This window comes from Coturnix japonica, chromosome 11 (genome assembly GCF_054131305.1).
Source record: "Coturnix japonica strain WE chromosome 11, WE-NBRP24, whole genome shotgun sequence".
NCBI classification, from domain to species: Eukaryota; Metazoa; Chordata; class Aves; order Galliformes; family Phasianidae; genus Coturnix; species Coturnix japonica.
The window spans coordinates 28327699-28616056 of NC_140673.1; the positions used below are offsets into that span (position 1 = coordinate 28327699).

Consider the following 288358-nt stretch of genomic DNA (forward strand, 5'->3'; position numbering starts at 1 on the left):
GGGACCGCTGTACAGGGACTGCTTTACAGGGTCTGCTGTACAAGGACTGCTTTACAGCTCCCGCTGGGATGTTCCGCTTCCCTTGTCCCTGCGGCTCCATTCCCCGCTCTGTTTCCCCTCTCCAAACCCTCTGGGCTGCACACGGTGCTGCACCCCCCTACGGACCCGTCCGCCGCAGCTTATGGCACCGCCGACCTCCGTGCCACCTCCCAGCCCCGTCTCCTCACATTCAGCCCTTTCTTTACAACCCCCCCCCCACTCCATCACCCTTCCTTCCTATCACAGATTTTGGTTCTCTCTCCGAACTCTCTGCCCTCGGCCGCCCTCTGGGTCCGCTGCCTGCCGTCCCCACCCGCACCGCCATCCGTCGCGGCCCCGAGGGCACCTACCAGCAGCGGAGACCAGCACGCCGACAGGACGCACATGATCCCCAGCAGCTGGAGCAGCGTCTCGGTGGCGATCCGCCCCCACTGCTTGCTGGAGCGCGAGGCGGCGGCCTTGCTCCTGCAGCGGGACACCAGGGCCTCGATGGTGGCCAGGTTACACGCCACGGTCACCAGCAGCGAGAGGAGCCCCAGCCCCGCGAAGGCGGAGGCGAAGAGCACGCTGCCGGGCCGGTGCCCTTCGGTGCTGATGAAGCACCACGTGCCGGGCCACTGCAGCGCGTAGCGGCCCAGCCCGGCCACGGGCAGCAGGGCGAAGGCGGGCACGGCCAGCACGATGCCCAGCAGCACGGCCTTGGTCACACGCGTCTTCATGTGGCTGGCGTAGCAGTGCGGGGCGCGGATGGCCAGAGTGCGCTCCGCGGCCATGACGCTGGCGATGAAGAGCGGGCAGAGCCCGAACACGGTCATGCTGAAGCCGAAGAAGGTGCAGAGGCGGCCCGAGGGGTCGACGTTGACCCAGACGCGGTCGGACAGGTACACGGCGATGACGATGGGGCTGGTGAGCAGCTGCCCGGTCAGGTCGGTGAGCGCCAACGAGCCGATGCACAGCAGGAACGAGCGCTTGCGCCGGTTCTCCTTGGCGCGGTAGCTGCGGGACACCAGCAGCATGGCCAGCGCGTTGCCCACGATGCCCGTGATCATCATGGTCAGCGGGAACGCCACCGACACGGCGCCGCAGCCCTCCGCCGAACGCACGGTGCCGTTACCCCGCGGCCGCATGGGTTCGGTGCCGTTGGGGCCGGGCTGGCACAGCGGGCGGCGGCTCATGGCGGCGGAGCGGAGCGGCCCCGGCCCATGGCAGCACCGAGCACCGGAGATCCGCCGATATGAAGCTCCGCCGATATGAAGCTCCGCCGGTATGAAGCTCCGCCGCTCCGAGGCGGAACCGCCCCCGGGGAGGGGACAGGCGGCGCGGAGCACGGAGCGGCACAACACGGCACAGCACGGCACGGCACGGCTCGGCACAACACGGCGCTCCCCTCGCGGCGGGTCGGCACCGCGGTTCGTCCCCACGCGGTTACGCCGGGAGCAGCACCTCCATCCCAGCGCCTCCAAGGTTTCCCCAGCCCTTAAGTACCAAGTTGAGGATAGAGGCAGGTGGACACACCGCCCCGCCTGCACAGAACAGCAGCCGTCGGGACGTGCCGGCGCTGGACTCAAAGCAGCAGCACGCAGTTGACTCACAGCTTTTATTTACACTCGTCTACAGAATCATTTTGCCTTACATTTTATCTAAGCCAAACGAAACCATAATTGTCTTTTGTCTGTAGGCCACCACTCACTAAATGGAAAAACTCTCATCTGGGTAAGTACAGCAACAATTGCAATACAGAGCACAAGAGAAAGAACCGAAGGTAACAACACAGCGCCTAGTAGATCTGCTCTTTACACTTTAGTAGTTGGAGGTCGCCAGAGGCACAGTTATGAGACTAACCTGCTCTTGTGTAACCTACACACACTCAGCACGGAAATCAGATGGAAAGAAAGCATTGGAGAAGAAACTGCAGGTCGGGTTTGTTTGGTTTTTTATCCCCTGCTAAAAAGATTAACGAAAATATTTCTACACCAAAACAATTGTGATACAGAACAGCCCCAAAGAAGCGTCTTGGAAAGGAAAGCAACGCAGCTGTTAGTTGTGCTCCGTTTGTTTTGGTGTAGGACTATGAGCTGAAACTGCACAGCAGAGGTAACTGCAGGTATTGCTGTTTGTTTGCTTACAGAGTTGTCCTTAACATACTTACCTTGCGATGGCACTGAAGACACTTAAATCTTTCTTAACCAAACGGAGCTCAAGAGAGACCGAGATTCAATGTGATATTACTAGCGAAATAAATTCTGTCCAGCATTTTAAGCCATAAATTATGCGTTTGGGGGGGAAAACAAAAAGAATGGTGAGGAACACACTGCTGACAGCAGGACTTTCTGCCATTCATTTTGGGTTTCAAACATAAATAAAATTCAGATACCTGGAAAATTTGTCTGCTGAAAATGGATTTTACGGATGGGCTGCAGAAACTTGCCTTGATTCCAAGAAGCCATTTCCAGCACTGCAACTCAAGAGGAGCTCCCCAGCGATCCCTCACTAAGGAAGGACTGCAAAGTCCAGGATCCACGCATGTAAAATACTGCGCCCAGCACCAGCGGCAGGAAGGGCACGTCTACAGGGACAGGACGGGCAGCTACAAGGCTGGAGCAGTGGAGGGGCAGCGCCCCACATCTCACACATCCCCACATGGAAGGAACAACGTCCAGCTCGCTCTGCTGAATCACACGATGGGCTTTGGGACTCAGCAGCATTTCTGCTCTGAGTGTGGTTACAGGGAGAGAAGGGGGCGACCACCCACACTTCTGCTTCAACACAGAGAAATAGAGACCCGGGAACTCGCTACTTTGATCCAACGAGCAACAACAGCCCTACAGCTACACTAATCTTTGTGGTCCCACAACAAGAGCTACACGAAACAAGCTCCTGCGATGCAGAAAAGCTCACGGGCCCCTCTGACACCCTCAGGTCTCTTTTTGTAATTGCCAGATGAAGAGCAGGGTGGTTTATGGGCGCACCCAGCCCACGTCTGCTATGGGAAGCCAGAAATGGAGTAACTGAGCCTTAAAATTAAACAAACAAACCAAAAAATCCCCTCTTACTCAAAGAAAACAAAACAAAAAACCTCCTCACCTCCTCTGAGGAGTTTATGGCTTAAAATGCTACCTCGCTTTTTGTTTGGTGAATGAACAAAGCTGCAGTTTTCCAGGAAGCAAGGACAGACATGCACCTCTACTAGCAGATTTAGCACTTCTGACCAAGTAAGACACCAACTTCTTAAAAATGTCTCATGCACTGACTGGAAATTTTTCCTTTTTTTTTTTTTTTTTTCCTACGTGTGAGCTTTAAGACATTATTTCTTTTTAGAACTTGTACGGGAACCAGAATGGGAAGATCCAGATGATGATCTGCGGCGTCTGTAAGATACAAAGGGAGAAAGCATGCAAAGAAATAAGTTGAAATCAATTTTAGCACCCACCGTGAGCAGTCTGCATCCTATAATAGCTGGAAGCCAACTATTATCTGATAGGGGCCTTATGAGAATATAAAGATATCTTTAAACCACTCTAAGATAACGAGTGTGAATTTAATACTAACAATCCACATTAAGTTTAATACTGAGAGTAGAACGTGACTTCTAAATGCAGTATTTACTTATGAAAATAAATCAGTAATGTCCACATTAACAGTTTTGCACCCTGCGAGAACAGTGACCCTAGTGTTTCTATGGAACATGCTCCTATAGCAGGAGGAAGCTTCATTGGAGGAGGAAAAAGCCAAACAAAACCCAACAAAACAAACAAGTTTTAATAGGAATAGCATGGGGGAAGTGAGAAAACTACTGCTAATATCAGAATTCAATTGCTTCCTAATGAGCCTCCGGCCTTCCAGGAGAAAACAAAAATAATCACACATTTAAATACAGCCATTCTTATTCTACATAAACCCAAACCTTTCGGGTGACCGTGATCTCGATCGTCTTTTTTTGCGATCACCAGATGAAGAAGATCTAGAACGACTTCGCTTCTTGCTCCTCTCGGGGGACGAGGACGAACGAGAGCTTGAGTAAGATCTTTTCCTTGGGGTTGAAGACCCCCTGTAGGACCTGGAGCTGGATCTTTATCGATTAAGAAATAAATGAGATTTAATCCTGGTATCATAGAGAAAGAACCAAGAAAGAACAAAACAAGACAGTTTTTGTCAACGCTCGCTACTCTATTAATAAAGTAGGTGTTCTACCAAAGAAGATTGTGGGTCCTTTCATACTTACTCTTGAGTTAACTGACAATAAAGGCTGCTGTAGTAGCTCTCTCTCTACATTTTGCTAAATTGAGTTTCCAGATATGCAGAACACCAGTGGTTTGGAAACCTCTTTCCAGCCTTCACCAGCATTAAGTAATTGGACAAACAAGCAGTGGGACGCTGGGATAGGAGGGAGCCCATATAAGGACCCTCCTCAGTTAAGTTCACAATGCAAAAGAGCTGGAAAGCTACAGTGGTAATACCTATGTGACAACATTTCACTTCATCGCAAGGGATACTTTGCACTGATACTTCAACTGTAATGTATTCTTCCTCTTACTAGAACAGGAAAACCCCCCAGGGGGTATTTACAAATGTCAAAATTAATCTTGGTAGGTTGTAAACCTTCCAAAAGCAATCCTAAGAGAAATAGCTCCAACTATCAGATATGGTGGCATTTCTTAAATAAAAAGACACCCAGCTTCACTTACAAGCACTTAAAAAGCCCTTGTTACCTAAAAAAAAAAAGTAAATAAATGCACATCTGAAAAGTGTGACAGCACCGGGGAGTCCTACACCATCAGTGCAGAACTGTGTGAGCACCTTGCAAGGCTATTCATTCCAATACACTGGGGATGAAACATCTTCAAAGAAAACCACAGTGCACACTGCTGGTAAAACGCTCCCAGGGCTCTCACAGTAAATAATAAGGCAGTCCTACCCCAAGCAAACTACTACACTGGGGGCACTCAGCAGATGTTGCGTAGCACAGGGCAATAACCCAGCCCAGCTGACGAGCCCTTCAGCACCTACTGCAGGCACATGTAGCCTTTCCCCTTCCTAAAAGCACGGCCACCACCTCACACTGAACCTCACGTGGTCACCCAAGGAACGTTACTGCCACCAAAGAGCAGTGGCACCACTTAGGATACTTCTTCTCAACTTCAGCTGTCCTTCCTTATTTTAGTTTTAAGAGTCTCCAGGATTTACTGTACATCACTTGTCAACATTCCCCACACACTATAAAGGTAACGGCAGTGCTATCTTAGTGGAAATTACGATATCTCGAAGCACAGAAATAGCAAAGCACATTTTCTACTGTTCTTCCACAAGTAGCCAACGTGGAAACAGCAAAAATTGCTGAAGCAAGTGAACATGCGCTCAGATTCTTCTTCCTCCAAAGTGCAGATGTGTGGCGTCCACTCGTCTAGCTTAGATCAGACTTAAACTCTTCAAACAAAACCTCGCATCTCAAGAAATACATCGGTAGTGGCAACACTCTTGTGCAGAGACCCCAGGAATTCTGATTTCCAAGATAAAAATGAGTTAATGCTTTTGACCAGAATAACTTTACGGTGAAATAAACAAGTGGTTCTTCTGCCCTTTTTCCCTCTCTGCAAGGAGAGGGTGCTACCTCATTCACCTTGATTTCGACCCTCGAGATCTAGAGTGTTCTCTGGAACTGGAACGAGATCTTGATCTGGAACTGGAAGAACTTCTTGAATGGGACCTGAAACAACATGGAAGATTCTTTCCAGTATTTGACTTGTATTTAGCAGAGCTATGACTGTAAACAGCAGAGACAATTATGCATCAAGACAACTGGGACCAGATTCGGGAGATGCGTGACAACTTCCCCCTGCCTCCCAATATCAGCATGTTATCTTTGCCAAGAGCAACTTTAACATGCTAAGACAGTGCGTTCAATAATTTAGAAGTCAGCTTTTTATCACGTTTCCTGTAACAACACACAAGAATTAAATGTGGTTGCAGCTGTTCTGCAAAATGAGTCAAACAACTGCACGACCATCTCATGAAATCAACGCCTGAGGTTTTCATTTGTTCCTTAACCGGAAACCATTTTGTGAGAAGCAAATCAGGTAAGAGAGTCAGGACTCAAACCAACTCTGATTCAGCTCTCACAGGCAATTTGGAAACTGTTTTCAGTTTTTGTAGTAGTTTCTCAGTGATTTAAAAATTGATCAGTATTTATTGTTGGCTAAAATGCAGACAGGTCTCACACTACTTGTAACTACTCAGATAACTTCTCACGTTTGTCCTGTTGAGGGAGTTTCTTTAAAGCACAGACCACAAGAGATACACAGAAATGGCAGCCGACTTGCAGTAATAGTTGTAAAAAGAAGGCATTGCGATCAAATCCTTATGATGTTTCCAGGCAGAATACACACGCTGTCAGTCTCCCAGTTTATATTGTTACCATGCCTTTTTCATTTTGCTTTGCCAAACAAAAGCACCATGAAAATCTGTTTTTAAACTACTGAAATATATATATTTCAACTAGAAAAAAAAAACCCACAGGGAAACCAACCAACCCACTGATGTGGCCAATAAATTATTGGTAACTGCAAGTGTAGGAGAAAGCTGAATGACTGCTAACAAATTTTAGTTAAGTGAAACCACTTTTGACCTCACTTAACATTTTGAATTATGAAGATTACAGGCAGATGAAACACTTCTGCCTTCTCTGCTCTTCCCACCCCTAAAGCAGAGGCCCACACTCTAGTGCAGCCCACGCTGGCAGCGTAACGTAAGGTCCCCACATAGGACAATACAGCCACCTCGTGAAAGAAGTGATGGGATCTTCCTACACACCTGGCTTCATTTACAAAAATAGCTGACAGGCAGTCAGCTCAGTCAGTCTAATCCCAAGGGCCGCTCCATGCAGCCATATGGCAATTTGCCTCAAGGAGGCATTTGAGGGAGCCAGGAGGCTGAGAATGGGATTTTTTTTCCCCCAGAAACATTCCTCAGAGAAGAGGCAGCATGAGGAAAAAACGAAAAAAGCATGATAACAACAGGGAGAAGGAGAAAACAGTGAATGGATCAATTCGGGTTAGTATGAGGGGCTGAAGAACGTGGGCAGTGATCAGAGCGGTTAGAACAGAGAGCTGCAGTTACAAAGCTACACAGATCAGAAGAAACTTGAACTTTATGTATAAAATATTCATATATAATGCTATGAGTTGGTAGCAATTTCAGGCCTTAAACCTATCAATACTATCATTGTATTAATTATAAGGCAGCTGAGAAGCTAAATCGGGCTTTCCGTAATATGATTACAAAACATTCATAGAATTGTTTGTATGTCATTAAACTTAAATACTAAAGTGAGCTCTTAAATCCAGCCAGCAGACGTTCTTTTACCACTCCACGATCAATATCATAGAACTGCACAGTGGTTCAGGTTGGAAGCAACCTTTAAAGATCCTCCAGTCCAACCTCCTGCTGGGGCAGAGCCACCTTCCAGCAGAGCAGGCTGCCCAGAGCCCATCCAACACAGCACTGACTGCCTCCAGAGATGGGGCACCCGCAGCTTCTTTAGGAAACCCGCTCTATTGTCTCACCAGCTGCGTCATGAAAATAAAACAAATCCCCTTCATAAATCTTCAGCATTATTCTGACTGCACTACCACTGTGTTTAAAGTTCAAGTTTCTTGTTGTTATTTCCAGGATAGCTTCTATTCAATCCATCTACTGAATCTGTCTGGGCTGCATCGCTGTGTCCTTCTGCCTCCTTTAACAATCCCACTCCTCTATTTCTCTGTTCAAAAACTATTCAGCATTATTAGAAAAGCACATTCATTGAATCACTTATGGCCAACGAGTCTAACAATAAAATGGAAGATAAGTTGTTTCCAGTAATTTATCTGAAGAATTTAATTGAAATATCAACTTAACTTACTCAAACAAGCAGCAAGACATACAAGGCCTTCCTACTGAGAAACCACGGAAGGCCAGAACAGAACGTTATCTACCTGTGCAAATTCTGTACATAAAATTGTCAACATTATTAAACTAAAACTGTAAGGCAATCAAGAAAATAAGTAAATAAAGAAGTTAGATACTGACATTTTGCCTGGCGTTACCCTTGACCTGTACCCGTTTACCTGGACCTAGACCTTGAGCTTGAATGAGAGGATGAGCGTGATGAAGATCGTGAGTGGGAAGATCGAGACTTGGAACGACTGCGCCTATTGGATTTCTTTTTCTTATTAGTGTCCTCTTCTTCACTGGCATCGAGATTATATTTTGAGAGGTCAGCATCATCCTCATCCTCATCCTGAAATACACCGATATAGAACTCATTTCCTGTTATTTGACGACACTCCATTTTAAAGCTTGTTCAGTAACATTCCCTTTAAATGGCTGCCATGCTGAAAAGCTCCAGTTTAAATCTCAAACTCTTCAATTCTGATCTCAGATGAACTTTGGTGTTTTTTCTCATTTACAACAAATTACTCATCCTTGGGTGCAGCCGTCAGAGCAAAACAGATCTCACATTCAGATACCTCCCAAAAGCTGCAGGCAATGTCATTCTGAGAGCTACTCCTCTACACCACTTTAAGGCAGCTGAAATTATAAACCAAACTTCACCCACTACTGAACTACTCTATGGCAACCAAACAGAAAAAACCCAACCAAACCACAAAAGGAAACACAGTACCTCATCCAGTTTGTATTTGGAAAGATCTCCATCCTCATCCTCCTCATCTTCCCCCTCAGATTCCTTATCTTCTACTTCCTTCAGGATAGATGCTGGACCAACCGGTTTTCCTCTATACTTTTTCTTTTTGCGACCAAACTAAGAAATTGCATTTCGTTAGCAGGTGATGGATGAAAAGTCATTCCCAACCCTTCTCTTAAGATTTCTTTGAGAAAATAAACGTGAGATGATTTAAATAAGGTATTGTTCGAATGGAGGGAGAAGCACAAGGAAATGTCAGCTAGGAGACTTTACAGAGAGATGTTTGTCAGATAAAATTAGTGCCTTCAGACTAAATCAATGGAAACCCAAATGTAATAACAGAATATTGCTACATTTATGTCTACGGAGTGTATTTATGTAACAACGCTAAACGTGTCTGAAAACACGCATTATCTTGACACCAATTAAGCACACTGATAAACACAGCATGCACCAGCTTAATTTGAACTGATTCGAAGTTTTCAGCCCTCAAAATATGATGCAGATGCAATTACTTTCAGTTCAAAGCTTTCGCACTTGAGCAGCTGACAGAGCTGCACCACCAGGTGCTTCTCAGTAGCACTTTTCCCCATCAGGAAACTGAATGCAAATACAGGTATCCCAAGCACAAGTCACACAGCACGTCTGTCCAAAGCAGTAAGTTTTCTCATCTTACCTCATCATACTCCCCATCTGATTCTTCACGTTCTATATATTCGACATTCTCTCGTTCATTAAATCCTCCTCCATATCCTTTAAAAAGTGGCAAAATGAAACAATCTTTTGGGATGCACCACATTCAGCTACATTGAGCACAAACTTTAGAACAAGCTTTCAGTTTCAGGAGACCTTCAGTGGCAATACAAACACATGCCACAAGAAAGTAGCATGATTTCAAGATGATCACGAGTTATTCCTACATGCTTATTAAAAACAGGCCCTCAGAAATCTAATTGAGAAAACCAATTAAAACACATAAATGACACAGACAACAGAGAGCAGCCACTGCAGGGAAGCAGTCAGTGGAAATGGCAGGAGGGCAATGCTTCGTAACTGCTCCCCAGCTGCTGTCTGTGAAACCCTTCTGCCCCATCCAGCCCCACATGCACCAATCCTCCATTGTGGCTCCTGAGCACACCAGTCTGCTCCCATACCACAACTGCTCAGTGACATTACATTGAGTATAAACCCTCAGGAAGGAAACATGAATAAACACGTCCTGTAGTTAAACTGAAAGTGCCAAGAACCTTTCTATTCCTCTTCATAACGTGAGCAGAGAACTCAGACTCCTGATCTGGATGTCAGCTGACATCGTAACTTACTGCAGATGTGTGCAACACACCGTGCCCCAATGCAACTGCAGATTTACTCTGAAGGACACCAGAACTTGTAAGAAGTTCTTTTTCTTTCTGAATAATAAGCCGTGCTCTTCTCCATGCCTGCTTTTTATTTTGTAAATGTATTAGTGTTATGCTGTCTGCACTGAATTCACTGCCTGGCCCCATTTTGATCTACTTACAGTGGAAACAGTATAAGCAGTTATGCCCACACTGTAAGTATGTATTTGCTGTTCCAGTTACTGTTGGGCTGTTTTGTTAGAGCAGAAGGAACTTTAAATGCATCACTGACCAAACCTTCATTAAAAAATGCAGCCTGATGGGCACTATGCATACTAGAGCTCTCAGAGATCAAGATAATGTAGCATTACTCCTGCCAGGCTTCTTAATGTCTACTGAAAGTGTAAGAACCTACAGGTCTACTCACATAGGAAAAATCAGTTTTACCATAGGGGAAAAAAATCAGATCATACTGAATTGTAAAATGAGTTTGAATATTATAAAGCCAAACACAACTCACCTGTCCGCTCCTCCAGTTTGGCATACTTCGGAGTATTACACATATTACATTCTGACCTCCTGGCCCAGTTCACATTACCACATCTTCAGAGGGAGAAAACAAAAAAGAGAGTACAAATAGGAAACATTTCATTTCATATTTCACAGTCTAAGCATTGAGGTGACAGGAAGAAGTCATGGAAGGGCCAAGTTACAGCAGTGATTTGCAGTCACTGGTGTGGCACAATTGAGACCAAGGCTGATGGTCACCAGGACAGCAAGGAGTCTGTGAGTGACACTGACAGCATGAAGGTGATGGGATGTGGCCCACACTAAACAAACTGAGGGAAAAGAAATAAAACGGGAAACAAATACTGCTGCAGCAAAAAGGAAAAAAGAAAAAAGAAGGGAAAAAAGGCACGTGCTCATGTAGCTGTATGGCGAGACACCGCAGTTTACCAGTGACTGAGAAATGAAGTAACACACATTTCTCATGACTCCTCACTAGTGGCATCCACTGCTCTGCAGAGTTAATGAAGGTGACACCAGGAGAATTCAGTTGGTCAGCAAACCTTGTCATCCTCTGCTGCACAGCTACAGATCCTGCATTTCCTGTCCTGCTGTGTCCCAAAATGCCACTCACGTTTATACTACCCTTAAAACTATCATCAGGACACAGCTCAACCCCAGAGAGCAGAGAAGGTGACCTACAGGACACGGTGTAGCCATGAACAAGTGATTGAGAGGATTCCTACACAGACACTGCTGCCCACGGTGCTGCCCAGGACTCTTTGCTTGAGTCCACAGGACTGAAGAAAGCTGAGCCTGACCTGACACAGCTGCTGCCTTCCCTGCTCCCCTGCCTGCATGCACATGATGTGCTGTGAGGAGCCGCTACCCAAACACCCAGCTATCCCAAGGCTGCCAAATGGACACCCAGACATACGCCTCTCACATTTTCTCACTATCAGAAACAATCTGCTGCAACACTATGTGTAAATGTATGTGCTTGTTGCTGGCACTTTGTTTTACTGAGGTGATTTGTTTGGGTCACAGCATACGCACACCAGGAAACATCACAGCCAAGTTTCAGTGGTTGGAAGGCTCTGCCAGCAAATCCCAGGTGCTTCAAAGCCCTCCTGAAAGTTTCTTTTAAAAAGTGCTTTATGAATCATCTTTTGGTTTAAAACTTGACATCCTCAACTGATCACCTGCAAAATCATCAATGGAACCAACTCTGTGTTCAGCTTTACTCTCTACAAACTTAGTGAATATTAAGAATGAGCTTTCATACAGCAAAGAAGATGCAATTCCATCTACGTGCCTGTTCCAAACTTGGGAAGCACTTTGGATTACCAAGGAAAAATTAGAGCTCTTGGTTGGTTTTTGTTCTTTCTTTTAACTCTGTTACATTCCTCCTGTCCTATTACTTAAGGACCTGCTGTTTGCCAAGCAAGAATGAACGCTGTTCTCACAGTAAAACAGTTCTAATGGCTGTTTTAGCACTCTTTTCCCATCAGTGTCAACACAATGAGTCATAGAATGCCTTAGGCTGGAAAAGACCGATAGGGTCACCCAGTTCCAGCAGCCCTTTGCCATGAGCAGGGTCTGCAGGCTGCCCAGGGCCCATCTGTGGGCTCAGGCACCTCCAGGCCTGGAGCACCCACAGCTCAGCTTCATAATCTGAAGGTTGTGAGTGTATGTTTGGTGGCCCTGCCAGGCAGGGGGTTGGAACTACATGATCCTTGAGGTCCCTTCCAACCCGGGTCATTGTGTGACTCAGTGATCTGAGCAGCAGCTCCATGGTCTCACCACCTCCAAGTAAGGAACTCCCCTCAGCTCTACAGCTCCCATCCCTTCACTTCAATCCATTCCCCTGTCGTTCTCTCCCTGCCGTGTCACAGCTCGTTGCCCCCCGCTCAGTGAGCTCCTTTAACACCCGTTACCGTACGTTTTGCACTGCCAGTCGTTGGCGCTGAACAGGCCGCGGCTCTTCTCCGCCAGCGTCTTCCCGATCTCGGTTCCCCCGGCCTTCATCATCTTGGCCTCGGTGGTTTTCTCTGCAAGCGAACAAACAAACAAACAAACAAACAAACACAGCGGCGCTTCACCACGACCCGCCGCTCACAGACACCGTCACACGGCTCTATGGGCACGGAACGGCGTGAAGGGCCGATCATTAACGGGCAGTGCGATAATTAACGGGCAGTGCGATAATTAACGGGCAGTGCGATAACAATTAACGGGCAGTGCGATAATAATTAACGGGCAGTGCGATAATAATTAACGGGCAGTGCGATAATTAACGGGCCGCTCTCACCTCTCCCGCATCGGTTGCAGCTGGTCCGCCTGGCGAAGTTCACGTTCCCGCACCTGTGGCAACGACAGGACGCACGTCACGGCCGCTGTCCGCGCCCCGGGCCCACCCGGAGCCCCGTCCCATCCCCAGCCCATCCCATCCCATCCCCCCGGCCCGTCCCCTCACTTCTTATCAGGACAGATCCAGTCCCCGTCGCTGACGCGGAAGTTCTTGGTGGCCATCCCGCCCCGAGCGCCGCCAGCACCGCCGAGCGGGACAACAGGACCGGGGCCCTCAGCCGGCCGGGCTGCCCGCACAGCGCCTGAGAACTGCGGCCGTGGGGAGACGGGAGCGAGACGGGAGGGATTGCGGTCAGGCAGCGCCTCGGCCGCCTCAGCCCGGCTGTAAGGAGAGGACGAGCGCCCCCAGCGGCCCGGAGGGATCAATGCAGATCAGGGATGACTGACTGACGGCGGCTGCCGCCCTGCGCTACGGGGCGAGGGGGGGGGCACGGACTGGGAACGTCGGGACGGGATGGGATGGGATGGGACGGGGTGGATGGGATGGGATGGGATGGGATGGGATGGAATGGGATGGGATGGGATGGGATGGGATGGGACGGGATGGAATGTGTTGGGATGGGATGGGTTGGGATGGGATGGGATGGGATGGGATGGGATGCGATGGGACGGGACGGGACGGGCCGTAGCGCCCGGTGTCCGCCCGGTGCCGCCGTGTGACCGGCTGCGGCCCCGCCGGTTGCTCTGAGCGCCGTAACGCCGCGCCACGAGAACGCGGGGACAGTTGGAGCTGCGGGTGTCGCGGGTCTCGGCGTAACGCGGCGCCGACACGTCACATCCAGCATTAATTAACACGCTGCTTTAACACACCGCTGGCACCACTGCGAGCTGCTGCTCACTGCGAGCAGGCAGCGCTGCTGTGTGCACGCAATGCACAGCGGCTCGTGCCCCCTGCACACACAGCACCACATTAATGGTCACAACCGGCCTTTAGAGCACGTGTTTAGAATGGAGTGAGGAGAAGGTAAATAGAAGGCCCGTAGGATGCAGTTAGTGCCGGGATGCGCCGCTGCACAGTACAGCAGGTGGCGCTTTGGGAACGCGGTTTGATCCTCCAGGTTCTGCTGTCGAACGTGAGAGCTCCGCTTTGTTGTGACATTCAACGCAGAGAACTTGAATATTAATATATTGGTAGAGCTGTTCCCCCCAAAAACAAACAAACAGACAAACTAAAGAAACTTAAGAGAAATCAAGACACACAAACCTCACCTTTTTCATGAAGAAATGAACCAGAATAGGCACTTTCCGTTTTAAAAATAAGCACAGGTGCTCACCTGGTAATGATTTCAGGCTTAAATGTTTGAAAACTTCCCCAGATTAATGAGGAGGATATTGCAGTGGTATTTGCACTTTATTAAACAATACAGGGCAGCCAGGATTTTAAGCATCCCTTTAAAGCACTCAGTACCTTATTGATGCTTTCCAAGACATAACAGCAGTAACAGTTTCAGATTTGTGAGTTAAGTGATTGATGTGCTCCCATCAGGTCAAATCCAACTATCAGAAAACCTATTTGTGTTGATGTAGTTGGGCATACACGAAAGTCTACACAAAATAGTGCTCGACTGGTTCTTTTTTAGGTAACATCATAACTTGGCAGGTATTGCTTAGGCAAGAGGCAGTGAAAATGCAGCCCCTGGGCTGACAAGCACAAATGCATCCTCCCTTCAAGGCACTCCCATGTCTGTGATGTACAATGAAATACGAAGGTCTCTGTGCTGGAAAGCAGCTCAGGACATACCAAGCATTTGGAGAGTTTGCTGCCCAAAGTTTGTTTCAGCTTTTGTGAGTGACAGATGTTTTGCAGTAGAGTTTTTCAGGCACATGATGGGTGCTGTCACATCACTCCAGCTGACGTGCTGTTGGAGGAAAGATTTCCTTCAAATGTGACCTTTACTGAGGGTTAGACGTTGTTTGTCACTTAATAACTCAATAATTAAAGAACAAATCAAGCCCACCAAGAGTACATCAAATCACAGTATGGGTGCACATGGATGCCATGTAGATGTGCTCACAGATGCTCCTCAGGTGCAGGTGGATCATACCTGGATATTTTCCCCCTGTGTGGTGGAGAAGCTGAATGGAATGAAGTAAGTTTAACATGTCATATGCACCTTTTGTTTTCACGTAAGCCTTGTATCCCTTTTGGAACCAGGTGTGTAATTTGCCATCATGACATAATACATATTATTACATGTCATTGCTAAAGCAAAAATGGGAATATTCTGCCTAAACAGTGTGTGAAACCACCTCCGATTTAAAAGGACAAATGTACATGGCCACTGCCTTGACACTTTGCGTGTTGTGCTCTGGCTGCCCTGAGCCTCCACATCCACCATCAGCTCGTAATTCTGCAGTAATGTGGAGTGTCAACAGACAAATGTGCAGGGATTATGAAAATGGATCATATTTCATCATTACGTTTTTACTCAAAGACAATAACAATACATTCTGTAACTGAGCTGGTGTTGACAACATCCTTTCCTGCACTCAGAGCTGTGATACAGATGCGTTATTTCCTCCAGCAAATTTTACCTGTCAGACGGTTGTTTCAGTTCTAGAGCTCCTTCTCAGAAATAAATAGGGACTCACGGTGCACGTCACTCTTTTGACAGGAAAATCCAAACATATATTTGCCCACAAATGTGTTGACATTTGCAATACAGTTTAAGGGCTTTTTTAGAGCCACAGGAGACGTAGTTGAGTTTTTAAACTTAATCTCTGAAGCAGATTTAAAACGAAGTGTGATTTTACTGTATCATTTAGGAGAAGGAAGCCATCCAGCAAAGCTGCATTTCCTCCTGTGTGGAAGGGGACAGTTAAAGGCCAATGAGCAGGTACTGTGCTGGTCCTGGTGCCACATCTCCAAGTGTTGGAAGACTTTGTAGAACAAGCTGGTGTCAGAACTGCCATCGCTGGGCTTTGTAGTGTTTGGGGGATAGAAGTGCAATCACTTCACATGGTCCATTTTCATTGTCCCAATCTATCTATTAAAACTCCACTGTTACTTCTAAACTACACGTTGGTGGTGGATGCAAAGGATCTGTTGAACCAGAGTGTAATATGCATATTTGCATACATATCCAATGTATACCGTTTTGGAGCAGTTCATGAAGAGATTAAAAGCACGGCTGCCATGATGGAGGGTGGCCACGTATTTCCAGACAGTGACTGATCCTCACAGAGCTGTGCTGGGGCTGGCTGAGCAGAACCAGCTCTCTGCCGGCTGGAGGCAAGAGCTCATCACGTGTGTCAGACATCACCAGTGAGGCCTTCCTCCTCTGTCAGGGGAGCCAACCAGCCCCACTGAAAGGGTACATGATCTCGCTGTAGAAGCTCAGCACATGGGCAGTGGAAGGGAGGCCCTTCTGCTGGAGATGGCAGAGGATGTGATCCAGATGTGATGCAGCAGGACGTGGCCATGGGGCACCCCATCAGACAACGTGAGGGAGCTCAGCAGTTCTAGGCGGAACATCTTCCAGGGAAAGAAGAAGGTGCTCCTCTGATCAAATCTGATAAAGGTGAATGTTAATTGCTGAAGGGTCCAGTGAAGCCAATAGATGGGGGAAATTGAATGTTGATAGGTGGAGATGAAAAGAACCTGCCATGCCCTAGCCAAGATGAGAAGAGCGGTGGTGGTTCCTTATTAATGCATTCAGAGATGGTAAATATAAATGAAGGATAAGAATCCTCTGAGTTAGAGGATAAGTGACAGGATCAAATAGCTATGAATTGATCATGAATACATTTTGAGAGAAATTAGAAAAAGGCACCTAGCCAGCCAAGAAATAAAGGCCTGTTACGGTTTTCCAATTAAAACTGGGGAAAATAGATCCTAAATAATTTAAGGTGGAACTTGGGACGTTTACGGGAAGGGTATTCGGTTCAAGAAAGGACTTAGTGGAGAAGGGAAGCCGTGTCTGGTGTATAGTGGTGAGATTGGGAGGGAGCAGGAGATGCTGTGGGGCTCAGCCCTCCCTTGGGGTGCAGTGATGTGTGGTGTTCAGAGGTCTGTGCTGTGTGACCATGAAGGAACATCGGGCTTCTGGCAGGAAGAGCAGAGCAAGCATCCTCAGCACCCACTGCCTACGGGAAGGTGGTGTTTGAGAAGCGTGTATGTAAATAAGCCAATCTTTATAATGTTCAAAAGGTATATTTGAGCACCATGTAGGTGAGATGCAGAATAAATAACGCCCCTTATCCACATTGACAGCTATAATTACCGTGGTTCATGAAAGCTTATTTTCAATATGAGTGAGAGCATTTAATGGGCAAGTGCAGTCAACTCAGAACGAAAGGTGAGATGTGTGTAAGGAAGATCTCATATGTATTGTTTAAAAGCCAGGTTCGTCCTTGAAGGAGTCACAGTCAAGCAAATAAGGTGTGATTAACCTTTCCCATGATCATCCTGCTCCACTCTTCTTGTGCTGCGTAGCACCATCACTAATTAGGCTGCCATGGAACTCAGTGCTGCGGAGGTTCAGCTGACTTTTGTTGCTCTGGAGGAGCGCAGCAGTGCTTGGGGGTGCAGAGGTTTCCAGGCTCTCCCGGCCATGCAGGGAATCCAGTCTGCTGTCACTCAGTGCAAACACATCAGCAGTATATTTATAAAGGCTCAAGGATAATTACAGATGGATGAACCTCAAAGTTTGGGTCCTCACAATACTGCTCTTCTCAGCCACACCTTTATCAGTGGACACCGAACTACACCAGTTCAGTATTCTGTAAAGTCAGAGTTAGGATGCCGACCCCTCCTACCATTTCAGAATGGTATTCTTACACCTACAGTTAATTTCTGAGGTTTTGCTTTTGCTTCTTACTGAAATGGAACAATCGGTTCCTTCCCCAGATTTTGTTCTGACAGAAGAAAACAACAAAGAAATGAACCCGGCTCAGGCCACGGTCTGCAAACCCACACCCAGGGAATGGGCAGCAGCGTCCTGCAGTGTTTGCTGCTCATTTCTGAGAGGCACATTGACACAACCTGAGCCTCGCCGTGCCCGAGGAGAATCGTGGTCCTCCCTTTGCTATCAGAGAACTGGTGAATTCTCATACATCACCACTTACCAGCCAAATGCAAAAGCAATTTGGTGTCCTCGTTTTTACAGTCAATTCTGCTACAAATTTGCACATTGCAGTAAGACAGTCTCCTTCCTTTTCCAGAACACTCAATTACAGTAACACCAGACACAGAAAATCATTTTGACAAGTGTCCTATTTACAGAGAAATGAATAGCCACGAAGTAGAGGAATTCTTCTTTTCTTCTTCCCTTTCTTTCTTCTTTTTGGGGAAGAAAACTCCTGAATAAACTTCGTTTGTCCTTAAATTTCAATTACAAATAGAATAAAGAGTTAAAAGGGCATTTCCAGTTCACATCACTCTTCCAACCAACATGCCAACCAGACCAACCCAAGCCAAATGAATGCAAACTCGGAGCTCACACATGTGAGATGCTGGGTGTCCTGTCAGAAGCTGGGCACTTCCATGTGCTGCCTGCCAAACAAGTCAATGCTCTGCACCTCTGCAAGCAAGAAGAGTTCCTTCATCCAAAATCTTTCTGAGATGCACTGATCCCACTTTTCCATCAGGTTGGACCAGATACCGAATTCAAAGCAAACTCCCTATCAGTGAGTGGGTGATGAAATGGAGCGAAGGTGTAACTCCATTGCTCCTAAATGCTTATGTTTATATGTACACAGAAGGGGCTTCTGGAGGTGCTGTAGTGCTTTTTAGTGCTTGTGCAGATGTGGCCAAAGCTGCACCTCTGCCCAGCAGCTCCCAGCCCAGCCTCACTGCTGTGCTGCCTGCAGCTCCAGCCCCAGCTTCAGCAGAAACAAAACGGGTCTGTGCAACCCACCTGCTTCCACCTCATGCCGTTAGAAACTCAATTTGTCCTTATTGAGTTAGCACCTCTGCTTTTTTCTTAACAGCAGAGATTTTGAATGCTGTGCAAAAACTGTGTTGCTATGGTTATAGCACAGCCATTCTCAGAGTCTCCAGAAGTAGCCAGAAATGAGACAAATTCAAGGGATGGTATGAAAGTCGATCAGCATCCTCTCCAAGCAGCGCTGCCTTTCAGATGTTTCCCTGCTGTCAGCTGGGGAGTGAGGGTGGCAAACTAGGTTAATGGCATCACCTTCCTTCTGAGTAATATAGAATTCATCTGCAGCTGGAATCTTCAATTTAAATTATCTCCCAGGAGAAATCCAACCTAAAACTTTGGGACTAAGAGTGTGCAGCTCTTTTTTCCCCACCAAGCTGAAGCTATACCTGTCTTCTCCCCTGTCCTTCATCAGCTCCTACCCTGCATGTCATAACCTCATCTGGCCCCTTCTGCGCTGTAAGCACAGAAGAAATATTTCCAGAATATCAGCCGGCAAGTCTTACACAGAGCCCACATATGGGCTGTGAATGGCTGCAGGTGAGGGGGCTTCTCCTGGACCAGCAGGGACACAGGGTCTTCTCCAGGCTCCCCAGGGCAGCACTCCTGTAATTGCTGGTGCAAAGTAATGGTGACTGACAGTTTCATCTTTAAGCTATTTATCAGTTGGTGCTCTGCATGTCAGGTGTCCCGGGAACATGACAACTCTTGTCAGTGAAACAAGAGCACCCGGTGACAGGCCTTCAATTGAATTCCTTCACCCAGCACTCCCAGCATTAACACTACGTTAAAACAACTCCATTCATTTATTCAGAAGAAGGAAAAAAAACCCAACACAACAACCAGCGAGATCCTGACAAAATATATCACTTTTCAGAATCCTAAAATGCACCTGATTCTGCTTCCTCAGTGCCATCAGAATCACCTGTCTGGGTTCGTTAAGTGCTGCTTTATTTGTTGCTGGTGAATGAGCCAAGTGCGGGTCATTGTGCCAAGGCGTGGGAGTCACTCGTTTGCTATGAATGATTCATAACTCAGACTGCTGCTTAATAAAACGCCCCGGTTCGAATTCCACATAAGCTCAGAAGGAAGAAATCAAAATTCTGCTCTCTATTTTCATTGGAATTTATAATAAATGACAACTAGAGACTTATTCTCCCGTACGCCCCTCCTTGCTGACACACAGCCTTGTATGCAGGCTCCGCTTGGCTGCCCGCTGTCCCAAAACCAGTTCTGTGATGTTGTTCTCAAACAAACATTTTGGAGAGACAGTTAAGCTTGACTTTTATCTCATATTAAAATATACTGAACCAGAAAAAGAAAAGGGAAAGGCTCCAGGAGGTGGCATTGTTTGGGTGCCTCCTTCCCAAGCAGCAGCCTCAGCAGTGCGGTCTGTGAGTTCTCCCCATGGAGAGAAGCTGTGCATCAGAACCAAGTCGCTGTAGTTAGAAGCTTCGTTGTATATTCAGGATGCTTTTTATAGCTAGGGAGCATCTGATTACCAAGCATAACACCACGCTATTCCAGGACCCAACTGAAGCAGGAAGACCTACCAGATGTACTGGGGAAAAGCTCTGTGACAAACCCAAGAAATGGAGCATTGGCAGTAGCAGTGCCAAGAGGTGATACAAGACCTAGGAGTACTCACTGCCTTCTGTTATTCCTTACTTCTCCCACCAAAATAAGGCAGAAAAAGGGCATTGCCCATCTATCCACTAGCTGGGGCTGCCCATGGTGAGTTGAGCCCCCTTGTCTCTCCGCCTGGCAGCAGCACAGGGCAGCAGTGCAGAGCCAGCCCCGTCTGCCTGCTGCTGCTCCTCCCTGCCCCAGCTGCTCACCTACACCCAGCCTGGGACATGGGCAGCAGTTCTCTGAGCACTGGTGGGGCAGTGGGAGAGTGGCTGCGATGCTGTGGAGCTGCTCTTGCCCTTCAGCAGAGCTGCAGCTTTCCCTGACGTCCCCAGAAGGTGGAAGCTGCCCCTCCCTCCCCAGGTTCATTAGAGGTGCTGATCGCCCCTTCTTACAGGGACCACCTGTACACAGATGACATATTCTGCCTGGAACCACAAGCCATCAATTACGATAGCAGGTCCCCAGTGAATCCTCTATGAAACAAAGCATGCTGTGCTTGAACCTGCCCACTGAAAGTGCCAATTACTGGATTGGTAACAGCTTCTCCTTCGGCTGCTGCTGCTGATGTGGTGCAGATCCAGATGATGGCACTGAACAGCAGGGCTAAATGCGCTGCAGTTTGCCCCTTGATCCCAGCTCATTACAAAAAGGATTTAGCAGTGAGTTGGCTTCCCTTTTCTCTGATATTTCTCTTATAAGAATGATTTTTCTGGCAAACATTTTTCTCATGCAAACTTCAGTATTCTGTCTTCTCCTGGATGCTGATTAGGTTTGATTTTATTGGTGACTGTTCCTAATCAGTGCCTGCTGCTAACACTCTTCTCCAGCCTTGTTTCTGCCCCGGCTGTTCAAACAGACACCCACAGACTTCTGCCTCCCACCCAAACGCTTTCTTCAGGGGTGAACTCATCAGTAAGGGACACACGGTTCTGATTTGCCGACCTCTCTGGACGGAGCACGAGCCATCTCCTGCTCGTCTGTTTCAATGTTTATTTCTTTTTAAGGAGTGTGTACTGTCATCTATTTTCAAGGTACCGGACCTTTATTCTTTGTTTGCTGGATCCAAATGTCTCAGAAAACCAATTTTTATTCCCAAAGATCCTATCAATCTCTCCGGTTTCTGGGGCAGGGCGCTGTAATGTCAATAAAATAAGAATCAAGAGTACTCTTGAGATTTAATAGTCACCATAAGTACTAGTCTAGCTTCACCGTCTTCAATAGAGCTGCCGAGGAGAAGCGACTCTAAAAGAAAGGTCAAGATGTTCTGGTTTGTGTGTTTAGAAGGAAGAGAACTAAACAGAATACAGGCAGATGGATGTGAGGTCATCCCAAACTCGTATCAAGTAACACAATGAGATGAACTGGATGGAAGTTTTGTGGCAATCACTGCAAGGGAGCCGATGGCTCTCCAAGTTGCATGGCAACACACTCAAGACAAAAATAAAACATCCATATGGCTTTGAAAGTCTTTGGATTTATTTCTGAGGTAGAATAAGATTTTTTCGTTTGTTTAAGGTTAAAGTCTGCAGAGTAAAGTGAATGAGTCCACTGGGAATGGAAAAAGTTACCAAGTTCTGAATTTCTCAAGGATTCTGGTATATATATCATACGCTTCCATTCCCACTGCCTCTTCCTCTGCTCTGCTCTTGATCGTCTCCTTCTCATCTTTGACAGACCTTGATGATCCCTTTTTAAGCTGTTTTTCCAACTTTTAACTTCTTTTTATTCAGGATTGTTCTCATTGGTGTAGAACTGCTCCTCAAATCATTCCCGTGCAGTGCAGAGCTCAGCATGCTGCTCCCAGCTGTGTGCTAGAGCAGGGCCAGCCCACCCTGTGCTTCTGGGAGGCACCAGGAGCTGCCCCTCTGGAGGTGGGCTGGTGCTGCAGCTGCAAAGAGCTCTGGTGCTGAGTTACTGTGCAGGTATATGAGCTGTGAGTCATCTTTGCTTACTGCTTGGAAGGACCTTTGGGAAAACAAGGACAGAAGTGGTGGTACAGCCCTTCTGCAGCTCACTCCTCAGGCAGGAGGCCTGGGTGGCACTCAGCAGGGGCAGTGCTGTGCAGGAGCCATCCCTGCCCGCCCTGTGGTGAGGAATGAGGTGCAGTCTCCTACTGGTGTGGTCTGGGGGATCCCTCTGCATGGACACAGCTTCAGCAGCCTCCAAAGGGACCAAACTGTGCTGTGTGAGCACCAGAGGCTTTGAGCTACTCATGCTTGTGGATATCAGAGGATGGATCTCCACCGGTGCCATTATTCTTTCCTGTCTTTATTCTCTTCCATTATTCTTTTTCTACTCTTTCAACACCACTTTTTAATGACGGAAAACCATAAAATCTTCAAAGGCTGATGGCCAACCTTGTCCCAGCTGCAGGTGTCCCAGCAGCCATCGCACTGGCCCACGGCACAGCTCCAGGGCAGAGGGATCCCATCCACTCCCACTGGTGCATGGGGCTGGGGTCCTCAGCTCGGTGTAACATCCAGCATGGGCTGTGAGCAAAGGAATTGCTCAGTACCAGGCCTGGCACCTTCACAGCCATTGCACGTCGCTGCCTCCAGCAGAGGCCCATTGCTGGCCACTGCTCCCAGCTGCTGTCATGGCCTTGCTGTGATGGCCCCCACTGGTGGGCCATCAGTATTCAGAGCAGCTGCACCAACATGTAAAGCAGCAGGTGCAGCAAATCTGTGTCGAGGACACGTTGAACGGGTGAAGGATTCAATGTTCTGTCTGCTGAGCAAACGACACACAAACTCCATCTGTAGCTTTGCATGTGTTGTTGTTTTTGAAATTTTTTAAAACACAGTTTATTTAAAGAATACAGATTCTCATGCTGTACACTTGCAGTAAACAATATTTATATTCATTTACATTGCACAGATCTGATACAAACTCCAGTGAAGTCAATGGCTGTCTCGACTTCTTTCAGAAAACTGCATGTTGACCAGATCTTCCCCTCCTTCATTACATGATGGCTCAGATTTTATTAGCAAACACGCTTTGATCAAAAGTTACTCAATAAAGGCAATGTCATTGGCTACTGTCTGAGATAACGGTATCTGTTAGGGTCCCTGTGGGGATGTGCTCTGCTGACCAGCTTCATGCTGCCATCCGAAGTTGCTTCAGGCTGTGCTCAGGGTCAGGCTGGGCGCTGGGAGAAATCTCTTCTTCAAAGTGTTGTCAGACACCAGCACAGGCTGCCCATGGAGGAGGGGGATCAGCATCCCTGGAGTGTTCCGGAGCTGTGGGGGTGCGGCACTGAGGGATGTGGGCAGTGGGTGTGGGGGGGTGGGCTGGAGTGGGCATGGGGATCTTGGAGAGCTTTTCCAGCATGAATGGTTCCATGGTTCCGTGCCTTGAGCAGGGGGTGCTGCAGCAGGTCTGTGGAAGCACTATGGCTTCTCCAAGCCAAGAGTGTTCTGTGGGGGGAAGGGCTGTGGGAATGGAGGCTCACCCAGCTGGACAGCCCTGCCAGGACAGCCCCCCATCTCCCATCACTGCGGCTGTCCCCGTTTTGTTCTTTCACCAAATGAGAAAAGGGTGAATCGATCCATCAGTCCTGCTTGTGAAGGCCCACACAAAGCAATGATACTTGATTAAACCTCGTTATCAAACTAAAGTTAACAGAAGTTAATTAGAAAGCTTATAGAGAAAATCTCCTTGTGTGCTATCACAAGAACACTCCGGCTCGATAAGAGTGCACGGAATTGCTTAATCAGAATCAGGGTTGAGGCCACGTGCCACGTCTCGGGCTTTGCCTCTGAACAAACTGCCTGTTGCACCCCCAGCTGCCTCAAAGACATCCTCATGAATGCATCTCCTAGCAGAGCTGCAGTGAGTTCTGTGAGCAAAGTTGGGCCTTTTGGGTGGTTCTGGTATGGCTGGAACAGAGCTGGGAAAATATTAGTCTTGCTAAGAAGAAAATGCAGAAAATGAGCCCGTGCTTTTGCAGAAGCAACAAAGATGCACCGCAGCATCATCTGCAGCCGTTCCCAAAGATCATCTGATTACAGCAGCAAAGTGCTGTGAGGTGCTGCGGGGTGAAGTGCACTGCCTTGATGCAACAGAAGCTGCACAGATACATACAGCATAATTAACTATTTATATACATACTAATGCATACTAATTATTAGTCACACTTTCAAATGAGATAATAATTAAAGCCTTGATTTAAAAGCACACACATTGCTCCGCTTTCTCTGTAATCTGTGATATTTCAAAACAGGGAAACATCCCCGTCCCAATTACTGGCTGCTGCTGCATTGCTAATCCAGTCATTACCAGCCACGGTTGGGGCAGCAGCAGGCTGGATCCTGGCAAACAGGAGATGCTGAAATCAGGTGAGCTGAACTTTGCCCATGCATCAGCCTTTGCATTTGCTACTGCTAGTGTTAACGATGGGAAGCACGGTATTGCTCACAGATTAATAGCAAATGAGAATGAATGTTGCACTCAGACGATCCTAAGTGTGGTGGAATCTGACAAATAAATGAGCTGTTTGTCTGAAAAACAGTGCAGAATGAGAAGTAGTGGTGTGTGTGTGTGTGTGTGTGTGTGTGTGTGCATAGAACAGACAGAGCCACACTGCCACCGTCATATCCAAGTCTTTGTAATTTAGCACTTGATGAGTTGGTTGCCCTCAGACCCTCAGTGCCACAAGCAGATTCCTCCAGCTTGCCTCCCTGAGCTGTACATGGTACTTTGAATCCAAGCTCTCCTTCCACTGGTGCACTCATGGGTGCAGCTGTGGCTGAAGGCTGAGGTTTGGAAGCTGTCCTCCCATGTGAGCTGCTGGCTGTGGGATCGGGCTCTGCCCCTCTGTGCTGGGCCAGGCCAAGCCAGGCACCTCTGCAAGCAGCCATCACAGCCGTCCATCCTTTCCCAGGCACTGCACTGCTCCAGACTGCTGGAGAGACGTCTTTAAGTGTTCATTAATTTCTTTGCTATGCATTAGGTTTGTGTTGTTGTGTTTTAGCAGTATTTTTTGGTAATTAAAATGAAAGTCATCTGCATATCCTTTGTTGCGGGATTAGCTCCTGTGTTTTATTCTCCCAGCAGACTGATTGTTGGTTAAGTCTGGGCAGCTTCAGCCACTGTTGTGTTCCCATACAGCTGCTGAGCATCTGCAGCCATGAAGAATGAATGTGTTTCAATGGAGCCCAAAGACTTCTGCTGGGGGTGGCAGTTACCACAAGGATTGTTTTCTGGAAGATATTTGCATGTTCTTCACACGCAGTTTGATCAGCCATTTAAGCTAACACTCATTTATCCCCAAGAAGCGGAAGGTATCATTATCTGTGGCTTGGTTAAAGCAAAAAAATAACCCCAAACCCTCCTCCCTTTGAGAAACCTTTCATGTTTTAAGTTCTGTTGTCGCAGAAGTCAGCTGATACTGATCTCAAAGTCGGAGACAAATAAGAAACAAAAAGTCCTCCTCAAAGACGCCATCCGTAATGCGCTGCACAGCCCCGAGCATGGGGAAGAGAGGGAAGGAGGAGAGTGGGAAAAGAGATTATTTTTAGTGTGTTTTGATTGTAGGAGCTTATGATTCAGTGCTCTGTATATTAAAGGCAGATACCTGGGGGTGATAGAGTCTGTGTGGATATTTCTAGAGATTAATATCCACATCAGACTAATGCAGGTAAAGAGAAGCCATTTCTTTTTACCTAGAAGAGATAGGAGTTGTATATAAATCTCGCAAGAAAACAGCACATCACCTTTTTCTAAAGCTAAGGAAAATAAGTCCTTTTGCAATGCAAGGTGAATGGAGTGACAAGGAGTGCACGAGACACGTACCCTATGGGCAGCCCGTGGGCCTGGTGCTGCAGCACTGCAGGATGGCTGGGACCACCAAGAGACCTCCTCCTGCACGGCAGCTCGTGGCCAGGTGCTATGCCCACACCCCCCTGCCTGCTTCTCATATGCAGATCCTACCCAGCGGGGGTCCGAGGAGCAGGCTCATCTCATTGCTATGGGGCCTTGCAGAACACACCAGCACTCAGCTGCCTGTGTGCAGGACGGGAGGGAAAGATGGGCTGAAGTCAGCTTTGTCCTCTTGCTCCCAAGGTAGCACTTCCAGCTCTGCTCATAATACACCATGAAGGACCCACAGCTGCAACTCTGCAGCTTCATGTTGTATCATGCAGGCTTGGGGAGATGGAGCAGGGTCACCTGCAGCAGGCATTAAATGGGGTTTGAGGTTGGATGCTTGTGGTTGTCCAGGGCTGCACTGTGGCACCTTCCTGTTTAACAGCAAAATGTGGATGGAACAAGCATTTCTTGAGGAATGCTGTTCTGGAATGCCCGGGCTGGTCCTCAGGAGATACTTCAGCTGCAAACTAAAATGTAAATTCATCATCCATCTCACTGAGTGTTGTCGACAAAAAGCTGCCTTTGATGTTGACTAAAAGGCGTTTCTAAATGGCTGTACAGCATTGCTTAGTGTTTGCGTTACCTCTCACAGCCTGGTTCATTAGCTGTCATTAGGGGCGGTTCGCAGCTTGCATTTGCATACACACAGTGAGCAATAATCTGCTCTCTGTCCCCTTTGAACTTCAGCTGTTGCTTTCCACTTTCACTCACTTTCTGACAGAACTCTCAGAGCTACATAAGGCGCTACAAGGAGGTTTGGACCCTCAGAAGATGCTCCAAGGTCTGATAATGACAGTGAATCCCTCATTTACAGCACGGCAACGAGCCCCACATCTCCCACCTCTGCTCCTGCTGACCAAGGGCTCTCTGGGAGCTCCCGCTGGTGTGCAGGAGAGGTAGAGCTGAGCCTCAGTTGGAGCCAAAGATTTCTGCTTTGTCCTCAGCCACTCAGGTCACTTTGCTCTCCTTAAGTCATTCCTATGTACATTACAGAGAGCGGGTCTGATTTAAAGACGGCTTCGTGCCATTTCTTTCCTTCTGCTGAGTTGAAGACCATGCCCAGATATTTAATTAATTTGGCGTGTTTGGCATCTTTCAGCATCCAACCCCAACCTTTCTGTGCGCCTCCTTAAATCACTCTTGAAAGCTTCTTTTACTCAGACACTGTTTTTGCACAGCATCAATCATTTGACTCTCAGATAGGAAAAAATGTTTTCTAAATCTGCCTTGCTTTACTGTTCTCCATTATATAAATAAAATGATTTATGGAGCAAGAAAATACAAGAAAGAGGCAGGAGGAAATGCCTGATCTCTCTGATTTATTTTTTCTTTATTCTGGGGCTTTATGCATCTCATTTTCCCCTGAATTTGTGTTTGCACTGATGAAGAACCTTGACTTTCCAGTGATGTTTGCTCCTCTTTTGCACCACACCAGGAAGGTCGGTGCAATGTCAGGGTGCTGTGGGGCTGGGATTGGGCAGGGGAAGGGAGCAGCCCGGAGCCCACGGCACAATGCACAGCAATGGGATGGGGGCAGGGCCACCCTTCTCCTGGGGCCATTCACCCCTTGAGGTCATCCTACCTGCAAGGCTATCCTTGCTATGGGGCCATCCTATCTGCAGGGCCATCTTTGCTGCAAATTCTGTCTCTTGCCATGGAAACAAGGCACCAACACGTACATGAATACACAAGGATCAAAATTTTTGGTTGCTATAGGAACAGAAGACAAACGATCCTTTTTGCAGATTCATCGATGGTGCTGTGTCGGATCACTGGGTGCCACAGGGCTGTAGGCACTCTTCATCGGGTTCTTCTCCAGCTCTCTTCACTTACAACTGAGTCAACGATACTCAGAAAATAAGACCAACCTGCAGCTTGAAACCCTGCTGATGTATAAGAGAACAGACCTGTATGGTCCTGTGACCTCACCTCATCATACTGTGACCTCACCTCATCCCAGAATCACTGAACTGCTGAAATGGGGGAGCGCTGAGGGTCATTGCTCTGACCAACAGTGCTGCAGCTTCCTGCACTATGTGCCCATTGGCACTAAGGTTTCCTTATGCTTTTTAGTAAAGGACCTTAAATCAGCAGTCACCAAATTGTTCGTATCCTGTAGTCTAAACAACATACAGAGAAAAGCAATTGTGAGTGCCTGCATGGAGCTGTGGGTTGGAGGGAAGGCTTGGATAGGAAAAGTCTGGCTTTGGGATACTGTTATCTGGGACAAGCAATACCAGGCAACAATCATTTATCAGAGATACACCCCTGTAATATTCAGAGGAACAATCTTTCATCCATGCTATCTCTTGCTGCTGCTTTTATGTACTTACTATTTACTGTGAGGTTCTGTTCACGAGAAATGAGTGCAATCCCATTACAGCAGAGTGATTGCAGTCCTAAAAGCAGCATTGTGTCATAGGCTTCATTCTTTTATGAGTCCCTTCTGCGGTATTTCTAAATGGCAGCACCTCGTAGGCTTACAGAGACAACTGCATTTACTTTTATTGAATGTAAGTATATGCACATTACAAAAGAAAATGAAATCAGATAGGGGTGGGAAAGCTCAAAGATGGAGCCATTACATCTCCAAAAGGAAACAGCAGCCTGCTGGAAGCTAACACTGCATCTTCTGACCTTTCCACCAACATAGTTTTGAAGCAATCCCAGCAATGGGCTGGTACCACGTTTCTGTTGAAGATCCGTCCATGGGTGCGGTGCCTCACAGCCCAGCTGTCAGCATGAGCTGCTCCCAGATCCCACCCAGCACAGCCAGGACAGGAGCTGCAGGACAGAGGGATGGACAAGGATATTTTATGTCCAGTGCAGCCCAGGCATGCAGGAGGTTGGGCACTGGGTGCCACTGTGCAGGGAGCTCTGCCCAGGAGCAGGAACCTGCAGGACACAGCACTGCCCTAAGCTGGTATGAGACTGCTGGGAGCACAATAAAGCAGCTGCTGCCGCCTGCTCACAGTGGTTTGTTAGGAGATGTACTGCACTCATGTACAAATGTAAAGAGAAAAATCCATTTCTCATCTTTGCCGAGATAGCGAGAGAGAGAAAAACCATCTCTGCAACAAACAAATGAACAAAAGACAGCAAGATTCAAGGTCACAGCTAAGTATTACACAAAGAATAGGAAAGCGAGCTCAATAGGCATCAAGTGTCTGTTTAGACACAGCACTGTGATGAGCCCAATTGTCCCTGACCTGTCCTATTAACACTCTGCAGATGCAGAGCATACACCTACAGCCCTGCATTCGGGAAAATCCCAGCAAGGGGACCTTGCTGCAATGCCAGCCAAAGGCTGCAGGACCAGCCAGGGGGTGGTGATGCACTGGAACATGTTGCCCAAGGAGGCTGTGGATGCCCCATCCCTGCAGGCATTCAAGGCCAGGCTGGATGTGGCTCTGGGCAGCCTGGGCTGCTGATTGGCAACCCTGCACACAGCAGGGGGTTGGAACTGAATGATCACCATGGTCCTTTTCAGCTCAGGTCATTCTGTGATTCCATAGCAGGATGGGGGAAGGCACATGCTTCTTCAGAAAGGAAGCGATGTGTTCCCATAGCTTTTTCCTCTGTCTTTTTCCTGCTGTGTATCAGACCATAAAACTGTAGAGCAGTAGAGGAAAAAAATACACCTTGAAAAGGTGATGTGTGGTGTAAGGTGACAGACAAATCATCAGTAACTTCCACCCTGCAGCGTGCAAGGGGTATAATGATCCACTGCCACTGTCAAGCATCACTTTGTCTCCATTGTGTTGATAGCAGGGATTCTGGGCTACACCAGCATTACAAGCAGACTGTCATTATGGTGTCTTAAGAAAGCAGTCAGCTAATAAAGACAAAGTTTGTTTTCTCCTGTTTTCATTCCATTTTTAAAAGCATGGGGAAATAATCTCTGCTCAGCTCAGGTACTGGAAAAATGAGCTTTTCTCCCAATAAAGAGAAGATCAGAGGAAGCAGAAGGCAACAGCAAACAGTTCTTCTATGGAAGAAAGAGCACAGAGCACCACAGCAGTGAGATTTGTGCTCGTTGGGAGGCACTGCTGTGGCTGTGAGCAGCCTTTATCTGACACAGCTGCAGAAGTTGAATGGGGGATTTACCATTGCCTCTCACTGCAGAAAAACAACGAGCAACACAGCCTGCATTTGTTCAAGCAACCAAACACCCTATGGAGGAAAGTCTGAGCTGCACAGGCAGGGAGGGAAGATGCGAAGGCACTCTCTGCAGACAGGCTCTTGGTCAGGGATGACCCAAAGAGTTGCTCTCCTGACCACAGAGCACATCCCAGAGCATGGGGATGCTGCAGGAGCTGCCCACTGCCTGCAGGTCAGGGGCTTGTCTGGATTAACAGCCACAAGAAGCAAAAAAATGCTGAACAATTTCTTTACAGCACACATCCTCTATTATGGCACCAAAATACATTCCCATCACTTCACTTCCTGCAGAACAAGGGATTCAAATAATGACATTTCAGCTATTCCCACTCAAAATTCTCAAAGCATGACTTGCCTCTGCTCAGCTCCCTGATGCTTGCGGGTACCCCAGGAAGGAGGCTGGATGGCACAGTTCCCTTTTAGTAAGGATGACTCTTGGAGTAGATACTGCAGTAAAATAAAACATTTGTGTGCATTTTTTGCTGGTGCAGGACTTAACGTAGAAACTGTGTTCTCATGATCTGATAGAGGTGAAAAATCTACAAAAGGGACTCAAATACCTAAATGCGTATATAGGATACTGTACTGTTGGAAGAGTAGTGTGGTTAGGATGGCACTTCGCATGTATTATAGTTGGAAAGATTACCATGGTAAAAAAGAAGAGAATCTTACCTGCATCTGAGGAGCCAGGCTTACAAGGGAAAACTCCAAAAAGAAGGGACCTCTAGAAAGAGAACTTTCCCCAGTGCTGGTCAGCCCTTAAATGGGGTCTAAGAGAGGTGCAGCCAGGCTCCACCCCTTCTAGTCACACACAGCTGAACTGCCTTCACCTGTGCTCCCAGGGCTGACCCCTCTCCTTTCCCCAGGTGATCAATCAGTGGTTCAGGCCATGACTCAACAGTTCCCATATAGATACCGAGGGTAAAAAATGGACAAAAAAACATTACACGATGGTCTTTTCTTGATGGTAATCTTTCTGTTTCTAAAGGCACACTTTGCTGTGCATTAACTGAAGCACAAACTGGCCACTAAGCTAATCTTTACAAAGGAGGAACCATTAATATTCTTCATTTTTGTGCTTCCTTTTATTAGCTTTGCAGCAAAGGCACAGAAACACCAGCTGAACCAATTAGCTGCCTCAAGTTTAAGGGCTATTAAGCATGCTAAGAAATGCAATTCTTGAATGTGCGATAATGAGGTGTCTCAAAATGCAAGAGAGTGGGCAGATGCCATCAATCAAAGTGAATCCACTGGTGATACTCTCTTTAACATCGTACTGGTAGCTATAAAGTGAAAGTAGACCGGCAGTGATCAGAATAGAAACCCTTTGATTAGATTCAATTTGTTTTCCCTTTGCGCAGTTGAGGAGCGCCGTTCAGCAGGTGATGGTGAATGCTCCCTGGGAAAAACAAGCAGAGCTAAAGGAGGACATCATCCGACTCCCATCTGGATAAATAAGCCCTGTGCTCCTCGGTGAAGGGAGGAGCGTTACATGTTAGCTGTGCAAAAAGAGTGAAACAAATCTGACAAGTGGAAATGTGGTGTGTTTGAGATAAATGTTGGTGGTGTTGCCTGAGAGCCCGTAGTTTTGTTTTCAAGTCCGGACCCAAATAAATGAATGCTTGATTCTGCTCCCACACCAGCACAGAATGGCTGAGGTTGGAGGGGAAGCTTCGCTGGTTCCATTGCTGGGGCTGCTGGAAGGTTTTGTGCTCAATGCTGTTTATTTCCCCAGTGTGTAGCAGTAGTGCTTCATTGGCTTATAGCACGTACTGGTACCAGCTGGTGCTGTGGAGGCAAGGATGCTCTGTGCTCAGAGGGGGCATTTTGTTCATGCCCTTGCCCTGCTCAGGTTTGCAGGGACACAGGTGGACAGACAGAACCTCACCCATAGGGCTGTGCCCAAACAGGTGCTCTAGGCAGGTGGGGTCGTGGCTAATGTTTCTGAAAGAAGCTTAGTGATCATCTGTGCTTATAAGATAATGGTGACTCATTCCTCTTTGTTTTGGTTTTTATGTTTGGATATTGCTGACTTGTGTTGCCGGTGAAATCTTTTTAGTTTATCTCCCCTTAAAGATGGAAAGAAAAAGTAAAAAGGCCACAATGGCTTAAATGTCATCATCACTGTTATGTCCTCTGTATGCTGCATCTCACCCTTAGCTGTACTGTTGTGGGTCCCTCATGGGGCCCTCCCATTGAAGGAGGGCTCTCAGCCTCGTCCAACCACCAGTCCTCTGTTGAAAGCCCATGGAGAAGAGAGATTTCCTTCCTACCATTAGAGAGATTTGCAGAGATGTCCATGTGGGCATTGGTTGTACAGAGACGGGCTTTCACTTGGCACATTCATTGTGAGAGCCATCCCAAAGTCTGGAAATAACTCTTTCCTGAATGAAGAACATTCTCGAGGTCTAAATGCACGTTCCTCCTGTTCAAGAAGTAGCAGTTAGGAACAATACAGCCAAAATGTTTTATTTGGGCAATACAAATACAATCAAATCAAAAATATCACAGATTTTCGTACATTAGTAAGAAGTTACTGTACACTTGAACAGTTGCCATTTTTACAGCTAACAAAGCTTTACCTTTATTAAAATGTATTTTCCTCTCACATAAAATATACACTTTTCACTGACGTATTTTACATCGTACACCTCTCTGGGATAAGAAACATTTCACAAACAATGCACAACAGAGGCCATCTTCTCTAACCCATACAAAATAGTACATAGAAGCAAGAAACATGGGTATGTCCTACCAGGCTGCAGCCCCCACATCCCATAGTCAGTTGCTACTGAATACACTGTGTGTGTTACAAGATGCTGTGCAGTGCTGAAGTTTGGGCTGGTTGCATTTGGTCGTGGTTCCATGCGGTACGTTATCATGAGGGCCAAACAGCAGCATTGTGTTAATGGCACATGGGCTCTGCCTTCCTGTTCACATGTGCCACTAAACCACCCTCGCACCGTGTTCCCAGTGCCAGAGCAAACGCAAATGGTGCTGCAATGTGAGAGCATGGCTGCTCACTGCTCTCATGGCACAGTAACACCTAAAGTGAACCTCTTGATCCATTGAACCCAACTGGTGTCTTGCCAGTGCTCCAGATTTTATCCCTGCAGTGGTGTTACATTTCCCTTACAATTAGTACAATATCGAATGCAAAAGAAGCGAGGAAAGGTTCCAGCCGTGCCACCGTGCAGAGATCTCAGCAGTGAGCAGCGCCCTCATGGCAGGTCTCCATCAGAGCTTCCCTGGGGACTGCCAGGAATGTTCCTTTATAAGCACTTTCTGATTTAATTTGGAGAACAGATGCAGGAAATAAGTATGCTCGTCCCTATGGGCTGTTGCTGAGTTTTGGAAAGAGTTAGGAACTCTGTTGACCTCAGGTTAAACTCACTGAAAACAACAGAAAAAGAAAACGTTGCAATATTTTAATCTTGGGAGAAGTTCAGCTAACCGATGTTTAATGGAAGTGATTCCATTCCTACCCATCGAACAGAAGTGAGGTTACAAGGCAGTTACTGACTGGCTTTGGAAGAAAAGCTTTTCTGTCTGTTCTGCAGAGGCTCTTTCATTCCTTACGGGATGCAGCTGGTGGTGCAGACAGACCCCCATGTGCTGCAGCATTGCAGTGCTCCTGCTTGGCTCACATTGCACAGTGCCTGGCCCAGTAGCACAGCCCTGCAGTGCCTTCCAGCCCTGCTGCCTGGGCTGTCCATCCTGCAGGGCTCTGTGGCTGCTTGTGCAGCAGAGGCTGCTTCTCCAAATCCCTCACACCCTCACAAATAAGGCATCCGTTCAATTCAGTGGCTGTAAAACGCTTGTTAAAAAAACAACCCCCTCACCCTATCCTGTTGTATTGGAGATGAGTTATTTAGAGATGACTAAAAAAGGTTAGTACATATCTATCCATGGATATCGCTTTCTAATCGTGACACGGTGTACAATCCATAACCTGATTCCAGAGTTAGATACAATCCTTAACAGAAGGGGTCTGAGCAGAGGGAGAGCTGACCCGACCCCTGGGGCTGTCTGTGGGGTCACTGTGGAGATGGCTTTATCCATGGGTGGCAGCTGGGGCTGCAGTGACCCCTGTGCACAGGGCAGGGACATCCCTGCAGCACAGGGCCTGTCGAGGGGCAGCAGTGCAGAGTTGGGTGTCGGGGGAATGCTGACCCAGCTGGGCTCTGGTCGATGTGCTCAGCTCTGTCAGCCCTACAGGAGCCTTAGGAAAGTGCTCTCTGTGCAGCTGATGGATGATGCTTAAGCGGAATTTGATGCAGTTGGACTCAGACTTGTGATGGGAATGTCTCTGCAGCAGTGCAGGGGGGAACAGTGCACTGTGATGAATTATTTTTCCTTGGATTCGCTCAGCTTATGCTGTTATCAGCTATAAGCAAGCTAGAAAACAAACAAATACAATATCTGATCTTTTGACACGGATGCTGTACATTGACTCACAGCACAAATTTCATCAGCAGAAGACAGATGAAGGTGTGATGGGTATCATCCATAATGTGAATCTGAGTCCGACACGGTGTGAGTGGCACTTCGTACAGCAGCGTTCCCACACTGCACTCAGTGTTGCTCTTTGATTCACTGTGAATTATGCAAGTTTATTTGCACGAAAGCCGCCCGTGCACAAATAAGAGCTGGAGCTGTTTTTCCTTTTATCGATACGACATTGTATTTGTTCTGGAATAAAGTCTAGCATTACCTGCTGACATTTGCTAGCTCAATGTTTGCTGTACAGAAATTCATTAGGAGCATGTTGTCGTGGCTGATTTTGTTTGGTCTGATCCTGAATGCTACCAGTACAAAATTACCCAATCTAAACTGCACCATGTTGAGAGAAATGGTGACTTCTTTTACAGCTAAGGTGTGTTTATGGGTGTGCTCATATACATACAGTCCTATCCATGTTTCTTAGAAGTCATTATTTGTGCTGTGCATGCTTCCTCTCTTTGGGTTACTAGGAAGTACTTCATCCAATAAGGTCAACTGTGGGAAACATCTTCCAGTAGCTCTGTATTAGCTCCTCTCATTTTCTGTGCCCCCAAATGAGATTCAAGCTCCTCTGTTCACAGGCTGATTTGCGTTTGGTTACATATATTTAATGTAATGGTCCTACCTCACTTACTGCAAAGAGGAGACAAGCTGGGAAGCCCATGTTGGCAAGTTCACGGGTGGATGTACTGGGCCTAATTCCACTCTCTTCTGCACTCATCTCAGCAAGGTTCACTTCACATAAACCATGAAGGTTCCATAACCGGGACACGGCATGTGGCTGCAGTGGGGCTGTGCCAGGGGGAAGCACAGCGTCCCACCTGCTCCCATCGTTTGTGATTCACAGGGAAAACATCCCATTACAACAGAAATAATTCCCCACTGCTCACCCCATCTAAGGAGGTGAAGTGTTGTACAAATGTTTACTGTAAGTGCTCGCGATTGACACAGAAGCTTTATGTTCTGAACGGATGAATAATACCAGGCTTTCCCTTCAGGCTCCTTAATGCTTTTTTGACCTTATTTGCTTTTAAGTAGCTTTGCCAGCAAAAGCTGTAATTCTGCTGAGTGATTTCACAAATGCAAGAGGAATCCTGCTGTGCAGCACTTCCAGATCTCGCTGCACGCAGCCTGTACTGCTGTGTGCTTCCATTTTGTAGCCCCGCCTGGTAATTAAGTAGCAAACGCCAGCGGTGTAAAGGGCAAACACATCAAACCTGCCAGAACAAAGGCTGTACACGTGGGGCTGGGGAAATGGAGGGCCCAAGTCAGGGAGTGTGAGATACCCGTTCATTAGCCTAAAAACCGAGACTTGCCATAGGAAGCAAATCATTTGTCATAGACACGCTGCACAAGAATGTATTTAAATGATGAAGCTGCTGCACGTGGCTTGTAACAGGGTTTGGCTTTGTAACCTGAGTCCGTTTCCATACTGACTGCATTAATTATTTGAAAGAGAGGCACGACAACAGGTAGGAACTTTGCTCATCAGTTTACTTGGAGCTTTTGAACAGTGCCCAGACAGGTGGTGGTGCCCATCCCTGCAGGCACCCAAGGTCAGGGATGGGGCTCTGAGCATCTGGTGGAGCTGGGGGTGTCCCTGTTCACTGCAGGGAGTGGGACCAGGTGGCCTTTGAGGGTCTCTCCCAACTCAAACAGTTTTGTGGTACTGCAAATTTTATTCCAGAGCCATGTAGCCAAGAGCTGGTGTACCATGGCTAAAATGGGGTTATCTCTGTGAAACTACTAAAAGGCTAACAGAACAATTCTGCTTTGAATCTGAGTTTCACACCCTAGTCGTTTATGCAGACAAGGTTAACAGACGTACAGCACTGTGGGCCCAGGGCGTAACACCGAGTGTTGTGCTGTGCTAGACCTGCTCTGCAGGACAGAAGAAAAAAGAAGATGATGGTAGCTGTGTTGCATTCATGGGTGTTGATAATTCACTCCTCTTGCCCTAGAGATCAGCTCTGGGCTGTCGTTATGGAACTCACCCTATCTACCATCTGATTTTCATCTGATTAGAAATTGTGCAGACTCCTTTTAATAATTTGCTATTCCAGTTTTAATTGGAAAAGTCCGGGCTGGTTCTTGCTTAGTTCCTGTCTAACAGAGCCTGACCCCGCTTCACAGAGGGCAACCTAACTGTGCAGTTGCACTGACATCACATTTAAATCTGGTGCTGCACTGTAATTGATTTTGCACTGCACACAAAGTGTCAATTAAATACAGCATAGGGGTATGAAGAGGACACATCTGAGCCCTCTGTCTGGCTCTCCCCCCACAGAATGGAGTGGTGCTGCTGCTGGAAGGAGCTGCCTCGTGCAGACACAGCACACATCCCATCCATGTGAGCTCCTTGGAAAGGTAGATTTCATAGAACTAAAACTGAGCAACAACTATTTTGCAGAACCCTTTTGGATGAGGTATAAATGTAGTTTACAGTGCACGATTGACTCAGCCAAATGACCCCGCCTGGTGGCTTCTGTGATGGCAGTGAGGGTGGGAGGCATCTTTGGTGCTACATCATTATCCTTATGTACCAAAGTAAAGGTTCAGAGCTGAGCCGCAGCGTTATTTGAATTGCTGAGGTTATGAAGAAATATAAAAGTGATAAGTGCCGAGTAAATGTTAATAGACAAGATTGTCTGCTGGAGATGGTGAAAAGGGAGTACCCATTAAGAGGAAAAAAGAAATCAAAGCCCTAAAAAAGCTATTTTCCTTCTTGTCATAATGACCAATGATGTTAGCGGGATTCCTAATGGCTACTTTATATTCTTTCCTAGAAGTATGTTACTAATAAAAGTCTTGTTTAGTTATATTTTATGTATTTATTTTCAGCATGTGAAAATGTCATAGGCATCCTATCTGCTGCACCAGGCTGGTAATTGTGCTTTAAAAGCCTGGGCAAGCTGCTTCACAAAAGACACTGATGATAATTGGCAAACCAGCCCATTGGAGTTCAAACAATAAGTACTGACATTAGATTGAAAAGAGAGCTAATTCTGTAACAAATGAGACAACGCAGAGCTGTCTGTGGCTGGCAGTGCTCGCTGGCTCCCATGGCAGCCCAGGCTGTGGGCAGCACTGCACCCCAGCTCCCTGTCCCACATTTTAGAGCACTCGCACATCTGAGCTGATACTGAGTAAGCACCCTTGAAACAGTCAGAATTAATTGATTTTGACTGTGACATTGATAGGACAAGGGGGAATGGTTTTAAGCTGAGACAGGGGAGGTTTAAGGTGGATATTAGCAAGAAGTTTTTCACCCACAGGGTCACCAGCCTCTGGGACGTACTGGAACAGGTTGCCCAAGGAGGCTGTGGATGCCCCATCCCTGCAGGCATTCAAGGCCAGGCTGGATGTGGCTCTGGGCAGCCTGGGCTGACATTCTCACTGCTGGGACCCCCAGGACAGGGCTGCCACCCCAACACATGGTCTGCAGGTGATGTTGGTACTGGGGACATTTTGGGGCTGGGGAGCAGCAAAGTTCATTTTTTTAATTCCAGTTTCACCATTCAGCACAAAGCCAGAACTGATGGATGGTTTCTAATGTATCGCCTTTAAAACCAGCTCACGTTACTTGTTTAAAGTTGCCCTGATTTTCTGAGCCTTTGTTTAGCTCCAAAATAAGTGGTACCTTTTTTCTACTGTTCTCACATTGTCTTTTTAATACTGATCTTTGTCTTAGGGAACTTATTCTTTTGAGTTGCCTAATGATATCATACTAAGCCTTTTGCTCTGGATCTCTAAGGAAAACATCTTTGTGAGGAACAGACAGCAGAGAAGCAAGGCATTAACTCAGGGTGCTGCTGTTTACTGCTCTTTAAAGTCCTCCTTGTGTTAGCAGAGTAATTAAAGTATCAGCCAGATGCATGGGGCCTGCGGCGGTTACGCTCAGGGCATCAATACAGCATCACAGCTCTCGGCTTCCCTTCCTGCGTCTGCAATGCAAACCACAAGAGAGAACATCCTAAATAGATCAGAAAGGAGGAATCACTGATAGTTATCAGCACTCAAAGCTGAGGTGATCCCCATCATTTGGCCAGCTGTGGCCAAACCCACTGTTAAAAGAATGTGTTCTTTATGGATGAGGGTTGATGCTGCTGTGGCCCTGATGGCTGCACTCAGCGTAGGGCTGAACTGATAATATCATGGAGACGTTTTTCATGCAGCTCATGCCAGTGGCAAGCTATGTGCTGCAGAAAAACACCCCTCCTTAAGCTCACATATATCAGATTATTCCAATATATTATTCATATCACTTCTGTATCCGACATTTAAAAAACGTGTTTATGGAAAAGTGCTCATGGAGTGTATTAGCATTTGACCAGAATAGAGTATTTAATTCAGCATGTGAGCACTGACAATGAAGCACATATTATCCCTCCTACACTGCATTTACTGTCATTATAGTCGCCTACATATATTAACTTATTTTGTTGATGAGTATGGATGAATGCTGCCAAAGAACTTGGTGCAAAGTAATATTCTGGTTGCCCACCATCTGAGAACGAAGGAGAAAAGGGCACATACAAATGGCTTGGCTTGAAAATGATAAGCTCATTGTTTTGAAACTGTCTTGGGGAAATGAAGGATTGCAGTCAGTCATCTGTTACTTGCAGCAGTGTGGCGTCAACCTGATGCCTTCAAGGTTTTCCTCTGCTTACTTTTCTGCTCCTAACTTTCTAAACATAACAGACAGCAGGAGCTAACCAAGGCTTCAGCGGGGCAAAGGGGATAGTGGCTAAGGAAGAGTGTGCTATGGTTTCCATTGTCTGCCATTTTCCTGACCGAGGCAGTAGGCCAATAGATCACATAATTTTTGGTGCTGCTGCTTTTATCAGTCAACTGATTTATTGCTACTGTGATGCAGAGCTTCATGAAGGATGAATTAACTCCTCACCATATTGGAACTGCATTAGTGGTATCGTAGTTGTTCCTATCCTGCATGCCATGCTGTGCAGTTTTGGAGTACTGTATGAATGATTTTGTTGACATCTGCATAACTCGTGTCATTCTGTTAGAGCCAGGGCTCTCTGGTGATGTTCTTGGTGGGAATGGTTGGGAACACTCACCACCAGCCTGCTGGGTCTCTGCTCTGACTTGTTCTGCTATGGTGCTCTACATGGTCTGTTCTTTAAATAATCGACAGGGTGAGAGTGCCTACAAACCTACATCCATGCTACAGACTGGTCTGTGTGTTTAACCCCTGTGCATGCCTTGTTTTGCAATTGCACGTTGCCAGGGTTTGCAGATTCCCTGTGGGTCTGCACTTGACACCCTCCTCTGAGATGTTTTGAGAGATGTTGGGAAGATTCAGCATCACAGTTTTCCTGGCTGGTCTGAGCTTGGCTGCCCATCTCACTGCTAATCCTGTTCTCATTGTCATTACCACGAGCCCTGAGCTCACCGTGAGCTTAAGAGCATGAAGACAAGATGTAAGGAACAGTGCAGTGGCTGCAGGTGGCCCAGCTGGGACCTGGATGCCACACCAAGCAGGGGAGTGAGCTGCAGCAAATGGACTGTAGCCCAGCAGGCTGTGGGCTCTGCTGCACTGCTGACAGCTCCCAGCCTGAGTGGCAGTGCCTGCTGCTGGCCTTGGGGTCGGGTTGGCAAAACAAGGGCAGGAGGTCCATCCCAGGGGGCACAGCCCATGGCCCAGAATCCCAGGTTGGCTGGAGGGTTGGGACACACTCCGGAGGCCTGGGTGGCCATCACAGGGCAGGAGGAGTTTTGCAGAGAAAGAAAAAAGATTTTGCTTTTCCATTGCTGCAGTGGATGATTAAATCGCCTCGGGGCCTTGCTGTGTGAGTCTTGCTTGTTAGATAAAAAATGCCAGGCAATCTGAACCAGTTCAGGCTGAAGTATATGTTAAGCTTTACATGGTATTAAACTCATAGATCAGGATTTCTTTGGATTCTAGCTGAGTGGCCATTTTGATCCTATCTAAAAGAGATCTTATCTGACTGCCTAGAAATTAAGACAATGGCTTGATAGCCAGAAGCTCATTAGCAGAGGAGGGCTGCCATGGTTTCCGCACTAATTGCTGCTCTGGCTGTGCAAAGAGGAGCTGCGTGGCACTGCCTCTCCCTGTGGGCAGCTCTTATCTCCTACCATTGCTGCAATGCATGCTCCATGCAGCTGATTGCATCAGAATAGCCCAAGGATTGCGGAGCTGTGCGTGGAGAGGCACGCGGTGCAGATGGAGCACTGAGATCTGTGCTTGTAGTGCCCACTCCAACAGAATGCACAGAGAGATTTGTTCAGAAACACAAACAGATCTGGCAGCGCGATTGTGTTGCCATCTATAGAATAATGCTGCCTGGATACCATTCTGGCAAGCCATGAATCTCTTTGTGCTTTCTGATTACACTGTAAATCTCCTCTCTCATCTGTCATAAAGATTGATTTTTCCTTTATTGTTTTGTCAGTATATGGTTTTATCCCTCCAAGCCCCTTCTCTTCCCCTCCATCCATAATCTGACATTTTGCTGGGAACGAGTGGTTTGCTATTGTACTGAGTGACCCTCTGAAATTGAGTACTGCAAGTTAGCAGCCATCCTAACAAATCACAGCCCGCAGCTGTGCTGCACTCTGGGCTGTACGTGGGTCCGCAGGGCGCTGCTGGGAGCTCTGAAGCAGGGCATGCTGTTGTGGTGCTGTCGGGATGCTGTCAGGGTGCTGCTGCCTCACTGCCCACCACAGCTGCAGAGATGTGTGTCAGCTGCTGTGTGATGGGGCAGCCACGTGGTGTTGCAATTGACTCCTTTCGCCATAGTAGTGGAACAGCTTTTGTATAGACACGTGAAAAGCATATTTACTTTGGGTGGACAAATTGCCAGTGTTAAATCAGTGTCCCTAACCTCAAGCCTGCCCGTTGTCACAGCGCTATGTTCTTCTATGGGAGCACATTTGGTGATCTCTACTTGATTTCCACAGACACAAAAGGCTGTGGAGATAAGATCACCTGTATCTGTAGCAGCAGGATGAGCAGAGCCCAGTGTTCAGGAGCTAGAGCACAGGCTCTGCTAATTGGATACTATTATGCAGTTTTAAGCAGGGGCACAACCACTCAGCCCTTAGGGCTCAGCACACGGTGTAGGAGCTGGCTGCTGCTGCTGGTACCTGCAGGACTTGTGGCCTTGTTTGCTATGCTCAAATCCTTGAAGAGACCTAAAAACGTGGCGTACCATTGATTTAATGCAACTTCCCTCTTATAGCAGTGCACAAGGGACAGAAGCATTAGAATAATAAATTCAGGTGCTTATATAGGCTTTAAATCTGAAGGAGCCGTGTGATAAATAGAGCTATTTCACAGCCCTGGGAACTCAGGTGAAGGGAGAAAAAACAACCCAGTGCTCTGTGCTGGGGCACCCACTCAGCTGGGCAAGCAGCCTGCAGAGCACTGGGCTAACCCTGCTGCTCACTCTGTGGGCAGTGAAGACCTTCCAGGGGCACACAAACCCCATCCTCCCTGGCTTCCATCCTGCTAACAAATCCGTGCCTCCTCCATAGCAGACCCAGTGTGCGCCCAGAAGGTCGCGACTGTTGTCACGGGTTTTTAGGCAGCTCCTCGTTTTCTTAATATGAGAGATTTCTAAAGTTAATTACGAGTTCTCGAGTATTAAATATGCAGGAACACTTATTTTTGAATACCTCAGGTTTAATTTAGGCTCTCTGAAATTTTAATATCTCACTTTAATATTTAATGCTGCCCTGACGTGAGTATAGAAATTTAAAGTCTATTCTTTGAGAGCAACACATCCAGGATTTCTATGTAGACCAGGATGAGGAGGGGAGGGAAGGGTTGGTCCTATATGGATGCAGCATTTATCCTAATGGTAGCTGCCATACTTCCAAATCAACTTTTCTTTTTGCACTGGTGCTGCTAATGGAGACTCGGGTATGCAAAACATTGTTCTTCCCTCTGTTAATCATCAAAGAGCACAGAGGTTCCAAAGCCAGCAGCCTCTTTGGGGTCCTCTGCACCGCTCACCCAGGTGTGTAACCTACGCACACCCCTGTGTAGGATACACACGTGTGTGAGCCCACACTGGGCATGGCACACGTACTCGGTTCATATGTCAACTCTAATTAAAGCTCCTCTTAGTTATTAAAATCTGGCTCAAGTCTTTAATGTGTTTTGCAGCACAGTGCCTTCAAATGAGAAGCATTACGGGTTTTTTTTCTCCTTAGGGCTTTTTTTTCCCTTTGGGTTTAGCTGCCTAATTAACAGGCACCATTAATTTGTGGGCTGCACTTAAAGGGAAACGAGTAGTACAGGCTGTGTGAAATCTCCTATGGTTTTGCATCAGAGTAAAGATGCATGGAGGTGATTGAGAGTAAGTCACAGAGTGACTCAGTGATGTGGTGTTTGACAGGCATTGAGGAGCCCATGGCTGCTGAGCTCTGAGCCCCGAGGAGAAGGCTGCTGGCTGGGAAGGTGAGGGCTGTGCTCTGAGCGTTCTGCTGCTGTGTTCACATGTGTGGGAAAAGCACCAGCTAAAGGTGCCTGAGCCAAGGAACTGAGTGCCAAAGAGCAGGGAAACACGTGTGGCCGTGCAAAATGGCAGCGAGTTCATTATCACAAAGGGAAGAGAGCAGGGTATGTGGGGCTGACTTTGAAAAGCAGTCTTGCCCTGCTCTGTGCCTGCAATTGAGTACAAACTCAGACTGGCAGTGCGTCCTTCTGGCCACACTTATGCCCTCAGGTGATCCCTGCCTGCTTGTGCTGCCAGCAGCTGTGAGGATGTGCCCACCAGTTTGCAGGGGAGCAGTGTGCAGCAGCGCTCTCAGCATTGCTCTCAGCATTGCTCTCAGCAGCATTCTCAGCAGGATGCTTTGCCCACATGGCTCACCATGGGTAAGGGCTCACAGCTGACCTGCAAAGCCTCTGTCTGTGCTGCACAATTACTTGCAACAAGCTATCAGTTGCAGACCCGAGGATGCACAACCTACCAAAGCTATCTGAAATCTCCACTAATGTCTGCACACACATGGGATGCATGGAGCTCCTTGCAGCCAGTCTGCGAGCATTGCTCTCCCACCTCTGGGACAGGGGAAGAATGATGCAGTGCCCGGGGAGCTGTTCTGTGGCTTTTGGGACCCCAATGGGACAAAACCCAGAAAACATCAAACCCCTCCTATATGAATTCCCTGCAGCCGATGCTGAGTGAATGTGGCCATGGAGTGCCAGAGGTGGGGTGGTGCTCACTGTGGCTTTAGAAGCATGGAAAAGGTGATGGCACAGCTGCCCTCTGTCCCTGTGAGAGGACACCTCTCTTGGCAAGCCAAGCCAAGCCAAGCCAGGCAGACAGGAAACAACGGAAGGCTTGGAGAAGTTAAAATAAATGACGACTGCCATGGTCTGATGATAGAAGTTCATTAGCTCCCGGCTGAATAAGGAACGATGATTCTCGTTAATGTAAGCGCTCTGCCAGCTTGTGGAGGAGCAGATGTGTGCTCAAGATGGATGGTTTCAAATAGTCAAAATACAGGTTTTTTTCTTTAGTGATTATCTTTTCTCATCTAAAATAAATCCAGATTGTGCATAGTCTGGAAAACAAAACAGCAATATTTGGAGAGAGGGAGTGTTTATTTAACAGGTGGCTTATTTAGCAAATGGTTCGCTCTTATAAAAATAATATTCCTGTGCTATTCTGCAGCAGTGACTCAGAACGTATGGGAGCAGTGAGGCGGTTTTGGGGTTATTACTTTAGGTGGGTTCAGGTTGTTTTAAATAAGAACATCTGCAGGAGTGCTCTGCTGAGTGCATTTGCATATCTGCTGCTGCCTTAAAGCTGGGAGCTGTGCGTGGGGAGCACCAGCCCTGCCCGGAGCACACAGCTCTACCATGGAGCTGGGCAGGAGCACAGACACCACCTGTGAGCTTGGACTGGCACCGGAGCTGCCACCTCCTGGGCAGCAGAAAGGGCAGGGCTGCTGTTTTCTCTGGGCATGCTGCCTCCCTGCCTTCAGCAAACACAGCCCGTGCTGGCCATTCCCTATGGCCCAATTTGTGCCTCTTGCCCTCCCTGTCACACTGCCTGGACCCACCCTGCTGACTGCAAGGTGTGAGAGGATCCTGCCAAGGAAACCGTGATTTATTGGAACATTAAGGTGCTTTTTACAAGTCACAGGTTTGCTAAGAGTGTGAGCATTAACTATAGATAAAATGCCTTCATAACCAAAATCATGAAGACAATGACTTAAAGCAATTATTCAATTAATAGCCCATGACATCTAGCTATTGTGATTCATTTTAAGACTCCATCCTGTGGCCGTTACTATTTGCCATTAACAGCGGCATCTCGGCTTTCGGGAGGAATGAGAAATCAAGAACTTGTTTGGGGGCAGCTGCTGTTTTCTGTGCTGGAATTGGCTGAGCCCTGTGCTGCCGGCGCTCACAGGAGAGCCGTGCTAAAGCAGATTGTCTTCAATGAAGAGCCTAGCGGTAATAATTGCACATCTCGCCATATGCTAAAATAATTACTTCTCACAACCATCCGCGTGATGAAGAAGTGAGGAACAACCATCTCAAGATCACAGTCTGTCAGAAAAATAAACCCATTTAAACAGCCAAGGATAAACGCAGTGCTCTCCCTGTGGTCTCCCTGGGAGCAGTGGGATGCAGCACATGCACTGCCCTGCAGAAGGTGTGTAAGGCACTGAAACAAAGGCTGAGACACCCGTGGTAAAAGAAATGTTGTGCTGAAGCTCGGTAACATGGAACACGGGAAAAAAACCCTGAGGGATGGGATGCATGGGCAGCAGAGCAGCACATTGCTCATTGGTTTGCACCAAAAAAGAGAGAAAGACAACACTTGAGAAGAGCTGGGTGTCCCAGCAGCACTGCAGGATTGGACTGAGCTGGAAAGTGAAGGGAAAAGGGGACATGCTCCCAGTTATAGTCACAGCATTGACATTTGCAGCCCATAAACTAACCATACTTGGTTGGCAAAGATTATCTAGGGATATCTGGAGGAGTGGGACTGGGAGCATTGCTCTCTTTAACTGGGCTTGTTGCTTACCTATGGCTAAAGCCCATGGCTGTGTCCTCAGTTGTTTCAGATTTACAGAAATATCCCACAACAAACGGCAGCTGCCCTGGCAGCCCAGTGTGCCCCTCTGTGTCCTGCTGCCCACAGGCACTGGGTGAAAGGGGCTTGTGCCCAGCTGAGAATAAACAAGGACCAACTCAGAGCAGCTTGGTATCCCTAATCTTAAATCCTTTTAGTATAGGAAACAGTGGCTTCCTTGTGCCAGGCTTTGTAAAACCCTGGAGGAAGTGAGTTTACAGTAGCTTGCTCTAAAGTTAACTCTATTTTTTTTTCTTATTGTAATGGATGTAAAAAGGTCAAAGTTAATGAAGAAAACAGTAAATTCAAAGTTCATGGAAGAGCAACCCAACATGCTTAAATGAGAGAGGAAAACCAGTCCTTTTAACATCTTTAAGCTGTTTGTAGCCTAATGAACTGTGCTACCTCCTGTAGCTGCAAAAGAGCTGGAACTGCAGCACAGAGCTGCCTTGTTAGCACGGAACGGGCTGCCCAGGCACTGCTGGGTGCTGCTGCCAGAGAGAAGCTCTGTGAGCACAAAGCGCATCCCAACCACCCCACCTCCAACCTGACAGGCAGGGAAAGGGCACTTTGCACCAGGAGGGAAAATTAGAAAGGTACAGGGGAGAAGAAATGAGCCCCCATTAGACACGTACCAGAAAACAAGGCTGATGCTGTTAAATGACAACTTTAAGGTTTATTCTCACTTGTGGTTCACATTTAAGTCACTGTCACTGAGGTTAATGGGAGTTATGTGCTTATGACTATAATGGTTTTGATAAGTGGAAAAGCTGGTGTTATTGCACATAAATTGCATCACGTAATGCGTGAATTGTGTTTTGGTTTTGGCTGAAAAATAATAAAGAGAAGGATGGATGTGTGTTAGGAGAGAAGAAACTTCCCCCTCTAGATAGCAAATATGATGTATGTCATCATTACAGGCGTTTTCTATCTGGCAGCATTAAAAAAAAAGGTTTGGAGGAAAAGTGAATACTTTTATACTTGGAAGATAAGGGGAAATTCCTGTGTCTGCAGTGGCAACACCACACTGGCTCCTCCTCACCAAGCTCTGGCTTCATGCACACATGTAATTTGTTCTTCTAATGGGGCTCAGGTGTGCCTGGTGCCACAGCAACCACAGGGGCTACGTGAGGAGCTACCAGGAGTTCAAAATGACCACAAGTAAAATGGCTTTCAGCTGTGTTACTTTGCATTATTGCTTGCAGTTTGGTTGGATTGCTGAGTGCCCTGGTCTGCCTGAGCAGCAGCGCAAGGAAGGTCCCTGCTGCACCTCTCCCAGCCCAGGGACAGGGGGTGGCATTGCTTAGTGTGGGATCACTGAGCAGGATCCATGGCCTGATGACTTGGCATGGCAACCTGATGGCCCCGTGAGCTCAGCAGGAGGCAGGTCAGCACCCAGAGCCTGACAGATCAGCCCTGCAGCTTACCCTACAGTGCAGACTCAATCCCACCAGCTCCATGTTCTTTAAAAGACAGAGGGACAGAAACTACGGTTATAGGATGTGAAAACATGGCGATGTCTACAGTTCTTACCACAAGGATTTTCTAACATAAAGGAACCACTGAACTCTTCAAGAGTTGGACCTGAAGTTGGCAGAAGGCTGTAGGAACAAATGGCTCAGTGCTGGAAGTGACGTCTCCCTGCCTTTGCTGAGGGACAGTTTCAGAGCAGCAGAACCTGAGAATCCACCCCAGCTGTCCTGAGCCCCTCCTGCCACAGCCTGGGCTGTGTCCAGCTGTGCTATGGGTATCCAGCTGTGCTATGGGTGTCCAGCTGTTCTATGGGTATCCAGCTGTGCTATGGGTGTCCAGCTGTTCTATGGGTATCCAGCTGTGCTATGGGTATCCAGCTGTGCTATGGGTGTCCAGCTGTGCTATGGGTATCCCTGACCGCAGTGAGCTCCCTGCCTTCCCTCCATGCTCAGTGAGGAGCACCAGGCACAGCCAAAAATTGGAGCCAACCCAGATTAAGTGCATCCACTGCATCCACACAAGGCAGAGTAAATTCCTCCTTGCAACTATTTATCTACTCTCTGTTAAGGCTGATTAAGAATTTACACTTCTCAGTTATGATTTTTCTTTTTTTTTTTAACAATTTAAGGTGTTAAAGAATTTTCTGTGCCGTGGCACTTGTGGGGGCTATGGGTGTGCTGGTCCCAGCAGGGGCAAGGAGGAGAACAGGCAGCGCTGACTTGATGGCTTGGCCATGATGGGGCTGGGGACAGGAACAGGGATAAGGATGGGGACGAGGACAGGGACAGGGCTGCCTCTGGCCTTGGCACAGGAATGGGGTCTCTATGGCAGTGCCTGATGGTGGCACAACAGGCTGCTCACTGCTAGGGCTAGAGCTAAAGCTTCACCCCTTTCCTAAACTTCCTCACATACATCAGATGATGACAGAACTTGGAAATTCATTAAAGTTCTTTGAAAAGAAATCAATTTTTCCTTTTCTCCCCTCCCCCCCCCCCCCCCCCCTTTTATTTTTTTGTTAAATTTTTATAATTATTTCTTGAAGAAATGAAATCTCCCATGGCAGGCTATGAAATATGGATTATTTACCTCCAGATTGGGCACAAATCTGGTCCAGCCTTGGAAGCAAGCACACACTTGAGTCTTTAAGGCATATTGTTCACCCATGTAAATATGTATTTTGGTATACACATTCTTTATAACACACCTACGTGGAACAAGAAGAGATTCTGGTAGGCGTAACATTTACCACAGTTGGTCTAGAATGCTAACTTTGAAAATGTGCAAAGCAGCAGCTTCTCGTGGGGATGGAGTTTAACACCCCTCTATCTTAAAAAACAGCACAGTTTCTAACAAAAATATATATATTGAAAAGTTTAAAAAAAGCCGTCTAGCAATGATGGATACACTTCCTGCCAAGTTACAAACCTCGAGAAACAGCATTTGTTCCTCAGTTACAAGTTTGGTTCTGCAGCAGAATGATGTCCTGATCTGCAACACTACTATCTGAGCATTGCTGCTTCTGCTCACGCCGCTGATGCAATGGTAATTAGCAGCCCTGAGTTATCACATGAGTGGGAGCTCACAGCACTTCAGACCTCGGAGTTTCCAATGTGGACAGGGACCTTAATATATGTATTCAGTGGTACTGCTCGGAGCTACGCCGTTTATTTGTCACTTTTTAAAGGTGGGAATAAATAGAATATGATTCGACCAACAGAGATGAACAGTAATGGTCAGCCATTCCCAGAAGCACAGAACATACCGTCCGACCTGAAGCAAACACACCCCACAGACTACAGAGTGAACGGGCTCTGCCCAGTGCTGTGGCTTTCAGATTGCAGCAGCCCGCACAGCCCATGCTGGAAGGATGTCCCAGCAAGTCCCAGACTGCACTATTAGGTTTACCAAACAGAACAGATTAACCACAGAGCTGAGGTTCTTTATGGGATCGATGCTGCCTAAGGCTCTGATCCTGCCAGAACCTGAGCTTCTTTCCATGTATCATATCTTTCAAGGCAGAAGCATGAAGCCAAGCACTCGCGCCTCATGTTGGCTGCACACCACGCAGCACAGTGCTGGCACTGGGGCACACAGGGCTGTGAGCCCACGCACTCCAAGCACATGGCTCCGCTCAGTGCTCACACACCTCCTCTGTCTGACAAACTGCTACCGGCACCCAAAAAAGTTCATGGGCTTTTTTCCTTTTTGGAACTGACAACAACAACGTACCCACAAATTTAAGGGAGAATTGATGGGACTGAACGCCTCGTCCACATAACCCAGTGGTTCTACATTTGCCAACAACCAATACTTCCTTTTCTTCACATTTAATAAAGCTGCCTTTCATTCCATTCTGCTGCTGGGGTTGTTCCAGATGTCAGGAATCACCAAAATAACATCATAATGGAAATGCCCAATTGGACCCAGCCCCAGCACAGTCCCGTCTCACGTTCACACGAGGAGCAGCAGGTGAGCTGGGTTACACACCCCCCTCTGCCTTCTTCACAAGACTGCCCTGTCGTGATGTCTTCTGCTGCACCACTGTTTCCAACGATCAGATTCTAAAATATGGCACTTTAAAGCTGCAATACAAGGGAGAGCAGAAAGAGCTGCATGTAGTGGAATTTGAGTTGGCTCTAATCCGTTTCCTTCAGCAGGGAATGTGATCGTGTTATTCAATGCTTCACAGAAATGCCACACTTCTGAAAATGGCCACTGCTCAGCACACAGCTGCAAACGACGTGATAGAAATAGCACAACCTGTCACCGAGCACAAGCAGACCTAGGACACTTTATTGCCATATTTTGGAGTCAACACGTTTCACTTTGCGCATCTGGGCTCATCAGTAACTGCAACAGCTTCACTGCACATTGTGCCTGAGCTTTAGCATGGGGCAGCACACAGCGAGACCAACCAAACTCAGAATTTGCCTTTTCAGAAACAGGGGCATTTGGAACTGCTGTGTATGTACAGCGCCCATCTGGTATTGCTCAGCACGAGCCTTACTGGTAGGAGAGAGAATGCACTACTTATATAATGGTTTTGTTATTCACGTCATTGGCTGTTGTTTTTTTAAGCACATCAGCATCTACTGGGGATCAACAGGAGATGTTGTGTTCTAAGGCTGCTGGACTCAGCCCTGTCCCAGCAACTTACAAGGATGGCGTTTTTAAACTCAGCCATCAACTGCAGCAACACTTTGCACTGACGTAGTATGGGGCTGCTTAGAAAAAAACGGTGATGTCAGGTGCTCTTTTGAAACTTGATCCTTCGTTGAGTTTAATGAGAACCTTATTTTGCTAGACTGCAGTGCTAGGAGATCGTGCACGATGGCCGAGCCGCTGTGGTAAGCTATCTGTACAGAGTGTGTACATCAGGAATGCAGACCTGCCTGTGGATGCATCATTGATGGCAGCATGCACTTCAATACGGTTATTGGAGCAACCTCGTTTTAATATATATCTGTATTTTATATATATATCTGTATATATATAAAATTTGCTTGATATTTCATGTATTTTCAGATATCTAATACTTAAAAGCATCCTTTATCATTGCTAAATTAGCCAAACCAGTACAAAATTAAGTGCAAGAAAAATACCAATTTGCATCGCATTTTTGCCAGTAATACAAAAGGGATGATTCAGCTTCTCACATTTACAACCCATTAGGAATTCTGATTTAGAACAACTACGGGAAACCTTCTTACATTCAAGAGATGTCTCAAAATAATTTGCTTTCTCTTTTTTAATGGGGAAACTCATTCTTAGCGCAGATTGTCCACCACTTAGAAGGGGGAAAATTAAAGAGGGACCGGTGCTATCCTCGTCTGATTGCCTAAGAATATACTTCTGAAGCAGTCCCATAACCCACTGGAGATGGGAGAGGAGGCGTTCTCCCTAACCAATAGCACCTTCGTCCTCAGGTAGAGATTGGTTATGCTCAAAAGGATGCTGTAGCGTTTCCCAAAGCACATTCCAGATTTGTTGGAGAGGAAGAGGAAAACAGTGTTTTATGAAGGCACACCCATGCTGAATTTGCAGGAAAAAGGAAGAAACCAAAAAGCAGTACTGCACAACGCAGTTATAATACAAGGCTCATTCTTGGAACCTGAATATCATGCTGGAAGAAAACCTAGATATGTGTAATGTTCCCAAGAAATATTTTGAAGGCAATATTCTTTGATTATTTTTTTTTTAATCAAAAAAAAGAAAAAAAGAAAAGTTCCTGTGTACATGTGGAGAAAATGTAATTTAAGAAGGGAACTGAACGTTGTATTGCAGCCTTAAAGAAGCCCATTTTACTGCAATATTCTCCTTTTTTTTTTTTTTTTTTTCTGTTTTGTAAACTACGGCCTGCAGTTCAGCAGACCATGACTGAATGCTTTCGAAAACTTGTAGATTACAAACATGAAATCACAATTAATACCCTCTAAAAGTAACTTCAGAGCTTTCACGTCTTAAAAAAGGACAATGTGTACTGCTTCACAAGGTAATGCAGCTAATCAAAAAGGGAGTAGAATTAAAGTATTTACATAATGAGCAATTCTACAGAAGGCGACCATCCCCACGCAAGCACTGCTGATTATATCCCACGCTGCTTTTAACAAACTCTACCAGATCAGATCCAGTCATCAGCACTTTCAGAGAATCCTTAAAAGCCTTTTAGGGTTCTTTACACTCAGTGCAGAATGATGTTCTTCAGGTAGAATATGCTGGTGAGGGAGGACAGTGTCAACACAAGGTACCAGCAGGAGAACAGGACCTCGGCGTCCCCGGTGATCCCATACTGCGCCGTACTGGGAGCTGCGGAGAGAACAGAAAGGGGTTAAGGGGCCATTCCTACCCTCAGGTCCCAAATGCTTACAATTCATCCTTCTACAACAACATCAGAGCAGGGAAAGCATCCATCTGAAAACAGGAGAGATGCAGCAGAGGTGGCCAAGCCCTCCAGCAGCAGTGCTGGTGCTGGCCGTGTCACAGAGCACAGCCCATGATTCATGCCAACACTCCAAAATGTGAGCACTTAACATCAGATGAGTGCTTCACGTTTAAACATCTGAATAATTTATCAGTTTGTAAGTTACTAAGCATTAAAATCTCCACTAATACCAACGAGAGGGGAATATATTTAGTTCTGTTGGACAACAACATGTTTTCTGCTTAACTTTCGGAGTCAAAGCTTGAACATTCTGCTTAACCAAAGAGATGCATATTTATTGTCAAACCATTTGAAGAGAATGTATTTACTTGCTCTAATAGGAAGCCTCTCTCAAATCCCTAATTAAATATTGCAGTGAATGCATGCACACAGAGTCAAGAAATGTGTTGAGCTGTGAGACAACGGCGTGCAGCTGCTGCTGGCCCTCCAAGCAGCAAGGAAGGAGGCTCGAGCAGGAACCATTGCTTTTGCTCTTGCAAAATCCTACAGGGATGATGGGGAAACCCCCACCCAGTTGGAAGCACCAGCATTAGTGAGAGGGGGCCAGACACAAGGTGAGCACCAGAGGTGTGCAGTGGAGATGCAGGGGGAATGGGGCTCATGAGGCCCCAACACCAGCTGCCACCACAGTGCTGAATGCTGATAACAGTGTTTGCTTTTGATACTGTGTCGCTACAGCCTGTTCCAAAACACAGAAGGGTGCCACCTGCACACGCAGACGGGTTGTGTAGGTGACACTCAGGTCTGAGCTGCAGTATCTGTTGACTCATCAGCACTCCACCTCCTTCACAGAGTCACAAAAGCATGAAACATCCCAAGGTGGAAGAGCTGAGAACACCATGGAGGGATTTCTGGGCCTTGTTTATGTTATGGAGTTAAAATGACCCACAGTCTGCTGGGACAGTGATGGGAAATTGCCTATGGGTGCTGAACTGCAGCAATAGAGCCAACATGGTGCCCGTAACAGCAGCACACAAAGAAACAACACTGTGACCAAATTCATTCTAGACGTTAGAGCTTCCACTTCTGTTCCTTCAACGACTTCCAGCCATGAGTAACTACAGGGCCTGGCACTCCCCTCCCTTCTCATTAAAAAGGAGCTTTCCCTGACAAACCAGCATGACAAATCAACATTTAATGCATTGGAAAAGGCAAGCCAGCAAACTCAAGCATAATGTAGGTGGTATTTCGTTTTAGCATATTAAAAGAGTTTCCCCAAGTAAAGATAATTTGAATTTCAGTGGCTTTAAAAGCCGGTGGAAAATTATGTAAATCTGATTTGCCGCATATGAACCATCACTATGTTTGTAAAGCTTATTAAATCAGAGCTGCATTGTTTCAGTACAAAGGTGCTAGGTGAATTAACGGGGAAAGATACGGCTACTTGTGTCAATAACAGGAAAAGCTGTGGCTCTCAAAGCTGGTTGACCTGAGGATCACAAAATCATTTGAGCTGGAAGGAGACCACTAAAGGCCATCTGGTCCCACTCCCTGCAATGAACAGGGACACCCACAGCTCCACCAGATGCTCAGAGCCCCATCCCTGACCTTGGGTGTCTGCAGCGATGGGGCATGACTTGATGTGAAAGAAACCTGAAAGAGGAGGATGCCCAGACATGAGTATGGGGATGGACTCCAAGCCACCGTACGAGGATGGTGCTTCCAGAGAGCCCCGTGCCACCTCCCCAGCCCCAAACCACCTCCACCCATGTGCTCTGCTTTCCCTAACTCAGCAATTACTCCATGTAAACCTGAGGTTTGCCACACTTAGCAGTTGTGGAAGTGTTTGAGTGCACTCTCGGCACAGATAGGATTATACTCAGACATCTCTCCTGGTAGTGAATATAAAGGAGCAAAGTAATGCTATATCAGTATCTCTAATTAATACAAGAGATTAGGAAAAGTACTGTGCTGAAATGTGTAAACCAACATTTGCTAACACCCAGGGCTGCATTAACCAGGAATAATTACAAGCTCTAATGCTGAAACTGGTAGACAAAAGCACGGACCTCTTTAGGGTGTCTGAATAAGCAAGAGTAATTCTGTTAAATGGATTATGCAGAGAGACGTTAATAAGCATTTCAGTTAACTATATTCAGGTTAATGATTTATTATAGGAAAGCCTTAATAGTTTGTATGCAAGATCTAAAACACACAGAAAAGGAAGCGATAAACTAACTCAAGGTCAAAGCAGTGAGGAGAAGATGAAGACTGGGTTGTCAGAACTGTCTGTTGCAAGAGAAGATGGAGAGACTGCAGCACCTGAGTGCTCACCAGAGTCCCACTGTCACATCTCCAAGCACACTGATACATGAAGGCAGCCTAGGACAGACGGCTGTGGACAAACCATCTACAAAGGCTGCATGAGAACGCAATGGATTGAGGGTAGGGAGACCCTGAGGAGCCCAGCCCTGGGATGGGACAGCCTGGCCCATGTGCAGCCACAGACCCAGCAGGACACCCACTGTGTGGTGCAAAATTCACTTGTTCAGTTAAATTGATAAATCTGAACCTTTTGTGGTTGTAAATGGGAATACAGAGAATCTGAGATAATTGCTCTGTGGAAGTAGAAAACAATTATTTGCTACATTAAAGTATTAAAGCTTAGCATGGTGAACACTTGAGATAAATATGCCATCAGCAACGCTGAAGAGAAACACTGCCCTGTGTGTGTTTGCACATATCTCAGCATATGCACTGAAAATAAGAACAAATTATTCCCTGCTCAGCCATTAAGACCTCCTTTGTGCCATGCTCTGTATCTGATTACGAACTGGCAGGCTACGCTGGTTCAGACAGAAATAGCGTGTCTATAGGGTTAAAGCCACAGGGCACTTAGCTCAGCCTCCAGCACCAGAACTGCTCCACCCTGGGCATCCAGGTTTCCCCTGCACGTGCAGAGCCATTCCCCATCCTCCCAAACACACACCTACAGGTAACTCATGCTAAACGTTGTCAGCAGCAATGTACCAATCTAAACACAGCTCAATAATATACACAGCAACGTAGACTGTAAGTCAGATGGCTTTTGTCTTTGTGTCAGTGCAATGGAGCGTGCCTGACATGCTTTGCAGTTGTCAGGACCAGCACTGGCAGGTGAGCACTCAGCATCTGTGTGCTATTAAAGGCCCAGAAAGTGGAGTTTTGGCTGAGGGAGGCTGAGAAGCGCCTGCAGAAGGCTGCTAATTGTCCTGATTCCGGATCACAAATAACCCTCTGGAGCAAAAGTACTTCCAAAATCAGCCAAAAAGAAAATTTCCTAATAGATTTTGGGTTAATTCAAAGCTTTTGCATGACTGCAGCATTATTTTTCCATTGCACGTCTGTGCCCTGCCAAGGCAGTGAGCAGGGCTGTGTCAGTGCCCTGCTGGGACAGCAGGCAGACCCCAGCAATGTGACAGCTGAGGGCACAGTGCACGTCCCTGCAGTGTTGGGGACATGCCCTGGCTGTCAGTGTGGGCCTCCCATTGGGCCAGACACACATCCCTTTGGTTATTCAACCTTTACATGTTTACAATGGACTCCGATAACTCAGGAAAAATGGGGCAGTGGTGGCTGGGAGAGGCTCACCAGCAGCAGCCCAAGTACATGAGCCTGCATTTATGGTAACCAGTGCAAATAATGGATCCCCCCATACTGCTGGCTGCCCGGCTGTTTCTTCAAGTGAATGTCTTTGGGTACTGCACCACCAGAACTGCAGGGCCCAGACAGAGCAGGACCATGCAAACCCTGCAGATATTACTGACATGCTTTTGGTGTAACGTCAAAAACAGAAATGTTTTTACACCCTGATAAGCTGTTATATACGCTGTTATATGCAGTATATCTTTAAGGGAGTTCCATTTAGACACAGATGGATTTGATCATATCAAACAAAAACCTTCCATTAAATAACACAAAGGAAAGAAGTCCTGCTAATACACTAATAGGATAAATGCAGCAGGCTCTGAACACAGACTGCCACAGTGTTTAGCAAGATAAAACAGTACAGCCCCAACTCACCCGATTTCTGCTGCAAGCAATATTTCATAATACCAAGAAGTATTTATGAGGAAAATTACTGTGACTGGGTAGAATAAAACTTGGCTTTATATATCATCCTTTATACTCAAGTTATCTCAGATTTCTTTCCATGGAAGAAATGTGCAGTCATATCAGAGCAAATAAAGTGTCTTTTAAGAACCTGAGAATTCCTGATTTATATCAGCCTCAAAGGTCAGAGACTGCTTTTGGCACAGAGGAAACAGCAGCGGCAGCACAGGGATGAGCCCATACCACCAGGACCCCATGTGGTCCCCACCAGGGGACATGGGGACTGTAGACATCCCAGCGCTTTGCTTGGGGGTACAGCAGGGTTAGCAGTCATAGAATCATTAAGGCTGGAAAAGAGCTGTGAGATCATCTAGTCCAACCTCTATCAACCAGTTGGTAGCACTGAGCCAATGTCTCGCTGCCTTCCAAGAAGGAGCCCAACCGTATGGCTCAGAAGCAGGAACAAGTCCTAAATCCCATCCCCCATGTCCTCCAGCACAGGCACCTGGTCTGTCCCAGGTTGAGCCAAGCTGGGATCTGAATGCAACATCTGCATGAGAAAGAGCTGCAAGCATTGCAGAATTCAGGTCAGACTTAGCCAGTAACCTGACCAAAAACCAACCAGTTTAATAAGGCCTCTCCAAGCGGCTCTTTAACAAAAATAGCCAACTGCATGTTTGCAGGGAGAACAAGACTTGACTCTGTGACAAGTCCTTGGAAAAGCATCTGTGATTGCAGTGAATCATCAGTGCTGTGTTGCTACAAAAGGACAAATATTCCCTGTGATGTGTACATACAAGTGTGAGCTTTGCTGTGGGGCTGCTGCTCCACTCCAGGGCAGCGTGTGGTGGGATGGCTGCCTTCGTGGACAGGCAGACAACAGCCTGAGAGCACCGAGAGCCACTCAGCCATGAGGAATGCCAGACAGCAGGCCAGCCTAAAGCCCAAGGAGACAGAGTGCTACTGGGACACAAGGATTGCTCAGGAGAAGGTAAGGAAGTCACATTCCCTGGTTTGTGGCAGCAGGACTGGGCTGCAGCTGGGGGGGCAGGAGGAACAACTGAGAAAAACAGCACTGGGTTGCATGAGGGATCTGGAGCACTGCAGGCTTTTAAGAACAGTGAGGATAAATATCTGCTAAAAATGATGCTGTGTGCACAGCTGCTGTCAGCCATAGGAGGAGAACCTTCTGGGCATCCTTTTTTTTTGTTGATTTTTTTTTTTTTTACAAAAACACCCAGGAATGCATCACAGTTAGAGAGTAGGCAGGTTTTGTAGAACCTGAGATACAACACAACAGGAGGACAGGCAGAACAGGGGGCAGCAGGTAGTGCAGGGCAGCACAGCCCAGCCTGCAGTGGGGCAGTGCATGGAGCTCCCCTCCCCTGCCCAGGAATTGCCTCCAGGTTCTCCCTTATGCCTTGAGGACATGCCCATTCCATGCAGGATGTGCAGAACACTTTAAACAGGTCTTTAATTCTCACAGAAAAACAAACACTGCTGTAGAATCTGCAATTAACCTCTCAGCTTATCGCATCCAGCCCTGCTACTGCCCAGATTTGTGATGTCCCTCATTTATACTTCCAGATGTCTTACAAGCCGTCCCTTTCCTTCCACCAGGAGCAAAGAGCAGAAGGTTTCTCCCCCAGGAAGGAGCCCTGTGTTCCTGGGTGCGTTCAGCCTCAGCCATCTGACACTGCCTGGCTCCTGCAGCCCTCCTCATGGGCTGCCATCATCCCCAGCTCTCCTTCCCCTCCCTCTCTTCACAGAGCAGGAACAACAACAGATTCAAACACTTGACATAAACTTGCAGTTCTAACCCATTTCTTGGTGGGATCGGATTTTGAAGGGCTATAATTATCAGCAATGCTCCCGTATTGGAGCTATGAATAAGCCAAAGGGCTCTATTGTTTCTACAGCTTGAAATAATCCCCAGCTTCCACTTCCTTTGAGTCTGCCAGGCTTTTCTCACCTTCAGAAGTGCTAAAAATAATTTACCCAAGGTGTTATAAAAAAAGTTATATATGTATATATATATGGATATTATTTCCTGTTCTATTTCAGCAGTAATCTCTTTGGTAAGGTTATCGTCAGTGACTCAAATAACTTTGCCTTCAAACAAAAGTTATTGCTTAGCCCAAAGGCCAAGTGAGCACCTTCTGGAATCAGATCCACTCTGCCTCTTCGGAGCACATATGAGAAAAGTTGAATAAATACAAGTCTAATACAGTTTGATAGTCATTTTCATATGATCTGACACTGCATATTAATGAGCTGGAAACACCAGCTAGGATTTTATTAGTGATACGCAACGCGATGGAAAGTGCAGCAAGAACAGCATAGCAGCAAAGCCCCAGGCTGCAGCAAGAGATGGCTTGCTCCAATGCAATAGCAGTAGGAACAGAAATAAAGAAAAGAAGCTGCTTACCCTTGGAAGGCCTCAGATAGGCAGGGACATCCAGTGAGATGCCCTCACCTCCACTACCAGCCCTTAAAAGATGACTGGGAAGAGATGGATCCTGGCTCCAGCCCTTCCAGTCATTCAGGTGCCTTGCGCTGCATTGCATTGCATTGCATGCACCTGAGCTCCCCTGGGCTGGCCCTGCCTTCTCACCAGGTGCTCCATCACTGCTTCAAGCCCTGACTTAGCATTTCTGCTATAGTGATACAAGGCCAATTTAATAAAAATAGTCCATCAAACAATGACAATTCTATCTGTCTCCACATTCCAGCAGAAGCTGGGGCTAGCAAACCACAGCCTGGGATGCAGGCATGGCACAATGCCAGACCACTCGCATACAATTGCATTGTACTGCAACAAGAATGAGATCAGTGTGATCAGGCTGATGGGTGGCAATTCAGTTCAGTGCTGGGCAGCTCTGGGCCATTGGCACCCCAGGGTTCCTGGCCTTGTGCTCACTGCAATGTGAGAGAGAAAGGAAAAAGGAGGCATCATGAGGAGAAATACTGGTTTCACTATCAAGGCATTCCTGTGAATGCCTGAATCCTGGTGAACTTCCTGGCTAAAAAAGCAGAACTCCTTGAATTGAGAATTGGACTGATTATTTTGGAATGTCTTGATACAGACTCATGCAAACAGAATAGCAAGACATAAAGCAGCCTAGCAGCAGAAAAATAATTGAATAGCACCAGTGAGCTCAGCAAAGGCACCAAACGCAGCTTGGGTTTGACTCTGCTACAAGAAAGATGGTTGGACTGGGATGATTTTTAATTACGGTGTATTTTCAGCTGTCATCCAGAAGACAGATGTGCAGCTCCCAGAATGTCATTATTGCCTCTGATTTGGGGAACAATGCTGCTTTTGGTGCTTATGCATGCAAAACCTCACATTCCGAGTTAAGTAAAAAGCGGTGCTTCTGTTGAGAATGATGAAATCACTTTCAGATCAGTTCTGTAAATGAGCCATCTACTAAAGCCCTCTGTTAATTGAAAATCCTTCCTTGTAACTGATACCAGAACTAATTCCATCGAGCCTATTTATGCACAATCTTAATACACCAGGCAATTATAGGCCCCATTTACTGTAGCCCTGTGTGACGTATACAGCTACGTAACCCTGGAGCACAGTGACTAAATATGGGTATCACATTTGTTTCCCAAATTTTGCTTGTAGAAAGATGACTTTTTGTTTGCCTGGAGCACAAAGTACGCGCTGTCTCTGAAGCACATATCGATGCTAATTCTTCTAGTTATTATCTTTCTGTTTGAAACTTTCCCCTTCGTTTGTTTTGTGATGGCACAAGGCTGTGGTTTGCCATCAGCAGTGCTGGGAGTGCACATCCCCGTGTCACCTGTGACACAGCCATGGTAAAAAAACCAAAAGGATTTTTGAGTCCAGCCCATTTTGTTTTAAATGGAAGATGTGGAATAACAACAACTGTAGAAGCAGAGTGGGATGGCGATAGAAAGGGATCATTCAAAGGGAACAAATTAGTCGCAGTTTCCTGCTGTTGTGCAGTGTTCTGCTCATGGTGCTGGTTTCAGTGTGTAGGGATGGGGCTGCCCTCCTAGCCATGTGTCTGCAGCACACAACTGGCCTCAGCTTTATCATCTGTAGTGAAAATAACCAATGAAAGCAATCATTACCTTAGTTTAAGGTGCCTCATCCCTGCAGGCATTCAAGGCCAGGCTGGATGTGGCTGTGGGCAGCCTGCTCTGCTGCTGGGTGACCCTGCACACAGCAGGGGGTTGGAACCAGATGAGCACTGTGGGCCTTTTGAACCCAGGCCATTCTGTGATTCTATGATATGACTCTATGAAATAGGAAAGAATACACTGAGGGTATAGACCTCACATCTAGAGCAGGCTGATGGAGGGTTCTGCATGGAAATGCAGTATTAAATGGAGGAGATTTGTTCACAGTCTTCCACTGAATGTGTCAAACGCAGCTTTGGAGAAGATTATACTGAGACAACAACCAAAAAAAAAGCACTGGGGAAAGCACTGGCGCAAGCAAACCCGCTGCCTCTCGCTACTCCCCACACCTGCACTATGGTCCCTGATGTGGGGCACCCAGCTCCCATCCACACAAGGTCTGGAAAGGTTTCCAGTTCAGCCTGGCCAAGAGTCACTGCTGCCCGTATCAGATAACCACGCTCACATCATGCCAGGCGGGCGGCTGCTGGGTTGGCTGCAAGGGATCGAGTTTGAAGAATTGGCTCAGCTCAGAAGAGTGATGTTCTGACAGCAGCTGTGGGGTTACAAAGCCAAGACACAGACGTACGAGTTGTTCCAGAAATAACACCTCCGGTGTGCACTACCAGGTACTCACACTTGGAATTCTGACAGCCTACAATAACTGCTTCCCTGACAATGTTCCCTTCATTTGTAAGTGTCACATTTAAGAAAAGTAAAAGCATTTTAATGCGACAGAAAAACTTGGCATGAGAGCTAATTACTTTAATTCGATAGATTTCTCTTTGGTTCATCTGCATACTTGACAATTATTTATGACTTCCATCAGCAATTAAGGGCTGAGTCTTACGCTGAAATATTGTAAATAGCTCTGAAGACTTTTGCTGATCCTTCTAACTTTCCTTCAGAGGAGATGAATTTATTATTAGAAGATAATATGTAAAATATTTGTACTTCTGACCTCCTGTAAAACATCCCTCCTGCATTTTAAATGATTGGTTGTCACCATTGCTTTCCTCGAAATGAAGCGAGACGCTGTAAATAAGAGCTTGAATTAAGCAGTGTATTAAATCTACGCATTCGGTGGCAACCTTTGATACTCCTCATATATCTCCGTTGGTTCTGCTGCATTCAGCTTTGCCATATAACATTGTGAATTATAACTTTTTTACACTGAACTTTGCAGTTTCTGGCCAATTTGAACATCATTCTTCTGCTCTTGACAAAGGATATTATGTTAGCAGGTTAGCGCGTGGTTTCTTGCCTTTTTGGTGGCTTTGTATAGGAAAGGGACTTTTTTTGCTGGAGGAGCTGACAAGCTTTGAGCAGATCCTCCATGGGGGAAGCTGTCAGATGGTTTCCCAGTGTTTGTTTTCAGTCCAGCTATTCTGCTGGATTTCTCAAGAACTTCCCTGCCATTTCTCCTGGCCGTCTTTCCTCACCATGCCCTGGTTATACAGGCACATTAAAAACCAGTTGAACTCATGGCAGCCTGCTGGAGCACAGCTATTGACAGTCTATTCATCATCAGTAGCACTCTCACAGAGCCATAGTGGTCACAAGGGACCTCAAATGCTGCGACAGATGAAAGAAGTTGTAAAGCCAAAGTGTTTAAACCCTAATTCTACAAGAGTTTGAACACAGCTCTACCTCCAGCGACAATTGACCAGATCAGTATTATCTCCTGAGTGCATCCTGTCTGTCAGTACTGCTTAATCTTCTTTGTAATGAGGATACCTTAAGTAGAAGGACACTGGATAAGTCATATACATAAAAGAGATCTACAGCTTGCTGGCATGTGAAATTCTTCTAATACGTATTTTTATGGAACTACCGGCACATTATGTGCTTGGCAGCATAAATAAAAGAACGTGTTACCCTGGCAATTTCACATTTACTACATTAGTTAGTAAATGCAACGGCCACCCGTACTCTCCTACAATAAAAACTGCTGAGCCTTTTCATGAAAGATGATTGCAATTTCCACCGGTCTGTATATGCAATAAAGAACCATAACTCATCAAAAGTTGAGCTATTTGCTCTTAAGATAGAAGGCCATTTTTCTCAAGCACTTGACACCGCATTAACTATTCATGAAAGTTGAGTGTTCAAACACCGCCTAAGTAAAATTGTTTCTACTTTTCAACTTGATTGAGGTCTTTTCTGAGCTAGACTACACAGCAGCCAGCAAAAGGACTCGTAACGCATGAGAAATGCGGAGACTGTCCAGGTACTGCAGCTGTGAGCTATTGATCTGCTGGAAAGCCTGGTTCCTCCTCCAGAATTGATTCATGATAACTGCCTCCATTTGGGTCAAACAGTATTTAACCGCTTGTAAATTTTAATTAAATGATTTGTCACTTTGAACATATGGTTTGTCATCTTGCAGCCAAGCGATGTGTCTTTATCAGAGAATGACTCAAGGGGAAGGCATTCGTCTCCCCTGTCACTTCACCCCCATTAAGACAATTTGCTGCTGTGCAGCACGTGGGGCTGCAGGAGCAGCCTGCGAGCCGGCCACCTCCTACCATACAACCCACATCTCCCTTTTGTCTTTAGCATATGTTTAACTCTACACACTGCAAAGCCTTCTGCTGCACCACACAGCAAAGCACTTAGCAAAGTTCCTTTCAACAACAATCTTTCTCTGTTTCCCATGCATAGATCACACCCGCACTTATTCAGCTGCCCAGGTATCTCTGTACCCACAGGGTGCTGCTTCTAGGAGCAGAAACCTGCTGGCTGGCTCCAGAAGGAATGTTTTATTTTAATGGTTTCTTTGTGGCAGTGTAACTCACCCTGCTGCCGGTGTGACTGGATATGGAAACTTGGTTTCAATTAATTTGAGCTCTCTTCAGTGTGCGCATGTTACACGACACTGCTGTAAGCATATGAATTTCATGCACATCCCCCTCTCTCTGAGATAAGGTTTAATCCTTCGAGGCAGACAACCTCTTGTTTGTGCAGGGACACAAGCTGTTGCTTTAAAGCTGCTGCTTTAATTCCTTTATTTAAAGCTGCTGCTTTAATTCTGGGGTCCACCATCTGTGAGCTGAAGACTTAGAAAACATCCCGTAAAGTCCAGACACACAAAAAAAGGGCAGGAACTGCTTATCACAGAGTCAAATTCTGCTTCTTTTCATTAATGTGAATCTCATGATAAGAAGTGTATCTCTTGAAAACAGCACGCTAGCAGGCCACAGACACATCCACATCTACTTTGTGCTTATTATTGCTTTTTTTCTCACTACACAGTAATACACTAATACAGTGGTAGATGGAAAGAGCATTTGCTGACGTTAGCATGAGCACGGTGAGCAAAGAGCTGCTGGTGCCCATTCCTGGGTCAGCAGGCTGGGACTGAGCAGCGTGACTACAGACACAGCTCAGGGGCATGGGGGACAGCCTGGGCTCTAACCAACAGGGCCCTGCAGCCCTGGGCCCCCACAGGCCCTGCCCTCCAGGTGCTGCTGCTTCCCAGGCTGCAGTTCTGCTGCCAGAGGTGGATTTGGCATCCAGAGGCTTTCCAGGCACCTGCCTTTCCCACCTGCTCTTCAGCTTAATCCAGAGGATTTGGGAAGCATTATGGCTCAGCTCTGCGTGTTATTATGCAGAAGAGAGAGGAAAAAAACCAAAACCAAACAGTTGAGATTTTTCAAAGCTGACTGGGAGCTTTAGGAATAAAACTCCTGTTAAGGCTGAAAGCTTTGAAAATCTGCCTGTTAGCATAATGTCTGGGACAGGGCTGTGCCTCTGGCAGCCCCTTCCCCACCTGGTATCCCACCGCGCCAGCAGTGATGCTCAGCCACCACTCCCTGCACTGTGAGCCTGTGTTGCAAAGGCTTGACTCCAACTGCACTTTGAAGCAGAAAATTAAAGCACCAAAAAGGTTCTTCATCACCCTCGCGTTGCAGGTGAGCTGCAGCTCAGCTCTTTGCATAGTGGGGCATTTTCAGGTAACAAGCCACTGTGCTGTGCATCCCCTTCGGTCCATGGGAAAGCGGCACAGGATGCCAGAAATCTTCCCAGTCTGCCAATGGGCACTTTCCCTCTGCCATTGATTTTGGCACTAAGTCAGGATTGCAAAAGGCAGCACGTGGCACCGGGCAGGAATGCCAGGATCCTCCCAGAGAGTTACAGATATCGTATGTAGGAAAAAATCAATGGAGAAATGATGTATGCTGCTCTGTGGGCAGTAATAAAGGCAGGCAGGGATGAAAGAAAGTGTTCCATATTTTGCTTCCCCTGACCTCCCTGGGAATTAAGGGTGCCTTCAGAGGCACAGCTCCATGTGCACGCCCTAAGCCATGCCTTTCCAAAGAGCTCTGCTTTCAGGGAGACAGAGGTGGGCCTGCAGTCATTTCAAAGGGCTCCTGATATTATTGGAGACACACGCTCCACACAGAACCCATTATTCTTCCAAACTGTACCGCACATAAGCTTTAAGCTGCGAAAATTCATGTTGCTACAAAATGAACCTTCCTCACATCTCAGTGAGACCTGAGTAGCAATAATCTGCATTTACCAGACGGAGGGTTTCTACCTCTTTGTCAAACACATCTCCTCCTTCATCTACAATGAAACACTATAGTGCGAGGCCACAGGTATGGAAACCTAACAAACAGTATTGCAGGCACTGCCTACACCCAGAACGTCTCTATAACCCGAGTGCTTTGCTATAACAATTTACTGCAGACTATTCAAATTACGTGCTGTTTTCCTATTATAAAATCCATACCCTGCTCATTCAAGTGAACACGCTCTTGATCTTTCAAAGCGGAGTTGTTCTCTGAATTGCCTCAGTCTGGCAGAAAACTGATTCAGTGTGGTCTTATACACCATGCCTGTTGAATAAGGAGGCTGAATGGCAGGCAATCGCCGCAGTTGCAATCAGAGATATTAAGGAGGATACATTCTATCAATAGTTTCGTGAAGAGATGCAGCCTTATTATTTGGAATGTGATTTAGAGAGAAATGCACACTGAGAGACAGACCCTGACAATGAGAGAGTTGCACATATAGGAACAGACTGTACAAACCACAGAAACAACTACAAGGTTAATTTTCCTTGTGAACCTCATTGGATCAGGGGAGTAGCACACAATAAATAGGGCGTGAGAGGTTTCCTCCCACTTCTACAGGAGTTCCTAAATGGACACAGGGTTCCTGTGAAGACCTGCTACTCAAAGATAGAAACTCCTGGTGTTACTGTGGTCACACTGAGTGCTGCCCTGTACCTGTGAAAGGAGATTGCCATTTTTCAGAATTCACATCGTAAGCTCTCATTAGCACCTGAGCTTGGGAAGAAGCAAAGGTCACAGTGCTGCAGGGCACCATGCAACTGGTTTGTGTACATAATATGACCTCTGCAGGTGAGGCACTGAGCCCTGGGCAGTCCCGAGCACAGTCTCTGTTCTGTTTATCACACAGCTTCACCAGTGGGTCACCCTGTGTGCATCCACCAGAGGCACCTCACTGTGCCTGGGCTGCCCAGCCCATGTCCCATGGGAGGAAGGTCATCACCTATTGTGGAGTTCTGCACAAAAGCCAAGGCTAAAACCAGGATGGCACCACTCTGGGAGCAGTGACAGCTCATGATAAACCAGTCTGTGTTTTACTATTCAAAGCTGCTGAGTAAGTCTTCTATGACTGCACTCCTTGAAGGTCATGGTGTGGCCCAAATACCATGTTTGTTTTTCCCTGTGATTTTTTTTATTCAACACAGAAGATGCTATTAGAAGAAAAAACTGCATCATAGCATCTTCCTCAGGATACCTGATTGGCTGCTTAGGATTTCACGTGGAAACTGTAGAGAAGGACCCAACTTCTTAAAGATCAGTTTGGTAGAGCAGGTCCTGTGGCTGGTATTTAGTAAGGAAAGATAAAGCAGCAGCTATGTCTTCAGTCATTGGGTTCAGAGTAAGGAAGTGGCTGATCCTGTTATCTCTGGGTGCGGGTTTTCATCCAGCAGAGCTGGAGATCTTACTGGCAACTGCATCAAAATGTCCATGTTGCACAGATAGTCCAAACGCAGCTGCCAAGAAACTGCAGTTTCCATTTGGAGAATTTCAGACAGGGAGAAGACAAGAAAAGCAGCACAGCCTGGGATGAGGCTGGATGGAAGCCAGGATCTTTTTTCCCCACTCAAAACTCAATAGTCCTGCATGTGAATTTCTGTAAAACTGACATATTCGTGGAGTTTTCAAATGAGTATTTTCTGACAAGTCCCCTCCCCCCTCCCCCCCCAGCCTCCCTCCTGCAACAGCCCAGAGCTGTCAGCCCCCTCCCAGCCAGCTGGAGCCTTTTTGATATTCTGGGCAGTTGGGACCCTCCCTGAAGCTATATATATGCAGTTATCTGTACATTTTAAAGTTCTACACATGGCTACACATCTCATCTAGATGGATATATGCATATTTATTCCTCTGTGAATTACTGTAGCCAGCCAATTCCGGCTGATAAACCTTCTCATAAAACATACCCTGTGTGATAAATAAAAACAAAGACTGCTCTCTTTGTGCTAATGAATCACATTCTGGAATCCCCTGCTTCCCTTCGCTTGTTCACAACATGTCTGTATATGTGGGTTCTTCTGAAGCAGCCTTACTGCTTCGCAGTGTCACAGCTCAGCCTGGGAGACCCACACTTGCATCACTGTGCCTTTCCAGTGCAGCCCTGCAGATGGGTGATGCTGCGAGAGTGAAATTGCAGACCAGACCTGAGAGCCACCAAACAGACAGCCCTGGTTTTTCCCCTGCCAGGCAAACACAGACCATCCTCCCAGCATCTCCTGGGCAACATGGACGCAGACAGCTGTGGGTCCCTGCCTGCCTTGCACACTCTCTGACCCTTTCACATTCTGCAGGCATCATTTCACAGATGTCCCTGCACGGCTCTCCTGGCACTTCACAGAGTGATGCCTGGTTCAAGTGGGATGTCTCAACAAAATTCTCAACATATCCCATACCACAATACTCGAGCACCCCCCACTACTGCATGAGGCTCCACTGAGCATCACAACTGCTCCACCACCACTGTGGGTGCTGCTTTTTGGGGGAGCTATTTAAGTATTTAAGGTTTCACCCCTTGGCAGAAGGCAACAGGCAGAGTAACATCACCAGAAATCTCTCACATTTTACATCCAGGTTTAGCAAACAAGGAATCAACAGGCTAACAATGACCTATTTCCAATCCTATTTCTCAGCTGATAGAAAGTAGCCCTTCTGATATGAAATGACACATCTACTCAGCAAGCACTGAGCAGTGCGCTTCTTCTGCAACGATGCAGATGTAAAATATGGGAGAATGCTGTGGAGAGCACACTGTGAGTAGCCTGAAAGGTGTATTTTACTTAAACAGAAATGCTTCCCTAATTCCACAGTTTGTGAGAATGCAGCTTTCACAGAACATTTCCGAGATGTGAGTCCACCCATTTGTAACAGCAGTAAATACAGTGCTGGTAAGGCAGCAATTTCCCACAGTGCACCCAGCATGTAATGCAAAGCATTCCTGACTGAACAATGTGCTGCTCTGATGCTCAGTCCTGCAGCAACACGGTGCTGCACAACATGGGCCAAACACACACACACCGATTCCTTCTGACAGAGAAAACTCTGCTGAATTTCCCACCTGGCTGCTGTTCTGGAATGCAACACAATTGGACAACATACTGCAGACATGAAGCTTTTCAACAATTAGGGAATAGGATTAACACACTGACCTTTTTTCCCTGTAAAGCTCATTTACCTTTCCAATGCCCACCTCTCAATGCAAGTTTCAGTAGCCCTACACATCTTTCTCTATCCCTAAAGTGGAACCACAGAATGGCGTTCTGCAGCTACCCCTGTAAGGTGACTCGGAAGGGGCACTGCTCAGCCTTCCGCCTGCCAGCTTGGGGTTATTCATGGGGCAGCAAAGCAGCCAACAGCTTTTGAACAAGCACACATCTGTTTCTAACGCAGGCTAGAAGTTAAACCTGCAATGAGCTGGGATCTGTTATCCCAGGTTATCCCAGAACCTTGAGTGTTTCCATACACGTTGAGTTTTTGAGAGAAATTCTGCAGATGGGGAATGGCTGCTCTGGCCACCTGCCCTCATGCAGGACTCTCTAGCATGTCATGCACAGTGCTTTTATCATGTAAAGATACAACTAACAGTGAGAAATGGTGCCATGAAGGCTGAGATTCAGAGTCCAACTCCATAGATCTTCCATAGGCAAATCATTTATTGATTAAAGCAGGAACTGCAACTTCATGAGAACAGAAAAGAAAAATAGGGGAGCTGACATATTTCCTATTAAAAAACAGAGCATGCTTGAAAGCAGGGATTATTTTGGCATTCTGGCATATTAAAACACATTAGATATGCAGGGAGGTAGATCAGGGAGAAGTAACCCAAGTTCAAGGAGCCATCCAGCCTGCCCAGAGAGCTCACTTAAACACAGCTTTTGTTCTTGAGAATATTAAATAACCCACAGCCCTCTCTCTCTCCAAGCCCAATTTATATAAAAGCACCTTATAACGTGTGAAATCATTAATCAAAGGAGATTTCTCAATTATTCTCTCTGACCTGTCACCGTTACTTATTTAGTCGGCGTTAAGAATTCAGCAGCATCTTCAAAAGCTTCTCCAGACACCACCTGTGAACTAATTACACTAAAGGATGGGGGATCTGGAACGAACCGCAGCTCCTGGCGGTGGCTGACAAAAGAGATAACAACTGTGGCCCCAATCTTTTGACTTCTGCAGCTAATTTGGTGCACATTTCTGAAAGGAAAAGTAAACTCCCACATGTCCCAGAGGTGGAAGGCACAGTGTGTAACCACAGCTCCCAAACACAACTGGAACAGTTTGAAGCTCATTCTCTGGGCAGAAAGGGATCTTTAGGGATTTTTCTTTCAACACAATGGTTTTGATGGGCAACTATTGAAAGACATTTTGAGGCTGCTGTCACGGGGCTTACAAACAGCTGGAAGATGTCACAAAACTTCTGTGATAGAACTTCATACGCATATCTTGGAAATCATTTCTAACAACAGAAGTTTTTACAATGGCTGTCATTACTCAATAATTATCTGGAATATGAGAAGGAGAATTAGCTGGGAGAAAGGTCTGTGATGCTTCCATTACTCCACACTGCAGCCTTCCCCACTCTCAGCCAACTCAAAGAAAAGCATTACTCCCGAATAATAGCATTACTGACACCATCTTCCAGTTCCGCAAGATGGAATATGGCAAGGTAGGAAATGATTCCAGTGTTCAACAGTTACAGCTCTTATCTCATTGCAGTCATCACACAGAGCGTTCTGTGCCACCATCCGCCCCCTGCCATCCTGCAGCACACACAGACTCACGTTCTGACACTGGAAACTCTTCAGTTGCCTCTGCAGTTGTAGTGCCAGCACTGTTGCTATCTGGATATTTACCAGACTTAAATTAGGTACGGGGAATATCACAGCAACCTTTCACTACATAAGGCAAGCAGCACAGCTCAATGGCAGTGCCACTGCTGACACCGTGCTGATTTCTGGGAGCAGAGTGATATCCTGATTGGGAGCTTCTCTTTCACCTCTTGCTGGTGACCTCAGAGTCCTTCCCTCAGCCCTTTCAAGGCAGATCAGCTCATGTAGCTCCATACCATCACAGCCCACCTTCTTCTGAAGTTTTCCTCCATTACATTGGAAATTTCACATTCTTAATTTCACTCTGTACTTCAAATACAGATCTCTTGATCACATGCTCTCATAATAAAGACAGGGATTGATATAAGAGGATGACATCTTTTTCACCCCCATCTTCCTTCTGCTCCCCAGTGCCTGAGCACTGCACACCTTACCCCACTGTGCACAGGGAAATCACATTCCCCTGGCTGGTCTGATGCTGCAGTCACATCCTGGGAATACATTTAACACAGGAACGGGAAGCAGAGCAGAGCATGTGAGATTTGTGACTTACCCAGCCCAGAACCTTTGGGAAATGGTCGGCAATACTCTTCCAGCAGTTAGGGAGCTTTGGGCAGCCCCTGCCTCCCTGTGCTGGGCTGACCAGCACTACCCGTGTGCTGCCAGGGCAAATGGAAGCCCCAAGAACACAAGGAGCTCCCACGCACAGCCAGGACCTCCTGCAGTTGGTCAAGCACAAGGGCAGGATTTGCAACTCATTGGGAACACCTTCTGGGACCCTATAGCAAGAGAGGGTCTCACAGCAGCGACCCAGAGCCATCCTATGGGCCATTCAGCAGCAATACAACAACATATAAGCCTCAAACAAACGTGCACAATCACAGAAAGAACAGCCAGGTTATCACAAAAACACCACAACAACAACACACGTGGCTGCATTGCCCTGTGCACATCTACTGCACGGCCCTGGGGCAGAGAAGGAATGGGAGAGGGAGTGCAGGGATGTGAAGAGGAAAAGGTTTCTCAGCAGGGGAAACATAAGAACAGAACAAAACACAGGAGTGTGGAGGAAAGACAAATCAATGGATGCACAGAGACAGAAAGGAGACAGCCCGGCACTACCACAACAGAACTGCCCGTTATCAATCCCTGCTATTGATATGGCAATGCACCAGTCCCGCTTCCTGGAGAAAAAGTACCCAAACATACTCTGTGAATGTATGTGGATACTGACCTGGGCTTGAGACAGGACTAGAGGTAGTAGGCTCAATTATTTCTACAAAAAGGGAAAAGGAAGAAAGAAAAAAGGAAAAAAAAGAACATTTGGGCATTAATCACACATGGAAGACAAATACAGAATGAGACAGCAAACAGTCATGCAACAGACACAAACGACGACTTATTCACACAGCTGGTGGCCATGGCAGCATGCAGGCCGTGTCTGCCCAGTGCACACCATGCCTGTCCAGTGCACACCATGCCTGCCCAACACTTCCTTCCCGTGCCCACAGTGTGCAACGTGAGGGCTCCAGATGTGCACATGTCTGCTTGTCCTCTTTGCACAGCTGCCCTTGGAGCTCCCCAGCTCAGCCACATTTCTCCTGGGAAATACTGAAGCCTGCCTGGAAAAAGGTTTTTTTCTGCTCCATTTATCGAAGGTAGTTTCTTATGATGAATATAAGCACAGTTAACAATGTTGAACAAAGGCTGTTTTTAAGGAATAGTCTGGTGCTTTAGTGAACGCTTAAAAATGCTCATCTTCTAAGTTATTGTACTCTTTCCACAATAAAACATTGATCAGAAACACTGAAGGCATTTAGGAGATGTTTACTTCACCTGGGGCAACCACGACAGGCAATGGGAAAAGTTAACAAGGGGCCAAAGCTCTCCAGCATTCAGCTTAATGAAACAATCATCTGTGGATTCTGTTATAATTGTACTTTAGAATTCATTATTCCGTGCCCTTTTATTAGCTATGTATAGCGTTATGCAAAATGAAATACCAGTCCCAGTCAATCTCACACAGAAGCAAGCTACCACTTCAATGCCGCAATTCAATAACCGTAATGAAAAAGATTTAACGAAATTACCAAGCTCCAAAGATCATTGACCATATTTTGACAGTAACAAGGAACTAATGGAACCAGAAGCCAGCAGCTCTGAGCACACGCTCCATGCTCACCCAGTTTTGCTTTTTCTCCCCAGCAAACACTTTCTGGCTTAATATGATGCCCAAACAATTCTAAGCGCAGTAACTGATGGACATGGTCCCCCAAAAATATTGTACAGTTTCCTGACCAAATTACCAACTTGAATAATTCTGCTCATACAGATGATCATTTATGATCTTAAAAACATTTATTTGCCTCCTTGATCAGTGCTGCCAATACATCCAAATCACTTATAAAATATTGCACAGGCACCAAACAATCACAAAGATACAGGTGATTACAGTGAGAGCGGGGCTGGCCTCTTCTCATTGGTGACAGGACCAAGGGAGGTTTAGGTTGGATATCAGGACAAACTTCCTTACAGGAAGAGTTGTTAAGCACTGGAATGGGCTGTGCAGGGAGGTGGTCGAGTCCCCATCCCTGGATGTGCTTAAAGACTGTTTGGATGTGGTGCTCAGGGATGGGACGTGATTTAGCAGAGGGTTGTTAGAGTTCGGGCAGTACAGTTGGGTTGCAGTTGGACTTGGTGATCTTTAAGGTCTTTTCAAACCTGAGGAATTTTATGATTCAGTGATTTAAATAAGGATGCACGGTGATGTCTGATGAGCTCCACTGATTCCAGCAATGTCTCATTCTCCACACGAACCCAGGGGCTCTGTTACTTGGCTCAGAGAGAAGGCTGTGCAGCCCTACCCGCAGGTTGGAGTTGACTTGCCTAACCCCAGTTCTGCCTTCTCGGCAGCAAACTTGCTGTCTTGCTTTTTGTTCCTTGAATTATGGATGAATGCTCAAAATGCATTTTGGCACAAGCTGAGGTTTAGGACCCAGGAAGAACCCAGAGGCCTCGTCCCAGGGCTCACAGCGCTGCAGGAGACGGAGGGTAGGAGCAGCAGCAGTGACTGTGGAGCTTCTGCTGCCTCTCAGCACTTCAAGGAAGCTCAAGGCCGGGCAGCTCCTCACTGCTGGAGACCAACACACACATTCACAGAAGCACCTTGCTATTTTAAAACACAATATTTGTACAAGCCGGGACCAAACCCAGCATGCAGCCACACTGCTGTGGTTGGACTTGGTGATCTTACTGGTCTTTTCCAACCTTAACTATTCCACATCCCTGCAAAGTGTGGCACTTCAGAGCAGCACAATGCCACAATGCCCCGGCCAGCAGCAGCTCCTTGGGATGGAGACAACATTGCTGAGGGCTGGGAAGAAGAAGGTGGGAAGAAGCCAAGAGGCCTCCCACTGTGGGACAAGAAAGAAAATAAGGCAACACAGACAGCCCAGCAAAAGCAGCATCAGACTGCAGCTGGATTAGGTGCACTGAAGGAGCACACATATCCCTATTTACATACACTGGCATTGACACACGCTGTATGAGAACTCCCACCTCTATAATATGTTTTACTACAGGATGCCTGGTTAGAGAGCTGCTCGCTCAGAGCATCTTCCCTAACAAGAGTGCAGTTTCTAACTCTGAAACGGTGCCATAACACACTGCTACAGGCGAGCGCTTCTAGAGGCCACAGAGAGCATTTTGCAATGAGGAATACAAGAAGCTTTTAGTTTGTTTGTTTCAGCCTCCATCAGTAAAAGCATCAGATTTTGATATAATAATATTTAGACTTCTCACGTATTGGAGAAATCAATAACTGGTCCAAAATACCGCTCCCAATCTAATACTAACACATGTATTAATTGGAAAAAAACCCTCATAACTGTTTTCCTCTATGGCCTTTGATAATTAAGCAGGCTTATTTAATCTCATCTCCCCTGGGCTATGTCAGCTATGCTAAAGATTAATGATTTATTTTGAAATAAAGCTCCTTAAGCCTGGGTAAGCCAAGGACTGTTTGAGAACAACACTAAATGGAAAATGGAAAAACTTCTTTAATAATAAATCTTTTGGATGGAAAGTGCAAGCGGGCTGGGGAGAGACGTGCCCTTAATTTATTCTGTGCCTTTTACTCACCATTAATATCCTGCAATTACAATTTGAGCTCTTTTAGAGATTTGAGTTATTGCACCTTAATTGCCAAGAGATGGTTTATTTTATTTAAGTCGTTTGTTCCCTTATTATGGGATGACAAGCGTTTAATAGCTCAGAGCCCAGGAGACACGTAGAGAAAACATCACCTTTGAATCTGAAACCTGCAGTCACTGAGCAGTTGTTTCATTCCATCCTTTGTGCCATCCCTGCTGCACTCCAGCCACCACCACTACAACACTACATTGCTCTGACTGCGGAGTTCTAACATGAGAGAAAACACAGCAAAGAGAGCAGAGCAGCAAGATCCCAGGCTACATCAAGTGAGGGTTGACTCAAATGCAACAGCTGTAAAAACAGGAATAAAGGAAAGAATCTGCTTATCTTGGAAAGACCTCAGGCAGACAGAGATCTCCAGTGAGATGCCCTCGCCACCACAGCCAATGCGTAAATAAGGGCTAGGAAGGGGTGGATCCTGACTCCAGCCCTTCTGGTCACTCAGGTGCATTGAGTTGCATTACTCTGCATGTACCTGAACTCCCCTGCCTTCCCACCAGGTGCTCCATCACTGATTCAGGCCATGACTCAGCATTTCTGCTGCAGATGTCAATATTTTTTTCCCTCCTCTGTTTAATTTTACTAAGTCCCAACAAGGAAAGAAAGCCTTAGCCACCCCGTCTGCAGTCACAGCACGCAGGGCAGCCTTGGCTGTCCCAGCAGAACCCATCAGGACCACTTAGCAAAGAACAAGTCTCCAAGTAACTTGCGTGTTTTTAATTGAAACAAATGAAGGAGAAGGAATGGCTCTACTCATGGAGGAGTAAAGAGAATGTTTACAAGTCCTCCAAAAGCCATTTATAAATGCATCCTTGGGTAGCCTGGTCGAGTATTAAAAGTAGGGGGTTGGCAGCCCTGCCTGCAGCCATGGGGGTTGGAGCCTGATGATCCTTGAGGTCCCTTCCAAGCCAAGCCATTCTAGGATTCCCTAAACCCTTTCCATTCTGCTCTAACCAAGTTGATAGAAGAGAGATGCACAGCTGCTGTACAGAGTGAGCAAAAGCATGAACAGGCACACAGCATCACTGCCAGGGCTGCTACGATGAATATGAACTTGTGCAGATGTCAGAGGTCTAATGAGGCTGTTAATGAGTCTGCTCCTGCCTGGTGCTGGGTCACCTGTCTGTGATTTCAGCAATAAACCAGGTGAAGAAAAGTGATAAATTTCTCTAATTTCTCATTCCTATCAACACCTTAATTACACCCACATTGTGAAAGTTACAGGAAATATTCTTGTTTACTTGTTCCAGGTATACTATCATAGAGGACAAGCAATACTGGTATATTATTCCTTATGTCCTACTTCAGATTTTTTTTCCCAGGGAATACTTCAATGATTTTACAGCAGTTGAGACCACACCAAAATGAAGAAAAGGTGACAAAGTATTGGGGATCTTTTGAGCTCAGTTCTTCATTCATATGTATCCACCAGCGCCTGATGAATAATGCAGGCAGGGGAATCTGTTAGCAGTTTTGCTGTTCAGAAACACACAATTAGCATTGCACTCACTCCAACAATTATATTCTTGTTCTCAGAGGTCATCCTTTAAATTCACACAACTGTCGATGTATTTCTGGAAGTAAATAAGGCGAAATAGACGTTAGAGATGCAGCACGGTGTGTACCACAGAGCTGCCCTCTCCTTGTGCTCACGGCGGCATGCCTGCTGCTGATAACAGCCCTGAAGGAATGGCATTGCCAGGTCTATGGTAATAAGCAGGAAGCAGGAAATATGTAATTGAATAAAGCCTGGTCAGGACAGGGGGGTTGTTCTCACGCAGAACTGCAATGCTGGCAGCCTGGATGCAGGGCTGTGTGGGATGCAGCACCTCACTACTGCATGTGCTCCTGAGGCCTCCCTGGAGACATTCAGAGCCAGGCTGGATGTGGCTCTGGGTGGCCTGTTTAGGTGGTTGGTGACCCTCTGCACGTAGCAGGGGGTTGGAACCAGATGGACATTGTGGTCCTTTTCAACCAAGGCCATTCTGTGATTGTATGAAAGCTGTCTCTGGGAAGGAGGAAGACCTGTCCTGCCTCAGGAACAGGGGCACAGGTGGTTCTCTCCCCCCAGCATTGCACTGTCACTGCTATAGTCTCTCACCAGCTCCATGCACTGTGCTCTGAGGCCACCCTGACTGGAGCAGCTTGGCTGCTCTGCTATCTGATCTCACTGGAACAGCAATTTGTGAATAAGTTATTTAATAATTACTATGTAATTAGAGTTCTACTGATCCCTGATGAACCGAAATCCACAGACAATGCCTATCAAATGAATCATTACAAATCTCTATAAATTACATGGTGGAGTGTGCCAGTGCCATGATGAAATTCACAACCGTCTGTAATTTCTGCAAAAGGAAACTTAATTAAGCTGGAGTTATAGTTGCACATCTCCGGACAGAGTTGGAGAAAGAGAATGTTACATGATGTGGATTTGAACTTCATCAAGGAAAACAGAGCCCCACAGTGCCATGCAGTGCTCTGCACCAGCATCCAAGAAAGGGAGAGGAGTGCAATGCCCACCACAGGCAGGGCGGCCAAACTCTACATGTAATAGCAGCCCAGGCTGCCCAGCGCCCCATCCAAGCTGGCCTTGAACACCTCCAGGGATGGACGGGGCATCCACAGCCTCTCTGGGCAGCTGTTCCAGCACCTCCCCACTCTCAGAGTAAAGAACTTCCCCCTGACATCCAACCCTGGTTGCAGAGAAGTTTTCCACTTGATACAGATGTGTGTTGGAAAACAGGCAGGGCCAGAACAGCTGGTGCCTCACTGCTCAATGGGACAAGTTGTCCTGCAGACACGCAGTGGGATGAACTGCTTTCATTGCCCAGAGAGCTCTTGGAACCTGAGATCAAGGGGCAAAAGTCTGCAAAAAGCTTATATGGGAACAGCAGATCCAAGCACACACTGTAAGGGGTGAATGCAGACAGCAACAAATGATTTGCAAAGTAGCAGGTGAATCAGGCAAAGGCCACATCCCAGCTCAGCCACCCACATGCCCTTGGGGTGCAGGAGGAGTGCAGGTACCCCTGCACAGTGCTGGTGTGGAGCTGCTCTGCAGCTGCACTGCAACAGGGCCTTTGTCTGCTGCAGCAAACCTGAGGCCTTAAGTTCATTTCTTTAGCACTGAGGGCAAATCCCTCTGACAAACTCACTAAGCTTCCATGTAGAAATAATTCCAGCTGCCTGTGCTGCTGCTCACTGTGGCGGAGTGCAACAGAACCCAGCTCAGATGGGATTTATTGGTGACAAGATCGTACCCATTCATTTCTGGACCGGCCTCATCCCTTGGCCTAAACGGCCTTCTCACAATGCTTTATTGCATTGATTTACATGCAGAGGCAATGCACTCCCAGGTTCCCACTCTGCTCAGCCGCTATTGCTCAAATATTTATACAAGGGCAATTTCCCCGTGCTCTGCTGTCATGTGCAGCAGCACAGCCAGGTCCTACTTCCAGAGCGTCAGACAATAAGAAATGATGAATAACGAGTGGCTCGGTCACTGCTGCAGCACTGCTGCTCCCCTCACCTCTTCCCAGTGTGTGGGTGTACCACTGCGCCACTTTTAGAGCCTTACTGGGACACCTCGGCATTCCATTCTGTAGGGGGCAGACCACAGCGGTCAGCTGTTGCTCGTGGCGTGGGCTCACCAAAACCTCAGAATCTGTTGTTATCTCTCCCCCAGAAAGAGTCTTCCTTCTGATTTTATTCACCCCGTGGGCTCTTTGGATGCCTGGGACTGCACAACAGCTTTCAGGGAAATGTAAATAAATGCGGTGGAGATTATCCGTGTCCATTATTTTTAGTAATCTTATTAGAGAACACGTGGCATGAGAGATGCAAACAATTCTTTTTTTTGCAGATAAACATGGGTTTCAAGCAGCTGCTGCTGTTCAATAACCCAGAATTTAGTCAGCGGATCATCCCTGTGTCAGACCAAGGCTGTTTGTGTTGCTGTTGACAAAAAGTAACACAAAACGAAGAGAAAAGCTCTCATCAGGTACTACAAGTGGGATTCGGGCTTCCACCCAAAGAGCAGCAAGCACACAGTGCTGACATCTGGAGCTTCAAATCCATTCCAGGACGTTCATGAAAATTCTTAGTATTCTTGATCAGCAGCTGATTCGTCAAAGTCCCATATTTCTGGCCTGAGCAACATGTTACATAAAGCGGCTCTCCCTTCAGCAGTATATTTTAATGAAGAAACACTCATTTTCATTCTCCTGACATGGGAATTTTTCATCCTTTGTCTCCTACCAGCACTTCACAAACCTCCCCCACCGTTCTGCGACCGAGCCCGCAGCCTGCATAGCAGATTGACTCACAAAATGTATTTATGTCGGTATTTATGTCAGTATTTATAACACTTCTCATTTTCCCCCATTTGTTACGCATGTTCCACTTTGGATTTTTCACTTCTTCTCATATGTTAATTTACTTCAACATTTCCTACCCCTTCTGTATCACAAAAAGGAACACTGGTTCAGAAAGAACCCCGACCTCCCGAGCTCCTCGCCCTCATTGGGGAACGTTGTAGGGGACTTCCATAGATGACTATGGCTGTTTTAATCACCATAATTAGCTGATACTTAGGATGAAAGTTTAGATATGCTGCTAGACATGCTCGTAGACATGCTTCAGCCTCTCCGGATTATCATATTGCAGTAGAAATATGTATCTGAAGCATATGGTTACGACTACACAATTTAAGAGTACGAACACAAACTTCACAAAAACTAACACAAAAGGCGACTGCTGTAAGGAGCCATAATAAAGATGAACATAAATTGCTCCCCCTCGGACACAAACATGTTCTTAGGCCTCTGTCAAGGGGAAGCATGTGGACCTGGTCTTTCTCAAAGCAGTTATTCCCACCTTGTTCCATCTCAGTCACTTACTGTCATATCACTCAGAATAAAGCTCAACTTGGAGAATGGATACCTGGAATGGGGGGTTGGAACTACATGATCCTTGAGGTCCCTTCCAACCTGGGTCATTCTGTGATTCTGTGATTCTGTGAATGCTTCTCCTCAGCTCTCAGTATTTGCTACCTGGAGCAGCGGTCAGCATCCTTATGGAAGGATCTCATGCTCAGCACGTAACAGAATTATTATGACTGACATGAATGGAAGATTTGGCCATTTGACTTGTTCTGGGTGAGTATATGAATTCAAGGTGCTGTGTTTTTAACTCTGCTGTGCTCCATGTCTCAGCACTGCTTTGTGGCACTAGTTCCTCAGGCATATCTGATGTAAATGTGATGTAAAGAAAGCACTCAGATTTATTTACATGCTGTTCAGCTCCCCAGATTCACACATACTGACTAGCTGGGTGGCCATCTTGGGCTCCATCCTTGATGGGTCACCTCTCCCGCAGCATCCAGGCTTCTTTGCCCAGCTTGGACACAGAGAGTAAAGTGAGGGCTTCAATGAGAAGCCCCATCAGCAAAGACAGAGCACACAGAAGAACTAAAACAAAATCTCCTTTGGTCTTAATAGGGGGGTGCAGCACAGACACAAGTTTTCAGATGGGACAACACACCATGAAAAGGTCTGACTTGGCTTTGTGGGGTCTGTGTGTTCAGCAAGAGCTGAGTGAGCATTTGGGCCACTGACTGCACTGCAGGGGCAGCACCGGACACCTCTGATGCAGACACTGGTGTGTGGCATCAGCCCTCTGCACTGCGACTTCTACAGCAGACTTTGGGCTTGAGCCAAACATTATTAAATCAAGAAGCATCTATTGATTTACTGCAGCAGTCTTTGAATCAGCTTCTAATGAGTACAGGAGTTTTCACTTACATTCTACAGTTATATGGATATATCTGTATAATTTTATGTGTGTCACTTGTCTGGTTGAGACATAACACAAAACAACACCAATTTAATTGTGATTTGTCCTAAGGACCAGACTGTGAGAGGGACAATAGTAAAACATTTCTAGGTAACTGCAGAAAGCTGAAAGTGTGAACACAAAGGGAATTTCCCCAGAGAGTAAATTTCTTTCTCAAATGTCAGATGTGGAAGGGCAGCCAAAGCTGTTGAGCTAAAACTTAGCAGAGACCCCTTCATGTGGACAAATACACAAATTCTCAGTCAATAGAAAGCAATGGCTGAGTTTAATGATGACACCGAATGGTGTGAACATAAGTCCCAAGCAGGCAGTGCCATTTACAAAGAGTTAACTTAAAATTTTGGAAGAATATTAATTTCTTGCACTTCAGACATGAAACTCAATTAAAATATTGGCACAGCAGTTTGATTAGGGATCTTTCTGTAGGAACCAACATACAATGCAATGAACACATGTAATGGAGGCACGGTCTGGTGCTTCCTGGCATACAAACTCTTTGAGACAAGATCATAACCATGCTGCACTACCGGTAAGCTCACAGTTGGATGCTTATGCAATAAGGTACTTCTGTTTAGCTGCAGCAATTACATTAGCACAGAAAATACTGCTACATCCCTGACATGCCTTGCTGCACTCTCCTTCCCCTTCCTAGTGTCACTGCTGACCTTTGTTGCAGCCCTTCACGGCTATTGACGTTTTAGAGCAACTACTGACGATACACCTGATTTCTGTATAAGCCACATTCTCCCAACACTCAGCAGCACCCGTGGGGCACAAAGGCAGCCACCGAAGGGCATCACTTCCAGGGCAGCTGCAGGTGATGGGCACGGGTGCTTCTCTATTGCAAGCTTTCTTAAGAAGGTATCCCTTCCCAAGTGAACTCTTTATAGCACTCATAAAAAGCACTCAGGAGTGCCTAGGAGGTGTGCTTTTAAAATACAACCAAAATACTGCCTTTACCTGAGAATAATCAGATCCCTATCTGCTAGAGACACAATGATTATTTTCATCTGTTGTCTGTGAGGTGACGGCTTGCATCAATCCAGACTTTTGTGGGTGTCTTATCTTGTAGAGACACAGAGATCACACGTTGTCGGGAATTTTATGCCCCTGTGAACTGCTTCTTTCTAAGCAGATTTACAGTTCCTACAGATGTATAGATTAAATCTACATTCAGATTGAAACATGGAATTTCAGCAGCCGCCCCGTGTCCTGCTGTAATGCAGCAAGTGCTCAGGCAGAGGAGACAACCTCCCAGCGTGACCCAGCTTTGATAAAGACCAGCACTCCAGCCCTGGCCCCATGTGCTGGGACATGGAGGGGCTGCATGGGGACAGGGCACGTTCCCCTGGGGACACTGCTGCTCCGGTGCTCACCTCTGGTACCACCTCACCTCTGGCTGCTTCTCAGAGTGGTGGCTGAATGAGCCCACCTCGCTGCCAGAGGTTAATGATGGCTCACTGCCTTCACGGTGGCCTTGCAAAGTTATCTGCAGGAAATTGCCTTTTGTCTCGAATTAAAATGGCACCAATTTAAAAGCAAGATCTGCTTAATTATTACTCCATTCTCCACTGGTAAATGAAACCTCATACCCTGAGTCCATACCATAATGTGTTTTCTGCAGAAATTGGATTTAATGAATCAGCAAGTCCATGCCTTACAGGAAAAGAATACATTCTTCTTAAGTACCAAATATTCTGGGAATAGCTGAGACGGGCAGCACTACGCATGTGATGAATTAGGCCCATAGATGGCAGGATGGGACCGTCCAACACAGTTCATCTCACGCTGCTGGGGGATCCTGCACATGTACAATCAGCCACAGCACAGGAGCAGTGTCAAAACCCCACACATTTAGGTGATAGAATGGACTTGGACGTGAGTAACTACCGAACTGCCACTTGTTACTTTACTGGAGCCACTACTGCTCTGAATTCTTCCCACAAGGCTCAGTTTGTCCATTTTACAGCTGCTAACAAAATAAAATGCAAGCAGCATTTCATGAGAGAAAATCCCCTCTGCAGTATCAGGGAATCCACGTTTAAGAGGTCGTTACCCTGGGACACCTTATTTTTCTCTTCTATGCTAAAAAAAGAGAAACTCTTTCCTGTTGATACTGATGTAAAGTCTGAAGAAGGATAAACGCCCCCACCCACGTCAAACGCTCTTAATTCCCAACTGAAATCCAGATCACCCCTTGGGAACCTCTCCTTGTTTTGATTAGAATCGACAGGATGGCAGCACGAAGCAGACCCCTCCATCTCAGCCTTTCAGACACACCTCAGCAGCTCCCCCACATCTCAATGGAGTGGTCAGAATCAGACCCACGTTTCAGCACTTCCTCTCCCATCCCATACCCACCTCTTTCACCTCAGAGAATCCCTGCTGCTGTTGTTTCTAACAACGCACTTGGCACTTACCTGAGGTGTTCACTGTCTGCACTCAGTGCATTGTAACAGTGGGCACGTGGCACTTAATCACCCCAGCAAAGAAAGCTGATAGAATCCTGGCAGCAACAGAACTGCTTTGTTCAAAATTAACCCACACCTTTGCTTTACTTTCTCTGAGCCGAAAACGCACCAAATCCTGCCTGCTTCTGGTATAATATCCCTCTGTTCTCACTTTTTGCATTTTCTGTTTAAAAGATGTGCTGCATTGTGTTCACTTTGTTAATGATTGCTCAGATCTGAAATGGAACAGAAGGAAAGACCTTACGCTGCCTTCTGTGCATTACACTTCTGTGGTGGTGGTTTAAATATCCCAATAGCGCCGACGCAGGGGAAGCACAGCAAGAACGAAGCTTTGTGGTCACAAGGTAATAACCCTAAGATTGAAGGAGATGAAAATCTGCACTCCGATTTCCACTAAGGAATATCTTCATGCATGTCTTTCAGTATTATTGCTAGGAAAACAGGACAGATTACCACGGGAAGTTCAGCTATGAACATCTTTGGATGCCACTAACAGATGGCTAGAGAGGCAAAAAATGTGAAATATGATGAAGTCACGGCTATAAATATCTTTCAAGTAGGACATTGGAGGCCCATTTTATGTAAGCTTCATGTTAGAGTATCTCAGCGCTCTGCTTTGCTTATCCCAGTGGCTACTGTCTTCATCAAAGGATGCCATGGCACATCCCCAAAGCTCCCCCCACCGCCTGGTGTATGCAACCAGGGGCATGCAGTGCTGCTGGGCTGCAGCTCAGTGCACCTTGGAGATGTCTCAAGGAGTTTCGAATGGTGCTCATGGTGCTGCCTTGACCAGCCAGTCCAGGAAGGTTGTGCCATGCTAAGTGTCTGTGCACACAGCAGGATGAGCTCTCGTGTCTTTTTGTACACCCGTAATTTGTTACTGCCCCCAAAATGTGGCATCACTTCCAAAACAGAAACCCTTCTGCAGCACAGAAGAAACAACCAGGTGTGTTATTCCCCTCTGCTGAGGACTGTCGTGGTATTTGTGTGACTTGCGGGAAAAACGAGGCAAAGAAAAAGCAGGCTGACACCTTTTTGCTTTTGAACCCAGGCATGTGGAAACAAACGAGCACGAACACTTGTCACACAGCTACATTACTTACGGTTGAGAGGCAGGCTGGCATTGGTCATCCCGAGCTTGTTGACAGCAACACAGGTATAGTTGCCAAAGTGCTCTTCTGTCACATTGGTAACAGTAAGAAGTGATCTCGTGCTATAATTTTTAATAGTAATTCCTTGTTGACCACTGATCAGTCTAGAAGGTAAGAAAAAAAAAAGTCTATAACTTATATACCATAAGCAATAGCCTTTTTGATTTCATTTTTGTAACGGATATAGCTGATGGCACAGGAAGCAGTTTGCACATGAGGCTGCTTTGGGGGCTGCTGGCAGCACTGGAGGTGAGGGGAGCAGCCTCGGGCAGTTTGGCCCACGGCTGGACTGGAAGCAGCACCCCCAGTGCCCACCTGCATGGCCCCACTGGTGCCCCTGGGGCAGGGCAGGCTGTGGGTGGGCAGTAGGAGACAGAGCGCCGTCCTAAAGATGCTGTGCCCACTTCTGACTTACAGTAAATCATTCAGAGGGTGTTTTTCACAATCCAGTGATTGCTCGCAACCCTCTGCACCTCCAGCTGGTGGTAGTTTGGGATTACATAGGCAAGAAAGACACTAATTAGGATGGTGACCACAATTTATTTTAGAGACCTCCATAGCAACGAGCTGCGGTTGCAATTAGGAAGGATGTGCTACCACAGCACTGCATCCTGAGACAGCCACTTAAACAGAAATCAGGTAACGGAATGCAGGAGAAGCCCAAACATGACTGTTTTCTCTGGACTCCCTTTCCCTGAGCTGAGCTTTCCATGGCCCTGTCCCATATGGGATGTGCAGCTTTCAGCACTGCTTCCAGCAGTTGGACATACTGCTCCTCTGGCACAGAGGAAGATGATCAGTTTAGATTTTGTTGTTGTAAGCAAACCACATGTCAGATGGGAGCAGTACCCACGTTATTGAAGTACCAGCTATAGCTGATTGCTCACAATCAACTCCCCATGTTTCCCATGACACTGTGCTGTGCCTGGGGACACAGTGCAGAGCTGCCACGTGGCTGCCAGAGCCCATGGCCAGCTTTGGTCACCATGCACTCAGCACCTGCAGGACCTCCATTTGCTGCTGTAGGAACCTGATTTTGCTGCCGTAGGAATGTGATGCTTGCACTTCTGAGTCAACAACTGCAGCCCTGCCCAGCTCACTGGCTGCACACAGCATTTGCTACCTGTGTGGTGCTCCATTTCAGACCAGAGCAGCATCTTCACTCGTGTGCAGCCACCCTACACACCTCCTTACTCCAGTGCTCCGTACCATGAGCTGTACATGGAAATGAAATCTCCTTTTTATTTTGGAGACTATGCCCATGCATGGAGAGAACACCACGTGTCGGTGCCAGCCCCAGGGGGTATCTACCTTTCGTTTCATGTTTGAATAACTTCACACTATTGTAATATATTAAGCCATTATAACGAGTTCTGTTATTTCTAATGTAGGTCTTGTTTGCTTTATCAAGTATAAGAGAATTAATATTTTTAGATGACTGGCTTTCGGGCTTTTTCCCCGTGGCTGTTTAATTTTTGAGATGCAGCTCTTCACAGCCCCGTAGCACAGCACACTTGAGCAGTTGTGAGTTTCAGATACCAAAGTCAGCACAGCAAAGCCTCCTCCCCTCCACAGGGAATCCCTTTGCAGCTTTAGAAGCCAAATGCTACCATAATTTTAAGAAGCTTTTACTAACTTTTCACCCAGTCCTTTTCTTAAGGTGATGCATTTGAGCTCTTTGGCTCCTGCTCAGGATTTAAAGCCCTCCAGGGCAGTCCCTATGCTGGCCTCCTTCCCCAGCTCCCTTCCTGGGTGCCACCATAGCAGCCCTATGACCACAATTTAGAGAAGAGATTTCTCTTAACACCCAGCCTGCACTGCCCTGGCACAGCATGAAGCCATCACCTCCCATCCTATCACTGTTCCATGGGAGCTGATCCCCCCCTCCTCCCAACCTCCTGCCAGGAGCTTTAGGGACCCATAAGGCCCCTTGGAGCCTCCTTTTCTCCAGACTGAACCAGCCCATTCCCTCAGCTGATCCTCAGCTCATGTGGGCTCTCCAGGGCTGTGGGGTCTGCATGCCCATGGGATAGCAGGCAGCGCTCTGGGTTCCTCCCCTGCTCTCTCCAAGCAGTGCTCAGCCCTGAGCTCGGTGTTCCCAATGCGGCACAGCTTCCTGCAGGCATGGCAGGGAGAGTTAATGAGCAGTGACTGCTGCAAGCCTGGTGAGGAGGGAGGATCAGTCCTGCAAACACCTCGTAGGTGGAGCTGGATGCAGTCAGTGGTCAGTCTGATTTTTAGTTTAGTTTTTTTTTACAATGAGATGATCCCAGGAGTGGGAGTAAACAGTGTGTGTGCAGCCCTCCCTGTCCTGCAAGAGGTGCTCTGGAGGCTCCCAGTCTCTCTGTGGCCACTTGTGTTCAGTAACAGCTCTTGGACAAACAGTGATGTACCATTAGATTTAACAGAATATTTGAGCACTGAGACACAATAGGACAGTGCTTGTCTCGCTGATTATCGCAAGCCTCAGGTGACACAGCAACTGAAACGGAAAACAGAAGGCACAACTTCCGTGTCCTGAAATGCTCTGCTTGTCCTTTCCCACTGCTCTTGTGATACTGAATGCACTCAAGAAGAAGGGAATTGGTGGCTTTTGTAAATAGAAAGGTGATTATCATGCCGGAAATTAATACTTGAATCCAGAGTGCCATGGTCTGTATTAAAACCTGTGCTCCAACAGCTTTTTTCTGCTACAACTCCTCCCCGACATATGTACAATATGACGTGCACCTTAGGAAATAGGATGCAGATGAATTTCTCCAACAGAGGGAAAGCCTGTGCTGTTACATGTAGTAAAGGTTGATTATGCTGTTCTCAAGAATGCTTTGATTTATGGTCAGAGTGCAATGGTTGCAACTGCTGCGGGAAGTCAGGAAGGAGGGAGAGCAGCGTTCCTAAGGGGAGCAGCTGGCCAGTGAGAAATGAGCTGACAGATGGTTCCCTATGAAATATGGTCATTAGTATTCTCATGTCAGCTCCCACGTGTAATGGGATCTTAGAGCTGATGAGAAACCCAGTGCTCAGAAGCCAGGACATTCCAGCAGCTAGAAGATGTACCTGCACAGCTTCTACCAGGACTTTATCCTGCACCAATGTTTAAACTTCACATTCTGTGAAGGTTCCAGATCTTTGGTGAGGTGAGAGTGTAAATCAAAATCTCCTATTTGAAACCAGTACTACAGAGATATCCGTGACCTTTACCAAGCACTACTGACACAGAAGTGGAGCTGGATGTGAACAACAGGGCACACACTGAGGTTGCTGGGCTCAGTCTGGGAGCTCCTGCAGAGAGGTGCTGCTGCTGTGCAAGGGCTGTGGGCACCGAGCTGGGCTGCAAGGCCCCTTCATGAGCCACCCCTGAAACCCACAGTAGGAAACCTATGGAGATGGCTTAAAAAAACCATATCCATAAAAACAGTCTCTTTTTATTAGACTTTTCCAGTGGACATTTTCTGTCTGCTCTATTCAAAGGCTGTAATTACTAAAGCATCTTTAAACCTTAGGCTCATTATGGCAATTATCATCATCACAGCCCAGCTGCGGACAGTCCTACTATACCTCATCTACCAGCACAGAAACAAAGGCTGCAAGAAAACTCCACGACTCCCCCTGGGCAGCTCTGCAGCTCGCAGTGCAGGCAGGTACTTACTTCCTCTCTCCTCTGTACCACTCAAAGACCGGGGCAGGAACGCCCGCGCCTTCGCACCGGATGAGGCCGTTCCCTCCAAGCATCACTCCGCTGGACTTTAGTTCCTGAATTGTGGGGGCAACTGAAAAAAAAATTGTAAAATAGACATTTGCACACAAATCCGAAGACGGCCGAACTCTGCTCCTCCTCAGTGCTCTCTACGTTACTCAGCATGGAGCGTGTTTTCCAGCTTGGGTCACGTTCAGCTGTGTTTTCTTCTGGCACTGCAAAAATGATCCCACACAGCAGACTCTGACACAGATCTGTGTATCTGGTGCAGAAACATAGCTGAGACACGGAGAATATTAGTCCCACAGTGAACAGTCTGTTTTCTCAATCCGTTCCGCTCAGTTACTCAATACAAAGCACAGTGACGGCTGTCAGGGAAAGGCGAGGCATGGCCTCAACATTTTGAAAGGGTAGATAACAGCAGGACAAGGGGAAATGGTTTTAAGTTGAAGGAGGGGAGGTTTAGGTTGGATGTCAGGGGGAAGTTCTTTACTATCAGAGTGGTGAGGTGCTGGAACAGCTGCCCAGAGAAGCTGTGGATGCCCCGTCCATCCCTGGAGGTGTTCAAGGGCAGCCTGGATGGGGCCCTGGGCAGCCTGGGCTGCTATTACATGTGGAGGTTGGTGGCCCTGCCTGTGGTGGGGGGGGTTGGAGCTTCGTGATCCTTGAGGTCCCTTCCAACCCAACCATTGTGATTCTGTGGCACCAAGGTGAGGACCACCACTAGCACTGCTCTGTGTTGGGTTCTCACAGCAGCACTGGGCTTGTGGTGCTGGGGTTGCTTTATGCACCAAAGGATGCACATGCCCTGCAGCCAGGACCCAGACACAGCCACACATCGCAGCAAGGCTGCCCCACCACTACACCCATACAGGTTTGCTTCTTTAAATACATTCTGTCTTCTTAAACAGTGAACACAGTAAGGGGGAATAAACATTTTAAGCTCAGAACTGTGGATATAAATAAAGTCAAAGAGCTGTAGCTGACTCTCTCGGTAGCCGGCAAAAAGCAACCACCAGCTGAAAGCAGAAGATGGTGATCTCCTTGGGAAGGAGATTATCAAAGTTAGGGCTGAACAACAATTGCCTTCCCCCCGGAATTTCGTTTACATTTTCTGTTTTTAAACAACAATTTATGCGCATCATAAAACGCTATAAAAATCCAAACACGGAGCTTATAAATAAAAATCTGGCTGGTTTTTTTTTCCAAGCAATTTTGCAGATGTTGCTGTGAGGTGTGTGTGTAGGTGCAGAACGTTGGCTTTCATACAGCTGTGCCCACCACCCCATGGCAGCATCCCGCAGTGCCCAGCACAGCACACCCACACCGAGGCAGGTGATGGGGACCCCGCCAAGAGAGGCAGAGATTGCCCTGCACAGTCTGTATGTGGCCCTTTTGGGGATGTCCTGCCTCCCTGCCTTACCATAATGCTTCTTCCCATATCGCCCCTGGGGATGTACAGGTATGGAGCTGAGCTGCTGGAAAGGAGATCTATGGAGAAGGAGTTGGTGGCAAATAGGATGACCACCAGTCAGCAGTGTGCCTTGGTGGCCAAGGAGGCCAATGAGACCCTGGGGTGCACTGCATGGAGTGTGGCCAGCAGGGCAAGGAGGTGCTCCACTTCTGCTCTGCACAGCTGGAGCATTGAGCTCAGCACAGGGCTCCCCAGTGCCAGGTAGATGGGGAAGAGTTGGAGAGCCCAGTGGAGGGTGCAGACATGGTGGGGACCTGGATCACCTCCTGATGGGGACATGCTGAGAGCCATGGGGCTGTGCGCCTGAGGAGGAGAAGGCTGAATGGGAATCTGATCAGTGCTGATTGAGATCTGAAGGGGGGGAGGTCAGGGCTCTGTTCAATGCTGCCCAGCAAGTTCCATCTGGACATCAGGGAAAACTTCACTGTGTGGGTGGCACAGTGGTGGTGGGGTTCTTCTGGGGTGATCCAAACCCACCTGGATGTTTTGTGTGCATCTGCTGTAGGGAAGTGCCATGGGGGGCTGGTCTGGGGGAGCTCCAGAGGTCCCTTCCAGCCCCCACAGCTCTGGGATTCTGTGCTTTCTGTGGCAGCAGCCTGGTGCACCCCGAGAACCTCCAGGGTCACCCTGCTCCACACAGACACCTCCAGCCTGGGTACCAGAGAGAAATCCTGGGAGATGGAGCAGGGCTGGGTACCGAGTCAGTACATCCAGAAGGCTTTCCTGAACCAAAAGTGTGGTTTGAGCTGCTGACAGCTCAGGCATTTCAACCACAAACCATCCAAATCTACCACAGTCAGCAGCTGGACGGGATCCCAACAGAAAATCCCAGCTCACATTTCTGTGTGTTCACTGCAAACCCTCTGGTGTCTGTGAGCTCTGCCAGCAGCCATGAGCTGCTGGGTGGGACCCCATGACCCTGCTCCCCTCCCACACGAGCCTGGCCTCTGCTTGTTGGGAGGTCAGGAGAAGGGAAAGTAACAGCTGATAGTGTTTGCTCTGGGAAATCCCTGGATAACGCGGATGTGAACGGGCAGAAAGCTTAGAATTACCATGATGTCGTATTTTTCACTGTCAGGTTATTTTCCTTCTTCCAGAACAAACGACACAATGCAGGCACACTTTGGGAGCGCTGTAAGTGATGATAAGCACACAGGTGGGCAATGAGGAGCACCCTGTCCCAGGGGCAGAGCACTGCTGCAGGGGGAGCTGCCCAGAGCTGGGAGCCACTCAGAAGTCCCCATGGGATCTGTGGCTGGCATTCATCCTCTCCTTCCTGCTCAGGAGCAGCAGAAGGAGGCCTGGGCAGGGCAGGAGCGCAGTGTGGAGCGTCTTCAATTTGGGGACCTGCTGGTGCTGTTGGTGCCACCAGTGTGACAGTGAGTGCCCCCACACACCCAGGGGCGCAAACATCCCCTTTTGTTTCAGTGAAACAACCCAAGCTGTGCAAAGCACTCACGTCAAAGCCTGACACAGCAGTGCTGGGTGCCCTGGTGCTCCAGTTCCCTCCCAGCACCTTCATGAGCAGCCATCAGCTCCACTCCCTCTGCTACAACTGCTCTGCTCAGCTGCTGCCACCAACACGTGTGCATGACTCAGCCTTCGGGCTGCAAAACCCAACTCTGCAACTTACGCTCCATCCAGAAACGATGCAGTGCTCTGCAGAGTGTGCTTTCCTACCCAAATATTTTCCCTTTGCTTTTAAATGTCTGAAGGAACAGCACCAACAACGCGTGAAACACACTGCCATTCAGGCAGGCACAGTGGATACGCAGAACCCTCAGCTACAACAGGTTTCATCTTTTAACATTTTAATGAGCTTCGGGACTTTTATGCATATTAGTTATGTTGCCCTAATTACTCATTATAATTCTAATGTGCATTTTATATTTAATTACAATGCTTATAAAGATTTGGTATGGGCAGTAAATTATTATAACTAGCATGTGCATAATGATTAAGAGCTGAATTTATTAACTTTTACACCAGCATTCAGGGCTGGCAACTTTCAATTTCACCTTTGTGATTAACCATATTGTCTGATTAAACTAACATTTTTGTGGTATTAATTGTAAATGTCAAAAAAAAAGCCTTTTATTTATTTCCATCAGCCTTTAATTTGGCATCCCAATGCATTCTTTTATAAGCAAAATTGCTCTCTGGTGTGTTAAGAGGGAGCCTTTCAGGTAAGAGAACAGGTTTCCTAAGATCTCTTTCAGTTTGCAGAAAGCCAGACACAAGCACTATTGATGCATTCACTTTGTGTAGATGTATTGCACCTTCCCAATAAAGCAACAAATCTTCCCAAGAGAAGCAGTATTACTCATAGTGTCAATAATGAAGGTGCTCTTCCAGCAGCCCACAGACTTCCCTGTCTTTAACTAGCAGCAGCCATCCTGCTCTGCTCCCAACTCAATGGTTTCACAAAGTTCTCCTCCCAGCAGAAACATCTCTGGGCTGGGGCAGCATTTCAGGCAAACACTGTGCAGCAATCCCTTCTTTCTTCCATCCGGAAGGGTTATCAAAACCAATAGGGTTGATATTGAATTGAATTCAGTGGGGTATTGATGTGTACATTTGCCTGAGTGCTTCATGCAAACACAGCCCCTGTGTTTCTAGGTGCGGCCCAACGTCTCCTTTGAGCTTTTCTCCTTCCTATTCAGGATAACTCCCCCAGAACATGCGCTCTGAACAGGGATGAACTGAAGAGCCATGGGAGCACCTGGAGCTGCAGGGAAGGATCAGATCCTGAGCAGCCCACAATCTCACCCCACACAGTGCAGGCATTGCAGGGCTCCCCAGGCTGTGCCTCTCCCACAGCTCTGCCCACTGGGCTGTTGCATTATGGCAGATCACAGAACCACGGGCTGTGGTGCTGCTGGTGCTTCCTGAATTTAAAACCTCCCTGTGCTAAGATCTGGAAAATCCAGCTTTAAATTTTGCAGTCTTCAAAACAAACAAATGGAGGCAAAAAGCACAATGGCAACAAAGCTGTGCTCCTCTGTATTGCTGCTCTTACCACTGTAATTGGAGGGAAATGTTGTCGTTGACACTTGCCCATCAACAAAGACCACAGTCTGCATTCACTTAAGACAATAGAATGAACCTGTTTGCCTCCAAACATAACGCATGGTGTGGATGGAACTCTACTGACGGACCCAGAGGGAGCACTGGCCCCAAAGGGACCTACATGCAGAGGACCCCACTCAGCACCCAGTGCACATGGCCGTGAGCACAGTGCTGCTGCTCTGCCTGCAGCACACAGAGCAGTGCCCATGAGCAGTGAGCCTCAGCGTGCTGCAGCCCTGCACGGAGTCAGGGAATGCTGGGCAGTGTTGGTGCCAACCCAGAAGGAGGGATTGGCCGCGTGCCCAGGCGAGAACAAACATGAGTGCTCTCACTGTGCCGCTTCTCTCCCTCTAAGGGAGATGAAAGCAATGGACTTCAACAAATTCCAGGAATTGCTAAGTAGGTCTCTTGGCAGCACAGCTGAGCAGAAAGTGAATTAAAGCCGGCTGGGAAGTTTTCAAGGAAAGAGCGTTTGGAACAAAAGCACAGCACACAGTGTGGGCTGGAAGCTGCCCGAGCCCTGCTCGCTCAGGAAGCCCAAACGCAGATGGAAGGCACTGGGAGGTGGGATCACTCCGTGTGCACAGTGCCGGCATGGTGGGACCAGGGGAGCTGAGCTGAGGGGCCAAGGTTGGAAAGCAGAGAGAGATGGGATTAGTGGGGCTGAGGCTGCCTCAGGAGAGAGATGTATCACAGTGCTATCAGCTCTTTCCTCTCTCTGATGGGCAAGACAAGCAGTGGGAACTGAAAGCAAAGCAAGAGTGATCTAGGTTTGCAAAGCTAGAATTTATTGCTGGAAGAGTTTGCTGAAGGAGGCTGTCGATGTGCTTCTGTTTAATTAAAAGCAAAACAAAAGAGAGCATTAACAAGCATTTAGATGGCAGTACTATGCTTGGGCATCAGCATTGGCATCAGTTCTCCCTGTGGGCTGAGAGGTGTGATCCCCTCACACTGTGAGCATCACAACAACCCTCCCTAACCCAGTTCTGTAGGTAGGAGCGTTGTGCTCAGGGTTAGGTGCCATCTTCCAACAAGATGGGAAAACAGAAATTTGTCTCAGTTTCTAATAGTAATGCAACTTTCAGCATGAGGTTTAACTACAAAAATGATGTAAAAGCTGAAACAAGATTTAGAATAGAGAAAAAAAAATGATTCCGATGACAAGGAGCACTTCTTTGTCAAAAACTTGTGCAGCTCCGATCCGATTTGATGTGTTCCACATCCATAACAAAGCAGCAAGGTGTACTCTCCAAAATGATATTTCTAAGGACAGTACTCATTACTACTGTATAATAAATGGAAGCATAAGTCAGAGTTAGCACCGAACAGATTGTTTGGGGTTGCAAAGACAGCAGCTGTCACAGCTTGACAGCTTTCTTGTTAGTGAATCAGCTTTACTGACAGTCTTTTTGATTGAAAACCACTGTTCACTGACAGCGTGCTAGAGCTGATATACATATGTAGCTCATGAAGAACGAGGGAGGGCCATAAAGGGCCCAGGAGCTCTTGCTCTGTATTAAAAAAGAAGTGAAGTTTACAGAAAGGTTTCCCCCCTCAGCAGCTCCAAGTTTCCCAAAGCAGGGCAGTCTGTGCAGAGGCAACGAGCACACACACAGACATGACCCGGTCAGGCTCACAGATGTTCCTCTGACCCAAAGCAACAAAGTCACCAAAGCTCTTGTTGTTGCAAACCCACGCTGGATCAAAGCAAGGGCAGGAGTGAAGCCCAGGGCACTGTGACAGGCAGCAGTTCGTGCTGGGATGGAGCAATGCTGGGAGCATCTATCCTAGCGATCCGTGATTCTGAACAGAGCCGCCGTGCTCAGAGTCACATCCCACTTTTACCTCCCTCAGCACACGTTGCCTCTGTGTGAATGACTGAAATGGCAGCTCCGTGGGGCAGGGATCTCAGCTAAGGGACAGAACCTCCCCTTTTGCAGCAGCCCAGAGCCTCCCCCAGCACACCATGCCACATGTGGGCACCAAGCCCAGCTGCTGCTCTGAAGGGGCCTTTTGTGGATTTTCTTAGAAGATTGTCCATATAACACCATTCCTTCATCCTTTGCGATGTTTCAGCAGTCAAGAGCCAAAGGACTGAGTGCAGTGGATGCCCTAACCCTAAAGCAAAGCACACGCAGCTCTGAGTGAGACCAAAGCTGAAACCAGAAAGCCATGGTGGACACCCATAGGGCTGTGCAGATCCTGATGAACATTTGGTGGCTGTGTTAGAGTTGCTCATTGTTACAGAATGTCTGCACACTTCTTAACAGCGGACAATGTATCTGAAGTCAACACTGGGCTGCAGATGCGACCTCTTTCCCCTGAGGCCTGGAGCAGCGGGATTTTCCACTTGCACATTCAATTGCTGCACACTGAAAGATAATTCCTGAGATGCTCTTTTGCCATTAGCGGTACCAGGTGCAGAAGCAGTGAGCACCTGAATGCTGAGCTTGATATTAATCCTACTTTTGTTCAAAATACTCTGGAGACAGCGCGTTCTGAGCGGAACTCCTGGTCTTTCAGCCTAGAAATGACGGCGGCGATCTTATCACACAGCGTGCAGCTGCTGTCAGGGCTGCTGAAGCACTGAAGCAGTTCAGTCCATAACAGCACCCTGTCCTCTGCCCCGAGCGCAGCTTTGCTGCTGGCTGTCAGAGCTTCATTACAACTGCTGGGATCAGCTCTACAGCTCCAACATCCAAATCAACCCCGACATCGTTCGCTTCTGTTTGAGGAGGGTAGAAAACAAGGAAAGAAGCAGACAAAAGCTTTATGAATCGTAACTCCCAAAGAACAACATTGGCAGTTTTCCCTTTCTCCCGTGTCAATATCACCTCTTTGTTTTAAGTCATAAAAACAGAAATATTGCTTCTCAAAGCTGCCCCAGCTGAGGCTTAGTGCCTCTGCACGCCTGTGCCACCACACACTTGCTAACACCAGCCAAACTGCAGAAGTTATTAAAAGCTAATTTAGCAACCTGGCTGGGGATGAGCAGGATGTATCAGTGTTGTTACAGCCTTACCAGGACCAGGTGCCTCAATGGAGCACTGTGCAGGGTATCATGGCACCATGGCCATGCCATTCACACTGCTTGTGCCGAACAGCTCTCTACTGCACAGCCAGCTCAGGGCAGTCATGGCTGCAGGAAGAGATAAAACAACAGTGGAGGGACTGGGAGATCTGGCTTTGCTTTTACTGCACAGTCCATTTGGCATCACCAGCTGCACTCAAATGCCTCCTGACTCCCACCTTGCAAGGCCAGGGAGCACAGCCTGCAGCAGCATGGAGCACTGCAGCCACCAGCAGAAATACCGCTGCGCAATGTGCAGACTATTACAAGAAATATTTTAAGTAATTGTTTTTGCTGAAGAGCAATCTGGGCAAGTGAACACTCCTGGGAGCTGAAGAGCTCTCCATTAATTTTGGCTCTAGTCTGGAGTATTACAGAGCCTGCTGTATACTTTAAATTGCTTCTTGAAATGCATAAGCTCTTTACAGATGAGTCATCTTCTATTAATACTTTAATTTTCATGAACTGTATTTCAGCTACTGTTTGGAGTGGGATCACCTGGAGGCTGAGGAGCGTGGTGGCACAGAGTTGGGAGGAAGCATTCACTCCAGCCAGCACGGCTGCCCACAGGGCTGCTCCTCCACCACTGCCAACCCTCCCTTACACTGCATCCTGCTGGCTGCCAGGAGCCCCTCCTGCCTGTGAGTGGGGACCTTTGTGTCTCTGGGGATGACAGTGGGCTGCATGCAGAGCCCTTGGGACCAAGCAGGCCTGGAGCAGCAGCCCCAAGCAGAGCTGCTGCCGTCACTGCTGTCACTGCTCTCAGTGTCACTGCTGCTGCCTCCAGGAGATGTGAGAAGAGGATGTACACAGGAGCCCACAGCCTTTCTGTAACCCTATTTTGTCTTTGAAACGGTAGCACAATAGTTACCAAAATCGTTACTGTTAAACTGTTATTGAAAAACAAACAAACAATCGATCTCTTGATTTGTCTTTGGCCGCTCATTCTCCTGTTCTGAGGTTCCCCCAGCAGTGACCTGAAGCTTTTGTGCTGTGCCCTTACAGCATCCTGCTGGTGACGTGTTTCATGCATAACAGGAGAGCTGGCCGTGGGTGTTCTATTATTTGCTGCAGCACAGTTTCCCAGAGATGCATAAACATGGTGTATAGCATTTACTGGCACACCGTAATGACACGAGATGTGGACCCATAACTCCTGGCAGAGCACAAATACGGCTGTTTTTATTCCATGGCCCTGGGGGTTTTCCTGGGGATGGGGAGCAGATTACTCTCAGATGGGTATTCATAGCAGTCCCCGCATTAGCACTGCAGCAGTGACAAATTACCAGCGCCCATGTGCCTCCAAAACAGCCAGCTCCAGTTTGGAACTGCAGAAAGAATCTGTTATTGGCTAAGGCTGCTTCCCAAGGAAACAGTGCCTGCAAAGAGGTGCTGGATCACAGCTGGGCAGTGCCCTGACTCCCAGTGAATTTCCCAGCTTTGTGCTGGACACACATCACTTCTCACTGGAGCCACAGCTGGTGCTGCCATTACACTGGGAACATCTTCCCTTCCACCACACAGCCAGGCTGGCTCACCAAACAATCCAAGGGCAGCCCAGAGGAACCAGACCAAGATACACACTCCCCCAGCAGCCTTAAGGCCACGCAAAGTGCCAGAGCTCCAACTCCTCCAAATACAGCGCCCTGTTTCACATTGCCAGAGCCCCTGATTATGTGCTGTGGCAACAGAATGCCATCTACATGAAGGAATGTTATAATCAGTTCTGTCACGCTTCAATATGAGCATCACTTTCCAGGGTAAGAAGCAACTGTGCAGCAGTTTGCAGAACCCAACAGTAAACGACTACAGAGAGAAATCAATGTTAATTCCAAAGCCAAATGGCTCTCGAGTCAGTAACCTGAACTATATTGTTTTAATCTGACTTCTGAAATGCTAATAAAGATACCCGAAGGACAAAAAATGATAAACATTACCTTCAGAAAACACTCCTTTCCCCACCGATGAGAAGAAAACCATTTTCTTTGTATCAACTCTATTCTCCTCCCGACTCTAATTGAGATGGATTTAAATACATGACCAGTTTTATTGATCTGAATTGGTGAAAGCTGTTTTTCATTAGGTGTTACTGTGGGAAAATACGTCATATCACTCACACATGTGAGCTCAGAGATAAGGACAATTTGCAGCTTAAATAAATCAGTTTAGCTCTAATGTGGACCAAAAACCCAACAAAGCCATACAAGCTGCAGAGCCCTGACTCTGATTATGCTACACACGATCAGAAATTCTATTTAAAGATTAGCACGAATTTCTTCAAAGATCTTCACCTTAAGTCAAAAGAACTACCCACATTTACAGGTATCATGTGAAATACTTGGCAGGTAGCTCTTCTTCTGGGGGTTGGACCCAAAGGAAGCTCTGTTACCACCTTCAGTGATAATCTGTGACTCTGTATCAGCTGCTGCCTCACCTTGAGCTGGGGCAGGTGGCTGCCCATCCTCCAGAGCTGGCCCACAGGTACAGAAGCAAATCACATCATTACTCCTCTGCCTTCAGCTGCTACAGGGAAGGTGCCTTCTCCATCCTGCTATGGATCTTCCCACATGTTTCTTATTACAACAGTAGCTCTGATATAAGTGGTGCAGCTACTGGAGCAGACCGTCTGGACAGTGTCTGATCTTTAGGATTAGGTAAAAATGTAACATGGGCAGGATGCACAGGTCAGAACACACAAAGCCCCACAGCCATGATGCATCCACGTGCCCTGCCAGCCCCCATCCATGGCAGCACACCATGGGGCAGCCCCATTCCACCACTCAAAAGGTTCCCTTGGTGCTTTCAGCACAGCTTTCCAGAACAGAGAAGTGGTGCAGAGGGAGGATACCACGTGCTCCCAGCTCTGCTGGTGGCGCAAAATAAAAGCAGACCAACACTCTCAGCCTTCATCCCAAATAACCAGGAGATTGGTGACAAATGAGGAGACCTGAAGCCATGCGATGGTCACAGCTCATGCCCTGGCCACATTCTCTGCTGTGCCCACAGGCCTACAGTGCATGGCCATAGATGCACCAGCCCCACCTGCACACCGGCACCCAGAGGGTGTGCACAGAGCTGTGCATCCAGGAAAACTCTCAGTGAGCTCCACAGATCTGTGAGCAGAATCAAATATTCACCAGCAGCCAGAGTTTGACGAGTCCCCAGTGTGACTTGGAAGCCAGAATCCCATTTTTGAAAGGTAACCAGAGAATTCAGAGAAACGTGTTTCACAGGAAGTCAATTAAATTGGCACTCCAGAGTGCTGTTAACTTTTAAAGTGTAATTTAGATACTTCAAAACAGTATTGTGGAGTTAAACCTTCCAAGGCACTGTGCACATGTGCCTCTCAGGATGGTCAGTGGGAAGCGGGGCTGCAAACTGCTCTGTGCTGTTACAGGGCTGCAGGCCCTCATCATTAAAGAGCAGTGTGATGCAACAGGGACAGCATCAGCCATTGCCACCTCAAGGTAAGGACCTTCTGTGCCATAGTCAGGTGTGAGCATATGAGTTCATCCAACCTGGGGGTGTGATTCTGGTTGAAGAGCTGTCACAGGACGGCACAGCTTGGAAGGGAGCACTGCGTTTTTACTTCATAGCACACCTTGATGGAAGGAAATTCTCTTTGTTGACTATACATAAAGAACATTGCCCAGGAAATGCTTTCCTTTGGCTGGCAGCAAGGAACACAAAGTCACAGCCCTGTGTCTGGGCACTGGGAGCCCCAGCACACACTTGAGTCCCATCTTGAGTTTCCCGGTAGGTCTCAGGTTACTGATGTAATTAGGTTAGAGTGGCTTGTACAGTATGTCTGATTTCAAAGTAAAATCAGAGCACTGTGCATAATATTATGCAAGTGTCATAGCAACAGTAAGGCAGACTTCTAAGAAATGCTAATGAGTTAAGCTGTTCTGCAAAACCCTAACCTGGCCAAGCAAAAACAAACACAGCACTTAAAATTCATGCAAGAAGCTCACAAAATTGAAAAAAAGAAACAAAACCCAACCCAAAAACACTAAAAACACAATGCAAAATGTCTTATCAAACTATTGCAGCAGGAAAGAAAGGAGCATGAAGGGAGCAGTGCAGATCCACACACAGCCACCTGCTGCAGCTCCCAGCCCCACACTGCACTCCACTCAGGGCTGGATACCAGCCATCAGACATGGGTACCATTAAGGGCTGGATGAAGCCAATGCAAAACTGCAGCATTCCTGAACCACAGGCAGGTGCTGGGGAATTATGAACCATGCCATTTTCCTTACCCCCCATAAGAGTATCATTCAGGTAATCAAAGATATGAAAGCACCTGGAAAATGCTGAGACAAGGAGCGATTGCCAGCAGGTTTGTCAGCAGGGTGTGCTGGGCTATCAGCTCCAGCTGCAGCAGAGCAAGGCTCAGTGCTTTGGGCCAACCCATGGGCTGAGCACAGCAAACAGGTTGGCATTAACAGCACATGCTGCCTGTGTGCTGCTTAATGACCCCCCAAAGCTGGGGATGCTTTACAGGGTGCAAGGCAGCATCGCATGGTGATACCAAGGCAGGGGCACAGCATGGCTGAGTCCAAGTTATCTGGTCATTTGCTCATGTCTGTTTTCTTTTCTCCATATTATTTCCAGATCAAATGGATCTTTGTGCAAGGAAATGGTTTTGCAAGCAGGCAGTGGTCTGTTCCATCCCAGGAGCAGTTCGGGTTGCCTTCCTGTTGCTCTATCAGCTGCTCTCCAAATTTGCAGAGCAGTTTCGTCTCCTGTTGCTGCTGCACATCCTCGGCACCATGACTGCAATTTGCACCTCCCCAACAAGCCCCAGCACACTTGCCTTGAATCTGCCATGTGATGGGGTTCATCAAGGCTGAAATTAAAGCATTGCCTCCTAGTTTGAGATGAATGGCTTCTCTTTCCTCTCCAACAGCAGCAGAACTTAATTCAGTACAGTCCACAAGACCCAGCTATATAGCAGAGCTGTTTGAGACCAGTTATGTAGCATCAGAAAAGAAGGAACGCTGCAACACAGTCCCGCTTTAGAAGCCCACGTTTACAATTTATTTGGGTAATTGAAAATTTGATCTAAATTAAAATAAACACCCGCTTCGTGATGCACACACCTCGCTCCTCATCATCTCAGCACAGCCGTGGTGCTTCTGGAGACGGTCGTGTTTAATCTTTCTAAGTGTGTCACCATAAACCAGGGAGCGAGTGGGGCTGCAGGGACAGGCGTGGGGCAGCTCACAGCTGCTGCTGAGCTCCTGCTAAGTAGGCACCAGTTTGTTCACAGGGGCTTTGAGATCAGCAGCAATCCATCAGCATTGGCTTTATAAATCACAGTAGAAAATGCTAATAAGGTTTGCTTTTTAGTGAAATCATACTCTATTTTATTGATCCCAACATGATTGGGAATAGTTTTCCCCCCTCCCACCACCTTCTGTTATGACCTCACCAACAGTTCTCAGAATACAAACACACCGCGGCCTCTTGGGATGCCACTTTAAAAGGGGAAAGCACAGGGACACACATAAGTTAGGAACAAAATGTGGACTATACAGTATGAAATGGCACAAAGGAAAAACCCAAAGTCCCAAAGCAGAGTCACCGAGAGCTGCAGAGCGTGTGCAGCAAGGTGGGCAGCACAGTGCTCATGTCTGCCTGGGGCTGCCCAGCCACCAAACTTGGAATTCAGAAGTAAGCCATGCCCAGCCATTGCCCTGTATTTGCTCAGGTGACTGAGCAGCTGCTATATGAAATGAAGACTGTATTCAGAACGATGCTTATGTTCACTGGAACCACTCAGGGTTCATTGATACGCTGCCGTGGGGAGAGGGGTGATGGTGAGTGGGTGATGGAGAGCACTGCCTGCAGCAGTGAGGTGCAGCCCAGGGCTCCTCCTGCAGCAATGTGCCCTGCAGGGGCTGTGGAGCTGAGCGTGAGGGCAGCACATTCAGCACACTGAAGTGCATGTGCACTTTGCTGACTATGACAGATCTTTCACAAATACGAGCCGTTCCATCTTGTAGACAGGTCCTCATTTTGCATTGCTTCTGACTTGGGTTTTTTTGGACATTTTCTTCCTTAGTTGCAAGAAACTGAGAAAAACTGCTCTGCGTGTCCCCAGTGCAGACATAGCAATTTGCTTGAGTCTGGCACAGAAACCCAGTGCCAGGTGCACCCACGCTACAGCCAAGGACACTTCCTGATATCTTCTCCCACCATGACTGGAAGTGCCCTGCTGTCAGTCCCGAGCTGCCCTACTTGTGGCTGGCACCGACCCTCACACGGCTCCGTCATCACAGCCCCCCTGGCTTAGTGTCGAGAGAGGGCAAATCCCAGCCCCTGGGGCTCAGCTGCCTGGCAGCCATGCTTCTCAGCACGGGGCATGGTGAGGTCCCACTGGCCTCAGTGCTCCCAGCAGTGCCACGAGGCTGATCCTTCCCTTACGCAATGACAAACCCCGACTGTCCGTAGGAAACTGGGGAACTGATGCCAGAAGCAGTCGCAGCTTGACAGGGCACGAATCTGCTGGTGCAGGAACTCTGCTCACTGTAAAGTAGAGCTCTGGCTTTGGCCAATGAACGCGATGATTGATCTAAACAAGGACTTGTGCAAATCTTGATCCTGGTTCAGAAGATGAGGGAGAATGGCTGATTCCATGAGTTTTACCACCTCCTCTTTTTTTTTTTTTTTAAATCAAACGTGCTAAGCAGGGCTATCATTATCATCTTCCCCCTTTTTATAGTCACTTTCAGAGCTCCCAAGGCAGTGAGCTTTACCCTTCATAAGGTCCCCATCATATGACATTCCTCAAAGGCAGTTTTTGATTTTTGCTTGCTGCTCGTCCTGGACCTCTACCACCAGGCATTAGTTGAACCACACAGCACATTCTGGGGTACAGCTGGAGTGAAGGGTGTCACCCCACAGCACTCACTTGATTTATAGAACAACAGAACCATTCAGGCTGGAAAAGGCCTCCAAGAACCCCAGTCCCCACCCACCCCCAGTGCCCAGTGCCCACATCCATCAGTGCCACATTCCCATGGCTCTGGATCACCCCCTGGGATGGTGACCGCCCCCATCTGACCAAACTGCTCCATCTATGCACATAGATCTGCACAGCGCCTCTTCCTGACAGTCTTCCAGTAACAACAACCTGCACACAGCTCAGGGGCGCTTGTTCCACCAGAACCGTGGTTTTCAGCCCACAGCTTTATAGAGAGAACTGTGATGGACTCAGCCTGTGGGTTGTGGGGAGGACACAAATCCATGGCCTCGAGCATCTGTGATTCAGTACCGATGCCACAGCGATTTTCAGAGTAGGAACTGCTGCAAATCACAAGCTGTATAATTGCACTTAACCTAAGAAAATTCACAGCTAGAGTGGATTAGTGTAATTATTCCCATTTTCTTTCTTTTCCTTTTTTTTTTTTTTTCCCTTCACATTTTTGGAAGGGGAAAGAACACCATTTGAACATTCCACTTTGTACTGAGCGTCCAGTCAAATCCAGTCCCAAACCAGAAAGCATCCCACTTCTGCAGACACCCAAGGAGGGCAGAACTGTGGGCTGCAGCCCTGCAAGAGGCCACGTTGGCACCCACAGCAGTGCCCCCAGCACTGGAGGGGAGGCAGAGCACAGCTCCCTATGCCAGCAGTGCTTGCTGCCTGTGCTGGGAGCCACTCGCACACCCACACAGAGTGCCATATCATTTCTCATCTCCCTGTCCTGTTGCACAACCATGACAAATTAAACCAGAAATGTTTCAGCCCAGCGATCACAGATGTTACTCAGTGAATAACCACAAGCTCAAAGCCCACGGCAGAGCCCAGCCCAGGCCACATGCACCCCACACTGCTGCCAGCACTGCAGTCAGGTTTGAACCTGGTCCTCTCCTCCCAACCTCTGGTCAGAACCACTCACACCTCAGACACCAGAGGCTTTTTGCTACTGTTCCACCAAAAAACAGATCTACAGTTTCATCACGAGCAGCAGTTCTCTGCGTTACATTTTTCTTCCCAGCAGTTCCCTTCTCCTCCATTGGATTTAATGATTAGAAACCAACTTGGATTTAGTGATTAGAAACCAACTTGACTTACAGTTTACTGTTACTTTTACTTTTTTCACGTCTGGGACTGAGACGTCATTTTCTGCGCTGCATTCATACTCTCCAGCCTGGTCTCTTGTAATTCCATAGATGTCCAGGTACTGCCCGCTCTCAAATGGTTTTGCTGAAATGAAATAACCAGAGAAAGCAATTAGATGAGGCTGAGCACAGAGAGCCTGAAGGGTCACTGAGGTCTGCAGGGCTGCCTGGGAACGCTGCTGGGTGCTGTAGAACCCCTGGGATGGGTTGCACAGAATGTGGCAGCAGTGTTGAGCAGAGCTGCTGGGACCTCACTTAAAGATGGAACCACAGAATCGTTCCAGCTGGAAAAACCCTCTGAGCTCCCCAGTCCAACCCCAGCCCAACCCCAGTACCCACTGCCCACAACCCTCAGTGCCCCATCCCCATGGCTCTGAACACCCCCAGGGATGCTGAGCCCACCCCTGTGCAGCTGTGCAGTGCTGGCTGCTCCTTGGGAGGGCCCTGGCACTTTGCTCCTGCTCCATGCCCACCAGCACTCTCCCCACCCAGTGTTACATTGATCTTACGCAGAACTGTGTCTGTATTTTTGTAATACTGTAAATTCAGCTCAATGCAATTCACTCACACACACTTGGAAATGTTAAAGTTAAGCACTTTTAAACTCTCAGGTTTGGGTTGGATCTTAGGAGGAAGTTTTTCACCCAGAGGGTGGTGAGGCACTGGAACATGTTGCCCAAGGAGGCTGTGGATGCCCCATCCCTGCAGGCATTCAAGGCCAGGCTGGATGTGGCTCTGGGCAGCCTGGGCTGCTGGTTGGTGACCCTGCACACAGCAGGGGGTTGGAACCAGATGAGCACTGTTGTTCTTTTCAACCCAGGCCATTCTATGGTTCTATGATTCTATGTCCAGTTGGGCTCCCCAGTGGCAATGCCATCAGGATGCCATCTGAGTGCTGGCTGTGCTGTGAGTATCCACAGCCCATCAGGTCCCATAGGCTGGGAGCTCAGACAGGTGTATGGGACATTAGTAATCACAGCCTGAACCTCTGATTAATCAGCTGAGGCAAGTGTCGGGTCAGCTGTGGGAGCACAGGTGAGAGTAATTTAGCTGTGCTCCTGGAAGGGGTGGAACTTGACTCCACCTCTAGACCTCATTTAAGAGCTGACCACCACTAAGGCAGCATCTCTTGGAGATTGTTCTTTGGTGGGGATTGCCTTAGTATTTCCCAGCAAAGGCATCCATCTCAGTGAGTATTTCTTTATAAATAACCTTTTGGATACTGGTTACCATCTTTGTATCATTCCACCTTACAGACAGGATCACTGAGGCACCTTTCTTCTCCTGTTGATAACTTGTCATGGGGATGCTGAGAACAGCCTAAACAATTGTCGTTCTGGTTGAATCCAATCTGAAGCTGCTCCTACTACTTGCCATGCATTCAGGGTTTGAAATGACATCAAATGAGGTGATTGTACAGGATGTGCTCTTCTCCTGGGGGCTGTGGGTTAGCAGAACAGCTTGCTGTCTGTTAGAATGAGCCTACCACATTAGGCACCATTTAAACATTGTCAGTGTAAGGCCATTTACCTTCAGTGATGCCGCACTCCACATTTGTAAAGAAAAATCAGCTAAATTGTAAAGAAAAAATGTCTGAAAGTGGCAGATAAATTGAGGGCTGGAGGAGATCTCCCTGCTGAAGAGATGAAACAAGGAAAGCGGTTTGGTGAGAAAGGAGTGCTGATAAAAGAAAAGCTGCGAGCAGCGGCTGACAGAGCAGAAAGTTTCAGAGGTGGGGACAAACAAAGTCAGGTCTGTATGTGTGATATATGGGTATGGAGCATTGGGAGCTGCATGGGCAGAGCACATCTCAGCCAGCTATTGGGAGCTGCTGTGTGACACATGACTGCGTGGGTCCCCATCAAACTGTGGGGAAGTGTTCTTTCAGCACATCCAGCCTGACCTTGAATGCCTGCAGGGATGGGGCGTCCACAGCCTCCTTGGGCAGCCTAGAAACCACACATAGACTTTTCATTTTCCACTGCTTCCTCAGGGCTTCCCAGGCTGAGCAGAGCAGGGGTTGCTCCTGCAGGAGATGGAGACACATTCCCTGGTTCACCTTCTCAGAGGTTACATTTGCTTCTGTCTGCACAGAACACTGCTGCGCTGCACTACGTACCTGAGACTCATTCAGTTAATAAGTTACAGTATTTGGAGCAATTTTGAATGTTTTGCATTGCAAAAACACCAGGGAGCACACACAGAATACGTGCCGATTTTCCTGCTTGAGCAGCTGAGCGCTGGTATAGAGGAGAGCCAGCTCCACTTCAGTGCTCATGGAAAGGAAAGTTAACTGCTATTTGGGGAGAACACACACCCGCTATTCTTAGATATCTGCACGCTGCGTCACCTGGATATTTACAGATTCATGTGTACTCTGATCTCTTTTGATCTCTCCAAGAATGAGTGCTTCTGTACTCTAAGTGCAGCTTGCCAGCAGCGCCAGCTTTCCATTGGCCCATGGTCCCACACACAGCCGGGGGGAAGACAACCACGTGCTGCAGCATGAAGCTCACTTGGGTAGGAGGGGGTTGGAAGAATCCTCTTACCCAGGGAATGTAGTTGAGCATAAGCAGGGCCGGGGAAGGCAGCTCAGCCTACAGCAAGGTGCAGTGCCCTGCAGTAGCCCTCCTGATCTGATGCTCTGCAGGCACTGGGTGCCCTGTGAGCTGTTTGGAGGAAACTCTTGGACACAAAACACATCTGCAGATCCCTCCCATTGAACAATCATTTTCTGTCTGTAGTTGTTGAAACCGGAGGCATTGCTGAAGGTAAATGAATCATTAATGACAGTATTTTTCATATTTCTTCTTATCCCTCAGAAGATATTGCAGATTTTCATAAAATTTGTGCATTTTAAAATAATTCTTGATATGTGTAATATAGGATTTATTCATAAACGTGTCTGGAAGAGATGAGTCTGGGAAATAATGGAAGCACTTCAGGCTCTGGAAATGTGAAGGTGTGGTTTAGGGACAGGCTTCAATGGACGTGGTGGAGAGGGCTCAGTGGGTGGATGTGGTGAACTTTGAGATCTTTTCCAGCCTTAATGATTAGGTTGGATCTTAGGAGGAAGTTTTTCACCCAGAGGGTGGTGACGCACTGTTCACAGGTTGCCCAAGGAGGCTGTGGATGCCCCATCCCTGCAGGCATTCAAGGCCAGGCTGGATGTGGCTCTGGGCAGCCTGGGCTGCTGGTTGGTGACCCTGCACACAGCTGGGGTGGGAACTGAATGAGCACTCAGGTCCTTTTCAACCCAGTCCATTCTATGGTTCTATGATTCTATGGTGCCTGCAGGTCATCTGCTGTCCCCCTCCTGAGCATTGATGGTGTGCCCAGCCTCCATTTCTACCTGCAGCCTGTGCCCAGCTTGGGGAAGGGAGAAAGAGTAACAATAAGCATAAGGGAATATTTAATAAAGAGGGTTTGAAACATTAAATAGAAAACAGGTATCTCTGGGATTTTGGAGATTCCTCCAAAAATGTGTGCACATCCCAGCACTGGCACGTTCTGCTCCAAGACGAGCATCTCCCGCAGCAGTGGTGAAGGATGCTACACCAAAGGAAGGGGGGAGAAGGAAATCTGCACTTGCTTGGTTTGGTTTTCAGCACTAAAGGTCCGATCTCACTGAAATATCTTTAATGATTCATAAATCGCTCACTCACAAACGCAGTGTTTCTCAAATAAAAATGAACTAATATCTGAGGGAATAAACTAAGCATGTTTTAAAACTTTAATTTTCATGGCATTTTATGAGTTATTAATGAGTTCATTTACTTTTATTGAAAAGTGAGAAATACGTTCCTCTTGTTATAAAACTGTCAAGAAGTCATTACTGTTTCTGCACGACACTTTTGTCTGGCTTTCGTTTTCCCATCTCTAACTCACCGAGATTGGAATCTTACTCTCAGTCCTCAGTCCCTTCACAAAGACCCAATTACTGGAGCCTCTCAGTGTGAGCGCTCATCTCCTGACGACCGCATTCTAACGAGAGGGTTTTTTTCGTTCTGTTTAAAGATTTTAAGAAGACTTGAGGATTTCTAGGAATATCCGTAATTGTTCCTGAAGGGATGCTCAAAGTTCAGGAACGGTCTCGATAATTATGACATTTTTCTAAGAATCCTTGCTCAGAAGCCCACTAATCGCAGCCGCTGTAATGTCACTCGACCCGGCGCGATGGATCGTGTACTGGATGTCACTTAATTGGATCCTAATGCTCCACGTATCCCCCAGCAATGATGTTAGGAGTATCATTAAGGAAACAAAAGGCCAGAAGGCCCACGGCCTGAAATCGAAAGACATCATATTTAGCATGGGAGAGGTGTGGCTCTGGAGGATCATTATTTTCCTGGTATGCAAAGGCAAAGGAAAGAATTGCAACCAACCGTTTATATTAAGCACTAATATTTGCATTGCTGTCTTTAGACTGCTAATTAATCCCCTCATTTACTCTGCGTTGAGCTCCACACCATTTCCTCTCGAGTCCTTGGGATGCTGCCAGGAGCATGTTTAATATGAAGGAAGCACTGATGGAATGGCGCGTGATGCCTTCACAACAGAACACTCTGCTTCAGAATCACCAGCCGGGCCATTAAATCTGTATGAAACATTAATCACAGAACGCTCAATCCCCACGTGGCTGCAGTCAGATGGATCTGTCTGTGTAAGAGCAGGGGCTCCCCATGGGCTGCTGTCCCATTCACACCCTCACCACAGTGGGCAGAGGAGAGTAGCATGGCCCCTCCAGGGCACACACAGCTCGTCTGGAGTAGAAGAGGAGCCCGAGAGGTGATGTGGTGCAGGGGCACCAGTTAGGCTGTTTGATGAGGAATGATCTTCAGGTGATGTGTGTCACAGCAGTTGGGTACTTGTGCAGTGCATTCATGACTGAGAGCTGAGAGCCTGCCCATGTCCCCACAGCCATCACTGTGCGGGGACCAATGCAATCACAGGGTCTGGCCCCCCCGCCTAGCCTCAGCCTACTGCCCCAGCAGGTCTGGGGGCTGCTGGCTGTTCTCCCAGCCCTCCCACCCAGCTGTGAGGAGCAGATGTTTCAGCTCAGCCCGGTAATGCTTCACCTGAACGAGGAGCTCAGCATAATGAAGCTGTTGCTGGCGAGATGAGTGATGATGGCATAAGGGAGGCACATCACTGTCACTGCTTATCAGATTAGAGCGCTGAATTATTTTGCATTCTGCTGCTTGGACACCTGGAGGGAAGGAGCTGCGCCTTCGGTGTGCGGCGGCCATCCATCTGCCAGCAGTGAGGGCCATGTGCCAGGGCCACCTGTGGCCCCACACCTCCAGTGGGGCAGGAGCTCGAGGCACCCTGCAGGAGTACAAGCAGCAACCTGTCCACCAGCAGCGGTACCGTGCACGTATTGAACACGCCAGAGGGAAACAGTGGAGGGTGTGAGATAACCCCCACCAGCAGTGATACACCTCAGGGCTTAGCAGGGCTAAAGACACAAGCCAGAAACCCTTATTTATTTATTTATTTTTCTGAAACCTTTAGTTTTAAAACCATTTTGAGTCAGTAGAAGGAGCACTCAGAAAGACAAGTTCGCACTTTGTACTTTCACAAAGCCCTGGAAATCTGATAGTAATTCATGTCACTTAGGTATTATCAGCCTGCAAATCCCGGCTCAGAGCACTCACACACCAACAAAACACTTCTTATTTCTGTCACGTGCAGATGTGTGGATAACATCTGAAAAATAGTGTTTCTCTAGCAGAAGTGCAAATGGAACAAAATATTTGACATTAGCTGAGCTCATATCAAGCTTCTGTTTGTTTCTTAGGATTTAGCCCGAAGTTTAAAAGAAGCCTTTGTGCTTTTTTCACCCCCTTCAAATCTCAGCCCTGCGTGGCAGTTTGCATCCCGCAGGAATCACGCTGCCTGCTCGGGGCTGGCGCTGCCTTTTGTCCTGTAATTGAATTGAACCAGCTCTTAGACCCCTTCCTCCCAGACAGCCCTATCATATGAGTGCACCGAAGATGTATTACACTAATACTTCATCAGAACGATGGAGCTATGATGATACATTAACACAATACATCTTTGAGGCTTTGGGGCTGTCCAGGAATGATAGGACTGGTGTTAGGCTCCACTCGGTCCTACCACACTCGTGCCCACACCCCAAGAGCAAGTGAAATGAGTGTGTGAAGCTGGAGGCAGACATGGGTACATTCCAACCTAACATCAGAGTAATTTCTGGGAAAGTGCAGATTTCCCCAATATTTGTGAAAAAAAATATTGTTATTCTGCATGTGCTGAACAGTTTTTCCTTTGGTTGGTTGGTTGTTTTTTGGGAAACACTTCAGTGCCACCTTCCTCTGGGAATGAGATCGAATGAACAGAGTACCCAAACCTGCACTCCCAAACATGTGTGAGTGTACAAAGTGCTGATCCTCAAATTTCAAGAAAGAAATGAAAACTGGACTAAAAATGATGGTGATAAAGCTGGGAGAAAAGGGCAAGACAGTACGGAAGGTCTGGAAAGGGTGAGACTGTAAGTCACCAGGGACTCATAGAATTATAAAGGTTAGAAAAGACCCCCAAGATCAAGTCCAACCACCAACCCAACCTGTCATCACCATGCCCAGTAAACATGCCCCTTAGTGGCACCTCCCCCTGCAGCCGCTGCAGGCAGGGCCACCAACCTCTACATGTAATACCAGCCCAGGCTGCCCGGGGCCCCATCCAGGCTGGCCTTGAACACCTCCAGGGATGGACGGGGCATCCACAACCTCTCTGGGCAGCTGTTCCAGCACCTTGCCACTCTCAGAGTAAAGAACTTCCCCCTGACATCAAACCTAAATCTTCCCTCCTTCAGCTTAAAACCATTTCTCTGTACTAGGATGTATTTGAGGAATGTTAGGACAATTGAAGAACACTGAACATAAATCCAGAAGGAAGGAGAAAAAAGATGAAAGAGATGAAGAGGTATATGTAAGTTCCAGTGTCTCAATGTTCATTTTCCTTCAGTGTTCTACAAGTTCTGCAGTCAATCCTGCTTTAATCTGCCTTAAAGCAGGTGGGACGTGGTAGGGGATGGTCTGCATGCTGCAGTGAGGAGTCAGATGGGACTGTTCCATAAGAACGAGCAGGATTCTCTCCTCAGCAGCCACAAAGCATGTGGCAGTGCAGTGCTGGTGCACAGGGTGCAGCCTGCACGGCCCTGAGCTGCAGCAGGAACCTCCACATGGAAGGTCTGGCCAAGAGCAAAGAAGCTTCCATGCGTATGGCACCAGAATTCTGCCCAGCAGTAGCATCTCAAGTCTTCCGAATGGCTCTTGTTGTTGCTGCTGGTGGCAGTGTTTGCAGAGTTACTTTTCAGAAATGGAGCTGTACCTGCATGCTGCGCAAACAAGTGTGAAGAGCTGGAATTATGTTTTCTAGCAGACCTTAATTCTTTACAATTCTGCTTTCGTTCTCCAACTATTGATGCTGCACTTTGCTCCTAAATGTCAGAGCAAAATAAGTAATACCTGCGATTTATTCCGATGACATTTCAACAATACCAGATTTTCAGATTACAAACAGCGGCGCCGCGTTCCTTACGGTGCTGTGCTGAATGTGTAGATTTGGTGGATTTACATAATGGCTTTGCATAATGAATATTTATATAATGAATGCATTTCCATAATGACTGAGAGTTAAACACACACCGTAAAGATTACAGGCCAATAATTTATGTACTAAGTTAAAAATCACCTCTAAATACATTTTATTCTTCTTCCTCTGAAAGGTTTGTTTTATCTCTTGTTCAACCAAATGCAATCTGACCCTCTCTGAGTAAAGGCCGCATCGATGCAAATCACAATAGTATTTTGGCATTAGCCTACATTGAGTCATTTGTATTCCGAGTTTCCCGTTCCTTATCTTCCAGCAGCAGCTTTGACAAACAATTTCAGAATATCACAAATATGATTCTTTAATATAATTTAGCGTTGTCTTCTAGATGTGATGCTCATGTGTAATCCTCATTAGTGCCACCGGGAATTACGGGGGGAAACTGAGAGAAATTACAAAGTGCAGCTGAAGCTCACGTGTAGATAAAGGTAATTTGCTGCAGGCATAATATGAGTCCATACAGCAACCTGGAGCTCTCAACTCTCCTGCATTTAATTGGATTTCAGTGCTGTCTATGGCTGTCAGTACAGCAGGGCATGCAGCTGTGCCCAGGAATGGCAGGTGTGACCAAAATGCTTGCAGCACGGACAGCACTCTGCTCCTTGCATGCCTGCTCCCACTGGCACATTGGAAGCCGCGGGCTGATGTGCAGCTGCAGAGCAACGAGGAGCAAAGCTGTATGAGTGGGTAGCAAACCTAATATGGCCTTGATGTCAGCCTGGAGGGAGGTGCCCACACACACCAACACCGTGCTCCTGCCCATAGGGATCCAGTGCTGGCCACTCAACCAGCAGCCCATGGGCAGACACCCAGCCCAGCCCTCAGCCCACAGCTCCTCTCTCCTCCCTTGCCCTTGGGCCAACATATGAATGCATTGGGCTCTGCGTGAGCCCTGTGCTCCGGGCACCAGCCCTGCCAGGACACAAGGTGAGGGGGTCCTGCTCCTCAGTCTGGGTGGACTCATTCTCCTCTTCTGCTATTTTCCTCTATAGGTCAATTTTAGAGGCTCCTTCCTGTAAAACCCCCAATGCTTTATGCTATTACTCTGAAGTATCACTGCAGTTTCCAATAAAATTTTATTTGACATTTAGTTAAAATCCATTTTTTGCTGCAGCTGATTTTTCCCTTGTCCCCCAATGGATACTTCCAGCAGAACTCACTGTCATTGTCTTAAAGGTCAAAAGTTGTGTGTTTTTTTCTCTGATTCTCACTTTGAAAAGGAAACTGCTGCTGGACGATGACAGCCCATAGAAAGCTGCAGCCCATGGAGCCATCCTTCCCTGCAGCACATGGCTGTCAGAGAATTTCTGTGAGCAAACAGAGGGTCCTTCACTGCAGAGCTGCCCCACAAGAACTGGCACAGCTGTGCGGTTCCCCCCCAGGTGGCTGCAGGGTCCCTTCCAACCTAAGGCATACTGCAGTTCTGTGGGTTGTAAGACTGAATGGGAGGGAAATCTCTTCAGGTTTACGCTATGATGTGTTTTAGCTTAAACTTCCAGAGAGCCCTTGGATTGGCTTCAGTGTGAGCTGATCACATCATAGAATCTTAGAAAGGCCTGGGTTGCAAAGGCCCACAGTGCTCATCCAGTACCAACCCCCTGCTGTGTGCAGGGTCACCAACCAGCAGCCCAGGCTGCCCAGAGCCACATCCAGCCTGGCCTTGAATGCCTGCAGGGATGGGGCATCCACAGCCTCCTTGGGCAACCTGTGAACAGTGCGTCACCACCCTCTGGGTGAAAAATTCCTCCTAATATCCAACCTAAACCTGCCCTGTCTTAGTTTAAAGCCATTCCCCCTTTCCTATCAATATCCACCCTCGTAAACAGCTGTTGCCCTTGCAGCCTGTTAAAATGAACTCCTGTTCAATGAGCATGGTATCTTCAGGCTGAAGCAGCCACTACCTTGTCCCGGGGAGCCACCCAGTGAAAAGCATGCCTTCGTTCAGGTGCTTTTCTTTGTCCCTTCCCATGTTACAGATCCATTACAGCTTTCACTCTTGAGAGCTTGTATCTGATGACACTTTTCTGTCCCACCTCTGAAAGCTGTTACAGCTGGGACTCAGCGACAGCCCCGGGCACTTACCAGATGGAGAGATGTGTCTCCAGGAAATGGAGGGCTCTGGTTTTCCAGTGGCCAGACACACCAGAGTAACATTGCTGCCTTCGTTCACAACGATGTCACTCGAAATACGAAATATCTTCGGAGAAACTGAAAGGAAACAAGGAGAGGTTGTAAGGGAATGCCATCGAGTCAGTGCCACCGAGACAGCGCTGCCATCAGAGCGGCAGCTGAGCAGGCTGTGCCTGTGCATCACCATGGCCACAAAACCACACAAACCTGCTGGGAGGTCACAGAAAGAAACAACACCAGCCTTGTGAAGGTGTGACCACAGCCATTTCAATCACGTCTGCAGCACAGCCTGGGGACTTGAAATACTGCAAATAGGAAAACAGCAGTTTCCTCTGCTTTGTACAGAGCAGGGATTGCTATGAGATCCCAGTAAAGTGCTGCTGACGGATGGGTGCTCCCATCTGGGAGAAGGCTGAGCTCGCTCGTGACAGCTTGGAAAGAAAATGTAATTAAACTTTGCTTGTACTTTAAAAAATAATGGTGTTTACATCCATGTATACGCAAGGAGTCGTATCTGTTCAATGAGGAGACCAAAACAAACACATTTGTTTCTATTGTGTTTCTTTCAGGTCTGCAGTATTTGATAAAGAAAGATTTCTTCCCTAAACTCCACTATTCATCCATCTGGTCATAAGGCAGAGCGCAACACAGAGCAAAAATAGCATGGAGCCATTGGGAATCTGCAGTACCAGGGAAGTGAGAAAAGAAAGAAGTGTTCCAGAGCCGTGGGGATGTGGCATTGAGGGACATGGGCAGTGGCCATAGCGGGGTGGGCTGGGGATCTTCCAAGGGCTTTCTCAACCTCAGTAATTCCATGGTTCTATGTTTTTATGTGTCTATGTTCTGTGTGCTTTGGGATCTCCACTTGCAGATGCCCTCCAACCCTTTCGCGGGTCCACTGAAGTTACTGCATCAGAATGAGTTGGGGTCAGAAAGCACCAAGGAAGGTGGAAATTCCCTGTGCTTGCCCATGGCAATGCATTTGTGAGCAAAGAAAATTAAAAGTCTGTGCAGCATATTGTTAATTAGCAAAGAAATACCCACAGGGAAACCAGAGGTCTGGGAAAGGCCTATGAGAGTGAAGACTGGTGCTGCTGCCCTTTGAAGTTCAAACAGGTCTACACACAGCCACTGAAACTGCAGAAGCTGCCTGAGCTCAGCAGCCTCACTCACAGAGGCAGCAGTCCCCCTCCTTCCTTCTACCCACTTGGTGCCCAGGGACACTAAGCAGTCCTTACACAGCATCTGCAGGCGCTGAACCACACGCAAGAGTTACCTTCAAATACTGACAACTCATTGATCAGAGTTTAGCCAACAAAGAACCTCTGCCCAACCCCGCTCTGCAGAGCCTGGTGCTGCAGGGCTGGGGCACACAGCCCTCACTCTGGGCAGCCCCTGTTCTGAGCGGCAGCTCTGAGTGCTGTGCACACAGCAGGAGGGATGGATCTGCTCCCCAGCTGCTCTGAGCCTCATCCCGGCTGAGACGCAGAAATCCTTTGGAGAGAAGAATATCACAAGCAGTGCAGCAAATGCTGGGGCTTTATCCAGCCCACAGTGCTTGAAAAATATCCTCCTAAGCCTGAGCCACATATTTCTTATTCCTTCAGAAAAAAACATACCTGTGGGAAGTTACATTGAAGGAATCCAATAACTCAGCACAGCCCTTCTCGCAAGTAAATATGTACAAGTGGGGTCTACCTGGAATTGCGAGAATATCTTCCAGATACAATAGATATTACAGCCTAAGATTTCCAACAGTTTCTTATTCCAGGCTCTGTGCCCTTGATAGTAGAAAAATAGAGGTTGGCTTCTGCTTTGGCACCATTATGCAGTGCTGTAAGTGGATTTTCACATAGCTGCTACACAGTGCTATTTACCCCGGTAACTTATTTGCTGTAAATGATCACCACACAGAGGGGCTCTGGCTGCAGCATGCCCTGCTGCCCCAGTGGCACCTGTGTGCCCCACAGACACTGCGGTTCCCCGGTGCTCGGCCTTTGTCAGGCTCAGGGTCAGACCAGAGCAGCCTCTTCCCTGTGTCTGTCTCCAGAAGTGGATGCATGAGCCGTCCGCTGACTGCTCAGTGCACTGAGCTGAGTCCGATGGGTAACAACTGCTTGGAAGTATGGTAATGTGAACTTCAGGTGTGCTCAACTGCCGTCCTTCGGCATAACCACGAGGCTCCTGAACAGCAGCAGAAGAACCAGCTCATATCAGCGCTCATAATCAAATTTCCAAAGAGAGATTTCCAAAGCGAATGCACTGACAGCACCGCCGGAGGCAGGAGCCTCGCCTTGAAACAACTGGGCTTCATTCAGCTCGCACTGATGAGCATCTCCTTTCCAAGACAAGGATCAGCACAGTCTGCTCCTTCCACCGCTGCCTAATCCAAGCACTGCCCCCATCTGCCCCTGCCCTCGCACGAGGCTCGGAGTTCTCCTCACCCACTGCCTCCCAGCTGTGCTCACATGAAGCACGGAACACAGCCCTGTTGTCTGGGGGTGGCCATGGCTGACCGTCAGTATTGCCCTCTTCGTTGTAGGCTTTGCTGCTTTGTTTAAATCCCAAATTACCCCGTTTTAATTTTAATAAAACCACGTGTTCTAATGGCCAACAATGGGAAAATCTTTCCCTAGAGATTCAACACGCAAGATATGGTTATGGAGCACGTGTGTGCAGGGACTGAAATGCAGCAGGTTTGGGGCGCTCCTGGCCAGAGGGGCAGCTCAGGGCTGGTGGCCTCAGCTCAGCCATTCCCAGCAGCTTCCAGGCGCTGCCCATTAGGCTGCGCTGCAGAACTGTCTGTGCTTATCCTGGCAGTTCCAGGTGATGCTCACAGTGCCACTCCGGGGAAGCGCTTCCAGCAATTAAATACCCCTCACTGCTGGGAAATAGCATCTTCCTTCCAAATTGCATTTCACTAAATTCAGCTTTCAGAAATCAGATCTTATTATGTTTTTGTCTGCAAGACTGAACATTCCCCTTACTATCAAGTATCTTTTCTATGACTAAGGACCCATAAAACATGATAAATCACCTCTTCATTTTTCTCTGCAGATGATTTAAGCACCACAAGCTTAATTTTCGTTAGGCTTGATAGATAATATTTGTTTCTCTCTTTTGAGGACTGTCTGAATCATCCTGACACGTGAACAGTGGAACACAGCGTAACGGTCTATTGAGAGCAAGGAGAGCCTTACCAGTGCTGTGTGCAGAAGTGAGCACACTGTGTTATCTCAGCTCTATTTCCTCTTTCTCAGCGCTGCTGTCCTCGTCCAAGCTACCATTCCTTCCATCCCCATCATATGGGCTATCATACTTGCCATCCCCACTATCTCCATCATCCTTACCATCCCATCACCCCCACCACCCCATCATCTGGGCTATTATCCCTACCATCCCTACCATCCCCACCATCTGGGCTATTGTCCTTGCCATCCCTACCATCCCTATCACTCCTACCATCTCCACCATCCCTACTACCCTCACCACCCGCTATTGTCCCTGCCATCCCTACCACCTCCATCATCCCCCCACCCTCACCCCCACCATCTAGGCTATTGTCCCTGCCATCCCTACCATCCTTATCACCACTGCCATCCCTGGCCCTGGGCAGCACTGGTGGGGACAGCAGGTCTGGGGGGATGCAGGTGGCTTTGCTGGATGTGGGTGCCTTCTTGCACTCTCCTGCGACATTAAAAACATCACTTACATGTGATTGGAAACGACCCCAGTATTGAATTATTATTTCTAAGTTATTTACAAATCTCTAAGTAGTTTAGGAATGACTGGAGCGCCGAGAGGCTCCTGCTGGCCCCATTGTGTTCCTCCCTCCTGAGCACTCCCATGGAACCTCCCTGCTCCCCACACACCATGCAGACATGTGGGTGCCTGAAGCAGCTGCAGGCAGAGTGGGACTCTCCAGACCCTCTTAGCCATGAACTACAAGCGTGTTTGAGCTCACAGTTCTCCCCAGAGCTCAGAGTTATGTGAGCCATTATTGAGCAGGGGACTGACAGCGAGTCTGTACTTCACTGTGCCTCATTTCTCATTTTCAAGGGCTGGAATTATATTCTCAGTTACATTCAAGTGCACATAAATGATGCTGCGTAATAAAGCTTACTGCTGTCATGGGAATGACTGTAGGACTGAACTGCTCCTGTAGATGCTGCTGCTTTTTGAACACGGGAGAGGATGACTTATTTCCATCACAATTCAGAGTCATCAGGCAAATAACCTGGAGTCAGAGCAGCGCGCCCAGCCTGTCTGCTGCAGCGTGTGCTGCCGTGCTGCTCTCTGCTGGAACGCTCCTGCAGCTCCCAGTGCCTGCATGTCTGCCTGGGACTGCGGCTGCACCCGGCCAGGGAGCCCTGCTGCTTTGGGAGGCATCCCTGGGAAGGGTGATGGCAAGCCCTGGCATACATTGGTTTAGTCATGTTTGCAAAATTAAGGCCACTAAGTCAATTTTTAGATTATAATGTATATTATAATATAACTAATGCAGGGGCATAGCAGCACCTAAAAGTTATGGGGTACAGCACCAATGCAGGGACACAGCACCAATGCAGGGACACAACAGCAGAGCAGCACAGAGTGAGAATTTTAAGAGATTTCAGCTGTGACACAGCACAGCACAGGCTGAAGGGTTCTCCAGGCTCACAGAGTGCAGATTAAGTGGTTTTCTCTCACTTACATGCTTTGTTTGTTTTCTAATTGCTTGGGTTCTGCTTTAATCTGGGCTCTGTAATGGGGAAATTAAATAAAATCTCACAGAAGATGTTTGAAAGTCTCATTGCAATGAAACAGGTTGCACAATTTACTCATTTCCAAAATAGAACTAGCAAATAAATGAACACCAGCAATGCACGAGCTAAAACAACAGACAAGTAAACACAGCAGTGCAGCCCTGCTATATAATGAACCTCTGTAAAATTATTCACTATGATTTGATGCCTGTGAAAACTGGATTCTACTTTTATCAGTCATTTACTGGAAAGGACACTTTTCCCATGGCAGGAATTGGCTTCTCTAGGCAGTATTTCTTGTCCCTCGGTGACAAATAACGCTCCGTGCTATGTTGGTATGCTGCTCGGTTTTCTGCTGCTTACTGGCTCCTAGGGACCATTACATCCAGATCACTAAAATATGTGGAATTTTTTATGACCAGAGCATATATATGCATAATCACAATGCAGACCTGAAGAACACGCTCATTTTGCACATGTGTGTCCCAAAACGCCATTTAGAACTGATCTATGAGCAACTTTATCTTCCAGCATCCACTACCTCAATCAGCTCCAGCCTTCAGCACCCATTGGTGGCACAGGGCTGGGGCAAACTGTGACAGAGCAGGAGATGAACACCTCACTGCACCATAGTGAAAACCCAGCTGGGAGCTCAACAGGTTCTCTACGAGCAAAAAGAACTGCCTGTTCATGGCACAGTATGGCACAACAAGGTGCAGCATAGAATCACAGAATCATAGGATTGCTGAGGTTGGAAAAGACCTTAAAGGTCATCACATCCAACCATAGTCTAATCATAGCACTCTAACAGCCCACCACTAAATCATGTTTCTGAGCACCACGTCCAGACAGTTCTTACACACATCCAGGGATGGTGACTCAGCCACCTCCCTGGGGAGCCCATTCTAGTGCTTAACAACCCTTTCCGTAAAGCAGTTCTTTCTGATACCAAACCTAAACCGCCCCTGGTGCAACTTGAGGCCATTTCCCCTTGTTCTGTTGCCTACACAGCACAGTATGATGCAATATGGCACATCATGGCACTGTATGGCACGGTATGGCTCAGTATGGCTCAGTATAGCACAGTATGGCACAGTATGGCATGGCATGGCACAGTATTACAGAACATGGCTCTGGATGGCACAGCATGGGACAGTAGGAGTTCACTTCCCACCCAGCACCCACACCCTCAGTTTGGCAGCCCCGCATTTTCCATTTCACTACCTGACTTTTCCTCCCTTGTGCGCTGATTTAGTAAGATTTTCTAACATTTTCTACACTTAAACCACTTAAAAGCCTCTAAAATTTCCAAATTTAGCTCAGAATGTACAAAATACTCATTATAAATGCTTGTTGATCCATGGCAGGGGCCACGGGCAGCGCTGGGGCACAGTATTGCTGTGCTGTACAGAGCCCTCTGTGCACAGCTCCAGCCCTGGGCTCACCCTGTAGGGAGCACAGCTCGGGCTGACCTGCACAGATCTCGCTGATGGAGATGCTGCAAAACACGAGAATTGATTTCTCTCTGCAGCTGGAGTGATTTATTGCTTTGCTTTCCTAATCTGCATATTGATTTCATTATCTTGCGTAGTATCTAGAAATCACCAACATGACATAAGAAATAGATTATTGTTTTATGGCTTGGACACAAAAATTCGTTTGTATGACAAATATAAAGGAAAATTAAAACATGCTTATGAGGGTTATTAAAGGCAGTGATGAACTCCATTTGCCACTAATTGAGAATCTATACGACTGTTCACTTCTCAGGCATCAGATCAGCAGCATCTGGAACACCCCTCATTGACAAACGGCTCTGCCTTCCAAAAACTGTAGCCCAGGCATCTGCATGAAGACTTCTTGTAAGAAAGCCACCATTCCCCATTCTTTCCCTCCCTTATTCTTTCTGTGTTAGAAAGGAAGAAGCAATGTGCCATGGAATGACAAAGCACAACTGTAGCACACAGCTGTGTGCAGAAAAAGACGTGAAAGTGAAAGCAAAAGTGGAAGTGCAGGAGGTCAGAGCGTTGCCCCACCACGTGTACGTTCTCATGGGTCAGGTTGTTTCAAATAGTTCAATATTTCAGTTCATTTTGCTGCCCATACATGCCCCTAATTGTGCCAGTACCTGTAATTACTTGTATCCACCCAAACCCTGTCTCTCATGCAAACACGTGGTGCCATTTGCACCTCAGACCTGCCAGCAAAATTTGTACCATTCTCTAAACACCTTAAAATGCCATCTCTAAAATACCAGATTTAAACAACAACAACACCCTCCCCTACGATGCCATTGCTGTGGTTGAACATATTGTGCCACAGTCTCTACCATAAGTAAAGGTAGTTGTGCTTTTTGCAGTTCAAAATCATTTGCCAACATGTAAAACAAAGCTCCACGTTCCCATACGCTTTGTTCAGAATGCGCTGGAATCGCCACTTGAGAAACATTACTGTGCTCTGCTCAGCTTTGCCACAGTCAACAACTGGAATGCAGACACTCCTCCAACCCAAAGCATGAGATTGTTTTTCCTGCCATGGAGCGGGATGGAACAGCACCATGCATTGAGCCCCATGTCTGGCAGCTTCCAGAGCCCCCCACCCCCCAACAGATGACTTTAAGAGTATGATTAACACAGATATTTAACCTGTGGACAAAATAATCTAAGAAGCAGACGGGAGCCTGTTCTTGCATGGTGCAGACCTTTGCTTACGGAGCAATCAGTCACCAACCGGGAAGAGGAAGAATATCCTTTCTGTGGGCACTGACGTGATTAGATCCCAGCAGCGGCTGATTGAGGAGCGCTGCACACAGCTCCCCACCTCCTGTTACTGAGCTCTCTTTGCCGTGGGACACGGCATGGACACCAGCTCTGATGGAACTGATTTCAGGAGGGCAGGGGAGCAAAATGGCTATTTCTTGATTCATCAGGAATTTTCATATCAGGTCGGTGCAGAAGTGTGAGGAAAACATCACAAACGTAGCACTTCTCAAAGCTTTTAAAGCTCAAAATCCACCTGTGTTCTTCTAAGCTGGAGAGTAAAAGACCTCCAAAAAACTCTCACTGACTGCACCCACACTGACTGGGCCCAAACAGGACCACGAAGTGACCAAGGATGCTCCTGCACCCAATTACTCTCCCATTCCCAGCACCCAGCGCTCAGCACTCGGCTCCATGGGCAGCAGGACAGGGGGCAGCCCCAGCCTCACCTTGGGACCCACTGGCTGCCTTTGGCAGCTCCAGCACTGAGAGCACTGTGAGTGCTGAGCGTGACAGCTCTCTTTTTTCCAGGTAAATTGAAGGATCTTCATCTCTTACCTGCAGTTATTTTGTCATGCAACCATTTTTCCATCAATGAAGAAGCAGGCTCTCTGCAGATAATCATTCTTCAATTTCTGATGCCATAGATTTTCCCTATTTTTGGTGACTCATATTGTTCACTCGGTAAATGTGGAGAGAAGGGAAAGGACAGCACTTGTTCTCTCTGCAGCCCTTTCATCACTCTCCTACATTTTTTCATTACTGTACTCAATTTATCACTGAGAAAATACAGAAATAGAAGAGCTATATTCTTTGCCTTGAGATGGATTTGTTAGCAGCGGTTCGATGCTTTGTAAAGCAGAAGAAATGTAGAAAATAAAGTAGCTATTTCTGTTAATTGATTTGCAAAAACGTGGGTTCAAATCAGAAAAACCTGATCGAGCCAAAAATCCAGTGACCTTTTCTTTTCTCTCATGGCTCTCCACGTCTCTTCCCTGTCTGAAGGATGCTGCAGGGCTTGGCTTGATGGGGCGCGGGGTCCCCTGTGGAGCTATTGGTGGCAGCCCTGCAGGCTGAGCATGGGACTGAGGTGAATATGTGGGCTTCCAGTGCAGACCCGTCCCAGCAGCTCCTTGTGTTGTTGGAGGTGTGGGGCAGAGCAGCTGCAAGCTGCACAGGGAACCAAAATGATGGGAAAAGAGAAAACCACATTTCTATAACCAGGTTGTGTTCCTGGAAGGATCCTTGTCCCATTGTGCGGATGGGGTGGTGCAGGTGGGGGCTTTGTGCCACCCTGCACGTTATAATAAGTTATTATAAAATAGGTTCTATCAGAATATGGAGAGAAAAGGGATAATTTGGGGGATTCCTCCCATGCAGGCGGGTTCAGCCCCCACCTGCTGCTCTGACCTTGTACTGCTGCTGGGGGCTCCAAGTGGATGTGTGAAAAGCAGCAAGAAGGGAAAAAAAGCAATAACCCATGGCTAAAACTGAAGGTTTCCCAGCTGGTGACTGATTGCCAGTCAAGTAAAAGGTCTGAACCACAAACAACATCCCATTTGAGCTGCTTTGTTTAAGCTAAATTAGCACACACTGATACAAAATTCTCTGAGAAATCAGAGATCCTTTCCATGCACCTGTAGGTAAATGATGTATTTACTGAGTTCACAGGCAAATGACACCCGATTTCCTTTCCATTCTGATGCTGGGATGGTCTCCTTGCTGCCCCCAGGCCCTGCTCCCCACACTCTGCCTGGAGCTGTCACCCACAGTGCATGGATATGGGGCCACCAGCCAGGACCTGCAGTGTGCTGTGGTACCCAACTCAAATGTAGATTAAACACAAGGTTATTCCTGTAGATCTTTCTGGTTTAGTGAACTCAAACATGTAGTACAGCCATACCTGGATGATAATGTGGTTTTAATGGTGTATCATTATGGAAAACAAGCACCAAAAGGAGAAACACTATTAAGTCTGAAAAGGGTCAGAGGTGAAAATATTGCAGCTGTTAGCCTAGTTCAGAAACAGACTGCCCAGCATCAGTGCTGCATGCCAGCACTTGAGGAATGGTCGCTATGTGAAGAAGAAAGGAGCAATGGGTGGAGCAGTGCAAACATTCCAGTCCAAATACTTCGGCATCAAAGAGCGTGAACTCCTTGGGGATGGCCGTGTGCATGTCCTGCATTCCCTGCATGGAGCTGAGCCAGGGCAGGTCAGCCTTGTGAATGCCTGGGAGTGAAGGGGGGGCTGCAGCGATCACACACTGTGCTGCACCACCAGAAAGTGCCCCCCAGACGCACTGTGTTATTTCCAAGGGAAACACTGGGCATGTGCAGAGCAGGGATCTACCTGCCCACATCTGTGCCACCCACCTTCCTTCAAGGAGCAGAGGAGGGGTATGAAGCAGGCACAGCCCTGCTGCTCCCAGCCCCACACTGCCCATCTGTGGGTGCAGAGATGCTCACGTGCAATGGAGTGCTGTGCATTTGGGTGTTCCAGGGCCGGGGGTCTATCATCATTTTCAGTTTTAATTAACAATGATCTTAAACGAGATTCTTCCAACTGCCAAAAGGCACTTTGTGATGCAGGAGCCCTACAGCAGTGCATTGCCATCAGTGGGCGTTTCTGCCAGGATGAGATGGGTGTTTGCACTGTAAGGCTGGAGGATTTGCTCTGCACTGTTTTTTTTTGCTCATTCCACTGCTCGGCAGTGGAGGTTATTAAGAACATCCTGTAAAATATGAGTTTTGGGACTCCATTTAATGAATTTCTCCATGCTGGAAATAGATTAAAGACACACAGAGCAGAACCATGTCACCAGTTGAGGCCTTCGTGGCTACACGACTGCAGTTCCAGAGCAGCCATGGTGATAACTTCACAAAATTGGGAAGTAGGGACTTTGCTATTTGGGATTTGATTTTTTTTAATAATAATTTAGAAAAGATGATGAGGTCATGGCCAAAGCAAAAGATGTAGATTTTGGAATATCTATGGCCAAAATGCTTTCACACTCTGAACTTGTGGACACAAAGAAACAACTCCTTTATTGTATCATGGAACTATTGCATTCATTATCTTTTCCTTTCCCCTTTTCTTTAAATTCCCCATGGGGTTTAATTTCCCCATGGGGTGAAGCTATTCTGTTCGCAAACCCCCCAAAGCCTTGGTCTGAACAGCTGGGGTAAGGGCCCTGGAAATGCTGATTCTGTGATTCTGGAAGGAGCAGGACAGAAACCGGAGTCACACTATGGGACTGTGTTAAGAATCAAAGCTATGCAGTTCCTGTGTCACCTTCTTGTATGGTGCCATAATACATCTTGTACCATTCATTATCATTGTTATTTGATCATAAATTATAATGTATGAGAAGTACAGCCCCAGTAATTTAAGCCATACAGTTTTCATTACACAGTTTCTTTAAGGAAACTCTTCAGAACATTTCCACGAAGGATTTGTTCCTGTAAATGAGCAGTTAGTGCCATACGACTTGTTCTTTGAAGGGAACACACCACTTAGTCACGCAGGATAAAGGGAGATACAATCCCTAGGCATTATCTGATGGAAGCCTCAATGTGAACATAAAGCCCTTTAAAATTAAACAGTTTTACTCAAGTGCTGAAGGATGGAGATGTGAACCACAACTGCAGGGCACAGTATGAATGTTGGCTTCGTAACCACAGTTGGATCTATTGGATGGGATTAAACATCACAGACGGAGAGCAACACACACTTCTTCAGCTCAGACACATCCAGGGATGGTGATTCAACCACCTCCCTGAGCAGCCCATCCCAGTGCTTAGCCATCCATTCTGTAAAGAAGTTCCTCCTGATATCCAGCCTAAACCTCCCATGGTGCAACTTGAGGCCATTTCCCTTCTTCCTGTCACCTGTATGCTTACTTATCTGGGTCAATAAAAAGCCACTCACCAAACTAGTGATGGAGACGGATGGTGTGACATGGTGTAGTGGGGAAGTGCTGGTGGTAAGTGGACTGGATGGCCTTGGAGGTCTTTTCCAATCGTGGTGGTGCTACGAAATTCACTGCTGTGTGGGACAGGGGGCTCATGCATACAAGAACAGCATTTCCATGCCTGTTTGCTTCAGAGGAGGCTCTGAACCTCCTAATTGCCTCAAGGAGGGCTTCGATTTACTGTTTGCTGTTCTAATTTAGCTTATCCTGTGGGCAGGCAGCTGCACTGGAATACGGCAACATCTGAAGTTAGTTGAGCCATTCTGCAATTCTCCCTGCTTTTTTGGGGGGATGTGATTGCTGCCTTGCACCTGGACATGCTGGTCTTTGGCATAACCACATCAGCAAACCAACCAGAGGGGTGGGCAGGGGACCATCCCCCTTTGCTCAGCTCTCAGAGCCCCCCCTGCAGCCCCCAGCACTGAGACATGGGGTGGTTATCAGGGCAGACAGCACGGGCTGCTGGCCCCAGCTGGGTGCTGCTGCTGCATCTACTTGGAGAGGAGCAGTGGCTGCCAACCCATTCTGGGGTGGGTTCAGCTCATGAGCACATGCTGAATGGGACAACCAATTGAAGCGCTAACAAACACACACTCAAAACTTTCTGTTAAGAGATTCCAAAGTAGACTGTGCTTTCAGTAACTGCTGGACCGTTTTTTGCAGCTCATTAGTGATAGTATAATTATGGCTTCGCACACCACATGTAGGCACTTTCCAGATGAGCCGTGCAGTGACTTGATTACGGTGGGTCGTTAGGAACAGGGCAGTGATTCTGCACCTGAGGGCTCCTTTGTTGCCCGAAGGCTGAGATGTGCTGCATCTCAGGTCACTCACCTCTCCTCCTGCTGACCCACAGTGCTCTGACACATGAAAGCTGCCACGTTTTCTTTACATGCTTATGAAAGCCGTGCAATGAAAGACAAAGCTTTTCAAATGGAGATTTTCCAAGCAGGAAACATTCAAGCTCTGTCCCTGAGAGTGTTCTTTCACATTTACTATTCTGTGTTACAGCAGGATCCTGTGACTCCGCTTTCAGCTCTTCTCAGCCCTTCCCAGAATGTTTCCTAAACCCGCACCACGAGCTCTTTTTAAAGACATGCATTTGATTTTGCTCCTTCCAAGTGGTGGATTTTGCTGCTTGAGAACATCAGCTATCGTCAGCATCCTCTTTCCTTCACTTAAGCTACAAAACCCAAACTAAGCTGCAGAGGATACATCAAGGAAAGCACTGTATCAGAAGGATGTGCTTTTACAAATCCCTCCCCATGTTTGTTCATTCCCAGTAATTCTCTCATGGCCGTGAATCCAACAAACTCGCAGCACAAAATATTCCTTCCCTTTAAGTTCTGAGCTCACAAAAGCACACAGAGATGTGCACCAAGGAAGAATCACACCTGCACACACTGGAGGTGGGAACCAAAGAGCTCATCCTCAATTCCTATTTGCAGTTATACTGGACCATCACACAATGCAGGCAGCTCTTGCCATGGCTCAGTGGGGGATGTACCAACACACACACAGCCCTCAGGAGGAGCAGTCCTCTGTGCAGTTTTCTTAAGCCTGACAAGTTTTGTTATGAATGGAAATTTCCCTTGTGCATTGGTGATAGAGCCGGCAGCCTGGATACAAACGTACCAAGACCAGGATGATGAATACATGCACTTTTTCAAGACTGATTCTTTGTAACTACAATCCAAATGGCTGGAGATGCAGCCTCTGTAATGAACGGGAAAAGCCTCCTGCCCCTATTTTATATCTGGGGACTGTGTATGGACTGATGGCCCCATGAATTCCAGGCAGCAGCTGCAGGTTTTTCAGTGCAGCCCATGGCTGCTTCCAAGGCAGACTCCTCCCAGACCCGAGCACTCAGTGGCTCTGACAGATTGCACAACGGCTGAAGTAAGTTCTTACACTCCATATATTCCACTCTTCATTCGCTTTTCCTCATGAGATCTTTCCATCCTTTTCTGGTGATGGGCTCTTGTTAACAGAAGCACATTTCTGCTATTGATCCCTTACACAGCTTTAGGAAGTACCCTGGCAATGCTACGAGGCTGTCAGCTTTGCTAAAGCAGAGTGAGCTCCAATGGGCAGAAGTCCCCACCTCTTCTCAATCTCAGCAGAGCAGAAGATAAGGATTTTCTAAACTGTCTGGACTCACCTAAGGAAAACAAGTGCTTTTGCAGCTCCCAGGCTGTGCTTCAATAGGTATTTAGGTGAAACCCTTTTTGCAAGACAAAACCTAAAGATTTGAGCTGTGACCTCCACCAGGTGGGATAATTTCCACATCTATTCAACTTTCTGCCTTTGTTAACAATACTCCAAGGAAAAAATTAACTTTAAAGCTCAGGACACCTTATTTTCTCCTGTCAAATGACAGTCTGAAATTACAGAAGCAGAAATAAAGGGAAATGCAATGAAAAAAGAATCAGATAAATCACAGTAATCACAGTGATCACAGTGACAGGCAGCAGAGAGCTCAATAAAATATTACACTGTTTACTCAGGGTACAGACTACCAAAACTGCTTGCGGTGCTGCAGTGATGGTAATGAATAACAAAATAATTAGCAGCTCAGTTGTGCCAGAGCAGCCATTGCCTTTAGTTGAAATAACGAGGCTGCATTCGGACAGGGGGTGTCAGAGCCATAGGAGCGGCCAGCAGACACACACACTCAAAGGGAACCAAACCCTTACAAGTGTTCTCAGCCAGGTTTGGGGTGTGGGTGCTGCTGTGTGGGGTCAGAGGTTGAACTGGATGGCACTTGTGGGTCCCTTCCAACTCAGGATACTCTGAGATTCAGTTACAAAAAGCCTTTCCAGGCAGTTTTCATTCTCATCAGCCACTTCAGACATTCCTATGCAAAGTCATGGATCTGCCCCGTGTTTGCTGTAATGCTGATAAGCCCCTGAGGACACCCAGTAAGGAGAGATGCCACAGCCACCAGCACATGATACATTCTCATTTTGAATTTACCTTCTTTCCAAATCTTTTTAATCTTTCTTTCAGACAGACAACTGGAGAGCCACACAGCTCTGCCAGCTGGCTGCATTTGTTATCTCACATTCATAGGGTGGGATCTCGCCAGGCCAAAGCTTTGGGCAGCATAAGAGAGGCTTCATCTTTTTCTCATCCTTTCCCCATTCCTCCCTTACTTCCCTCCCTTCCATTCTGATTGTGGCACTGCTGCACGGTGCAAGGAGTGTGGTGACGCACTGTTCACAGGTTGCCCAAGGAGGCTGTGGGTGCCCCATCCCTGCAGGCATTCAAGGCCAGGCTGGATGTGGCTCTGGGCAGCCTGGGCTGCTGGTTGGTGACCCTGCACACAGCAGGGGGTTGGAGCTGGATGAGCACTGTGGGCCTTTGCAACCCAGGCCATTCTAGGATTCTGATTCTCACAGGTCACAAAAAAGCTCATTCAGCTTAATTCAAATGTATCAGAACTAATATACTTTGGACCGGAGAGCAAATGATTATTTTGTGTTGATTACCCTTCACTTGCAGATTTCAGAAGATGGAAATTTCAGGCTCATAATGGAAATTCAGCTGCAGCCGTGACCAGAAAGCAGCTCCAACATGTGGAATTACGAGTCGCAGACTGGCAGAGCCCCGTTCTATTTCAGATGAAATATTCCAGACTTACATCCCGGTAATGAGATCACCTGCTTGTGTAAACACTTCCTGTGATTTAAGGCTTTTAAAGAGGGGAAAAGCCATACACAGACATCTTACAGAGAACGAGCCCCTGCAGCTATTGATGTGGGAGGAATGCAATGAATGGATGAGAAGGACAAGTCCTGGAGGGAGCATCCCGCACTACTTGGAGCCTTCAGCCCAGTGAGGGGACATGGGGCATCAGCTCCATGTGGGGCACCTCTCCCATCCCACTCTCCCATTCCTTTTCCACTTTGTGCCAGGCAGGGACGAGCTGCAAACAGTGGTTGGCACTCGTGAGTAAATCTTATAGTGAGAGCTGACATCCTGCCCGAGCTCTGGCACTTTCAAAGAGTAAACGCGTTGTCAGTTTTAGCTGGAGAGCGGTTGCTATGTGAGTTTAGAAGTCTTTTGCATATTTATTTTGTCCCACTTTAAATAAATTTGGGTAAGATTTATCTCATTAACTCCAAACGCAAGTCCCTCTTGGCCCGACTGAAGAAACAAATTAGACTTTGCAAACATTGCAAAGACTAAATCAATACATTAATATTTAGGGGACATTAAAGAGGTTTATTAAGCAGAAAAAGGGCCTTGAGTGTTACTTTGGAAATCTCGCTTAAATCTTGCTTAAATCTAAAATACAGGTCGTGGTTTCCAACTGAATCTGTAAATTGCACTTAGGGAGACAGCTGAGATATCTGCACACACAGTGTGTCAGTGGGCATGGTGGGCAGTACCCATGGATGGCATGAGTAGAGCATGAGAGGTTGGGGCTCACCTTGTATCCCCAGCCCACCTGAGCCCTCCCTGGTGGTTGCACTGCAACCCATGCAGCGCCACCCCCAGAAGCCAGCAATGTGCACAGGCAGAATAACAAAATAATTAATGCAGAATGGCAAGAGGTATTTCATTTCTTGACTTCACTCCAGCAAACAGCTGAGAGTTACATCGTCCGCAGTTCAAGGCTCTGCAGATCGAGCACCTGGCTCTGATGTAGATGATGCTGATTACAAACTCCTACCTTCTAAACTTGTAATTAATTACTTCGTAATTCTCACTTCTATTTAACAAGGTCACCAAATTAAGGAAACAGGATTATCTTCCTGTTTTTCATCTGGGTTTTCTTTCTCTGATGTAAATTGGGGCTAAAGGCATGTTAGGATTTTTCCTTTTTTGCCAATTATCTCAGTTTGTTTTCTTGGTATATAACACTTCACCCATGCAGTCAGTAGCAGTGACACCAGCTTGTCTTGGGGTTTCATAAGGGCTCTGGGCAGGGGCTGGAGAGGTGGCATTCCCCATCAGGCTCTGCTGGTTGCCAGCTCAGCCATCCCACCAGGTGGGCATGGGGCAGCAGCTGCTTCTGGGCAGCCCACAGCCATTAAGCATGACCCTGGACATGGTGTTTTGTGCATGAGATCTGTGGTTTAGTCTGTGAGCACACAGCATTTAGAGTAACAGCCAAAGCTGCGCTTGGGGATGCTTCTGTCATGAGCCAGAAAACAGATCAAATCAGAAGGGAAATGACAGAAGTGTGATGAACTTGCTGAGCACTGGGGCCAATGACAAAACAGGAGCCATGTGTACGCTTAGCCAGGTTATGGCCATTCTGTGGCTTGGACCTCTTTGCCTTTCTGTGTTTTACTCATGGGAATGAAGGCACTCTATAGTGCCCACTAAAATGTATCCATTCTCTGAAACACTCGATAAATAGGGTCAGAAATTGTCAGCCCAAGGAGAAGAGCCGAAGATATTCAAAACGAGACCTGCTGGATCTGCACATGTAAAGATCTAATGAAACAGGGAGAGAGGCTGAATTGGATGGACACAGCTTTTGAAGTGGGATTTCACAGCAAACAATTTTATAGTCTGCAGTTTAACCTATTTGAGAGCTTATGATCAGACCTAAATGATTGTCCATTCAATTTACGAGTCCCAGCATACACCCCTGGCTCCTCCATTTCTGTTTTTCAGCAGGAGAAGCTCTTCTTTCAGCGTTATTCGATGGAGCGCAGTCTGTAGGGCAGGGGAGTGATAAAGGGCTGCGCTGCTGCCTTTACATTTTCCTTTGCTCCCTCTATTTCATGTGCTGCTCCCGAGCAGCTGCCGATCACTCATTCACAGCACAGATGGGAACCCGGCCCTTTGATGGAATGATTCCACTTTGGCTAAAGATCTGCTTTGCCCTTCATTTATTTTTCCCCAATAGAAAGAAGTCACTTCTAATCTTTCAATACAAAATCATGAACGGCATTAAAAGCAAACATAAAACCACCTCCATGAAATGTTATGATGTCATCCCCATGAACCCCATGCTACTCGGAAAGCAAGCATTAACTGCAACACCAATTAGCTGTTTGATGTTCCCTTTACAGCCTGTTACTTTCAGGCAGCTCTGTCTCCATCTCCCACTATGCGTAAACCCCCAAACCCGTGCCCTCCAAGCCCAACTCCTGGCAATGAGGCACAGGCAGAAAGCAGCATGAGAGGAAGGGCCTGGAGCTGGGCAGAGCAGGGCAGAGCTAGACAACCCCATGCTCAGCTTGTGATGACCCACAGAGGGATCCCACCCACATGGGGCAGGTAATGACAGCCCACCTGCCAGGTGTGCACAGCAAAACCCTCCCTGCACAGCTGGCAACTGTTAATATTGTTAGCAAAAATACCTCCAAATAGGAGCTACAATGGAAAGAAATAGCCCAAATGATCGCAGAAAACCAAACCAGTCTTGGAGAAATGCAGTATACATACAACTGAAATAATAACTGATGCTGTCACTGCTTTTTCCCTTCATCCTCCCAGCCCAGCTGCATGCCAATGCCCCCCACCCTCCAGGAGCAGCACACACAGCTCTGCACGCTCACGGGTCTCTGGGGAACGCTGTGGGGACCACACAGCAATGGCTGGTGCTGGTGGCACTGAGATTTTTCATGCAACAAACGCCCTCGGAACCGACCAAGTAGAGCTGACACACACAGCACCATGCTCCGGAGGTCCAGCGGTTAGGAACAATTAGTCAGAGAAGCATTTCGTACCCATCATTTGTATGTGTGCCATATGGATTAATAGAGATTGCCATTTCAGTTCCTCTGTTTTATATTCATTGCTTTATCACTCATAAAAATGCAAAAGAAAATGTTAATGATGATTACACCAAAGACTAATAAATTAAAGCCTTAGGTTATACTTTGCATTTCTGAAGATATAAATGCAATCGCTTAATAATTATGCATATTTTAACTATTGAGTTATTATTTCTCTATATTCCTGTAGTTAGCCTAATTAATTTTAAGCTCCTGTTTATATGTTTTATAAATGCAATTAATTTCCAACTATTTTCTTAGCCCCTCGTGCGCGGGCATTAACTATCGTGCAGACAATCAGAACGAAGGATTGCTCACCCTGGAACAACACAATCAATATTACCTCCACGCGTAATGCTGGCAGCTCAGCTCGAAACAGAAAACTGCCTCATGGAAATAAATGGACTTTTCTAATTAAGGACAGGCAGTACTTCCATGAGGAAGCTGTGGTGTGGATGAGACGAAAGCTACGAATTGGTACAGCAAAATCAGCCTCTGTTTGTCTTTACTTCTTTAGTTTGGTGTTTGCTATTGAACCGTGCTGCTTTTATAACATGTCTCCAACATCCATTTGCAAGTAGCTTAAACACATACCTTGCACAGTTAGGTGCACCTGCATCGTTCTGGGAGTGTGCTGGGTTTGCACAGAACAGGTGTAGGGACCGTCATCTGTCACGTCCACGTCCTGGATCTGCAGGCTGTACTCTCTCCTGTTGGCTGTCGCGATGGAAACTCGAGGGTCCACCGACCACTTGTCACTGCCAGCAAAAATAATACTCGAGCGGTTCAGCCACGCGCCTTTGGAAGCTCCATCTTCCAAGTAACACCTGGGGGGAAAAGGGAAACCGTAGGTGTGAAAACTCAGACTTCCTGAATACCATTAGCCTGCTATTGATTTTTAGATTGAAAACAGCTGCAACGCCTTAGAGTTGAACTTCAGACTATGTGGGGCACTTGTTAATTCACAAACTGTTGTAAAACCAAGAGCCCGTAAAAACAAAGCACGGTTCTACAAAATCTATTTAGAACATTAGCAGCATGGTACTGACACAGGGAGCCATGATTTGTTCATGATTTGTTTGCAGTGTCTTACTTGCAGACTCATACAACAATCACTCATAAGAACGGGGGCAGTGACACCCAGCGCCCTACAATCAGATGCCCCCCAGACAGATCCCTCTTTTTCTAAATGATAGCTCAGGAATGTTCCTCTATAAGGACTTTTTTTTCTCCCCAGCAACTACAAAGTGTGGCCAGAGACTGAAAATACATCTGCCTGAGGAGTGAGGCAGCCCTCCTGCCCAATACACTGGGGTCTGAACACAGCACTGGCACTGCGGGCGGGTGCACTGGTGCAGGTACTGCCAACTGCCTGAGAGCAGTCAGCTGGAAAACACGGAGAACGAGGTGTGCTGAGAAACCTCATCTGTAGTCTGCTCCACCATCTCCAGAATCAGAAACCAGTAGGAGTATTAAAGGTCAGCGTTAATTGAAAATCTTTTCTGTAGAAATGCAACCAAGAAAACCCACCAACCCTACAGCTGGGTTTAACGGCAGCATAACCTTCCACAGAGGCAATTAGGCACTGCTGTAGTCAATATTCTGTGCTCCGCATTAGAAAATGTTTGTAATTCTCTCCAAAATAGCCTATCACCTCACGTCGCTCACCTGTACTCTGGGATGAGCAGAAATGCTCTTTAAGGTGTGCCCCTGACTGGTCCCGAGGGCAGAGCCACACCCAGAGCAGTGCTGCACCCAGGGCAGCTCCTTTGGCTTTGTGCAGGAAGGAGCCATTGAAGAATTGTGGTAGCACATCCCAACAGCTGGATTGAATGCAACCACTGAGCCCAAGGAGGTAGGAAGGAAAGCTCACAGCATCCCCTGGGTGTGGGGCTGAGGGGCCCTGCCCTGAGCTGTGGCAGTGAGCCCAGCGGCTTTGGGCTCTTCTTTCTGAAGGTAGGGACACCAGGGACAGGTGGGAGAGCAGGGGACAGGAAGGGCAATAATGGCCACTCCTCAGCCCCATACACGCTGTGGCAGCTGCTTAGCCACTGCTTGGACAGTGTCACTATCATAGAATGACAGAATTACTGAGGTTGGAGAAGCCCTCTCAGATCCCCAGCTCCACCTCCATGCCCACTGCCCACATCCCTCAGTGCCACATCTCCAAAGCTCTGGAGCACCCCAAGGATGATGACTCCACCCCCTGGAAAACCTGTGTTAGTGCTGAGTGCTCTTAGGGAGAAGAAATGTCCCCTAATATCCAGCCTGAGGTCCTGACATACAACCTATGTTCCATGTGGCAGCAATATGGGATCAGTGAAAATCTCAACTAGGGATTCACTCCCGACCTTCAGCCAGAAGGATGACTTCTATGAGCAGCAACTGAAATCCTGAAGTAGCAGTGAGTGAGAATAAAAACACAATAGGAAGAAAAATAGTGAACACCAGCACAGCATGGCCGTATGATGTACAGAGATGCTTCACACAGGAAGAAGAACACAAGCACGGTTCTTAGCCATGGGCAAGGAAATGTTGGTCTTCAGAAGAGGACAGGAGAGAGGAGATGAGACCCGAGCAAAAGAGAACAGCAACAGCTCAGGTAGGGAGCACAGGGCTGGGAGGGGCAGCTCAAAACCTAGATGAGTGCTGCTCCTCTGTTTCCCATACAGATGACATCAAACATAGAGAGAAAGCAGAGCAGACAAGGGAGAGAGCAGCAGAGAAAGCTGGAATGGTCTGAGAGAGAAAAGCCGCAAATCCAGCAGCGTGGGGGGTTTGCTGGGGAAAAAAAGAGAAAGTGGTACTTTGTGGCTGGAAAATAATCACTGTATTATCCGTATTTAAGGAAATGAGGAAAGCGAATCAGGCAAATTTTCGGCTAACCACCGGGAGCACAATAGAACTTAAGGCTTTAAAACGACTTTAAAAGTTTAAGGAACGTAATTCAAAGTGCAATAGACTAATGGGACATTTTTATTTGATAAAGAGGTTTTTCACATGAAGGAAATCCAACAGAAGGAGATAATGCGGTAAATCTCTTTGATAAAACATTAAAATAGTGCAACTATGGAAACTGTTAGGTAGGAGAAAATGGTGATTTAGTGGCTTACGCATACGGCGGCATTGTTTAATGGGAAAAGTGACATTTGCATTAGAAATAAGAAACCAGAAGCGTCAGGCTGAAATTCTTCACAAATGATCATGAAAATAACTATTCAGTCATTTAATTAAGGGTCTCATCATGGAACCTGAATAGACGGGCAGTTCAGATCGAAGCCACGTGTGATGTGTAAGACGTATGAATGGAGATGGCAGATCCAAGTGTCCCTCTGAGGGCGGAGGGCTCTGCAGAAGGCTGTGAATCCCAGCAGGGCTCTGTGGGATCCGGATGTGCCAGGAGCAGCTCTCTGCCAAACGGATCACAGTGAGCAGCAGGCTGGGGGATGATGAGGAGCTCGGGTGCTCCCCAGAACCTCTGCAGTGTGTTTCTGCAGCAGCTGGGAGAGTAACTTATATACCAATGCTCCTGGAGGGACAGCTCTATGTAGCTCCTTCACTGGTGCTACTCCTTCATTTCCTCAAAGGAATCTCTACAAATGCACTGAGCAGGTCAGGTGTGGAGGCACACCAGGTCCAACCACAGATGGGATTCAAACAGCATTCTTAGGGAACAGCTTCTTCCTTGTACATTCCTTCAGTGCCCCAAACAACCCCTTCTCTGTGCCAGAACTCACGTGAGTTCCCTCGCTGTGCAAGAAATGATTTGAACATGTTGCAGAATGTGGCTGAACCCATTTGCACAGGACAGCCTTTACATTACACAGGCTGGTACATGAATTGTATGCAAAGGATGATGCATAAACCTACTCCATGGAAGAAGCAATCCAGTGATTCACCTAAGAACTGTTTTCAGTGCAGCCAACTGCATTTCTGTGCACCATTCACTTCTGCTTTCCAGAATGCACACAGCTCTGGAGCAGTCTATGGGCAGCAGGGCTGCAGATCCTCACACACAGAGTGGGTGCTGCTCAGGGCTGCTGCCTGCATACACAGCCTACAGTCTGCATCCAACCAGAACCACCAAGCTGAGCGATACAAAATGATGACTGGGGTTTGCACTGTGGAAAATTTCCCTTGAGACTTGTGGGCCTTCCAGAGAACTGAAGCACATACAACCTATGTTCCACATGGCAGCAAGAAGGGATCAGTGACCTGGCCTTGAACACCTCCAGGGATGGACGGGGCATCCACAGCCTTTACGGGCAGCTGTTCCAGCACCTCACCACTCTCACAGTAAAGAACTTCCCTCTGACATCCAACCTAAGTCTTCCCTCCTTCAACATAAAACCATTTCCCCTTGTCCTGCTGTTATTTGCCCTTTCAAAGAGTCGAAAGATTGCTCAGTGAACCTGAGAACACTGCGATGAGTGTGAGCAGAGCTTGCTCTCACGTGCATCTGCCCCACAGCTGTGCCCCACAGCACCTTCCTGCCCACTGCTCTGTGCTCAACACTCTGCAATGCTGTTCATCCATCTGTACACAGCACCACCTATTTCTGTAAGTTAATACGAGTGCTGTAGCGCAACTAAGGAAAATGCTCCTTAAGCAAAGGAGATCTTTGCTCTTTTTGCCTCTGCGTTGCTTGGCGAAGGACTGATTAATTTATAGCTGCACTCAGAAGATATTTCTCCTATTTTTATACTTGGAAGATTGGATAAAACCTACCCATTTTTTAACTGATGATTGTAATCAGGAGTTCTCTACTCTGGAAGCACAAGAACTAGATTTTAATGCTAGCTGTCACATGGATGAAAGTATTTTACTACTTTAGTATTTTTCTAATCATTATTAATGGGGCCGATCTGCTGTAATTTGTAAGTATGGAGAAGCACACTCTCGCCCCAATTGCTTGAGGTTTTTCATCCTCTGTTGTTCTCCCCCTTCCCCAGCTCTCAAGCCACATTTCCCAGTAATTAAAGCCCAGAGCCACTCATCTCCATGCACAAGGCTCTTCCTGATGCTCCACTGGGGCTACACACCAACCCCCATGGCGGTGTGCTGGACACCAGCTTGTCCCCAGCAATCTCCAATACACGCTCTGAGGGCTGCATCTGGATAGCACTTGTCAGTACTTAAAAATTACAAAACAATCTTCATTAAATTAAGACCGAAAGCTACCATTATCCTCAGCTCTCGTGCAATTACTGACTTGACCTGAATTGCAAAGCTGCAGGGATAAGTGCATTAAATACCGGCTCATACATCTGGAGCTGAATTCAACCCGCGCAGCCCTTTCAGATGCCACCACATCACCACATCAGTGTGTCACCACGTCACTCCCCCTGACCCCTCAGCCCCGGGCCCTGGGGTGCAGCAGGCAGCAGAAGGACCAGTGCAGGGACAGCACCATGGGGCACCGCTGAGATACTCCTTCACAAAGTGCAGCCCCCAGCAGCGAGGAACGCTCAGGGTAACAATGGCCCCACCTCGGTGTAGCTGCCTCTCTGAAACCAGCAGCCCTGCTGTGACTGCTTCTATGCCAGTTACCAGAAGCCCTGGAATCCTGCCTGTTCCATGAAGAGCCAGAAGAACTTGGCTTGAAGAGCCCTCGTGGTTGGGTGTAGGCAGAGCTGTGGATGCTGAAGGAGCGGAGCTAACACCCCCCTGGAGCTCCCTGCAGTGGGTGAGCTGCCCCGTGGCAGGGCAGGGGGGAGCAGGGTGGGAATGCACTGACGTGCATCTCCTGTGAAATCGCTTTAGGGATGAGCTATAGATGCTTTGGATTCAAGGAAAACAATGTTTCCAAAATTCTTCTGCTTTAAAAAGAGATTTGCTTTGAGCTGAGCAGCATGGAGGAGAAGAGCAGGTAGGGGTTCAGCCCAGGAGAACAGCAGAGGGTGAGAATGGAGCAGCTGAGCTGCAGACCTGTGAATGGTGCAGAGACGTGCCGAGAGCTCCTGCAGAGCCTCCATCCATGAGCTGCTGAGTGGCTGCTCCGGGTTCTCCATGGGCTGCTCTGAGGAACATCTCAACATCTGCCTGATGGAGTAACTTCTGAACAGACAGCTCACGTGGACTGAGTTGAGCTCAATGAACTTCAGGGATCCCTCCCAACTCATGACACTATAATTCTGTGATTGCAGGCACTCTTTCCCCAGTCCAATTGTGACCAGACCACCCGTGTCTCCCACAGCTTTGCAGTTCTCACAGAGCAGTTTTGGACCCACCCAGGTCCCCCTGCTGTCCCCATGTCTATGCTGTTTTCATACAGGAGGTTAACAACAAGAAATATCAATAGCATTTTAGTCACAGAATCCTGAGAGTTGGAAGGAACTTTTACATCTAAATCCTAACAAGACTAATATTTTTTTTCCCAAAAAAGTCGAAATTCAGTCTTTAGGAAACGTGCAGATGTGGAGACAACCTGCAGAGGGAGCCTGCTGTGCCATGGATACGCAGAGATGCAAAGAGATGCGCAGGAAATGTTGGGGGTCTGCCAGGCAGGAGCTCAGCAGTGCTGGGGCTGGGATCCCATCACAGGGCCCTGTCCCATAGCAGCAGAGCAGACCCAGTGTCAGCGAATGGCATCCTATTGTAAGGGCAGTGCCTCGGAGTTACCTCTAGAAGTGCTTTCTGCTTAACCACCCCAGCGGTGATCAGCTGCTTCGTATGAGTGCTCCTTCCTGCACAGCTCACCCCACAAGCTGAGCTGCCTGCCCTCTGCTGCCTCGCAGCAAGCAGAAAATCCATTGCACATGTATGTGCTACATGTCTGCAGCAGCACGGGCTGAGCCAGGAGTAAAGCAAAGTGGAGCTAATGGATGGAGATTTCTGCTTCTTCCAGCAGAAGAAGAGTTCTGCAACCAGCAGCTCCCAGCAAACACTTGTGAACTTTTCAGCATTTCACTTCAAGGCTCTGCAGACGTGTTAGCACTGCTTTGGTTACCCCACGCTGCTCAGGCCCCACCGCCTCTACCAGGTCACTGTATCACCACCACATCACCATGTCCCACATCACCATAGAATCACCAAACCACAGAATGGCTGGGGTTGGATGAGACCTCAGGGAGCACCAAGTTCCAACCTCCTGCCAACCACCAGATGAAGTCCTGGCTCAGGCTGCCCAGGTTCCCATCCCATGTGGCCCCGAGCTCCTGCAGGGATGGGGCACCCACACCTCTGTGGGCAGCACGTTCAGCACCTCTCCGCTCTCAGGGCAGGGATGGATCAGTAGAGAATCAGTGCTACACAGCATGGGGTGACTTATTTAACTCAAAGTGTAATTTTGTGTGTGTTTATCTCTGTGAAAATATTTTAACTCTCCTTTCAAAACATTTTCCCAAACATGGGTCAGAACATTCGCATTAATTTAAGCAGACACCGTTCTAATTCTGTGCTCATCTCTATCTGCACCGTGGGGTAATCTTAGGATGAAAAGGGTAGTTAATTAATTATTAATTAAATGACTAATGAAGGATTAATTAAAGGATTAAATGAAATCCCTTTGGACTACAGGACACGAAGGATGAGCTCAGGATGGCAGCAATGTACTCCGCAGTGTCACCAAGGCTGCGCTCTCAGCCCACATTGCCATTGGAACCAACGGTTCCCCAGCCGACCCATCCCCACACACATCTGGCAGGCAGGGTGCAGGGAGCTGGGCAAAGCCTCTCCTTCTGCCCCAGCCCACATTGCATGATGGTTTCAGCAACAAAGCAGCAGAGAGCAGCGTGCCCTGCACAGCCTGCACTGCCCACAGCAGGACACGCTGCTGGTGACAGCCCCCAGCTCAGCAGTGTTATTTGGTGCTCCCATGAGTGCCCACTGCTGCTGCCTCTGCTACTGATTGATTAACTCCTTTTGTGACAAAGAAAAAACAACTTCTGCAAATGATGCAGAAGAGTTCTCCCATGCAGAACAGTCAGCAAACCACTCGCTGCATGGCTTTGGCTTTGTTATTTTGTGCTGTTCCTTATGGGAGTGTGAGAAGCTGGGAGCCCCACTGTTGGTGTGGGAGCAGTGAGTGCCTCTGCAGTGACCCCTGGGTCTGGGGCACACTGCTCCTTTGTAGGAGATATTTCTCCTAACTCCCAGCCAGAACATGGTGCTGTGTAATGGGTAACATGACCAGACTGCTGCCCCACCAGCTGATCTCTGAGTGTCCAGCTTTTACATTCCACATCTTTCTCTTGGATTGGCGATTATTCACTTTAGACTTAATAAAAACCAACATTCACAGTGAATGAAAGCAAGCTGGATTTTAGGATTTCCTTATAATAATATCTAGTGTACGGATAAATAGGATACACAAGACAGAGATAATCGTGTACCATGTCGTGTTCCTCATCAGATCAGCTCTGGCCCGGGGCTCCTCCCAGCAGCCCTGCAGGATGGGTCTCTCCAGGGTGGTTTAAGTAAAATAATAGAGTTAATGACAGAAGCAAAGCTACCTGGAGAGGTGCAATTCATCTCGGAGTGCTTCGTGCCATTATCTTAAAAACATACAGTGTAGTAATCACTTGAAGTAGTGATAACACATAATTGTATGCTTCTCATAAATTATAGGTGAATGGGAGTTTCAGCTAATGAGTGCCAAATAGCAGCTCAGGAACTGCAGTGATTACAGAAGATATGGTGATGAATGCATTTATTATTGGGGTATTGCAAATCTTTTTCTAGCAGAGACAGAAGTTGGGGAAGAGTAGCCAGCACAGCATGCGTGCATGGCCTCACTGCTGTCACACCGACACTGCAGAGCTGCTCACAGCACAAGGGAGCAAAGTGAATGTCCACATCCCTGGGCATGCACGAGGTTTGTGTGCCCTGTGCAAAAGACAAGTGTCCTCAGCGCGGCACTGACTCTGGACACCGACCCTTGTGGGGACGCAGCACTGGCAGACACCTCCTGTCATGCTGGGGAAGGGCAGCAAAAGAGGCCATTCCACCAGATCCACTTCTGTGGAAGTATCTGAGGAGTTATTTTCATCCCACTGCAAAAGGAAAGTAAGATTTAAAATCTCAAGAGGCCACCATGAAATAGAATTTTCCACCCAAACTGATAACCAAATAATTCACATGACTGCTACTAGAGCTGATACACGGTTCCATCTGTGCTTCCCTCTTGGAGCACTTAGTTTGATGATACGCTGCTGTTTGGAATCTTAGTAATAAATAAAAATCAGGGAAATCCAATTGTGCTGCAGCCCTGACTGTAATGGAGCTCTCAGGAGGAGGATGAGCTCTGTGCCCACAGGAGGGAGGTGAGGCTGGTGGGGCCCACGCAGCGCAGTGCTCTAGAGAACTCAGAGCACTCTGTGGGCTCAGGTGTGTTTGTATTTTCATCTCTTACAAGATATATCCCATATCCAAGTCTCCCCAATCACTCACATTTAAAATTTAAACAAATATTTTGCCATGCAAGGTAGTGGATAAGATTCAGAAAAGCACCTGGTGCTTTTCCTTCTGGCTTTTATGGAAGGAAAACGTGGGTAACCTGAAACTCTGTCCTCCTGCCTTTAATGCAGACTGTGGCCACGGTGTGGTCATTCTGTGTCCATGGTGCAGAGACGGACTGCAGACTTGTCAACCTTCTTTCTATGTTCCTGGTTGACCTCAGCATGGCCAACACCTCACCCTCACCTGTGACAGCCTTGCCAGAACTACAGCACCACAATTACCTGTGACCAGTTGCTCCATGGCTCCTGCAGAGCTCAGAAGCAATCCCACGCACTACACACAGCGATGTATGCAATGTCTGATGTCTGCCTGATGTCCCCTGTGCAGAACCAGGTCCTTGGGTGATGCCTATCATGCAATGTAGTCCCAGCTCAGGTTAGGCAGCGATCCCGCGAATGATGAACAGTCACAGAAATTAACTGCACTCCTTTGGGATGCTAAAAAAGGCATTTCTCACCACAGGTCCTTTCTGAAGAAATAACTAATGGAGTAGAGCGCACAGAAGGATGAACAAACCCTCCCCAAAGCCATCTGGTATCCAGTGACTACCTACATGCAAATATTTGTGTAAGTCCTGAAAAATCCTTTGTGTCATTTGAATCTGCTCCTGGATGACTGCAGCTCTGCACGAGCGCTCCCAGGCAAAGTTTGATGCAACTTGACAACATTTGCATAACCTCTGTGTAGGAATGAAATGTTCTTGCGTCGTTTCCTTTAACACATTACCTATAAACAGGCTTTTAAGTAATAACTACTGGGAATTCCTTTTTTCTTTTCGCTTTATATTTTCCCTTTGAAAAAATACCCAGCCGTCTTATTCATGTACAAAATATGTAAGCTGATATTTTACTTGTAAAAGAGGTGGAATGACAGAACCACGTAGTTTGAAAGCTAATGATTTCACATCTCCAGTGTCACGGAACAAATAGACTTTTCAAAGCTGAATCAATTATTGATAAACTCTATATGTGGTATATTAAAATGTAGGGTGTATTAACAGGCCAGGTAACACACTGCAAAGCATACAAAGTGCATCGAAATTCATGTTTCTATAGAACAGCTGCAAACAAATCTCCGTATGTTTTGACATTAAATGGTGCCTTATTGCATGGTTTTGACTTGTAAAATCAGTGCTGGCCAGAGAACAGCTGTGTATGCATTTAGTTTATAAAAAGCTGAAGGACTGGAATTAGAAGTATTACCAACTACGCTGGGCACATCTATGTCCCACCGGCACAGGTGGTACTAAGAAACACCCAGTGAACAACCAGGCCAGTCAGTGGAGTTGTGCTCTTCTCTACCCCAAGCTATAGGCTCCTGCACTGCACAGCACAAAATGCTGCATGACCATCCAGTGTATGTAACCGTATTGTTACGTACAGCTGTGCACATTTCAAATGATAACTGAGTTGGTAACTACATCACTCTATATATGCATTGCTACACAGTCATTATATAAAATCAATGATTCCTACACCTTTTCAGGAGGCTGCCTAAGTTACAGTTAGAATCAGCCCTGGCCAAGCCCAAACACAGCAGGACAACATGCTGCACATGCTGGGAGGCGGCTGCTGAGTAGCATGAGTCCCCACAGAAGGCAGCGTTCCACCTCGCTGTGCCAGCTGTGCCAGCCATGCCATGCATTCCAACCATGCAGCTGTGCCAGCTGTGCAGCCATGTCAGCCATGCGGCTGCAGCCAGACGCTGTGTCCCTGCAGTGGCTGCCCAGCCAGGCAACCCAGTTGTGGTCTCTCTCCCTTGGTCTTTGAGTGTCCCAGAGTAGAAGTGGGAACACTTCACTGGAAAGAGCTACGCAGCAGCCCTGTCTTGTTTGAAATTCATCCCACACGTGCACCTACGCATGTATTGATAAATATTTATTTAAATTAATGGATGAAATACACTTCATTCTTTAACCCCCTGAGCCCCACAGGAGCCACTGAGCAGGCACAGCCCCGAGCACCCCAAGCACAGTGGGACATGGAATGACAGTGGGTGATGCCACACAGAGACTGGGAGCCTTTCAGCAGGAACAACAGCCATATGGTTCTTGATTAAATATATCTGGAAGGAATTGAACTGAACTCAGACTGCTGGGATGGAGAAAAAAAACCACAACACCCAAACAAGCAGCAAACCTGACTGTGGTTCTGGGCAGAAATAATTGAAAGTCCATGCGGGACCTCACCATGACATTTGTGAAGTCTGACTTCATTAAAAACAGCTACATTGCATCTGATTGCTAATCCACCTTCCCTGCTCCTGCCCAGACAAACACGGTGAATGCTGCTCGCCAGAACGGCTCCAGCTGCCCGCCCACTCCGTGCCATTTTTAGATTCCTGGGCTTCCTTTCTCTGCTGTGTTATTAATGCAGCAGCCACGCTCAGATACCGTAGAAATGCTCAGAGGGCCACGGAGCAATGAGCGGCGCTGCCCTCAGGTGTGCACCAAGTCAGAGCTCTAACATCACCCCGCAGTGCAGCTCCTCCTCCAGCAGAGCCCTCGGCTGTTCAGCCTCAGCAAGTGCTGGATGGGACCAGAGAGTTCCCAATAAAAGCAACCTCCCAAACAGATCTTCATATGAGAATTAGGGTCAAAGACCTTTCTCTAGCATCTCATCAAGGAAGGAAGCAAGGAAAAAAGGCTGATCCCCACAGGCGGTATCACAGCTGTGTGCAGTGCTGCTGGTGCTGCTGCAGGCTGCAAGAGGAACTGGCTGCACGGGCTTCAGAACGTGCTGCAGCAATGGGAGGAACGCAGCCAGCCCGGGGTGGTGAGCTGGGATGGCTGCGGGATGTTGGCTCTACGTCTTCTCAGTATTCTTAAATATATATATTTGTACCATAAATAGCGCAGCTCAGAATGCGGTTATTAATCTTTGAGAGCCGCAGATATCTGAGACTAATCAGCCTGTCTCTCATAAACACTATCTGCAACTCCAGAATAATAAAGGAAAACATTTCCTAAGGAACACACACAGGCATTAACCTCTTTTTTGCACGATCACATTCTCACCACAAGGTGCTAAAGCATTGCTGCTTCTTTTACAACAACTAGGCAAACATCAATAATTTAGTCTGATCTATAACACGGGAAAGGTAATTAACAGGAATTTGCTGGCCCATTAAGAATGTATGAACAGAGGCTGTCTCAGGGCTGTGCAAAGGATGAATCCAAAGCCCGGCCACCTCCTGCACCCAGCTCCAGTGCCGGCTGTGGGACACCCCGAGGTACCTCCATGTCCCCAGTGGCCAGGACAGACACATCCCATGACTGCTTGTTTGTTTGTCTACAAGGAACAGAAAACACCAAGGAATGGGCCAAACCCATCCCTTACTGCAAGCAATGCTATTTATTTTCATTAACTATATAAATTTTAATGACAGTTGGCATTTTTCAGATACCAACACTGTTATTCCTCTCACTGCTGTGAGGTGGATGTATCTGCAGTATGTTCTACTTTTTGTGAAAGTCATATATCTGGCATTAAACCCTACTGCCATGCTGATGGACACCAACACAGTGACCATGAGTTCAGGTATATTGTGGGAATAAAAGTGATGGGTCTGATCACAGAGACCGCTGTTAATGGCTCTGATGGATGGTACCACCCAGCAAGGGAGCAGGGAAGGGGAACCTCAGAGGTTTTAAAAGCAAGCACGCTTAGCCTTTATTTCTTGTTTTTGTGAGTAGAAGACAGAGAATATACCTACATAATTGCACATAAATTACATATTTGCAGACCATTGTAAAAAATAATGACCTAGCTTTCAACTGTTACACATACTCAGCTCCAATTAACTGCAGTGAAAGCTCTGTGTTTATACCCAGGGAAGAGTGAGACTTAATTATTTCCAGTATTTTTAATACAAATTCTGTTTGTGTGTATAGAAGAGTGTTTATGGCTATCTGTGTACGGGGGGATAATGGAGGGCTGACTTTGTGCACGGCCACAGATGCCTGATTGCATGTTTATCTATAATGGGCATTTCAGTGGAATGACCCAATAATTTTGTTGGCCAGACTTATTCCAATACTGCATGTTAATTGCTAGAGCAAGCTGAAAATAGATCTTAAACTAGGATGTAGGTGGTTAGCCCCAGGGGAAAGAGGAATGAAATGTGTCGTGTGTGACGCTGGCTACGGTCAGAAAAAGTGAAGCAGCAGCAAAGTTAGAGACAGGTGGGAGCAGGGGGGGGGGAGCAGCTTCACTTACAAAGGGAGCTGCAGCCAAAGCATGCCCACACCCAGGTAGTGAGCCCCATGCAGGGTGCAGGTGTAGCCATAGGACAAGTGCTCTGCTCTGTGGGCACTGAGGCAGCTGCCAATCAATTACACACAACAGTAATGCTCATCACACGAGCATTTTTCACCTAAAACTGTTCACAGGTGAGAACCACAGCTAAAGCTCCTGCAGCCCTGGGCAGAAAGCAGCCCTGCAGCCACCAGCACTCCCTCAATGGTATCCCAAGGTTTCAGCAGTAACCTTGTCATAGCTGCGTTCACACTTGTTGTCCAGAAATTTAATTTTTACAGTACTTCAGTCATGTGTCAACACATCAAAAATCCCTGTAATATTTATGCTCCTGCTCTGGATAACCTTGTCAATCTTAATTATAGCTTAGGGTAGGCAAACGAAATTGGCTGCGTGGCTCCAGATGAGCTGTGCCATTGTTCAACGTGCCGCTGTAATACATTCCATACTTTTAATGCACCAAAGCATTTTAACTGCAGTTGCACACTGTGCACACAGTCATTTGAGCTCTCAACAACATTTATTTATTTAGATCCCAACCTATAAAACATAAAATAATACATTTCCAGGACTCCAGGTGCCCTTGACAAATAATTAAAAAGGCAATTCAACAATTTCTCAAATACCACTGGCACATCAAAAACTTTTCTCTGCATAACACTGTACAAATGTCAAACTTCCTTACTTAAAATGTCACAAAACTTTATTTCCTCCTGTCACCGTTCCCACTAAGATAGCAGCCCTGCCCGCCTGTCTCGGATTAAAAGCCCTTTCAAGCCAAAGGGAGCGATGGACTCTCTCCTCCCAGAGCAGCTGCACAGCACCCTGCCAGCCCCATCTCAGCTCACCATGCAGCAGTTCCCAAGCAGATCCTGCCCTGCTGGCTGCTCTTGCTGGGCAGCTTCCTGGCCACAGAGGTGCTGCAATGGAAGGGCCAGAGGCAGAGCACGTAGAGTTCTGCAGGGACAAGCAAGATCTTTTCTGTGGGCATCTGCCTGGAACAGCCCCACCAACAGCACACAGAAGGCAGATGTGAGCAAGCAAATGTCTTCTGAGAAAGATCTGGTTGTTTAAATGTCCTTCCACCCTCATGCTGCACTCCTGGATTCCCCCATGATGTCCAAGAAGGACATCAGGACACATCAGGGCATAGCATGACCCGTAGGCAAAGCCACGTTAGCTCATACTGAGACATGCTTCCATTGCTTTCTCTTCTCTGTCAGGACTCAAAGATCAGCAGAGGAAAGGGGAAAATAAAGAGAACAAGCCACAATCTCTCAAATTGCTTTTGCTGTACCTGACCACATTATGCTTTCTCATATCCATCCTGTACTCCTTACTACTACAGGATGGCAGCTCTATGAACTCAAAATGATTGTTCCCAGCCAGTACAAAAATCCCAGTAATCCTTGATCAACAGCAATCATTGACCAAGGAGAGGAAATAATGGGAATAACACCTTACAGGATTTAGAAGCTATCTCCATCATATCCACTATCACAGTTTATCCAGAAAAAGAAAGAATGGAATGGAATGGAGTAGTGAGGAGTGGAGTAGAACAGAACAGAACAGATCCAAATAGCAGAAAATTTAAACAAACCAGAGAAGCCATTTCCAAACGTACAGTGGTGTTTTATAGTGCTTAACCACTATCTACATTTTAACTGCTTTGTTTCATGACATTTAGAATCCATAATGGTTACTCAAGTTACGTGCTCCGCAGTGCTGTGCAGGAGCCCATCAAGGATCCTCCTGTAACCCTGAGTAGACAAGAGCAGCTTTGGGGCTGAGGGCAGTGCCTGTGTCTCTGGCACTCCTGTGTTAACAGCACCAGCCCACAAAGAAAGGCGGGATGCTAATGCTCCTTTTGCTTTAAGACTTGGTTCCTAAGGGAAAGATTTTATATAAATCATATTTTCATAACGTAGACTGAAAAGTGTGGCTAGAGCACTTTCATCCAATTTCTGTAAAGTGTCTTGAATGAGCAAGAAGTACCTATCCCTGAATATAGACTTCTGAGAGAAATTAGGGGAAAAAATGATGTCTTAGTTATAGCTTCCCTAAGGCTGCTTCAAGTGGAGAAATATGGACTTACTTAGCAAATTATCACAGTTGAATTTTACATATACTGTGATACTGGCAATTATTAATGGTTTGCTCAGAGCTGGGCTCTGCCTCCCCTTCTAAATTCAAGGATGTGACTGAACAAGAAAATAAAGCGCATTTCACCAACAGTTAACCTTTTCCCATATGGATAAAAAAATGAATGAATCACTGTGCATGTGATTTCTTAGCTTCCTTCATGAAACCCTTGCTTAAAATAAATGAGCAAAAAAAGGCACCTTTGAAGTCAGAAATGGAGTTCCAACCTCAGCAGGACCCTGCTGCGTCCCTGCGCTGGTACCGGCTGCACCGCCACTCTCAGTGGAGGAAATACATATACATATGTTTATCATTTTGACCAAACCTTGGCTTAAAGACCAAACCTCATATTCTACCAAAAGCGTCACAATATTTTCAAGGTACAGAAGTGATAAAATGTTCTGATTCCAAAGGAAAGCTGTTGGTGCAGTCGTGCTTGTGGATGGCAAACCAGTGCTTAGGGAAACAGACATTCACAAGATATTGACTACAATTTGCCAAGAAACCAGGATCAAGAGGTTCCAAAGGCATTTAAGAGCTTAGAGGTTCACAAAGCTGTGAAATTCATGAGGAATTTGTATTGGTATCAACTCACAGATTTTTTTTATTGCTGGCTTTTTCCCTCTGGCATGTACAAAGTGTTTGTGAAAGCAGAGTCCTAAAATTAGAAATTGCTTTAAAAATGATGCTGAGATTCAAGAAAGATCCCCAAAAGATTCATTCTGAAACTACTTCATACATGATAATTACATGAAACGAGCTCAGTCTCATTGCTGTGTTTCATGAGGGTGGCTAATCTCAGCAGCTTGGCCTGGACACTGCCCTGGCTATGGGCAGCCCCCATGGACTGCTGTGCTTCCCAGCCAGGAACGCTGGCAGACCTCACACTCCCAAGAGAAGAGGCAGCAGCCATCAGTGCCACCTGTGAGCTCATTCCCTTCCCTGTTTCCTCCTGCATATATTACCAGCCAATATCCCAAGAGAATACGCACAGAGGAAGATAGAACTGAGGACGATAGATCCCAAAGCATTCACCAGAGGTGGAGAAGAACTTTCTCCATAACAGCCCATCTCTGCAAACAAGAGAAAAGGCAGCACCGTGGTATGGCAGCTCTCATCACCTCCATTCTGGAGGGCCACGGATGAGCCACCAGGGATGGAGCACAGTGAGGATGGGACTGCCTGGGGCTTGTTTGCCCCCCAGTTGAGCAATACCCCATCAGCCCTCAGGCTTGCAGTGCTGGCTTCACAACCCAGAGCTTCTCTGCTCTGCCTCATGCAGTATTGATTCTTACAACGAGCTCTGTAAACATCAATATTTTTGTGCTTCAAGTTGACTAAACACAGCACAGTGAAATGTGCCCCGCTGGCTGCACATGCCCGGTCAGAATGGAGAGCAATGGGGCATGTTTAATGGGAAGGGATGGGGACAGTTGGGAAGGGTGTGGAAAGGAGAACAGGGCAAGGAGTGGGGGACCAAGTGCCAGAGGGGGGAAGGCAGGCAGGGAGCTGCAGCAAGGGGAGGAGGCATGGGGGGCAGCAGGGCTGAAGAGATCAAGACGTTTCTGGTTTAGTGATTGTTTTAACTGGCTCCTGCCTGAGCGAGTGCACTCATCTCAGTGAATAACATCTCTGCTCTTGCATAATTGAGGAATGCTACAAAATGTGGGGACACTTCTCCCAGGCCCCATCCTCAGCACCAGCCCCACTTGTCCCCCAGTGCTCACTACATTGTTTATGAGCTACACGTGGAGCTCCTTAACAGCTTCGACACAAGAACACAACAGCCTTCCAGTGTGAGCTGCACAAAGCTCATTTTTGGAAGGAAACATATTTCCGGTAGGCAACCAGGTGTGCCTCTGTTATTTCTGCCATTAATTATGCCACTTATTAATTGTAACCGTTTTCCCCTTACCACGCACAGATTTGAAATAAAATATGCAAACACATTCAGTGTCTACAAAAGGCTACGTTCAGCAGTGAGCAGAGCAGATTTCCATTTTCCTAATGCTATCTGGCGCTTGCCTCTGTCCAGTCACATTAGCCGCTAAATGATTCCAGCTCTATCAGCCCATAAAAATGTGCCAAACCAAATAGGAATTTATAATTCTGAGTAAATAAATCCTACACATAAAGTCCCTCAAGAGCCCTGAATATGTGATAGAAGGAGGTCATGCACTTGGATGCTCATAATCACAGCGCTGTATCCAAAAACGTGATCCGCGTTCCATTGGGAAGAAAACAGCTTTTCAGGTAAATTCTTGACAAGACATAACCTTAATCGCTGCCTCTTCTTCCTGAGCTACAGATGATTTTGACAGAGAAAAACCGAGGACATTTCAGACACATTATGCATTTTGACATTAAGTAACTAGCAATTAGGCAAAGTACATAATTGCATCTTAATGCACCAGAGGAGAAAATAACAAAAAAGTCTGGGGAAAAGCTTTACAAAAGTGGGGGTTTTATGAGAGGTAAGAGAAAAAAAAACAAAACAAAACAAAATCCGGGAGGAAAAATAACAGCAACAAAAAGCAGAGCCAGGATGGCTCCTCCTGCCGGCACAGCCACACCAACAGCTGAGCAATGTGTCCCCCAACACCAAGACTTTAAGCACCTGTACATGATATTAAATGGCAGCGATCAGTTTCATTCTAAATAAAACTGTCAATTGAAGTGAATTCTCGCCACTGGTGTGCTCATATTTCTTTGCTGAGTCTTAGGAGTGAATCCCTCTGACCCGAGCGCTCTGACATAAACTAACACCTCTCAGCAAGCGGTGCCACAAAGCTATTATAGATTTTAAGCTATAAAATACACACCTGAGGTTAAAGCACATATTTACTGGAACGTTTTATTAGCAAGGCGAGCAAGATGTCTCCATACTGAGTTTCTAATGAGCAGCTTTATGGGCAGCATTCCCTGGGTTACTGGGAATGGCACAGAGCGATGCACAACCAGGCCCACTGGAGCACCGCACGGTGCTACTGGTGTGTGAACTGCACCATCCCCAGCAGGAACACACAGACACCGCTTGCCTACTAAATGTGACAATTACAGAGCTGTCACCAATCACTGTTAACACAAAGTCTGACCACGTCAACCTTGCTGCTTTAACACAGCAATGCACTCTGATCCCCAAGCGGTGAGCCCACATCTCCGTGCACATCAGCACACTGGTGTCATTAATTGGTCTGCCTGTGGGGCAGCCAGACTAAGAGTGGGGCTGCTCACGGATCTGCTGGAGCAATTTGCCACTTGAGAGTTGTAATACAACTATCCCCATCACAACTTCTTACCTTCATTAAGAACTACACAACCTCACCTTCTTCAAACCTAAAAATCCAAGTCCTTTCATGGACACTGACATAGGCTCACAGCTACACATACAGACACGACAGCCACGGAGGTGTGTGGAATTCAGACACTCAATATTCTGATCTCTGCTTTTTTGGTTTAATGAATTCCTTGAGCAAAAATAGATGCCCAATTTCCTAGCACTGAACTACAGAAAAGAAGGCAAAGGCTACCTAACAAAATTAGCCTAAAATGATACATCCAGCACTAAGCAGGAAGGCCAAGGTCAAAAAGAACTCCATGTTTATCAGTTCTAGGAGAGCAAAGCACAAGCAGAGGCAGGACACAGCTGGAACTGCACGATACAATTTACATCATTGCTGCTGCCACCACTTATTTGCTACTAAACACCTTATTACAAGACCAGAGAATGTTAAGGATGTAATAGCGTTCTCCTTCAGAAGGGAAGAACTTTCTGACATGGGTACAAATGGAAACCCCTTGAGGCTCAGCACCAATTGGGGTCTGGCAATGAGAGGGGGGTGGTCCTGGGAGGAGATGGGGGTTGGCACAGCCAGGGAGACAGCAGCACCCCCACACTGTGCCCCGGGCTGCCAGCATGGTGCAAACATGCGCTGATGTCTCTTCTCAAAGGCTGGCATAATTATTCCATGTCAGAAAAGACACTAAATTGAATGTCCATTTAGAGCAACGATCAAATTGATGCCACCGTTGGAATTAAATTATTTCCTTAGGCTTTCAGCAATGCAACCTAAGGCAATACATGTGTCTAGCAGAGCACCGGTGCTTGTTTATATGCTTGTGTAATCAGAAGTGACAACGGAGTGAGGCTGCTTTAAAACAGGACAGCCCTGGGATGGCTCCTCCTTCACGTGGTGCTCCCAGGCAGTGCAGGGTAAACCCTCACAGCACAGCGCAGCGCAGCACAGCGCAGCGCAGCACAGCGCAGCGCAGCACAGCGCAGCGCAGCACAGCGCAGCGCAGCACAGCGCAGCGCAGCACAGCGCAGCGCAGCACAGCGCAGCGCAGCACAGCGCAGCGCAGCACAGCACAGCACAGCACAGCACAGCACAGCACAGCGACCTGCTGGGGCAAGTGGGAAAATTAGGAATCATAGAATTGCTCAGGTTGGAAAAGACCTTAAAGATCATCAAGTCCAACTAACCAAGCTACCCCAGCTCTGACAACCCTCTGCTAAATCACATCCCTGATGAATTCAGTCATAGCAGTTGGAAGCTCATCGAGTCCAACCCCAGCTAAAGCAGAATCCTACATGTTGCAGGAAATGCAGGAGCTGCCACTACAGCTGTTAACTGAACTCCCCTGCAGCACAGGACCCAGTGCAGGAGCTGTGCAGTAGAGCCAGCAATGCACCACACAGTGGGGTGGAGGGAAAGGAGATGCTGCGCTGGGGCTGGGAAGTTGCAGCTGCTTACTGAGATACAAACCACAGTAACGCTCCTAATCGTAAAATGGACAACACACCATACATGCTTTTAAAGGAATGTATTAATGAATGCCATATACAAAGTGAAATTTAATTATAATTGTAAAGAAATAAGCCTTTAAGGATAAAGCAAATTAACTAAAAGGTTTTATAGTGGTAAAATGCATGTGCTGGAACTGAAATAGATTTTAAAGGTACTTTAGCTTTTCTTCTTTGTATAGAAATACAGCAACACATGCAACTAACTTTTCAATAGGCTCTGATCACAAGGGAAAAATAGTTGCTGGCTTCAGCCTACTTGAACATCTTTTTTGACTGATGCTTGTGTAAGCTCTTCTGCTGATGCCAACAGAATAACAGAGATCAGGTAGTAACACAAATGTTGCAATGAAGTGAGGAAACTGAACCCACCTCCATCAGCACAAGCACAGCCCCCACATTCCCAGCCCCACAGAAACCTCCCTGCAGGCAGAACACACCACCGCCCATTGGGTCCTACAGAGCTCAGCGTGCACCAAGCACTGCTCTCTGTCTGGAGTCTTTTTGCTCAAATTGAGCACCTGAAGTCCTCCAGCTTATTGTTCATCATGTTTTTGTCCTATCTCAACTTCTTTTCTAGGTTATCCATGTTTCTTCTTTCTTTCTTTTCGTGAGTAGAGATAAAAATGTCATGGTAACAGGCAAAGTTGTTATGTATATTTGATGGGCTACCAAGCAAAGGTGAGATCACGCTGATAAAAGCACTCCTACCATTCGCTATCTGAAATGGATGTGTCAGCTTTTACTGAATCTGTCATGAGATGGACCGATACAACTTGATGACCTGAAAAGGTACCCAAGAGCATTTGAGGAAAGGTGTCTGCAAGGAGACGACTCCTGAAACCACCACAGCAGAGATCCAGCAATGGAGATTTCAAAGCACATTCTGGGGTCTGTTACAATGAACACCACAAAGCTCACCCAAAGATGCTGCTGGTACCAGGCAGGGAAATGAGATGGTCACACAAAGCTTTTACAACTTCCCAAGGTGCCAATCCTACTTGTGTAAACCCGATAGGTAGTACACGACCCTCCTGGCCATGTTGGTTTCCCAGCTCCAGCCTACAGACAGAGCAGTCGTGGATGCCCTCTCCCTGGAAGCATTCAAGGCCAGGTTGGATGGGGCTGTGAGCAACCTGGTCTAGAGGGAGGTGTCCCTGCCTACAGCAGGGGATTGGAACTGGATGATCCTAAAGGTCCCTTCCAACCCAAACCATTGGGTGATTCCGTTCTATGATTCAGTTCATGGGCAGTTGTTTTTGCTTTTGGTGTCACCATTTTCACCACTATTTCTTATCCTAACTGAAGATGCACATACTGCAGATCTCTCTCAAATCAGGCACTGTGTTATGTGACATGGACTGTATGCAAACATCTAAATCCCATGTAAAGTACTGCTTTGGTATGGCTTGATCGCAAATTTAGAATGGAAGAAAATGCAACACTTTTCTTCTCTGCCACAGCAGAACAAAACAACCAGAAAGTAGCTGCAAAAATATGGTTCTTGATTGCAAAAGCCTGCACTAAATGTGAAGCTGGTGGGCCCATTAAGCAGCAGAGGGAAGATGGAGAGCACAGTCCCCAGGGAAGAAGCAGCCTGGGATGGAAGTGCAAAGCATGGGGCTGCAGTGCCGGTCCCTCATTGCTGACACAGCTGCTGCAAATGGCACCGGGGTACAGAAAACCTATGGGCTTTGTTAATAGAAATTGGCTGTTCTTGCACCAATATCAGCAAGATCGGATTCAGGCTTTATCAGAATGTCCTGACAAATGTATTTATCCCTATTGAAACAGCTCCTGCTCCGGTGAAAAAGGCACCCAGAGGAAACCATGGTTACAGAAGTTGCCTTGTATGTTAAATAATGTAGCACAAAACCATCTCAAGTCTCTGATCTCATTAGGATCATGCTGTAGCCAAGGATTAAAATAGAGATTAAGAGCAGTGCAGAAGGACACTCTGTCCCTCTGTAGGAGCAGGGCAAGGAAAGCATCTCCTATATTTTAAGTAGGAAAATCCTAAGCCTGTAAGTAGGAAAACGTGGAGATGTGGCATACGGCTCAGTGGGCACGATGGGGATGGGTTGACTTGATGAAATAAACCTTTTGTTTACAGTTGTCAATGGGAATTCATGCAGTTAACCCTTTGCTTGCAGAGGAGCTGAGATGCACAGTGCTGTGTGAGAGCAAACCGGCACAGACACAAGCAGGGCTGTGCATGGCCCAGAGCCAACAGTTGTGCTGCATGCGGCACCTGCACAGAGCTGAGCTGGGACAGGGAGGGGAACGGAGCACGTCTGCAGATGCATGAGATGAGTGAGAGAAAAATAAAAGAATTGAGCTAAAAGGCACTTGAGTTGATATAAGGAATTGCAGATAAACCTGCACCTCTGGGTGAGTCATTTACTTGATGAGAGTTTTCAGCCAAACTCAGAATTATGGTTATGCAGAAAGTTCTTCGTGTGAAATGTTGGCACCTCTCAGAAAATAGTCAAGGCTGAATGTCTCAGCACCGAAAGCCTTTTCCTGGACATGGAAGCCCAGCTGGGACATGTGGGGGCTCTGCTCCTGCACCGCCCCAGCCAGCTGCCCAGGGTTGCAGAGCTGTGCGGGGAAGCAGAGAGTCACTGGGGCTCTGTGTGATCTGCCTGCACTGACTGCGATATCTATCAGCTGCAGGAGCTGCCCCTCTCCTCTCTGCACTGAACGGTCTGCGAGGTGCACGGCACCTCCATGCTGGGATGTTTAACAGACTGCAGCTGCTGCATGTGAAGGGTAACATCCAATCCTTGCAGGAACCCTGGTCTGAATTTCTTTGCCATCTGAAGCCATCAATTTCTGCTAAACTAATGGCATTACTTGTACTCCTCATGACAAAGAGAGCCGTACTTTTACCTATGTGCAGCTGCTGTAGGTATCTCCAGGCATCAGTGCAGAGCTCAGCGGGCACAGGGCAGCACAGAGCTGGGGAGGAGCTGCTCCGAAGCACCTCGCACCATTGCACGGCACTACTGGGGATGATAGCATGGGATTTAGGAGACCCGGGGAGGTATGAGAGCTGCACCAAGGATGGTGAACTGCATGGAACCATTCTGCTCAGAGGAAGGGAAAATGCAGAGCCCTTCAGCCTGGAGAAGGTGTGCAGGAAACCACGAGTGGCAGCAGAAGTGAGGAGCAGTGAACAGCAACTTGTTGTTCCTCGGAACTCAGGAACAAAGGGCTGTCAGAAAAGAATTAGATAGTAGGTGCAAAGTGCACAAAACAAAGTATTTTTTCACACTGTATATAATTAAAGTGTGGAACTCATTACCACAGGATGCTGGGGAAGCCAAACACACAAATGCTGGGGAAGCCAAACACACAAATGGATTCGAAAAGCAATTAGACAAATTAATGGAAGAGGAGTCCATCAGAGCCTGTTAAACACAAAGCCAAGGATGCAGCACACAGTGCTCAACACCAGCCCTGCAGCACACCCAGCGGCAGCATGGTCTGATGGGCACAAGGTGGGATGAGGGGTATGAGGAGGCACAGAAAAAGCCTCCACTGAGGCCCCATGGACCTGATGATTAATCACTGGTGCGCAGGTAATGACTGGAGCTACCAGCAATGGTGCATTTAGGAAGCACAGGGGCTGTTCCTGCCTGGGGATGAGCAGAACTGCCAGCCCTTACTGCACCCCGGTACTGCAGGCTGAGCACACCACTAATTCATACTATGCTCATGTGTTTTCACTGCCCCAAAACCTGCAGCTGGGGTGATTCTGCAGGATTCAGAACATCGTAATGAATTGAAAAGTGTTTTTCTTGTAATTTAGAATCTAAACAGGAGTAAAACGTGACAGCAGGTGTCAGCCCGGGTTACTGACACTGCTACAGCAAAGGGAGGAGCTGAATACAAACCATCCTGAATGGGAGCATCTCAAAACAAAAGGAGAAAGGGAACAACACAGGAGAAGAAAGGTTACAGTTCCAGCAGCTGTTAGCTGTGTATTTTCTATTCAAACACACTGAATACCAAATCTTCTTAAGTTATAAATCCCAGCAGTGGGATACGACTCTGAGAACTGTGCTAAACTAAAGAGTTACGGTGTGACCAAGCGATGTGCTGCCTGCTCACCCACACAAACATGTCACAGCAGATGGGCTTTGCTCCATTAGTGAGCTGTGGGCACCACGCAGGTCTGTCACCTGCAGAGCTGCAGGGCACAAACACCACACGCTGTGCTGGGCTTGTAGGGAAATGCAAAAGGCAAAAAGAAGCCCATCACTCCAGAATGCATCAACGATTTCCATTAAACACAACTTCTTACTTCTGATTATTTTGATTTTTTTCTTCTCACCTATGATTTTCTAAACAGTCATATTGGTTCTATATGCAAATGAACTCCAGGGCAAGGAAATTTCAGACAGCTCTTTGCTAACACCCACATAATGCTGGTAAGAAATTAATACGAGATGCCAACACTGTGCACAGCGCACACAGCACCACCTCATCCCAGGGCCACCGGGCTGCATCCATCAGCAGTCACCACAGAGTAACACTGCAAAGCCTGCAAGGCTCTGAGTTGAGTCATTTCATCATAATAAGATAAATCAATTGGCTAAAGAGATGAACACGTTGCCAGAACAACCACAGCTGGCTCTTTGGAAACGTTCAGCAAATACTGTACCAGCAAAAATGTGCCAACAAACAAACAAATGTCCTGTGCAAAGAGCACCCATTTGGTCCTCTTCCTAGAGAAGACTGAAATGAGGACTTTTTACAAAGAAAAAATAGCACAGCTTTCCTGTTTGCTGTCCCAATGATCCAACACAGCCCTGCAAGTCTGCAGAACAAGGAGGTCTGACAGAAAGCTGCACACACCGATTGCTAATGAAGCTCGTCAACAGTTGGTTTAATTCTTGCCTTTGACAGCCCATCTTCCCCTTGTGTTAGCACACAGACAAGCAGAAGCCCTGAGCTCCTGTCTTTAGCAGCAATGCTGTGCACCAGACTCCAAAACTTCCTCTCTTGGTGTCACAAGGCTGAAGCAATAGCAAGCAGTGCAAAGCCCCACTGCAGGGCCCAGCTCTGCAAGGTGTCAGCTTCTGCTAGAGCAGGACAGATGTGAGAAAGCTGTGAACTCGCACTGCAAGAAATATCTCAGAGAGAGAAACTGCTTGGAGTCCCTTCTGGCCACCATGGCAGGAATGGGCCATGCCTGGCTCTACTCCAGACATAGGCAGTGCTTGGCTGTACTCCAAACATGGGCAGTGCTGCCCAGTGGAAGTGATGAGTGAATGTCTGCACAGCCCTACGCAGTACAAGTAAATAGCTGTGATACATAATAACAATTATTCTCCACAAAAAGGAATGTAATAAACAATGCAGTGCAGCAGGGACAGCCCTTCAGAGCTCACTCACTTGGAACTTCGACACAGTGGCTCTGGGAGGATTACACTGACAATCCTGCCCACTAATTGGCTGATCCTCACTCCTGAGATCAAGTATGAAGCCTAATTTATTATTCTCTAATTTAACTAAAATATTCTCCCAATGAAGGAGCTGTGCAGTAGGAAAAGCGCTGGCAGCAGGCACTGAGACATGAGCCAGCTCTGCACACAGCTGATCATCTCCTGCAGTCCCCAGAACAGAGAAAGCCAAAGTTTGTATGGCCCAGAGTAAACAGCCTCCATACATCCGTCCCTCAGCAAGATGGAGAGATCAAATCCAGGCTGGAGTGCCATCCCATGGCCAATAATGCATTATTTGTTTTTTAAATTAGTTTCTAATGTGCGTTATTAGCATAATGGCCCCGTGCTTGGGCCAGATCTAAGCATGTTCTGGCACTGAAAATAAACAAAAGCAATCAAGTTACATTTACATGGCTGCTAATGAACTGCATGTGGATGCTGGCAGGGTTTGGGGCTCATCCTGCTGAAGGGAATAGCCGTGCCAGTGAGTGCAGCCCCGAGCACCATGTCCTGCTGTCCTGCTGTGTGCTTGTTCCTGTTACTCGTAGGACACCCACCCATGCCCACAGAGCAGGGGCACGCAGGTCCCACCGTACCCTGCTGCCATCAGCTCCATCTCCCAGGAAGCAGCCCAGGTTCCACCTTCCAACAACCCCTTTGTGTGTTTCCAGTTTGCAGTCCCATGGGTTGGCACAAAATTAAGTCAGTGTTTCCAATTGGACCTTCACATTTGAAGGTGCCATTGGCTGTGCCACCCGAAGGTGAAAAGGACATTGCTAAAGGAGCCAAAGAAGAACAAATCTAAACTTCTTGTGCCTTTGTAAAAATGAGAACTATTTCAGATATTTTTGAGCCATCTGATCTATCTAAAGGCAGTACAGAGGTAGAAGTAAAAGACTTCGATTCATTTTAAAGGTGTGAACAATGAGCTTCTGTTTACAGCCCTGGGAGCCTGCAGACCTGCATGAACCTGGGCATGGTGAGCACAGGGCTGTGGGGCTGAGCTCCAGAAGGAAGAGCTGTGCTGGGCCCAAGCCTTGCTCTCTGCTGTGCAGCTTCCTGCTGTTCCTGTGCAACACAGAGATGACGCGTTTTCAATCAGCAGCAATTCATTTAGAAGGCGGTGGCAGTAAACACTTTGGGTAGCATCTAATACCTGTAATACTGACGGTTATTACCTAACTGCACACAAGACAATGTAGCAAAGTGTAAGTGATTTTGTACACTTGGATTAACTCTTTACTTCCCCATTGTGATTTAATCATAACTTCACTATGCTGAGAACTCAGCAAACATTTCAAGCCACACAATGCATTCTGCAGTCACTCTTTGGTTATGAGTGAGCCAAAGCTTTCAGTAGGGTTCAAAGAGGTGCAAGCTATTCAGGCTCTGTGGTTCTGATGGCTGAAGCCCATGGTCTGCAGGAGAACTGTTCCATGTGAGAACGTAAGATGGATTTTCCACCCATACCCCACATAAGCCATCAAAATTCCACCAAGTTCTCTTTGATCAGCTCTGGACAGCTTCATCCAAACACACCATGGAAATTATCAATGGAAGTCAAGTTACAACTCAGCATCGCTGCTTGGGATTGCTGTGCCCAGGGTCCCACGCCTGGGCTCCCACTGCCTGCAGGCGCTGTGCTCACAGCCCCCACACCTGTGGCTGCTCACAATCCCAGCATTAATTTAGAGGAGAATGACAGCAGCCCTGAGAGCAGCTCTGTGTGTGCATCCCTGCAGGCTGAGCCCTGTCCCATCCATCCTCACGCAGGGCACCACTTCCAGCGCTCTGTCACTGCAGGACACACAGCGGGACATGCAGGCCCAGCCCTCAGGACACGGCTGTGCTCATCCACCTCAGCTGGAACCTTCCGTTCCTTTTCAGGATGCCACTCAGTTTCCTTGCAGAACGTATAAAAATTGTACCAGAGATTTCCAATGTAAGGCAAGCTGTTTTTTTTATTATAAAAACTGTCAAAAGTTGAATTGCTGCTCTGCATCCTATCATTTTTCATTTCCTCTAATCTATCCCAATCGCTGTGCTTGCAGCACGGCTGTCATGTTCATTTCTTTCCAACCTAACTACAACTTTATCCTAAAACAACTTCTCTTTGTAATGGAGTAATTCACCAAAAATAATCCAGCGATACACATTTCTTGTTACTCACAAATAAGCAACTTGCCAAAATGCTCCCAAACACACACTCGAGCAATTTCAATTCACTGGCTAAATACAATTAGTAGCCTCACATCTTTTTCAAAAGGCATTGGCATCACTTTACAATTCATTATGGGGACCATAGACAAACTGTCTTATAAATCCAATATCAGTAAATGAATCAGAAGAGCGGTAATTACCGACAATTGGGGCAGGTTAGCGGAGCGTCTCAGGCTGCTGCAGTGCCATACTAATGGGCCAGGGCTCACCACACCTCTGCAGCAACTCAACTGCTCTGCCTGAAGACGTCTCCTTCCTGGGGCTCTGTGTGCAGACTGCAAACCTGAAATGTCTCTGTTGTAAGGGATAGAAGCAGAAGGGCACGTGGCTGTGGAGAAAAGCCAGAGCCAGGGCTGTCAGACCCGTGCTGTTAATTCTGAGTGCTGGCACCAACAGCGCCACATGGATGTGAACCAGGACACGTTCCTGCAAGCAGATGGAGGTGCCACACAAATGAGGAGAATGGCTGCAGCCCTCCTGATTTCCACAGAGACCACAAAACCCAAAGTGGGTAACAAGTGTGCAAGTATCCTGTGTGCCATCCACTGCATGCACGTCAGAACATCGCTCTCTCACACATTTACTCTTAACCCAGCCCCAGAGCTCTGTGATGACAGAAAGGCCATTCAACAGTAGGCAGCAGTCCCTGAAAGCCATGCTGCCACTGGGCTGTGACCAACACCCCCAGAACTGCAGGGAGGATGCACGCAGCTCCTGCAGCCCCTCTGCCTGCTGCAACAGCTCCTACAAGGCTTTGCACCCAGTGTGGGTGAAACTGATAGAAACATAGAGCTGTCGTACTTCAATTGTTCCTCAGTAGGAGTGAAGTGAGAATTAGAACAAAATAACACACATATTGTGTTTGCAGATGAGAGAACAAAGTATGCACATTTCTGAGATGATTTTTGAATGCTCTTACATTTCCAGGGGGAGTTTAATATCTATTCTTAAAAGCAGCACTCAAATAATGAGGCTTTGGCTGAATAGAAAAAAGAAAAAAAGAGGGCCAGAGGTAGAAAAGGAAAATACCCACAAATTGGGGCTTACAGTGCTGGGGCAACCCTCAGTGTAATCCATCTTGAAAAGTAGAGGTTGAGAGGTACCACGTCCATCCTTTCTATTATCAAACAAGCTGACTTGTTCCTCCTCATAACATCCATACAGCTTGCTATTCACCAGCAGCCTCTCCAGAACAGGGTTCTCTGTGCAGCGCAACCTAAGGCTGAGCCATTACCAGCACTTCTCATCACACTTGTCTATTTTCATACAAACTTTCTTGCTTTTCTGTCACCCACCTTTGTGAAGGTGCGCTTACTTTGGGGGTGGTGCCTTCAGCACTAGACCCTCCTTTCTCTCCAGGATGCTGTGATTGCCCATTGCAAACAAAGCAAAGTTAATTCATCAGCAAACAGCTAAAACAAGAGAGCTTGGCTCAAAGAGCTCCTGATAAAAGCCACTCAGGATTACAAGGAACAACAGAGGAGGCATATGGCACTGCAGCAAAATAGACAGACTTCCAAACTGTCCCTTGGATGCGTCTTCATTGGTCACTGCTTAATCCAGACTTGTTTGTACTTTGAAAAAAAAAAGAAGAATGAATAAATCATCGATGTGTGCTATTAAAAAAAACTCCAGCACACAATAGTTCATCAGTTCCAAGTACTGAAATGTTTAGCTTACAAGTGAATATCACTCATTTTGAAGGTTGATCCACAATTCCATGTAGTTATATAAGAAAGTCAGACAGATAAACATATAGGCTGGAATCCATCTCTAGATAATAATGTAAATCCATAGATATAGACCATATAAACTACAGAAGAAACAACAGATTAATAGAAATGAAGATACGAGGGTCTTCTTTTTGACTGCCATACATTCCATGGGTTGCTCTCCTCTCACAAAGCACCCTGCTCCCTTACATGCCGAGTTGCACTGCCCACACAGACCCTCTTTTCCCATTCCAGCCCTACCAGGCTTTATGGGAAGGAGGTGGAACATGCTCACACAAAACCCCAAACTACAGGAAGAAAGTCTCAAGGTACTTTTAGGACAGGTTTGGAGGTCGTTCCTGCTTTGTCCTTGCAAACCATAGAGCAGTTTGGTTTGATTGTCATTTGGACTGCAGAAGAACAAAGATCCTGTCCAGATGTTTGCTGTTACTCTGTCCTCTAAGCTATACGTGTGTAAGAAGAAAGGCTCCAAGTAATGCTTTGTTGTGCATGTACTGAAGTACAAGCATGTACCATAAGAGAAGTCAAAGACTGTATGACAATCTGAGCTCTCATCATCTAAAAGGCCTCTATGTGCAGCTTTAAAGGTAATACCTGTATCTATAACCTATATGTGCACATCCACACATATACACACACACCAGAGCCATAAACTACTGCTGAACATTCAGAATGAAATCCTTTTACAGAACCTTACAAACCTGAGTTTGACTCCACTACAAACTTGCTTTCCAGATCTCTTCGTTGGCTCCACAGACTGCACTCACTGCTCTCCAATGATTGATTTGTCTCAAGACCTTTAAGAAATTGACATTTTATCAAATATGTCATCCGTTTGTTTTCCTTCCTGAAAGGATAATTGTTTTAACATTTCATGAATAGTCCACTGTTGAAGACAAGGCTTTTGTTAGATATTTTCCCAAGATGGGATCCGATTTGGCATTTGAGCTAACAGTGCTCGGCAGGACACCTTCCTTGAGCACAAGACAGATATTTCCCCAAATTACGTATTTTAATTAACTTTTTCAAATCATTTCATGCTATTCAACAGCTACCAGTGCAATTCAGGTTTTGTGAGGATTCCAATCATTTCCATAATGTTCTATTTCTCCCCTCCACAGACACACACTCAGAGCCACCGTGATTAGTGGCTTCTTTGGAGGCAGTGGGAGCTGCTGAAGACTACCGGGTTCTTTTGCAGGATGTTGACTCACATTTCTCTGCACACAGATAACAAGCAGAAGAAGCAACTGACTTGATATGACGTGCCAGGAGAAGTCGTGTGAAGGACCGCGCAACTTGACCTCATACATAGAAGCGGTGACTATCTTCAACAGTGCTTTGAGAAGTGAAGTAGCTGAGAGAGGAACAGTCCCCATGACATTGCAATTATGCAAAGGTGACATATAAATAAAACCTCCAGGCAAACCGAGCTGCCTTTTCATATCAGAATTGAAATAATTCTCAGATTACGACTAAATTTTTGTGAAAACTGTCATATCAATTAGAGGTTTTAAGGAAACCGAAGTCATAGATAATGCACTGTGCATAACAAACTGACATTTTGATATGCAGCCAGCAGACATGAAAAAAATGACAGCTGACTCCAAAAAGTCCAGAAAGATACTTAAATCGGTAATGCTGAAATGAATAAATTAAATGAGCAATTACCAGTATGTTTGACAAAGCATGATATAACAATGCATTAAGCATATATTAGCTCGGTCTTTACTCACTGATCTTTATCTTTCTTTAATTAATGAATTTAATTGACTGGAAGGGTGATTTAAGAACAGCATTTTACAAAAGAAGTGGGAAAACTGCATTCTACTCAGAAGAAGAGAGGCAAAGAGGAAACGCAATGGCTTGTGAAAGCTGTGGGGAGCAGCTGCTATCAGCCTCTACCTGGTACCAAAAACTTTTAGGAGAAACATTAACAACTGTCCTTCTCACAGAGAATAACTTACCAAGATTGAGGCCAGGAACATACAAAAAGAGGAATTCTAACAGAACTGGAGGGACTCATAAAGAATATATGCTTGAACTATAGAACGAGTTGAGGCTAAAAATGTCAGCTGGAGTCGAGTCCTGGGGTTTCTCATTATAGTCAAGTGGATCAGTGTTTTCCTAGTGCTAGAAGAGGGGTAGCATATGGACCAACACAACCATAAGCAATGAATTCAGTTAGCACAAAACCAGCTATTACTTAATGTGTATATATTCTGCAAAGTGGTGACAGGATGAGGGGAAATGGCCTCACGTTGCACCAGGGTAAGTTTAGGCTGGATATCATTAATACTTCTTTACAGAAAGGGTTGCTAAGCACTGGAATGGGCTGCGCAGGGAGGTGGTTGAGTCACCATCCCTGATGTGTTTAAGAACCATTTGGATGTGGTGCTGAGGGACACGATTTAGCAGAGGGTTGTTAGGGTACTGTGGTCAGGTCATGGTTGGACTCAGTGATCTTGAAGGTCTTTTCCAACCTGAGCAATTCTATGATTCTATGAAATCTTTGATGTCACGTTTTTTCCAAAGCTGTGTTCTAACACAGAAGTGTGTTTGAGCAAACTCAATCTCTGCAAGCAGTTATGCACATCTGTTGTGAAAATGTCGCTCCATGGGTGAGGCACGTTATGACGGGGTGCTGTGATGAGCCCACTTTGGCTCTTGGCTTGTTCTACCAAACATGAAATAATAAAATCAACAAACGTACTCCATGTCCTGAAGGGGAGATTTTTAGAAAGCATAACCCAGAAGGAGCGATCACTCACTCCATCCTGATGCTTCTGAAAACAAAATAGAATAAAGGGAACGGGGAAGTCAGTAGAGGAGCTACAACAGCAGCTCAAGGAGCTCCTCTGTGGGAAAAGAGCCAGGGGCAGCCCGAGGCGCTGGGTGAGGAGCACCTGGTGCCATCTGCTGCTGCTAATGTGGCTGAAGGAGAGTCAGAATTTTTCTTGCCTTACAGCATTGGTGGTACAAGAAGAGAGAACATGGATGCTAAAATGTACAGCCTGCCAGCATGTGTCATCTCTCAAACAAATGGCTGAAAATATATTCAGCATCTCAGTGACCCAAACACAGCACTGAAATGAAAACGAATGAGTATCTGTGGAATGCAGAGGTTCTCTACATAATCTGGGTTGAGATTTTCTTTTGGCTTTTATGTGATAAATTCCCTTTCTCAGCGTTGCTGCACAAGTTGACATAACACGATGTCATCAGCAAGGAGAAAAGTGGGTGGTGGGGGTGTTAAATCCTGCCTTGCAAAAACCTCCACTAAATCCACAGACCCCCAAATGAAGCCCATCGGTTCAAGGATAATCTGATATAAACCATTGCTTGGATAAAGCCAAGAAGACTTGGAACTCCATTTACTGAACGTGCAGTTGTTTTCATCTATAATTTTACCACCACAGAACAGCTGCAACATCTCCTCAGATGTTTCTTGTGGCTTCAGTGAATACCCAGAGTAATGCTGCAATAGCTGCTAATAATTCATTAAGTCTTTTCACTCAACTTTGGTTGCTGGGGGGTAGTTATTAATTTATTTATTGTTTTAAGGCAATCAACAAATGGTAAAACTATATGCAGATCTGAGTTTTGGTCAGGAAGCTCAGAAAACCTTTGGGGGAACAAGTTATCATAACCATTCAGGCAGACAGTAACGACACACACCCACAGCTCTTAGAGGGAAATGGGAAGAGCATTTCGTTGTTGGCTTTTGGAGAGCAGCAGCACAGCAGCCCCGATCTGTGCACGCAGTAGTGGCCAATCGGTCACTGTCTGCAGCACAAACTGTGCTGAGAGCGGCTGTCAGAGGAGCTCTGCAAAGCAACAGCAGACATCCGATTGTGTCTGACTTGCTTTGTTCATGGCCAGGCACGCTATTGACTAGCCAGAGAACCATTTATCAAGCGTTTTAATAATCCTATAGCTGGGCAGCTCCCTGGCATCACACCCAAGGGTCCAGAATAACAAGCTAGTGTAAAAGCTCTAGTAGTATTAAATATTAAAATAGTGTTAAATATTAAAACAAAACCTCTTAAAGATGAAAGAGAAGCAAAAGTCACAAACCATTCCATTACTTTACTTAATTCTGTCTGCAAACGTTTAGAAACAGGACTGGCCTTGGTGCCTGTGAAAAAGCAAAGTAACCACCATGTTGGCCATCACCTTCCTCTCGGCTGCAGGAAAGCTGATAAGGAAGAGCTTGTGTTTTTGTGACAGCTTCCTCCTTTTCTCCTTTCTGCTGACTGCCACAGGCTCAGTACGAGCGAGAAGGGGCACCCAAGAGAGCACTCCTTTGAAGTGTTACCTCACCTGCTACTACAGCGTGAAAAAATTCTTCCAGGAAAAAAAAAAGAAAGCATCCTTTGGTTTCATTATTTACTGAGGCTGGTCAAACCTAAAACATCCCTTTGTTTCTCTACATTCAGTGAGACTGTTCAGAGCTGGTACTCCATGTGTGCAAGGCCTTCCCCAGTTGCCCGGCTGTGCATTCAAGGATGGGCAGGACATGAAAAGGGGAGGGCAGGGAGGCGAGTGAGAGCAGGAATGCTGGGCTGCTCCTGTGCCTGGAGCTGGACACCTTCAGGAACAGGCAGGAGGCACAAAGCCTCAGTACAGACGAGCTGGGCACCAGAAGGGACCCTGAATGCGTACCAGGACCCATGCTGGTGGTCCATAACCCTCAGAACGACTTGTGAAAGCACCCAAGCAAAAACACGCCTTGTCATCATTTACAACAGCAATTAGGAGCCAATTTGCTACGCCACGTCTGTGTCTGTGTGCTCAGATGTGCCGAGATACGCTCCCTCCTGATGCTTGTCTCAACCAAACACCACAAAGGTGCCCCCAGCACCGAGGGGCTGAGCCCTCCCAGCACTCCATCCATCCCCCCAGCACCACACAGCCCAGCCGCCAGCCCAGGCCCAGAGCGAGCCTTTCATTCCACGCACAGTCACCAAAATTGGATAAATAGGCTTAATTGTTCTTTGTTTGTATGAAGATAGAAAAAGCACATTTGAAAGACGATAAGAATGAAAAGTAAACAGGGTCTGCAGCACCTCTCAGAATAATTACACCTTTCTGCATCTCCCTGTGTAACCATGGAAAATAACTGCTCTGTGCTCAGCACGGCAATTCACTCCCATTAGTCATTCCCGATGCTGAATTACCTTTTCACAAACAGCCAGTTTGTGAACAATTAAACCATCATAAAAATGGGATTTTTCTCCTCGCAAAGCTTTGGGATGCAGCTCAACGAAGACGTTTTTCTCATTTTCACGGGAATTTTCCCTTCTGCAGTAAATACTGGCAGTCACCACGACCCGCACAGCGGAGTCTTAACAGCATCCCCTCCAAAAACAGCCATGAGACGACACCGGGACAGTGAGGCTGAGCAGGCAGCAGGAGGGCAGCGGGCACGGGAAGGTTCCAAACCGAAGGAACCTGCCCCACACTCAGCTTCTCTCGCTGCCTTCCCTCCCTTTGCACAGTCTCTCCCCTCCCCTGGAGCAGAGCTGCCTTTCTGCAGGATTTTATACCAGTTCTGTATCACCTCTGTAGGTGTGATGCAGATTCAGAGATGCTGTAAATGCAGAGTAACAAATTTCACTGTAATCAAGTGCATTCTACATTTGTATAGCCACCACATCCCCGTCAGGGTGTGCTATTTACACCCCAAGTATACTGCTTTTACATTAGCAAAGCTTTGCTATAGAGACAACAGATACAACAAACTTTTCTGACTTTGCTGTTGTTGGATTTCATTGTTCCATCCCACCTTCTTCACTATTTGTACAACATGTGAGAAAACCACATCTCATGTTGCCCCAGTCAAGGAGCTCCTTCACTTATGGTCTCATCACAACTCCATAGCACTCCACAGGTGGCTGCGGTCCCCACAGCTAAGCCTGGGAGCTTGGAACACGATGTTTAAGAGACAAAATCTCAGGCTCTGGGCAGCCTGCTCTGGTGGTTGGCGGCCTTGCATATGGTGGGGGGTTGAAACTAGATGATCATTGTGGTCCTTTTCAACCCAGGCCACCCTATGATTCTGTGGTTCAAAAATGAGAGGCTGAGGAGGGTTTCCTGAGGAGATGTGAGCACTGCCTGCCCACAGCTGCCAGCCCAGCCCCACACTTTGTGTGCTGCCACCGAGCACCATCAGATGGCAAAGTCAGGAAGTGATCTATCTGTTTATTTTTTTAATGTGTAATATCACGTTTTCACATTCTTCTACTGATAGAATGAAAATGGGAACCATTCCACGTTGGCCTCACAGAAGGATCCTTTGCTGGCTCATTCATTGGTTTTTTGTTGTTCGTTTTGTAGTGGTTGTTTTTTTTAACTGCAGTTTCCACAGTAAAACCTAAGGAGGCACTGCAGGGATATTTCAGTAGTTGTATATTATTATTGTCCCACTGCAGGGATATTCCATAGTTCACAACAGGAAACAAGTTCTCCAAGTCCTTCAATGAATACTGAAATGCAAACACTGCAGCATGGTGCTGTGTTCTACCCGAATCACATCCTCTGCCAGCCCAGCAGAAGCTGAGTAGATGGCATTGCCTCCCTCCCTGCTTCCCTGGAGGGAAGCACACGGCAGGACAGAGCTGGCAGCAGCCTCGGGGAGGGACCAAGCAGGGCAGTAACATGGAGATGGTTAGAAGTGCTCCAAAGGGAGCTGTCAGAACCAATATCCAATTTGAAAGCACGCACCGTGTTATTTCTCTTAACTCCTCTACGTGCCAATGTACAGTTTTGTCATTGTATCCTACACGTGGCTCTGCCTATTCGGTTATTTCACCTCATTCCATATGAGGACAGCTGAGGACACCCCGGCAGAACACACTGCACTCCATCAGAGCCAACTTCAGCACCAGCACTGCACATCAGACATCCCTGGTGGTCATCAGGTCTCCATCAGCCTATTGCTGAGATGCTGATGGTGTTCAGTGCCCTGGAGGTGCTCGCTGGGGGCTGGCCCCATGCATAAAGGACCTACCAAAAACAAGGCTTGGAGCCATCCTTGAAATACAGCCTTACACAGGAAGGATAAAGGCCATCTGGGGTCAGAAGCCACAGTAACTATGAAAAAAACCCTACAGCCACTGAGGTTTTATCATCTTAGTCCTGAGTGCTAAATGTGATGAGGCTCTTGAATGAGCTGTGCTTTGCCCCAAGGTGCTCCAGGTGGGCAGCCCATGGAAAGTCCTGCTCTGATTCAACACAGCAAAGGATCACCATCTGTGCACTGTACAGGAGTCAGAACAGAGTGCTTGGAATTAAATAGCGCTTCCAAGAGACACATTTCCTACTATTAGATGTGGCACTTTTAAAATTATGGCAAAAAGCCAATGATAAACCTCATCGTTTGTTTCCACCAGCACACAAAAGTATCTCAGACTGAGGAAACCAGCAGCTTGATGTAGGAAGACAGCACAGCTCTCAGGTACAGAGTACAGACAAGAGTGTAGTTTACTGAAACTGAATCACAAGCATTTGAAAAGCACTTTCATCAGAGCACATCCTATCCTAACTTTTGGATATTCAGAGGCAAAGGGAGAGGCATTAGAGGCATTGTTTTGCCCCAAATACTTGTATTATTTTATTGTACAAATATGACTGTCCCCTTCTCACAGGGAGGGAGCATTATGCAGGAAACCTGCTCATTTCTGGAGGCCTTGTAACAAGATCCCATCGTGCCTCTGAGCATCCTCCTGAGCTCCAGCACTGCACATCACAGCCACAAATGCTGCAGCACCAGAGACCTGACCTGCTGCTCAGTTTAGTTTCTTCCCCTCTATTTAATCTTTCTCTCCCTTTTTAATCTTTCTCAGCGCAGAACAGATATAACCTGATTAATTAAGCCGGCCACTCCACTGAGATTTGCAAATTGGGTTATAAACTGGGCAATTAATAGCCATTATAAATACGAATATAGGTTGGTGCTGTGCTTTTAGGTGTGAGGCACAGACAGCCCCTCCCCTGTTCCCATGCAGCTCAGTGGCCCAGCCATCCCCTTTCCAGTGGGTTTCAGATTGTAGAACTGAATTCTGAAAGGAAACAGAATTACTTGTTATGGAGAGCTTCATTTGTGGACTGCAGTTTGTGTCCTTGTGTGCCTTCCATGAAGTCCTCAGCTTGGCAAACCAACACAAGTCCTGCAGATTTACCCCACTGATGATAGCTCATCTAAATTCTATACAGCTTTCCTCATGAATTCCCCATGATGTTCTTTATAAGGAGTGCCACGTGGCATTTGGAAGACTTTTCAGGACACTGTAACACTATGAAACCAGAGCAGAGCAGTGCCCAAGGGATGCGCCATCCCCCAGGAGCAACTCACCAACTGCAGCCCTGGATCTCGGGAGACACCTCCACCATAACCCAACCAGTCCCAGCATGGGGACGCACAGAATGTTTTAATTATATGGGTGATCTTCCTGACACCAGGTGAACTGGCTGGTTATTACAGACACAGTCACACTTTGATAATAACACCCTGAAGCTGCCACTCATTCCCTGGATAAATGTTTTTGTGTGTTTTCTAAGACACCCCCAGGCTGGATGTGGCTCTGGGCAGCCTGGTCTGGTGCTTGGCGACCCTGCCCGTGGCAGAAGGGTTGAAACGAGATGATCATTGTGGTCCTTTTCAACTCAGGCCATTCTACGATTCATTCTATATCCACAAGTTGCTGCACAGAATCTCTCCAAAGCACATTTACACATCGCTTCACTGCAGTATGGAAGTAATCATGAAACACCAGATTCCTTTGCGGATGCATTTCATGGCAAAGAAACCGCTCGTACATTTCAGTGTGGATTTATCATAACACACTGACTTCATTTGTTTTCAGCCAACACGAAACCACAGCGCTCCGCAAGCTGTTCTCGTTTAGAACACAATGCTCTCGGAGTGCTGGCAAATAGGAAATCCCAGAGCTGGGGAATCTACAGAAACCTTCGTCTATAGTGAACGATCCCTCAGGACCCGGTTTGTTCAGGAACGGCCTTTGCAGGCACGTGCAGAGCTACACGGTTTGAGTACTTGGCACAGAAGCTGCGGATTTTAGTCCCAGTCCTTTTACAAAACTTTATGCTCATTCACAACAAGGTTTTGTAGAGATGGCTCAGCAAAGGACCGGCTATGTTTGCAGTGCCGTGTATAATCCCTGCTCAATTACCTCCCATTTAGTAAAACAGGATGCAGATGAGCCATTGCGGAGAACACAATGTGACAGCACTGCAGACATTCTGCCTTTGTATAATTAAAACACAAGAAAGATTCCCTTTCTAAGTTTAATATACAAGTCAGTTCCAATCTGGTAAAACAAAATTGTTTCCACAGAACATATTTCCTTACACTTGGAGGTAAAGAAAAAACCCAGAGTGAAATATTGGGCAATATCCAGAGCAGCTGCGATGCGTCACAGCACCCAATCGTTAATTAGCATCAGACTACAGGCTGGCCCGCCCACTAATTTAAGGCGCTCAATGTAATGAATTTCTTCTTTGCAAACACGAGATGATGTTTGGTTCGCACGGCAGAGGAAGATGGACCTTCCTGCAGCGTTTCAGTGGAACTGGAAGTTTGAACGTGCACGAAAAACCTCCACTGAGCCGCAGCTCACAGGTCACCATGAGGCTGAGCTGCCCACTGCTGGGGGGAGCGATGGGATCCGGCTGTGATGATGCCTTCACTCACTCACAGTGACCCAAGGGAACCTGGCCGGGGGCTGGTGCAGAACAAACCCTTCTGTGCGAACTGTTCCAAAGGGAATATTCCAAACAACAGCAGGAACTTCACACGACAGTCCATAGAAAACAGCTTTGTCAAATACAAAGTATTACAAATATTATACAGTTATTCTGCATGAAGCACGAAGGGACACAGTAACCATTTGCTACCCGACAGAAACTGGATGGAAAGCACTTGTGACCTGGTTTCTACAGAAGGACACATAGCTCCAGGCTCGGCACCATGAGCTCAGCTGTGCCTGCACCCAGCTGACACGGAGCTGCTGGAGCTCAGCACCCCCAGCAAAAAGCAGCACACACTGACCCGGTGCTGCCCGACCCCAGGGCTCAGTGTATCACAGCACAGGAGGTGCTGGCAGAGCAGGGCCATGGACTGCACCACACTGGGATCTGACAGATGGGTCACCTCCGGGAGAGGGAGAGGAGGCTGCAGTCCCTGGGTGTATCCCAAACCTGCTGCTTAAAGAAATGTATCTGTAACACTTATAACAACTAACACCCCTCTACACAGCTGCTGTAGAGCTGCTGGGCTTCAGTTCTATGCAAGAAGCTGCCATAAGCTCCTCTCGTGGCAGATAAGCTCACTGCTTAATATATACACGTATGGTATCCCATAATAATGCAGTAGTAGAGTCGCTGTTTTGTTTGACCTCTGAACCGCCTGAATTAAAATTACTTTTCTTTGATGCTTCAACTGAGCAGAGCAGGAACTACAAGGAATTTGCTTCAGGGCGCGTGAATGTTCAAAACAAAGAAAGCAGAGCAGAAACATCACCGGGAATGTTTACAGTGCATAACATAATCTCACTGGATTATGGAGGTGGGTTACATTAGAGGCCTTACAGAGCAGTTAAAACCCTCCAAAAGGGAGGCACTGAAATAACAGCTGGAGACTCCAGACAAAAAGGACTGAAGGCCGGTAATAAATCATGGAATCTGCACGTCTGACACCCTGACTTGATCAGGAAAAATGAATTGCCTGGTACAAAGTGTAATAAAGGGAGGTGACAACAAACAGACATATCTGCCAGTAATAATGTGAAGCTGAAATATAATCATAGACACTATATATGATAAATAACGTGAGACGGGGGCTCTGACAACACAGGTAAATAATAAATTTATAAGGAAGGAAAAGCTCACACTGCAGCTGTGAAATAAAACCAGAGAGATGGGGCAGATATTGCCCACTGCAGGGGCTGGAATTAAGGTTCCAGTTTCTGGGACACACAACTTTTGGTGTTTACCATTTTCTGTACAAGACACAAACTGCCACATGCAAAACTAAACAGCAACAAGCACAGCTTTATCCAGTATTTCAATCACTGTCAGTATACAACGTCAAAGAAGTTTCTGGCTTGTCCAGCTTAGCTAAATACAGGTAATTCTATCCACAAGAAAGCAATGCAATTTCTTCTGCTCCAGTCATTATTACTCATATTTGATTTTCATTGGGGATGTTAAAGGCATTTAAAGAAAGTCTCCTATTAGATGTTCCAACTTGGCTCTGTGCAGGGCAGGACTTTCCACCCCAGAGTGCTGCACACTGGGGGTGAGGGGCTCTGAAGCAATCAGTGACTCCTGGTCTGCAGAAGCCAGGACAATTAAAAATAACACAGGAAAGATCTGACCCTGACAGAGCACCACAAACAGCACACAGCAAGACAGACAGGGCCTCCATTTGGATGGGTGGAAGTGAGCATCTCAGTGGGCAGCAGGCAGCATTTACCTGTGGTGCCCAAGGCAGGCCAGCATCCCCTGAGGTACAGTAAAGGTACACAGGATTTGCAGCTCAGCGGGCAGCGAGATGTGAAATAAACACACAAGCCATTGAGAAAGGAATCCGTGGCTATGGCCTTTTTGTTACTGCCAGGCTGAACCCAGGGGTAAGAGCAGTTGTTAGGGAATTCCCTGCTGGTGGTAAAGAGGGAGGTAGTTAATGGGGAGTTAATCCCTCTCCCAGTCCAGATTATGTTTCTGAACACTGCGTTACAGTTTTACACTGTCCCCAGATGCTGCGCTCAGGGTGAGCTGCAATGCAGCAGTGTGGGGCTGTGGTGAGCAGCCTGGCAGGGGCTGTGGGGCACAGAGATCTGGTCAGCTGGGCTGAAGGGTTGCAAGTTGGAGCAGAATAAGTGAGCTGAGCCAGCACCTCGTCCAGCCACCCCAAGAGCACTCTGTCTGCACAGCAGGAACTACATGGGGGCATTTCTTTGTCTTTTTTGTTCCAGACCCTCAGCCAGAATGTTTAAGCCCTGGTGTTTTCCAAGAATAGCCTGGCTGGGCTGAACTGAGGGAGCTGCTTGCCTTTGAGGATAGTGCTTTTCTCCCTCAGATCCCAGCTTCTGAGCATGCAAGAAGTGTGCTCACACCAGGCACTGTGTGCTGTGAGCAGCCCAGCCAGTGAAGGACAGACACCCCAGCAGATCTCCCCAGCAGCCACTTGGCTCTGGCACTGCTAACCAGTGCAAGCAATTAGCCTTGCCATTTTTAACTGAAGTAAAGTAAAATGGACCCCACATCTCCTTTATTATCTCCCCTGTACTTGCACTCAGGTCTGTGGTGCAGTTCAGGCAGCAGGGAGCACTGTGTTCTGCTGTGGGGGGAAGCCATGTCCCAGACAGATGGGATTGTACTCGCATAATGAAATGAATAGAAGGGTGCAGTGCTCAGAGATCTGTGGTGCCTGCATGTCAGAGGATGCTTGGGAAAGGGCTCAATTCTGTATTTTTAGGTGGTGTTTAGAGTAGAAGGATGAAAAACATAATAATTGACAGAAGAACAAATCAAGATAAGCAGATAATTAGAAACAATGAAGATAAAAATCAGAAGAACTCGGTGTGTAAGGTTTCCAGCACAGCTGGGATAAAGCAAAGTCAGGTCCCCATGGAGCTCCTGAGGAGTCACAGGGCTGCATGACCACAGCACAGCGGGGCTGTGTGTTTTTTCCTCTTTCCCTTCTCCAATTCTTTCTCCTTCTCTCTCTTCTTTTTCTTTCCTAACTAGAAATAAATGGTGAATAGTTTCTGAGTAAATACTGTTTGCACATAAATGATAAAGCATCTGTGCTTGTCACAAGTTTAGAAACGGCGCATCGGTTATGAGTAATATATTATTACGATGCCATTACTAAAAAGACTTAACTTCTACATCACCGTGCCAGTATTTATGCTTCATTATATTGAAGGGACTTATTATATTTAAAGGATTATCACTCCTGCCTCACGCTGTTCAAAGCAATAAGGGGCTGCCAAGTTTGATTAATGGCCAGGAGGACCCCAAGGCATTTCATCAATCTCAAAGGTTCTTATTGCAAATATTCTCCAAAGAGCTTATTCCCGTTACAAAGCAAACTACGGATCGAAAATCAAAATCAAAAGAACCATTCTTCTCTCCTATGGGAAGCTGCAATTACCTTCCAGCACGGAGCTCAATTTCTGAGGGATGTGGTTTTCTGCTTATGCCAAGTTGGACACAGACACGTGTGACACCTGAGGAAGAAGTTTTGGAATCATCCATGCAAAAATGTGCGTGCAGTTGCTCACTGGGAAGTAATTGCCTGAATCTGCACACAGAGCCAAAGATGAGACCATCACATCCATAAGAATTTCAGTGACAGGAGGGTCTGTTGTGCAGAGAGGGGATGGACACTGGACACCTGCCATCCCAGATCCAAACATACAGTGCTCAGAGAAGCACCAGAATGTGAGCACTGAGCTGTGAGAGCAGACCCTGCCCCAGCTGGGAGATGGCAGCCGTGCAGTTGCCCTGGGGAGGGCTCCTTCCCGGCTGCGGACACATCCCAGCTCCCACCTCTCCCCACCCAGACCTCAAGCTTATTAAATATAACGAATAGATAAGGATGACAAAATGATTCGGTGTTGTACCAGGAGGCAGGACAAGACACCTGGCACCTTTCTGTACCAACCAAGCGCTTCCCGGCGCGCCCCAAACACCCACTGTATAACACACTGCCCACACCCAGCAGCATGAAAACAGAAGGATGAGAAGAAAACCAACAGCAGCAGCCCTTAGAATGGCGGAATCGTTCCTGTTGGAAAAGCGCTTTGAGCTCCCCAAGCCCACACCCCACATCCCTCAGTGCCCCCTGGCTCTGGAACACCCCCCCCCACACCTGCCCCCACTTCCCCCCATGCCACTGCCTGACCATTCTTTGGAGAAGAGATTTCTCCTAACATTCCGACTTCCTGCACCATCACAGCCTTTACTACAGCCAGAACAAAACGCATCCCAGCCAGTACAGCTGAGTTCTTGTTAAAGAGACTTCATTTCCTACCATTAACTGCTATTTAGTCCAACAGTTATGAGATAGAATAAAGCTGATATTGCAGATAAAGTAGAATTAGGACTATGGTGAGCTGGAGCTGTTTTTCCTTTTCTTTCTTTTACCGACTGGGATTAGTTATATACACATTTACGCTGAACTTTTGTGATACAATGTAGTCCCCTCAGGGAGATTTCATTGCATTTTATTTCGTATTTTATTTTGCTTTATCTTATTTTGTCTCACTAAACAGATCCATGTTTGAGAAGCACATATAGAAACCATATTTCAAAAGATTTTTTCCCCCATGTTTAATTCATTGCATCATATATAAAAGATGACCAACAATGTAAAGGGGTTATTGACCAGAAGCAATGCAGAAGTTAAGCCATTAAAAATACATGAGGAGAAGCTAAACAGAATGCTCAGAGATATGCTGTGCACAACTGGCATCCAGAAACCCGGCTGTGGGAAGTGCTGCGGGTCACACAGAGTGCCAGTAATGTGGGACCATTCCCTCTGTGCTCACACATGCTGTGAGTCAAAAGGAGACCTGCAGGCATGCTGACCACAGACCTCTGCATGTGCCAGGAGCTGAGAGATTCAGCTTGCTACCCTTGGAATCCTGCTGTCAGTATATGGGAAAGTGCACGCCCAGAGAAGGGCTGGGCACCATCAGCACAAAGTGAGATGCCAATAAATGCCTTTTTTGTGGGCAAGAGCAGTTCGACATGGAGCGTGGAGCTGCAAGGCCCTGCATGTATGCCTGCAGCCCTGTGCAGGTGATGGATGTGGTACAGCCCTGAGAGCTCTGCATGCAGCCAGTCCAGCACTTACCAACCCCAAGCTACTACTCGGACCTCCACTATCTCACAGTGCAGCATGCACAGCATGGAGCTCAGGGAGACTCCAACAGAAGCAAATCTCATGGAATGGGTTGAAAAGGCCCACAGTGCTCATCCAGTTCCAACCCCCTGCTGTGTGCAGGGTTGCCAACCACTAGACCAGGCTGCCCAGAGCCACATCCAGCCTGGCCTTGAATGCCTGCAGGGATGGGGCATCCACAGCCTCCTTCGGCAACATGTTCCAGTGCGTCACCACCCTCTGTGTGAAAAACTTCCTCCTAGTATCCAACCTGTCTGTATCACATAGTGACAGATTTTCCCACTGACACTGAGGGAATAACTAAGAGGTCACTGGAAATAGATGAATGGAACCATCAAATGGCAGTGCCAGATAAAAAAGGATGAATCAGCCCATAGACCACAGCAACGGCCTGCACAGATGTGCTGAGTATCACAAATAACACCAGTGATGACCAGGGAAAAGGAAACCTCAAAATGCTGAACTCGTCATGATAATTAGCCCTGTTTTCTCTGCTTGTTATCCTCATTACGCCTCCATGTTTTTTACTGTAAAAGCTGTCTTTTCTAACAGCATTTAGAGACACACTTGTGTAAAACAATGCAGCCCTGACTTGCACAGAAGCACAGAGCAGCTGAGCAGAATGGACCGCTCGGGGCCAGCCCCCTGGAGCAGGTTCCTTAGAGGAGAGTAGTGGAATTAAGAGTAACAGAATTAAGAGTAATAAATAAGAGCTGAGCAACAACAACAGTGATTTCAGTTCTTGCACTGAGCTGCCGGGTACCACTCCTGCGTGGAGGCTGTGGGCACAGCCAGGTGGCAGCTAAAATGCCTGGGTTGGTTTCTAAGAGCCTGTCAGCCAGATCTCCTGCTGCTCACATACCAGTGCCCTGAATCCTTCCATAATTTGCCTAGTTGAAATTCATATTTTATAGGCATTAAAGGTCCGCAGCGTCACAGGCAAGAAGATTCTGAAGATCTCCTCTGCCATTCATTTATTGTTCTTTAATATTAATTTGCATCACCGGAGATCTGACACCTGTCACAGGAACAAGCCTTTCAACCCAGAGAGATACAGTGAATTTGTAACTGACACGCATTGACTTGGGTAGAAAAAGCAATTTATTATTTTTTTTAAAGGAATGCATAATGAAAAAAGGATCCTGGCTGAGCTGCCCATTAGAGATGGGGCTTTAAGTGATTGGAATAGAAAAACCTTTGCAGTAGCCATGTTTAAAAGCAATCGCAAAGAAAAGGAGCTGGATTAAAAGGACAGAAATTTCTGAGACCATTAGGAAAATTTCAGGTCTCCTTTGAGTGAGCTGCTTGATCATCACCAATTTCCCAGCTCTGAATTTCTTTTTATGGCGTTAAGTACAATACTTCAAAGGCCATACATTGTACTTCAGTCCTACAGGAGAACTCTGGCGCACCTCTGGAAGCCATCTAAGTGTTGAGCAGTTCTCAGCTCTCTGCCATCAGCGCCTGAGCCAGGAAGGGCAGCACACCAGTGGCTGAGGGGCAGAGCAGGGGCTGGCACTGCACAGTGCCACAGCCATCAGGTCAGGAATTCGAGGATTAAACACACACAGCACAACAACATATCGATGAGTTACTAAGCGTAAAGCAATATGTGTTGGAAAGAAGGTTATTGCAGTTTTTAATCTCTTTAATCTGTTACGTTACAGGAAGAATCCAGGTTGGATGGGGCCCTGGGCAGCCTGTTCTAGTATTAGATATGGAGGTTGGAGTCCCTGCACACAGCAGGGGGGGGTTGGAACTTGGTGATCCTTGGGGTCCCTCCCAACAAAACATTCTCTGACTCTAGAAGCTACGACCTTTTAGTTACCACAATCTTAGTGACATTTTTACAGTTACAAAGGGCCAGATCCTCCAAAGCAGCACATCAGAACCTCCACTAAAAACAGCAACATCCCCCACAGAAACCACACAGCAGCTCCTCTACAGGAAGAACCACTCTTTAACTACCATGTACCAGATCCTTCCCCGTTTCTTGCCAATGTAGTAGCAATTGGGAATGGAAGAGAGGTCTGTATCAGCAGCTGTGCATCAATCCTGGTGCTACAGTGCAGACCTAGGGAGCAGGTTAGTCATTTTCTGTATAGCCGAGAATTGCACCAACAGAACTGCATGGGAAGGGTAGAAAAGGTCTGCATTCCTCTCTGAAATTAAAAGGGCAAAATACAGCACATTAAGACAAATCTGAACACTGGATATGATTTAGAGAGGATTCAGAGGAAGCCTGGACTGACCTGCTAAGCCTGCAGGTATCTGGGTTCAGCCACAGCCGCGCTCTCACTTGCAGAAGCTCAGTATCTTAACTCCATCATCAGTACCCGATAGATTTGGTCTTTATGTCCAATAATCTGTTTCACTCTGCAGACACCCCCTGTGCCAAGAAGGATTTCTTAATTTATTTTAATATCTGCCTCATCATTGGGAGCCCTCACTATCAGACTTGTGCTTTCAGAGCTTCTCAAAGCACGGTGCTCTCAGTGCTGATGTTCAGCCCATGCTCCCTTTCCCTCCAGCTTAACGTGGAGGACACGTGGCTGTGGAGCTGCGAAGGACACATGGAGGATACGCAGCCAGAAGCATCTGTTCTTTGGTGCCAAGTGCTAATAAATGCACTGGTAGATACACACATCAGGTATCCACAACAGAAATCCTGCTTTAAAACCTAACAACGTGAGTAATATCCGGAATATTGGGAAAGGCTCGCTGCAGATCCAGGCATTTAAATGGTGATGAGAGATTAATAACACCTTTCAGGAAAGGACAATAATTCATTGAATACAACCAAACCAGCACTTATTTAAAGGACACTGTTTCAACAACAACTCAATTAGCAATTAGTGGCTAAGCCAATAATCCAAAGGCAGTTCTATTTTATTTTCCATAATTAACATCTGGCAAATACACTGGCTTGTACTACTTGTGTTTTGTAGGGAGGGCGCCAGGCAAAGGGTGTGGATGGATGCACCATGGGGGTTGTGCTGGGGTGGGGAGGAGCATGGGGGCCCAAGGCAGGGTTGCATGGGGCAGCACCAGCAGCACCAGCTGTGACAGTGAGCAACCAAAAGCTGTGCTGGATAAAGCAAAACCGCAAATCTTCCCCAGCATGGCAGAGCCCCAACTGCCCTGCTCACAGAAAGCTTTTTGCTCTGCTGAGCACTGCCCCCAATGTCGCTCACCCCCAGCACTGACAAGAGCAGCCTGGCAGGTCTCAGCTCTGAACACAGCACCCGGGGCACTGAGGATCCCAAGAAACACTGAGCGACTTCTCAGGCACAGAAGGAGAATTAGGATTAGAGATAAAAATTGCATTTTACCAGTGATGGACAACACAAACCCAGTTCCTCCTTGCAGCATTTCAACAAACACTTGCCCTTTCTTTTTTTTTATACATAGTTAGATTGCTTTAATAAGGCCAGTCTGCTCCATGCAGCAGAACCAATCCATACTTATTATTTTTCCAATAATATACAGTTTTTTTATATTTTTTATATTCCAATAAAATACAGTTTTCTTCTACCACTGTGCAATCGCAGCCAATTCCCCACACCTTATTTTTTCCTGCCTCTATTTATCTAGCATCATTGTTCCATTTTATAATGGTGTAGGAATAAAATAAGTGAACTTCCCGATGAAAGCAATCTGAATTAACATGAAAAAGCAGCTGAAAAGCAACATGGTTTCACCCCAAGGAACACCAGCCTTGGTTGGGCGGGACCTCCAAACGCCTCCCAGTCAAACCCTGCACTGTTGCCCAGGGGGCCACAGAATGCAGCCCAGCTCCGTGCTGAGTGAACCCTCAGTGATGAGACACCCACAGCCTCCTGCTCACCATCCCTCTGCCCCTGCACAGCCCAGGAGGAGCGAGCAGCAAAACCTGCTGAGCAAAGCTTCTTAAAAAAAAGCCTTCCAGGAAGCAAAGATGCCCAATTACAAATGTGTTGGTTTTGATAAAATACTTCAAAGCGAATGAGAGCTCACACTGTGAGAAAGAAGATAACACAAGGCATTTTAGTTGTCTTCTCTTAATAATGATTAGTCCATACGTGAAAACCCGGATCAAAGTAGGAGGTAGGAGAATAAGACTGGCAATCAGAAAAGGAAAACCGATCCATGCAGTGCTAATGATCTGACAGGCTGTGGAGGATCTATTAATGGTGCTGGTAGAAAGAAAAGCTGTAGCTTCTTGGACGCTTTTGGAGCTCTCAGCACTGACACACTCCCTCACACCAGACCCATCTGACCTGGATTCTGCTGGTGTTCTGCACATCACTCCCATCCCTATCCCCATCCTTACCCCCATGCAGCACTCAGTGCTGCCCTGCTGACAACAAGGGCCAGCAGTGGGCTCTGAGTCAAGAGGTTCAGATGAACGAAGATCCTCTGAACACACAAACAACATTGTTAAAGCTCGCGCTTAAGGTAAGGTGAGCACACACTCCTCTTCCAGCCAGTGAGAAGGAGCAGAGCTGCTGCTGCTCACAGTGTGCTTCGCAGGCTGAATTCAAACTCACTGCAAACATTTTGTGATGGGAAAGGACAAAAGTCTCAGAAGGCAGAGAGCTAAAATGGAGGAAGGAGAAAGAGTATTCATTTCCTGCAGCCAGAAGCAGCCTTCATTCAGCAGGGATACACCTGGTCCCTTTGGCACCTCCCGCACAGACGTCTGTCCTGCTGGATCTTTCTCTTTCAGGTTCTGAAGTGGATGGAATCGGTGAAAGCTGTCTCGATTTCTGCCCACAAAAAGGATGGTCTACCCTGGAGTAATGTATAATACACGCTTTTGTGCTTTGTGTAAGTAAGATTCACCCTTTTAAACTGCTGCAATTGCACTGACTGCAGTAGAAGTGAAGATAGAAACGTGCATTTTATTTTTGCAGCCTTGTGACTTTTTTAAGCAATGAAAGAAAAAACCACAGGGGTGGCTGCTGCTCTCCTGCTGGTGCTGGGGCAACACGTTCCCCATGAGGAGCACTGTGACCCATAGCCCTGGGGGCTGTCCCCACCATGTCCCACATCCTGGAGCCACATTTTCTTGCTCAATAGATGTCACAGTTACGTGTAAGAACAGGTTCAGAACTGCCTGAAGATGGGGCACTTGGGATGCAGCCTTCAGAACCTGCTCTGTGGCCCATAACCCACACTGTGCCAGGCAGCCATCCTATCTGCACCAGCACAGCACCACGGCCCAGGTGGACCTGCAGGAGGTGCAGCTGGCCTGGCACAGCCACAGGGGACCAACAGATACATTTTGATGGGCCTGTGCAGGGCAGGCCACAACTAAGAGCAATTTTAGGACCATAAGGATGTGCTTGGCTACAACATCAAGTTAGTGCTGTCCTCATTTAGAGTGCAAGAGGATGCCTGGGTGCAAGTTTCAATCAGCAAAGCCAGCTCCTAACTGCCATGAGCAACTCCAGATGTGAAAATACAAACTGCGTGATGTTCTTTCCATGTCACATGCAGCTTTGGAAGAACAGGAAGAAAAGCACAGATTTGCTTATATCACGTGATAAATAATTTGATTCCCAGTCCATAGTAAACCAGATTGGTTCCTGTATTCCCTCAGAACAACACAGTAATATCTCCTAATGAAACTTCACCCCCATGATGTCAAATTGAAGCTGAGTAAGCACAGAGATTTCTTGCTTTCACATACATGTTACACACATTGGCAGGCAACAGAAAGACTGTGCTGCTTTTCAGGCTTCTGAATGTGACAGAGGACCCTTCAAATCAGCCACAGTTCATGGACTGATGGGTGGAAGATGAGGTTTAAAAATACAAGCTCATTCCAATGGCAGCATTGAAATGCATGCCATGAAACATACCAGTGGGTCTGTGGTGCTGTATTTGAGACACTGAGCCCCAGCCCACAGCATGATGTTCTTTGGATATTCAAGTATTACTTCCAAAATTAATCCAAGAAAACATAAATTCAAATGTTAATTAATGCAACACAATACCAGAAGCACCCACTTTTGACTTCAGATCATAAAGATTGGTTGCATCTTCTCTGCTACGATACAAGTCAAAGCCTTAGTTATATTACAGAAATCACTATGATGATTTGCATGAAGGAATGGAAAATTCAGGTGGTAAGGAAATTTCAGTGAGTCTTAAGTAAGAGAAAAGCCCACTTCACTCCTGATGCTTTTTGCTGCATAGGGCACATTAGCAGCAAGGTTAAACATGACACCTAAAGTGCCTAAAGACAAAAGCCAAATTTAGGAAGTGGCTCCTCAGCAAGATTCAATCCCCATCAAAACAACTGGGAGCTGTGTGCTGCTCAGAGCATCCTTACGGAGAGAACCAGCCATCTGCCTTCATCCTCAAGGCTGTGAAATACAAGCTCAGGCTGCTGCTCCGCTAGGCAGACTGACAGAAAGGACAGTGCGAGGACTGATGCCTGGGCAGCTGAGTGCCCAAGGCTGTAAGAACTGATCTCTCATATCTCTCATGATACAGGGCTCAGCATACGTAGTTTTTCTACTAACGCAGAGTGAAAAAATCACCACAAATAATACAAGAGGGCACTCAGAGATCTGCTCTCCTATCCAAAACCAAAGCCACCCACTGTGCATCGCTGAGAGCTGCACAGCTCTCGCTGCCTGTAGGGACCAGACTCAGCAACCTTGGGGCTTCTCCCTGCTGCTGTGACTCTGCTTCCCCAACCTCTTTTTCTCCCTGCTCTCACCATCCTTTTTACATTGCCAGTGAGGGCTGCCCACCCTGCTGACCCGGCCTCTACCGCACAGCCCAGCAAAGCCTCAGGGAATCTGCTGGGAAACAGCACTTTGGATTTGATGCTTCACCAAGGGTGGAGGTGATACGTCATCTCAGCTGATAAACACAGCACAAATGCTGGGAGCAACCACAAGCTCACATTGATATTAGCATAAGAGTGGAATATGAATTCCTGCTTCCAACACTTCAATAAACATCTACTGCATGAAAAAACATACACGAACCTTTTAAAATATGGGTCTTCTGGAAGAGAATGTTGTATAGAATAGGGCCATTGGGTAATGTGAGCTGCTCAGAAGGTCACCTAGTGCAACTTCCCTCTCATAGAGACTAAATCAAGGCTTACAACAATTACAGTATCTTATACGTGGAAGTGGAGGCAAAAAGGAGGGTCTGGAGCACATCACTGGGAATCAGCCTCCATGGAGGAAGGGCAGAGCAGCTGAGGAGCTCTAAGAGCCAGAGCTGTGGCTGGAGCTCGGCCTGGGGATGGAATACACCTCCTGAGGATCAGAAAGGGAGAAGCCTGATTATAGAACACCAGTTTTATCACAATACCATGAGCTCCAGATTGAAAGGAATTAATAATTAATCCATACATGCAAACACGCTGTAAGTGAACTTGGTTTGCAGCAGAAGAACCATTTGAGAATGATGAGCTATGAAACAGACTGTGCATCGGTAAAACAAGTGCATATCATTGATACTTCCTTTCACCCATAGCAACTCAAATTTTAAGAAAAATAAGTTTAAATAAGTTGAAAAATGTAAATACTATAAAAGGAAAATCATCATCCTGACATTCCATTTTTTGGAATTCAAAACACTGCAGACTGCTGACCTGATTAACAGCACATTACGGATTCCCAGCTGTAATTAGCAAACAGCAATGAAGTTACACGATTAGCTCGGCAGCTCCTGGCCTCGTGGCTGCATGCAGCCTGCTTGGCCATGGGATCTTTCCTTTGCTGAGAAGCAGGATCCTGCAGCAGCCCCTCCACACACACAGCACGGCTGGGAAGGGCCAGGCCTTATTCCCAGGCAAATGGAAAGCCCCCTTCTTTATGGTGTTGCACAGTGTAGAAGCTGAGCTCGGCAGCTCCGGTATTTCTAGAGCACCATCTACGACCATTTTTCTTACCAACATCAAGGAATTTTTAAATGACAAAGGTACAGCAATAAAGTGGATTTCTCACGCCATAAAGAAGCCCATATATCTCCAAGAACTTTTATGGTTAAGGTTAGGAAATTATTTTTCAGCTCAAAACGCAGTAAAATATTTCCATTGGAATCCTTACAACCATCTCAACAAGCAAGAAAGGATTTCAAATGAGGGAAGAGAAATTAAGCACGGCTACTTTGAGGATGTATTATGTTTCATATCTTCTCTTAATTACTAACACCAATCATCTCTATTAATAACAGGTCAGCCGCCTTATTTGTCAAGAACACCGACTTCAATCATTTCACATGTGAGGCACAACAGCTGCATTTTCTGCTGATGATTTCTTATGCGCGTTGTTTGCCATTAGTTCTAATGAGAAAGATGGAACAGGAATGTTGTGGAGATGCTGCACCACGGGAGTGAGACCCTGCAGGACACCCAGCTGGGGGCAGCAGGAGCAGCACAGCGGTGCTGGGTGTATTCCATGACCAGCTGGAGCAAAGGGCTTTCTATTCCCAGCCTTCTGCAATGAACAGTTAGGGCTCCTATTTGTAGGGGGAGATTTTTAGGTTCAAGGAGTTATCTTTTTCTGTTCTCACAGATAGGAATTGTGGGAAGCTGTTAATTACAGCTTTGATACCTCTAATTAACGGCAATGGCAGCCACTACAAAGCAGCATGCACATTCTGTAAGAGCTCTGTATGCATCTGTATAGCCTTGCAAGTTCCTCTCCATCCTGGCACTTCTGCACGGTGCAGCCCTTCCTGCACCTCACCTCCCATGCCCTGCCTGCATTGCAAAGGGTGATGCACCACCACATCCCCCAGTGCTCCATTAGGGTACTATGGTTAGGCTGTGGTTGGACTCGATGATCTTCAAGGTTTTTCCAACCTGGGTAATTCTATGATTCTATGATTCCATTCATGTTAGCACAACGAACAGTCACTGCCTTGTGCAAGGTCAGACTTGGTCACTGAATAACAGGGAAGGTGAACAGATGATACACATTTCAGACCTTCCAGAGCAGGAGTGAAGATTTCTCATTTCCAACCTTTGTACTTTGTATAACAGCTGATTGTTTCCATCCTCCAGAAATTAACATAAAGCCAGAGATAACAAATTCGAGCAAACCAATTTAGAATCCACAGCAAAATAATTGATAAATGTTTAAAGAAAAAAAACCAACAACCCTAAAAAGTTCAGCTTCAAGGATTCATGAGAAAAGGCTGCAGGACGTGGATTTACATTTCAGACACACACTCATTCTTCTCGCAAAGTACCCAACACAATATTTATATTCATTTTGCGGTACTGGCAGAGCTGATTGATGTGAACCTATTCATATTTAGATAACCTATGAATCAACAAAATAAAAATCCTCATATTAAGAAGAAGAATGGAAGAAAGAGAAGGAGATGATACCAACTTCATCTCCAGCAGCAGCGGCCTGTGGAAGCTCCTCTCCACCACGTCCTGGCATCACACAGCCCCCTCCCCGCCATAGGAACATGAATCACAAGGTTGGAAAGGACCTACAAGATCTAGTCCATCTGTCCTCCCATCACTGTAGCTACAGCAAACCACTAAACCATGTCTTGGAGCTCCATGTCTGGCTGCAGTGCCCCAAAGAGGGAATCATTGGTAAACAGAGCACGATGGGTCACCGGAGCACCACAGCCCTTTGGAGGCACACTTTGGTCTTGAGAAATGTACCAAATGTCCACCAGAGAAATGTGTGCATGGAAGCGGGTCAGCTCAGGTCCAGATGGGGAAGATGTAAGTGATGAGAATTCAGAAGGATGTGGTGAAAAAAGGATGAGATACGAATATTCAAGAGAGGTTGGATTTTGTGGGGGAACTGGAGCAGGCATCTGTTCTGCAAAGAAGCTTCACTGTGGAAATCACTTTGGGTGGCTGTGTAAATTTAATAATGTGTTATCGTATGAAAAGAAGCTCTTGTGTGAAAACATCTGCAAATTTTCACACTCCTCCAAGGTTTCTGCAGTTATTTAATTCCTTTTCCAAACACCATTTGGTTGCTGCTGATGAAGAATGATGTTTAAAATCTATTCTGTGCTTTAAATGTAATCTTGAAATAAAAAACTCACAAAACTATTTGTGTGCCAGCGGGCAGTGATGGGTCCTTGGGTGGAGAGGAGCTTCCTCAGAGAAGAGTTCAAGGCTCTGCAGCCAATGCAAAACAAGGTGAGAGGGAACTGCCTAATGCTGTGCTGCCTGAGGACTTAAACAAAATAAATGGAGCAACATAAATATGGACACCCAAGCATTTGGTCTTTTCAAAACCTAATAGAATTAGAACAGAGCATGAGGCACATGGATCTGCTGTTTGTAATGCATTCTGGCAAGACAAACCCTGTCTGAATACACAGCGATGAATAACCATGGTGTGTTTAGAGTTCTACAAAGCACAGGGCCTGGATCCACAAGCACCACAGATACCTTGCTCTGGAGAGCAGGGCAAAAGCCAGGCAGGAGAACAACAGCACAGACTGGAAAGTCTTCTGGGCAGCCTCATGTTGCACACTAAGGCAGAGAGTCTGCTTCCCCATCTCCTGTCCCACAGCCTCATCCACCACCTGGCACTGCTGACGGATGATGCAGTGATCCGATGGCAGAGGGAACCTCATCCCTGCCCTGGGGCCAGCCACGAGGAGGAGGTGTGGGCATTGCTCTGCGCTGTGTTGTCTTAATACTGTTTCAAAGGGGTATTTGGCTCAAATCAGAACGCCATCTTCCAACTGCGGCTTTATCAAGAGCACCACAAGTGTAACTGAATGCAATCAGGCTGCAACTGGCAGAAATCAGCATATCGTGACTGCCATGAATATTTCTGTAGGATTAATTCTTATTATCACTTGGAAATCATTTTATATAGCTAGTATTGATTTCTGAGAGCTGCTTGCATTTTAAATCACATCTACGTGCGTTTCATTTACAATTCAATGTTCTTTATCACGAAGCCGCAATGGCAACGTTTTCTCATTTCACACAAATAACCACTTGCATCTCATCAATGAAAGCCCTGCCTGCTGCGGGGCAGCACAGCCACACCTCGGGCATGGGCTCACACTGAGAGCCACCTGCATGGGTCGCTCTGTGGCAGCAGGGCACACCACAAGCACCACTCAGCACTCATTTTAGCTTCTCTGACTGAAGGAACAAGACAGGAACAGTGGGACTCAGTAGATGAGACTTTGCTTCCATGGAAAGCAGGGGTGCAGGGCAAGCGTGAGATGATGTGCCTTCATTGCTTTCAGAAAATAAGCGATCCAGAGAAATTAGAACCAAGCTGGAGATAGTTTTCCCCTACATCTGAAGAACCACAGAATCATTCCAGTTGGAGAATCTCTGAGACCCCCAATCCACGCCCAGCCCACCATGCTCCCTGTCCATATCCCTCAGTGCCGCATCCCCACGGTGATGGAACACATCCAGACTTTATCAGTCTCTTCATTATCGAGAGAAAACTCATCAGATCAAAGTGAATGAAAACATCTCTGCACTTTTTAGGAGATTCATGAAAACCAAACCACATCCACTCCATGACTTAAACATTTCTACAACAGATCTCCACTGCAGGGCAAATTAGTCACAGGGACAAGGGGTTCTGCAAGAGGTTTGCTTCTTTACACCTTAGGCATGAAAACTGCTACAGAATGAGGGCTTTGCATTCGACCTGATGGCAGGACTTTGCACAGGTAGGCATCTATGCAGAGCAGGGGGTATCGGGCTCCCTCAGCTTTTGAGACCATTTCACAATTAAAACTGTACTTCATAATTTTCTAAGGTTCTTTACAGGCATAAAGATACACCACTGAAGTTTCTTTTTCTATTAGAATACCCCATGAAACGATGATTTGAAACTCAAAACCAGAAGATTTCTTGCAGCTTGCTGCTTTTAATTCCTTCATCTTTATCATAATTAAAACAATTGGATCTTGCACATTCTTTGTTAATAGCAAGAGTTGCTTGGTTGGTTTTTATGTTTTCTGTGTTGAAAACAGGAGCTGAAAGGATGCTTGGCTTCCTGACAGCAGAGACCCAAACAACTACATCACACACTGCTGATCCCATCCTGCTGATCCCATCCTGCATGTAACTGTTGCTCATTTTCCCTCTAACTTCATGAAGTTCTGCCACAAGAACTGCAGCAGAAAACAAACTCATTCTTAAATCCCTCACACAGACAGTGAAACACTCAATATATATACAACTGTAAGTACCCAAACCCCTGATGTCATGTTTTTAGAAGACAATATTGTTTGTTCACCTTTTTGGATGTGTTGTGTTGTAGATTCTTCTGATGCAGGGTGTAGCAACGTGGACAGAGCAATACAATGGGAAAGGTGTTACAACAATGATGTGTGTGATGACAGAAGGACCAGCACAATAGAAAGGTGCTATCAAGGAAGGGAAGAAGATTGTTCACACTGTATCAGAAAATTCCAGGTTCACAGGGAAAGCTCCACCAAGGAGGGATCTCCAAACAGAGACCCTTCCCCAGTAGGAATCAGCTCTTCACACTGAGGTCTAAAAGAAGTGCAACCAGGCAGCTCCCCTTCCTGTCCCACAGCTGAATTGCTTTCACCTGTGCTCCCAGGGCTGACCCGGTCCTTTCCCCATGTGCTCAATCAGTGGTTCAGGCCATGACTCAACAGTTCCCATCTACAGGGAATTGATAGCACCTTGTTTATTAGGTAGATACAGTGCTGCTCCACCTCAGCAACCTGCAGCTGGAAACTCTGAGAGCAGACGGTCTGCAGCCAACCTGCTCCTTACGCAACATAAAAATAGACCTTTCTTGAACACTGACAGGAAATGAATCATAACATGGCTTTGGTCAGATGGCTTTCAATCAGTGCTAAGTCACCTGCTGAATGAATGCCATCAGGAATTACATCCTCCAGGAGAGCACACTGCTGGGTTAGACCTTCAGCAAGCGTCTGCTCACACATCACCAAGTGCTGCTTGCAAACACAAAGCTTTCCTGGGCCAACTTGTAAATCAGTCAGGACAGCAATTAGCAGAGAGCCTCAGATGGAAGCCTGCCTAGCATCACCTCGCTGATTGTTCTGCATTTGCTGATATCCCAAAGAAAATGATGAACCATTATGTGCTCAACTTCTCCAAACTCACGGTTTCATTGGGAAGTGGAGGGGCTGACAGCTGGCCAGCTGCTCTGCATGATGACTGAGCGCTGCAGCACGGCATTTGTTCATCAGCTGTAATTGTTTGGGATAGCACACACGACACATGCACACTCAATCGGGAGCTGCAAACAGAATTAGCTCGAATCCCTTCAGGAGACCACGAACACATTGAATCACAGAGAATTCATCAAAAGATTTACGTGATAGTGCCTATGATCCAAGCGTGGTTATATGGTAGTTTACATCTCATTTTTCCAGAGCTGAGGGTTTGCTGGGGTTGGAAAGCTGAAGCACTCTAAAGTTCTGTTTGCTTTGCCAGCTACAGAGCCGTTTTCTGTAACCTCAGCACCCACTGCTGCCTTCCAGCCCCCCCAATACCTGGGGGCTGTGCCACACATTGGCAATACAGCCAGGCTGGGAAGGACAGCTGAGGTGTTGCCCTTTGCTGCCCAACCCACAGCAGGCTGCATGAGCTGCATGGGGCAGAAGGAAAAGCAGGACCTCAAGTTGTCTTTCCTGCTGAACAGCAGCACTATGCAGGAGAAACAACAAGAACCAGTTCCTACTGCCCAATGTTGTATGTCTGTGTTTTCATTCCATAGGCACCCTCTGTAGATTCACTCGTCCCATCGCACCGGAACAAGAGTTTTTGGGCAGACCCAAGTCTATAGCTGCACACTCCTCCAAAGCTGGCCAATAAAACCCACAACTCTCCACTTTTCCCTCCTTGAGAAGCCCCCCATGTGACACCCAGAGTTGAGATGGCCAAGCCCTGGGGGCTGCTCTGCAGGACACATTGCTGCAGCGCCAGCAGCCACAGCTGCTAATTAGTTCTCATAATGAGGGTAAATTCATCATCATTCCCTTACCCTGGTTTGAAAACCAAAGATAAGACTTCACATGCTTAAAACTAGCTCTGTGTTGCTGGAGTACTTGTCTAGCATCTTGTTAGTAGCTTCTCTTCATCTTGCAGCTTTAATTAGCAGCACCCGTCTGGGATTTACCTATGACAGTCAGTGGGTGACAAGTGCTAGCTAATGAATTATTCAACAAACTAAGAGACTTGGGGAGTTCTCTACCTGGCCTGGACTAATACACACTTCATTAGCAACTATTTTCACCTGTGACAGCCACAGGTACCTCACAGACTGAACTGCTTCTCTCACCTGAAATGGGTTCTCTCTACATCCACATTAATGTCAAACCCAGAGTTTTACTTCTATAGTGATTACATTAATGGTGACAGCTAGTAAATTGGATCCTCAGGATTATGGGATATCTTCATTAACCCTGGGTAAAGCCGGGAAGGGCTGTGCAGGCACAGCCACACCAGCACCAGCCAGGGAACCCAACCCTTAGCTGCACCATACAGACAGCAGCCAGGGAACCCAACTCTCACCTGAACAGTACAGAGAGCAGCTTCATGAGAGCAGCACTCCCGAGCACCCAGCAGCCCCAGAAGAACTGGATCCATCACAGCACTGTGCACAGAAATGCTTTTAAGTGTCCCTGAGTGTCCCTGCCTGATCCCTGCAGTCCCCTCAGGACCAGGAAGGTGCTGTCCCATGGCATCGCATTGCTTGTTCTCCAAGCCAAGGTGTGATCACCTTCCTAACAACCGTAATACCACACCGTGTATGCCATGTATGTGCACGCTGCATTCTTACAGAGGAAAATAGTACAGCGTACACATATAATCACTGCAGCGTTTTGAAACCGCTGGAAGGTTATCAGTCAAGGTTTGGTACTTGAATATCTAATGCACTGTACTGTACAAAATATACATCTGATAGCCTACAGGTGTATAAGCTAAGCATATTAGATAGAGCAATAAAACATTGCCAGCAATGGGTCATACCTGAATCTCTGTGACACAGCAGCCCTGTTGTGGCAGATCCCCAGAGAACAGCAAGCCTGCTCTCGAGGATATCGATCTGCTCCACTGTTCTTCCCTAATTGCCACCAATGCAGTCCCCTCCAATTAGCCTGCTCGGCTAGCGGCTCTCCCGGCATTCATTATCCAGGCTGGTGACAAAGTGGAAGTCTAGCTAAGGAAGAGCCCAGAAGAACACAAAAACAAAGCAATGGTGACTGCTCCAGGCATCATTTGCCTCACTCGCAGCATTCAGATATGCATCTGTGCTGGGAGGCCATCAGCGCAGTGTGTCACACAGTGCCCAGCCATGCTGCATTGTGGAGCAGGGCAGCAGAGCCCAGTGCTGCTGTGCCAAACCAGCACTTCTGTGACTGGCCCCAGAAAGTACCGCCTTCCCCAGTGTAAAGATAAAATTGGTGATTAGAGATCAATTGAACTGCTTATTTATAGAAAGGATTTGTGGGTTTGCGAACAGAGGACAAGTGAATAAATAACTGTGGGGGAGAAAAAGCACCTGAATGCTTTTATTTATCAGGTGGACTCCATGGGCAGCGATGGAAATACTCTTTTCTGCCAGACTCAGTATTGATCCCACACTGATGGTTTTCCTCAGATGACCTTAATGCACTTAACACAGCCCTACTGATACTGCAACTTGACCTACTTTGTTGTTTTTTTTAAAAGGAAAAACCAATGATTTTCATAGTACTAAAGCAAAGAGCAGCGACCGGCAGTGCTCACTGTGCAACCAACCAGACACAGCTGAAGGAACTGGCACAGATTTGGAACAGCTCTTTCCTCATAAAAGAACACAGATACATTGCTTTTGTTGATTACTTCCATCTATCGGATTCTTCACTGAAGTGCTTTGGATAGTGTATGGCAATGGAAGGAGCCCAGAGTGTCGGTGCCCCAGGCAGGGATCCAGCAGGCTGCCCAGGCACCCCATGGGCAAGGACCACCAACTTCTGCTTCATCCTGCTGTGACCCTGTCCTGGAGTTAAGGATTCACAGAGCTAAATGCTGTTGGGCTCACCTACGTCTTTTGCTCTCCATTACATAACAGAAACAGTGCTTGCTTCATCAAGCACAAGAAAAATATTTACATACTTGCATTTATTTACACAATACTAGACTGTTGAAATGCTGCAGTAATCACTACTTTGAGATCAAACATGAAACCTTACTATATACATCAGGAAAATTAGCTTTCCGGTGAAATATCGCATGACCTTCAACTCCTGGCACTCAAAGCACAGACTGGCTCCAGCCATTCATCCATACATTTGGACATAATAAATTACAACATGGGCTGGATTCAGCCTTACTGAATATGCTGAAGTCTCCCATAGGCACACCCACCACAAATGTGTATTTACCAGCACGCCCACAGCACCTTTCCCAGTGCTCATTCACCTCCAGATCAGATGCAAGCATTTTTCATCCACAGCTACTACTCTCATTCAAAAAGGGAAAGTGATTTAAGGAACAAATTCTCTCTTAGAACTATAAGGAGCGCCACGTGTCTTGGCCTTCATTAAAATGGGGAAACGTTCTCCTTTCTCTCTTCATTGTTTTCTGCTCCATAATTGCAAACATGGCAGCAGAGCTGTAAGTGAAAGCCCGAGGGGCCGTGCGGGCAGCACAGCGGGGCTCTGTCACCGTTACAGCAGGCAGCGGCCAAATTAAAGCATTCGTTTTCATGGCTGGTTATTGCTACCCGATGACCTGAGTGTTAAGACAAATACGTTACCCAGGTTGAAATGAAGGTGCTGGAGCCAGAGGGAACAATATGTTCTTGAAAGGGAAAACGTGAACCAAGAGGACAGAGATCTGCAAGTCGAGAAGTGTTTGGGTGCAGCTGGCGATGTTGGAGCTGGGCGACAGATCAGTGAAAATGCAGACTGGCTGTTCAGGAAATCTCCTGCCTTCCCCTGCACACGCAGTGTCAGTGCTCCTATGGGACATGCTGAGCACTGCCCGCACAGCTCTCAGGGGCTCTGATGTCCCCATCTGCCATACATGGCGTGGTGGGATATGACTGTCTGCAGAGTATTTGTGTGCATTTCATCGTGTTTACACCTCAATCCCCAATGCTGTAAATTAACAACCTTTCCTCAGTTACGGATTACTTTAATTTAAGGATGTAAATGTTTCCATGCATCTCAAGACACTCATATTCCAGTCTCCAGGACCCAGATTGCCCTCTGGAACCATTTGTTTCTCCCCTTATTAGAGCAGCTAACGCAGCGGATTAGGGTTAATCTCCCTCAGTGAACATAGGTAAACCCACTCTAGAACCACAGAATTGCTCAGGTTGGAAAAGACCTTAAAGATCATCATTCCCAACCACAACACAACCATCCTACCCTAACTAACAACCCTCCCGTAAATGATGTCCCTGAGCACCACATCCAAAGGGTTTTTAAACACATTCAGGGATGGGTTAAACACATTCAGAGATGAGATGAGGTATCTCTCATAACACATTAGAGTGAATGTAAATCATATTTCACATTTCTGGCCCTTACAGTTTTTGTTTTGTTTTGTTTTTTACTATTTTTGGCAGAAAATTACTATTCAGAGAATACAATAATCAACACTTGGCATATCCATGTACAATGACCAATCTCTAATCATTTCTGCCTTGAAGAATAGCACGAGAACTTTCAGCTGCTTTGTAAAATGAACAGCCCCAAGGGTGTTTGGGTATCGACTCACAAAGGCTTTTAGTTAAAATGCTGGGAATGGAAGGGGTACAGTTACCTGCAGGAGCTGGACTGGGGTGGACAGGGAGCAACCACATCCCTGGCCATGTCTGCTGCCCAGCCTCAGCCCCACACACCCCACGGCCCCATGCACAGAACTGCTCTCAGCATCAGCAGTGACTCAGCTGCAGGGAAGTCACGGCCGCTCAGGCTGCTAATTACCAAAACTACTGCAGAAAATGGGCTGCAGGCTCTCGTGTCACTTAGATTCTTTTCAAGATATTATTAAAAGACAATTTAAGAAAAGCCTTTAAAATTAATAAGCATAGTCAATGAATCATCAAAACAGCTCCAGTAAGGGTCTAAGGAAAGAAATAAAGAATAACTTAGCACTGTCCATAAATCCATAGCCATAATGCAAACTGACATTTCTGCATTGTTTCTGATGAAACGAAGGTATAATTCATAACAAACTCTTGTTATTTGTTCTTGTAATGAGACGCTAACAATGATAACAGCACTCTAGGCAGTGATCGGAATATATTTGATAAAGTCTAACATAATCTTTACTATGGAAAAATACGCAGATGTACCCCCAAAAACACCCATTTGGCATAAGGGTAAATAACCTGAACCGGTGGGTCCATTCTTACACCAAACCTGAAGTGCTCCTTCAGTTGCTGTACAGGCCTTTGCTCCAGGAGAAGCTAAAGAGTCTAGACGTGACTTGGAAAAACTCTTGCTGTCTCTGAAGAACGTGGTACCACCAGAATGCTGCCACCTCCACTCCGATGGAAAGCTGCCCCAACAAACCCACTGCAACAAATACCACACTCCTGAAGAAGCAACCATTTCAACCATGACTTCACAAAACATTGTTACGCTGTGTTCTCATTTAGCTACAAAGAAGCTGAGCAACTGCCAACCCCTCCTGACCTCTGGGTGCCCGGGACACAAACCTTGGTGCTGCTCCACTGGCTCTGTGCTGACACAGGGTGAGCTGGACCTGGCACCAGCAGTGCTGAAAGAGCTCTGAAATCTTCACTAGGGTTGATCTGAACTCCATAAGTCAGAAAAGAAAAACCCCAGGGCAGCTCAGCATCATTAAGTGTTTGAAGCAAAGCCTGCTTGCAACCCTGCACAAAGTTGAGAACCACCTCTGAAGCACTTTCTGCAGCTGAAATCTCTCTTAGTTGAGAATGGGGTCCTCCCAAAGAGCTGCATAAAGTGCACACTTACATACCACATTGTCTGGTTCATTTCTCCCTGAAACTGTGCAATCAGTGCAGCAAAACTTCTGCTTAAGATGGTGGTTAACAGGCCTAATTCTTCATTCCATGAGGCATCACTCCAGCAAGTACCACAGATCCTCACACTGACACAAACAGCTTTGTCATTTACAACCACTTCAAATAATGAATTTGAGTTTACACCAATGAAGATAATAAAAATTGCCTTTTCCCTTAAATAATCTAATTGGATTGGTCTGCTAATTTAAAATAAATGGGACGGAATGAAAATGTTCGACAATTTCAAAGTAAACTAAGTGTGGGACCAGGTCACACTTCATCGAGCTGCCACAAAAATTCATGGCTTGACTCAGCCAGTGCTACTTAAACACCTGTGCTGGTGGAAATGTTCCAGAGCCATTAGAGCAGCCTCCTACTTTGGTTAATGATGGATGCATACTAAGGAGCGCGGCTGCCCCGACACAGCACCCGCCATCCCAGAATCTCTGAGCTTTCTGGATGGGGGTCTCCCCATCAGCCTGCTGGGCTGAGCCGCAGCCAGAGCTTTCCAGACACAAGCCCTGTGCTGCAGTGCTGAGTGCTGCCAGCAGAACCAAACCAGTGCCAAAGCACAACGGGCAGATGCACACACATGGCTCCTGTGGGACAAAAGTGCAGCACGTGTGCCCTCCTCCTGGCATTAAGAACCTCAGCACAGCCCCAGCCCTGTGGGCAAAGCTCCCTCCCATCACCTTCTGATGAGTCCCCCCAACCCGACAAAGGCATCACTCACGGAGGATGGCCCCAATGACACCTCAGAGCTGCTCAAGGTGCCTGTTCGTTAACTGAGGCATTATCACTATCATCAACCAGTTGCTATAATGGAAGAGCAACACACTGTAACTTTGCAAAGGGGATGGCATCTTCAACAGCCTGCCCAGAGAACTGCTGTGTTTCAGGTGCAGATCACCAACTCTTATGCAGATAGATGCAGGAAATAGCACTCTTGACCTCTGCCAACACAGAGGTATACAAGTACGTTACTAACAGCACACATGTGCAGTCAATTTAATGTTCTTAAACAAAAAAAGTCTTTTATTCCTCTGTGAATATATTTGTACGGATCTCCTGTGCACTAACTTTTTGCTGGCAGATGTGCTTTGGATACTGTCACTTCCCCGCTTCGAGCTTATGACTAACACGTCGAGTTCCCTCCAAAGACAGCAAACGTTTGTACAGAAATTGCATTCCAAGTAACATAAACTTTGATGAACCGTAAATATCACACGTTGTTTGCCACTATACAAAACAATATTGCTTTGAGCTATTACCATGTATTACCCTTCGTCTCAGAATTCCAAAGCTTTGCCAAAGCCCACAGAGCAGCACAGAGCTTCCAAACAGCCACATCCACCCAACATCAGAAGCTCCATGCCCACATTTGTTTGGTGGCTGCTTCTTCTCTATGTACTCACAGTTACTGAGCACTGCACCCCAAAAATATTTGACAGTGAAATGTAATCCCCACCAGACCTTCACTCTGCAGGTGTCCGAGCCAGCATTGCCTCCTGAGTGCTTCAAAACTATATACTTCAAGGCCAGGCTGGACGTGGCTCTGGGCAGCCTGGTCTGGTGGTTGGAAACCTTGCACATAGCAGGGGGTTGAAATGAGATGATCACTGTGGCCTTTTTCAACCCAGGCCACTCTATAGTTCTGTGATTCTATGACTCCCTGTGATCCTTCACTTGGTTAATCTTGTAAAAAGAAAATGCATTCACATGTGTCTAAAATATTAAGAAGTGTGCCTTCCAGGACAGTAATTCCAGCAGTGATTTAGAAATAAATTTTGCTCTATAAAATCACCTCCTTGGCTGTTCACTTTACCCAGCTAATAATCATAATAAAAAAAAGCAGGAATCAGCATAATCCATTGGAAGAGCAATGCTTCAAGAGTTATTGGAATTAAGTCCCAGATATATGTGCAGCGCTCTGGGTTATTACTATTTTCATAAACAGAATAATGTGTTCTCTGGGCATGAAGAGCTCCATCGCAGCAAACATTAATGATAAAATAGATGGTGGGAGGGAAAGGTGAGCTGCTGCTGGGGACAGGAGGCTGGAGCTACAGGGAGGGAATAAATGCCAGGCAGCAAAGCCACGCTGATGTGCCTAAACTGAGAAATCCCAAACAAACTAAGGTACTCATTATTTATATCACCAGTTAAGTCTTGTTGATATTTATTAAAGAACACATATTAACTTGAAATAATTAAACAAAACTGCTGCACTTGATGAGTACCACTGAAAGTGCTCTGCACACTTCCAAAGAGTCAGGACCCATCTCAACCCACTGCCCAGGGATAGACCAGCGTGAGCGGATCACAGGACCACTGTGGCTGGGAAGAACTCTGAGCCCCCCACATCCCACCTTCCTCTGCAGCACCCACTGCCCCTGCAAACACAGCGTGCAGGGGTAACAGTCACAGATCAAACTTGCTAATTCAATTTGTTGCAAATTAAATTCTACCCTAAAAAAAAAAAGGTAGCTGTGACAGAAATCTCCCTTTCTCTTCTCCTGCTATTTAATAGTCTCAGAATGAAAAGTCTAGTACAATTTTCTAGTCCAATTGTTCCAGCCGGGGGGAAAATTGCTCATCATAATTAGGCCGCTTTCATAACATATCTGCTCAGCAGCCGGGCTCCTGCAACTGACCGCACCTGCAGCTGCAGCCCCATCCCAGCAATAGGCCACAGCCCCATCCCAGCAATAGGCCCCATCCCAGTGCTGACTGCCCCTCCCCAGCCCTCAGTGCGTGCCCAGGCTGAACACGAAGCTCTACAACCATGGGGCAGATGCAGAAGGTCATTCGCTTTTCTCAGCCTGGGAACAGCCTGCATGCCCAGTGACACTGCTCTGCTGTTGAGGCTGACAGCGTAGGGCTGAGAGAAGCAATGGGAGGGTTGTTTTGTTCTCTAAGCTGGGGAGGGCAAGGCAGACTGAGAGAGCAGCACTGTGAGGTTAAAGAATGGAAAGAAGCAGAGGTCCTTCTGTGTGAGAGCCCCCACAAGTGCCAGCAAACATCTCAGTAGTAGATGGGCTTCAGTTTGTTACATGTGGGTTTCCAAAATCCCAGGGGGCACAGACACATGGGTGTTGGAACAGGACGCCAATGATTTCATTTCCAGCTGGAACATCTGATCAACAGTTTGCTTTAAGCTCCCTCTTCCTCCAGAAGCAGCCCTGAAGGATGTTTGGAGTTACTGGGGCATGGTGCAATTCTACACACCAACATCTTCTGAAGAGCTCTTCCAAATACTTTGGAAGCTGTGAGCTACAATTCTCAAGCCATTGTGTAACTTTATAACCTAAAAACTCTTGCTAAAATCCCAAGCAATTAAATCAACTTGAATAGGAAAGGACAGAATTCTTTCTGAAGAGGAATTCAATCCTCATTTCTGCAGCAGAGGCAGCTCTCACACTGCTATGAACCATACTCAAAGGACTCAGGGATTGGAACAGCTTCCTACCATCACTGCCCACACTACCCAAAATCCTGTTACACATCATACAAGGAGAACAGTCATGCAAGAGACCCTCAGTACCTGAAATACCACCCATCAAAGAATTTTTGTCTGTTTGCATGAGCATTTCAATGATATTTCTAATATTTCATTGTAGATTTACTTAATAACTCTCTCAAATGAGAATTTTATAAGTATAGCACTGCTGGAGTGGGGGTGTGATAGGAGTGAGAAGTGGGTTGGTGAGTCCAACACTAAAGAACGCCTTCAGTGCTGCAGCACAGCTCCACTTGTGTTCAGATGACCCAAAGTCACAGCCAGACAATGAAACACTTCTATATATTCTATATATTGATGCCCCATCTGCAGTACTGCGTCCAGACCTGGAGCCCCAAGCATAAGAAAAACAGGGAGCTCTGGAGGGCCCAGAGGAGGGCCACTAAATGGTCAGAGGGCTGGAGCACCTCTCTTGTGATGAAACTGGGAACTGGGCTTGTTTAGCTTGGAAAAGAGAAGGATCTGGGCAGCCCTCATTGTGGCCTTCCAGAACTTGAAGGGAGTGTATAAACAGGAGGGAGAAGGGCTGTTTGTGAGGGTGGGCAGTGATGGGACAAGGGGGGTGGTTCTAAACTGAGGCAGGGGAGGTTTGGGTTGGATACTGGGAGGAAGGTTTTCCCCCAGAGGGTGGTGACGCACTGTTCACAGGTTGCCCAAGGAGGCTGTGGATGCCCCATCCCTGCAGGCATTCAAGGCCAGGCTGGATGTGGCTCTGGGCAGCCTGGGCTGCTGGTTGGTGACCCTGCACACAGCAGGGGGTTGGAGCTGGGTGAGCACTGTGGGCCTTTGCAACCCAGGACATTCTGTGATTCTACATTGTGATTCTATATATTTCTATAAGTACAACAAATACACAAAGTACATAGTGTTGTCAGCTTACTGATTTAATCGCTATGAACACACAGTACCCAAGATAATTATGACACGACACATCAAAATAAGCACATAAATTCTTTTTAGCACTTCTAGTTTTTTAAATATTATATGACCCTACCAAGTTTACATAACAAAATCTGAACGAATGTTGTACACCTCAACGTCTTCATGCTACCTTATAATGTGGTGTTTTGTTCTGTAAACAACACCACATCCTCAAAAGCCTTGTAATTATAACCATCACCGGCAAGGCATTTTTCATCCCAGCTTAGCTATGCACTTTAATACGTAGCTCAATACTTCATCAGCATAGATTCCAAAATAAGTCAATTTAATAATGTAAGACCTTTCCGAGACCTTCATATACAGCTGTGCTCATTTTTAACTAATTTAGTTCATCTGATCCAAATCCCTCATTAAAAGCTGCTACTCTATCATGGTTAGGAGCAGAATAACCAAAATAATTGCTTTTAGACCTGACAGAGTTACCGATTTTAAACCACGCTTTAAATAAGGCTGAACTCATTTATCTCACAGAAGACCTCAGCCCTTCTGATTCTGTGACACAGTAAACTAAGAGAGGAGACAGCGCTTTTATTTATCTGCTTCATTTTGCCCAGGCATCCATCCTTCCCTCTGCCTCTGAAAACTGCTTATTGCTTCAGCCCAGGAAATCATGTTATTTGGGGGTTTTACTGAGCAGCCGTCAGCTCCTAAAGGTGTCAGGCAGTCACACCCCAGGATAATCTTGCCTGTAATTCCCCTCAAAGTGTGCTGGCGCTGCTCAAACTCCTTTAGGACATCTCCCAGTTTCTGTTACAATTAAGCTAAAGGAGTGCCCTATCAAACTAAACATGTGTTAGAGCAAATGGTGTCACTCCTGCTCCTTCAGCTCACCCCCACACATGTGCATGAAGCCAAACAGCAGAAAACGCTTGCACCGACTCTAAGGTAAGTCAGCACAACTTTGAGAATGAAACAAAGCCAACAAGCCCTGTGCAAGCAGCATCACTTGGCTCTTTGTTCTTAGCCATGCAGCCATCTTCGGCCAAGTCCCCTGCGTGCTCGCAGCAGCCCAGCAGCACCCAGGGCTGCAAGTGAGGAAGGCGGCACCGTGTGCCACAGCTCACACCACATGGAGCAGCCTCACAGCTGGAACACAGCCCTGCCACCGCCTGCTGCCATCTCTGCACTTTGGTTCTGCGTTTCCTACAACAGGCAGAAAAGCTGCTGTGGAAAACATGCATCCTTCGGTGCTTCACCCAACACACCCAAACCTCTGCTGTCCTTCATCACACAACAGCAACAGCAGGGAGTTCTCTGGTGTCAGAAAGGATTCTTGACCTTCACTCAGCCACTGTGCACCCCTGGGCAGCTCTCAGGCCCCCAGCCAGCAGCAGCCATTGCTGCTCTGCACTGTGCCGTGCAGACGGTCTCATCTGGTGCTGAATTCCATCAGGAATGAAACGCGCTTCATTTTGAACCATGTCACACAACAGAAAAATGTGTTTATTCCAAACCACGATGTACCACTTACTTAAAATATTGACTCTGATATTTAACATTTTCATTTTCCCGTCACACGTTCACAGCTCCATTCTAAAATGAAGTGACACCGCAGTTTATCAGAAGCCGGGGTTACGCCTGGAGCTCCCGTGTCAGGCCGAACGTTTTTAGTGAGCAGCATCACTGCCACACTGCTGCACAAGCCTTATTCTGCCCCACACAAAACCTGCTGGAACGTGGGCTATCCTCTACAAGGGGCATTGAAGGCCAGGCTGGATGTGGCTCTGGGCAGCCCGGTCTGGTGGTTGGCAACCCTACACATAGCAGGGGGTTGAAATGAGATGAGCATCGTGGGCCTTTTCAACCCAGGCCACTCTATGATCCTAAGAAAAAGCTCTGGGCAACCAGCACAGCTGGGCAGAGCAAACAGGGGGAAGAAAGGGAAAGAACTGGTTTAAATGGTGCTGTTTCATTTCCTCCAGCAGCACTGGTGTTCCACAGAGCAATCCGTCCTGCCTGCTTGTGGCACCCACCCCCACCACAGCCCAAGGGAGAAACACAGAGAAAATATCAACCACTACATTAAATTAACAGCTTTAATAGAAAAACCCAGCACTGCATCTATGAAAAACTCTGATGCGTGCCTAAACATTTATCTGTTATCTTAGTCAGAAATGAAACTATTTTACTGAAGAAAAGGAAAGGGTTTTCCTGTGTGTGCAGAGCTACCACGTTTATGAACACTGAACCTGTTCCACAGTGCAGCAGGAAAGCACAGCTGATAGCACCGACACCAGCAGGATGAGCACCCTGTGCTCAGCCCAGCCCACCAGGGCAAGGCATGTCCTGCAGCCCAACGCCAGCTCAGCCTCCTGCAGGGATGCTGCTGCTTTCTGCACAGCCACACACACCCTATTCACATTAAATCAACCAGAACTTTGTTTGAAACTTCTCCCTCCCTTCTTCAGTTGTGTTTTCCTTAGAGAGAGCTGCCTTGTGTCACTCATGCTTAATTAAGTACACCGAGCCTGTAGCTAGCAGCAAAGCCTCAGCGTGTCTCTAGACCTGTGGTTTATAGACGGTACCATCTCCAATTAGTGAGAAGCAGCAGTGCTGTGTCGGGGCGCTGTTTTGCTCCCCAGCTGCTGTTGCACCATGTGGGTGGGGTTGCTCCCACCAGCTCCCATTGCCAAACCTCCCGCAGGCATCCCAGCACCTCCCAGCTCTGCAACCTCCTGGGCAGGCCGTGCCCGCAGGATAAGTGGCTCCCAGCCAGCAGTGTGGGCACCAGGCTGGGATGGAGACTGCAGCCCTTCCCCAGCAGCCAACAGCCTGGGGTTTGCAGCACTTCTTCACATCAAACCCACAACCGTGTCTGCACCCAATGGGAATCAGGGGGTCAGAGAAGGATGATCTTGTCCTCAAGCGCCGATTGATGAGGGTAAATTATATTCAGTTTAAGAACATTTTCAACATGAAGCCAGTGAAGTATCAAAGACATACAACAGTACAGTAAATTATGTATGCCTATGTTTTGTAGAGGGAATGAGGTTCCTGCATCCTTCTGACAGAACTGCATTATGTAAATTTAACAGGCATAGCAGAGATGCTGTGTTAAACCGGACAGAGATCTTATTCCTGTATTTTTAAATAAGCATAGGAAAAAAAACCCAGCCTATTGTACATGAATATATAGAATTCCCTTCATTTACATTGATATTTGCATAAGAAAAAATTGCAGGAGATTTCTGCATGCATTGTATGCTAATCAGATTTTTTCTAGACAAAACTGATACTGCTAACAGTTGGATACTCTCTTTGTTTTAATTATGCATGACTAATGATAGCTGTTTGGCTGTCTGACCACCAGATTGTCTGCAGTTGCCAAGGGAAAATCTTTTAAAACAGATTGACGGGTTTTCTGTTATAAAACAGAGCATGTTCTGCTTCAACTCATATTTTTGAGAGAGTTTAGTGGGTATAAAAACCAAAACTTCGGCTGTTCACAATGACGTAAGACTTCAACCCAGGCACATACACCCACAGCCACCCACAGACGAGAGGCAACACTGAGCCTGGAGATGCTCAAAAACTGCAGAATCACCACGAGCAGCTGAAGTGGCCTCAGTTCAGGCTGAACTCTGTGCTGGAACACACTCGTGATGAAGTCACCATCAGATCTCTGCTGGCTTTGCAAGTGATGCTCCATGCAAAGCCAGAGTTACTGCACACACCTCCTGAGCCCCCCATGGTTGTATTACTGAAGGAGCAACATGAGACACCACTGGGAGGGCTGAACATTTCATTGGGCCTATTTTCCATCTTCATCTACTTGAGTGTTCAGTGTACTAATGAACCCAGCCCTGTGCTGGCAGCTCACACAGCTCTGAGCTCAGGAAAACAACATGCATCTGGCTGGAGGAGGAAAGGCTCTTTCTGCAGAGCTGAAAAATGGAGGATAGCCTGGTAGGTCCTGGGTTAAGAGCAGAGTGGGCTCCAGAGCACAGCAACCACAGACACCTCGTGCAGCCTCTGCCACACTGCTATCCCTGCACACCCAGCAATGCAATGGATGTCCCTGCATGCCCACCCCGCACACACAGCATTGCTAAGAGTGTGATCAGTGTAAAGGAGGGACTGCCTGCCTTACCAACTGAAATAACTTAAACAAGCACAACACTGTGTTAGAATGAACCTTGAATTGATGTCTGGGTTGAGTTGGGGAAAATGGAAAATTTACAGATTCGTAGAGCCGCTTCCTGTGCTTCTAAGTGGGACTTTTCTGTTCCCACAAGGACGTGGATTTCGTACTGATCGTCTCTTCTCAAAGGCTGAAAGACAGCCAGAACTGAGAGGGCCCCGCAGCCCACCCCCACCCTGCCAGCACGCAGAGCCTTAACAGAGCGTTATTTGACAGAAATCCCCCATTCCTCGTGAGGAACAGAGCTCTCACAGGGAGACAAAGGTTGCTCTTTCAGCCTTATCTTTGCAGGCGACGAGGCAGGGAGATGCAGCCCCAAGGACAGCCTGCGTGAACACCAGCTGCCTTCATGAGCTGTGAGATGGCAGGTCACCATGGCCAGGCTACCGCCATCACCTGCAAGAGCACAAGGGATTGCCCAGAACTGCACCCAGTCTGAGCAACCCGCCCTGCTCCTGGTCACTGCTGCCTGAACCTCCCTCAAGCTGAAGGCCTGCAGCCAGCACTGCCCCACTATGCCCACTGCAACCTGAAGGCTCAGCCCCACCGTGCCCATTGCAACCTGATGTCCTGCAGTAAACCCAGCCCTGCCTGCACCACACAGTGTGGGACCAGATCAGCTCTCACGCAGGATGGCTAAAAGAAGAAGTTCGCGTGTCTGTGCTTTGTTCCACAGAAAATTCTTTAGAACAAGCTCTGGTTTTCACTCTCTACTTGTTCCTCTTCTTGTTAGATCCTCTGCACAACATCTGAAACATTCACAGTGGTTTAAAAGAATTATTTCAATTGACCCTGAACATACTTACTTTAACTGCACAGATCAGAGGCAAGTGCCAACACACGCTTATTTAGTAATGGGTAGGGCTGTGGAACATGAGAGCAGTCCCCAAAGAACAGCCTCTTTTTATAGGGGGGGGGTGGGGAGACGGTGTGTATCTCCACATAACACAGCAATATCTCAGAGAGATGGAACAAAGCTTCATACAGCCAAATAATTCATGATCCTGAGATGCACAAGAATACCAAAAGAGCATGGAAGTCAGGAACAGACCATCTGAAACCATAAAGAGGAAATTTTTCATATGTATTGCATTATCCACCTCCCTAAACCTGCACTTCTACATGCATACAGACAACTGCATTCAATACTGTTGCATGGATGTGAATCTGAGGGACTGTAATGTTAAAACACATATAGTCTCTTAATATTTAAACATGCCACATCACTTTATATGCTCCTGCTACTCAACCACAGACCCACCATTCCAAATGCCCATTTCTCTGGAGTGTGAGTGATGGCAGATGAATTACACTTTGTAGACTTGTTGCCAGCTTTCCGTGATTGTTGTGGCTCCTTTTGCAAAGACTATTTGCTGTAAAGGGCAGCTCTTGTCAGAAGAGAAGAGCCACGAAGCCCCAAAGCCCAGAAGCCACCAGCCTCGGCCCAGCCTCTTAGATATGAGTTCTAAAAAACAGGATGCGTGGGAAGCCAGAGGAACTGGAGGCATGGACAGAGATGCTGCTGCTGCCAACCTTCCTACGCCAAGGCAGAATCCACCCCTTCAGAGCAGGTCAGACACTGCCATGAGGCGCATCCAGAGGGAGAGCAGGAGGGCAGGAAACACAGAACACGTGTCCTGCCAGCAAGTGCCTGCACCAGTCAAACGGTGATAAAGAAATCAGTGAGCCTGACAGCCATTAACACGCCTCAAAGCATATTTTACAAGACAGAAAATTGCAAACCCCTTGTTTAGTAAAGCCTACGTTGTAAAATGCTGTGACACTTCACATCTGGATATAAGCTTGGGAGGGACTTAGGAGATGTTTATGGTAAATGAATTCATTTTCTTTGCTAGAATTTATTCCGTTTTCTTTGATGACTTCTTCATACACATCTCCACACCTCTGCTAGTGTATAATTTCTCATTGATTTAGCAGAGAATAGCCTGCACCCAGGGAACTCACTCTGCAGCAAAGGCCCTGTATGGCCAAGAGAAAAACATAAGCAACATAAAGGAAAGTGAAGCTGAATCCAAGACTTGAACCATACTAAGAAAACAGGAACCGCTCCAAATATTTGGTCACACCAAATATTAACAACATCCACTTTCAGGTACCTTAAGCACCACCTAATGTGAAGAGCTCTCTTTTGTACACCAAAGGGATCTCTTTTAGAGCATGACATTGGGAAGCAGCCATCAAAAGTGATGGGCAGCGTTTCAGATGGGCTGCCTGCTACACATCTGTGCTGTTAATGCCAACAAGAGACCAGTGGTAGAGAAAATGGAGAAACCACAACACATGGAGGAGCCAGGAGTAAGAAGTGCTGCTCCTGCCTGCAGACACGGAACAGGCTGCCTGCAAGGTCTGTTGGCTGCATGACGAACTTTGCAGCTCCCTGAGGATCTTGCTTAGCGGGCCTCTTCTCCACAAAAACTACAGCCACTCTCTTAAATATCAGAGTGGGGACATTTCTGCCTGTTTGCTGCTGTCAGACCCAATGGAACATCGTCCACCTGAACTCCCAGTTGCTCTTCTGGAAGCCGCTTCCCAGCTGGGTGCCCCCAGCACGTCCTGGTGCTGGGCTGCTCCTCCCTGGCTGTGGGGCTCTACATCTTTCCTTATGGGGCCTTGGGAATGCTTTGGGAACATCTATCCCACTAAGGGCCTTGGGGCTTAAACCTTTACAGGGAAAAAGCTGCATCATTTTGTGTATTCTAGAGTATATATTTAATAAATGACGCTATGATAAGACAGCAGCAGTGTGCCTTTTGTTTTAAAAAGGTGTCAAGCTCTAAAACTTAATTTGCTGTGATTGCACACTATGAAAGGACTATCAGGTATATCCGCTTTAATCGTTTATGAGCTGTAAAAAAACAAAGCACAGAGAAAAAAGCTGCTTGCTTGAGAAAGACATTTTGATCATTTTCAGCTCTGCACCTTTAGATACTTCAAGCAGCTTCTGTTTACCAATTGAGGGGAGGATGGGGCCTCACCCGAGCTCCTCTGTGCCGGTCACCTCTTCCTGAAGCACTGACAGTGCTGCCAGAGCCACGGGGTCACTGCACACCCAGGGCTGCATCCCTCTCTGCACAGTAAGTCTTTAGAAGAGTCACCAGAGAAACACAGGTCATGGAGCACAAATTGCTGCCCTGTATTCTCAGCAATTTACAGCACACTGATCTGTTCTTCTAGTGACGTGTTAAGTTAGAACTTTCCCCATCCTCAGGTGTTCTCGCTAAACCTGAGCACATTACCTGGAACAACTGCAGGAAGGTGCAGGTTGGAATTCATACACCTGAAAACAAGTGGCTTCCTAAGATTAGCTTGTTGTACCAAACAGCCGCATCACAGACAGAACTCCTTCAGACTTCAATCAGCAGTGAGACAAACAGCACTGGGACAGCACAGATCAATTACAGATCCACACAACTTGCTTTACCTCCTGTTAGCACTTGGAGGCTTCTTTCTGAAAGCCTCAGCACTTAAAGGAGATTTCATCCCTCACTTCTAGTAAAGATGATGAAAAGTGAACATGGGGACCTGAGCTGGAGCAGGTGTGCTCTGCTCAGCCTCCCACCGAGCTGCCATGCTCTGAGTGCTTCCCTCTGTGCTCTGTCCCACAGGCTGTCACTGACCATCCACAGCCCAACGGGGCCACACATGCACCCCACAAACCACTACCACCTTCCCTCAGCCAGGAAAGCATTGACTCCGAGCCATGCAAAGGACTCCCATATCCCATCATTAATTATTGAAAAACAATCAGCAGATACTCTCAGTGCAGAGCTGCCTGTGAGTGGGCCAGGGGTGCCTTCCTGCAGCCCTCACTCCCACAGCACAGAGAGGAATGGAGCAGAGCAGCCCGGTGTGAACCCAGCTGTGCCGGTAGGACAGGGCCCAGCCATCCTGGGCAGCTGGGGAAACCGAGAGGATTTGGGCTGGGAGCTGCAAGGAAACCCTCCCCTTTCAGCCCCTGCACTGCTGTGCCAGCTCACCAACCTGCACCTACATCAGCTGCCAGCAATCAGGGAACCAGCAACAGTGCTGCTCATACACATCTATGTTACAGATGTGCAGGGAGGAACAGTTCCGATTCCAAACACAGCCCTGCCCGGCCCCGCGCATCTTCCGTGCGCTCTTCTGAAAGCACTTCTCTGTTGGGATTCACACTTCCCCTTTCAAGCTGCATTACCAGCTAAAACCAAACCAAACTCCGACTTGAGAGCAAGTCCACAGCACAGGAAATGAAAGAAATTAATCTTAGTGCAAGAAGGATGAAAACCCACAGGCGCAACACCGCGCTATTTCCCGTCTCTCTGCTTTATTCCGGAGTCGGGCAGTGACTGCGCTCGGTTCAGCAGCCGCTCGCTACCGAGCAGACGATCGACCACGAGCCAGCAGCGGTGTTCTGATGCCCAGAGCCCGTTTATGTAACCCACCCAGCTGCACAAACACCGAGTTCCCAACAATCGCAGGCCCGGCAATGCGCGCCGCTCCCAGCTGGCAGCCTCCAGCAGAGAACATTGAGAGCCCCGCGCGGTTCGGCATCAAGGCGCTTCTCGAGGCGGTTCGCTCGCTCGAACGGCACCGAGTGAGCGGTGCCCGCAGCTCCGCTCTGCCCCCGGTCCCCGCGCAGCGCACACGCATCACGGACACCCGGCTCGGGCACGCGAGCAGAGCGCTGCCGGCAGCAACACGAGCACAGCGGCTGCGTTATCGGGAGCCGCTACGGCAGCGACAGGCGGGACTGAGATCCCCAATTCCGTAGCAGCCCCACAGCGCGGTGCGGCGGGTTTACAGCCCTTCAAAGGCTGCGCAGCCCGGCGGGCCGAGGGACACGCGGGATGGACGCGGCTCGGGCAGCTCCGCACAGCGGCACCGTAACACGGCGCGACCCGCTGCGATAGCGCTGAAAATAACGAGAAATCGCGGGCGACAGCGGCACGGTGCCAAAAGTACGAGCAGAGTTAGAACGGGAGAGAGAGCAGGGCAGGGCGGGGGGAACGGCGGCAGCAGCACCGGGATAAGGGCAGAACGGGAACTCCGCAGCGACCGCGGAGCCGGGAGGGAACGGAGCGGCACAACCATGCGAGAACGGAGCGGACGGAACGAACGGAACGAACAGAATGAACGAAGCGCTGCGGCGGCTCCGGGGCGGCCGCGAGCTCAGCATCCCCCCCCATCCCGGAGCCCCCCGCCCGCTCGTACCTGAGCACGGCCGTGTCCCCCTTGCGCACCACCAGGCTGTCCGCGGCCGCCCCGTGGAAGTCTCCTCCCGGCGCGGCGAGCCGCCCTGCGGGCAGCAGGCAGCACAGGCCGAGCAGCACGGCCGCCAGCCACTGGTGGGAGCCCCCGGCGCCCCGCACCAGCGGCACCATCTCCGCGCCGCTCCGCGCTGCCCCTGGGCTGCCCGCGGTCGGCGGCCGAGCGCGGCGCGTGGCTGCTCCCGGGCGGCCGCCGCAGCATCTACCGGGCGGGCAGCGGCGCCCGCTCTGAGCTCTGAGCTCTGCGCGCCGCGGCGGCGGGCGGCCCCCGGGCTGGCAGCCCGTTGCCATGCATCTGTTGCCAGGCAACCGTCCTGGCGGCCACGGGAGCGCGCGCCGGCCCACATCGCATCGGAACCGCTCGGCCCGGCCCGGCACCAGGAGCCCCAGAGCCCCGAACCCTGCCCCATCCCTGCCCCGATCCCGGCCCCATCCCTCCGGGGTCTCCCCCCGAGCGAAGCGATTTTTAACAACGGAATAACCGGAGTTGGGACGCATCAAATAACACCCGCAGCCCAAAATGCAACAACGCTTCTGCTGTAACAGCCGTGCAAAGTGTCTCCTTGCAGCAGCTCCAACGTTTGCTAATATCTGGGGGTTGGGGGCTCCTGGTATTTGTGACCGTGCGCTTTGGGACGTGCTGGTGAGCACTGTGAGATCTCTCAGACGTTTTGGAAAACAGCCTTCCAAGCTCTGATGCACTTTGCAGGCATGTGGGGCTGCTGGCAGAGCTGTGGGGACACGGAGCTCACACACAGCCACAGCCTGCTGGGGCACCCGGCACAAGGCACACGGTGCCATAGGCCAGGCCAGACTTTAGGGAGAGCTCTGTAATCTTTGAGCAATTATTTGATATCATTTTTGTTTGACATTAATGAACAAACAAATAACTCGCTCCTCTTCAAATAAGGACAAAAGCCACAATAACATTCTATTAACTTCATAAAGGACCACATAAATCTCAATCAACAGTAGCCCGGATTGATTTCTGTATTGTTTTGTTCTCTCGGATTTCTCTGCCCTGCCTTTCACACTGGTTGCTGACTGGCAGCGAGCAGAGCAGCCAAATTCGCTCACCTGAGCATCCCCACCTGCCCCCAGGCCCAGGAGGGCAGTAAGGAAACAGACCTGACAGCAGAGCAGGGCACAGCTGATACAGCGATTCCATGGGGGAGGACAGTGCTCCCAGCACAGCACTAGTGCTGCATGAGTCCAGGTTGGTTTCCTTCTTTGGAGTTCCTTGCACACAGCCACTGGCTGCTGCCTGCAGCCACACTGCAGGAGCTGATTCTGCTCTATGCTGCCTGGTGAAGGTCCCCAGCAGCACCCACGGCAGCGGTGCTCTCAGGGAATGCCTGGCCCTATGAGTTGTGCTGCAGCAGGGCAGCTTTGCTAACAGCCCCAGTCATGGTGCTCTTACAGAGCTCAGTGACAATCAGACACACTATTACCATGTGTACATTTCCTTTTGAGATACATTTTGGGAATTATTCCCATATTCCCACCTCCTTGCTGGCTGTCTTTGTCCAGCACCATCTTAAGAAGCTGCCCTGGCACCATCCCTGCTAATAAAGCCCTGCTCCTGCTTGCTGAGTGGATGGCAGGCAGCTCGGGAACTTTGGGTAACGCCTTGGAAAATGAACAGTGCCAACCACTGACAACATGAACCAAACAAGCAGCCCCTGCCCACTCTGCTCTTTATTCTCAGTCAGATTTTATCTCTAAATTGACAAATTCCATGGAATTTTGAAACAGGTTTACAACAGCCAAAGAACATTCGAAACTGACAGGTAATGAATAAAGCCTTCCCAAAGGTAATCCCTGCTCTCAGATTTTAATTGAAAAGCTTTGAGGCTGCTGTACGAACCTTCTCTAATATTTCTGCTTTTTGCCTCTCTCTCCTGCCATGAACACATCACACAAATCAGAACAGCACTGAACCACTGTGCAAAGCCTCCTCCCAAGAAGCACCCAGCCACCGCTCAGCATCCTCCACACGTGGCTCAAGTTGCCTAAAATTGGAACAGACAGTGGAAAGCACCAAATAATCTGTCAGCTTCCGATTCCAAAGAGCCCTTTGTGGTGCTTCCGTGCAGCACTACATGAGAACTCTCCCTGTTGGTTCCTGGGGCCACCAGTGCCAATGGACAGGGTTCCACAGGAGGCAGCCTCTGGGAATCCCATCCGAGGGCTGGGAGCAGCAAGAGCTGAGGAAGGGATCAACCTCAGAAAACACTGACACCACTTCCACTTCTTCAAACAAAATATTCATGTGTCTATCTCCAAACATCTGCCTTTTATATTTAAATCTTATATGGAAAATAGAACTGATGATTTTGTCAAATACTGAAATAACAGAGATGTCGTTTGAAATAAGTGTCTCTTCCGCAGGTAATTTCAGGAGCTGTGCTGCTCAGGTGGGTGTTTCTTGCTGACACGGTTGAAAGCAAATGCTGAAATTTCCATAAAGTGCATTTTCCATTTTCTGCATAGTCCAGAGTGTGACTACGTCCAGCAGCACTCAAAATACTCAATGCATCCCTGCAGGCATCCAAGGCCAGGCTGGATGTGGCTCCGGGCAGCCTGGTCTGATGGTGGCAACCCTGCACACAGCAGGGGGTTGGAATGAGATGGGCACTGTGAGCCCTTGCAGCCCAGACCATTCTATGAGTCCATATGCATGCTGAGGCCATGAGGTGTAAATCATTTCCATTGGGCATCCATTACTTGAGCAAGGAAAGAGGTGGAACAGTTTCTTTGCTAGCGTTTAGAGAGGCAGCAGGAAGAGCAGCAGTAGCCAGAGCCCTACAAATCAGCTCAAGGAGGCACAGAGATCCCCAGAACTAGGGGTGCTGTGCTGAGCCCTGGGTGCTCCTCAGGCAGAGGACATGGGCTCCTGGGGGATCAGGCTGTGGGACAGGGCTGTGTGCAGCACGGGGTTATCAATAACTGCAGCCGTATGTGGGTGAATGAAAACATTTTCTTCGCCATATGGTATACTATGGAAATAATTGCCAGATGACAGAAGCTCACTAATATTGATGCCAAATACATAGATATTACTGTCAACTCACTATCAGCCTACATTTTCCTATTTTTAAGAGATACAAGTAAGTACAGTTTGAAAATATCCACAAGGAACTTCATAGAGAAGAACTCTGCGGAAAGCAGAAAGGCACAGACATGGTTTAACGGCTTGGAACGACTTGGATCATAGAGAACCATTATGCAGAGAGGTCACTTGACCATAAACTGAAGCTAAGCAGCTGGCACAGCCCCTGGCAGCACCTCACATGTACCTGCCTTGGTCTGGGAGAGCCACATGAGCAGCACGATGCAGCGCTTATGAACAAATGTATTTGGGGCATTAGGGAAGTGCAAAATTGTTCCTGTTGTAAGTATCCTTGTTACTAAGCAGAGGGTCATCTGATAAAACAAATAGTGATTTTTTTAATATTTATGTATTCCAAACTTACAAAAAAATCATGGTTGTTCCTCGGATAATTTTCCTACAGAAGATACACAAGAGCCATTGATGAAACTATCAGGTCTAAATCACATTCCCTAAGTAAGACACCCGTGCATTGCAGCAGCTTGCATTGAGATCCCTCACTACACAGCCCGAGTTCACAACTTGGAGCAGACGGGCTGTGCTGCTTGTCAGACCTTAACAAGTGCGGACAACCTGTGAATCTGCGCTCGACAGCCCTGACCATATTTCTGAGTTGGGATCTCGTTGCTCACCAGGGAGCATTTTGTCTAAATAACCTCTGACTCTCACACAGACCTTTCAGCCCTGGGAAAGCAGCTCATGGGATGGGCAGGGGCTGCACATACAGAGCAGGAGGGGTCAGGGATTTGGGACGGTTTTCCTGATGGTACAATCCCTGTTGTGGGGCTGGTGGCAGGGCACAACCCTCCCCCAATACAACAGTAACCTGCTTTGCGAAGGCTCTGAGCCCTCTGTTCTGAGTGAGAAGACAGAGGCCACTGATCACAGAGTATCGCATAACCCAACTTGATAACCTGATTAACATGCTGACTTCGTATCAGCCCTCTCTGTTCTCTATTTGATTTACATGTATAATTTAGCTTACTCATTTAATCTCATTAATAAAATATCAGATGGGAAGTCTGTGTGAATTGCATGTTTTTTCCCCAGGTATTCGGATTAAAAGCCCGAGGAATCTCCAGATAGTGACTCTGTAAATCTCCGAGCGCTGTTACAAAGAAGTGCCTTATAGCACTTCCATAATTGATGCTCAAATCACAGCACTGCTGGAGTCCAGAGGAAACAATATTTGCATATCAGTCACTTTTTTCAACTAACAATGGGGGTTTTGGAGCCACTGAGGAGCGGCTGCAGCGGATGCAGACCCACCATTAGGAAGGTTGGTCACTTCCCTGAGAAATCAATCTCCACTTCCCATAGCACCATTAAGTGAAAATGCACCCACTCCATTTGGACTCAATAATAAGAACAGAGTTCTGACATCACTAGGAAATGCACACAAATAACGCAACGAAAATGAACCCAACTCTGGCTGTGCTTACGGCCAAGGGAGGAAATGGAATTTCATGGTCATGTTATCAGAGACCAATAATCCTTCTGAACAATGAAGAATGCATATGAGATTGAACAGCAGAACAAAAAAAAACCACAGAATACCCACCACTAAACATGACTTCCTGACCCACCTCAGGCCAACTGCGTGGCTCCTACCCTGAATATTCACAGCCCATCCTCAGTGTGGCATTTAAAAAAGATACAGAATCAATCAAATAAACTGAAATAACCACTAGAAATGAACCACAATCTGCTCATGTACGGTCGGCTTACAAAATAAGCTTCACGCATCAAAAAAGTGCATCTTGCCAACGCACACACTTTTTATTTCTGGTACATAACTCATCTGCCTGTGCACGCTTACGCACACAAACATACGCTCCGTGCAGAGCCATTCGGCAGAAATACTCCTCACCAATTGCACTCAAACGTAACGTGGGGTCTACTACTGAGGGTGATACAGATAAATCAATCTGTTTGCAAGGCTACAGTGTGAGGAAAAGCTTTTCAACATCATTTAAGCATTTTGAATTGCACCAGATAACCCGATCACTGTTGTAACACCTGCCAACAAAGCACTCCTGTGCAGATCCTTATACAATAAATCTAAAGCAACAAGCAGAGGAACTTTAGAAGATCGAGACAGACATTATTACCCTAAAAGTGAACATCTCTTTTGACTTACGGGGAAGATGTGAAAGTGCTGTGTTCAGTCTGAACTATCAGCAAAATAATATTGCCTTACCACAGCACCACAGTGTTTTGGATCGAGTGTAAACCTTTACAGCTTCAGCATTTTCATGGTGGTTTCATTTTGTTTGTAAGCTTATGTCACCAGATACGTTGGTATTTTCACATGCCTCTACCATGGACAACTTCAGAAACGGGTCATACATGGATTTCAATCACATGTGACACAAAGTTCTAAATGGCAGACACCCAGCAATGTCATAACATTAAGTGACCAAACTCTTATTAGTGCTCCTCTTGAGAAATAACCTTCAACACGAGATCACACTTTCTCAGACACCAGAACTTGATCTGAAATGCAAAATGATGGGAAACTAGGCTAGCTCAAAAACAAATTAAATATTAAATAAAAATAAATAAACAAGAAGTATACATCTGAGGATCTAAGATGATTCCAGGTAGGTCACTCCTATTGGAAGTGTCAAACACTTCCAGCATTTTTCTGGAGCAGCTTTACTTCTTATATTAGTTGAAGACATATCCAGAGCTAAAGATTCTCAATGGCATCAGAAGCCTTTCCCACACAGCTGCTTGGTAGCAACATTCAACATTTCATCCTTGCTTTCAAAGATGTGTTTTCAGACCCCAGATCATTACAGTCCTAATTTTCCTCAAGCCTTTCCAAATTTCTTGTATCTATTTTGAAGTACAGATACCCATCACGTGGCACAGCAACCTATGACACAGCTACAGCCCCAGTACTGCTCCACCTCCTCCTTGTACTTTGGATTTCTCACTGTGAATTCAAAGAACAGATACATTCAGATACAAAACCAGCAGTAACTTCCTTCCCCCCCCCATACACATAGCTCAACTTACAAGGTATATTCAAACTTAGCATTCACTCAGCTTGGTTGGTTGGCTCAAAGAAAGGACTGCTGGTTTTCATGAGTGGTGCTCTTGGAGAGAATCACAAAGGGAGGATGAATTTGTGGCATAAGGAGCAATCTCTAATGCACAGTTGAGTTAAACCTAGCCAAGAATAAAGCAGAAACAAAGCAAACTGTATGCAGTAATACGATTATTTGGCACATAGACAAATGCTTTACCTACCACAGGCAAAAAGGGTTCTGATGTTGGAGATTGACAGATCAGCAAGAACCAACCTAAACAACGCAGCATTTAGAACTGTAAGAAATCTAAGACTTAATTTCAAGGCTTAATTGAAATCCTAGACATCCTGGTCGTGGCTCTTCCCGATGTGTGGAAACATAGAAGAACGAGCAGCTGCCATGACTGCCAGCAGCATCTCAACACCTCCAGGAAATAAAGCACTGAAGGGTTGGGAGAAGCAGGTTTGCCCAGGGCAAAATCTGGGAAATGATATTCTAATTTTCATCATTCGTTAATAATTCGCCAAAGGGGCTTGAAATAACATCTCTGCTGCAAAAGTAATGCTGTGTCATTTACACTCAACTCCCAGAAGTTAAGGTGGATCAGAAGTACAATCATCAGCACATGGTCCCTAAATTATCAGCATGAAGTACAGGGATGTTTATTTGTGAAATTTAAATTGAAGGCAGCACAGCACGAGGAAGCCCAGAAGGCATTAACACTGGTGGGGAAGAGAAATTAACGTATGTACAGCAAAGAACATGAAGGCCAGAGGAGGTGACAGGCCGGGCCAGCCCTGTGTGCCAATGCACGTCTAAAGCAAGAAACACAGTAACACTGCCCCAACTTCTCAAGAAAGTTACACACTTCATTCCTCAGTTTGTGACAGGCAGAAGGAAGGTCATACAGGGTAACAAAGCACGTTCCAGGCCTTTTGCAGGGCCTTGGTGCAGCAAACCTTGACTATTTTGAGACAGTTCCTTCATTTTTCACGGGCTGTTTCCCTCAGCAGGAGCAGTGCCCAGCATTCCGGCACTGGCTGCTCTGCAAGAAGACAATGCTGTGTCACAAATATTGTCCTATGTGTGAGATGGGATGGATGAGCAGTGACACATCTGCAGCTGTGCAACTCCACCTCATCTGTGCTGCTGCCGCCGAGCAGCATCACACACTAACTTTAAAGAAAAGATGGCTGGGGTTTAAGCAACCAGGTATTAAGAACCTCCTTGGCACCCATTAAACATGTAAAGCTGCAAAGCTGAGAAAAGCTCCATATCTTTTATATGGCAACTTTCAAAACCTTTAGCTGCAGCCCTGCTCTGAGGCAGCACCCCTCCTGCTGCAAGAGTGTGGCTTTATTGCTGCTTCACGCAGCTCTGACTCTGCTGCAGGAGCACCACGTCCTGCACTGCTGTGCTGCATGAGCCGCCTCCACTCACCAAAAAGAATGGCTTTCCAGTCTGTGTTCTGGTAACTCATCCAAAATAAACATATCAATCACATATGATTAAGCTGTCAGCCCTTAAATTAGGGTGTTGTACTACTTATAAGTAAATAAATAAATAAAAAGCAAATGTAATCACTATAGCAAAGTGATGAGAAAAAAAGGAGTTTTAACTGTGGTTTTTACAGGCAGAGAAAGGCCTCTTGTCTTCTTCATTATTCTAGTTAGATGCTGGAGTCTGGTTAACATTTCAGTTGAATAAATCCAAAGCATATTTGATAGGGGACCTTGAAATCTACCATTTGTGACTATGCAGATGACCTGAGCACAAGACAATGGCTGTAATGTATTTATGAAATATTAAAGTCAGCAATGCTTATCAACAGCCAGTGCTGCAAAGAGACAGAAACATAAAACCCCTTTTCCAAAGGCTGTACAGTGATTGACTGGGAAGAACTGACTGAAACAAGAGGCAGGTCCCACAAGTACAGCTGGTTTGCAACTTTATGGAAATAGATTTTTCAACAAAAACAGGCATTCGATTTAAAAAAATCAAAACTTAATTGGCATCTGTAGGAAAAAATGCAATAACTCCAAGTAAAAATGTTGTGGGGAGCTGTTACATCACATTGGTTACACGGCACAGTTTGCACATGTTGCACCGTGTATCACCAGTGCTGCACAAATGAGGTGGCACACGATGGGCTGTCAGTGTCCCATGCCACATGGTTTGCAGCATCCACTGTAACGTGCTCTGGGTTCACAGCTCCAATATTGATGAATTTTTTTATTCAGATCCTACACAGTTTTGTCTGTAATCTAATTAAGCAATCTGTATCATGAACCTGTGAATTGGTTCTTCTATCACACAGTCAGCTGTACCTGCTGTTGGTTTTACACCCCATCATCTTACTTCTTGTGTAGCACATCCAAGCCAGAGGTTTCCAAACAACAAAACCCTCCACCTCTTCCTCTTGAAAAACTTGTTATAATTGTCTTCTCACCTTCATTAATTGGGAATTGACACTGAGAAAAATGTTATACTGTTCCTGAATAGGTCATTTGTGTTTCTGTCTGAAACATAACAAGTATACTACTATCATTTTGCATGAACCATTGGACGTCAAGATCAAAATAGAGGGCACTGCAGCCAAACCCCCAGGAGGTGCCCAAAGGCCCCACAGACTCTCCCTGGGCCCCTTTGTGTTAACAGCCCAGTTAGTCTTTGGGATGACACACAGACTGAGTGTCTGACAGGTAAATTTCCAAATGGATTTTTTCCTGCTCAGATCTCAGAAAGATTTCATCTTTGGCATCAATATGTATTTCAAACATGAATAAGTGGCAAAATCCATTTTGAAAATATCCATCACTTAATAAGCTCGGTGACAAGTTAATTCCTTTATTATGTTGGAGGACTTACCCAGGAATAGCATCTTACAAAGAAATATTTGTAATAAAGATTCTGATCCAGTGGCTTTGATTATTGCTCTAAAAGCTGGGAAAGAATCGCCTCACTCTGGAAACATCCCAGTGAGTTGAAACCAAGAACACTGGAATTTAACTCAAGGCTACATTCATCTCAGTGTTTTGATTGATGATATTTTCTTTGCAGGGACATCCAATGGAGAAAGTGAAAGCAATCAATACAGGATTCTATTCTTTTTTAAACTTATTTTTGAAGTTTAAGAGTCACTTCTGAACAGATTTGCCAGCCTTTACCCACAGTTGCAGCCTCTGCTCAGCACCAGACACACACAGTCTTCAGATTGTGGGCAGTTGGGTGTAGCTGTGGAGAGGTGAGCACTGATAATGATCCCTAATGAGAACAGAGCAGCTATTTGTGCTTCCCATGGCTCTGCTCACACTGCACTGCCAGGCAGGATCAGGAGCCCTGAGCATCCCTTTCTGCCACAGCACTGGGGCTGATGAAAACAATACTCAAAATACACAATGTGATCCTCACTACCAAGCAGCCCCTCTAAGAATCAGTGCAATCATCACAGCTCTCTGTGAAGCACAATGGACACCACTGCAGAAACTGTACAAGCAACAGGAGCAAGTTCTGCAGCAGGACAGGGGAGAACAACGTAGACAAGACCAGAAACTCCCACCATTACAAGCAGGTAGGCGAGATAAGCTGGCTGCACAACGCCATAACAGATTGCTTTCCACAGCAGCAGCTCAGATAGTGCTGGAACAATCAAAGTGGAACTTGATCTGGTGGAGCAGTTACTGGTAGCTGCCAGAGATTAATCCCATAAAATTCCAATCTGATTTGTTGGCTTGTATTGACCAACAGCTCAGTGCTATGTGGAGCGTTGCACAATTGGCTTCCCGTCAGCAATGCCATCCTTCAGACAGGCAACAAGCAGATCTCCTTATCTACGCTTGGGGCACTGGGAGAGAAAGGAGATAATCATCTCTTGGCAAGATGCTGCCTTCATAACAGCTAGATTTATACCAGCAATAATGTCTTTAAATCGCAATTAGCAACACTTCAGCAGCTGAGTTCATCTGAAAAGGAAGGTCACCATGAAAGGGCCGTAGGATTGGTTGGTGATACCATCCCACAGCCGTGTTTGAGCACTGCCAGCTCTGACACAACACACTGCTGTGTGGCAACATGCATCAGGGCCACACGCAGATCACCGGACTGCAGTAATGCTTTGACAGGCTTTGGCTGACCTCTCAAGAGCTCACACACTCTGAAGAGGCACAAAGTAGCCTTATTCTCAGCACTCACTCTGTCTTCTGCTGTCATTTGGAACCACCTGCCATGTGTGTCCGTGCTGCTGCCGTTCTGCACTTCCACCTCTCCCAAAACATCACGACCCTGCCATCCCATTGCCCCAGTACTCAGCTGCTCTGGGTGTCAGGCCAAGAATCCAGGAGCTCTGCCCCAAGATGGCTGTGCCACTGCACAGGAATACATAAACCTATCCAAAAGGTCCTTGCATTTGTCAATGTGATAAACACCATTATCTCTCCAAAGCTGAGTTCATTACCTGCTCTGATGCTATCAGTACTTAACAGAGTAGTGGCAGATGAGGTGAACGGAGCATTAGGAAACTGATTGCCTTCACATTAGGTGTCTGTGTGGATAAAAGCAAAAATGCCCGAGTATTTATGGAAACATTAATAATTATAGGTGCCATTAATGCCAAGCCATTCTAATGCTGAAGCCACATCAATTTAAATTTAAAAACAAGCTATCTGCACGGCTTCCTGCAGCGTTTCGGGTTAGAGGCACATCTCCTCTGAGTATTTTAATCTATTTTTATTAAAATGAACAGAAATGTATACTTTTTTCAGCTGCCTTCACGCAGCTGGATAACCAATGGGAACAACAATGCCTTATTTCAAACCCCAAAAGGTATTTTGCGTTTCTTGCTTGTCATAATCATAAACACTGGAGAAAAACCTCAGTGTTACTAACTTCTGCCTGGGTTATTTGGGTGCCCCAGCACATTTAGCAAACACTGTCGGGACTTGGCTGCCTTTAGTGCAGCCGAGGCGATCACTCACGATTACATTGCAAGGGAGCTCTGAGCTCCTCTTCAAAGAGCAAATCACAGAGTCACATCTGCTGCTGTGTTCCCTAATAATCTCTGCTTTAGGTCTGGAACAAAGGAGAAGTTGAAAGAAAGAAATCAGGATATCGGGGGTGGGGGGTGAAACCAGAAGAGCTGCGTTTCAACATCCATGATTTCAGATGTTTTCATTTATTCTGAATTTTAGAGCCTCCATCAATGAAATCTGACAGGACAGAACTCCTCTGCCACCGGAGCACTGTCTGGACATCCACACACATCCTCACTCAGTCTGAAGTCATCAGAGGTTTCCTTCAGGTTGTGCTCAGTGGCCATTACAACAGAAACTGCAGCAATGAACCTGATCAGCAGCAGCTGGAGAACAAATCAAGCGAGGTCATTCACACTCTTTTCTCCCATTTAATCTTCTAACCTGTGTGAGCTCAAATCTCTCTCCTATTTATTGGGGCCACTCTTACCAATAATAGTTAGACACGATCTGGTCAGGCTGGCGTCACAAGCAAAGAAAACAGAAGAGGCTTTTCTGAAGCTATCGGGACTTAGAGCCGTCTTTCTGGTGCAAAGCAACACTGAAACACAGCTAAAAATAGGCCTGTAACAATGGAGGAAGACCAGCACTTTATAGGGACCACACACTACAGCAAGATTGGTCTCTGTTGTTTGGTATTGTGCCACAGATTTCAAAGGAAGTCCTTGGGAGGTGTGAAAGAAGCCATTATTTAAGGCTGGGCCCTCCAACTCCTGAGAATTTCTCAACACTTCTGAGAAAATCTTACAGCTCTTTACAGAAAAGCAGCATTTCTTGCCAAGCCCACACTACGGATGGAGAACTGAAACTAAAGGCTCACCTTGACTGAGCTCACATTCAGGGCCACCTGAAACTCAAATTCTTTACAAGCCATGGTTCTCAAACATCAAATCTATCACCTTATTAAAAACACATACTCAACTTTGCAGTCCAGAGCTCTTTGCAATGAGCTCAGTCGGAGTTTATCTGTACTTGCATTCCAAATATCTTGCCATAGAGATCACAGTTTAAAATTTACCTGCGTGCTTCTCAGTGACTGGCAGGTGACTTCACTGCTACAATTCTTTTGCTGGAAGCATTCTGTGAATACTTCATTAGTTACAAACAGATTGGCCTGCAGACTTGTTCTGTGCTACCTGCTTAAAACATTGTGTACCCTAGAAATGTATCTGTTAGCCGGAGGCAATTCAGCGCAGGCAGATTTCATTTTGCCCGCAGTAATGAGCACCACATCTCAACAGTTAAGATACATTTCCTAATAAGCAGCAGTGTTTCTACTTTCTGGATTTGCTTTAAGCAAAGCATCATTTTGTTCATGACTCCAAAATCACCAATATTTCGGTTTCACTTCAGGAATGGTACAAAGAGCTGCGACACAGCATCACACAACAGGCTGTTCAAGGGAGGGCTCTGATCATCTGAAACCCTGACGGCAGTTATGCTTTTCCTACAACATTTCTCTTTTAGCTCCTTCCCACTTTCAGGAATGCTACTCAAATCCACACTTGGCAGATCAGAACAGACACTTCTTCTGCAGAGAGAGAGAGAGAGAGAGAGAGATTTAACATTCCTCTTGAACACAGATATGGAAAGAGATTCCCAGGCATTTCTTGTACAGAAGAGAAGCATCGTTTAGTAGCACGCTCCCAGCTCACACACATCCCCCTTCACAGCTGTGTGCAGTCAGTACAGAGCCCCATCGCCAGGCTGGCACCCAGAGGCCTCAACACCAACCCAAAACCTTTAGATTTGACAGTGAGTGCTGGGGGATTACACATACTGGCAGCACACAGGAAACCACAGGAAGGCCAGAGTTAACCACTTGTACCACGCAGAAGCTCAGATACAGAAGTGTCCCAAAAGCAGCTGCACAGTGGTGGAAGGGCAGTACACAAAGTAGGAATCCAGATCTATGAACTTGAAGGTCCATAGTAGCAAACATTAACTGCACTGTAAATTCTTATGGAAGGGCAACCCAACCAAGCAGGGAAATGAAAGGGTGAAACAGTCCATGTCAGGCTCTGAAAAGTCTACACAGAAAACTGTTCCCATCCATTCCCCTGACTCCCCCATTTAATCTATTCTTAATTCTAGAAGCATTAGCATAAGTCCACAGTTTCTCTCCAGCCTCCATGAGGCACTTCAGCCCTTCTCCCTAAAGCAATGAGGGTCACAGAGAAAACCTTCGTCCTTTGAGTGGGAGAAGTAAAACAAACCCACACTTATATGCACAGTTCTTGCCCTCTTAGGTATTGCTTCCATCCTCAAGAAGCCACACACAGGGCATGGCACAGCAATACCTCTTGTGAAGGGTGCTGAGGATCAATGTAACAGCCACAGCAGAAGGAAGCATGAGGAATGTGGGGACCATAAGACAGAGCTCAGAGGAGAGGCACTGACACCAACCACAGGTGAGGAACTTCATTAGCAAATGTGGCCTTAAGAAGAGGGGTCCTGCAGGGTCACCTCTCTCCTGTGTAGCTGTGACCGTGCATTGGCACCTTCAATAGGCTCTGCTGACATTAATCCAAGCAGGGGCTGCAGGCAGGCTGAGCTCCAGCAGGGGATGGCTGAGGCTCACCTTCCTTACACACTGCAAGACTCTGCAGGCAGAGGGATGTGACCAGAGGTGGGCTCCTATGGAAGGAGCTTGCCTTCAGTGCTAGAGCCTGTGAGCCACTAAGCCTCCACAGAGAGAAAACTGATGCTGTTTTGCAACACATAAGCATCCTTGTCTTGTACTGTATGCTTAAACACATATTTGAATATAAATCTCAAAATAATGTTTGGAACTGCATACACTAGTAAAATTATTGAGTACAGCTCAGGCAAAAAAGGAAAAGGTACGGAACATAAGAATGTTGCACATGACAGGCTGCATAATGAACGCTGGGAAGCACCATTCACAGCTGCGTGTAGCACTGAGATGCTGTTTGCTCAGCAGCTCTGAGGCACAAACAGCAGCACCCAAATCCAGGAGCCCAGAATTCTTCCATCCACATACTGTGAGCAATGGGAACACGCTCCAAACAGAGCAGTGTCCTAGAACAAACTGTAGAACAATGTGGATTGGAAGGGGCCCTAATGATCACCTAGCTCCAATCCTCCGCCATTAATCCATCTCTTCAGTTAATGAGATGGAGCAAATACTCACTTGAAGTCTTGTAATTAAATATTATTTAATTATTATAATTAGGAAAGGAAAGAACCCAAATCTCTCTGAACAGAAATAATCTCTCAATTGCTGTGTGCCAAAGCAGACACAATGAGCTGCTGCCAGAGCAATCCCACCACCCCACTGCCACAGCTCCAGGGCTGCCACCAGCCCACAGCCCTCGGGTCAGCCTCACTTGAGCTGTACCCTGTTAGCTCCTCTTTATAATCAGAGACAGGAACTGGCACCATACTGAGCCACAGGCCTGAGAACATCCTCCTACAATACACGCTTTCAAAAGGGCAGGTAACTGCGACAGGTACTTCCCAGGAGTGATGCCCTAAAATGGCCAAGACAGGGACAAAGTGAAGGCCCACAGCACATTCACTTCTGTTTTTGGCCACACAAAGCTAACATATGAAAACAATATGAAAAACAATGAAATACACAAAAGTTTGGAACGATCTTTTGTGAAGACATCCTGCTCTTCTGTAATACTGAAATAAAAGTAACTGTGTTATCTTCTTCACATCATTCACTTCTTACTCAGTTCCAAGGTTTAGATGCTGCCCTCTGCAACCACCACAAAGACATGAGAGGTAAAAAAAAAGTAACTGTGATTTTATACAAGATTAAGAGAAGGAAAGCAAGCGTGACTCATGTTGAGTGAGGGTTGGCAGGAGGAAACAGGGCTGGTTTGTTGTTGGTTTATCTTCTGTTTAAAACAAAGCTCAGAACGTATACAGAGCATAGAAACTTCTACTCCTCAGTAAATTCCTGCAACTGATTGTGACTGTAATTTGTTTTCATTGCTGGCAGCAGCAGGAATATCTTACAGCCCAAGTGCAAGTCCAGGACTGGCTCCCTCCCAGCCTCGATTTTTGAGTAACAGGCATCTAAGACTAATAGCATTCTTCTTTCTTATTGAAAAAAAATGAAATGCAATTTTTAAGATCTATTTCTGAGAAGAGTAAATTATTTACTTCCTGATTTACTGCCATGCCTTTCTGGTTTTGTTTGTTTTCCCCCATCTCTTCTCAGGGCCCCTCCCACTTCCATTAAGAACAGCATTAGTATAAAGGCAAATGGTCTGTATTTTCATAGGCAAGCACAATCCCACGTCTGCTTACTGTCAGTCCATTTGTGGGCCTGCTCAATGCCTACTACCTGCTTTAGAGGAATCCCACTGCTCCCATGGCCATGCTGCTGAGAGCAGCCCTGCATGTCAACAGTGGGAAAGTAGCAGGTCTGGGGTCCAGATGGGAGCTGCAGGGTTTGGTAAAGGAACAGAGAAGTCAGATTGTGGACTGTGAGAGCTGAGGAGACAGCAGTGGTGTTGAGGGGTCTGGAGCACACAGCTGTGGGGAGCAGCTGAGGGAGCTGCAGTGTTCATCTGGGGACAGAGGAGGCTCAGGGGAAACCTCATCAGTCCCTACAGCTCCTGGCAGGAGGTTGGGGTGAGGGAGGGAGATCAGCCTCTGTTTGACTGCAGCTTGCACCGAGGCCGAGTTCCAGCAGTTCTTCTCTGCAGATCGCACAACAAAAAGCAATTGTACTTCAGCAAGAATGTACGTGTTGTATATACACACATCTGTGCAAACACATGCAACATATTATCAACTAGGAACATCAAGAGCGTGGCCAGTGAACGCATCCAAGATCTCATAAGGATGCTCAGAGCTAATGGAACCAGAAACAATCAGTTCCACAAACGTGTGTGCTGATGTCTGCTGACTCTGCTTTGGGACTTGCACATCATTCCAACAAAACACAGAACACTTCCTTTTCACAGCAGCATTAACTTGTGAGCTCCTTTAACTTTAATAAAGTGAGAAAACAACCAGAGTGTTTAAGAGAACTCCAGTAAAGTCAGCTGAGTATTCCCCAGAACTCCCATCTGAAGCAAACACATCCCAGAGCACACTTTGCTATAAAAATGCAAGTTTCCATCAGTGAGCAACTATAACTTATCTCACAGAACTGGCTGAAAAAGATTTTAACTGGTTTATGGAAAGCAACCGAGCATGTTCGAAGCAGTTAAGTAAGGCACGATCCTCTCCAACGGATCCAAAGAAATGGGAATACTGAACAACACAGGAAGAACAACTCTTGTATTACAGCTGCTAACAAAAATACTCCAGAAGAGCATTGTGTGATGTGCAGTCAGGGAAAAGCAGCAAAATTGCACTGCTTCCTCCAACTCAACGACTTGAATCTTGTTCTAACAACTTATGCAAATGTGACGAGTTAAGGCAATCGGGCCATTGGTGCAGATGAACCTACAGGATGAACATACAACCCTGGGGAGAGCTTCACTCCCACCCTGCCAGGTCTGGGAGCTGAGCTGCTGCAGGGAACCTCTGGTGAGTGGGGAAACCCAAACCCAGTGCAGGCCTGAAGGGTGCGGATCAGAGGCAGAGCCCAAGGGCTTCTTGGGCTGTAGAGCTGCTTCATTAAAGCAACACATGGACATGATCTTCATGTATTCCTCCCATGCTACCAGGAGTCTGCTAATTATCCAGGACAGGGAAATGCAGATGTATAAGCAGTTGCTGGGTTTTTTTTTTAAGCCACTGATATTTCTATAAGTTCCAGTTTCAGACTTGTAGGATTTCTGCTGCGTTTTGGGAGTGCAAACAGACTCAGCTGTCTCCAGCACACAACTGCATGCAGTAATGCAAAGTAGAGGTTCTAAGAGTTCAGACAGCAAAGAAACCAACACCTCCCATGTTCTCCTGCTGAATTCATTAACTAGATTACATAAGCCACATACTGAAAAGTCACATCCAAATCACTGGGGTCCTGTCACACCTCCGTGCAAATTGGATGTGGAGAAAATGACATGAGATGCCCTTCCTGCTGCACCTCAGCCTCCTGCTCTTCATGGCCCTGAAGATGCTGCCTCACAGCTTCCTCACCACAGAGCAAGTTCATCCACTCTCAGACATAAACTCCCAGCCAGCTTTGTTGCTTTAACCCCGCTACCAATAAGCCCTGGCATCCACAACCCACTCCACTGGGTGTAAATTCAGCCTTTAAAGGCTGGAGATACAGAGCTATTAAACCATTTCCTAAAAACAAAGAATTATTTTGGAACATGGAAGAGCAATTTCAAAGCATCCTGAACGCAGTTATCTTTCAGAGGAGGGTGTTCCACAGGGCAGTAATGGCAGCATTTGCTGTATGCTCCCCAGCACACGCAGCTCAGGCATCCCCACCCCCAGCTGTGTGAGATGGCCACTCCAACCTTCCTGGCTGCTGGGCTGAGCTGTTGTTTCATGCTTTCATGGAAACCAAGTGTGTCACATAGTCAGGAACCTGGGCACCCGATGAGTCAACCCGTACAGGTTTGGGGGTGTCATGAGCTTCTATGTGCCTTCAGCCATTCAAAGAAGAGTATCAGGAAAGCATGAAAGCAATATGTGCATTCATATCCGGAGAGTACAAAAATGTGTTTGATGTTATCAATATTATCTCTCTATAAAAACAATTTCTGAGCAGAGCTGAAGATGAATTGCTTTAGAAAAAAACACAGTCAATAAGCATGTCACATACAATGCCAAGAGCACATCATGGAAATCATGTGAAGGCTCCCATGTCCTAGTGTTGCTTTTGGGTGCCAGAACGCAGCTTTGTACAAAACCATCACCATGTGAAGAGAAATAAACACAGAAGTAGAAAAAAAAAATAAAACCAAACAACAGCTTTCTGTAACCCAGCATTGAAAACAACAACAGCCAAAGCCCCATCCCATTTCTCCCTGCAGGCAGAACAGTAACTGAGTTCAGAGCCCTCTGCCCCATAGCACAGACCCACAGTGAGCTGCTCACAGTGAGCCCTGCTGCTGTGACCAGAGCTGGCACAAAACCAAGCACAGAGGTGCAAAAGCTGCAGCTTGTAGGTACCCTGTGAAGTCAACCGCTTGCTAAGGCAAGGCAGCCCTATGTCTTTTTCCTGAAGCAAACTCTCTATTAAATAGCAGTGTGTTCACTCCTAAGCAACAGAGGTGTATGGGATGAGCATTGTGCATGCACTGCTTCCAGCACCACAGCCCTGCTGCTGAGGAAGGGGACAAGAAAAGAAGGATGCAATAAAAGGAGGGGGTCAGAGCAGTGCGTACTTCTATTTAACCCAACTTGCCATAGAGAAACTGTGGGTCAGGGCCAGATATGAAACATAATTACTTGGAACAGCAGGGGGTCAGCCCCCACAGAAGCCTGGCTGGATGGATCGACCCAGGAGCTGAGCTCCACCAGTTCCAATGTGCAACACAGAGCTGACAGCAGAACCCAGGGAAGGGCTCCAACAGTGTTTGTTTCTGGAGCTCCAGCCCTATCTCCAAGCAGAGCCAGATGAAAAATAAAGGAGATTCTGTTAGGTTTGGTATTGATTTTCTCAATGGCTCATGGACTAAACACTCATTTAAATGCAATTTCCAGTTCACACTAAAATAGCATTCAAAAGAAAAAAGAAATCCATATTGACTGTTTTATAAAGTAAGCAATTTCAGAAGTATTCCATTATTTCCGGTATCTCTCCAACAAGTGTTTGGTGAGCTCTGAGTGGGTAATGAAGCACTGTGATGTGCAGGGTCAGGCAGCTCAGCAGGGAGGAGACAAGATGGGAGCAAACGTTCCCATCCTCCACTACAGCCATGGCACTGCTTCTGACCCAGGAACCACCTGTGCCTCCTCCCATCAGAGCAGGTTGCTCAGCACCACGTGCAGATGTTCCAGCTGAGTCCAGAGCCTGGACCATTAGTGAGGGAGATGCTGGATGCTCAGTGTTCCAGACAAACCCCCTGGGAATGTGTATTTTTGGGTTTCACAATTAGCCAGGACACCAGCAACACACACAGCCCAGCAGAGGCATGTTGACAGCAGGGCAGGGACCCACAATGAGCTGCCACTGAAGGACAGAGATGCACTGAGAACAGGTGCTGCAGGAAGGTTTTACAATTACAGCTGATTTAATACAAGATAAACACGGTGTTGGAGACACTTCAGTGTCTATTGATTCCTATGAAAAGGAGCGTACATAAAAAGATTTAATTGCTTCTGCATTTTAGAAGCGCAGGTTACAGCCATTAATCACTTGGAGCACAGACACATCCTGCTCATGCAGCGCCAGCCTGACCTGCTGCATTCTGCAGGCTGGGAACTGCAGGTAAGTGTCAAAGTCACAGAGCTGTGGAGATGTGGCAATGAGGGATATGGTCACTGGGTGTGGAGGGATGGGCTGAAGTTGGCCTTGAGGATTCTGGAGATTTTTCCCAGCACTAACAATTCTATGATCCCATTCAGACATCAGCATCACACCCCAGCAAGTGCAGTAAGTGTGGGAATGATACAAACTAAGAGAGCAGGATCTCCACCAGCAGCTGGGATTGGTGCCAGCCACCTGAACACATCAGCTGTGTTGGACCTGGCCAGCCCTTCCCTGCAGCACCTGAGGACTCTCAGCAGAGGGTGCCTGCAGGTGCCCCCCATTGCTCACCCTGGCAGCACACCCAGCTATGGAAAACCCCGGTACATCAATTCCCACACAGGGGTAGATGAAGAAACTCATCCTCCCTGTTGCACAGGCTCTATTATGGAGCAATAGCTGTTTCAGAAAGCAGGCAGGGAGAAGGATGAGGAACTGTAACAGTTACTTCATGTCTTATTTTGTCACGCAGTTGTGATGCCTGACTTACTGCAGCAAGTGCATCCTTACGAGTTAACCCAAGCAAAGAATACAGAGGGGCTTCTGCCTACAGAATGCCTTTCTGGGGTCATTTATCATCACATTATAGATTATGAAGTTTGACCATTTAGAAATAAATAAATGAAAAGCAAACCAGGGCCCATTCCCCAGCCCTCAGTATCACTCTGTTTCAGCACAGCAGCACATGGACTCCTACAAAACAAACACACCCTGCTCCAGACACCTGACAGAGCCTGCTAAGGAGACCAGTTCCTTCCAATTCATGATGTTTAGATATAGGAAGTTACATTGAACAAGGTTTACTCCCTCCCTGCTTCCATTTCCCCGGCGATGCCCAGGGCCAAGCACAGGATGGGGCTGTGGTCAGTGTAGGTACAGGTGGGCGCAGGGACACAAAGCAGAGCCTCCACTCCACCCAGCAGAGCAAGAAGCGACCATTCCTCTGTACTGCTGATGCTGCAGCTCAGTGCTGTGCTCAGCTCTGGGCCCCTCAGTCCAGAATGACAAAGGTTGGAGTGAAAGAGGGTCTGTTCTGCTCCCAGGGGTCAGCAATAGGACAGGAGGTGAAGGCCTCACGTTGTGCCAGGGGAGGATCAGATTGACTGGTGGGGGACAAATCTCTCTAAAGGGCAGTCAGCACTACACAGCTACCCAGGGGTGGGGGAGGCCCCTGGGCACCTCTGTCCAGGGACATTCCAAAGCCCTGGGGATGTGGGTGGGCTGAGGTCAGGGATCTTAGAGGGCTTTTCCAGCCTTAGTGACTCCACGGGTCTCATAGATCTTTGTATTCACATCCTGCTCTGCTAATAAAAATAGACCGAGCCCCTCTGGTGCAATTCATTTCTCACTTCTCTTTTCACAAGCTCTCCAAATGTAAGAAACCTGCCTGGCCGGCTCACAGAACACCTTGGATACCTGGGGAGAAATCAAACCAGTTTCTGGAAACTTTAATCTAAACACTCGAACTAAATGGAGAGGGATTTACAGCACAAGGACAATTGTCCGGTAGCAAGTAAGAACTGACCTCCCAGCTTTATTTTTTCCCTTAAAATTATCCATTCAACAGAGAAGCTGTCAGTTACTGTGAGGCTTTCTGAACCTTGCTGAGGCTGCCCTTATCAGTTACAAAGGGAAGGAGAACAAAGCCCACTGGTAAGCATTTAAGCTCCAAATTATTTCAATCTGCACCCTAGTGACACATACAGACTCGCACATATGGTGTCAACATGCTAACTGCATTTCCTCCACCTTCTACTAGTTAAGCATGATGCTGACTCAGTAGTCCTGCAAGGAAACAGCTGAATCCAACTCACCACGTTTGTTCTGCACTTTGGGAATTGTCATATTGCATCTGTGGGATTAAATTTTTTAAGGACTTGTCAAGTTTAATTGGAGAGTTCACACAATCCCAGCTCTGGTGCTGTGATTTATCCAGCAAGTGTTTTGCTTTCATCACTTTACACTAGCTCATAGATCTAAATAAAACCATCTGTGAACAAAGCCTGTGGAACTGGGTGAACAGCTTTAACACATTGGTTTTCCTGAGGTTTAATTTGTGCTCTTCGTCATTTGCTGGATGCTCAGCTACATTTTCAGCTTCCCTGCAGACGTGGTGCTCCGGGTTGCAGCTGCAGAGCTGCAGACAGAACAGGACCAGGCAGAGGCACTGGGCACGATGCTCAGCCTGTGCGCACCCAGGTGTACCATGCACACTTACCAACAAGCACAAATCCCTGGTTGGAATAATGCTTGACAAGTGTCAAGCCTGGGAGCTGAGCAGCACAGGGTCAGGCTGGGATTTGTACTGAGCAAAAGTGAGAGCACAGAATACTTATGGAGCACCCAAAAGGCATTTCAGTGCATCTCGGGAAACAAGCCAACAGAACATTGCTTTCTCTGCCCTGCATTTGAACAATACTGCAGCCTAGCAAAAGGCAGTGAAATTTTGGAGAATTTAACAGACCTCAGCACGCTCTCAGTGTGCATCAGGTCTAAAACGCAGGAGCACAGAGGCTTTGCAAGGAACAAGCCCTTGCTCCCTGCTCTGATACAGGCATATGGCTCCCGGTAGCTTGGTGATGGTGAGCAGCAGCCCCAGCCCAGCCCAACTCTATGGTAACAGTTGGCAGCAAAGAATTCACTGAATTAAGGGAATGTTTTCTTCCTAACATCCTTCTGACTGACAACTACAAGGTGTTTGCATGGGAGTCAGCTTTATCTGTCTCTAAGCGCTGGGAGCTACGCCTGAAGTTCAGAGTGTGGCAAAGCACTGCCTGACAAAGTGAGCAACAATTGCTACAATAATTCCACAGAACTCATTTGAATAAGTTTCTGGTTTCATCAGATGCATTCAAACTGATAGCAATCTTCTTTTAACTTGGCACAAGAAGAGGCAATGCAGCTTTGCTCAGAACCTCCTCCCTTCCATCACTTGGCAGAGTGGCTCCCACAGACCCACGGTGAGCAGCTCAGTGCCCTCAGCACAACATCTGCTGCTCTGCACTTTCGGGGCAGCCTTCCCTGCCTGCCTTCCAAAAGATGTTTCAGCTCACGCCCTCTTCCAGGCAATCCAATGCAGTATCTGTTTGTTTTGCCTCCAGAGCTCACTCACTACATGCAGCTTGTAAACTAATACACTAAGCCCAAAATGAACTTGCTGAGCTAAGGCTTGAGCCATAAAAGCCTCTTGCAGCACTTATTATATTCTTGGGGGAAAACAAACAGAAGTTTATAGGCCTCAGCTCATTCCTAGTCAATACTCAATTTGCAAAAGAAAGAACTATAGATCATAGAATCACAGAATGGCCTGGGTTGAAAAGGATCAAAATGCTCATCTTGATTCGACCCCCTGCTGTGTGCAGGGTCACCAACCAGCAGCCCAGGCTGCCCAGAGCCACATCCAGCCTGGCCTTGAATGCCTGCAGGGATGGGGCATCCACAGCCTCCTTGGGCAACGTGTGCCAGTGCGTCACCACCCTCTGGGTGAAAAACTTCCTCTTAAGATCCAACCTAAACTTCCCCTGTCTCAGTTTAAAACCATTTCCCTTTGTCCTATCACTGCCCACCCTCACAAACAGCCTTTCCCCCTCCTGTTTATTTGCACCCTTCAAGTACTGGAAGGCCACAATGTGGTCCCATCCCCATCTTCTTTTTAAAAAAAAAAAAAAGGGGAAAAATAAGCTGCTATTATTTATGGCAATAGCCCTAAAACATGGAATGAGACATATCCAATACATCCTCACCTTTTCACTTCTTATTACTTTTTACCACGGTGCCCTCAACAGGATCAGAGCCTACTTGAAATGAAGCTTTTATCCAAAGTCTGCAACACAGTTCAGAGAGCAAGTCAGGCCCAGCTGGCCTGCAGCACTCACACTTCACATCTGTCTTCGAGACAGCCAGCAAACAGCTTTCCCACTGCCATGTTTAATAGGTACAAGGCTCCACCTTGCTGTGTTTTTGTAATGGGAAATGCCTCTGCATGAACTGATAGCAAACCTCCCAGTCAAGAGCTTTTATGTAACACTGCTCATTTTTCCTTGCATGCCATCATTCAGCACTGAAAAATATTTGCAAAGGCATAACTAGTTCACATGGCTATTTCCTCATTGTGTGTGACACAAAAAAAGGCATTGCACACTGCATGAGCAGGCACATCATGTCCACTTGTGCACAGCATGTCACGCTCACATTGCTGCAGCCCACCTCCATGAGGCACAGCCAGCACTGACTGAGCACTGCCCTGCTCTCCCCATGACAGCAATACCAGCCATAACCCGGAGGAGCTGGGAGCACCACCAAGCACAAGGCGTACCAAGCAGCCCTTCCTTAGTTCTGCACTTCACAGCAGCATGGAAGTACTTGGACAAAGACTTGACCTGAAGAATCCTTAACCTTTCCACACATACCTAATTCTTTTGCTAGACTCGTGTAATTTAAAACCAATTAACTGAATGGAAGGGAAAAAAAGCCTTACACCGAAGAAAAATAAATGAGTCTTCCATGACCTTGTAATTATGAGAATACGTACCCAAAAAAACAATGCAGTGTTGCCCATGAACTCAGCTTTGACCCATTCAACTGTTAACACAATGTTTTCACACCGCTCCTTCCAAAGTCACTCTTTAAAGGGAAGATGTGACAGCATTCATACAACAGCAAGTTGTGCTTAACAGAACCATGCACCTCACTTTGGCATCCAGATGCTTCGTTGTTGGCTTCTACTATAAACGTTTACATATTTTTCCTTAGGGTAAACTAAAGGAATAATTTTCTTAGCCAAAATAATACCTTAGAAGATATAGATTTTATACAGGATGTGTACAAGAAAGAGCTCTTCTCCTGCGAGACATCCTCATTTGTTAACATCACTTTGACAGCCTTATTCCTGAGCGCAACAGTCTGAAGAGGTAGATGCTGAGCAGTGCTATAATTAGCATGTAATTTGTTCCAAACTCCCCACTCCAAAATAAAGAGATGAAAAAACCGCTGGCTACACAGAAGGGGTAGCAAGGATCCCAGCCACAGTGCAGGCCTCCACCAGCACTGAGGGAGGTGGAACTGGGGATGTGGCTGGGAATGCACAGGCTCATAGTTGCTTCCCACCACTGACCAGCATCAAACCTCAGTTCTAGGCTGCTCAAATAAGACTGGTATCCAAACATAGGATGCCCATGTTGTTTGCAAGCTGATGACATGAAGCTGCAGGAAATGGAGTGGCACTGCTGCCCACAGAGCCTTCACAATATGCAATGCCACAGCTTTGTGCAAGCTGCATGCCAGCCTGCTGTCACTATGTACAGAAGACTGACCTTTAAGATCACTGTTGTTTAGTTGTGTTGGAGAAAAACGGGCTTTCATCCACACTCCTCACTAATAAGCGCTACTGGGAAGGAGAGAAGAAAGTTGAACTTCTTGGTCATTAATACTCACTGGAATGTTCTGTTGGGCTATTTAAAAGTAAGACTGAACCATAAATACAGTGGCACGTTGCATTCATTTCATAATAAATGTATCAACCTCTCTCTGACATCCTAATTAAGTAAACTAAATGAGGTAGCCTATAAAATGCATTGGGTGAAAGCACAAAGAGCAGGACACACCACGTTTGAGGAAGGCCACATTCTGCATCCTCACTGCAGAGCAGGATTCCCCCTTTGGGGCACAGCCTGAGGTCTCACTATGATGCACCACAGTCTCTCCAAGCACCCAGACCTGTGGCTCAAACCGGTGATTTACACCTAAATTACTTCTGTCATTAAGCTCAAACCACTATATTAGATTTCCATTGTTCAAAACAAAAAACACTTTTTGTTGGCTTTGTTCCTACAATTATTAGATTAAGCAGGTCATTAAGAAGTAGTTTACCAGGATTTCTCATAGATGTGATTTGGTAGCGATAAACGGAGCAGATACTAGAATCTATTTAGAGAGGAAAAGATTCACATCATACTTGACAGCCCCAAGTCGATCCATTGCATCACTGGAACTGAGAATTTGGCCCATGGGCCAGTGACACACTCACTGCTCTACTGAAACACCCCAGATACTCCCTGCTCACACCTCTCTGCATAATGGCTACATACATAAATCAAGGACTCTCCTGTGCTAGCAGATATGAGCATGCCTTTGGTTTTGTTTCACTAAGTGTCAAGTCAAACACAGGAAAATCTGCTGCAAAATAGCAAAGTCACCTGTTCTGAAACAGTTTCCTTAGGTTGGAAGTGATTATTAAGGGGTCTCAGGTGTGCACTGGGCTGACTCCGAAGCCACAGCTGTGCCCTGCCCCCCCCCCCTCCCAGCTACCATTAAAGCAGCGTTTCAGAAAGACAAGATAAAGGCTGGGGGAAAAAAACTAAGGTAAAATGTTTATCTGCAACCACCACATGCTGCAGATAAATGCTTTCAGGCTGTTGTGGGCTTGAACTTCCACCAGAGCAAAGTTCTCCTTGTGCAGCATCATCTTTTCTTTATTCAATTAGATCTTTGGCTAAGAATGGCTGTTCTTAACTGCAACCCAAATAACCTGCGGTACTGTACCCACTTCAGGAGTGACCCCCACCAACTGACTGTGCTTTACACCAGGCTCAAGGGTCTGAGGGTGCACGGACCACAGTGTGCACAGCTGAGAGCAGCGCTGCCAGGACTCCATGGGCTGCCACCATCCAGAGCCTCAATACCATCACAGCCTCCAGGCAGAGCCCACAACTCCCTTCCCACACCGCGGGCCTCTGCCCAGGGATCCCCCGTAGAGGACCGCTTCCCCTTAGTGCTCTTTCGCCATCTGCAAGAGGTAGATAAAGCACAGACTTAACTTACAGCAAATGAGTTGTCAAAGCGTATCTCTCCCATCCCAAATGGGAGCGTTTTGGAGGAAAGAATAAGCTAATTAGATATACGTACAAAACGTTTTTGCAAGCTCTCTTTAGATGCAGATCATATCTCCCAGGTGGAAAACAGATTGCTCGTTTGTTCAGCCAGCTTGCTGAAGAACAAGTTCCTGACATTTTTGTTATTATTTTTATAGCTATATTCATGAAGTCTTGTGGTTGATAAGTAGGGCAATTTGCATCACAGAGAGATCCATAGCACTCCACCCAACCCAGCAATGCGGCTTTAAGCACCGAAGGAAGCAGGACCCCGGTGCGCTAAACAGCCCCTCGTTTCTAGCGCTCACCGCAGCCTCCTCTGCCTGTTAAAGCACAGTCGTTAGAGACACTTGTGGCACCTTTAGCTCCTTTGTCTTCAATCACCGAGATGGCTGGCATTTCAAAAAGTCAAGTGGGGAGGATTAGACTCAGTGAGAAAAATATCTTCGCGCAGAGCTTGCAAATACCAGTTTGAATAAGCAGCACGCTTACAGGGAAGGGCAAAGCAGAAACAGTTCTCCATTTATTTCCATTATAAAGAGGAAGAGGACCGTAAGCACCGCGCATCAAAACAGAAAGACTTATAGCGATCGAAGATTACAAATGCTTTTGTTATGAACAAAACTCGGTCACACCTTCCCTAACAACTCATTAGTGCTGCCGGGGGTCCGGGCAGCCCCGCACACCAGCCCCGCAGCCCCAATGCCGCTGTTCCCTCCCGGGCTCTGTTACAGCCATGAAAAATATCTTACGAGGCAGCAGAAGTGAAAAATCAGCGCGCACAACGTTTCAATCCCAGCACCGGCACCGTCCTGCTTCGTACTAAAAACCATCAACAACTGTGAATAAAAGACCAAGAATCCACTTGTTGTACCCAATTCCAAATCAGTTCTAAACACAAGCACTTGCCATTAGTTATTTGTCCTTTATGACATGCATTTAGCAACGACTACAGTAAGATTATAGCATACACTCATGTGATTCCTGCACCATATATCACCTAAATTCAAACCAATGTATCTTCCAGAACACGACTAGGTTAAATCAGGAGAGAAGCACACCAGTGCTTTTACAGCCTTCCCAGCAACACAAAAAGTGTTTCAGCCAGCACATAAGGCCCTCCATGTTTACAGAATGCAGTTTTGTTCCAAACCAACCTCAATCTTGCCTTTTTCCTTTAAATAAGTAGCAATCATTTTCACTTTCCCTACATAAACACTTATAAAATCTTCCTTCAAGCACGGAAGAGGCATCTTTAACATTACTTATTTAGAATCCTACTAAGCCCTTAGACCAGTCCAGCCAGCACAAGAAATAATAGAAACATGTACAGCACTTACCCTTAGGATATTTAGAGTAAGTTTCATTACATTCTTCTTTTCCACACCAAACTTTGCTCCAACATGGACACTCACACCTTCCCCCAGCAGCACACCCCACATCTAGGACACAGAATAAACCAGCCCCAGCACTGCTCCCCACCCACCTGCAGGATGGGCCCTAATGCTGATGTGCTGCACATGGGCTAGGGGCATCCCCTGCTGCAAGAGGCACCTGCTGCTCAGAGAGGGGAGAGGAGCTGAGCAGAGAGATCATGGCTGGGGGGTAGATGGCTGAGAGATGCCCACTGCTCTCAGGTGGTGCAATGGCACAGGGACAGCACTGTGCTTTGAGGAGGAGGAAGGGCAGGGGCCTGGTGGGCAGTGCAGATTCTGTCTTGAGGGAGCAACTCAAAGAGGGTAGGAGCAAGTTGGGTGTGTAGGCACGTGTGGGGGTTAATTAGCAGCAGCTGATAGTTACCCTCTAATACTTATCCTGAGAAAATAACTGTTATTTAGGCACTCAGCGTGTATGGCTGTGACAGAATGGTTCTATCTTCTCCTTTGTTAGTTGATGGAAACATTACACAGATGTATTTCTGGAACTAATTGGAATGATCCTGTTCTCTCAGCTGGCTTGCATGGTTTAAATAAGCCTCCTATTAAGTCAGTCGTTTTCATAATCCAGCACTAGACTTTTAAATACTGTTACTCTTAACACAGCAATGGCTTCAGTGTGAGTAACTCTGCTCCCTAGGCACATCGCTATATTGATAATGTGATTTAAGCCCTGATGCGTACACCTCCAATACTCTGATATGCAATTTGAAAGGCTATTACTTAAAGGCTCAGGTTGCTGGAAAAATAATTCAGCTGCTGAAGGCAGCCTCCTCCAGCAGCTACATGGTGCTGAGGCTCTGGCCCTGTGGTGGCTGCTGCTCCCATAGCCCAGGGATGTTGGCACCATCCTACAATTCTGTGATTCTCTAACACTGCACCTGTGGTTCACAGGGCTGAATTGTATCATACTTGTATTTTGTGTCTGCTATGAAAACAGACGGCTGCAATGATGCTGCTGATGGTTCCCTGGACAGCAGCACTCACGTCCTTGCCAAGTCCTTCTTGTACAGGGAGAACTTCAAGAGCTGCCATTCCCTAGGTGAAATGCAATGTGGGGTCTTCAATGCCACTCACCCACCTACAAACCATTTTTACCCTTCCTCATATGGCAAATAGGATGACCATACAAATGAACAGATCATCCCATTCACTCTTACTCTGAGCAACATTTAATTACAGGAAGGCATAGTCTACCAGGAGGACCCCATGTTTACACAAATTCTGCCCGGCAGCCTCAGCTGGGAGCACACCATGGACCAAGCTGCTCCCTGTGGGCTCAGCTGCTCCCCATGGATGAATCCAGCCCAGGCCCACAGGGTGCCTCAGTGCAGACGGGCTCCTTGCGCAGGGCTGTGCTGTAATTTGTAATTGACAGTTTTCTTGTGAGAGCTTCCCAGCCAAATCAAGAGATTGTTCTCCAAAGACAGGCAGCTGGGTAAATGTCAAGAGCTCAAAAAGTAAATTACAGTGCAAACAGGTTTGATATTTCTATGAAATGAAAGTTAAGCACATTTCTTCTTAAAATACAGAATTTTATTTAAAACAAGTGAAAACCTTCTATTGTGACCTTTATGAGATTCCAAACAGTGACGAATTTGGTCATTACAAATAACCTTTTCCCAGCAAGAGCTTTAACAATGGGGACTTCCTTGCAGTAATTTGTGTGAATTCATTTCCATCCTACAAAACAATAAATAACATAAAAATCTGCCAGGATGCCTAATCTACAATAAAACATATAGAATGGAAAACAGACCAAGAGGGAAGTTCTGCTTTCAAGTGTCCCTGGGAGATATTTCCTTTTGTGCCAGCTCTGTGACTCCTCTTCTACTCAGCCACGACAGCTCTGCCAGATGTGCCCTGCTATTTGTCCCTGCCATTAACCCAAAGGTGGGATGAGATCATTAACTGAGGATTACTGGCCCTTTTAAAGCCCTCTTCACCCCGCAGTAAGTACCCGGTTGTTGGCTAAACTAAAAATAGCCCTGATTTTTCATTGTTGTTTTAACTTTACATTGACAAATAGAATTCTATATCTGTAGGTTGAAAAGAAAATCAGTGGCCACTAAATGAAACCTGAAGCTCTGATTACCTCACGGAGCTCCCAACGTATCTCATGATGTGGACATCAAACTGCTCCTGAGCTCTTTGAAATAAAAGTTTCCTTTTAGCAGTGGACACTGCAACTCGTCCATGGTTTTTACAGCAGTAGACAATGACTTTCTGTGTACTGTCTGTGGCTGCATTTGGCTACAAGCACACGGCAGCAGGGGAACAGAATCAGCTTTGTGCAGCTGAACCAAAGTGGCATCACTGGCTGCAAGTTGCAGCCCACCTGCAGCAGCATGGACATCCCAGCTCCAACCGTGCAGCACCAATCGATCCTTGCAGCCCAGTGAGCAGGGCCAGTGCACCCCAAGGAACGTGGGCTGTGGGGTGCTGGGATGCCCCTTCCCAGTCTCCAGCCTGTGATGTGCTCAGTTTTGGGCCTCATCCTGTGTTGTGCCCGGTGCTGGGCCCACCTTGGCCAGGCCTTGCCCCACAGGTACCCCTGTGCCCAGCAGCTCCCAGCTCTGCCTCTATACAGAGCACTTTCCCCACAAGTCAACCTGTCTGTGGCTTTTACCTGTTTGCTGTCAGGAAACATAGATCCCATCCGATACAGAGGGAGCTCTGTGGGCAGACACGTGAGCACAGGTGCCTGTCTCCCCAGGGCACCCTGCAGACTGTGCTGGTCCCTCTGTCACAGGCTCCTGAGCCTCACAAAGAGACAGTGCTGATAACTGCTGGGCTGATACAGATTATTTGCTGAAATGCAGCATTCAACACACAGTCACAGACTCACTGGGGATGGAAAAAGATCATCCAGATCAACCACTCACCTACCACCAATATTTCCCACTAAACCATGTCCCTCAGTACATCTAAATGTCCCTCGAACACCCCAAGGCTTCATTAGCTGGGACTGAAATGACTGTCTAAATATGACAGTACATTTAAAAGTATTGGTAATAAATTCTTTCATATTTCATATGTGTCATAACTTTATCCTCTGACTTAACACTCCCTGACAAAATGCAGTGTTCCCTATTTAATTATATCCAAAATTAATTGGAAATACAGCATCCCCTCTATTACTGAAAAAATAAAAATAAGTACATAGCAAGGAGAGCGTTAGAGAGTTTCTTTAATGGATAAATAATTCAGCTTACTCAATTTAATTCAGAGTTCAAAGACTGCCATTTCATCAGCGAATGTCATGTGCCTTTGTAAAGCCAACAGGTCAACACACAAGGCAAACATAGGCACGGTCTGCCTGCACGGTGGGGCTCACTCTGCAGCTCAAATTCCCCTCTCGTTATTCAGCCTAAACCCCATTTGAACAGTTTGTGAAGTTTCACCACTGGAGAGTAAACAAGTTTCTGAATCAGTAAAATCAACAGGTAGAAAGTGCAGAAGCGCTGGGCTCAGCGTGCAGGTAGCAGAGGTCCAGCAGAGCAGTGTGGGGTGCGTGGGGATCATCGGGAACAACCCTGGGCTTCTCTCCCACACGCGGCTCTGCATGGCTCTGCATGCAAATGGTTCTCAAACAAATCACCCAGAGAGGTAATCAGTGCACAAATCTTCTCACACCAAAATATCAGAGGCAAAGTATTTATTAAAGAGTAATACAGTTTTCTAGCTGGAGATGATACATGGTGCATGGCAGACATCACTTGAATAAACATCGCAGCAGCATCTGCAAAAGCAGAGCCATCGTCATCAATCTGTATTTCAGAAGAATGAGCAATGCCTCCATGGCCAGGTGCTCCTGTTAATAAGAAATCCTTCCATGGAGAATTAAGCTTAAAAATAACCCCTGGGACACTTCAATCTGTGGGTCTCCATCAGATGGGCCAACAGGAGTCAGCAAAGGAAGACAGCAAAGGTGGGCAGCAAGCGCAGAACCAGCAAGCAGTGCGGGAATGGTGGGGATGCCCATGGGCCCTTGTCCGTGTGCAGCTGCTGCTTCCCTCCTCTGTCCAGGATTTGGGGGGCTGCACTTAAGTCAGCAATAATTCCATCCACTGACAGAAGTACAATTGAAGTCGTAACTCCAGTTTCTGGAGCCCATACAATCAGTGAGCCGTAGCACGAGCTGCCCTGATTTCAGGTACACGTGCCAACTTCATTTGAAGCCCTGAAGGAAAGGTGTGCAGTAGCTGCCAGCCTTCCTACATCTGGCAGTGTGTCTTTAAAGCTATGGTTTATTTCAGTGCATTTTTACATCTGGGCCTAAAAGGAATGTTCCAAAATCTATGTAAGAATCCCTGACTTTTCTTTTGGGGACCAAGCATTGGGTGACAAAATCCAGGGCAGAGATACTTGATGGCAAAAAATAATGAAAATCATGTTCAGGGCGAGAGAGAGGAAACTATTTTTCACTAGTGTTATTCCTTCCTCTTGGGGTGGGAAAACTGATCTCCAATGACTTGTGCTTCCCTCAAATTGCTGCTTTGATCACTGCAGCCCATAGCGTGGCACCCCCTCCCCCTTCCCCCCTCCTCCTTGCCCCAGGCCTTCCAACTGCAGCCAGCCTTGGTGGAGGTGTGCAGAAATGATCACCATTCAGGTACAGTTTCCTGGTTTTTGAATATCATTAATGCCCTGGAAACTGTTTAAAAATGATCAAGAAAATCTTTGCCTTGAACTCTACCATTCTGTAAGCACATATAAAGATGATCATTAATTTAGGTAAGGCAGAGATTAAAAGAATTGGTTTTGTTTGCTTGTATTGCGGCATTATTCTTTCCTTATCTGAAGATTAAGAGCAGGAAGAGACTTGAATCAACACAACTCACAGAGCACAATACTTGAGAAAGGAGCTCCCCAATTGCCTGGCTTTGCCTCCAGCATTCTCCAAAATATTTTTATCTCCCACTCAACAGTATCAGGCTGGAGATGTCTCTCCTCTACCCTTCCCTCTTCTCTTTTCCTCTGAACATTTTCTTCCTCTCTTAGTCATTGTCATTGTGGCAAATAGAGTTTTACACATTAAATTGCTTTTCTTGTTATAATTCCAGTACCATAAGAATGTTAATTAGGGTTGCTTATGTTTCAGAAGCTATTGAAATGTACTGCGAGATCATACTTTATTCTTCACACAGTGTGCAGCTCCTACCAGTGCTGGTGCAAACAAGCTCCCAAGATTTCAGGGCAGGATTTTGTTACTTTTTTAATGTGGGGAGCATGAAAAGGAAAACAAAGTTTAGCTTTCCAGCGCAGGGTCTGTCAAAGTGCCTCTGAAAGTTACAGTACAAAAACCTCCGCTCTTCCCCAGCTCTGCTGGAAATTTCCATCCCTGTCTTCCCCACAGGGGCTCCCAGTCACCAAAGGTTCTATGGAATAAAGGCAGTGGATGCTTTGCAATTACAGCTTGCCAGAAATGGGCTGTTTTTGCTCTGAAGGAAGGCCAGGCTCTCAGAAATATTCTCACTCCATTAAAATGTCCCATACCAAAATAAAACCTTTGATTGTGTTTGAGGGAAAAGGAATTTCTTTTGTGTTGTTTTATCATTGTGGATGTGTGGGTTCTAAGGAAGCCATTCTTCATAGGGTGGGGAGCATTTCCCAGGGAGCAAGAGGAGCTGCTCGCTTCCCTTTAGCTGCAGTTCTGTGCAATTTGGGTGATTGCTTCTTCCCATTCCAGTGGGTGGTTCAGTGCAACAAGAGCTGAACGGGCTGTGTCCCCCCCCTCCTGGAGCACCCCAACCTCCGACCCCAGACAGAAGGAAGCACTTTGGCCAGGAGTTGTGCTGCCCACTGCCTGCTGCCTCCTGCCCGCTACCCATTGCCTCCTGCCAGCTGCCCTGTGCTGTCAGTGCCTCCACCTCACAGTACTGGCAGATAAAGCAGAATCACTGACACAGATGCAAGTGGTTTAACACGATACACCATGAAAACAGCTGTTTGGATAGTGGAAAAATCATCGTTAATCTTGATAGCATTCTTCTGTTGCTTGACCAAGTGTGGTCCTGGGGGCTGGTGTGCCAGCAGCAGAGCATCCTCTGCACAGGGAGTCAGATGGGGAGAGAGGAGCAGCAAATTAGAAACAATCCAGGAAAAAGATATAATGGAAGAAAATGAATTAAAATTACACCCAGGCACTTCCGTGAAATGGAGTAGAATGCTGTGTATGATACAACTCTGCTCTTGAAAGCAGGAGTGCATTTGCTGTCATTACTCTTGTAAGCTGAGCAGCATAAAACAAGATCCACTAATGGCAGTGCTTTTGACAGGAGCTGGAGCCGCCGGCAGCAGCCTCTGTGCTTCACCTACCAGAGCTTCGTAAAATTAAAAGCTGGGCTTGAGGAAATCTGCTGGGGATTGTTCCTATCTGAGAGTGAGAAGAAGAGAAACGCTCAGCTCCTCTTCCTTCTCCCTCTCTCTCTCTCTCTCTTTTTCCCTTTTCTTTTAACAGGGAATACAAAGAAACACTGTATGGAAAGGATGTTACTATGACAGTGCTGAGAGATGCAGTGTCTCAGTTTGTTAAAAGAAAGGACAGATTGGTATAAATTATTTATGATTAATGTATTATATTTTACCAGAACAATTTAAATATAGAGACTTCAGTATTTCTTAACATTATTATGGAGATAATAAAGCAGTAGAAGGAAATATCTCTGCTAACAATCAGTGGAGATCACTCTGGGTGGGAATAGGAGACACCAGAAGCCCCGGGGACTGAAGTGCCACATCTCACTGGGGCACAGCGTGAGCTCTGGGCTCCCAGCTTCCAAAATCCCACCTGTGCTCACCCTTTGGATCCATCCAATACACAGATGTCTCCAAAAAGTTCAATAAAGTTGACTGTGATGTTGGCTGAATTTTGGAAGAGAAGCAGAATGAGCCCAGTGTGTGTTACGTACCCGTGCACCCACATCACTGCTCACATCCATGCGCTGCAGCCGGTTTGGGCAGTGGAGGTGCCCCAGCTCAGCCCCACGCTGAGGGCTGAGGTGCAGTGAGCACTGAGGTGAGCTCCAGAATCTGTTATCAGCAGAGAATGAAAAGCGGGGTCTCAGCAACTGGTGACGAGTCATATCAAGCACACCATGGTGCTCATATGCTCACCGGGGATGTGCATAAGGTGAAAGAGTGCATAAAACATGCAGAACCCCTGCTCTGCAGGTGTGGACCTGCTGGTGACTAAGGAGTACAGCAAGCTTCATTCTGCCATAGGCTGTTCATAGAGAAGTGCTTGGCCTTGCTGATAGCACTATTCTACATGCAGTGTGGGGATTGATATTCCTTGTGATAACCCCTTTCACTCACACAGCCTCCAGTGCAGCAGGGCTGCTTGTGGCCCCCCCTTGGCTGTGCTGCACCCCCAGCTTCCTGACCTCAAATGTTTTATGTCCTTTAAGTTGATTTACACCTACACTGTAATGCCTATGTAAACAGGAATGTCTTTGTTATGTCAGATATTTTCTTTCTGTTTACAAACATAGCAGATAGAGCTTGCACCCTGCTTGCTAGCATCGTTTTGCACTTACATAGGGGTTTATTGCATGGGTCCCTCTGTGCATGGGCAGGAAAGCAACAAGCAAACAGCCCCCCAAGGAGGGCACTGGGGCAGGAGCAGCAGCCCCCAGCAGCACAGGGCAAGGCGTGGTGTGCAGCTCTTCAGTGTCCTAAAAGAAGGTGGCAAAACTCCTGCAAATCTGCTTTGGAAAACAGTGACCCGCCTGGAAGCATCTCCTGGCATCAATGCCAGCTGCCACCGGGTACTGCCGCTATTGTTACCGCTCTGTAATGATTTAATAATGCACATTGTCAGATTCTGTCTTTAAAGTTTAATTGCTGGAATTCATCTTTGAAGAATATTTTTCAGTATCGAGAATGTAAATAGAAATAGGGCTGAACAAGAATAATATGAATAATTCAGCCTTACGATATGCAAGTTTTATACTTGGAAATGAATGATTCACTCCTACTGTATATTCAGTCATCACAAAATGCAGACACTAAAATATGGAAAAAAATGTGAATAAGCCATAATTATTTAGTGGGGTGATAAGATTAGAATTTTTAGATTGTATTTTAATTATAATGTACCTTACAGCGTGAATGTTGTGCCTTGGGTTTATAAGGGAGCCTGTGTGCTCCCAGAAAAGCACAGCATGGAGGGTTGTGTGCGGGTTTCCTGCTGCTGGGGAGGAATCTGTGCAGCAAAGTGTTTCCTGCTGGGAGCCACAGGGCTGTGGGGTGAGAGGAGCAGGAGCAGGAGGAAATGTCTCCTCCAGGTCCTGCAGGATGGGCCCCAGGGGCGCTGCACCACAGCCAGCACAGAGTGGCAATGCACAGCACCACCAGTAGCAGCCCTGGTGGAACTCCTTCCACCCAATGCTCTGTGACCACAGCCAGATGCTGGGGGGCACAGAAAGGAGTAAGACCTCACCAAGTGTCTTTATCAGTACCAATGGTAGTCTAAATAGAGGCATTACTACTAATAAACACATTTGTAAACATCTGACTTCCACACTGAAAAGTGAGATTACACGTGAATTCCAAGGAAATGTAAGTTTTCACCTAGCGAATTATTGTTCAAAGAGTCAGGCTCTGGCAAAGGCTGCACAGGGGCTGGGGTGTCACCATCCCTGGGGGTGTTGTAGAGCTGTGGGGATGAGGCACTGAGGGATGGGGGCAGTGGGCAGAGAGAGGTGGACAGGGGGTTGTTTGGGGATTTCAGAGGGCTCTTCCAACATGAATGATTCCAGGTTTCTATGATTCTGTGAAAGAGCCAAGAAAACGCAGTACTGTTGGATGCTGTGGGCCCTGTGCATATCTCTGGGTGCACAAGGTGCTGAGCAGCTCATACCCTGGGTTTGATGTCTGTGGCTGTCCCCATGGCTGTCCCTGTGACCATCATCAGCTGCCACCTACACTCCATCTACCCCCAGGGCTGTGCCTCAGGGACTGCAGCCCATGGGTGCCACCCCCACTGCCCATACATCCTGCCCTGCCCACTGATCTGTTGGTCTATGTCTCAGGGGTCCCAGCCCCTGCCGTGTTGTGCTCCTGACTCACAGTGTGATGTGTGAGTGTGCCAATACTCAGGCAAACCCTGCTGGGAAATGCCAGCAAGAAGACTGGAAAATTAATTGTTTTCCACTTTTCTATATCATATGGAAATAATTGCTGCTGTGGATCCCACCATGTTGTCAGTACATGGGAGTGAACAGACACCCTGGTAGGCAGATGTCTGAAGGCAAGTTACAATAAATATTCATACACACTGTTACTACTAAAACATTTTCTTCCCTACTACTTCCACTTTATTTATTTCTCATTGCTGGAGAAGTAGACATATTAGAATATTAATTTTCCGCTTTACTGGAATGATTTCAGAATCAAGTGCCATCAGAACTCCAAATGCAAATACGGGAAGAGAGGGTGTGACTTGCACTAATCCCATTCACTGGCTTTAAAGAAAAAAATAAAGCACAACAGAACTTGATTTGCACTTTCTTTTATGGAACTTTCTCATAGTCATGAAAAAAGCCCCAAAGTGTGAGCTGGACACAGGAAGCTGGTTGGGCCTCACGGGTCTGCATCCCTTCCATTGGGACAGGCTGGCAAAGGGGGAATCTGTTCATGGGGAACTGGAGGCAAAATGGCATTTTGCATCGAAATATCCCCTGTCTCCCTTCAAAAGGAAAGCTGCAACCTTTCATTGCAATTTTCAGCTTGGTTATTCATTTCTATTCACCTCTGTGAGCCTCGCACTGATGAGAAACCATGGTGAAAGAACAGCCCCATCCGCTCACCACCAGGACAGCCCCATCCCCATCTCCATCCCCAAGGATGGGGTCTCCTTCCATAACAGAAAGCCCAGGGTTTCTATCCCTAGGCAGGAACAGAGCGGCTCTCTGAGCAGAATGGATCCAAAAGGCCCCACTTAGGAAGGCAGAAAAGATTGGTGGATGGCAATAATGTTTGATCTTAATTAGATAACAACATTTCAGGAGGGCAATGTGCTTTTTTTGCTTAGCTTGATATTGGCTGTTTGCTCATTTTGTGGAATTTATTATCAGATCAATTGGTTTAAGCAGCTGGGGAGAAGGGTCTCAGGTACTGTTTAAGATAAAAAATGCTGTCTCTCTTCAATAAAGCCAATTCAATCATTATTAAATCTTCTGGTAAATATCTTGAAGAAATTAGGTCTCCTGGTGCTTGTGCTCATGGATCACAGAGGGAAGACGGAGTCAGGCGGCTCTCAGGTAAGCAAACACAGAGTTCATTCTGTTGCGCAGTGGGTAAAGCACTACCTGAAGGCAAACAAACCCGTGCCCCAAACCCACAGGTGCACATCCTTGTAGGTTCTGGCTGCAGTGAGAAGTACTGCGGGCACCATGGAGCCAGCAGCAGTGCCTCGTGCCCGGGGTGCTTCAAGTCCACAGCTTTTACTTTGCCCACAGCTTTGCAGATCTGGAGCAAAGCATTAATGGCTCCCTCTTGGCTTCAGCTCCCGCACAAGGTGTTCTTGCTGCCTTCCCTGAGCCAGAAACGCAGTCACCGCTGAGCCCACGAAGACACGCGACGTTCCCGATATTAATATGAGAATGTCCAAACACTCTGCAGTTTCCCCGCATCTGTCACAGGTGGCTCCAGAAGAAATTTGCTACTTTTATAAGATCACATTTAAAATTTTGATATCTGCTTTAAAAGGGCAAACCTGCCAGCTGACAAATAAGAAGCAGCCCCTTTGTATTCCATTCCATTCTTATCCATTTTTCATGCTTTAGCAAGGTGAAGCTTTCCAATCAAGGAAAAGTAGCATGGGCAAGTGTAGATAATATATTTTGATGAAGGTTTGTAATGAATATGGTATTTATTAAGACACAAGTCATTAAAAGAAGCCTTGCATGGTTGTTGCACATTATTTTATTGATTTTTTTGAATGCACGGATCAAGGCAAGGATTATACTTTACATGAAACATTTCTATTTCTAATCTTTGATTTGATAATGCACCACCATATTTGTTGATTCGTGCCATTTGAGGCTTTGCTTTTGTGTGTGTGTGTGTGTGTGTGTGTGTGTGTACACATGCTGTGAATTCTAAATTCTGGGTGAGCTTTGAAAGAGGAGGACTCGAGGTGTAGAGAGCAATGATGAAAGTTTGGAGAATAGATTGAGGTCATCACTTCTCTTTTCCATCTTATATTCATGTGTGTAGATGAAGGGTGGTCTGACTCCTGCTGAAGTCAATTATAAAGCAGCTCTTTGTAGCAGCAGCAAAGGAAGACGCTCTGTGTAGGCACAACAGGTGTCAAATGGATGGTCTTGGGGGACAAACAGGTGTCTTTAACAAATGAATAACTGCAGCCTGCCCATTAGCTGCAAGAAGTCCCTCAAACCTCTTGCTGGTATGTGTCACCACCCACGTGGTCAGCGTGCAGGGAGCACTGGGGTGCCTTGGTGCCTGGGCAGGCAACAGCCAGGCACAGCTGCACAAGGTCTGATATAAACAGGCTTTCTCTGTGAAGAAATAAAGACAAAAAAGTGTTATTTAGATTTTTCATCTCAGCTCAGAATCAACTCCGTCATGATCCAGGAACTGCAGCTTAAGGCATGTCTGTGGGTTAGGGCTGTGGCTCTCATTTGCAATGGAGGGGAGCTTGTCACCTCTGCAATGACAGTGGGATCAGAAGGGATGGGACAAAAGAAGGGTGAGTGACTTGAAAGGATGCTGACCTGAACGGTGCCACGCCAGGACACACACACTGAGGGGGGTTCTCTTTTCTCTCCTGCGAGAGCTGTGAGAGTCAGAAGTGATGGACAGGAGCACACTGTGGGAGGCTGCTGGGGTGCCTGTGGTGTGTGTGTGTCAAAGGGAGGGCTGGAAGCTTTTGCCAAAGTGGGCACAGGGAGAGGCAGAGCACAGGGAGCACACAGCCATTCAGCTGGGGCAAAGCAGATGAGGAATGCTACGTTCTGAAGGCTCCAGAGTTATGGGAGGCTCCCACCCTCCCCAGTGTTCTCCTAAATACACAATATAAACCCAACACTACGCGCATTTATAAAATGAGTATCCTTGCTCTACTAAAAGAGTTGAATGTGCAAGCTATTTTTCAAATACTAATTTATTGATATTGTATGCTTTCCAAAGCTTTCTGCTATCACTCTATGCTAATATTTACAAGTCTGCATGGATTAAAATGCTCTCTGTTGAAGCTAACACCAGAAGGACAAAGTAGATAGGGTGGTAAGCTGACAGCCTGAAGATGCTGGGAAGCCCAAGATGCACAGTACTGGCTGACCTCCCATCCTACCCCATCATATCGCATCTATCCCATGCCACCCCATCCAACTCCATCCCATTGCGTCCCAGCCCATTGCATCCCATTCCACCACACCACACCTCATCCCAACCTGACCCATCTGACTCCAAGACCCTACTTAGGGGGGAAGTGCCTCAGTCTTTGCAGCTCTTAAAAGATTTTCTTAGGAGAAAACAGCTCAAGTCCTCATTTCTCCCATGGAAGGAGGATGTACACATAAGCACCTGCTGCTTCACATATGATAAAGCCAAAGATACACAGATGGCATAATTACTCCTCATTGTACCATGGTCTTTCAAGTAGGGTGGATAGTATAGTACAGACTGCAGTAAAATGGGGAATGTATGAATTAGGCAGTGCATTCACTCTAGCTAGTTGCTATTTGCCTTCCCAGCAACACTAATGTAATTTCCAATGAATTTTCATGAGATAGAAACCTTTCCCACTCCCTGTCACACTCAGACAAAATTCCTTTGGGTCTGCAATGTCTGGATGAAAACCCAGGCGACTGTCTAACTCTCGAGAGTATTTCACAATGAAAAATAACCCACCTCATTTTGTCTTGTGGGCCATTATCCTCATGACTCCTAAGAAGTGCCTATTACTTATTTGGTTTATGCTGCTGACATCTTGCTTTCAGAGAACAATGCAGATTATTATTCCTAAGTGGAGGAATCATAGCTCTTTATGGGAAACCCACATCTCTTGCTGAATCTGAGATGTATTTTCCAAGATCTGTAGCAGATTTTCATTGCAGCTTGTTATCCAAGACCAGTTTTCTAAAGCATCACCCACTTCTATGCACGTGGAACCTGAATGCCTTCATTCAGTAGCTTTTATTTTCTTATTCCTAATAAATAGTAACAGCTTTAGGGTTTTTTTCTTTCTTTTTCTTTCTATTATTTTTTTTTCCAAACTGTTATTCCTTTGCTGGGTTCATTCTATTGCTCATGGCACACTGCATTTTACATTCACCCAGTGAGTGCCCTCAGTATTTCACATCTTCAGGACACAGAGGTGTCCGTTTGTGTTAGACACCAGTCATAGGGGATGCAAACAAAGCAGGGACCTCCAGCCCTGGAAATGACAGAGATAAACAGGGAGAAGTGAGAGGAGCCCTTTGCGCTTCCTCTCCTGACATTCTTCCAACTGCTTTGCCATGAGGCCCAGTTCCTTCCCACCCAGAGCCACTCTGAACCTTCTCTGTGTGGCTGCGCCACTGCTGGGGATGGGACAGAGCTGCTGGGGCACAGCAACGATGCTGGGGGAGCTGAGGAACCAGTGGGGGCTGAGTGAAAAATAGGCCTGTGATAGACAGCGTACCAGCACCAGCCAATTAATTCATGTATTATTTAAGAGTGGGTAATATATTTCAAATAATGTGTTTAATTTATCCTCGGAGTCTCAGTTATTTCTCACTGGAGCTCTCTGATCTTTATATCCATTTATCCCTATCGATCCATAATATTTCTTAAAGCAAACTTCGAAGTATTCATCACCTGTGCATGTATTACCCTCAGTGCCTCGTTGCCCTGATGCATTGCACACAGCAGTCCCAGCCCTTCGGCTGCTCTGCACAGTGCTCTGGGCCCCACACCACAAGGAGAAGGTGGTAGGGATGGATCCTCCTGACTGGTTTGCTAAGGAAGAGAGCATGAGAGGGAATATGTAACAGCTCTTCTGAGTTCTGCAGTGAGGAAAGGGGAAAAGAGTGCAGGGCAGCAGCTTTGGAAGTAGCCCTCATTATGGAGTGCTACACGTCATCCTGAAACCAGAATGAGTTAAATGGAATTTGTGGTCAAATGGTGAGAAATTATATTGTCAAGGTAGCAAATGCATGAGTGGGATTTTCAAATTTACCTGATGAAACAGCATATGTTGCCCGGAGAGAACATACACCTGCAGGAGTGGGGAGGGCTGAGCCGGAGCACACAGCACCCACACTGAGGAGAAACACTTGGCTCTGCGCAGCTCTTTGCTCTGAGCATATAGCCAATAAAATCTTAATGAGCGTTTTTGAGTTTGGGCCTGACCTTTCCAAATTAGTTGGTCAAGGATATGACTATTACTGAAGTCTCAGTGACAGCAAGAGGAGTGAGCGTTAATAACAGAAATACCCTGAAGCGGTGACTGGGTACTGCTCCCTGCACAGGTTCAGTGGGGCTGTAATGAAGTGCTGAGTAAGGTCTGCAGCACAGCCAAAGCCATCAGGGATACTATTAAGGAGGTTGGGGACTTCTTTCTCTCTCTTTTTTATTCCTGTGAGCACACAGGAAGGTGCCTTTCTGCAGCAGTACCCGGGGCCGTCACTTCACTCCTTCACTGAGGTCTCATCACTCACGTTTCACAGCTGCGACCTCCCGGTGACAGGAAGGAGAGGACCTTCATATTTGCTCTTTTGTGATGCAGAAATCTCAACCTTTCTGTTTGCTTCGATCATGGAACAAAGTTCTGCTGGAAATTTGAGAGCTGAATTAAAAAGCTGCATAAATGGCTGCTGAAAAAAGCAGGCACGTATTGGAAAGGGAGCAGGACTGCCCAGCAGCACCACAACCCAGCAGCTGCACATCCCAGCACCCAGCTGAGCCCTGGTGCTCAAACGGCTGCTTTGTTTTGCTCTGTTTCAGAGTTACACACTCATTTTCCTCCTCTTTAAAGTGCCCTCAGTCTCTCCAGCACTCAGCAAACTTTCTCAACACCCAAACAAGGGTGCAGAGCTCGGGACCTGACCTCATTTGAGTGATTTATGCTGAAGGGGCTGCTCCAGACAGGCCAACAGGCACCTTTGGGGGCAGTGCCGGAGGAGGACGTATGGGAGCTGCCTGTCTGCTCAGCTCGGGTGCTCCACTGCCCACACTGATAGCTTTCAGCCTGGGAGCAAACAGAGCAACCTAGTTAACGTTACATTTAAAAGGCTGAGCTAATCTGGGCCCTGGCAGGGGGCGGCCAGGCTGCTCTGTGTTTCACTGCTCCGCTTCCTTCAGGTGTGACACCCAGGTGGGATGGCCCCTGCTCAGGAGGGGTCCCTTGGATGGATGCTGGCTCCACGGGTTCCCTGGGCAGCAGCATTTCTCCGCCTCTGCCTCCTCCTCCTCTTCTACAAATAGCATTTGAAAGTGCATTTTTGGTCCCCATTTAGTGGGATACATTTTTTACTGGCTTGAAAAAGCTGAACAATAAATCTGGAGAGGTGGGGTGTGTCTGGGACTGGGACAAGGCAGCTTCCACATCCTCCATCTGGGTCAGTTGTTCCTGAGCTGGTGGCCGTTCTATAGCTTCATGTGTCACTGGGCTGATGCTCTGCTTAACTGCAGCCATCGCCATTGCTTCATTAAACCCCTTTCTGGATGCTGACAGATAAATGCCCCTGAAGGAGAACTGTGCAGCAGAGTGGGGTGAGAGCAGTGGATGTGGGGAGGATGAACAGCTGTTTTTCCTCTGCACACATTGTGTACAGCAACAGAAGTGTTATAAATCTTAAAAGAAAAAGTTAAAACTAATGTTTATTATGCTGTATGATTTAGAAAGCTACGCAACTGCATTTTAAGGAGGTGATAAAGTGGGAAAAGTAGCCTAGAGGCAGAGAAGTAATCTAATCAAGGTACATAATGGAAAAGTTAATTAAGGAGCTTTGGAGAGGAAGATAAAGGAAATGGCTGAACCTGCAGCAACCCGTGCTGCTCTCAGTCCCAGATCCTGGCCAGGACCATTCATTCCTTATGGCTCAGTGGCTGCTCGTAGCACATCCTGCCCCAACTGACCTCCCCTTGTCACCAAAACCCTGGGCAGCAGAAAAGGACTCCATCTGCCCTCCCAGCCTGGGCCCAGCTAAGCCAGAGTTGGCCAAAAGTGGGCACAGCACCACAGGAACTGATTTCTCGTTGATCTGATTTGGACACTTTATTCTTCCACTGCTTTTTTTTTTTTTTTTTTTTTTTTAACAGATGCCCTTGAAAGTAGCCTCACCATAGCAACATACTTCATTAAACTCACTGTAAATCAGCTTCATCTAGCAGGAGTGAATGCATAATGCTGGTCCTTAAATGTTCGCAGGGATGTGCTCAGATTGTCCCCCAGCCCCGCTGAGAACCAGCAGCTCTTGGGCTGCCCACAGTGATGGCAGTGGGATGGAATGGCCACTAATGGGACTCTGGCTGCCTGTCCCTGTCCCTCAGCCCACAGGGCTGTGAAGCTGCAGTCCCACAGAGTGGCCAGCTTGGCCCTGGGACCTTGGGATAGTATTAACATAAACTTTTTTTCCATGAATTTCACTCAATATTTTCTAGTACTTATCATTTTATAGGCATCTTCATGGTTCCCTTTGCGCTGCTTGTCACCAGTCTTTCTCTTCTTTGAAAAACAAACAAAGCAATTTGCTTAACTCATATGGACCCAGTCCCCAGATCTGAGTGTGAATCCAAGGATAACTTACAGCTTGACATTTCTGTCTGTGCAGATGGGCAAGCTGCCCTATGCAGTCAGGCATAAAACAGTAGACCAGGAATACAAGGTACTGTCCTACACGTGGCAATTAATGACTGCACCACATCATGGCTCAGGGGAATTAATGAGAGCTGATTTATGGAAAAGGTCACAAGAAGAAAGGCACAACCCACGTGTAGCTCCAGGCCCCACGTGTGACACCAAGCCAGACCCTCAACTGCTGGATAAATGTGGATGGAAGACTGGGAAAGGCCTGGTCACATCCAGGTGTGGAGCTTCCAGGCTGATGTCTGAGCAGCCCCAAAGCTGTTGTCCCACTGCCTTGGGGCCCAGTGCAGCTCAATGAGAGCCAACACGGCTGCCGAACGAGTGGGAATGCACACAGCTATGGCAGAAAGGAACGCGGTGATGTCTGGAGGGGATCAGTTCTCCAGGAAACACCCACATTAACTTGACGTGCTTTTCAAGTTTGATCCATACAGAAATAGATGGAAAAACATAGTTCAAATTATCTCTTAATGCTAATTAGCTGTCATTAAACAATTTGTGGAGCCTTGTTCAGCACGCAAGTAGTCTTTGTCTAGTTTAGCTTAATTTAATTCCATAGTAAATTACACTCTAATTCCATAGTATGTTACATGTTTTTTTAGCTGAGGAACTTAGGATTTGTACTTGAAGGTCTGCAATGTGCGTTTTGTCACTATTGTCTTTTCTTTTGTCTTTCTGCAAAGAAGAGCTGACATGATTAATCTTCAACAAGAAATTGAACTTCCTCTTTTGTATGGGAAATTGGTAATCACAGCCTGAACCTCTGATTAATCAGCTGAGGCAAGTGTCGGGTCAGCTGCGGGAGCACAGGTGAGAGTAATTTAGCTGTGCTCCCTGAAGGGGTGGAGCTTGACTCCATCTCTAGACCTCATTTAAGGGCTGACCACCACTAAGGCAGCATCTCTTGGAGGTTGCTCCTTGGTGGAGATTGCCTCAGTGGTTCCCAGCAGATTGAAGGCTTCCATATGTGTGAGTTTTTCCTGTGAATAACCTTTTGGATATTTACTACCATCTTTATGTTATTGTCACTGCACACTCTTTAGAAATCCCTACCTCAGAAATCAAATGCTTAGTCAGCATATTTCAGGCTTATAGGGAAGTATCTGTCCATAGATGTCTTCTATGGGAAGTACAAAGAACAGGAAACACTGGGAATCTTCCATTGCAGGCACATGGGAAATAGTGCTGTCCCACGTGGTAGTGTTGGGTGTTGCCTAGACTGCACTTCCAATGGATGCTTCTCTCAGCTATGCTTCGGGGGAACCTCAGGATCTCATGTTTTGTAACTGAGACCTGAAAGCTGTTTTCACACTTGTCAGCCCAAAGCCATTTTTTGGAGGATTATCTCAATATTATTTTTCTCTGAAATGATTCTTGAGATTTTTTGCATATCGTACAAAGCATTTCCTGTTCTATCCCAAAATAATTGAAACATTTAAAAACAGTTCTGTTGTCATAGGGATGAATGCCCTGAACAGGGACACCTCAAAAACAGTTAGATCAAATTATGTTAATAGGATTTTAAAAAGTGATTCAATCACAAAGATGCTTTTGTAGGTTCTTGCTCAGAGCGCAGTGTGACACTGCTAAACAAATTATTGGGAAAATAATAACTTGTTTATTTTAATCAGATATTGTCGCTGGAATGCTTTATCAGTTATCTTACAATTTTCAGTCATATTCACGCTGCAGAATTGTCTGGCTTGATTCTTATCAACTCTGATTAATCTAATTTTCTGGGCATTTCACTTGAAGCTTCTCTTTTAGCATCTGTTCAGCTGGGATTGTGAGCTTGCTTTGCTAACATGGCTCAAGAGAAAGCCAGGTCTGATGGAGGTCCTCTGTTGGATTACAGTGCAGATATCTGTGAAAGTCCTGTTTGAACATGCAAAAATGAAACCCAACTTCTCTTTGAGCCTGAATTGTGGATAGAGTGCAGCGTGCTGAGTTCAGGACAGCCTCCGAGGGACAGGCCTGGGAGCAGTAAGCTCTTCTCTCCAGAATTCAAGTTGTCTGGTTCAGGTTGGGAACACGCTGCCCACAGCAGTGGTGCAGTCCCTGGTTTGTGCACCTCAAGGTGGAGCTGTGTGGGGGGGGGTGGTCAGTGGGCATGGTTGTGTGGGGTGGGTATGGGGCTTTGAGTGCCTTTCCCACCTCAGTGATCCTATGCAGGGTGGCTGGGTTGCCTGGGAGATGAGCTGTGCTACGGAGGCAGTCGTCAGCAGAGGTGGGGAACAGAAAGACATTTAAAATAGTTTTGAGCAAATAACCATTTTTATTTTATCTCTGCGGCTGAACAGAAAGCTTGCTTTAGGTTGAAGTGAAGTAGATCTGCTTCACTTTGCAGGAATTAAAAAGATTTCATGCCATTTTCTGCTTGATTTAATCATTTTGCTTTGCTTTAATTCACAGCTAAAAGTCAGCAAAAACCTTGTGAGGTGAAAAAGAAAACACTGATCTGTGATGTAAAATTGCACAAGCTGATGCAGACAGGAATTCCCCACACTGCTGTGCAGGGTTGGAGTGCACTGCACACTCTGGGGGCTGTGGGGGATGCAGTGGTGTGCAGGCACAGCCTGTGATCCTGTCCTAAACCAAGCAGATCCTGCCAGAGCTGCTGGGCAGTGCCCCGGTCTTCTGCACATCAGGGCTTGCTGGCACTGGAAAGTCAGCATGGTTCTGCCTTTGGTAGCACCTGCAGAGCTTTGGGGTGAGGAACACCTGTGTGAGGTGTTGCTGTGCGTGGCATCGGGAAACAGAGCATCAGCATCGTTCACCCCACCCCTACTCCCACACAATAAGGAACAAAGCAGTTTAGAAATGGAAGATTTAAAAAAAAAATAAATAAAAGATCAAGTAAGCTTGATTATTCCAGCCAACTGTATCCACAATTGCCCTTAGTCCTATGTCATTTGGAAGGAGTTAGGCAATTAAAGTCATTTATCACTTTAAAAATCAGTTAAAGAAAACATGTACTGCCGTTTGATTAATCACTGGAGGTGGCATCAGAAAGACTTGGATAGGAACTCCAGGCCTTATCCATCAGCACTTTGGAGGTCTGCAGCCTTGCATAGGAGAGGAAGGCAGTGTCACTGCTCTGGGAAGCACTCAGGCTGTAAATGGGAGCGTACTGCAGCCCTGCATTGCCCTGGTGGTCTTTGCATCATGGGGACTACTGGAGAGCACAGACAGGGCTGAGCTTTTCAGCCTGCTCATCTGGGAACACAATGGCTTTTCTGAACAACTTTGTTACTCAGAGCTTCTCCATTTCTTTACTTCTTTATTTACATATCTATTGAGGTCTCTGTCTGTTTATTTATGTATTTTGCTGTACGTGTAGCAATCTATGCACTCCACTGACCCAAAGATGTAACCAGCCACAAACTGCTTGCACCCTTGTAGAGCTGCCATGCTACAGATCTTCAGCATAAAGAAACTCTGGCCTAAAAGCTATTGGCAGAATGGAGCATGCAAACAACGAATTAAACCACCATTATAAATAGAAAAATAAGTTTGACTTTGGACCTGACAAGAGAAATAGCAGTGCTGGAGCTGACTGTGCCCGAGGGCTGCCAGGCCAGGAGCACAGCGGGGCCGTGGCAGTGCGATGCCAGCAGTGGTCCAAAGGCAGAATGTGGTATTCTGTGTGCACAGCAATGCTGGGATCGTAAAACAGCATCACCAATTAGGAGGCGAGCTGGGAGCTGCTATGTGCTGCATTCTCAGCTTCACTTTATTAGCCAGGCGAGATTTACGGAGAGCCTGAAAACACCATTATTGTCTGTAATGTTCTGATGGTGGCATTAAGGCAATATTGTCAGAATGGCTGTACAGTGTAAAGTGTAGATTGTTATCACACAATCACCATAAATCTGGTCGTATTGCAAACTGGTTAAAGCACTTCTGATTTCCTGTTGAGCTGAAGAAAACCTGCTGCCCAGCGGTGCATCTCCACAGCACAGCTGACCTGCTGCCATGCGCTCAGCCTCTCCTAAGCACCAGCAGCTCCACAGGTCTGCTTTGTTGGCTTTTATTTGCCTTTGGATGTCTGTGGGGTGATGTGGGCTGCTAGGGCCTGTGGTTGGAGTAGGGTACATGAGGCAGGATGGGCAGCCCACAGAGCAGCGGGGAAATGGGAGCGACGCGCTGAGCAGCAGTGCTGAAGTCAGTGCTAACGGGAGCCGGGAAATCGCTCGTCTCTAAATGACAAGACCCATACTCTGTGTCATTTTCATTTGGCTGCAGAAGAAAGACAGATGGTCACATTGTCTGTCTTATCAATAGCGAGATGCCTGTTTATGCAAACCTTTTAAGATTTAGCAATCTGTAAATCCCATGGCTGAGGTGGCACCAATCCGTATTTGTGCAAAAGGCTCTGTAAAATGAAACAAAATAGTACAAGCTGTGTGCATTAACTGTCAACACTGAAACAAACCCCCAGCCCCTGGCACATATGCTGTGGATTTCCGAGGATGGGGTGAGGGAGATGCTAAGGAGAAAGCCACACCGCCAAAGATCCCCCAGCATCTCCAATTAATATTCTTCCTCATTAAAACTGCCATTAACCTGGCTGCTAAATTACCATGTTTATTAATAAAAATACTAAAACACATACATACTCCGTAATGACAGTGCATCAAATGAGAAAAAAAATAAATGCTAATTTCCAGTGAAAGCGATAAGAGGTCAGCCGTGTTTTATCCTGTTATTACTGCCTCCTCCATATGGTTATTTTCCATTTTGTTATTTTCTGTGACAAGAGGTGAAGACCCAGGAATGCATGAACATGTTTAGTAATTTGCAGAAAAACTTTTCAAACTTTCACATTTTAAATGGAAAAAGGAAAAAAAAAAACAAAACCAACACCAAAAAACAAACAAACAAACAAACAAAAAAAAAACCACAAAAAAAACCCCCCAAAAATACAACCTCTTCCAGAAGACAAGGAGGGCAATAGGGAAACTGAAGAGGAGCACATTGCTGTGGTAAGAGATGTATCCTCTTCTGGGTGTCAGTGGGTGCTGGGCTGGGCTGGGGATGGTCAGTTCCCCTGACCACCACCACAGGACGATGCCTGCAGGGTCCCCACCCTCAGGCTTGAGCCCTCTGAGGATGCTGTGCTTTATTCTTATCTCTGATACACTTCATGTTCACAGAGTGACAGAATTGCAGGGGTTGGAAGGAGCCTCAAGAGATCATTGAGTCCAACCCAACTACTAAAGCAGGTACCCTACAATAGGTCGCACAGGTGGGCATCCAGATGGGTACTGAATATCTCCATAGAAGGGATTTCCACCACATCTCAGAGCAACCTGGTCCAGTGCTCCATCACCCTTTTAGTAAGGCATCTCACCCTTACTGCAAAGAATATCACACAGAGAGAAAATGTTACACCACCAAGAACATGTGAACAGGTTTGGTATCCCAGGTGGGAGCAGCTCGGTGTCTCCATGTGCAGAAGTCAGATTCTGTTCTCCCATTGTGTGGGTCGATGCATTCTCTGAGTATTTGCATTCATGCTACTTTTCTCAGCTGCGTGTCAGCAATTATATTTGTTATTCTGGGTAGAAGTAGAACCTACTTTGATTGCTTTGGTAATGGGAGGATGGTTGGACTGATGATCTTGTAGGTCTTTTCCAACCTTGTGATTCTATGGCTCTATGATTTGATACAACTTTTCCCCTCTTGGAGAGGAATGGAGACACACTTTCTGTTTCACCACCCAAGCTGTGAATTCCAGCTCTGTGGGAAAATGCTCTTTCCCAGAAGGTACAAAGGTGTTCTGTGCACCCAGGATGTTGGTGCTCAGCCCCATGCCAGCCCTGGCTTCAGCGAGCAGGATCTGAGCCCCTGCAGTGCCAGTGAGGCCATCTGCTGCTGCGGGAGCACGTGGGCTGTGCACAGCCTGGGGGCAGCAAGTGTGGAGGCAGAGCACAAGCGCATCCCCTCCCAACATGGAAGATATTAATACTTTAATTAGATCGGTAATTAACTAATTTGCTGTCATCAGCTCCTTTGGCAGCTAGGAAAGGCTAGTGCTGTGATTGCAAGTTATTAATCACAAAGATCAGTGATGATCTCTTGAAAGCAGTCATAAACTTTGCTGGATGTAAGGGGAATATACAAAAACAAGGCTTTCTTCCAAAGATCCCCTCCTTCCCTCGGGGAGCCAGACTGCTCCACTGCTTGGCTTCACTGCCCAGCTGGACTCTGCTGGAGCTGCTCCATCATGAAAAGCCACTGAGGGCAATGGGGATGGGAAGGTGGGTTTCATACTGGAAGATTCTTTATTATACTTCGGTTTAACATCCCTAACCTTTCAGCAAAACTCAGATAAAATCTGTCACACGGAGCTGGAAAATGGGAATAACAATCTTTTATTCTTTTTAGGATTATATAGCATGTATAATGTGGCACACGTGTTTCTATGTAAAAACTTGGCACCTATTTTCTAAAAGATAGAATTTTCTCCCACGTCGTTATTTAAATACATTTTACTTCTTGCAGGGATTCAATCCCATTCAGCTCGGTGAAACTTTCTGTCACATTTTAATGATATTTAATAATAATACTGAAAATAAAACTCTGGTGACATGAGTGGAGTGGGGCAGTAATGGAGACGTCAAAATCCTTTGGGGAATGAGAGCAGAGAGTGGAGCCTTGCTGGGAAGCACGTCAATGGGAAAAGGAACAGTGGTGTGTTTGTGTAAAAAAGTTAATTTGCTACAGAAATGAGACAAAATAAACACATACAGTAAATGCTATTATTTCCATCGACAGTGAGGTTAAATAAGTACTTGATGGTTGGTTCTCAAAGGCATTTGTGTATGGGAGAGATACTTATCACAGCGCACGATGGTTATGTATGGTAATAGAATTAAAATGAATTAAAACACAGCTGTTATCTGTATCCAGGGAAAAAAGTTAAAAAGCCCAACAAGATATTAAAGCAAAGAGGATCAATTTATGCTTTTCTAATTGGAAAATCTTAGTGGATTGAAATCAGGCAAAATTCACTATCCTTTAATTTTCTTTGGTTCTCATTGCTCTGAAGATCCAAGATGCTCAGGACAAATGTAATTTCATCTGGAAGAGTCAGCCAGGAAAATCACTACGGAGTGAAGAACAGTAAAACAATCCCAGACTTATCTCGGGATGATCGTTTGCAATCACTGCTCAGGGTTGTTGGTGAACAAATTTCATGGTTGTGATTAATTGCCACCAGTGTCAGAAGGAAACTCCTTCCCCCTCCCTGCCAGTGGTCCTTCCTTCTACAGATGAGAAGAAGGGAAAGAGCCTGGGAGCAAACCGTACATTGTTCCCTACATAGAGAGAGAAAGGAGTGAACCAGAAACTTCCTGCAGTCAACACAAGAGCTTCTACCCACCCTGAGAAACTGCACCCGGACCTTCGCCAAAGGTCTGCCATGGGAGGGGAACTGGCCCCCAGGAGAGGAGGGCAGCTGCTTATGAGGTGTATGGGTGTGAATCAGACCTGCATGTGTTCTGGAGAAAGATCTCCCATTCTTCTCAGAAGTTCTCTATCATGTCATGTGTTTACATAATGCTGGTAACCCAGGATGTTATGATATTCCTGTCTGCAGACATCTACAGGATGCTTTTTCCTGCTGGCAAGAGCTCAGGCACAAAAGAGGAACCAGAACTAAGAGAGGTAAGTTTTGTTTCAAAGTGTTACACTTTATGACTGAGAAGATGTACGTGTCATTAAGTTGGTCGTGTCAAAGCAATTCAGGACTAATGTGTTTTTAAATGCTCCTTTTTATACCCTCCTAGATAATGTCACTGATTAAAAACCAAAGCTTTCTTCCCAGATTTTCTTCCCTGAAGCAGGGATCATAATCTGCCTATTGAACAAAATATTGACACTCTTACTTGGGAGAAGAAGTTCCCTATTCCTCCCCATGTCTAATTGCAGGGTTGATTCTTCCTCCAGGCAGAGAGTGCCGTCAGGTTGTGAAGTTACTATAGTAATTATTCTTGCTCTTTAATAGAAGAATAAATGCTGAAGCCACAGTCTATTTAAAGTGAAAACAAAAACCTCCCCTTACCTGGCAAAGTTGATTTAGGAACCAAAGTTGAATTAGTGCCTGGGGACCGGGCCACGTCTCACATCTGTGAGATAGGAAGAGCACAGTACTGTGGGGGGACTCATCCCCTGGTCAAAAGGATAATTCACCACTCTGCTCAATTTTGCTACTGGAAATAAACATACCTGCTCACATGTGTGTGTAGGGAAATGCAGAGAGAGAGTCTGCATGAGATTAAGTGCAGTGATCTCCACGTAATGAGAGAAATACTGAACAAATATATCATTTATGAGCATATTAACGTCATAGGGAGGCACTCTGGGTTGTTTGTGGTCACTCTTAATCCAATAAAATCGTCTGGAGTTTTATCTATGAATTTAGAATATGATAAAAAAAAACGACCTCAGGAAACTGAGATGAAAGGATTCTTTTTTTAGACTCCCTGAGAGCTGCATATCAAATTGTTTGGAGTGGAGATCAGAAGACGCGTGCTTCTGCCAGTCTTGCAGATTCAGGTCAAGCTGTGAAAGCCTGAGTTATCTTTTATCGGCTCTATGATGAAAGGTAAGATAAAAGCATAGCGGGGACAGAGCTGAAGGCTGCGGGGTGTGCATCAGGACAAGTCCTCATCTGAGTGTTCAGCGAGGCAGGCTTCACCCACATGCTGCCCCACAGCCCTCTGCACGGCTTGTCCCATGGACAGGGCTGTCTGCTGGCCCAGAATCATGTCTGAGGTGTGAGAAGGTTTTCGTGTTTGCTGATAGCCCTGGCTCCTGAGCTGTCCCATATCTGCCAGGGTCAGCATTTTCTCTTTGCTATTGGATGCTCCCAATGTTTTCTCATAGCAATGAGAGGCAAAACTTGTGAAGAAACATTTTCTTTTACCAAATTTAATTTACTGTCTCTCACCCTCTCTTCATCTATATTTATTCCTGTATGTGAGAAAAAGGAAACAGCAAGATCACTTATGCTGGTGTTTATGTCACTTGAAATCCTTGGGAGTGAGTTTCTGCTGGTGATGTATGCAAAGCATAAGGACTTGCTCAGACGCCTTGATGGAGCCCTTCCTGTGACCCTCCCTGGGACTGACTGTGAGCACAAAGCTGTCGGGGCTCCATCACCAGCTCCTCTTCAGCTGCAGATCCATGCTCAGTCCTGCCTTGCTGACCCAGCTCCGGCCGTGTTCTGCCTGACCTCCCCAGCAGATACACACCAAACAAAAACCCTCATCCCAGCCCTATCTCCTGGCACAGACAGAGAGCATGTTGTGATCTCCATCTTCCGTGACATGCAAACACTTGATTTTGAATTATTTCCTCTTTACAGAGCGGTAAAACCAAGAGCATTTTTGTTTATAGTCTATTTCTCTTTTTGACGTTTTTATTAGGAGGAAAGCAATGAGAAATGGTCATTCTCCAAAGGGAGGGGAAGTGGGAGGGAACACAGCTGCGGAAGGACACTGCGTTCTCCGCTGCTCCAGGAAGCTGCAATTCAAAGCAACTTCAGCTCCGCTTAATTTTTTAATTAAAAAAGGTAGAAGAATCAATATCAATTATGGATCTTTTCTATTTACAGAAAATAATAAGCAAAACTAGAAACACGATACAAATCAGAATTGGTTACAGGTGTGCAGCTGATCACGAGTTCTTTACCTCACACTGCTGGTCAATTCACCATTGCTAGTGATGGCTGCATCATAAGTTGAAGATTTGGTATTGCTGCCCTTCCTCTCGGCCCACCAGGTGCCCCCTGTGACCCCAGACGCTACTGGGGATGGGCAGGGGGAGGGCAGTGCGATCCTGCAGGGGGAGGATGATGCTGAACAGCACACAGCTGGTTGGTGTGCTCAGGTTCTACTCCCTTTACCTCCAGCCAGACCCCCAGTGTGTGCTCCTGCATTGCTTGCTATGACGTTTTGTCCCAATTACATTACTACAGTGCTTAAGGTCATCCTGTTTCTACTGTATAGTAGTTCAGCCCTTCCCTGTATTGACAGTTGCTCTCAATTTTGTGTCATCAGCAAATTTCATCAGCAAACTCCTTCCTCCCGTGCCCAGGTAATTAATCAAACTTTAAACCGGCCTCATTACAGAACATGGGTGGCTCTCCTGCCTGACTCCTGCTCTCACATCACAAAACTGCTGATCCCTCACTGTGAGTGGTGCCATGGCCCCCCAGCAACCCCAGCCCCATGGTATAGCCCCACGGCACAGCCCCTACCTGTCCCTAAGCAAAACCTCCGCTCCCCTCACTAGCATTGAAATAAAGCACTGAGATAGTCAGTGAATCACAGAGCAGCCCTGCCCTGCTCCCACACTGCAGCACTCCAGGTGGGCCTGGGAAGCACAGGAACAGCGTCAGAACTCCTTTTCTTCCACCACATTCATCAAAACCAGGAGCTGTACTCCTTAAATAAATTAACCTCCCGGGACAACACCCTGCTGATATCTAAACTGAAATCCTGCCGTTTCAGGATAATGTATAAAACATTCAGTATTAAGCCCATTTTGTTACTTGAAATGAGCTCAGGTGTTTTTAATTTTTAGAAACTCGTCTATTTGATTTTTATGATTAAAAAAGGTATAAACTTGAGGCGGTTGCCAACTTCATATAAGCAAAAGCAACATGCTGGTGCACATTATACAAATGAAATAAAGCACTGCTCTACCATGTCTTGCTGTATTATTAATAGTGCTTCCAAGCTCATTAGAATCTAATTTGAAGACACATCCAGCAAAGAGACACATGAAGGATGATCTGAGTTCAGACCCTACAGCAAATTGCTTGAATCTTGATCTAATTACCCCAGAACATCCCATGTTACAAGTGTTTCATATTTGGCAGGGAACTTTTGAAAATGAGCTTGGTCAGTGTCAGAAAGTCGAGGTGGAGGCAGAACTTTCAGTGTTTGCACTGAAATGTGTCCATGCAGTTTTGGTGAAGACACTGAGAACTGGACTGCTGAGTGGTCCGGGTCCCTTCTGTAGCTTGTCTGCAGCCCAGTTTTTGGCAGCCCTGTGTTTCACTAAGTGAGAGCCAGGTGTCAGATGATGGGATCCCAAATGAGAGCCAGGTGTCAGAGCAGAACCCCAGGCAGTGACACAGGTTGGGCTCCAGGAGGAGAGAGGTGACAGCCATTGCTGTAGGGCTCAGGACACGTACATAGTAAAGATGTGTGTGAGGAGGGGATCCACACCACACCACAGCCACGTGTGGAGGAGAGTAAAGCTTTTTCCCAGGGTGGGCTGAGAGCTGTGCTGATAACTTCCCCACACCTCAGAGGCATCCGAGCCCATGCAGCTGAACAGCAGATCGGTGATTATTCATGCCTAAAGTTCAACTGCATTTTAAAGCAGCAATTGAACTTTTTGACCTCTACCAAATGCTTTGCCTGGCTGAAAACCGTGAGCCAGAAGATAAATTCACACATTTGAGTAGGCATTTGAGTCATAATCACTCTAGGACCCAATACATAACTGAATATTGCTCTTAATTAATGAGACAATTAGACTTTGATTATGGCACTACAGTGCCCATTATCATTTTTATCTATCATGACCCTCTCTTACAAAGCATCCATGTTTCCTTATATGCCGCTATATTTCTGCCTGGGATAATATTAGATAATAATTTATATAATGGCAAGGACTGGACAAGCATTCAGATCGTTGATGTTACGATCTGCTCCGTGGGATAACGAGCAGCCCAAGCAGTGTGGAGCTGAGTTATGGGCCCGGCGGTCACCAGGGAGTGCTGCTCAGCCTTGGCATGAAGGTCTGGTAGCATTTGCTGGGCATCATCCCCTACAGAACTGCACTGCACCTCGTGGCTCCCACTGCTGCACCTCCAGAGCTGTCCCTCAGCTGTTTAACTTGTCATGGACAGGAATTTACAGGAAAGCTTCTATGAAGTTCAATACTTAAAAGTCTATGTATAAATAAATGACACTATATTGTATTATGTCTCTCGACTTCAACACATGTCAACTAATGATGTGCACAAATGAAATATTCTACCTATGGGTTTTTGGGAGGAAAGGGAACTTTCTTTTAGCATGTAGGTTTTGCATTCCTCACTGAACTCAGACATTTGCCATTCAAATGTTTCCCTCTGCATGGAGAAGAAACAAAACAGACAATTCAAAGTGCTTCTATTTTAATACTCCCTGGGTTTCCGGATGCTTTCCTTTCACACAAGGTTTTCTGTCAAGGTAGATTTCTGTTTGATGAGTCAAGGGAAGCGCTCCCACTGGAACACCCACAGACACAGCATCCAGTCAGTGAGAATGGGAAGCTGAAAACAGCTGTGGGAGCACCCATCCTGCAGCTGCCACTCTGAAGGGTGGCTGATATCTGTTGGGCTATCTGTGATGATTAACAATACCTGCAGTACTAAACACTCTGACAAAAATGCTCAAACTTTACCAAATATTTTACAACTCCAGGAACTTGATCCTGTTTAATATGAGGGTGCTTCAGACATTCAGTCATCAGGGGAAAAGACTGATTCTCACCAAGGCATTGTTTTTCAGCTACAGTTAATGAAAACAAGGAGTGGTGGAGCAGAGAACCTCAGCTGCAGTAGTGACTTCAGCTCTTCAGAGAAAACCAAACTTCTCATAAACTTTAGGATTAGGACATTTTCTGTTCTGCTTCTCACAGCTTTGGAGAGCTATTCTTGTAGAGACACAAAGGTAGCATAGTTAGAATAAAGACCTTTCATATATAATTCATCCATGAACTACAGAATCCACTAGACAAGAACTCTGGGTTGAAATATTGACTGCAATGGATAAAGTACAGCATCCACGGTCATCTGTGATGGGCAGTGGTCAGTCAGCCTTCCTGCTGGCTCTGTGAGCATTTTGCTGGTGAATGTTGAACAGGATGGCACAATAGTGAGTAACTAGATTTGAGCTGCTGACAAATAACCTACCATAAATTACCAGGAAGCCTTTGAAAGACTATTAATCACCAAGTGGCAGAGGCCAGGCAACACAGTTGCTCTCTGCCTGCAAGGAGCTGGGCTCAGGTCTTGATTTGGGCTGCAACCGAGAAGGAATTCAGTGATTTCACCCCACTCTGCCTTTGCTCAGATTATAAACACGCCCGGCAGCATCACGCAGCAATGCCAGCACTGCTCCCTCTGCAGGCAACAGCAGGATGAGATGTGGGCAGCCCCCAGCCCCTGATGCCATGCCTGGGCTCAGGCGTAGTCGATGGTCACTGCTGACAGAGCCTGTTCATCCACAGAGTAAAGCTCCACCAGTGGAAGGGACGGCAGGAAATGGAACTTTTACAGTGGGTGGAATTCAAGGCAGAGAATATAAGCAGCACAATGCACTGTGGCTTGTGTCTAAGGTCCCACACTCAGCCTTGTGGACAGGCACAGTGCACAGTTTGTGGTGTGTGTAGGAAAGCTGTGAGGACACCAATCTGCACCAACAGGAAAGGTATGACAGCTCGAGGATGGCTCATGGCTCTGAGTGGGCCTCGCTAGCTGGAGAGGAAATCTGCATTCACAGGGTACCCGGCAGAGAGAAGGAATTGGAAATGAGAGATATTGGCAGCCACAGAGCATGGAGAAGGAGCCATCTCTGCCACTGCCATGAGATGCTGCAGCAGAGAAGGGGATGGGACAGGGTGGGATGGGCATAGGATGGGGATGGGATGAGGATGGAAATGGGGAGGGGACAGGGTGGCAGGCAAGGCAGCACAGAACATGGCATTTAGGCATTCAGTTAAAACTCGGGTGCATCGCATTCTGGAGACAGACTGTGCATGGCCATACCTTGTCAGCCAGTCTGTGGTCAGCAGGGGTCCCTGAGATCCAGTCTGAACAAAATCCCTCACCTGGAGAAGGTCAAAAGGAAAAGGTGGGTACAAATACTTTGAGAGCTGAATAATTTGTGCAGTGATGAATATTCCACACGACAACTTGGGAAACAGTTTATTGGGGCATTAGCAGCAGTGCTGTATTGCTCTTGTACTGCACTGTCTTTCAGTGTTATTAAAGCCATACCAGAAAATTGTGATGTTAATATGCTCCTCATGGGCTGGGATTTGATCTGCTAATAATGATCGTTCGGGACTCGTGGGTTGTGGTGTGGCACGGCTGCCTTCTGCTAGAAATAATAACCAGGTAAAGTACATGTGCACTCACATTCCCCGGGTAAGGCACAAAACTGTGCTAACCGCTTTTATAGGTATGAGCTACAAAGCAAAAGGCAAATTCTACTCCGCAAATTTTCTAATTTCCTTTTTTCTACATTTCATTATGATTTGCTCTAAAAGGAGGACAGACTGTGGCAGCAATTTCCCGCAGCACTTTGTGAGTTCAGACATAGGAATACTTTCAATATTCTTATTCGAGCCACCTTTCTAAATGTCTGCTTGTGCCTTTTTGCACCTTTGGGAGGTTCTCGTGTGTGACCCTTAGAGATGAGTCTCATGCAGGTGGTGATGGAGCAGTTCTGTGGGGGACAGGATGGTGAGTCCCAGCTGGCAGCACACAGCACACATTGGGGCTGGGTTCTGCAGGGCTGCAGGGACTTACACACAGCCTTTCCCAGGCACTGCCCACAGCTCGTATGTGCATACAGCCTTCCTGTGTCTGCCTGTTCTGTACAGGCCTTGCAGGTTCCCATGTCTGAGGTGCGCCCTGCCTTCATAACAGCATCCCCCCTCCTGCTGCTGGCATGTCGCTGCCCGCGCCTCATTTCCCTCTAGGGGCAGCAACCATCAAATCTTTGCGACAAATCACCTCCACATGGAGATGTTCCCTTCACAGTGAAGGAGGCGAGCGTATGTAAATATGTTTATACAGTCAATTGCTGGTGACCTTGCAGCTGTGAGAAGCAGTGCTATTTTTCATTTGTCGGCATCGTGGCTGCACTAAGTGCTACGGTGAGACGCAGCTGAAATCTCTGCTGGAAAGTTCCCCAGTTATCACCCGTATGTCCCAACATTTACAAAGAAAACTGTCTCCATTCCATGCTGACCCCCCACCCCTGCCCCACAGCCCACGGGTGCTCCCCCAGCAGGGCAGAGTGGGGCTGAGCCCAAGGCCCCAGCACTGCCCTGTAATCACTGATTGATTTCGGAAGAGAGACGAGTATCACAGCGTCTCGGAGCCTGCCAACAGCTCTCCTAAAGCAAACATAAATTTAAAATGTATCAGTGACAATTTATTTCCATGACATTTTTAACACTTCTGTCAAGCACACATTGAAATTAAAAATGAACGAGAAATTGAAATAGGAAACGGGCTGAGTTGGAAAGGATGCGAGCAGCCGGTCCGTAAAGCACTGCTCCAGCTCTGGTTCCTGGTTCCCTGCCCTGCCACAAACACTCTTGTGCTGAGTGAGATCCTGTGACATCTCTTGGTATTTCCAAGAGTTAAAAGCTGCCAATTCTGAATGCAGAACTTCTTTACTGTTCTCAGCTCTCCTTAAAATTTTTCATAGCTTTTTTTTCTTTTTCTTTTTTTTTTTTTTTGAGTATTTTTGTGATATTTGGGAAAGAAAAATCACAGTCATTTTACAATGAGATTCTGGGATTTATTTCCTGGCAATAGGGCAACTTTGCCATAAAAAGCAATAACCCAGTAATGAAGGTGCTGCCCGTTGTCTTTAAGTACATCTTAAGTACAGTCATTACATATCGAATGTATGTAACTCCATCTTTATGACTGGCTTTTTCATTTCTCCTTTCCACTCACTTTGCAGGAGTGTTACTGAGTTAAATTAGCCCTTCCTGAAAGTGAAAGGTGTGAGATGGGAAAAAGATTAGAGAGAACATGAGGAGAGGATGGGAATCGGGGAAATGAGAGGTGTTAAAACACAAGAACAGGTCCTTGACTGAACCGCATTTTTGCTGCCTGATTTGCTCCGAGAGCTGCGTGATGTGTGCGCACAGAATGGAGTGCAGGCTCCACATTTTATGTCATTCAGCAAATGTTCTCTTAGAACAAAACAGCTCTGTATAGACCATTTATTATTATAAACCTGGCAAACACATGTCTCCAAATAGCATCGCAATGGCTGCAGTGTCACTCTGGCTCCACATTTTGCTTTGCATTCCTGAAGCTGCCTTGCAGCGCTGCTGGCTCCCAGAAGCCCCCCCATAGTCTCAACCCAGAACAGCTCAGAGATGGAACATTCAGAAACATTCCAGGATGTTCATTCAGAAGGTACCACACAGAGCACTCTGCCCAGGAGTCACCACTGAAAAAACAGAGAGCAATTTCCTCTCAGTATTCCTGGTGTAGAAGCTTGTATCACGTATGACAAAATTAACAAGTATTTGCTTTGTTGAAGGAAATTACAGGGACATATTTCCAGGTGGCAAAATGCATTTCAGTTGTTTAGAAACTCCCAGAGATGTTGGGACACTGTGACAAAGTGGAGCTAGCTAAAACAAGCCAAGAATTAATGACTATTTTTACATGAGGAAATCCCTCGATGTATGTCTATTGGATGAACAGCATATGCTGGGCTGCTTCCTGGCATCAGAGCTTCCAAACCAAGCCATTATCAGAAACACATTCCTCTGTTTGCCTTGGGTTATTAAGGCTGCGTTCCCTCAATAACCAGAAAGACCATGAAGTGAGTCTATTAAAGCCTTGGAAATAGCCAGCTCCGTTTGTACTTATACACACTCTGCAATGCAGGGAAATATTTCTCTTCTTAATTGCATGACATTCTAAGATGCTGGCTTATGTCTTCAGAAAATAAAGCTTCTCACTTAGTTAACCCAAAGTAGCAAATTGCAGCAGAAGAAGGATGAGGATAATCACACATGAGCATGTTGCTCCATTTTGGCTCAGGCTGAGTCCATGACACAGTGGTGGGATCTCAGGCTGAGTCCACCCCACAATGAGGGCACTGCCCATCTTCAAACCGAGACACAACCAGCAGCACTGATGGTGCAGTGTGTGCACACAGTGGGGCAGCCCCAGGGAAGGGGTGGGTGAATGCAGCCCTCCAAGTCCGCCTCCAGCAGGAGTGATGTCCTTTGGGCTTTATCTAAATTTCCGCTGTGTTTGTAGCTGTGTGGCAAACTGGTGGTAAATGATGCTTGCAGAGCTGAGCAGAGGACGTACTCCGTTGCAGTGGCCAGGTGACGAATACTTTCCAATGCATTAAGTACCTTCAAATCAACTCATATAAAAAGGGCCATAAACATTTGATATTCTTGTGCAAGAAGTGTCAGTGCTGGCTGCCTGGGAACCCATCCCAGGAGAGAAGGGCAGAGATCAGGGGAAATATTCGAAGGGGCGATTAAATATGTAATAAAAACTGCTAAATGTTGTGGGTGAGAACTACAGCTGGTATAAATCATGGTGATTCCACCAATGAATCTGTACTTGCCTGCACCATAAAAAGGAAAGTGCTATTATTTGTGTTTGCTTTATCTTAAGCCAGGTAGGGCAGCATAAGAGCCACTGTATTTCTGAAGTACTAACAAGGAAATCATTACAAAAGTTCATTATTAAAAGTTAAATGTTATTGTGAATAAACCTTTCCAGCTGTGCCCACAGCCCTCACAGTGCTGTGCTGCCGAGTTTGGTGCTGGTGGGAACAAACACGGTGCGCTCCTGTCTGTGCTCAGCCCATCCTGCAGTGCTGGGCCACCAGGATGAATGTCTCAGTTTTGTCCTTAAGAGCACATTTGAGTTTGCAGCAGTTGCTTCCCTAATTTAAAGTCAGAGCAGCACACTCAGGCTCTGGAACTTGGCAGAGATAGCGGTTCTTAACTATAGAAGAGTTTTCCACACCCCCATATCTGCCCCTTTTTTCTGCGAACATCCTCCTCTGGGCCACGTGTCATCTCTAATCCATCAGCACACACAGAGAATAATTGGAATTATTCTTTGTAATATATTGGTGTGCGCCGTAAAACAAAGAGCCAAATGCAGAGGTGAAGTGTAATAGGAATGTTTGAGTTTAATTGAGGTCATATGGGTGTTATGTATTGAGGAGATAAATGAAGCTGTGAGTTGGACGTGGGAGATGGCCCACATGAAGTCACACACCCTGTGGTTGTGTTTTGTGTGAATTCCTTTCAGCCTCTTAATTTTCCCAAATTAAACCTTTTAAGATGCGGCAGTCTAAACTGAAGTCCAGTATCTGGAAGCGAATGTGCGCTTTGGAAAAGGAGTTTGTGACAAAATGTGGCGTCATCTGTACCAGCATGTGCACGGAGTATGGGCGAGAAGATCAGTTTTATATTCATACCACAAATATTTGTGCCATTCATCTCTTGCAGTCCCAGGGCAGAGGCTCCCAGGGGTGAGCTCCATAGCATCACCCATCAGAAAAATATTAAGCCATCCCAGTACTCAGCAGAACCCCAATACTTGATGACAGCTTCTCTGCAGGCAGAGTGCTCCTTGTTTTCCTAAGTGCTGCTTTTCTCCCTTCCCTGCCCCTCATCATGGCAGCAGCCTGCTATGAGCCCCTCACTCCAACCATGTCACGCTGGGGGACAAGGGCTGTCTCAGCAAACAGCAGCAGGAACAGCGGGCTCAGAGCGGCTGCTGCGAGTGTCAAATGATAGCACATTTTGGTAACTCTGATTCTGAAACTGTGTAAAATGAAAACACTTTGCTTCAAATCATACTGTGCTTTCATGTGTGAAGATGGTGCTGAGAGGCGGCCAGGAATAAATATAGCAGCGCCGCCTCTTCTAAGCTGTCTTATAGGAAGCACAGGACAGAGGTTCACTCTCAGCACGGACAGGGAAGCCTGCCTGCAACAGCACATGGACACAGCTCTGAAAGGAATGCATGGTGTGTTATTGGGGGATTCCTCTGCTCCTCCCACACATCAGGGAGTCAACAGGCAGCAAAATGTTCTGCTGTGCCCTGGGAAGAGGGGACACATGTCGTCATACATGGGGACATGCATGGTGACACATGACATTGCACAGTGATGACATGCAACAACATGTGACGACACATGATAATGGCATGTGGTGATGTGACAATACGCAATGACACATAATGATGAAACTTAACAACATGTGATGACATGAGATGAAATATGACACATGACAATAACGTGATGACGACACATGACAACACATGACAATGACATGTGATAACCTTTGATAATGACACACAATGATAGCACATGACAACACTTAACATATGACAAAGCGTGTTGACATGTGATGATACATGATAACAACACACGATGATAATGTGACAATGACACGAGAAAATGACATATAATGACAAGTGATGACACACAGTGGCATGTGCTGACGATCTGTGATGGCACACGGTGATGACAGGTGAGGGTCACACGTGTGCCCACCCCAGCCTCTCTCAGTGGTGCCATCACCATCTCCAGAGCACGCAGGTTTCACCACCCATCCCTGAACCATCTCTGTGGTGGAGGTGACTGACACGGGGTGGCCATTCTATTTACCTGGGAATGAGAAGAACTGCTGAGCTCCATGTTGCACAAAGCTCCCACATATAAGCACCTCCTTGCCCACCCCTTTTTGTTTGTTTTCTAAATATAGCTTCCCCATCTGTTCCTTTCTTCCATGACAATCTGCCCAGCTCCTGCTCTGTTCCATACAGAGCCACGCTCATATGGGTTCAGGGGTTCATTATGAGATACCTGTCAGTGTGCTCAACAGTGTCAGAGGTCAGTGCTTAAGGGATGCCTGAAACTATCACACAATACACTGAAGAGTATCGAAGGGTTAAAGGAACCACTTTAGCTTGAGATGACTCCTGGATGTCTTGGAGCTGCCAGAATACCAAATACATCTATTTACACAGCTTTAATGAAGCAACTGCCTCCAGTTATAGTTGATGCTGTCACTCTGTAAATCAGACCTTTTTTGTTGCCACTGTCCTGAAGGGCAGAGCTGAGCCCACAGAAGCTTTGGAATGACCTCAGATTCCCTAAGTGCCCATGACAAGCAGCACCACGGGGCAGTCTGTGCTGAGTGCTGGGTGCTGGGCGATTCGTTACTCATCCCTTAGCAGTCCTGAACTGTTTACTTTTACTGCAACAAAATACTGTACATTGTATCTGTGCAAAAAGAGCCAGTGATTTAATGCCTTTTCCAGCAACGTACATTCCAGTCTCATAACCAGTCTTTGCAACATCAGATTAAGTGACAGCACTTCTTTTGTTTAATGATAATCTCATACGCTGTATTTAAAATGAACAACAACAACAAAAATCACAAATATTCAAGAGACATCCCCTAAATCCCTGTCTAATTGTCATAGTGAACTAAGAGTCAAAAGCTCCGCAGTTACCAAACCCCACTCCTTATGTATTTCTTTGGTAGCCCACAGGGCTGCTCAGGTGTGGAGCATTCACATCAGTGTGTGCATATGGGTGGATGTACAGACAAACCTTCAGAAATGGAGAAATGAAGGCTGGGGCGTGTCTAATGGATTGCCATAATAATAGATTCAGACTCACACTCATCATCTGGAAACAACCAGCAAGAAGATGAAACGATTTTGCATCAATCAAATTCTAAATGAATCTGTTATTAAGCATATTGTACAATATCAAAATAACTGTGTAAGAGCAGTCTGCATTCAATATCTTTCATGGTTAGTGTAATATTTGCATGATATGGGTCACTGCCTAAAACACAACAAAACAAATGGAGGAAAATTAGCCACACCGTCATTTCTCAAGCATTGCTCCTCTGCATTCTTTCTGTATTCTGCACAGGATTTCTCCAGCAAGGAAAGGAACACAACAGCCCTTTGCCTGCATTCCTCAGCAGCCAGCAGAGTCCATGCTCTTTTCAGTGCTCATTTCTACCTCACCCCTCTGGGCAGATGGAGGCGAATGATGAGTGCAGTACCCAGCCTCGTGGCTTTCAGACACACATTCTGGTGGTCAGCACTAACGCCTCTGTGTGGGGTGGGCTGCCATCAGTACCAAAGCAATAGCCCTGGCAGCTGAACCCATACTGACACTCTTACCTGAGCAACCATCCATGAATGCCCTCATAAAAAGTATCTGTGTGAGAATGACATCTGAGAAAGAAAGATCACAGTCCTCTCTAAACACTTTCCCCAAATATTTAAAGTCCTAAAATCTTTTCCCAATAGTGTGATACAGAGATCAGAAGACCTGGAGGGGCTGCATTCAGGAGGGACACGGATGGTTGGGTTGAGACAGCCACAGTGTCCAAAAGCACCTTGGTTGAGAGCCACTGGTTAACGAGTTGCTAATGAACTGCATATTTATTAGGTGCACTTTATATTACTCTGGTTTCTTAATTAAAATGTTATCTGGTACCAATTCAAATGCTGTGCAGACATCCAACGCCATTGCCTTTATCAACCAAGTTCATAATCTTATTAAAAGAAGACATCAGCCTGGTCTGACAGGATCTGTTACATGTACACACTATTTAATGGGCATTATTTATACTACCCTCCCTCAGTCTGTGAGTGGAAGCCCTTATCAGCAGAGCCGTTATTCTGCAGCACCATTGCAGCATGGTCAGCATCACTGCCCCACACCACCCAGAAAGCCCAAATCCTTTAGGTATTTTGATGGACTGAAATGGTCAGGCTTCTTGAAGAGCAGCCTTGGACGTGTCTTCCAGTGTGTATCCTGACTTGCCACAAGAATGAAAGTGCTTCATCCATCTCAGCATGGCTGTGCTGTCTGGGTTAAACCCAGATGTGGACTGCCATGGTTACTCCTCCTTTTCCACTTGGAAAGATTTCCATTTCCATCTCAAAAGATGCTAATTCCAAAGCTGGAATTATTCCGAGTGAAAAACTGGAAACTCCATTTATTCCATTTATTTCCATCCGCAGTTCTCCTCCGGTCAGATGAGATTACTTTGGTTCAGATATCTTTTAGGCAGTGTAGCCTTCTTCCCTAATCACTGTGTCACCATAGTGACCTTCTGAAGTACTTCGGGATGTGTTTATTTAAAGGATCATAACTATCTTCAAAATTTTAATGATTTGTTTACATTATGAAGTCTGAACTTCATTTCCATAATGTTTGTTATTGTAAACAGGCTGTAATCACTGGAATCCAAGCTACCAACATTTGTTTGGCTTGGTTATAAATTACTCCTTAACTGATACAAAATAGAACGGAACAAAACAGAACAGAATGGAATAGAATTGGACAGGACAGAACAGTTCATTTGGAAGGGGTCAGCAAGGAGCCTTGAGTCCAACAGCCTGTTCAGCCTGTTTGGTGAGCCACATCAGTTCTAACCAAAGGTTAGAGCGTGTTATGGAAGGTATTATCCAAAGCTTGTCCCACACTGGCAGGCATGGTGCATCACCTACCTCACTACAAAGCCTCTTGTACTGTTAGACCACCCTCACGGTAATTTGAACTGATTTTTGCCATAGATGAACTGGAAAACACTCTCTTCTACCTCAGGAGTATTAGAGATGCCCAGAACTGGACCAGCACCAGGAGATTTCCCAGCAGCATCCCTCATTTTGGAGCTCTTCATAATAATGCAGAGTACTCAGCAGAAGACGTGCAGGTTCTCACTGTGGTTTGGTTTTGGTGGTCTGCAAGTTAATTTTTAAGCTCAGTTAGTGACTTCCAAAAGCAACAATGCCAGGCTCTAGCTGTCTTCCCTCTGCTTGCACTGAGAGGGGTGATGTTTCCTGGTTCTGCTGCCTCCCTCCATGCACCCATGGCTCTCAGTCCTCCCCTCCAAGCAATCAAACACACCTGCAGATTTTGGCACATGCTTTTAAAAAGTATTTCCCCGCTTTGAGGTGAAATTTTATGTCATTTTCTTATGAATTCTGTGTAGCCATCACCTGCTCTTTGAAACCAGTCATTCCTTATCCTGGACTGCGAAGTCCCCATCAGAGCTTAAATAGGAACTAAATACAGTAATGATTTTTGTCATCTCTCTGATTACCCATTAGGTACCATCAGAGTAAAGCATTTGTAAGAAAACTTTCTGGTCATCCATCCTCCTCCCCCTCTGCGGATCTGAGCAGGTTCTCCTTGGACACCTGACCTTCTTCCTTGGTGCTTAAGAGTGACATTTCATTAGAGCTGCTCTTGCTGGAGTAATTGCTGTTGTGGGTAAAGCGAGCTGAAAACTCTGAGGTAGTGAATTGGTAAAAGCAATATAAATTCCTTAGTGTCATTATATATCAAGTTTAACATGTGACAGAGTATCTAATTTCGTATCATTTAGTAGCGCACGGGGGGCTTTGCTGGTTGAATTAGCGCACGAGATGGTGCAAGTAGAAGTTCAATTAAAATCATCGTCAAACAGATAGCACAAAAATCCTGCCTTTATTTGAAATGCTGTGCATAAAATTATTCAGGCATCACATGGAGGAATGAGAGCTCACCGAGTATGAAAGCAGCCCCATGTTTCTGCCGCGAATTGATGTCTCCTCATTGCACGCCGTTGTTTAACAGTGGCATTTAATAACTGCATGTGAATAATTGCCTGAGTTTACTGCTCATTACTTCTTTAAAAAACCAGGAAAATAGTAATGGCTCTTTGATTTTTTTTTTTTTAAACAAGGAAATAATTTTCACTATAAAGGTTGGAGCAGAATAACTGATCTTTACTTATAATTTGATAATTTAGTTACTGTTTCTCTGTGGTATTTAAATTCCAAAGATTATCACTTCAATTGCATTTGTGCAGCCTCTAGAAGGAGGACGTAAAATGCGAGCCATTCATTTCACGGAGAGAAGCATTTCCCAGCAGCTCTTTGCATGCCACGCACTGCCCAGCCCTGTGGTGTCACAGAGCAGACCGGGAATGTGAGCTAACACAAGCTCTGCTCCGGGCTCAGAACAGGCCAATAGAAGTTGTACGAGGAGCCACCAGCCCTCACTGCCATGTGGACACCTCCAGAGGAAAGACGGGAGGAAATGCTAAAAGTGGGTATTAATAACAATGCAATTTATATCAGAATTTCCTCAATCTGCACTGAAACAAAATATGGTAGAGAAGTGTAATTTATTCTGAATTCATGTTCTGTCACCCCAGACTAAAACAGAGAGTTGGTTTTATGTCAAAATATATTTTAATTGGAATGTTAAAAGGATATTATTTGATTCTTAATGTGCTGCTTCTCTCGTTGCACTGACAAAAAGCGATTTCTGATTTTTCTATTTTGAGGAGCGTTTGTGCTAAAAAGCAATGAAAGGTGACAGTGCATTGGGGACAGTGCAGATGGGTTCACCTCCAGACTTCTGCTCTAGTTGCAGGACTAGTGTAGTTCAGATTCAAGTTGCAGCAGGGGAGGTTTAGGTTGGTATCAGGAGAAACTTCTTTACAGAAAGGGCTGTTAAGCACTGGGATGGGCTGTGCAGGGAGGTGGTCGAGTCACCATCCCTGGATGTGTTTTAAAACCATGTGGTTGTGGTGCTCAGGGACATGATTTAGCAGAGGGCTGTTAGAGTTAGCACAGTATGGTGAGGTTGCAGTTGGACTTGATGACGTTTAAGGTTTTTTCCAACCTGAGCAATTCTAAGATTCTACCCTGTGAGTTGCACAGCCACTGACCAGCTGGACTCAAGGTCAGGAATTATAACCTCCTGAGGATTACAGGGACTTCTGACCAAATTAAGGACAAAACACAAGTAAGCATCCTACCACAAGCAAGGTGAGCTTTACATCACAGACTGGAAAGCACTTCATTGGAGAGACCTCCCTGACTGACCCATCACCAATAAAATCAGGTTTACAAACATACAGCATGCTGCCTTGCCACCTGCAGGGAATGGCAGCAGTACTGCAGCAAAATACAGGCTTGCTGATTTCTTACCCTCTGGAGAGCTGATTATTTTGGTTATCTATCACAACTATCACCAATTATTCTCTAATAGCAAATCACCATATCTGCAACATTAATCCAGTGGAGGAGCCTCACCTTTTAAAATATAGCTTATGACAATGAGCTCTCATCTATTAACTACCTGGAGAAAAGGAAGAGTCTCTCAACACAAATATTGCTCTGAAAGTTGGTCAGTAATGAAGTAGGAGAGCCATCTCATCAGAAATATTTGCTACGCTGTGAAGAGAGAACAGTGTCACTGCTTGCAGGCTCCATCATTTTCTAATTATAATTAATGTCACATTAGCTAAATGTTTGCCTGTGAGAAATACAGGGATGGGCACTCAGCAACAGCAGAATGGTGAGGGCCCCAATGCTGCTCATTTCCAAAGCCTCCAGAGTTCAGATTTCCAGGTAGTGAAAGCAAAATGGGAGGAACACTTAAAAGCTGCAGATGAAGAACAGAAGCAAGATGTAACAGAGCAGAAACAAGCAATACTTCAGTCTGGTGGCATTTTGTTCTGGCTGTACCAAACTTTCAAATGAAAAAAAAACAGATTTCCATGTTAGCAGCAGACCCTGAAAGGTGTCTCATGTTGGACCTATGAGTGGGACCCCATGAGAGTTTTCCTCTGGGAAACACTAAAGACCCCAGAATGGATGGCAGTGCTGAGCAGCCCACTGCACTTCTATCCATCTGATAATTCAGGCATGATCTGGACGCTCCTGACAACAGAGGGAAGCTGGGTGTCACATGCAATCACACTTGCCCATTTTCCCTGAGATTGAATCAAAGCAGTGAATTACAGTTTGCAGATAGCAGTGTCAGCTGCTGACCCTCTGTGTTTGTTGCTGTGCAGAAACAAAACATTGGGAGTACCTCTTCCCCAGGAAGTTTAAAGATTTTAGCTGAAACATGACTCCAAAACTGTATGTGACATTAGAAGGGAGAAAGACAGAGTTAGTTAACGGGAAACAAACGTGAAGTGATGTGGTTGTATTTGTCAGCTGCTGTTATAACCCCATCACTCATGGTTTCTCCATATAAAATAATTTCAAATTGAAATTAAACCTTTCGAGCCCCTCTGTCACCCCAGTTGACAACCTGCAGCTGCCACTGGTTGGCTCATGTTGTCACTTCATCAGCAGCTGCCACTTGTTGTAGGCAGAAGGATTTAGAGGATAAGGGAGGAATTACCCCATGGCATCAGCCTCAGGTGTTTGAGGGAAACAAGAATGCTGTGGAGCCATCAGCACACAGTGAGCATTGCACCCAGAACCAGCCCTGGAGCCTCACACACGTTCACCGTCCTGGCAGAGCAGGGTCCTTCTCTGCTGCTTAGAAATCTTCCAAAAAAAAAAAACCCCAAAATTATCAGGATGGGATTCCATTGGCATGCAGTGGGGCTGGGAGTGGGGCAAGGGATGCTGCAGGGGAACCCTCTGAGCGCTGCAGATGCAGTTGGGGCAGATGCTGCAGACAGCAGCAGCCCAGAGCCAGGAACACACTGTGCATCCCAGATTTTCTATTGGAGAAGCAGTGATATAATTCCCCACACTGTGCAGTTTTCTCAAAGACGTGATTTTATCACTGCTCACTGTGCTGGCCCCCGTACTTGAAGTGCACGTTCTGTTGCCTGCCATTGGCACTCATCCCCTCTTTGGGCCATGCAGTTCTGCTCTCACCCCATACAGCATCCAATGCATACCCCTCTGCCCATCCCTGCTGGGTGCATGGGCTGCACACTGTCAGGGCACAGCAGAGCATGTCCTCATCACTTCAGCTCACCTCCTGCACAATGCCTGTGTGCAGCAATTAGCACAGTTTGGTCTGCTTCCTAATAGAAGGCTTTGCTATCGCTCATCGTTTGTTTCTTACTTAACCATGAAAACTTGGACGCTGCACTGACTTGAAAAATATGCTCCAGGGGCACAGCAGCCAACAAATACATTGGAAGGACGTAAACACAATGGATGTGAGAGATTTGTTTACAGTGGTAGAAGAGAGAAATCGGTAGGAGTAATGGGCTGAAGTTAATGGGGAGGATGCTTTCAGGCCAGCTGTCCCCCATGGCACCTGCAGCAGAGGGACACAGGGAAGCCCAGCCATCAGAGCCCTGTGAGGGACATATGCATGTTGCTGACTGCTGGACCTGAGGCATTTCCAATCCCAGTGTGACCTCTTGTCATTCTCTGGAGATCCCCTGTGGTGGGATCCATGGGGGTCAATGTGGTGGTGGGCTTACAGATATAGAACATACCCAGCATGAGGAAAGTAAGGTAGCTGATGGCAGCCAAAGGTAGGAGCTGTGCGGCTGCAGGTTTGAAGTGGGAAGTGGTTGAACTGCTGCCCAGGCACACAGGCAGCATGATGCAGGAAGGGGTTCACTCCTAGAATTGCCTGGGCTATTGAGTTCCAGCCAAATATCACAAATGGAGTCTAAGAGATTATATTTAAAAACACAGGGCAGTAAATGCAGCAGCAAATTCCATTATTTTTCCCCACACTCACATAGAGGAAAGCAAGCATTCTGTGGAAACACTGCAGAGCCCAATCTCCGCACCATGCAGGCACTAAAGCCAGCACATCAGCCTATTTCCTATCCTGAACGCCGGATCAAATTGAATTACTCGGGAGCAGGAGCATGTGTGGATAAACGAAGTCATGGTGACTAATGCATGATTTGAAGGAAGCTGCCATCCTTGCTGTGCTGCCTTGTGCTGAGCATCCACAGTGTGGGGGCACTCACCCAGCACCCAGCTCCCAGTGACCAGCACATAGTGACCAGCTCCCAGTGCCTAGAACACAGTGCCCAGCACCTGGCACCACGCACCCAACCCTGTGCAGCCCCATCCCCAGGCCCTCCTGACTGCACTGCTAGATGCGCACCTGGGGATCCCAGCCCTGCTGCACACACCGTCAGCACAGAGAGCACAAAGCTGCCATCAACAGCAACATGCAGGAAGGGGCTTCCTGGGATGGTGGTTAGGGGACAGCGAGGTGCCTAGGATCTGAAATGAATTCTGCCAGTTGTATTTTGTGTCTGTGTATTGAACTTTTTGTTCCCATCACCAGTTCCCCGAGGCACGCTGGTTCATTAATTCCAGTCTCTAGACCCGCTGACGATTTTCTGCTTCAGTGCTGGTTCTTCCAAGCTGATCCAGAATGGTGATGCCTTGTGGTTAACTGCCATTAGGGCATCTTTCCAAAAGACATTTACGTGTGAAGCACACATGATTTGTAATTTAAACGTTCTCCTTCATTGGGCTGAAGTGCTTCAGCTCTCAGGTACCCCCATGTTCCTGCCCTGCAGAGGCAGAGCTGTGACCCTACCTGGGTCCTGAGGTCCCACTTGGCCCCATCCCTGTCCCTGGGAGATGGGTATGTGCTCTCCTCTTGGTCAGCCTGACGTTCACGGTGATATAATTAATGTGTCCTTATCTAACTGATCATTCCCGTTAATGGCATTAATATACATGAATTTCTTCATAAAAGAGTACTGTCAAAGATTTTTAAAGTAGGGCAATCATTTGATAGTTTTCCAGAATAGCTGTAATTAAGTGAAAAATAATTTGATTATTTCAGTGCTCGCCTGTATAATTGACTTTTCTCTCCCTCCCTGGAAGCTGGCAGCTACAGCACATAGGGCTCAGAGCTGGGCTGGTCCAAGGGCAGGTGGCTGCTGCACAGCCCAGCATTAAGGGTACAGGGACACAGCCCTGCCCTGTGCTGCACTCCCACCTGGTCTGCTTCTGGCTATTGCTTGTAGCAAGCCCAGCTGCCCTGGCTGTGTCATCAGGCTCTGCCCTTCTATAGGCTCAAGCAATGGGACCAGGAGAACCTCATGGGAGTCATTAAAACCAAGAGATGTCATTCTCTGAAGCATTTTTCAGGACATGATCTTCCTTTGTGTGTTTTGGATAACAATTACGATTTTCAGAGCAGCTGGGACTGAAGTCGCACTACAGCTCACTGCTGGCAAAGAGGCCCACACTGCTGGTGTCCCTCTAAACCTTCTCACTGCAGGGCACTGCAAACTGCTTAACCAGCAGGGCTATAATAAAGGTCAACCTCCAGCTCTGCTGGCCAGATTTCTCTGTTCCTTCTCCTCATCTCAGACGAGTGCATACTGCTCCCATTTCTGGCATGGCACGAGGTAGGCTTCCAGGCTGCAGACATCTAATAAAAACTGTTGCCAGGTGTGATTTGTATTCTGTAAACTGATAGAGCACATTTGCTCCAAATCAATGAGGTTCTGAGAACTCAAAGTTCAAGCCATTAATTAAGTTAGGAAGCTACATAATGGCACGAATGCTGCAGCGTAAAGATGGGGATCAATTTCCAGCCCCAGCCAGACTCTGTTGGGCAGCTCTGCCAGGATCAACACCAGCAGTGCTACAACAGTGCATTGGGTGCACAGCTGCTTCTGGTGCTCAGGAGGCTCTTCTCTTTCAGTCACGATCATACAGTGACACAGACCAGTGCAGAGGAAAGTTTCCATGCACACAGCATTCTTAAAATGTATTTAGCAGGAACACGGCATACATTTTAAAAGAGGACATCCCTCTTGTGGGGGATGTGGGACTGAAAAAAGAAGAAAGTATTAACGTTTCCCCCAGAAAAAGTAACAGAAAACGACTCCTGGAGAAATATCGGCTTTCTTTTCAAACAGAAGAACATTTCAGAAGGATTTCAGATGAGCAAACAGCCTGTTGTGATTGTTTCTTGCAGAAGACTCCGTTCCTCATAAACCAATTCCCAGTGGAAATGCTACCACCAGTCTTCATCAACCAGCCTCACACATCACTGCAGCAGCGAAGGCCACAGACCAAACCCTGTAGGAGCTTATACAAGTGACCCTTATTTAGAGAAACCAGGCAATATTTTAAGATAAATGTTTATTATTTAAGGAGCTGTGAGATTTTGAAGACCAAGGAGGAGGCACATGGTGCTTGTCAGATTATGACCTCATTGCTGAGAAAACCTGTGTGAGGACATCATGTGTGCTGTACCGGCACTGCTCTGCTGCCAGATACACCTCCTGAGGCTGACATGGGGCTCCTCTTTAAGTGTTCAGCTTAGCCCAGCGCTATTGGGTACTACTGGACAATCCCACCCCCTCGGTGCTCAGCATTTGCCTGCATAATGGTCTGGATTTATGGTGGATTGGGTCAATAAAGACCCAAAGCAACACTTAATTGATTTCAGGCTTTGCCAATGTAATCACTTTAGTCGGAGGAACGTCCCTTTCTGCTACGAAATTTCCTGGAAACACTTGTTTAAATTAAGTTTGCAGACTGCAATGCAGAGCTCTGTGCAGGGAGCCGCTCCCTGAGTTAACGCTGCCCGGCACATCGGGAGCGGGGAGAGCGCAGCGCAGGCAGCGACCCGCGGGGAGGAGGGCTTTGCTTTCGGATCAGCACTCACAGATTAATGCAGGACTTCATTCACCCCAAACTTTTTCACCCTCTGTTAATTCCAGCAGCAAGCTGTTGTTGCAAGCAGCAAGTGCTGCAATTCCAGCTGCAGTTCCAGCTCCCTGCCCTTGTACTTGCAACACTGTCCTTGTGGCAAAGGGCACCTGCACATGGACCGTGGGGAATGTGCTGCTCCATTACCCTGCGCTAGGACAGCACCTATGGGACCTGGCAGCACCGCAGGAAGGGGACTGTGGGGCACTGTTGCCCCTGGCCCAGCTGCCTGCAGTCATTCCCAAGTGTCCATGCAGGACCTGGGCTTTCCATTTCAACAAAATTCTTTTCCTCCTCCAAATATGTATTAAAGTAAGCTGAAATCTGTAGCACATTTTAGGGTCTTTTAGAGTGAATGAAAATGTTTTCATTCACATTATGACTTTCATGTAATTGGAATGTTGTCATAATGTTCATCTTTAAAAGTCCTGCTTCTCTTCTTTTTTTTGAGTACAGGCACTAATGACTTTATTTGGACGAGCTCTTTGGAAATTGAAGATCAAAAGTTCCATTACAAATGCGGAAATGAAACATGTCAGGCCCAGTGAAATCCTTGATTTCAGTGTTTCAAACACAACATTTTTTGAACTTTACTTGATGTTTTCAAATGAACATCATTGAAATGACAATGGGATTTTTCACTGAAAAACAATTTGGCTTTGAAATGTAACTAACATACAGGAAATAATCAAACCGCAGCTTTGAAGTATCTGAATCCCCTGCGTTAGCCACAGCTGAGCCGTGCACAGAGCTGTGCTCCTGTCGGGGCTTCGGAGGACCTGAGGGCTGCACAGAGGGAACAGGGCAATGCCCTCCCTCTGAGCTGGGCTGTTCTAATGGGCAGAGGGAACTGGGCAGAAGGGCCGGGCTGACTGAGCTCCTCTCCTGTCATTACACAGCAATGAGAGCTGTGCTCCCTTCTGAAGTGTTGCATCCTCACTGCACTGTGTTGGTCCTTTTTCCTGGCCATGGTGGAACAGTGTCCTAAAGAAGAGCTGCTCTTCAGTGAGATGTACCTCTGTAAAACAGAAGGGAATTCTCCATAGAGCTGGTCGCACCCTTAAAGTTAGTCTTATGAAGTATCTTAATACTTTTCAAATGCAAATTTTGTGAATTAGCAGCGTTGTATAGTGGCTCCATCCTATTGAAAGAACTCAGTCATCCCTAAAATTATTTGCTGAAACTAATGAGAATGAGAAATGGCATTATTTGTTGGAATTGTGTCCAAAATTGTGCTTCGACATGAGGAGAACCGAGATACATTTTTGCAACACCAGCAGCTTGTAGCACATAAATTGCAGCTGGGTGCAAGCAACAAAGCCTCCCAGACAACCTACGTGTATACGGGTATTAAGCATTTCCACTTCTTTTTATAAGAAATATGGAGCTATTTACTCAAGACACCCTGCATACTATCTCCTCCACGTGGGATGCCTCCATCCCATTGAGTTGTACGCTCCCAATGTTCTCGAACAGGTGGTGTGCATAAAAATAATCTCCGTGTTTTTCAAACGTAATCTTACTGCCTTGCCAAGTGTTTAAAGTTCATATGACAGGTATAATGAAGGGGTTTGTAAGAAAGCCATCACGCAGAACTGAAGAGTTCAACATAATTACTGGATGCAGCACTTAAAGCACACTACATATTTGCTTAACAAAAAGTAATTGAGAAATAACATTAGTGCAGCGCCAGGGATGGGGAGGCTTTGTTCAGCATTTTGTGTGGGCATAATGGGAGCATTAAATAAAGTGCCCAATTCATCTCACCACAAAACCTGCCCGCTGCAGCAATAGCGCTCGTGGGGGCTGAGGACAAACACAGCCGCTCTCTCTCAGCACTTGGGGACACGTCCTCGGAGCGCAGCCACGTTGTGCCTGGCACACACACCAACAGCTCCGTGTCGATCCTGTTCTGAGGACTCCACATCCAGACAGTGCTCCGGGTGAGATCTCAGAGCGCAGAGCAGAAGGGCAGATCCCCCCTCTCACTCTGCTGGCTGTGCTGCTCTTGGTGCAGCCCAGGATATGGCTGGCTTTCTCAGTGCATTTCTGGTTCTCGTTCAGCTGCCATCCACCAGTACCAGCAGGTCCCTTTCTACAGGGCTGTGCTTGATGCTTTTGACCCCCAGCATGTATTGATACAGCAGGGGTTGCAGTGACATGGGTGCCAACCCTTGCACTTAGCCTTGTGGATCCTCATGAGGTTTTCCTGGTCCCACTGCCTGAGCCTGTCCAGGTCTCTCTGAATGGCCCCTGGGTTGGCAGTGTCACCTGTCTGGGGTTGGGGTGGGAAGCTTATGCTCAGGCCAAAACTTCATCAGGAGAATGTGCACATTTCAGAGTTGCTGCTATGTGGGACCATCAGATCCTGACACACAGTTACCTCTGCTGGGCCTGCCCAGCCCACCAGCACCACTGCCCCCAAACACTGCGTGCAAGATCACACTGTGCTGGCAGAAATCAAAGAGGAATGTTATTTATTACACTTTGCTTTTAGGCAGCTGAGAGTTGGCACAGCAGCACCAATTTTAATTGATTATCCTGCAATTTTCCTCAACTTCTCCAGAGCACGATACAGTGCGGTATCTCCATCACCCTAACAGGAACCTGCTCCAAAGACCTTATCACTCAGTTTTTTCACACATTCTATGGCCGTGTGTGCATGTTTGGTATTTCTCCCTTATCTCATCTCCGAGCTCTCAGCAATAAACCAATATTTCTTAACAAGAGCCATTCTCAGCCTCAGACCTAATAAAAAAGTTCATATCACAAAAGTAGGCTGTAGGCCCTTCCTTTCTTATGATTAAAGTTGTTTTATTGTTTTATAGACAAAACAAACCAAAAGCAGGGATGTTTGCCTGTGTGTTGCTCGCAGCCTAATGAGCACACTGTGCCAACATACCTATCAGCACACCAAAACACACACAAGGAAAACAATCATTTTTCTCTCATTCCAAAGTCTACTCCCCAGATGTGGGACGCAGAGCTGGCACATCATCACCCAGCATGGGGCTCATCCAGCCACTGCTGTGATGGCAAGGAGCAGTGGGCTCCGTGACCAAGCTGTACGCATCCCAGTTTGGGGCAGGGAGCCCAGAAATCAGCAGATCACAGAGTCCCTCGTTTCCTTGTGGACATTTCTGCTCCTCTGTGCTCTCCAGCCCTCTCTGTGCTGCAGAAAGCTGCTGTGCCCAGGGCATGCAGCCTGCCTGCACTTGGGCATCTCTTGGAGAGGTGGTCAGAGAGAGGGGGATAACAACACCCAGATCCTTAAATCAGATGTGGAGAGAATAGACTGAAAAAGGGAGTGGTATTGGTTATGGTCTTAGGTGGACTGTTCAGTGCTCCCAGCTCTGCTGCAGCAGAAAGCAGCTGACATCTGCTATTACGGTGCCAGGCCAGCACTAGAATCTGTCTTGGTGCACACAGTGGTCCATGCTGCCCACTGCTCTCAAGTTCTGGCTTTACTCCTTCCTCTCTTTCTGGCAGTGGTGCTGAATATTGGTAACTATCCAAACTGAGACAGTTTCCCAGGTAACTTCTCATGCTGAAAGCCCAAAATTGCACTTTTTGGGTTCCATATGGGTCCAATTACCCACCAACTCACAAGGAAACCTGTTGGATCCAATATGGCATTAACATGAAGGTGTGCAATATGTGAGCTGAGAGGTTTTTCCCTACTGGCTTTTGCTTGCTGGCATTTAAATTTCCTGTCAATCACAGCACAAGAAAGTTATTTTCACTGTGCCATTGAGACCAAACTGTCACACAGAAAATATCACAAAAAGCACAAAAACGGTACATTTCTGATGGTACAACATGATTATCCTGATCTCAGATTTTGTTGTGGTTTCTATTTTTCCCCTTTTTTCAGAACCGAGTTCTCACTTTGAAGGTTTTCTTTGATAAAGTTACAAAGCTGTGCCAAATATTTGCAATCTGTCATGGGACTCCTCTCTTCACAAGAACAAGTTGCAAATGATGTTCCCCATATTTTTTGAAAAACCACATGCCTCTCAATCAGCAAATATTATTCAGTGAGCTGTGGATTTGTCCTTTTTTTACCTCTCCTTTTGTCTGAGCCCTGCTGCAATACTAAGTAGGCTCCTCGCTTGCAACACCAGCCCCGGTGCTAGGGATGCCCCGGGACGTGGGCAGTGGGCACGGTGGGGATGGGCTGGAGTTGGACTTGGTGATCTCAGAGGTCTTTTCCAGCCCTACTAGTTCTATGGTTCTAGCCATCATAGTGCTCAGACAGCCTGGTGCCTTGCTCAGAGGAGAAAGCTCTTGCCTTGGTGAGCGGGGTGCTTCCCTGTGCTTTCATCCTACTGGGGCACACAGGCTCTGCTCTGCAGCACAAGGGC

At 46.8% G+C, this 288358-nt stretch overlaps 3 protein-coding genes and 1 long non-coding RNA gene across 8 annotated transcripts in view; 1 reads left to right on the plus strand and 3 right to left on the minus strand.

Moving 5' to 3' along the window:
• The window catches only part of PTGER3 (prostaglandin E receptor 3), a 10588-nt gene extending 9276 nt beyond the window's left edge, over window positions 1-1312 (minus strand). The window contains exon 1 of the mRNA XM_015870909.3: window positions 390-1312. Coding sequence (XP_015726395.2) covers window positions 390-1214 — 825 coding nt within the window. The 5' untranslated portion in view covers window positions 1215-1312. The remainder of the gene's footprint in view (window positions 1-389) is intronic.
• A 310-nt stretch (window positions 1313-1622) lies between these two features.
• On the minus strand, window positions 1623-13149 carry ZRANB2 (zinc finger RANBP2-type containing 2). Of its 3 annotated transcripts, none has more exons than XR_014933073.1 (10): window positions 13040-13149; window positions 12875-12927; window positions 12506-12614; window positions 10577-10659; window positions 9396-9472; window positions 8699-8836; window positions 8104-8314; window positions 5657-5743; window positions 3944-4108; window positions 1623-3407 (listed from the first exon to the last, which is right to left on the minus strand). XR_014933073.1 is itself a non-coding variant. In XM_015870906.3 (10 exons), the coding sequence occupies exons 1-10, from the start codon at window positions 13093-13095 to the stop codon at window positions 3344-3346; spliced, it is 1005 nt and encodes a 334-aa protein (XP_015726392.1). In that variant the 5' UTR covers window positions 13096-13149; the 3' UTR covers window positions 1623-3343. The 3 variants fall into 3 exon arrangements, 2 of the variants coding, with proteins under 2 accessions (XP_015726392.1, XP_085368581.1); XM_015870906.3 differs by having other exon boundaries at window positions 8142-8314; XM_085512455.1 differs by lacking the exons at window positions 1623-3407; window positions 3944-4108 and adding an exon at window positions 4422-5536 and having other exon boundaries at window positions 8142-8314.
• Window positions 13150-48683: 35534 nt separating this feature from the next.
• NEGR1 (neuronal growth regulator 1) lies at window positions 48684-209312 on the minus strand. Of its 3 annotated transcripts, XM_032446132.2 has the most exons (8): window positions 208963-209312; window positions 131767-131999; window positions 112910-113035; window positions 103146-103277; window positions 87402-87522; window positions 83705-83856; window positions 71297-71338; window positions 48684-52339 (listed from the first exon to the last, which is right to left on the minus strand). In XM_032446132.2, the coding sequence occupies exons 1-8, from the start codon at window positions 209307-209309 to the stop codon at window positions 52215-52217; spliced, it is 1278 nt and encodes a 425-aa protein (XP_032302023.2). In that variant the 5' UTR covers window positions 209310-209312; the 3' UTR covers window positions 48684-52214. The 3 variants fall into 3 exon arrangements, with proteins under 3 accessions (XP_032302023.2, XP_015726393.2, XP_085368582.1); XM_015870907.3 differs by lacking the exon at window positions 71297-71338; XM_085512456.1 differs by lacking the exons at window positions 71297-71338; window positions 83705-83856; window positions 87402-87522 and having other exon boundaries at window positions 208963-209269.
• On the plus strand, window positions 57040-58453 carry LOC116653745 (uncharacterized). The gene is made up of 2 exons (XR_004308131.2): window positions 57040-57498; window positions 58128-58453. It is a non-coding gene; the product is annotated as an uncharacterized LOC116653745 (long non-coding RNA).
• Window positions 209313-288358: the final 79046 nt, after the last annotated feature.

Coding starts and splice junctions, on each gene's coding strand:
- ZRANB2 (XM_015870906.3), bottom strand. CDS start 13,095: ATGGCCACCAAGAACTTCCGCGTCAGCGACGGGGACTGGATCTGTCCT. Junction 10,660..12,505: donor AACGACTGGCAGTGCAAAAC/GTACGGTAACGG, acceptor CTCCCTCTGAAG/ATGTGGTAATGTGAACTGGG. Junction 4,109..5,656: donor TCTCGAGGGTCGAAATCAAG/GTGAATGAGGTA, acceptor TAATCGATAAAG/ATCCAGCTCCAGGTCCTACA.
- NEGR1 (XM_032446132.2), bottom strand. CDS start 209,309: ATGGCAACGGGCTGCCAGCCCGGGGGCCGCCCGCCGCCGCGGCGCGCA. Junction 113,036..131,766: donor GGTGCACCTAACTGTGCAAG/GTATGTGTTTAA, acceptor GTTTCCTTTCAG/TTTCTCCGAAGATATTTCGT. Junction 71,339..83,704: donor TGCCAGCCTGCCTCTCAACC/GTAAGTAATGTA, acceptor CCCTTTTTGTAG/AAATAATTGAGCCTACTACC.